The 288,358-nt window shown below is 35.5% G+C and overlaps 1 protein-coding gene across 18 annotated transcripts; it reads right to left on the bottom strand.

Annotated features, from left to right (window-relative positions):
- Window positions 1–81,596: 81,596 nt before the first annotated feature.
- KCNC2 (potassium voltage-gated channel subfamily C member 2) lies at window positions 81,597–270,465 on the bottom strand. Of its 18 annotated transcripts, none has more exons than XM_073900648.1 (6): window positions 269,111–269,249; window positions 267,238–267,943; window positions 92,196–93,123; window positions 91,693–91,796; window positions 89,971–90,135; window positions 81,598–84,106 (listed from the first exon to the last, which is right to left on the bottom strand). In XM_073900648.1, exons 2-5 carry the CDS (start codon window positions 267,922–267,924, stop codon window positions 90,016–90,018), a joined length of 1,839 nt encoding a protein of 612 aa, XP_073756749.1. In that variant the 5' UTR covers window positions 267,925–267,943; window positions 269,111–269,249; the 3' UTR covers window positions 81,598–84,106; window positions 89,971–90,015. The 18 variants fall into 18 exon arrangements, 17 of the variants coding, with proteins under 17 accessions (XP_073756744.1, XP_073756746.1, XP_073756749.1 ...); XM_073900649.1 differs by having other exon boundaries at window positions 81,600–83,118; XM_025883362.2 differs by lacking the exon at window positions 91,693–91,796 and having other exon boundaries at window positions 81,603–83,118; window positions 84,012–84,106.
- Between the last annotated feature and the right edge of the window lie 17,893 nt (window positions 270,466–288,358).

Raw genomic sequence — 288,358 nt, 5'->3', positions numbered from 1 at the left:
TTTGGAAAAGGGTACTTATCTTTCCTATATTAATTAATTAATTTATTTCTATGGTTCCTTATTATTTATTTTTTTTTTTAGTTTAGCAATAATACTTAGTTTTTAAAATGGAAACTTAGGTTAACAATTCATGTAGTTTTTAGCTGTTTTCCTAGAAAAAAAAACCACTGTTGTTTTAGGTGTACTTTTACTTTTCTTGTTTTTCTTTGATAGTTTCATTCATTTGATCAGTGAGCATATACTAGGTGCTGAACAAATATTTACTGAACAAACACTAGATATCAATTTTCCTACTTACTGATTATATCAGTTAACTGAGGTCACATTTTTGTTGACTTTAAATTTTTTCCTATTGTTTTGTGGAAATATTGGTCCACACAGCAAAAAGTGCTTTCAGTTATCTGTGGTAATCATAACTGATGAAATACAGTGAGGTATTGGTTTTCAGTACCTCATAAATTAGTCATTATTAAACAAAAATGGACTCTTTTCTGTAGAAAGAGAAGAAAGAAAATTAGACAATAGTTTGCACACATGATGTGGTGGTTTTCAAACATGTTTTTACATTCTTTGATTCATCCTTGGTTGCAAGATGGAATCAAATCTCCCTCTCTCTTTGAACAGACTGATCTTTGTGATTGTCTCAAGGAATAGCATATTGTGAGAGATGCTGTGTGGCTTCTAAAGATGGGTTGAAAAAGCCATACAGTTCCAACCAATTTCTCTTGGGACATTCACTCTGGGAGGCTTCAGCCTCCTCCTAAGAAGTATGGCTACAAAGAGAGAGAGAAAGTATGAGACTATGGCTTGAGGAGTCTTAGCTGTTTGTATCTTTCCAGTCTAGATATCAAACATGTGCATGAAGAAAACTTTGAAATGGCCCCAGCCCCGGCCACCCATTTGACTGAAATCACATGAGAAAGATTCTCCAGCCCCCAGAGAAGACCCCAAATGAGAAATGCCTATAGCCTAGTCATCCCACAGATTTGTGAGCAAAATAAATAATAAAGTTTTAAAATACTCCTATAAGGTGATTTGTTACTTAGCAATAATCAGATAATAATCATGAAATGAAACAATTCAAACTTTTCATTACATATTCTACTGAAATGTCTTGTATCTGAATCAAATACCACCTTATAACATGTCTTTTAACCTGTATCAGAGCTACCTCAAAATTAGACTTACATGATTCTGGAGAGAAAAAAACAAATTAGACCAGATGCACTTAAATTAAACTTTAAAATGTTTAAATTACTGAAAATAATAACTATCTGTATTTTTGTCACACTTTTAATACTTAGTCCCTTTCAAATGAGAATTTCATTTAAATTAAATATATAGAAATAGACATTATTTCAAGAAACAAATAAAAATTTCATGTTTTTGTCAGCTAAAACCACATTCATTACTAAAGAATGTTCTTTAAGTTGACATTTATGAAAGATAAATAAAAATAAAAATGGTAGATATATATTATTTAGTTATAAAAATATTATATAAATAAATATTATATTTTCCTTTTCCTTTAATATATACTCAAATGTAGCAATATAAAATAAACTCAGCAGAAAAATTCAAATATATTACTTACTCCAGGCTTGAGCATAACAATGTAAAAATATCAGTTATAAAAAAGGAGTTACTTTTACTCTTTCCCAGTTCCTCCATCATCCTGATTTGTGAAATTTATAATAGTTTAGGGTTCAGTTAATTTGTGGCTTTGCTCCTCAGATTGTACAGTCTTTGACCACACAGGTCAAAGAGTTTTATGAGTGTTTTGTTAATAAATGTCTTCCTGCTTTTTTACAGTTGCATTTAGTTTGGCATAAAACCATGACCTTACATGCAGCAGTATAAATGAAGAATGAATAGAAGTTACTCATAAATTAATGGTGTTGGCTTTGCTTGGTTAATCTTACAATGAATCCATTGCCAACTATAATTAATGAAGGACAAACTCATGAAATAAATGCAGTTAGGGAACTTGAAAATAGAGAAGAATAATAAACATTTATTTTTCTTTACTTTTTCCTCCTTATACATGTTTTTTTCACTAGCTTCTCTGCCAAGAAAATATTTAAAGATTTAATTGGGTTTTATGGACTTAAAGAAAGTGAAACTTGAAGGGGATAGTATTGACAATTAAAAATATTTTTGGTAGGAAAAATCAAATGATTCACTGATAAAACAGACAAATAAAAAATCCAGGGAAGAATTTTTTTAAATGATAAGAGCAAAATAGAATAAGAAGCATTGTAGTAATAAGTAAGAGGAGATGAATTTGGTGAGGAAACCAGTATTTTGTAGATTCCTTTCATCCTTCAATTTTTGTCTCTTCTATTAATTCAAAACTAAATGGACAAAATCAAAGTCTAGAGTTGCCATTCCAGGGACATTATTCTCTCATTTGACACAGATTCTTCCTTGTTCCCTAAATGATCTGCCCATTCTTGCTGCTGAAAAAAAAAATCACTGCTATGCTTTCTCTCTGGGCTAAACACCTCCTTATTTCTTTAAATCCTGTATTTCAAATTACAACTCATGCCCCAACTCCTCTAATACATTTTTAAATGTTTTAAGATTTTATTTATTTGAGAGAGAGAAAGAGAGAGAGCCTGTGGAGGGAGGAGCAGAGGGAGTGGAACAAGCAGACTCCACGCTGAGCGTGGAGCCTGACGCAGGGCTCCATCTCTCGGCCCTGAGATCATAACCTGAGCCGAAAACAAGAGTCAAATGCTTAACTGACTGAACCACAAGCTTTTTTTTAGACTATAGTCTAATAAATTTTTATTCATCACTCTAGCCCTAAAATCCTATACCCCTTTTAGCTATATTACTTAATTGGGTTTTGCATAGATAATTTTGTAATTTATGAGAACACTCTAAGCTTTAGTTTTCTCACCTGTAAAGTCGAAATAGCAAGACATTTCTTGTTATTTCTTGTAAAAATAAAAAAAGCTTGTATAGATGTATAAATATAGTAAGTTCTATCTCAACATAATTTTTTTGTTATAACATTAACCTTGTATCATTATTTATGTTTTGGATTATATGTCCTACTTCAACAAATGTAATGTAGACTATTGAATATTTTTGCTGTGTTTACAGTATGTTTTTTTTTAGGGTAGATTCAATGATTCATCACTATCACTTTCCATGTCCAATTTTGTGTTCTCTACCTTTAAGGGATCTATTTGGCTCTATCTGGAGCTTTGTTCCTCTTATCTCTCTGCAATGTCCCAAAGAATAATGATACAAAGGCCATCAAGCTGAAACTCAAAGTTGCTCTCCAGCTATATTATAACCAACAGGACAATTTCCTCTGCATGCAATTTTGTTTCTATCTCTACAATCAAGTCTTATTGTTCAGCCTTTTTCCTTGCTCAATTCTAGAACAAGTAGAAACTCAGATATTAATGTTAGTTCCACAGAATTCTGGTTGAATCATTTATAGATAAATTTAGGCTATACACATATTTTTCTTTCTTGGAGGACTGGTATTTAATGTATGGTTGGACAGCATAGTACGGTGGAAAGGATCTAAATTTGAGAATCATACAGAGGTATGTTATATTTCTTGATAAATAATTCTTTTGTCATATAATCTCAGAATTGCTTAGGCTTTCAGTCCCTCACTTAACACATAACTATAAAAAGATCCTAAATTTTGATCATATTTGGTAAGAAATTATTAATCTTTACTCTTGTGGCACATCCTCTCATCAATTCTCAAGAACTTAAAATGCAAATGCTAGGATACATAGACCTTCTTTTGCTATAGCTCACTATTGTATCTGGGTGCCTTTGAAGTGTCCTTTCTGCAAAGTTTCATTTTCCAGGTCTTGACATAACACATCAAGGTGATTTAGATACCCTGCTTAACCAAAGGAATAATTTGGGAGAGTCTATCTCAGGCTTTGGCTTAATAGTTATATAATTTAGCTTTTGCTATATAACAAATACTCCAGACTGTAGTGGCTTAAATCAACATTTATTATCTATAGATCTTCTGGCTATGTGTCTTTCACAAGACTGTAATCGGGTGTCCTCCTGTGCTACAGCCATCTTAAGGCCTGAGTGGGGTGGATACTCTTTCAAGATCATTTACAAGTTGTTGACAGCATTCATATTCTTATGGATCAGTAGACTGAGGATCTCAGTTCTGGAGAACACCCAATCCTTTCCATAGTGTAGATCTCAACATTTGAGCTTAGTTCATCAGAGCTTGCAAACAACAGGGCAAGAGAGAAATAATGAGCAATATAGAATTCAAGATTCTTTTAAAGCTAATATAAAAAGTGACATCCCATTTATTTTGCCATATTCTATTTTGCAAAGGCAAGTCACTTGGTCCAGCCCACACAAGGGTATGAATCTGAGAAGGTGGGAGTCACTGGGAACTATTTCAGAAGCTGCCCACAACACTGATATTCTCTTAACACAACTTTAGGAGGTTAGTTCAGTTAAGCAATAGTTACTAAGGTGCATAATAAGCCAGGCAGTAGACTAGGATAAAATGATGAATAATATACTATCTCTGCCTTAGAAGAGTTCATAATCTATTTTGGAAACCAATGGGTCTGGTTCTATCATGCACAAGCTACTGTATGGGAAAATAAAGAGATTCCTAATCTAGTCTGCAAGATCAGGAAAAACTTCCCCGTGGAGGAAATTGGGTTAATTTTTGACACATAAAAGGAGAAGAGGCCACATATCAAGAGGAGGAAAATAGCTATTCAAATGTACTAGGGCATGCCACAGGCCAGTACATTACAGTGTGTGTTCATAATAATGTCCATGCTGAGCCTTTTAGAAGATGTTGCGGCATAAGACATTTTTTCCAGTATATGCACAAAACACTCTACAATAAAAAGATATTACTAGGTATTATTAGTTCTCTTCTATTCACTAATCCCTGGTTCATGGTGAGCTCTCCTGCTCCTTAGGAGGTTTTCCTAGAGGGTAACTCTGTAGAACCCACTGCTCAAAATGGACACTATCCAAACTCAGGTTCTCAGGGAAATTGGCAATAATCACATATAACTCCCGATACAAATTCAAAGTGTTTATAGAGACTAAGTACCATCAGCAGTCCTAATACCCCTGCTTATTCTTATAAGCAAACATTCAAATTAAGGTATAATAATGTTAGACAATTTTCCTACAAATAGGAATTTTTACATTTGCACCAATTATAGAACCTGTTAATATTGCAAAAACAGTTTTTAATGAATAAAAAAAAATTAGAAAAAAAAGTCACAACAAATGTATAAAATTCAATGGACATTTTTTCCTCTTTCTCTGAGGAACATTTTATAATATAAACTAACCCTCCTTGAAACATTCTCTTCCCTTTGTTCCTCTGACACAATCCTTTTCTGATTTATGTTCATCTCTGGATGCTCATTTATGTATGTATTTCCAGGTCATTTATAAATAAGTAGATGCTAGTGTCTTGGAAGGAAGACAAATATCACACATTTATCTAATCTTAGAATTCAGGAATATATCTAGATTGTATTTCAATCATTCCAGTGGAGAGAAGTCTCCCCATTCCTCAGAGATTAGAGTTTTCCTCAAGAATATAACTATTTCCTTTCTGCAGATCTGCTTGCTCTGGAAAGTTTTGAGCTTTTATATCTGCTACCAACTTATACATGGCTCTAGAATTTCATGGTATCAATTATTTCCCCATCTCCAAAAACTTAATAGCTACAGGGCTGCTGGGGCTATTAACAAGAGCAGTAACTCAAAGACTTGGCAAAAAACAGTGATCTTTATCATCAAAATCCTGAGCTGTTAACCTGTGCTTATTTTAAGGGAATACAAATTTCCTATGAGCATACTCTAAGTTAATATATAGAATAAGAAGGTAAAACACTACAATGAGAAACACACTTCCTCATTAACCAGCTTGAAAATGGTTGCTGGTGATTTTATCTACCTTAACACTAAAGAAGACCAAATGCATGTCCCCTCCAATTATCAAAAATTATGTCATTAAAATGTCTGAAATTAATTTTTTTCTTAAAATATAACAACAACAAAAATACATACAAATAAATGGGCAAATAATGCTATTTAACTTGGATTTGGGGGTAGGGAGAATTTGGGAATACAGACTAAGGAGTCAGAATGCACTAGTGCATATCTGGATCTGCATCTTAGCCATATTATTTTGATTTCAATTTTTTTTTTAAAAATAATCTCTACACCCAATATGGGACTCAAACTCACAACCCTGAGATCAAGAGTCACATGCTCTACTGACTCAGGCATCCAGGAACTACATAGCTGCATTATTTTGAAAAAGTTAATTAACCACACTGGTTTCTCAGTATCGTCTTCTAAAAAGGGGGAAAATAGGTAGCACCCATCACAGGAAACTTTGTGTGAATTAAAGGAGCTAATATTTGAAAATGAACAAAAGAGCAGCTGGGACACACTGTTTCAGACCTAAAATATTAAAAATAAAATATCTCTTCAGTAGATCATGATCACTACTTTTCAAATTGTAAAGGTGGTTGTTAAAAATGACTTAACAAAAAGAATTTTGATTAAGACTTTAGAGGTCCCTGGGGCATGGTGATTATGCTCTTGACTGCAATCATTTCTTTACTAGGGATTTATCTGTCAGCAGTGGTAGCTCAAGTGGGCAATTAGTCACATTAATTCTTCTACCAATATTTATCATTATTATTTTGCTAAAACAGAACTGAGGAATCCATTAGACTAAATATAAATACATATGATTACCAATTCAATAACTTATATGCAGATATATGTAGACATAATGTTATACTTTATAGATTTTTCTAATATGCATTTCCATGGTGATCAGTGATATTAAGTATCTTTTCATATACCAGTTGGTAATTTGTATATATTCTTTGGAGAAATATCTATTCGAGTCCTTTACACATTTTTCATCCAATTATGTTATTTTTTAAAATATTGACTTGTGGGAATTTCTTATATATTTTGGATATTAAGCCCTTAATAAGATATAGGGTGTGCAAGTATTTTCTCCCATTTTGTAGGTTACCTTTTCATTCCATTCATTGTTTCCTTTGTTGTACAGAAGCTTTTTCTTCAAACTTGTCAGTTTTTGCTGGAGTGTTTGTGCTTTTGGTGTCATGTCCAAGAAATCATTGCCAAAACCAATGTGGTGAAGATTTTCTCCTGTGTTTTCTTTACAAATTTTACAGTTTCAGAACTTAATTTAATCAAATTTGAGTTGACTTTTGTGTATGGCATAAAGTAAGGATACAATTTCATCCTTTTGCATGTGGATATTCAGTTTTGCTAGCACCATCTGTTGAAGAGGATTATACACCAAGACCATGTAGGATTTATCCCTGGGATGCAAGAACAAAAATCAATTAATGTAATACACATATTAACAGAATGAAGGATAAAAATCCTATGACCATCTCACAGATACAAAAAAGAATTTAACAAAATATAACACCCTTTCATTAATAAAGACTTCACAAACTAGGAATGGAAAGAATTTACTTCAACGTGAAAAAGGCCATATATGAAAAGCCCCCAGCTAACATCTTAATCAATAGGAAAAGCTGAAAACTCCTCTAAGATAAGGGACAAGACAAGGATGCCCACTCTCACCACTTCTATTAAACATGGTACTAGAAGTACTAGCCAGAGCAATTAGACAAGAAAAAGAAATAATAAAAGGCATCCAAATTAGTAAGAAAGAAGTAAAATTATCTGTTTCCAGATGACAGGATCTTAGATATCGAAAACCATAAAGACGCCCCCCAAAAGCTTTTAGAATTAATAAAAAATTCAGTAAAGTAAAATCAACATGCAAAAATTAGTTGTATTTCTATACACCAACAATGAGCTGTCAAAAAGGGAACTAAGGAAAAAAAGATCCCATTTACAATGATATTAAAAAGATTCAAATACTGAGGAATAAACTTAACCAAGGAGGTGAAATAACTACCCACTAAAAAAAATACAAAACATCGATGGAAGAAATTAAAGAAGGCACAAGTAAATGGAAAGATACCTCATGTTCAGAGGTTTGAAGACTTTATATGGTTAAAATGTCCCTACTGCTTACACCTATCTATAATTCAATATAATCTCTATCAAAATATCAATGAATTTTTTTTTTTTTGCAAAAATAGGAAAAAAAATCCTAAAATTCATGTGGAACCACTAAAGACCCTGAATAGCCTAAGCAATCTGGAGAAAGAACAAAGCTGAGTCATCACATTTCCTGATTTTAAAATATGCCACAAAGTTATAGTAATTCTAGCAGCATGGTACTGGCATGAAAACAGACACCTAGACCAATGGAACAGAATAGAGAACTCAGAAATAAACCTATGGAGGGGCGCCTGGGTGGCTCAGTCAGTTAAGCATCTGCCTTCGGCTCAGGTCATGATCCCAGGGTCCTGAGATAGAGCCTCACATCGGGCTCCCTGCTCAGCAGGAAGCCTGCTTCTCCCTCTCCCACTGACCCGGCTTGTGTTCCCTTTCTCACTGTTTCTCTCTCTGTGTCAAATAAGTAAATAAAAATCTTTAAAAAGAAAGAAAGAAAGAAACCTATGGATATACTGTCAACTGATCTTTAACATGGGTACCAAGAATATACAATGGGGAAATGAGAGTCTCTTCAACAAAAGGTATTGAAAAACTGGATATTCAAAGTAAAGTTATTTAAATATGATCAGTTCCACATTGCACCACTGACTGTATAAAAAAGTAAAGTTTCTGGGGTGCCTCGTTGGCTCAGTCACTTAAGCTCCCACCTCTTGATTTCAGCTCAAGTCACAATCTCAGGGTCATGAAATTGAGTCCCGGGTCAGGTTCCATGCTCAGTGGGGAGTCTGCTTGAGATTCTTTCTCCTTCTGCTCATGCTCTCTCTCTCTCTCTCTCAAATAAATAAATGTCTTTTTAAAAAGGTAAAGTTACTTTAATTTGTATAGACATCAATGACATTTGCCTCTTAAATCATCTTTATATGTCTTAATTCACATCCCAGAAAGAGTGATAGGCCTATGTTTATTTTGCACATTTGTTTGGTAATTTTTTAACCTGAAAGTTTAATAATTTAGAGTATTAATCCATTGCCAAATATTCCAGCAAAATATAGATGTCAAAGAGACTATCTTAAAGAATCATGGCCTTTTGTGAGCTACTCTCATGAGGAAATGCACTAAAAAATGAGCTGTCTTCCAGTACATGCAATAGCAGCTCCCATTTTGATGCTTAGGACTATGATGTGTCATCTGCTCACAATTATTTCATCTTCCTGCATACTTCTCATTCACGACTGCTGATTCTTGCTTTTCTTCTAGGACCCACTTTGGCTCTTCTCTCTCCAATGACTCTGGCCACAAGTTGCATTCATATTTAAAAAACATTCACTTTATTTCAACAGTCTTCGAAAGTTCCCCCTGACAAACTAGACAATGAATTCCATAACAGCATCATCTTTTCTTTCATATCCTCCACAATACTCATTAATTCCTTTACTCTCAATTATGTTTAACCTAATGATAAATTTAATAACATGTAAGAATTATAATCTCGGGCGCCTGGGTGGCTCAGTTGGTTAAGCGACTGCCTTCAGCTCAGGTCATGATCCTGGAGTCCCGGGATCTAGTCCCGCATCGGGCTCCCTGCTCAGCAGGGAGTCTGCTTCTCCCTCTGACTCTCCCCCCCTCATGTGCTCTCTCTTTCTCTCTCATTCTCTCTCTCAAATAAATAAATAAAATCTTTAAAAAAAAAAAAAAGAATTATAATCTCCAAATTGAAACTATGCTCACTATCTACCACCAAGGGTATTCAAAGTTGCCGTATCTGGTTATAGAAATACATCTTAATTTGGAGAAATCAAGAAATCCTTGAAGGGCTGGCAGTGATGAAAGTAGAAATAGGTGTCTCTCAACCAGGGGCCAGTGAGAAAATGAAAGCACCATTAACAGATTAAAATAGAATCCAATATAAGCTTGAAATTCAAAGACAGGGCCAGGAAGGTGAAGGTTAATAATGTAACCAAGTTTTAAGGAGTCAGTGGATCATTAAAACTAAGGATGCAGACACAAAACAGTTTAGAATGAGTCTTGTAAGGAAGGACTAGTACAATGGTGGTAAGGTCCTAAAACTTGTAAGTTCAAGATAGTCCATATTGAGGACTGACATCTTCCTATATTCGAGCATTTCTCAGTGCAACTGAGTTCTTTATTTTCTAATGGGAAACTAAACAATTACAACTGGGAGACGGAACACGTGTAACTGAATGCCTCCTATGTTCCAAACACTTTCTACATGTCATTTCCATTAATTCTCTCATTAGTTTATAACATACATTTATTTCCATTAACAAAAGAAGAAACTGAGAGTCAGAGAGGTGGAGTGATTTTTCAACACTAATAAATAATGTATCTGCAATGGGAAATTTTGTCCAATTCCAAAGTACATTTTATTCCCTACTCTGTGTTGTCTATCTATGAAGAACATCATCTTAAGGGATAAGGCACATTTATCTTCTGTTTATGGTTATGAGTAAGGGACAGGTGGGGCTAGATAGGGATAGATAGATAGGGGGCTATGTGATCAGGTTCACAGAAATCCCCAAAATGCTGAAGTATAGGGAAACCAGAGATAAGGGAACAAACTGGACCACCCCGCCCTAGGCATGTGGGTGGGTGTCTTTTTTAATGCTAATCACCTGTGACCAACAAGGAATAACCAGACCCTAAAAATGAAGTCAGCCATTGAGGGTGTTATCACTAGTCCTTGATCAATGGTGATATAGAGAAGTTAAAAGGATTTAAGTTCCCTGGTTAGCTTTCTAAAAAAGACCAACCCTAAAGGCCCTCAGTGGCAACCCTGGGACCCCTCTCACTCTTGAGAGTTTTTCTTTTTTTTCTGTATCCTTGCTTATTAAACTTCTATTGCTTTACTCACTCTCCTTTGTCCGTAAGATTCATTCTTTGACTCTGTGAGACAAGAACCTAGCTGTCCAGCTTCAGTTAGGCAGACATACACTCACACAAAACGTGGTTGCTTCATGTCTCATGGGTGCATGTTTATGTGTTTGTTTGATGGTTTTAATTCGAGGCTAAAACTCCAACCTCTGAATCTTTGGTTTGGAATGCCTCTTCTCAAGACTGATTCTGCATGTTCTCCACATTGCATGATATTACAAGGTGTCTGATTCTACTTGACTCATCTTCTAAGGAAAGTCCTGACTTTTCTATTTAACATTTACAGGAATTAATTTCAATACAGATGAGACGAATGAGTGCATGTGTGAATGTGTATGTGTGTGTGAATGGAAATAATTAATATATTTTTTAAAGATTTTATTTATTTGAGAGAGAGAGAATGAGAGATAGATAGCACGAGAGGGAAGAGGGTCAGAGGGAGAAGCAGACTCCCTGCTGAGCAGGGAGCCCGATGTGGGACTCGATCCCAGGACTCCAGGATCATGACCTGAGCCGAAGGCAGTCGCCTCACCAACTGAGCCACCCAGGCGCCCCTGGAAATAATTAATATTAAAACAAAACAATGTGGGAATAAATATTACCTGAATATCCTGGGCATCAGTTGAGCTAAATAATTTTGCAAGAAGAGGGAGCAAGTTGAGCAGCCACCCTCTTCTTCCATCTCCTTCTGTTATGCCAGGGCGTTTTATTGTCTCCCAAGTGATTTTGTATGCAGCTATAAAGTTTCAGGCAATCAGCCATTATGTAGGTATTCCCTAGTCTCTGAATTGCCTTATAGATACATGACGGATCTGTCACAAAATGAACACAGATAGAATGAAAGTAATAAACAGAGACTGAAATTGGTTAAATATACTACTATAGTGCTGCAATAATGTCAACCCATTCCTTCTCTAGCAACCAAAGATTACAATTACTTGAAAAAACAATAAAAAAACAAATGTCATTCTTCAGAACCTTTGGGAAGTGGCTAAATCTTCACAAAGCAAATGTTTCTACAGAAATCCTTTGGGCACAATGAGCCTTTGGAAGAAAATAATTTGATCCAGTTTCTTTTTAGAGATTCTCACCAAAGGGACAGGAAACCTTCCACCAACATACTCACCTAGGTAAGAGAAGACTAGAGTTTGCTAACAAGCCCTGTTTCAACTGCATATATATCTTTCTTGCATTCTTATAATGAGACTGTTTTTTACAGGGTGAACATGTTTCAAATGTAAACAAAGAAAAAATAAGCTGAAAGCTGCTAATGTTAAGTTTAGAGCTTGCAGAAATATCAGCTAGTGAAGAACAGCTGCCAGAATAAGACTCTTGTATTCATAGAGATGATTTTTCTCACAGAATTTGAAAGAAATTGTAATGATGAATCATAAGCCTTGCTATAAATAAATTATGACTGCAAATTGCCAGATACAGAAATATTCTCATTAAAGTCCATTGTCTTTAAAGACAAAATTACCTCATTTATTATTTCAGTAGACTCAAACCAATTTAGAACAATTAAAGTCTGCATTATCAAGTACGGTTGATATGCACTGAAAATACATTAAAAGAGAAACAGGTGCTGTTCCAATTTAATAGGATCAATCTCTGACTATCTACTATATGAAGCATGTTACTTTGTTGTAGAAACAATTTAGAGTGTTCACTGAATGGATGCCAATTTCTAATCAGCCAAGGACAATGTGGCATCATCCTATGCCAACTGATTCATTCATTTATTTATTCATTTATTCAATCAATCCTTCCACATTTTACTGCACTTACTACGTGCAAGACAATTAACCAAGCATGATGGGAAATCCAAAGACGGCTCATGCATATTCTTTAGGAGAGTAAAAAATGACATGTACTCAAAGAAAGGTAATTTAAGATTGAAACTGAGTTACACATGTAGTGCCAAGAAGTTGAAAGGAATGAAAGCTGAGTTTTTGATTGGAGAAGCCAAGGAAGCCTATGAGAAATTGACATTATGTGAACTAGGGACTGAAGACTATAAGATCACTCCATCTTTTTGATATTCAAGAAGAATATTCCAGGAAGGATGAAGAGTAGGAAACAGGGCAAAGGGGGAGGAATAGTGAAGAGTTTAGTCTAGAATGAATGATGGAGTATTAAAGAAAGTTGCACTAGACTTGACTAGATTGAAAAAGTCAAAGCCAGAGCAGAAGCTTAAAATTGATGGTTCTAGATTTATTTGGTAAATATTAGGGCACAATTGAGAGCAGTTAGTGGATTAATGGTGCAATCAGAATGAACAGAAGTATACAGGAAGGGTTCTGCATGCTGTAATTGGGGTATGTTACTGGGGTAACATTTACAAGGATAAAAACACTATATGACTTCTAAATTAGTATGTGGAGAAGTGGGGTGTATACAATCAATCTGAAAGCAAAGAAAAAAGGATAAAACATTGAAAATTAAGTAATTTCAATGGAGTATTAATTAAAATAATATATAGTAAAATAATGGGATGAATTTAAAATAGGTAAATATGCATATGAGACAGAAAAAAAAAAGTTAAATTTAGAAAAATAACATTATAAACCTGGAGAATGTTGAGGGGAGACAATCATAGAGAAAACACTTATTAATAAAGTAGAAAATGAGCAATGGTAAGGATGAAAAAATTCATATTTTGAAATGTCTAATTAAAATGAGGTGAGTCTGTCATGAGTGAACAGTAAAAATGTGAGAGAACATTCAAATAACCAAAGTCAGAAGAGACAAAGGCAAATTGCTAGAGGTGTTGCAGGTATTCAACCAATGAACCAACCAAAGGGGGTTATGAACCAATTTATGCTCCAAACTAGAAAGTGGAAATTAAATGGGTGAACTAAAAATATAATCACCCAAACTGACACAGGTAGAAATTTAAACAAATGAATAATTCCAGAACTATTAAGTAAAGTTAGTGTGTGTGATCAAACAAATAAGCATAACTCTTCACAAACAACTAGCTGGTTTCATCAGTTACGTTTCACCAAATACTCAAGGCAAAAAGACTGCTCATCATATGTAAAAATCTATCAGAGAATAGAAAAAGTATGATCATTTTATAACTCAATATATGAACCTAGTCTAATCTTGAGTCAAAATCTGGTAAGAACAATATAAGAAAATTCCAAACCAGTATTGTCCCATGAAACCTAAAGAAAGTATAAGCAAAGGACATGTCGCAGCATCAGCAGATACTATTATGTTCTGTTTATCATAGGAATTCAAGGTTAGTTTTGCTTTAAATTCAATCAATGAAATTATTATATTATGTAGAAAAGGTATATGATGAAATTTATAATCCATTCATGATAAAATTTCTTGGTAAACCAGAAATGTCATGTAACTTCTTCAACCCGACAGAAGTTATGTACAAGAAACTTAGAGCAAAAATAGCAATTAAATGTTGAATTTTTTTTTTCTTAGAGATTAGGCATAAGTCATAGATTCCCATTTTCACCATTTCTATTTAATATGTTACTGGAGAGTCTAGGTAGTCTAATATGCCAAAAAAAGAAGTGCGTGTGTAGGTGTGTGTGCGCATGCTCATCCTTGTATGAACACACATTATCAAGTTTAGTAAGTATACAGGATTTAAAATCAATATCTAAAAATTAACTGTATTCTACACATAAGCTCAATGAGTGATAAAAAAATAAGGGTCATCATTTAAAATAGCATAAAAATGTCATGTACCTAGGAGTAAATCTATCAAAAGTTTATGAAATATTTACTTATTGACACTGAAGAAAACCTCAAAAAAGGGAGAGTTCTATTGTAACAATTAATTGAAATACTCAATATTTAGTGACATTGATTTTTCTCAAATTGCTTTATAATAACAGAATTTGTGATGAAACTTGACAAACTGTGTGTGAAGAAATTTATAAGTGTGTAGGAAATGCAAAAGGCAAAAATAGCTTACATGGTGGTCTTAGTCAAGTTTTCCTAGAAAGGAGCATGAAGAAAAAAACATAATAAATACTACTCCTTTATTGTGAGCTTGAGTATCAGAGAAGAAAATAAGGAAAAAACTATTTGAAGCAGGGAAAAATATGGGAAGCAAATATAATGAATTTTGAAACTGGCCATTGTTTCAAAAGGAAACACAGATACTCACTTGGACACACAGGCAATCCCTAAACAGTCTGTACGAAAACACCATGTCTCAGAAGTCCATGAAGGAGAGGAATAGAAAAGGAATTTATCAGCTCTCTCCCATTTTTTATCTCAAATTTGGCATCATACTGAGATAGTCTGGCACCTTTGGCAGTGGATGGAAAAGCTTTGTCCCATGTCCTGCCACATGTTATTTCCATCAGAAACTAGAAAAGTGGGAGAAGCCAGGGAATCCAGGTCTTGACGTCAGTGGTGATGATCACACACAGTCATTTGTGTTGGAGTCAGGTTGACGTGAGCATCTCAAGGGCCAGGAGACAGACAGGTGTGACTGATAGAATCCAAAGTAGCATATAAGAGAAATACAGTACAACGAAGTGGGAGAACTTTTACCAGTTATCAAGAGTTAATATTAAGTTCTACTGATTAGGATCTTTTGGTAATGGGACTGACAAATAATCTGAAGGATTGTAAAGAAGATCCTGAAATAAAACCAGGCACACACGGACAAGATTTATGACAAAGATAACTTTGGTGGTGCTTATAATGCTCAATTTATTAATCTGAGTATTAGTTATAATAGTATTGACTTTATTTGTTGAACTGTGTCATATTGACTAAATTGTGTGTTTGAAATACTACATCCAATGAAAAAAATGAAACAAATGCAAATGCTCTGTCAAGGGTATACATTGTCATTTACATCTGAACCACATTTAAATTTTAAAAATCAGTTTGTCAATATTTACAAAATATACTGCAGGGATTTTGATGAGGTTTGCATTGAATTTATAGATCAATCTGAGAAGAAGGGACATTTTAACAATACTAAGTCTCCCAATCTATGAACACAGTACATCTCTTTACTTATTTAGGTCATCTCTGATTTATTTAATCAGTGTTTTACATTTTCACTACACAGATTGTATTTTGTTAGATTTGTACCTAGATTTCTTAGTCCAGTCAGGCTGCTATTGAAAGAGGACTTTGCCTCCATTTTGACCTCAAACCTTCTAGTTGAGTTCTTTCTAGCTCATCTCTAGCTCAGAGCAAAGCATCCCTTGACCAGTACCTAAACTACATCCTCAAGCAAGAAGGACTGGGGAGCCAGCAAGATCCCGTCCATGATTGACTCCAAGACAATGATGGATTTGACCTTTACTGCATACCTTGCATGAACCTGCCCACCTTTGCTCCACATTTTCCTTACATAAACCTGTATTTTTGGCATTTTAGACAGTACTTGAGACACTAGTCTACCATCTTCCTAGTGTTGGCCTCACTGAAATAAATCCCTTTCTTGTTTCACCACCATTCATTTCTCTGCCTTTGGATTTTGTCAGTGGTGAGTGGCTGAACCTGGTCTGCTTGGAACCCCCAAAGCCAGGTGCTCTTGCACCCTAGTGCCCTGGCCATACTATAACAAAATGTTACAAACTGGGCAGCTTATAAACAACAAAAATTTATTTCTCATAGTTCTAGAGACTGGGAAGTCCAAGATCAAGTTGTCAGCTTGGTCATATTCTGGTGAGGGCTCTCTTCCTGGTTCTTAGCCAGTACCTTTTGGCCGTGTCCTCACATGGTAGAAGGGCGCAAACAAGCTCTCAGGGAAGAGGGAGGGCTTTTTTTTTTTTAATAAGAACATTGATGCCATTCATGAGGGCTCCACCTTCATGACCTCCTAAATGTCTTACCTCCTAATACCATCACTTGGGGCTTTGGATTTCAACATATGAAAGGGGTAGGATGGGAGAGGGGGATGTTACAAACATTCTCAGCATAGTAGTAGGTATTTCTTTTTTTTTGGTGTCATAAATGGCATTATTATTATTATTATTAAAATTTTGAATTCCAATTATTCATTGCTAATATATAGATAGACAATTGATTTTTGTGTATTGACCTTGTATCCTGTGACCTTGCTAAACAAACTCACTAATTCCAGGTGCTTTTCTTGTAGATTCTTTAGGCTTTTCTAAGTAGATAATCATGTCATCTATGAACAGAGACAGATTTATTTCTTATGTTATAATTCATTTCAATGAATCCCTGAAAAAAAAACAACATAATTTTTACTGAAGGTTTGAATGGGTTATTTTCAATATTAGATTAAAAGAAACTAAAAGTATCTTTTAGGGATTCCCTAAAGAGTATTTAATTTGCCACAAATATGAAATGCAAAGTGTAAAAGGCTGTGCCTTTATGACTCAATTAGAGGGTCATCCCTGATCAAGGGAAACTCTAGGTAACCAAACTCTCTCAGAAATTATTTTCTGACCAGCAGCCCACCTTTGCTACTGGACCTTCTTATCTTAACACTTTCCATCACTTTGATTTTTCAATTTGCCTACAGAACTTTATTCTAATACTTCCAACTGTATCCCAGTTATTTCTCTTTTGACTAGACTGTGAGACCAAAGCAGGTAAGAAGACCAGCCATCTGGTTTGTTCCAGACATTCCCTAATTTAGCCCTTGTAGTCCCACATCTTGAAAAATCCTCAGTCCCACATTAACTGGGACTCTGGTCATCGTTAAGTAGGATGATATGTATTTTAAGAAAATATGGTTCCTGCTACAAAAAATTACATTAAATATTTTTATAAATGTTAATGCTAGTATTTTAAGGTATAATGAATATGAAATAAAATTCATCAATCTTACCTGTTCTATCTCTTTTCAAATCAGGTTATTTACTTTTTAGAGATCTCCTTTTGTAATTTTTTATAGTGCAACATCTAATTATATAAATACTCGAATATTCAGTGAATCCTTTGCCTGGTAACCTAGGAAATTTAAATTTGTTTTCCCAAAATCTCTGTTCATGTACACTGCCCTAAAAATATCTACATAGATTATCAAAGGAATGGCTGGCATTGAGACAAATATATCTGCCATTTATCACATCTCATTGAGAAATGAGCATCATTAAACCCTATTGACTTTGCTTTCTGAAATTTTCCATCTTGTTCACCTCCTCCCACCTCCTGTGAGAAACAACTAAACAGTATGTTGATTCTTAAGGCTCCTGGAAAACTCAGCACGAAGTGGAAATCCATGTCTTCTGGAGCTTTAATTTTGATTTAGGCAATGGAGAGATTTTTTTCCTATAGATTACTTCTCACCACAGGATGTAGAAGGGCCCTTTGTTTACCTGACATTATGAAGCACAATGAGAAAAAAATAATAGGGAAAAGATTCTATAAAGGATTGTAGGATACGTGATAATGTGGAAAGGAGGTCATGACATTACCAAGTGGAAAAAATAAGCAGATGATTAAGCAGCATGTAAATTGTGATCGTGTTTTTAATACATATATAAGTTTGTTACTGAGTCTGTAAGAAAATTCACGTAGTGTTAGCATGTCATTGTTAGGTGGTGTGATATAACTGGAGAATTTTACTAAATTCATTTTGCTTCACTATTTTTAAATGTCTATAATTCATATATAGTTTTATATACAAATAATGAAAATTACTCAAATAATCAAATTATAAAAACTACTAGTTTCAGAATATTTGCATGGCTCATGTCACAGCCATATGGGGTCATCCAAGTGCACTGCACATTCAATCAGGTGACTTTGATTCAAATTCTCACTCTAGTTCTTACTGTGTAAAAAGGTTTTCAATCATCATGAACCTTAGATTTCTCATTTGCAGAATGGAAATAAAAATGTCTTATATGGTTTCTGGGAATTTGAAATGAGGTTATATATGCAAAGATACTTTGAAAGCTCAACTGCTATATAAATACCTAACATTGTTTTGAAATAAAAATTATTCTGTGATTTTTAAACTGAATTAAATTTTCTTATGTTAAGATTTTAAGCTTACTTCTGGAGGGTTTGTATATTAGAAAGAAAAAAGTTAAAGGCTATGTTAAAATACAAAATACTTTGTATAAAAAGTCTTTAGTTAGGGGCACCTGGGTAGCTCAGTCAGTTAAGCATCTGACTCTTGATCTCGGCTCAAGTTTTCATCTCAGGGTCGTGAGTTCAAGCCCCGTGAAGGAAGAAAAAAAATTTTCTTAGCTAAATCCTTAGTGGAACATAATATGTTTCCTATAAGGTACAAATGTATTCCTTTATTAAAAAAAAAAAATCTTAAGTATATTTCCAAAAAAGTATTTTCCTAATATTTCTATATTTTCCTGTATTTTAATATGTGAGTGAATAATGATCTCACAGAGCTATATGGTTTTAAAACAAAAATGAGTTAGATCAATTTAGGCATTTTTATACAATATCAGGTTAACAAGGGGAAAATGTGCAGAAATTTGAAGTATATTTCCAAGTTTCTTTGAAATTGTTGTCTTAACTGTTGAATCACAGATCTGTACTTCTGAAACAAATAACGCAACATATGTTAAGAAAAAAGAAAAAGAAGAAGATAGCAGGAGAGGAAGAATGAAGTGGAGTAAGTCGGAGGGGGAGACGAACCAGGAGAGATGATGGACTCTGAGAAATAAACTGAGGTTTCTAGAGGGGAGGGGGGTGGGGGGATGGGTTAGCCTGGTGATGGGTATTAAAGAGGGCACATTCTGCTTGGAGCACTGGGTGTTATGCAAACAATGAATCATGGAACACTACATCAAAAACTAATGATGTAATATATGGTGATTAACATAACAATAAAAAATTTTAAAAAAAGAAATTGTTGTCTTAAAAGATAGCTATCCCGTTCTTCCACAACCATGTTGTTTGGTGCTACTGACAGAGGCCAGGAGAGTTGTGCCATTTGTCTGATGTTTATGAGTTCAATTCCAAGTGAGCATGGATATATTATGGAACAAAGCTTTGGTTTTATAAACCAAACCTATAATACTTAGGAAAAATGTTTTCAGAATCTGGTCCTCAGAACATTGAAAGGCCAAAAATCTTAAATTCAGTTTGATTTTACTGTTTATACCCATAATGTCTTTCATAATCTTGTGTCTACTTCAGCTTTTAATATTCTAATCTATAGCAAAAAATGTCATGCTTTCTGATTGTATACTTTTTATTTCCCTAATTATTAATTGGTCAACAACATGTAGTTGCATCCACAAGAACTAGAGTACTAAGTGTGAGAATAAAGAAGAACAGAATATGAGGTTACTGCCATTTACAAATCACAGATCTATAAAACAGATTTCATCATCTAGTTAACAAGAAAACATCCTGAAGATTTCCTTTTTCCTGGTAGTCTATCGATACTGATTCAGTGCTTCATAAAATTTCAGAGCTTATTCTCTGTCCCATTATTCACCTTTCTAGAGAATATAAGTAGCCCTTGGTTGTGTTAGGTATTTAGATTCTACACTTACTGGTCTGGGACTCAATCTAAATCCCTTATGCAGAGGGGAGCTGTGCCCAATGGAGGCATTTGAGGGTGCTAAAACCCCTAAGATGCCTTTTAGATGGTCTGTAAGCCATGTTCCCTAGAGGCACTTTCCAGAAGTGCTTTATTAGATTCCTATCAGTTGACAAAGATTGAAAGCTGGGTTGTCATGTTTCTTGATGTCTATACAAACTTAAATCAACTCAATCACCTAACTAAATATTCCTTCCATCTTTTGAAGAGTTCTTTCTGAGTAGGATCACTTTCCTAACATGATATAAATGTGATAAATGTTAGATTTCTCTAGGGGAAAATGGTGGAGTGTTCCCCTCCCACCTCTATCTCTAAACATTTAGCAGAATCTTTTTTTTTTAAGATTTTATTTATTTATTTGAGAGAGAGAGAGAATGAATCTTAATGATGCAAAGTAGCTTTTTGCACTGCCCTGAAATCCTTTACCTGCACTAATTTTTACCCTTTGGTAATGTACCATTTGATTCTCTGTCATGTTTAAAATAGAAGTGCAACAAAAAGGAACAAACATAGGTACAGTTAATGATCTATTACTTGGGTATTTGAGCATAAAGAGGCTTCAAGTGACTTAAGGAAATAAAAGTGCAAATGAAAACTTTTAATTACAACCTAATTTTACTTGTCCAGAAACATTTTATTGTTTATAGAAAGTTTCTTGAACGCTATGTTATTGTTGGCTTGAAAAGTAAGGCCCTTTTTTAAATCCTTTTCAGATGTATCTAATTTCATTTTCTTACAGGGCTATGCATTTATCCTTCTTCATATTGGAATGCATGACTCCCAGTATCACTAACAGACACCATATGCAAGAATCATTAGAGGTCCACAAAACAAAAGAGATGAACGTTCACAACTATATTCCCCATGCCTAGAACAGGACCTGGCACTAGCTCAATAAATGAATTCATCACAGTGCATTCAAGCTGAAAAATCTAGTAGTGACTCTTGTACTCTCAGGGATACGACACACTATTCAAATTCAATATATGTATTTTCCGTATGGGTGAGCTCGTCTTAAAGATATCCTATATGCTTAGCTTTCCATCAACGGATGCTCACATTTTTTATTGTAATTTTTCACTCAAGTTTTCTCTTAGGTTGTAACAATAAAGCTCAGCTTTATTCACTAGCCATTCCACTGGTAATATTGGTTTTATGAATTAATCATATTATTCATAAATTTTTGCATGGTTTTAATAAATTCTTCTGAAGCAGTACAGTTCAACTCTCAGGACTGACCTATTTTAAAAATCCTCTTTGAATGCTTTATTCAAAATCTTTTTTCTAAGCAATTTTGGTAAAATTTTACCACTCAGTGGAATGCAAATAGGTGAGTTAGACATTTTCTCGTTGTTAAGTATTCAAATGAGGGCTTGTCCATAATATTAGTATTTCATTTGCAAAAGGCCTAGATATAAAATGAACATTTTTTAAAAATAGAAAATAAATTTATATATTAAAGTACAAACAGGTAAGATATGTATTCTCTTCCTTAGCCCTTAGAAATCTTTTCATTTATTCAATGATATCTTAAATGACAGAAGTTGTGTAAATTTGGCTGACACGATGTCTTACACACGCCGTGAAACAGGACACATGAACCTCTCAGAAGGAGCTGTTTGAAGCATGGCTAGCAAATGGAAGAGTCACTTTACAATTTTCAGAACCTCCCATCAGATGTGTGCCACATAAAGGCAGCCAGATTTCAAGCCCTAGTTTTAGGAAGGAATTGTCTTCACTAACTCTCTGACAACATCTTCAGATGCAGCCTTCAACATTTAGTCAACAGTTAATATGGTCTTCATCTTTTACTCCTGATATGGACAAGTTGTATCATTAAATAAAAACTGTTATGTATTACAAGGACTACAGAGATGGCATGGTATCTTCCCTTAGGTGATAGCCTGTAAGAGGGGCCATGAAAGAGAATATTTATGTACATAGAATATAAGAGAATGCCAGCAACGTTCCGTGGAGTCCAGAGGGCAGGACACAACTAGTGGTAAACATCTTGAACCTAGTGATGAAGAATGGCCTGGGACATGATTATCGGACATGGTGGTGAGCGTGTCAGAAGTGTATGTTTAGGAGAAGAACTGATGCAAATAAAATCAGAGGTGCAAAAGAATCACAAACCACATTCAGAAAAATAACAAGCCGCCCAACTTAAAGGAAAACATAGCACATAAGAAGTTGAAAAATGAAGCAACTAACAACATCCAAAAATATGTGCCATAAATCAGGAGGTAAAAATAACCATTTGGGCATAGCATACAAATATCTCTGTGTGAAAATATATCCGCCTGTTAGTGCAGAATGTTGTGGGGAGGGAAAAAAAAGGCTGCATCTGAAATAGGTCAGCTGATTACACAGTATTTGGAAAAACTGTGGTTCATAAGCCTATTTTGGAACGTTCTCATTCTGTCCAAAGCAAGGAAAAGATAAGATGCAACAGAGGAGACTGAAAGGTCTGAAGGTAGCCTGGTGCTTTGCTGGAGAGAGCAAAGCAATGTATGCAAATGTAGAAGAAAGAGAAGAAAAGGAAAAACTGGATATTCTCAAGCAATGCATCAATTCTGCACATATTCAACCATCTAGCACAATCAGATTATTTAAACGGACAAAAAAAAATCTAGTCAAAGAGACAAGGGAAAATTGTTTACCATCCAGAAAGAGGGTGTGATATTCTTGCTCTTTTTTTTTTTTTGGTGGTATATAATGTTGCTACTGAAAAATGCCAAGTGTAGCTCTCAACTGATTAAATGGAGGGAGGTACCACTTCCCTGAAGCTTCTATTGGTTAGAACAATAGGTACTGTGTAGATCAGGATGACGCTAAGTTAAAGCTGGGGCCCAAATTCACATAGCAGTACTGCATTCAAAATGATGATGCCTGGCTCAGCTCTCCAAACCAATTACTTTCTACAGTCAGTTAAGGGAGTGCTGCATGAATCAGAGAAGTCCAACCCTATCACCACTTAAATTAATGTAAAAGTATTCTCAATTAAAAGGAAGTGCCAAAAGAAAGAAAAAGTCTTAGAACCCCACAATTCAGAAGATATTCTGGGAGGACACATACTATCAAATGTTCAATCAAGAGAAAATGAAAATTAAGCATTACACATATGTAAATATGTGTTTGATTTTGTACAAATGTAAAGTTCCTGGTAAGGGCTTACCAAAAAAAGCACAATGAAAAGTAGAAAAGAAACAAACACCTAACTTGCATGAACTTGTTTAGCTGAAGCAGTACTTAATTTGCAAGTTATGCTAACAAGGAAACATATCTATAAACTACTAAAAATATTAATGTGGCAACTCTTCACTAATTAAAGAGAAGAAAATGAAACACTGCCATGAATAGAAATAACTCCAAATCGTATAATTTTAGAAGAAACAAATTTTGCAACTACTCTTCTTTTTAAAGATGATGCTGTAAATGGACACATCAATGTAAATTAATCATGTCATGTGATAGCCACATATTGCTAATATGTTTTTATCCAATATCTATTTTGTTTAGAAAGTTATTAAAATGAGCATCAACCTGTACATTTCATATATTACACAGAGGTGTGTTTCTTTGGGAAATTACTATAGGTACAGTAGTATGATTACTACATTATTTGAAGTTGAATATTATTGATTTCATGAGTTAAACATTAAAAAGTCCAGAGGATGGTCACACTTTTAATATTTAAAATTATTTTCTTTTCTTGAAACAATGTTTTAATTAATGAAATTGAATTTGGAGAGATATACCAGTCCCAGGAGAGATGGGAAACTACACAAGCTGCCACATTTCAATAAAGGATATCCAAGTCACAACTATCTGCAAAGAAGTTTGTGCATCAATTATCAACCAATTAATTGTTTTCTTAACTTGAAGATTAAAAGATATCGGAATAAAACCTTTGTTTTTATGCAAATTATTCACATTTCTTATCAACAAAGAGACTGTCCTTGGGTTGAAATGAATACTCTGATGCCTGACCACCTGGGTTTAAGTCCTGGCTCTGCCAATCACTGGCTGGGTAGATTAGGGTTAGTGCCCTGCCAAGCCATTTGGATTCTGAGTCAAAAGGAAAAATATGTGTTTCTATGTACACTTTTCTAAATATTCTCCTGTATTTTGAATCAAGGAGAGAAAGTTAATACAAACTTTTGTATATACATACTCACATATATGTGTTACACAAATACTTTATATATATGAGCTCTTGTGCATATGTATCGGTATGTGTGTATGTATAGATCGCAGATAGATGATGGCTAGATAGAGAGATACCCCTGAATTGCCAAATCTGCTTACACACCACTGTCAACCCTCACAAATGAACCAGCGAAGGGTCCTGATAACCATGCACACGAGGAACAGTGAAATGATTGAAAACAATTTCTCCATTTGAATAATAACACTGGATTATAAGACAAACAGTCATCTCTTTATTTAAAATTTTGTTATTTTGCTTATCATGGATTTATTTGATTTTGATTTTTAATTCATTTCATTCATTATTACTAACCTTGATTACTGAGTTTTTTGGCATCCTTAAATTTTGCACGAGAGTCAAGTGCTCACTTGACTCACTCTCTTCTTGCCCCTACTTGGCCAAGTTACTTACCCACTCTATGCCTCATCCTATCTAAAAATGAGTTATTCTTTATAAAGCACTTAAAATATTATCTGCTAGCACATAGTAAGTACATAAAATGTTATTATTATACTATTATTACCATTAACTTTTTTATTAATATATCTAATATCGTTTTTAGAAACCTTGATTTTTCCAAGTAATATCTTTCTGCAGTTCTGCAGCCACTGGAAATGACTCAAGGTAGAACTGCCCTGGGAGCAAAGATTAGGATTATACTAGTTGTAAAGCGAAAATATAACGATTCTTAGTATGTCCTTATTGTGCCTAAGAAACAGATTGTAAGATATTGGATTTTCATAAAAGTCTCTGGGCATAGATCCTGAGAATTTACTGGGAGAAGTACAACAAAGCTGAGAGGGAAGCAGGGGAATCAGTCTCTCCTTCTGAGAACATTCTTAAAAAAGTGTCTTTTTAAAAGAAGAAGATAACAGGAGAGGAAGAAAAGGGGAGTATGTCAGAGGGGGAGACGAACCATGAGAGATGATGGACTCTGAAAAACAAACTGAGGGTTCTGGGGGGGGTAGGGGGATGGGTTAGCCTGGTGATGGGTATTGAAGAGGGCACGTTCTGCATGGAGCACTGGGTGTTATGAACAAACAATGAATCATGGAACACTGCACCAAAAACTAATGATGTAATATGTGGTGATTAACATAACAATAAAAAAATTTTAAAAAAAAGAAAAAAGTGTCTTTTTAATATTTTTAAAGTATATGCTGCTGCAATAATTATTAATACTATGATGTAAAAATATTTGAGCCAGAAGTATGAAAGCAAGAAAATGAGGGGCACCTGGGTGGCTCAGTCGTTAAGCATCTGCCTTCAGCTCAGATCATGATCCTAGGGTTCTGGGATTGAGTCCCGCATCGGGCTCCCTGCTCCACAGGAAGCCTGCTTCTCCCTCTCCCACTCCCCCTGCTTGTGTTCCCTCTCTCGCTGTGTTTCTCTCTGTCAAATAAATAAATAAAATCTTAAAAAAAAAAAAGAAAAGAAAAGAAGACACTAGAAGAAGATAGTCAGCATCCGGGTCTTCTATGTACTAGCTAACCCTTCCTGCCCCCAAGCAATCCTGGCTCAGGGATGGCAGAGTCGGTCTGAGCCTCTGTGGAGGAATCAGAACTCAGGCCCTCCTCCCCTTTGGGGAAAACAAGCTCTCTGTATTTATGACATAATTATCAGCCTGACAAGAACACTTAGTGTAATGTCAAGAAGATATTATTTTCCCACAGCTCCAACAGGAAAATATATTATTCTTAAGAATTTAGACAGAAATGAAAGTGTTATTTATGTTTTCTGGCAGATCTTATTTCTTCATATTCTGCACTTTGAATAACTGAGTTTTCTTTCATCAATATTCTAATCAGGTCGACGATTTCAGCCATAGTGGAGAGTCCCCACAAATGGCAATACCCGAGTAGAGTAAAGCAACAAATATCTGGCGTTGGCAGCAGGAAAAACTACTCTTTTCACAAATAGTTCCAGTGCATCTTGGGTATTCATATCAAGAACCCCAGACAGTTTTAAAGAGGGAAGAACTGTCATGTTTTGCCTTCACGTTTGCTATTACATCAGGCTGAGTTTTATATTTTCTGGCTGTCCTCTCAGTAATTAGTTCATTTAAATATATGAAAAATGTAAATTAGGACTCTTGCTTCTAAAAGAATGAACTAACCTTATGAATGACTGAATAAATGAATGATCCATTGACAGAAAGAGTACAAAATGTCTGACATGTTTTCTTATTCTCGATATCCCCAGTTAATCTTCCATGGCAATAAAACTTGCTCAGTGAGAAGGACAATTTTTTGACTGGTAAAAATAAAATTAGCCCGAATGTCACTAGCACATTTTTGAACTGGGAAAAATATGCCAACCTGAGGAAATTTTTTTTTCTGTCAAATATTTGGTTAGGAGAAATGACAGAACCAGCCAATAATAAAAAGCTCCACATTTTTAAGTAATAGAGAAAATGTTCTGAAGATATACAAGTGTATGGGAGAAGGTTGCGTACCCAATTATCTTTAAATCATTTAAAAATTGGTCATTCATCTTAGAGTCACTCAGTACAGATCAAAAAGGGTATGTGCCTTAGTGATAATGGTTAATATTGGATCTTACCCTTTATGGTAGATAGTAAGTTGAGGTTTCAAAACATGAAATTACATAGGAAATTTATTGAATCTCTTAAATGGCTACTTCATGGACATGAACAAATCAAGTAAGTTTTATCCTCTATACTCATTCAAGGTTTATATATATATTTTCTACTGCCCACATGGCAGATTATAGTGGGGATTTAATAATAAATATAACATAATCTCTGTCCTCAATTAATATATAGTCTAAAGGAAGAGACACCCAGGCAATTATAAGGCCACTTGATTAAAAACTAATTCTTAGAATTAAGGAGTAAGGAAAGCTTTCTTGGTGTATGTGGTAACTAGAAGGATCACAGCAAGTAAGAAACTAATTATAATTCTGGTTAATAAATAGATAAGAATAGCACTAAAAATTTCAAAATGTGTTAAATATGCCACTTATGATGCCTGTAATAACTATAGCTTCTTTTAAGAAAAATTACCCCAATCCACCTAAAAGCAGCTCGCCCACTTCCTGCACGCTGCTGTGGCCTCCATCCTGGCCTTGCAGTGTGACCTCTGCAATAGCAGTAAGAGAAGTCAATCGCTGCATTGAAAGGCTGCCTAGAGCAAGACCATGAGATAGAATTGAAGATACAAGTAATGTGAGGTTATAAGGAAATCGACAGGAAAGGCTGTCAGTAGGATCTCTGCATGGAGACCAAGGGTGAGGCCGGCAATGGCTGGATCAGTGAAGCAGCACTGGAAAAAGTAATTCCTAAGCGGAAGGCACAACAAAAGAAAGAAGGTCCTGTTTCAGAGTTCTTATTCAGCTTTGGGTCTAGTTTCAGCCTATGACTCACTCACTAGGACTCTCCCTCGTGTTTCCTAAATTCCCTTCCTCCTTTACTGATCACTGAAATAATTTTCCTTTATCCAAGATACATGAGTTTCTGTCCTATGCAGCCAAATGGGCCTAACTGCAACAGAAGTTATCAGTCCCCATTGTAATCTATAGAAATATATTTTAAGATTCCAAAATCATTTAAAAATTACCTTAGTGAGAACTCTTTTTAAGGAAAGGAAAAAGAGAAAAAAAAGAGAGAAAGCTTAAAACAATAAAGATGTGGGGCAAGATTGCATAAGTAAGACCAAGTGATATTGTATACTATACAATTTTATTTATAAAAAGGAGAAAGAGAAAATGCATCTCTTGCTAATATCCTGCTGCACATACTGACGTTTAAATGCGTATGTAGGAGCCACGTGTCTACATTGTATTCTTGCTCACTAGTTGAAACCACTACACATCACTTTAGAAAATGACTGTGCAGTCTGTCTAGCCAATCTGCATGATAATATCAATTTTCATAGTCGACTGACCACGGAGTACATCTTTTTCCCAGACATTCCAAAGTTCTCATTGAGTTCCTCATGTAAGTACAGAGCCAGACCCACTCTAGATGCTTCGTCTTTTAGTCTGAAAGAATAAGAGAAGGGAAGCAGATTAACATTAAGCAACTACTGTATTATATGCTAGGCCCTTTCCACTGACCATTTTATTTAATCCTAACAGTATCTCCATGTCTTAGGCTACCTTTTCTCTACAGATAAAAAGAATGACATCAGAAATACTCACCAGTGGGATTTGAACTCAAATCTGTCAAGCTTCAATTTACCTGTGCCGCCATTCAAACCCATGGGCCAATTTTCCATTTTCATGCTTTGATTAGCCCCAAATTGACTCTTTTTACCTCGAAACACTAGCACAAAGGGCACCAGGAATAGCAACTGCAGTTGGGACAACCATGATACTGAAGAAGGAATTGTTTGAGAAGAGACCAGAGAATAGTTAGCTGTTCTAGATACACTCTTCTGGAGCAATTTATTAATTTATCTATAGAAATCCTCACCTAAGAGGATAAGACCAATAATTTTAAACAAGCCAAAATACATTTGGGTAGAGGTCAGTCACAAGTTACAAAAATTATCTTACTCCCTCAACATACAGCCCTTCCCGTCCTTCCCTGAAGAGAGGAAAAAGGAAATAAGATAGTTTTTCCTCTTCGATTTTTCCCATTTTACATTAACAGTGTCCCTGCGTTGGCATTGGAGGGGAGACGCTCAATCTTTCCTGTGCTGGTGGGAGAGGGAAGACACTAAGCCTATCCTATAAAGTTCTGTGTTCTGGCTCCCAATTCTGTGGGTCAAAAATTTGGGCAGGGTACAGTGAAGATGGTTTGTCTCTGTGCCTTAATGTCTGGGTTTCATCTGAGGTAGCTCAAATGTCAAGACATGGCTGAGACAGCCACATGTCTTAGACTTCAGTTTATTTCGGTGTGGCATCTCCTGGGCCTGGAATGCCCAGGATGACTTCTTCACACTCATAACTGGTATCTGGACTTGGACGGCAGAACAACTGGGTTAATTAGTATTGTATTGTGTGTGTGTGTGTGTGTGTGTGTGTGTGTCCTCTTCACATGACTATTTTGCAATTCTTCACCACAGTGGAGGCCTCAGGGTTGCCAGACTTCTGAAGTTGTCTCCAGTCTCCCTTAAAGAGAGCATTTTAAAGGACAAAGAGAAAAAGACAGCAGATTCTTAAGGCCTGAGTATAGAAACAGATAAGGCTTAACTTCTGCTGTATTCTGTTGGTCGAAAAAGTACAGAAGAAGGGATCCCTTTTTTTCCATATCCTTGCAAACACTTGTTATTTCTTGTCATTCTAATTGATGTGAGGTGATATCTCACTATGTCTTTTTTTTTAATTGAAATTTATTTGACACACAATGTTACATTAGTTTCAGGCGTACAACACACTGATTTGACATATATCATGCTATGGTCGCCAAACATGGAGCTGCCATTGTTACCACACAACGTTATTACATCATTGACTATGTTCTCTACTCTGTACCTTTTATCCCTGTACCTTATCCATTCCATAGCTAGAATCCTGTACCTCCCACTCCCCTTCACCCATTTTACCCATCCCTCTACCACTCTCCCCTCTGGCAACCAACCAGTTTGTTCTCTATAGTTATAGATTGGTTTCTACTTTGTTTTTTTGTTTGTTTTGCTTTTTAGATTCCCCTGTAAGTGAAATAATAAATAATATTTGTCTTTCTCTGACTTAAATAATTTAGCCTAATACCCTCTAGATCCCCCTGTGTTGTCACAAATGGCAAGATTTCACAAAATGTGTACCTATGTATGGTGATGATGTTAACTAGGCTTACTGTGGTGATCATTTCACAATATTTGCAAATATGAATCATTAACGTGTACACCTGAAACTAATATAATGTTATATGTTAATTATACCTCAATTTGAAAAAAGGAGTTATGTAATGTACCATGGCAATATATCTTCACAATTTTTCTGTAAATCTAAAATTCTTTCAAAATTAAAAGTTTATTTTTAAAAAATTGAAGAAAAAAGTCCTAGAACTCACTCAAATTCAAGGGGAGGTGACATAAGCTACACCTTTCAAAGGAAGAGTGTAAAAAAAGAGCATCCACCTTCAATCTGCCATATCTTATCTCCTACAACTTCCCCCTCGCTTCTGCCTATTTCACTATTAGTATGCTTTTCTGATTTAAAGAATATTTTCAAACTTCTTTTTAAAATTAAGACCCTTTTTGTACCACTGGCTGTGCTAATATGATAAGGAAGTAAAATACCATACACACTGATGGTTCTACCCATTACTAGCTTACTATCTGTGTAACAAACCTACTAATTAAGCAATTCACTTCTCTGATCCAATTTTGTCATCTGTAGTAAATTTCCCTCACTGAGATGTTTTGACAGTTAAGTAAGATAAAACAGGTGAATTGCCTAACACAGTATCTGGAACATACTAGACTGCAAATAGTCAACTTTCCCTTCCCTAAATTAGAGATAACTGTGGTTAATGTGTGTAGTTTGAGTATCTTATGTGTGATTTGGGGAAGGAGAAAAAGGGAAAGTAAAATTTTCTTTGTCAATGCCAGGATCATCAGAAATAGAATCCTTCACACTCATTTCTAGGGAATATGGAGGAGTAATGAATAGTTTTATTTGGGGACACTGAGAAGTCAGCAAGTCTACTATCATTTCATAGGGGCAAGTGACAAGGAACTTGTGAAAACACTCAAAATCTGATAATTATTCGGTCTGATACACTGTGTTGGCTTATGCACAGTTCTTTTCTCCTTTATTACAGTCTACTTATGCTAGAGTGATTCGGGGGTCTATAGGAGTACAAATGTTTTTTGCATGTTAGTACCTAGATTTAAAGACTAGAATTCCTATAAATTCAATTTATTTTATATTTACAGTATTTATGGTACTTTCTACATAGTAAGTACTCAGTAATTAATTGATCAAACTCCTAAATCTTTTTATTTTTTGGTAAATGGCAGTAAGACACGAATAACATTAAACACTGCAACACTTTGCAGAAACTAACACATTTCTTGATGACAAGGAACATAGTTTCATAGGTACAAGTTAAAACCCTACAATTTCCACTCGATTGATATAGAAAAATCGTAGTATTCTTCCACCAGCATGTATTCAGCTACAAACAGATAATTTGATCATACGTAAACAAGTCTGAACTGCTTCCTTGCTTTTTACTTTCAAATTCATAGGGAGATTCCTACTGGTTTGTATAATTTATAACTAAAGAGGAGTTGCCTAAAAGGAATGTAACTTTCCAATGAAATTCTTGTTATCTTATAAATGTAATATGTACATTTTGTATCATAATAGAACTCAGTTGACAATTTCTTATTTTTTATTGAAAATTTAATTATAAGATGTAGATTTTAGGAATAATATTTATCATTTATTTCCAAACCATGAAAGAGCCATTAAAATAACCTAATTTTTATATTTCAAGAATATATTTAGTGTGCGTCCGTAGCCCTCCATAACCAGAAAAAAACATCAGGATGCAGCAGAAAATAGAAAATTTTAGGTTAAGTATAAAGGACATGAAAATAAAATTTGTATCATCAAATATTCTTACACATGGTTAGGCTGTGACTCACTATCTTTCTATAAAACATTTTGGAAATTTTTGGTCCAGTTCTGTATGGGGTATATGGAAAACACAGCTGTCATCAGGGTATTGAAATAGAGGAATCTGCTATCTAACAAATGAAAGGCTAAACAATGAAAATAGACTAATAGTATAAAAGTTTCCCACTTGTAGTATCTGTCAGTTAGAATGCTTGTCCTATTGAAAATTAGTAATATCAATGCAGTCCTTTAAATTGACATTTTAAAAGCTTAACTTATGGAATAAAATTCTTAAATAGAAAAAATGAAATTGAACATGGGCATTGTCAGACAGATGTCAGATGATAACATGTCAATAACATCATGAGGAAGCCTCTTCCATTACTAGACACATGTTCCCTCTTATTCTATGAAACATCAATTGTTAGGCCCTCTATGGAATTTAAACAAACTTCCTGTCTAGTAAGTTTCTAAAATAATTTACATGAAAAGTCATCCTTTTAGGGACACCTGGGTGGCTCAGTCAGTTAGGCTCTGCCTTCAGCTCAGGTCATGATCCCAGGGTCCTGGGATCGAGTCCCACATCAGGCTCCTTGCTCAGTGGGGAGCCTGCTTCTCCCTCTGCCTGCCACTCCCCCTGCTTGTGCTCTCTCTTTCTCTCTCTCTCTGACAAATAAATAAATAAAATCTTTAAAAAAGAAAAAGAAAAAAAGAAAGTCACCCTTTTATTTAACTGAAACCTAGTCAGTATGCCAGAAACAAGATGGTGAACGTAGAAGAAATTGCTAAGAGTCTTCAAATGGCTGTGTTGCAATTACAAAAATATGGGTATGAGCCTGAAATACAAATAGAATTGCACATAATCAAAGTGTTTTTTATTTAAATCCAAATTTTTAGAAACCAGGTCACCTGTACCTAGTAGCTTTTCTGTTGAGTCCAAAAGGACTTATTTTAGCCAAGTCTGTCGCTGTTAGTTTCCATAAATGAAAACTGTGCCTGTAACGGTCCCCTCATTTCTGCTGCTCTCTCACCTTTAGATAAACGATTCAAATACTGCCAGAGCTATTAAGGTTGAGAGTTTAAAAACAGAAGGATCTGTAATCATAAACAATGAATTCATCCATACTTTCTTTTTTCAGCTTTCTTAAAGTATACCAAATATAAAAACATTGCATTAATGTATACATTCTGTAGACTTAATGTATACATTCTGATGAGTTTGGACATATGCATACCTTGTAATACCATGGCCAAAGTCAATGTAATAAATATATCCATTACCTCCAAAGGATTAAGAACAGTTAGCCTGAGATCTATCCTCTTAAGTTTTAGAGTGCACATCATATTGTTAAGCATAGGCACTATTCCATAGCAGATCCCTAGAACTTGTTCATCCTGTGTAACTGTAGCTTCATACCCATCGAACAACTCCCTACTTCCCCCTCCACCACTTCCTGTCAACCACTATTCTATTCTCTATTTCTATGACTTTATTTTATAGACCTCATATAAGTGAAATTATGCAGAATCATGCTTTTATGACTGGCATTTCACTTAGCGTAATGTCTTCCAAGTCCACCCATGTTCTCATAAATGGTAAGATTTCCTTCTTTTGTAAAGCTGAATAATAAATATCCCATTGTATGTGTATCCCATTCATCTGTCAACAGACATTTAGGTTGTTTCCATGCCTTAGCTATTGTGCATAATGCTGCAAAGAACAAGACAGTGAAGATTTCTTTCTGAGATTCTGATACCAATTCTTTTGGATAAATATCTGGGAGGGAGATTGCTGGATCCCATGAGTTCTATTTTTAATTTTTCTGAAGAAGCTCTGCACTGTATTCCATAGTGGCTGCATCATTTTACCTTCCCGCCAACAGTGCACAAGGGTCCCCATTTTTCTACATCCTCGCCAGGACTTGTTAGCTTTTGTTTTTTTCAATAATCGGTGTGACGTAGTATCTCATTGTCATTTTGATTTGCTTTCCTCTGAATGTTAGTGATGTTAAACTACACCCAATTATATCACAAGAAAAACATATGAAGTATCTTCTGTGACCATGAGATGTCACAAATATAATGCTATGATGGATTATTAAATGTCAGCTCGATCTACTAGTACAAAGAAAGTGTCTCTTTTTCACATCACACCAGTTTCTCTTGGCAAAATAAAGAAAAACTCAACCATGATACTCTCCGCCTGGCACCAGAACAAAAATGATGTGTTCCTGTAACTGATCCCTGAAAAGCAAGAGGAAGACCGATTATCTGATTAAAAAACAAAAATGAAAACCAGGGATGTATAAACGTAGGTATTGCAACATGATTAAACCATAGGGAGCTCTCCAATTGGTAGTAAAACCATTTGAAATAAACGTTCTTAAAATTCAGCCAAATGCTCTGTTAAGTTGCAAAAGGCTTTGAAAGCAATATTGGAATAAAGTAAGATATTAGTAAGTAAGAAGTTTGGAAAAATGACTAATATACATGAAGCAATTAGAAAATGTAGGACAGTTTGTGATTTGGTGCTGAATTGTTTAGTGCAAACTATAGGTCCCAAGGAGTTCAAAGAAAAGAAGGATTAATGTGCATAACATGATTTTTCAAGACTTCAGAGGCTTGAACTTTGAGCCTCAAAGGATGACTAGGATTTGAAAAAAAAGAGAGTTAAGAGATGTTTTTGTATATCTTCTGGGATAGAAAGAGTCTATGGCAGAAAAAAGAAAAAAGGCAATTAATTTCTACATATGTACAATGCCTTGGGTTTTCTTTTAAATCAGTAAAAAGGGAATAATAATTTTATAAAATTATAAAAATTTAAGGTGAAAATATGTGCAAAGGACTAATATTATGTCTGAGATACTTAATTCTAAGAACCTAAAACAACTGGCTTAAAAAGAGTTCTTCAGTTAAGAACCAGCTTTATATGAGCAAAAGGTGTGAAGTAGGTGCCACATAGAGTAACCAAGAAAATAAATGTTTTCTGGGAGGAAGCTGTGTTTTCTGTTACTAGAAGTAACAAAAGTCATTTGGTTCCTTATTAGATAGATGTATGAAGCAATTTCAGTATTGGTTGGAAGTTGGATTGATTGATTCTTACAGACTTTTTCTTTAATCTTGCATTCTTCAAGTTAATATAGTTCCATTACAGATCAGCTTGAGGTTTCTTAAGAATAAGAACCATTTTAAGCTGCTGCCTTTGGCTCAGGTCATGATCCCAGGATCCTGGGCTCCCTGCTCAGTGGAGAGCCTGCTTCTCTCTCTCTCTCCCTCTGCCTGCCACTCTGCCTGCTTGTGTTCTCTCTTATCTCTCTGTTAAATAAAATCTTTAAAAAAAAAAGAACCATTTTTAAACTCTGGTGTATAGTGAAAAAACAGTGTTTCTTATTATTACAAATTGCTTCAGGAAGTTATAGCATTTATTTTGCTGAATCTCTGTGTGTGTGTGTGTGTTTGGGGGGGTTACTAAGGCATATTATCTGAATGAGGTCAAACTTACATTTTTAGAGAAAAATGGTCCGATTCTGCATTAAGCACTAGCTGCATTTTTCCGTTTAGCTTTTATCCAGACTTATTTTCATAATGTTGAAAATGTTTTTCTGGGTTCCTTTCAGAGACAAAGTAGGGTAAGGGTAAGAATCATAATCAGATTTAAAAAGTCCAAATATGGGGCGCCTGGGTGGCTCAGTCGTTAAGTGTCTGCCTTCGGTTCAGGTCATGATCCCAGAGTCCTGGGACCGAGCCCCGCATTGGGCTCCCTGCTCGGCGGGAAGCCTGCTTCTCCCTCTCCCACTCCCCCTGCTTGTGTTCCCTCTCTCAGTGTCTCTCTCTGCCAAATAAATAAAACCTTTAAAAAAAAAGTCCAAATATGATGAAAACCTTTTCTCAACTAAATAAAATAATTAAATGACCTATTCACAAATTGAATTAATGAATATATTTCACATGTATCCTTATGGAAAAAACTAGGGCACTAAATATTTATATTTATTTTAATGCATGTAGCCTATAGAGTTTTAGTTTTATGACACCCATAAAAAATAGCTATAACCTGTTTCCAAACAGGACATGACTTTAGTTATGATTCCAGAATTCCATGTCAGTAGGGGATTCATTGATAATGTCTAATGGAGATGATCATATTCAATAGAGTATTAAAAAATTAATACAAATAGAAGAAACTGCAGTAGGGATATATGAAGACTTAATTCACTGCTTTCTACTTTATGAAAGAAAGTTTTACTAATAAAACCTTATGTTTTATTAGGATGTCAGTTGATTAATAACAATAATATACCATGGAAAATGTCTTAAGCAATACCTTTATTAAGTTAATTTGAAATATATATAAAAAGAATGCTCTAGCCCAGGGGTCTATGAACTTTTTTCTTTACAGGTCCAGATGGTAAATATTTTAGGCTCTGTGGGGCATATGGGCTCTGATGCAACTACTGAATTAAACCAGAGTTAACTGCAGAAAATCCCTAGATGAATAGGTGTAGCAATGTTACAATAAAACCTTATTTACAAAAGCAAGTGGTAAACCAGATGGATTTGGCCCACAGGCCTTCGTTCACCTTAGTTCACCTGTCCTAGTTAAACATATTTTAAACATATTTCTTTTACAAAGTAATGAATACTCAGATCCATAGTTTAACAAGTATCATCTGCAAAATCCTTTTCCTTGGGAAGAAAGGTGTTCCCTTCAGATACTTGTACACCAAGACCTCAAAGGGATCTCTGCCATAGTGGAGACTTCATTTTTAGAAGTAATGTTTGACTAAGTCTGCAGAAACCTCTTTAGAAACTTGACTTTCACAATTAGAAAACATGGAAGAAGAAAAGCACAGCTGCATAGGATACTGTGGACTAGTAATCAGTGGAATTGCTGATTATTTCCTGTGAGGACAATAGATCTTAATTTAGTTCTGCTTTCTTCTGTTTTCCCCCTACATACGCATCTTTATCCTTTAATGGTGTATATTGAGTATACCATTGCTGCTTTATCAAAATCCCATGATAGGTCTGCTATATTTTTAGAGGTTGATTTGGTTGTTATAATTTAAATGTTTCATGATGTCCAAAAATCTTTAAAGCTGTCTTATCCTAGATTCTTTGTTATGAGAATCTATAATATCTCTTTTGTGCCTTCTAACACAGAACCACGGGCTACCAGGAGCTTAGTAAAAGCTTTCTCAGTGTGAAGGGGTAGGATTTTTATTTGAACTAAAAATAAGATCTTGTTGAATAGAATATATTTAACAGGATAAATAAGAATCTTTCACTTCTAGACAAGAGGAAATATCTTGATGTATATATTTCGGTTACTTGAAATGACTCATCATTTTATCTAAGAAATGCATTAACGAATTTCCTGTTGTCGACTCAGAGGTTGTTTCCAATCACTATACCAAATAATGTTATAATGAATATTTAGATACAAATCTTTGAATGCTAAGGATAATTCCTAGAAGTAGAATACATAGGACTAATATTTTTAGGTTTTTCTACATAACTTTGAAACAGTATGGGATATTTTTGTTTTAATTTTGCCATTCCATCTTTTTAAGCTATATTTATTTAATTAAAAGTTTAAATTTTATGTGTTTATTTGCCATGTGCTTTCCTTCATTTGAAGATTTATTCTTCCAACCAATATTTGTCATTGTCCACCTATGCCAGAGACATCAGAGGGTCCTGAGTGATATAAGATTGCTATCTTTGAGGAGTTTAACTTGTGGTGTGTGTGTCTGTCAATTGTTTAACATATCTTTACTGAAAGTCTTCAAAGCACTGAGTATTTAACAATGAACAAGGCAGAAAAGTTCATTGTCCTGAGAAAGGAAGAGAAAGATATTGAACACAGAGAGTTAATATATTTTTTCAGATATTAATTATATGAAGAAACTAGAGTAATATGGTAGAGGATAATCAGGGACAGTGGGATTTGGAAGGGGAATTCTGCTTTTTTTAGAGGAGTATAATGAGAGAGTACTTAAGTTGAGATCTTAGTGATAAAAGGAAAATAATCATGTTAAAATCTAATTGGAAGGTCTTCTAGCTTGATGGAAAAACAATTACACAAGGGTCTGAGATAGTAGTGAATCTTCTGTCCTGGAGGGTTAGAAACACAACCAATGAGGCTAGAAGTATGAAAAACAAGGTGGGGAACACAGGGGAGTGAAATCAGAAAATTAGGAAGTGACCCGACCAAGCAGGTTCTTGTAGGCCAATGTAAGAAGTTGGATTTTTATTTCAAATATAGCAAGAAGCTATTGGGTAATTCTGAGTAGGGAAGTGCTAAGAAAGGAGCTGATAAATTGTTAGAAAAGGGAATAAAGTGATTAGAAGCCTTGATGAAGTAATAGATCTGGTGGACAAAATAAATACATAAACTTAAAAATACAAGATTATTCTAAGTGCTTTGACAGGTTTATAGGTGTCCATGGTGTGGTCACTTGAAGTAAAGTTGAGGTGGAATTCACTGTATTCGAGGGGGTTGAGGAAATTTGATGAGACATACAAAATGACATTGAAGTAAGAGATGATATCAGGTCTAGGAGAGAAGAAAGAATGAGAGGTATGTATGAGTGATGTGGTAACAACAGATGATAATCAAAGGGGGCAAGAGAGTAGTGCCAGAGATAATTAAAATAAGGGTTCACTACATGATGGTGAAAATGGCTGGGTGATCAATTGGAAATCTAAAATGTTAGCTGGAAAAATACCACCTTACTCACCATTTCTATATTAAGTGGATGTTAGTGAAGCAAGTAACCTCAATTTGATATGGTCATAGGGTGATGTAGTCTGAGAACCAGCACATTTTGTTTATAGGAAGAAGTACTGGAGTGCGATAATATTGAACATTGAAGGGAAACAGAGGTGCCTGAGGCACTTTAGGGACCCTTGGGAGGGATGAGAATACAGAAAGAGGTTCCAGAAGGGTAAAAGAACCTTATAAGAATGGGATATAATCATCTTTGATCAGAGTTCCAAACAGAAGTTATTATGGAAGCTTCAGATAAAACATAAAAACAGTAACCATCTCATAGTGATCCCAGGACTCTCATCTCATGGCGAAAACAGCCACAGCTCTTAGAACCAAAAGGATTCAGACTTTTCTTCATGTATTATTTATTTGTTTATTTAAAAAACTACTGAAGCATTTACCAGACATTACTGGGTGCTAGAATTCTAAAAAAACAAGAAATGATCATTTCCCTCAAGAGGCTGTCTAGGAGAAAGAGGCAGAATGTATTTTCTAAAGGTATATATAGAGTGACTATAATTATGTGTAAATTCATAAAACATTAATCACCTTTGTTTGCTCTAAGATCAAAGTGCTCATTTTGAAGAGAATGTTTTTTCAAGAACTCCATACTAAAATATTTTTGTTAAGTAGTGCAGAATTTTAGGCTGAATTCCACACTGGATATAACATACAGAGGCCAATGCCATATGTATTTATGAAAGGTCTTAAGCAATAGAGCTATTCATAATGGGAATTCTTCTAAGACAAATCTTAAATATATTTGGATCAGGGTCCAGGGCCTGCTACCCATTCCTGACTCTTAAAATGCAAATGTCCCATTATATTATTTAAGGATGGTTTGGTCTTTATTCAGAACAAACTGAGTAAGGTTGTTTGCTTAAAATGTATGCTGGACGTGTCAGAAGCAGTCAGATTTTTGTCATGCACTCATTTTATGACAGATCCAGGCCATAGACATGAAGCTTGGCAAGTACCTTATAAATTATAGCTGTTCCGAAGCTTACAGCAGTGGCTCTTAATTCAGGCCCACCTTCCAAAGATTCTTGCAAAAATAAAAATGATACAGTTACCTAATACAGGAATACAAAGAGCAATTCCCCCAAAAACTAAGTTCTAAGCATCAGTAATAGTCTTAGATTTTTTATGAATCGGTTTTATTTTCCAACAAACCTAAAACTGTCACTATTAATAGAAAATCATGTTATATTATGTAATGCTTTTCTTTAAAGTTTAACCAGCCCTAATTCTAAAGTACTGGCACAGTTTTTGTTTGACAAAATCTCATCCACAATAGATGTGACACTAATGTCACGTTTTGGTTTATACTTATTGATTTGGTAATCTTTAGATTCTCAATGGAAATGTTGCATAAAGGCTATCATTACTTGGAAGAACAATCTATATCTCTTCACTCATTAATTTAGAACAATTATTCTGTATTAAGTGTTGAGGTCAAATAAGAGACTCTTTTAGATATTTGATTACATCAACAATAAAGATCACAGTAGAAATCTAATATTCAAACTAGGAAAAAGAATCTAATAAATTAATGACGTTTAGGTTTTACCTAAGACAATCTAACACAAGAACCTGTGTGTTAAACCTGCGGATTAAATTTTCACTTTTACATAAAATTTTATGTAAACTTGTTATGGTCTAATTTGTTTGTGCAAAGTGTAAAAAAAAAAAAACCCAAAAATTTCCCAAAGATTTTTTATTAACTATTTTTGAAAATTGCCAAAATTTTTTCACCTTTGTGTAATTAATTACCATTGACTTATTAAACATTCTAATTGACTTTCACAATTTTTATATCCCCTCTAGGAAATATACGCCAGGACATGATTCCCCTCAGGCTACTGAGAAAGATGAATCTCTCTTTCCCTTGCCTAGTGTTACAGAATGGTTTCTGTGGGACAACTTGAAGATTTTTTAACCATCCAATTCCAAAACCCACTAGTAGAAAAGTGCATTTCAGTCAAAATAACCCAACTTTAAACTATGGTACTTGAAGTGTAGCTATTAGTGTGTAATTGTATGAACTAATATGAAATAACAGGAATAGTTCTCATTTTCCAGTCCTGCTAACCCAGCATTCTACATTCAACTCTTGGTTTCAAGATAATGACTTTGCCATTGGTGGTATCCTGAAGTTCATGGCATAAATACTACCCTCAGTCAGGGGAACAATTTCAGTGGGTACAACGGTTTTCTCATTAATAGCATTGAAGAGGTCAAATTATATCCTGACTCCAAAACATTTTATGCCAAAACAATAGTATAAATTTAGGTCTGATCTGTTTCAAAATAGAAAACCTTCCAAAGAGAATAAAGTTTCACTTTTTTCATCTAACTACATAGATAAAGACAATAATATGGAAAATTTTAAATAAAAAAATAAAGCAAGGAAGAATTTAAATTTCGTAATAAGAACTCCCAAGATGGCTATGCCATAAGTGAGAAGTCTCTTTCTTTGAACCTATAGTATGTCATAAGAAACTCTATACAAATGATCTGTGTTTATATTACTTATGTATTTAGTGCATCCTTGTTGGTTAGCTATAAGCAAAGACTGCACCTTGCTTACTATGGTATCATCTTTCTCCTGCAGTATAAAAAGAAGGGAATTAACACCTACTGAGTACCTACTATGTATCTTAATGGAACTCATCATTTGAAAAATACTACTGTTCACCGCAACACAAAGAAACATATATTATTATTCTCATTGTACACATGATGAAATAAAACCTGTGTAACTTGTTCAAGATCACAAAAATACAAAGGGAAAAGCCAGAAGAAAAACCCATGATTTTATGAAACCAAAGCATATATTTGATGCACTAAATATTGTCTGTAATTTATTGGCAAAAATAAACTGAACAACATGAATGGATAAGTTGTTAAAATATTAAATATTTCAAAGAATAAAGAAGGAAAGGAAAGAGGAAAGGAGGAAGGGAGGGAGGGAGAAAAATGGGAGGAAGACGCTAACAAGTATTTGAAGCAGAAATTTCAAGCATTTTGGTTTGGAACATTTCATATAGAACATCCATGGGAGTACAGAAGGATAAATCAAAGTAACTTTCAGCTTAGTACACGATGAATATCCTTTAGGGGAAAAAAAAAGCACAGCTACTATTAAAAATGATTATTTTTAAAGGGATAGAATTCCTATTGATTTGGATTTCTTAGAGTTAGAGGAAGTAACCCAAATAAAAGATGCATTGAATTGCTGTTGGCAACTACAAAAGGAGTTTTATGAATGCCTGAAAGAGGAAATATATTTCTTTCAAGTAGATCAAGTTTATTCAACGTATGTTGCATATGTATATAATTAAAGAGATCTATATTCTAGGAATTAAAATGATGATGAGACAGCTTTTATTTTGGATATCAAAGTCAAAAAGCATGTTAGTGAATGCCTCAGTTACTCCAAAAATGTCAGCTATGTGGTACACCTGAAATGAATATAACATTGCATGTCAACTATACATCAATAAAAAATAAATAAATAAAGGTGTTAACCTCTGAACTACAATAAAAAAAGTGTCAGGAACAAATTTGTGCTATGAAACCTCAAAGAACATTGCTCAATGACAGTGATTTTTGAGATAATAAGGCCATGGCCTCTACTTGATTCTTTAAGTATATGATTTGGAGTAAGTGTCACATAAGTCATTAAAATATTCACAAATACCATTTGTGTATATGTATGTCTTTATCTGTGTATGTGTATACACACACATATATATACATATACAAATACATACACATAAATGTAAATATAGGATACATCTAATTACAAATACTTCTGAGTCTTGTGACAGAACAATATAAAAATGTTGGGGGTCATACCTATATATGTTATTCTGATGGATATATATCATGGTCAGATAAAAATAGTTATATAATTTATTAGCATATTTCAAAAAGTAGAATAGACAGGTGTTACTTTCATTTTGGTCATCGTAAGACAAAGATATGCAGTGTGAACATGACATGATAACTGTTGAAGTATATGGAGTTAATATCTAAAAGATGTAGACATCTTATGAAAATACACAGTAAAATATAGTCCTGAAGGGCATTAACAGAGTTTTTCCAATGTGTGATTTTAGGATATTGAACCATTTTTTTAAAATGTATTTACTAAGGCTTTCTTTTCAACATACACTCCAAAGTGGTTCATAATAACAATAATTAAAATTTAAAATAATGATGATCTTTAATAATAGGAAGCAATTATTGTGGTAATAATCTGTAGAAGATAACTTCAAGCAGCTAATAGCAAACGCAAAATTATAGGGACTGAATAATAGTGGTAATCAAATGAACAATTTCCCTACTAAAAATGCTTATTTCATGGCAACCTGGTTAATTAATATTGTCAGTTGCAAATCAATTCAAAACAAACAAGTATATTAGCTAAGACAAATAAGTGGAACTCCTTTCAAAATAATTGGGAAATCTCTTAAGCATCACAAAAGACTCAATTGATAAATATTTCTGGAGACAGACTTCAATTAGGTAAACAGATAAGAAATATAGATGCAATGTTGAATTATGAATCATAATGTTAATTGACCCGCTTTGCATCATGACGCAAATATTAACTAATGTTTAAACTCCATGAGCTCAGTGACTTTGTTTACCACTACATCCACAGATCTGACTCTTGCACATTGTAGGTGTTAAATAATTATCTGTTGAATGAGTGCACTGCGAGACAAAAAATCTCTTCTGAGAATCACCTTTGCAATGGGAAGATCCATATTTACTCCTTTCTTATATATGGGATGCACTTTCAATCTTTTCTCTATGCTTTTCTGAGTCTATGTGTTACAACGACATTTTTCAAGGCAAAAAGAACAATAAATTGCTAATTATGTGGCTGGCAGATTATTTTTTTTTTTTTTACGTCATTTCACCAAACAACATGTGGCCCAGAGGGAACTAGAAAGCTTAACATATGGGTTAAAGTGTTCCTTTTGGTGTTTCACTGTGGCACTGCACAGTAAAGTTTTATGAGTTCCAGGAAAACAAATGAAAACAGTAATTCAGACTCCAGTTTAACTATCTCTGTAACCTTAATTTTTGTTCTCACTTATGGCATAGCCATCTTGGGAGTTCTTACTACAAAATTTAAATTCCTGAATCAACAGAGCAATTCAAACAGCAAAGCTGTCTAACCCATCAAAGAGGTTTGTGTTGTAGAGGGTGGCAGAAGGGCAGGAACATCTCCCGGTTCATTCTTACAGTCTTAGTGACTATCACGCTCTATCTGGTATTGTAAGAACCCTGACATTAAAGCCACAGATTTCTTATATTAAAACACTTCTTATCAGTGTCTCACCCCCAGCCCTCAGGTGCTTGCTCAAGATTTCATGGTAAATGACTTATCAATACTACCAGCTCAATGAATGTGATAAATAGGCAAGAGATGAATATTGTCAGTGATTATGGGATTAAATTTAGACTCTTGTCTAAAAAGAGTACGAAAAAGGTCTGAGAAAGGAAGATCTGGTCCTAAAAAAAGAAAAAGAAAGAACAGACCCAAAATAAGATAAGTGGGTAAAGACATTTTATTATTGAGAATGAGAAGTTAATGGGCAGGCCAAGAGCAGTGACTACTATAGATGTGGGAGGGGAGGCTGGGGTAAAATCAAAAAGGTGACTTAATTTGGTATCTTGTAGCTATCTAGCTCTGGCTCATATGTGTAAAATATGTGGAATTTAAGAAACAAAACAAATGAGCAAAGGGAAAAAAGAGAGAGAGAGACAAACCAAGAAACAGACTCTTAACTATAGAGAACAAACTGACAGTTACCAGAAGGGAGTCCGGGTGGTGGTGGGGAATGAGTTAAACAGGTGATGGGGATCAAGGAGGGCACTTGTTATGAACACTGGGTGTTGTATAGAAGTGCTGAATCACTATATTGTACACCTGAAATTAACATTACACTGTGTGTTAACTAACTGGAATTTAAATAAAAATGGAAAAAAAAACTAATATGGTAAAGTCCAGGATGAATGTGGTAAATTTTATGGAGCTTGGTTCCAGAACTTCAATATGCTTCAATATTTTTGAATAGTTCAATGACATGTGAAGGTCTACCTGTGGTATAGTAGGTGTCAAGATTGAATGAATAAATATTAAAAATATCTAAAATATATACAAAAATCCTTGATATTTCTTTCTTTTTAAATCGATATTCCAGGTCATGTGAAATAAAATTACTGGGATAGAATCCAGTTGGCGTTCCGGTTTTCTATTCCTGGATTGGAAATGTCAGGGCTGAGCTATGTGTTGAATCTTGTCTCCTTCTCCATGTGAATAAGGGAAGAGTATAAACAACACAGCTTTCTCAAAGTTGATGGAAAGGAAGGATGATTAAAGAGAGCACCCAGTAGGGAAGAGCCCAGGTTCCTCAGCTCTAGCCAGGGAACAGTAAACAATCAAGTGGAGTATCACCATCTCCACTTAAGGGAAACACAGCCTATTGACAAAGGTTCTGAGGATGATTCAGATCCTCTGGGTGACTTACGTCTTTGCATTAAGAAAATATAACCTTGCCATCAGAGAGTCAGTTTCCTTGCTCCATCCTTTGAGTTACTTGATACATACAATACCAGCCATGAAGACATGGTTAGAACAGCCACATAGTCCTGAATTTTCTGAGTCAGTACCACCTTAAAAATTTTGGTCGTATTGCTGAAATGTGTGTGCCCTAGATTTGGACTCAGGAAATAATGTCCCCCTACACCTGACATCACTGAGCATTAAAAAACCCCTATCTTAACTCAAATGGGACAGAGAAAGGAAGAGGGGGTTTTCTTAGAGTTTCTAAGTTCCTGCCAATTTTCAGCTTCTTAAAGAGAAAGGATTCAGGCTTTGAAGTATCAAAGAGATCAGGATAGAAAAGAGGTTAGCAAAAAATATGAATTATTTTTAGATAAAGGATATTTGAAGACGATGGATTTAGCTTAGACACATTGTGAAATTTCTGGAGTGAGTCTGGTGGAGCTACCCATTTAATGTACAAGACTGATCTTATTTCTCATCACTGGAGCAGTGAAAAAAGACCTTAGTCACCATAGGAATTGAATAAACATAATATAGATGCACCTGCGGTAATCTCCTCCATTCACTTGTTACACTTGTATGCATATAGGGGTGTGTGTGTGTGTGTGTGTGTGTGTGTGTGTGTGTGTGTGTGTTTTCTCAGTATCTCCCCCATTCTATTGTGAGATTCTTCAGAGTAAGGATATATTTTTTAACTATCTTTATGTTCTAGAGCCTGACATAGAATAGGCAATTAATAAATGTATGATTTTGTACAACCTGTGCATATTTGAATGAATGAACACTATTTCCAAGAGAGAAAAAGTAAAACAATAGTTACATTAGTTTTAGCTAACATTTAAATACCTCTATGAAGAAGATAAAATCTTGGCCTTTAGAATGGAATATAATTCATTTCACTGACTTGTATGTAGGAAGCAGAAGGGGCATAGACTTGGGACGGTTGCCTAGCAACTGCTTACCACTAACAGGAAAAGCTTTCGGAGACAGACCTGAAGAAAGGATCCTAAACCACTGCAGCACAAAATTTATTTTCTAGCTCAGGTAGAGCTAATTCTTGATTATTTAATTCAGTTTCGTCATATGGTTTATGACTAGTTATAGGCTATTTGGCTTTCCTCCTAGGAGCATTCTCATGGCAGTATTCTCCATTTGCCTTATTCAATCAAGTCTACCTTCCTCTCTACCACACTCAGTGTCGAAGAGATAAAGCTGAGTCAGCTTTCTAAAAAAGACTGATGAACAAAAGCATATGGAAAACATGGAACCAAAGAACCTGCCTGTCTGGAACCAGGTCAAACTATAAGGAAAAGCCACAGGGAGCAAAGATGGCAATCCTTGCGGATTCTGGTTGGTAATTGTACTCAATGTACATAATTGGGTCACTCCTCAGCTTAACATCTGGAGAAGCTTGCATTGCCTATACTGCCTCATGGACTTCAGACTGGATATATCTGATAGACATGTTTTGTCAGGTCTAGCCACTATTAGCCTCCAGAGTATTTTAAAAATTAATTGATCAACAATTACTATTTGAGACACTTCATAAACAAAATTGTGCCATTCTATACTTTTGAAAAATTGGAAGTTCGGGCAACACTGAGTGATTATGGTTAGGGCTTGGTAATAGCCACTTCCTTTAGACAAAGGAGATATTCTCCAATCTACCACAATTCAGGTCACTCCTGAATGATCAAACAACTGTCATGTCAGGATTCTTTTCTGGGATACAAATAATAGTGGTAAATTGAGGCAGTAATATGCTGGAGACTGCTGACCCTGGCCCGAGAGAAATCATTTGCACATCCCTTCCCATTTTCAAGTTCAGGTCATGATGCTGGCAGCTTGAAATTGGCCATGGTGGTAATATTTACACAACAGAAGCCTGCAAATGTTATCATTCAGGTTCACCATTCTGCCTCAGAGACCAGTTGTTAAAGCATTTACCAGTGCACCACCAGACTGAGATGGAATAAAGAGTAGCTGCAATTCACAAAGCTGCTTCGGTTATACTTGTTACCTGCCTTATAGCATAAAATCGTAATTCACAATAAAAATATACTGGAACTATCATAATTGATGTTTCTATTTATCTTTTAAATATCATCGCAAATAGTCCCTTCCAGCCATACTGAACTATTTGCTATTCCTAAGATGGGACATTTTTCTTTGTAAATATTATTCCCTTTTTATGGAATAATCTTTCCATCTTGTCCATCTGACCAAGACTGCCTGTCCTCTAAGTTCAATTCAGATAGCCATTTGTTTTTTAACTCCTCTCATCCTCTCCTGACTTACCTCTTTGACTGGCCTCAAGGCATATTTGTGCGTTCCACCTCTGTACTTCTGAACATGAAGCACGTTCCTCTAATAGTTGTTCAGTGTTTGGCAATGGCCTGTTTGATTGTCTCTTTCTCCTACTGGACTTTGTGTTACTTGAGAATATAGCTTTGTCTTTTTTAATACCCTTCTGGAACGATACATTACCTATCACCCAATAGGAATAGAGTAAAAGTTTCTTAATTTTAATAAATATTTAGCATCCAGGAACATGAAGTTCTTTTTATTTTTGTACATTTTTATACATGCTTGTTATAGTCATGAGTACTTTCTGTCTCTTGATCGAAACATACCTCCCAAGCCTGAAACATCAGAGATAAAGTGTAGTGAGGAATAAGAATAGTGGAAAAGAGAAACAGCATGGCCTACTAGGACCACCAGGCTCTCAGTAATGGACTGAATCAAAATGCGTTCAAGTCTACTAACAACAAATCCAACCATCTTTCCACTGGGTCCCAGCTGCTTCTCTTACTATTTAATCCTATTTCTCTAACTTTATCTCCCTACTGCTAAAAATTCCAGCACATGTATTATTTATCCTCTGACAGGCACAGAAATTCAGTAAATATCCTAGTTACCTAGTTTTATTATTTAACACCTTAAATCTCTACTTACAATGTGAGTCCATTTCTACCTTCCCTGGAGTTCCTCAGAGACATCCCCTATCATCACCTTATCATTGAGATTTATTGGTATCATTTCATTTACCAACTGCCCTCTTCCTTTTATATCAGAGGCAGATGTTCAACCTGACATCTTCCCCAGGTGCAATCAATGTACATAATACCACAGGCCCTTGGTTTCAAAACATTTTCTTGTCTACAAACAGGACAAGGGGGGAGGTTTCCGAAGGTGCATTTCAAGTGATGCTCCTTAATCTATCAGCAGTTCTCAATTTCTTGGTTCCTTCATATTGATCTTTAAAAATGGGCTCCCTGATACAGCAACCTGAAAAGTGGTCCTAAATAAAAGGAGATGAAATTCATGATGGTGCATTGTGAATACCATACATTCTTTGGCACTATGAGTATTAAATGAATATGTTGAGAAAACTTAGACAAAACTTATGTTGTCTAGGAGATGTTAGATAACCCCTGCTAGGTGACAAAGCTATTTACTGTGATTGTTGTTGCTTTTCTATTGTTTTTTTTTTAAATGGCTCTTAACTAGAAAAAAAAATTTCTTGGCAGTACTTGTTTATGATTTTCATGATCTGTAAGAAAAGTTATCACTTAAAAAGAATATTTGCTGAATAATTGTCATACGAATTTCTCTTATGCTACATTAATACAACTTGCTCCAAATAAATTTAGCGTAATAAATGTCTTCTATCCAAGGTCTTAATCTACGTCTCGAACAGTGTTTTTAAAGCTTTTACTTATAATAAAATACTCAAGCTGTCACATTAGAAATATTTTCCTTTATTTCATTTCTATGCGGTTGCTTTTATTGTTGTCATTTTTACCATTTATTTAGTACCCATTGAGCAAGTCCATACAACAAAGCAAAGGTTTTTGCCCTTCTCCTCTGAATTTGGCTCTACTCTGACCATTCATGACTCCCTAACTTCTGAGGCAATCAAACCAAGAAAAAACCTTAATTGTAGTTAATGAATTCTGAAAATGGCACCATTTTTAAAGGACCTCTCTCACAAAGTTCATAACAGAAAACATACAAATGATTTTTTAATCCCTCTATCTTTTAAGAGTTGTGCTCACTTTGTTCTCTTGTTATAAATTGTTATTTTTTAAGTAGATTAAAAGGTATTTGGAAAATCTGACAGACAGGACCTACATAGGTTTATACTATTCTATTTAAAGATATTTTAAAGAATTTTTGGCAGTATCTGTACCACAGGGTGTCCAGGCTATATCAGGAAAGTGGAATGAGGTAAGTGTTTCTCAAAGTGACAGTTTTAAGTGAGTAAGACATAGGGAGATAAATCACTTGGTCATCATATTGATCTGAATTCTTGGAGGACATAGATCATGAATTTGAAGGAGAAAGGCAATGTATTTCTGCAAATGGATAGTGCTTAAGTCCCTGAAATGCTCCTTGAAAAAAAAAATGAGACACAAAAGAGGTTGCTTTACCCTAAAACAATCTCAACTCCAATCTTGGCAAATTTCTGAATCCTTGAAACTTCTTGACGGTCCTCTTAGATTAGCATATCTTTAAGGGGAGAGGCAATAGGGGTATTCACTGATTTTGGCATCAGAGAATTCAGCCTAGAAAACAAGTCTGACCTCTTACCAATTTAAGCGATTACTTAACCTCTCTAAGTACTAATTGCCCTATCTGTAGAATAAAGTTTTTTGTAGAAAAATGTACACAGGTCTCAAAAATCACATGATGCACAAAATGCAACTCAGCCTCAAACCAGAAACCATTCCTTCATAGAACTCTGTTTTAAGAACTAATGAAAAATATGCCAGTAAAATATCTAGTAATTCCTGAAAATTCTAGTGCTATATATCATGTGGTTGTATGATAACACTATAGGTTAGGTTTCACTAAAATTCATAATTGGTTTATTGCCAGAAGAAATTGGCAAGCACACATATAAGTTCACAAATTTTGAATTTCATCTTCGCTACTTAAGATTTTTATCTTAGCAAAAATAACCTTGGCCATCTCACTGAACTCCTCTAAGCCTCATTTCTTTTTCTACTGTAAAGTGGAGAGAATAATCCCAACTCTGATTATATCACAAGCTTATGAAAAAGTAAATTAAACAATGTAAAAGTAGTTATTATTTTACCTAGGAATGGCCTGGGTATATGAGCAGAAGCCAGAGTTTCTTGTAAGCATGAGTTGCTTTATTATCAGGCTCAGAAGAATGACTTATTATTAGGTAAGATTCATTTAATCACTCATTCAAATCACACTGATATATTTTAAATATTATGCCAAGGTGGAGGATACTGAGATACGTAAAACACATCCCCTAATTTCAAGATATGCATAGTCCAGAAACAATTGTAGACTCAGCTCACTGTAGCCCAGGTATATTTCATTTGCAAGCCTAGTTAATTTAAATTTTGAATTGGAATGCTTTTTAATATACCCTTCAGTTATCTAAATGGTCAATCCCTCCCTTTCTTCTTACATGAACCCACTTTAGTCAAATATGATATGTGTACTTGTCTTCCAAAGGCCATGCAAGAGAGGTACTCCTTCCCTTAGCCAAATGGAAACCCCAGTATATATGGCTTATTAAAGTGGTTTGACTCCAGGATACCTTCAAGATGTGTGTTCCCAAGCAAGCTTTTGGACTTCAGATCATCCATTCTTATTTAAATATTTGTTTCAAAACTTTCTTCTTTTTTTTTCATTTTTCTTCTGGATCATGCATATCTCTAAATATTTCTTGGGTTTGCTCTATTTCATATAGTTTTGCCAAAATACAAACCTGCTACACAAGGTACACTTCTCTTACCTCCTTCTGGGGCCTATACTTCTCTCAAACTCAACAACAGAATAGAGATCTTTACTAATAGACTATTCCACTCTTTACTAATTTCTCCCTTTTCTGAATTCCTGTAGCATTTCTAAGGCCTGTATCACTCATTTGGGAGTATAACCACATGTGGAAACATTTCTTTATCTATTTCAAATTTTTCTAAAACTGCACTGGTTTTTGAGAGCAGGAATTGGGTCTTAAATTCTCTTGTACATTCCAGACCTTTCTCCCAGTGAAATCTTGGTGAAGTGATTTGGCAAATAAGCAGTGAAGGATGACACAGCTCAATATGTGACCTCCGATATGTGGGTCTAGTACATATATGGTATAGTTATGTAAAATATAAAATTATATATTTTATATGTAGTAAAAAGTACTCTTAATTCTCAGAATCAGCCTGAGAGTAACTTATCTGTCTACCGCCTTCAGTCTTAAACACAAACAACTGCAAAACAAACAAATGAAAATAAACAAGTCCCAAACTCTCATTCTGGAGCAATTAACCCAGTGACTTGTGATAGTAATTATATCATCTATGGTGCTATATTATCCATTAGTTTTCATAGAGGATATATGTTAGCAATTATCCTCCAAGCATATGACCCACTGATATACATCTGAAGGGTCTCATGACTGAGCTGTAATAAATGACCTTTTCCTAACAATAGCTAGCCCCCTCGAGGTCCTGAAAACCTTGTTCCCAAAATACCTGTCCCTAATCCCCTCCCAAATTGAAAGTATATAATCAGCCACTCTTCATGACCCCAGTGCAGTTCTTTCTGCCCACAGGTCCTGTCCCTATGCTTTAATAAAACCACCTTTTGTACTGAAGTCTTCTCAAGAATTCTTTCTTGGCCATCGGCTCTGAACCCCAACACTCCAAACCACAACAATAACCTCTTGATTTTATGATAAACTTATTTTCCTGAGACCAAGGGTCTCTACTTTATAGAATTATGCTTTAAATGCCTCTGGAAATAAAGCCTGCTGTGAGAAATTATATGGAAACCTACAGAGTATTATCTTATAGTTTCATCTAATATATAGCAATGAAGTCGTCTGATCCCTGAGTCTCCATCAAATTCCTAGGAGACTACAGTCCATTACTTTGATGCGCAAGATTTTAAGACTACATTTAACCATGCTCAGGCAGGTCAGTTCTCCCTTGTGGCTTTATACTGTGTAAGACTGATCTCTTTATGTGCACATTTATTTTCCTTTCATTTTCTTTAATGGCACACTGCATGTTGGTCATATATTCTCAAAATGGCTTCACCTAGAAAAATATAGTTGTTTTCTTTTTTTTAATAAATGCAATGGAATAATCTTTTCATGTGTAAATTGCAAAGAGTCAGCAGAAAGCCAAGATTATTATTGCAGGAGCATTTGACTGAGGTGAACCTCAGGAGATCTAAATTTGACTTCCAGTTGTGTCAGTTAATAATGATATGACTTTTGTTGAGTCTCGTAACTTTTTTGAGCTTAATATTCCTATACACATAGTATGGTAATAATAATGCCACCACCCTCTAAGAGTAATTGAGAGGATCAAATGAAATACTTTAATGAAGAGATTTGCAAGCTTTTAAACATTATACAAATGTTCCTAGTATAACTGCTAAACACGAATAATGATGACCAAAGCCTTATATTTGGCACTAGTCTTGAATATCCATAGGATAAGACACATAGAATAAAAGTCAAGTATACTGACTGACTTATGGGATTATGCAGAGCCAAAATACAGTTTTGAATACACAAGAAAGAGGCCAGAATTATATTTGGAATGGTGAATATGTAAAAACAAAATAAGTTTGAAAATAAGTTCAAAACCAGGAAATTCCATGTGGAGAAAGCAATAGGTGATACTTAAAATAAGAAATAATATGATAGTGATTGTTATGATTGTAACCTAAATATTCAATCGGTGTCCAAAATTCAGGAGGTCTGTCCAGGTAGAAATGGAGCAAATAATCAGGAAAGAGCAAAGAGCTTGCCAGGCAAGCCTATGGGCAGCCAACATCGGTGGAACCTCACAGTAAAATTTCAATCTGGTCATAATAACATTTGAAAAAGTTCCAATTAATAGTATAACTAGCTAATGAGAAAAAAATTAATTAGTTTTGTTTTGTTTTAAAGAAATATAGTGCAGTGGTTAAAGAATATAGTCAAAATCTCTGGTGGAGAAATCATAGAACAAATTTGATATTTGGTCTTCTTGCAATGTCGAAAAGAATCCTTCGACTCCTTATCAGCCACACTCTCAACCTGTAGTCTGGTACTTGCATACATTTCAGGATGAGACCAAAGATGGCATTAACAGGCTAATCTAGTGTTAGAAGAGCTTCATTCAACTGCATTGCATTTCTTGTCTTTAGTGAGCTTACTATGCATTGAGACATTAATCTAAGAAGCATACAAGGCTGTACAATTAAAATTGTGATAAGTGATACTCTTAACCTTCTAAATTGGGCATTTATTTATTTGCGTATGCCAGGGAAATTTCCCCAAGAAAGTAATAACTGAGTTGAAATAAGAGGAAGAAAGAAGTTTTGTGATGGGGAAGATGAAATAGGGAGGAAGCATTCAGTCAGAGGAAGAGTCTAGACCCATTGAAGGGTAAGTAAAGCTAGAGTACTAAGAGCAGGGGGGGAATGGAGAAAAATATAGCTGCAAAGTTCAGTCAGGTCAGGGGTTAAAGGCCTTGTTTGTGGGCCCTGCCAAGTAGTTTGGCCCCATAAGTAATGTAACCTTTGAGGGTTTTGAAGCACGAAGTCTAAATTTGCATTTCATAGAACACTGTGACTTCAGTACGAAGAAGGGATTTAATGGTGCCACATTGGCTATGGGGGGAATAGTTGGGGACTACTGCAGTAGGAAGAAGACAAAAGGGTGTAGACTGGTACATGATAGTGAGATGGGGAGATTAATCTGAGAAGTATTTAGGATGTAAAATCTATTCACAGTGCCGAGCACTATGATGGAGAGAAAAAGAGGGCAATGGATGTTGATTCAGGAAACACCGGAAGAGGCCCAATTTGGGGCGTACAATAATGAGTTCACACATGTTGACTTGTAGGTGCCTTTGAGATGTTGGCACCGGATATTGTAACTCTCGTTGGGAATATGTTTCTGGAGTCCAGAAATTTCAGGACTATGATTATAAATTTGTGAGTGATTTGCATATATTCCATAGTAGAATCATTGAACAGCATTCAGACCTATTTTAATTTGGCAATCACTGTGCTGTATTGTGAGAATTTTCTCAAGAGCATGTGATCAATCAAGTGCCTTCACTGAGAGAGCAAGTGGTTGGACTTATTCACAGTTGGGGCTTTGCTGGATGGATGTGATGAAATAGCAAAAAAGGCCAGAGAATTGAGAGTATTACTGAGAGTGTATTGAAATGTGGACAGTAGACTGTAATGAAATTAGAGATATTTGAGGCAGTGCAGAAGGAAAGGCGGTCAGTGGCTTGAGATACCAATGAAGTCATAGATAAAAGCAGCTGGAATGGGAGAAGTGTGAGAGTGGGATGTGCTTTAATTCTGATTGAAGGTAAAATAGTTATAGGTGGATGTAGGACATTCCAGGAATGAATGGGGTGGTGGATTAGAAAAGAAATTCATCCGCAGTGATGTCAAGTTGCTGAGGAGCTGCATGGTGAACACTGCATGCCCCCAAAGCAATAACAAAGAAGTAGGGTGAAGGATTATGTAATAAAATCACAAAGTCTCACATAATACTTCCTTGCTTAAGAATATCAAAGAATCAAGGGCGCCTGGGTGGCTCAGTTGTTGAGCGTCTGCCTTCGGCTCAGGTCATGATCCCAGGGTCCTGGGATCAAGCCCCGCATCAGGCTCCATGCTCAGTGGGAAGCCTGCTTCTCCCTCTCCCACTCCCCCTGCTTGTGTTCCCTCTCTCGCTGTGTCTCTCTCTGTCAAATAAATAAATAAAATCTTTTAAACAATAAATAAATAAATAAATAAATAAATAAATAAGAATATCAAAGAAATGAGAGCATATGCTATTCCAGGAGCTTTAAAACAATTATGACAATAAACACTTTGGGGTCTCTCAGTGCCAAATATTTGTACATCAGAACCTAGTGCCTTTGTATTTTTCACAGTCCAGCTATTATTACACCCATGCTTCCTGTTATCACACACACACACACAAAAACAGAAAATATAACACAGAAAAATATCTATTTTGACAGTTTTGATCATTAGGAAGCAGTGAAGATAGTCACAAGATATTTCCTAGTAGGCTCTTGGACAGAGAAAGGAAATGTAATTAAGATGTTGAATAATTTAATGACATACACTCTCTAGAGCATATCTACTTTCACTGCTGTTGCTATTTCCAGATTTTATTTTTCAGCCAGCGATTTTTTTATGAGTTGTGATATTCACTTGAAACCTTAATCATTCTCAGAGATCCAGCTCTACAATGGAAACGAGGGCTTTTCCCTCTACCTGAAATGTACTTGAAAGAACTACAGCTGCTATGTCAACTGCTTTCAAGAATTATGGAGGGCAAGCCAAGGGAAATCCTTAAGAACAATGTAATCAGATTTTTTAAAGACACTGGTTACCAAGACTTGGCCTGTGAAAACTCGAATGCTAAATTTTCAGGTCCCATATTAAAATGCTGGTTAGAAGCACAAAATGAGCTAGGTAAGAATCTCTAATAAAGACTATATCATCATAAAATGTGCTATTGGGAGCATCTGAAGTAATGTAACCATAAAATAAGTGGGAATTAAAATGTTTATACTCAAACCTCTAATTTGAAGAGTTCTTATAATTAACTTCCAATTTACATTTAATGTTATTTTAAAAAATTTACAAAATTCTTTTTACCTAATGCTATATACACACTTTTACCTTTGTCCCTGACTTTAACAATATAACCCACATTCAATCCCAGATTGTTTGTACCCTCAGCTTTGTCTCCATTTGTCTTCTGGCTATATCATCGTCCTTATGCAGACTTTACCTCTGATATTCTCCAAAATGCCTCCTCAATTTTCTGAATGCTTTCCTTCCCCAAAGTGAAGTAAAATGCAATGATTGAGCTCAGCACCCCACCATGGATTTCCAAGCTGTGGGAAGCAGAATAAGGTTCCCACAGATATCTATGTGATAATCCCAGGAACCTATAAATATGTTATGTTACATGATAAAGGGGAAACAAGGTTGCAAATGAAATTACTTTGCTAACTAGCTGATCTTAAAATAGATTATTCTGGATTGTCCCAATGTGATTGCAAGGGTTCCTAAAAATGAAAAGAAGCAGAAGAAAGATCAGAATCAGAGATATTTGATGATGCTACTTTACTTGCTTTGAGGATGATGGAAGGGGCTTTGAGCTGAGGAATGCAAATGGCTTCTAGAAGTTAAAAAAAAAAAAGGCAAGAAAAACAAATCAAACCAATATAAAAACAGATTCTCTCCTAAACACCCTAAAAGGAACACAGCCCTGCCAACACCTTGGTTTTAGCTCCATACAACCCACTTTGGACTTTTGACCTACAGAACTGTAACATAAATTTGCATTGGTTTAAGCCATTATGTTTGTGAAAACTTGTTACAGTAATTGAAAACTAAACACAAGCTTTTGCTTATGTGTCTATTAGCAACTTTCTGCTTCTGAATTCTCATTTTCATCAATAACTTGGACAGATTCTCTATCCACATCAGTGACTAGCATTGTTATCAAAGTTAGTTAGTTTGCTGCATGGTTGTTTGGGTTTCCCATCACTCAGAAGCAATATCATAATTTTGAAAAACTAAAAAGTGTTCCCATAAAGGAAACATTGGAAAGCCCAGCATTAGAAATGATGGAGACTTCCAGTAACACTGCAGAAAATTATCACTTTCTGGGCACCTGGGTGGTTCAATTGGTTAAGCGACTGCCTTCGGCTCGGGTCATGAGGCTGGAGTCCCAGGATCGAGTCCCACTTCGGGCTCCCTGCTCAGCAGAGAGTCTGCTTCTCCCTCTGACCCTCTTCCCTCTCGTGCTCTCTGTCTCTCATTCTCTCTCTCTCAAATAAATAAATAAAATCTTTTAAAAAAAAAAAAGAAAGAAAATTATCACTTTCCTCAATCTCTGCTCTTGCCATTCACCATACTATCTCATCTGTAGGGCTCTTTTTCCCTCATCCCCAGATTCTCTTCTCTTATTGCTTATGAGACCCAGAGTAAAGCCCATTTGAATGTACCTGCATTTGTACCCTAATTCTGTATCTAAGATACATCCCAGGACTGTAATACCCTTATTGTTGCTGCTTATTAAATCAGCTCATGAAAGATCTCTTCTCCCTGGATTTTACACAACGGATTGGAAAAGACATATTGATCATCTAATTTGTCTAAATAAATAACAATTTCCAAATGCGTAAGCTTTTAATAATTTCTAATAATGATAACTTCAATTGTTATAAAACCTTCCATATTAGTACTGAATGCTGAAAAGATGAAGACCCATCTGAAAAAAAGAAAATCTGAATTATCAGATGCATATGAAACATAAAGTCTTAAATACATATCATTCAACCTACTATAATGTGCGATTGTCAAATATTGAGCTGTTTGCCTTAAAATAACATCACAGTTATGACTATCTATGCTTAAAGATGCTTCCAGAGTGTGAGAAAATAGCTTGTTTTCCTAAAAAGAAAAATTATATATTCCTCTAGAAAGTCACTCAATTTTCTCGTCATTTTTTTTTTCTTTCTGAGCAAGTAGAAAATTAAGTTTGTGTGCCCAGAGATGGTAGTTTCTAAGTTAATGAGCAACCAGTTGATTGGGTTATTATTTATGAAACTAATGTACAGTGTGTCCATATATAAAGTATTTACGCTAGGTTGCAGCATCTACAGGCAGAAGCCCTGCATTATGAAACATGGATACGGGTTTGATAGAAGCACCCTATTCAAATTAGCAATGATGATCATCCTAGTTTTCAATTTTTTCATCTTTGAATTTACAAGCCCTAAGTTCTCAGGCAGAATGTCTTAATTAGAAAACAAGGATAAAATAAATAAAGGACTATCATAAAAACTATTACCCTAATTGTATAATTCAGAGAATAATTTCAATCTATTTAGAATAATTAATATAGAGAGAATCCAGTTCTTTTCCTGTGAAAAAAAAAAATGCCATGCTATAGTTTGTAAGAAATGTGAGGAATAGAGAAACCAACACCAAAATAATAATTAATTAATTCCTGCCACCAAGGATGGAATATATTCTGTAGACTGATGTTGACCCAAGAAAGGTTTTTTAAAAAGTAAAATGTCTTTCAGAGAATACAATATCACAATATTTTAAGGGATATTTTCTTCTGGGCTGGTAGCCTTTAAAGGAATCTAACATGTTGGCAAGCCAGGATGAAATAAACTCAGATCAAATAAAAAAACAACAGAGACTAGCAAAAATATTCTCAATCTCCTTTTCTTACTCTTTCTTCTGGAAAGTTGAAGCAAATCATCTTAGCTTTATTCTATTTGTGGAAAACAGCTGTTCATTTACAATAGTTAGACAATGAAATATATTGAAAAACCAAATAATTTGTTTTTAATTATTTTAAACATTGTACTATTTTGTTAAAAGCCTTAACCCTATGGCTAAACATGAGAGAGAGAGAGGAACACACAACACATATGAATGCTGTGACAGAATGGAAGTGGGTTTGATGATTTAAATAAATAAGTAAGTACCCCAAAGTTAGGCCTTTTTACCTATATACAGATATATCCCCATTGGTGCCTCATTACACTTTTCAACAGGAATATTTGGTGCCCAATTACCTCATCTGAACTGCCACATAAAACAATATCCTTTATGCTCCATTGGTAAAAATGGAGGTCATATGTAAGGTTCACAATTTGACACTGAGTCATTAAACAGTCTACATCACTTGAGATAAAGAGGTTTTAGAAAATAACGTATTACATTTTTATACCATATTATTTCAGTAGTCAAGATTCCTTAATTTTTTTATGAAGCTTCATGTAAGTCACACAACATAAGTCAAGTTTCATTACTATCCGAAGTTTGTTTTTTTTTTTGACAGTTTTATTTTTTTACTTATTTTTAGAGAGACAGAGAGCATGAGCAGTGGAGGGGGGCAGGGAAGGGGAAAGGGAGAGGGAGAATCTTAAGCAGGCTCAATCTCGTGACCCTGAGATCATGACCTGAGCTGAAATCACAAGTCGGACACAACCAATGGAGCCACCCAGGTGCCCCATCTGAAGTTTTTTACTGCAATTTGGATTGGTCATAGAAATAAAATTATTATTTACGTCCACCTTAAGGACAAATGCAACTTTTTACATTTTCATTTACAGGATTTAACAGCCCCCAAATCCTTCGAAGTTTACATAACTTCAAGAGCTAAAATACCAATTTTATTTTTGAGAACTCATGCGCTGGAGGAAAAAGACTGCTCATGTCAAATATGGTATATTGCCCACAAGATTATAAAATAAATTTGCTTCTGAGTTACATAATCAACTATAAATTTGGAGAAATTTCCTTTTTGACTACTACCATACATTTCCATAGTCTCCAATCCAGAGAAGAATTTAAGGAAAAAGAAGAAAAACAAGAGTAATTTGTACCTAAAAATCTCATCACTAAATCATGGAATAAAAAAGACCCAACTTTTTTTCAACGATGCTCCAACATTATAAATCTACATAAAGTGAAAAAAGGTCTAGAATATAATCATTAAGATTTCGTATTAGCTTTATGTTATATTCTTTGCCTAAACAGGTTAGATTATTTTGATTGTTTTGTCAATTAATTGTAATACAAAAATCAGTGTTTTGGGAGAAGATGAAGTAGTTGTCGATTTTTGTTGAGATTTTAATAGAGCCAATTTGAGATTTTTTCATTTATTTTTTAAACTACATTAAACTTTTACTTAAATTTTATTAAAGTTATTCAATTTTAAAAGACTTAAGTAATCTAGAACATCAGCTTCATGAAGGAAACAGTCTTTATCTGTCTTGAGTACTGATATAACCAAAGCAGTTTAAAGGGTGCCTGTGAAATAGTAAGCAAACCATAAATATTTTTTACCATGCTCTGAATTAAAGCCACCACATATTCGACAAAATTTTCAGACAAGTCATTCATCTCTCTGATCTTCCAACATCAATATACCAATGTTTATTCATTCTGCTCAAATTTATGTAAATAAAATTTATTTTATTTAATAAAAATATAATACACATTTTGGAATACTTATTTTTGAATTTTTCTCTTTTCTTATTGATGTGATTTATGAGATTCAAAATATAATATTACCGTATGCATTCAATATTACTTTCCAATTATTGCCTAACTATCTTTTAAGTTCAAGCGATGTATCTTAAAAAGCAATAGATTTGGGGTGCCTGGGTGGCTCAGTTGGATAAGCATCTGCCTTGGGCTCAGGTCATGATCCCAGGGTCCTGGAATCAAGTCTCCCATGGGGGCTCCCTGTTCAGCAGGGAGTCTGCTTCTCCCTCTCTCTTTGCCCCTCCCCCTGCTTGTGCTCTCTCTCTCTCTCTCTCTCTCAAATAAATAAATAAAATCCAAAAAAATAAAAAATAAAAAAGCAATAGATTTATAATTACCTAAGCAGTTCACATCAAGAGAAAGTTTTCTAAAGGTGAAATTTCAAAAGATAAGGACTTTTAGAGTTTACCTTTGAGGGCACTTCCATCTTTAACAGCAACATACCTGAACTTTTAATTTAGCACACTTTGGTTTTTTGTTTGCTTGTTTCGAATTTTTATTTAAATTCCATTTAGGGGGCGCCTGGGTGGTTCAGTCGGTTAAGCATCTGCCTTTGGATTTACACGATCTCAGGGTCCTGATCTCAGGGTCCTGAGATCGAGCCCTGCATTGGGCTCCCTGCTCAGCGGGGAGTCTGCTTCTCCCTCAGCCCCTCCCCCCTGCTCGTGCGCGCGCACTCGTTCTCTCACTCTTCTCTGTCTTCAAAAAATAAATAATAAATAAAAAATAAAAATTCCATTTAGTTAACATATAGTGTAATATACTACACTCTAGTAATTCATCACTTATATTAAACACCCAGTGAATATAGGGGAGATTATGCCCTTTGGCTTAGGTTTACACCTGTCACATTCCCTCTAATGTCAAGAGAATGAGAGCGAATATTGTTTTCCCAAAGAAAATGACACTTAAACTAAGACATCTGGTTCCTTCGTTTTGTTCTGTTTCAGAATAAAGATACTAGGACTTGAGAATAAAACTCAAATTGAAAGCTACAATAGTCCTTTGAAAAATATATGCCTAAAAAATTACACCTTTTTGTCATCGATATTTAATGCAGAAACTCTATACTTTACTGTTTAAATCCAAAGTTTATTCATATTAGTATTTATAACATAATCTCACTACCACAGGAGAGTTCTAGATAAAAGAGGGTGGGTGTATATTTTATTACTAATATGGAAAATCTGATTTGAGAAACAACATAATTAAATTCACAAAATATTTTATTCCTCCAGTACAACTAATTTTTTAATAGTGTCAAGTTGTTCTAATAGTTTATATGCGTGAACATGTTGGAAAAAATGCTAAAGAAATGTATTTCATGTAAGCTTATCTAGTCACAAATGTGAAAGTTCACTTATCTAGTATGTGGTTCCGTTGTAGGATATGATTATTATTCACATCGGCTGAACTGATATTGTTCAAAAATGAAACGTATATGCCTCAGACAGCCATATATTTTTAAAGCTATGTAATATTTTAAGCCAATCATTTTATGACATGGGCTATTTTTTCTTATTCTGCTCTCTTGACAAATTATTTCTTTTCTTAATGAAGTTATTTAATACTGAGACAGTTTCAAAGAAGCCTTTTAGATACCGGTTTTTTATGGCTATATTTTGAGACCATTGGAACAAAAAAATCTCTCTCTTCCTTAATTTTGCCCTCATCCCTAATTCTGACCCCATTCCTGCCACCAATCTCTGGGGCTACTTCAAATGGCTAAATCACTTGTAAACTTCCAAGTAATAGGTCCAGAAAAGAAGCTATCAGACAACATTCCAGGACAACTGCTACTGGTTTTAATTTGTGTACCAGCGGATCTTCAAACAAATAAATGTTGTCTTGCTAATTCCATCACCTCAAATTTTATCAGTTTATTGTTCCTGATAAAAAGCTGTTTTGGGCATTATTTTGCAAATAAGTATTATCTGAATTTATTTTTTTTCCTTTGGTTCTTGGACAAAAAGAACTGAGTCACTCTCAACAGTATGCGGCATTCTATTTTATTTCATTTTACTTTGTATATTTATTAGCATCTACACGTGGTCAGTGTCCCACATAGTCTTTGTCAAATATTTAATTTGTGACCTGAAAAATACTGCATACATGGAAAACACGACATTGTCGTGTGTGTGTGTGTGTGTGTGTGTGTGTGTAAGTGGTGGTATATATCTCATTTTATCTTACATTTTCCCCTGACATTATGTTTTTAATTTTTAAGATCTATTCATGTTGCTGCATGGTATCCTGTTTAATGCTCTAACTGCTTCATAATGATCCATATTTTGCTTTCCATTGCCCTAGAAATACAAGCCTAGGTTACTTTCAGTTGTCTGCCACCAGAATTAGTATTATAATGACAATCTTTATACTTGTCCTCTGACCTACTTTTGTGAGAATTTTGGGGGATCTATAACTGCGTGTGATTGCACAGTACATGCACACTTACTATCACTAAGTAAGGCAAGATTGTCCTATGAAACAGCTGTGTCCATTTGCCCTTCTACTAGAAATGCAGGTTTTCCATACTTCACCAATGCTTGGAAATAATCTGACTTGTTAAATTTACCAACTGATCAGAATGAAATAGCATTTCATTGTCATCTGATGAGGTTATGAGCATCTCTTCATATGCTTTTTAGACATTAGTGTTTTTCTTTCCATGAATTACCACTTTTGCCTATTTTTCAATAGAAGTCACTGGTGTGTGTGTGCACACATTTGCATACTTCCTTGAGAACTGTTTTAGAATTTAAAAGTGACATTTCAAAGTATAATCCATTTGTTGGACTTTGGGGAAAGTGTCATTTCTGGTACTGAAATTGTTTTATTTAAATGTAGCAAAATCCATCATATATTTGCATTGTGGTTGTCAGCTACTTTTTCTTTTATTAGTTCAGAATTATCCCTTTCAAACTGTTTTGAATCCAGTTGAAATTCAACAGTGGTCCAACCATTTTCTCCATGTAATGAATCGATTTTTTCAATACTGTTTCCTATTAAACAGTCTATCTTTTCAGTACATAGGGTCAATTTCTGTGTTCTGTATTCTATTCCCTTGGTCTTTATGTCTGCTTTTTCACAAATAGCACATTGTATCTTCAGACAATATTCTAATTTTTGTAGAGCGAGTCCCTGTCTTTGCTCTTCTTTTTCAAAATGGACAGTTATTCAAGTACATTTTGTGCTTTTGTATAAACTTTAGCATATGCTCTTGAAATTCTTTAAAAATTTTGTTGGGATCAGATTTAATTTAAATAGTAATTTGTTGAGAATTAACATGTTTACAGTAAATTAGTTCATCCATAGTGAAATTTTGTCTTTGGGCACAGAGAGATCTATATTTATACTGATATAAATTTATGTGTCGTTTATGTTTTGTAATAGAGTTTTAAAGGTTTCCATAAAGCTTTTCTACATCTACATCTTTCCTTGGGTTAATACCTAAATCATTTTTTTATTATTTATGAATGATACTTTTTCTACTATAATATCTAGCTGGTTATTTGTGGTATAAAAGGACATTATTGATTTTTATGGGTTAATTATGCCAAATTCATTCTTATCCAGAAGCTTTAAAAATTGTTTTATTAGTTCCATAGTGTTCCAAGTGATTCTGTATGGTTATCAAGTATTCTGCAAAAAGCGACAGTATTTTTCCTTCCTTCTAATCCTTATACATTTTATTGCCTTTTCATTTCTTACAAACTCGGCCAAGACATTTAGTAAAATGTTGTAACATAACAGTGCTAAGATATATCTGTGGTCATGCTGATCTTAAAAAAAAAGCAAATATTTTTCTCTAAATTTCCTGCGGGGGTTTGGTATATAGCTTTCTATAAGCTATGAAAGATTCTATCTCTGGCTTCCTGAGAGATTAAAAAAAAACAAAACACATAATTTTTAATATTATCAACTTCTTTTTCCGATTCTCTTGAGATAATTATTTTCCTTCAATTAATGTGATAAGATGATAAATTTCTGATGTGGAATAACATTTGTACTCTTGGACTAAACTCTAATTGATCATTATAAAATATTTTAAATACTTTTTTGACTTTTGCAAGTGTCATAACTTAAGTGAGTCTATCAGTCTTTTTTTTCTTGTTTTTTCATTTTCCAGTTTGGAATCAAGGTTATATTAACCTCATGAAACTAAGTGGAGAACTCTTAAATTTCCATCTTCTGCAATAATATATATAAAGGTAACCTGTTCTTTTGAATGTTTGAAGTCACAATAAGTCTGTGACTTACTGATGGCTATGGGATGGGCTCTAATCACTACCTGGATTTCTTTAGTAGATAATGATCTACTGAAGTTTTCTACCTTGTTTTGCACCAATTTTGGCATTTAATATATTATCCAAAATTTAAACATTCCTGTTTAATATTGAAAATTTGTAATCATATAATTGTTCATAATATTCCTTTGCTATATTGCAATCACTGTTGTGTCTATAGTTAGACATTTCTTTTTCATTCTGGATTTCGTCTATATTTAAATTGCTTCTGTTTTTCTTGACCAATTACCTGATGATTGTCTATTTATTAATCTTTTCAAAGAACCAGGTTTTGCTTGGTTAAACTTCTTTTATTTGATTGCTTTCAATTTCAGTGATCTCTTCCTTATCTCCTTACTTGCCTGGATGTCTTTATCATTCTGTCAGTGTTCTACAAACTTCTTGAAATGGATGTTTGTCTTGATTTTTTCTATTAACACTTTCTTGCTCTTTGGTAAATGTACTTAAAACTAGAAATCTGTTGCTAAGCAGAATTTTTCTATGTCACAGAAGTTTTGGGATGTTGTGTTCTCATTGTCATGCATTTTTAAGTATTTTCCTGATTTGTCTTATGAGATACTCCTTCATGTAAGATTTATGTTTTAGTTTCCAGATAGATTGAATTTCAAGGTATTCCCTTGCTATCAATTTCATTTTATTGTATTATGATCAAAGAAGATAGTTTTTGAGATGTTGATTCTTCAAATTTATGAAGTTTCCCTTGAGGTCTAAAACAATGTTGATTTCTGTGAGTGGGCTTGAAAAAAAGTAGGAAGTTATATGTTCATTCCAGCTCTTGTGTTCTAGATTCATTTTTTTAAATAAGAGCTAACATATCTATTTTTCTCTTATGGAGTTTTTAAAGTCATATTACATTTATTTATCTGTTATTAAAATTAAAATTTCTAAACCAGTTTCCTTTTGGCTAAGAATATCTTTTTTCTACATCATTATAGTCAAACTCCTGTTGTTTTGTTTCAAGTTAGTCTTGAACCTTTGATTGATGTATAAAGAATTTTCTTTTATGTTGATTATTGTTCTCTTGGGGCTTATTTTTGTCATCTTATTTTCTATTTCTATCTGTCACTCCTTTTAGGTTTTTTGTCTTCCTTTATGCCTATTATTACATAACTAATCTGATTGGAAAGTTAAATATACTAATTTTATTCATCTAGTGTCTACTCTTAACATTCTGCTACTACTCAGCACCTTTTTAATCTCCTTGCAGCCCCCAACACCCACCCCCTCATCACATTGTTAACATCTATAAATTGAGTCTTGGATTGTTTTATATAGAAAATTAGGTAGTAAGTAGGTAAGTATGAATGTAGGTAGATATGTAGATATATAGATAGACTATAAACAGATAGCTATAGATAGATGATATATCAACATACAGATTGGTAAGATGCATTTAATCCTTATATTTGTGGACAAAGATAATTTTCTTAGTCATTCACTCAATGTTACTTTCAATGTCATATTCGGTATCCCTGAATTCATTTTCTAGGCTTGTTTGTTTGAGTACTTCCTCTAAGAATGATATAAAAGTTCCTTTCCTTCAAATCCTTAAAAATATTACTGCATCAATTTCTTGCATTCAGACATTCTGGTGAAAAATCCAATGTCATTTTGATTATTGTTCATTAGTAGATCTTCTCTTTCTCTATGGAAGTTTTGAGTAGGTTTTTTCCTCTGTTTTTTTTGCTTTGGAATTCTCTAGGGCGTTTCAGTCTGAGGTATTTCATTTAAGTTTATTTCTGAGCATCCTAGTCATTACTTCTATAAATATTTCCAACTGTCAATATTTTTCTCCTAGAGAGATTCCCACAAATATTGGAAATTCTACTTTTATTTTTGAAATATATGTTTCATTTATATTTTCCATTTCCTCATTATTTTTGATACTGTCTAGGAAAATTACCACACTTCATCTTCCAGAGTATTACTTTTTTGGTGTGATTCATTCTGCTCTACAAAATGTTTTGAGCTCCCATCCCACGTTTTACACCTGCCCTATGCAGAGTCTTTCGTGGGACTGTGTGTCTATGAGACACAAAGGGAGAGACCTGAAAAGCAGTGCTGTGATAGTGGTTGGGCATCCCCTTGGATTCAGGCTTGACTGAGAATTGTTCTTCACTTACACTGCAGCTTTGCTCTTTTTTTCCAGCGGTCTTCCATGGTGATTATCATCTAGCCCTTGAGTGTCAATGGAGAAGAGTTGAGGAAGAAAACCATTCAGGGGCTGGTGGGTATGCTTATATTTCTTTTTATATTTTTACTACTCCAGCAAGGCTTGAACTCCACTCTGCAGTTGTCCCTTAGTCACAGGCCAATGCCAATGGGCACTGCTGGTTTCTGCCTCTCATTTGCAACGGGGCAGACAAGGATCTTCCCAAGGGGAGGAAAAAAAACATCCAGTAAGAGCTTCCTTCTCAGCAGACCTTTCATCCATGGCCTACTTGGTTGTCAATTTCTCCTCACACCATGACCCAAATAGCTTCTGTCTCCACAGGAGTTTCAGGAGTTTCAAATGGTCTGTATCAAACATGAGACCTAATAACTCTTCCCTTTGCTTCTGTGGCATCTCTGGAGGTGGGTTTGGGAAAGACTATGTTTTTCACTATTTCCTCAGAACCTGGAGCTGGACTTAATTTCTTTGAGTCTCTCTTTCTTTTAATTCACTTTTATCAGTTCTCCTTAGAAGTAAAAGGGGTTTACATACTTCCAATCCTATTTTTAAACGGTTGCTATTTCTTTAAAATTTTAAGAAAAATAGCAGATGGCATGGGTTGAGGCTCAGAAATATGATTAAGATCAGATGGATGTTATATATCACTTAATAATTATTTAGAATTTAAAAATGTCAATGAGTATCCTGAAGTGAGGATGGGAAAGGTCAGGGATAGGATGATGCTCAGAGATAGAATAATTTTCAAGGATAGTTTTTGTATATATAACATAAAAACTTTTAAAATATTTTGTCATTATGGCTTTCATGAGACTGAGTCAAAGTTGCATAAAAATGTCCTTATTCTAACTTATACGTTAATGTGTCTCTGTTTATTATCTGCTGTGAGCCAAACACTGAGACATACTTCTGCTTATCACTTAGGAAAGTGCTTTCATATACATTGTCTTGTATGATTCTTCACCCTCGCAAAAGGTGAAATAATCTAGCCTAGAACTCAGGTCTTCTGCTTCTACAGTCAACACTTTCCCCTAGACTATACAGAGTGAGCAGAGGTAATTCTGAGTAAAATTAATAATACAAGTTAACCAATTTTCTCTTTACTTCCAGTGTCCTTATTCAGATTCCAGGTGCCCAGGGATCCCTTTTTGGCACAACTTGCATGGAAATGACACGTTCACAAACTTTGACATCCACCGTCTTATAAAACCTCACATCCCACACTGTCCCTTTCCCATACTGTCTTACTAGATGATTACCCAGCTCATTGGATTTGAGGAGATTTTTAAGTAGATAGGGATTAATTTACCTCCCTCTCAAAGGGTGTTTAAATAATTATCAGCAGCCTCCAATGCCTTAACTCAAGGGAATGAATAATGTGGTAATTTCCAGCTCTCTGGCAGGGCTAGTGGGAGAAATGTTTTTGAAACTTGGGGTGTGGGAGTAGCAAGAATTGGGCTTGACATGAGCTGAATCACCCTGTGTAGGCAGCTCTGCTCACAATACCCACACAGCCCGTTAGCATAAACTTAACAGGAGTCAGCCTAAGCTTGTAGGTATGTAGAGGCTCAAGACTCAACTTCAAAAGATGAAAAATGTCAACACTTTTAGAGCCATTGAAAACCATGTACATTTGTACACATATCGTTTATGTTACATATGTTATTTATGTAACAGATTACTATGAAACTTAATTATATCCAAGATACATTATAAAAGCATGTTAACACATTTTACTCTGTACTATGTGCTCATGTCACATGAAAAGAGTTAGGCCAACTAATTATATCAAAGTCATAATCTTGAGTTTTTGTTTATTTTTCTACTAAGTTCTTACCATGGCCTAAAATGCCCCTGTGTGATCTATGCCCCAGCTCCTTCCCCACATTCTTTCTCTTGCACAGCTTCAGCCCCACTGGCTCCTTGCTACTCCTTGATCATACCAAGAACACTTTGGTGTTCTGTCCTCTCAGCCTGAACCACCCTTGTCCCAGATTTCTTCTGGTGCCAGGCGTTCCTTCACTACCCTATGCACATGGCACTTCACCATCCACTCCCTATCTCCACATCCCTACCAATTATCACCATCTGTTATATGATAGACAGTATTTATTTATGTATTTTTCTTTCTTTCTCTACTAGAATCTAAATTCCATGACAGCAACGACCGTGGTTTGTTGAACCACTGTGCCCAGGCAAAAGATTAGTAATTCAATAATTATTTGTTAATGAATAAACCAAAAGAGAATTTAATCATGTTTATCAAAGCATTATTCACAATAAGTAAGGTATGGAAACAGCGCAAATGGCCATCAACAGATGAATGGATAAAAGAGTTGTGGAAAAATACGTAATGGAATATTATTTAGCATGAGAAAGGAGGACATCCTGCCATTTGCAACAGCATGGATGGACCTTGAGCACATTATGCTAAGTGAGATAAATCAGAGAAAGACCAGTATGACATCACTTATTTGTGGAATCTAAAAAAAGTCAAACCTTAAAAAAAAGAAAGAAAAGACAAAGAGTAAAACAGTGCTTACCAGGGATGGGGAGAGATGGGATAAGATTGATGGTGTTTAAGGGTACAAACTTGTAGCAAGTACTAAATAAGCCATAGAGAGCTAATGTACAGGATATTGAATGTAAACAATAATACTGTACTATAAATATATAACTTGATAAATGTCATGACAACAGCCATATTACAATATATGAATGTATCTAAGTAACATGCTGTATATCTTAAATTTACACAATGTTACATGTCAAATTTATCCAGTTTAAAAAAAAAAAGAACTTCAGAGATCCTAGATACTGCAAAGGTTTGGGGGAGATCCTTATGAGATACAAAATAAAAATAAATTCCAATCTATGAAATAAAAAATTTTAAAAAGAGAATTTAAGTACCGTGCATGTTGCAATTTGAATCCTATAATTCTGAAGTAATGCCATATGAATGAAAATGGCATAATGTTTCTGTAAATGCCTGAAAAAGCATAATGTTTTCTATAAAATAAAAGATACTATTACATTTTTTTCTGGTTTTTAACACTTTAAATTATTCTTAATTACTGCCTTAAGAGCCAAATGAAGACTGAGTTTTTAATCATCTGATTCTTGTTTAATTTAAAATATTTGGAGCTAAAAACATGCCAATAAAATCAACACGCATTGAAGTACCTATGTGCAAGTTTTTTAGGTATTTATTTCTATACTATCAATTGAAAGACCAGTAATCGATTATACTTTGTGATTGAGATTCCTTTTTTTTTTTTTAAGATTTTATTTATTTATTTGCCAGAGAGAGAGCGTGAGAGAGCACAAGCAGGAGGAGCAGCAGAGGGAGAGGGAGAAGCAGACTCCCCGCTGAGCAGGGAGCCCGATGTGGGGATTTGATCCCAGGGTCCTGGTGTCATAACCTGAGCCAAAGGCAGATGCTTAACCGACTGAGCCACCCAGGCGCCCTGTGACTGAGATTTCAAGTTATCAGAGTCATTATTAGAACCACATCATAAAGCCAGATGGCATATGTAGTTTTCATTCTACCACATAAATCAGGCAGAAGAAACATCACATGACTGTATTTTGGCAATCAGGTTAACTCTCTCTCTATGCCTTTCTTTGCCATCGTGGCAAAAAATTCAGTTACAGTCGTTACTGAGGTTTCTTTTTTGTCTAAGTTTCTCTGAAGATCTGAAGGTTTTATGCCGTCTCCTAGTCTTTCATTCTCACTAAGGGCTGAAGGCATGCTTGTATTTCAAACTAGCACTTTCCCTGGGGAAAGGTAATCCGTCAAGGGCAACAGAAGCTATAGGCTCCCTGACTCATGCTCTACTTCCACCTGTTCTTTTTAGCCTTCCTTCAACAAAAGAAACTATAAACACTGAAGACTCAACTTACCAAGCTCTGTGGAACCTTGGAAGCCGTGGTATGGAGTCTGAGCGATGAGTTAAAAGCAGAAGCTCACTGGTATTGTTTTTTGCCATGGCTACTTCCCCATTCTGCTTCCTGAAACAGTGACATGAGGCTGCCGGACAGATGCCATAGGAAAAGCAAAAGGATAAAAGCCAACATGCTAAGGGTGGCAAAGTGGGGAGACAGCAAGATCCAAATGACATTGCTAAACAGCTGAGATAATGCTAAGAACCAATTACCTATGAATTAAATTTTACACCTAAAAAAATACACACCTATTTAAGATATTTAAAAATTCTCTTTCTTATAGCTGGAAACATCTCTAATTGAAATACCAACTTTGGTTAAAGGGATCTTTGTCTATCACATCAGCCATGCAGCCGAGGACCCCACATCTCTAGGTATATCGTTTTCCACAGTTGGTGCTGTCCGTCCAGACTTTGTGAGGAAGTGGGTACAGTTACCCTTTATTCCCGGTAACACTTCAAAAGCCTGCTTCCTTCTCAGTCGTGGGGAATTTTGCTTTTCCCCAGAGTGAGCAGTTCTAGCCTTTTCCCTATAAGCACTTTATTTTCTTCCTCTTTGGAAAGATCAAGCACATTCACTGAGAATGGGACTTTACACCCATGTATTAGCATCTCTTCTCAAGGATGAAATAGAGGAAGGAATGGAATAGGGAAAGAAGATGCTAATGTCAAGTACTTTTTTCCTATTCCTGTTAATTTTCTCAGTTACACTCTGATAACCTATCCTCTCTGGGGGTAAATATTTAATTTAGTCATCCAAAAGATCAGTTTTAAATTCCAGGGTTTGTCTCAGCTACCAATAATCAATCAGCTGAAAGATGGACATCCCCAATACGTTGTTGGTTAAGATACCAAAGGACAAACTTCCACATTTCAAACCCTCCTATGAAAAAAAAAACAGTTAAAAACACAACCAAAGTTTAATTTGAAAGCAGATTTTGTTACTAGGAATAAAAGAAAAGTCCCATTTCAGTTCTTTCTTGGCCACCTGAAATCACCTTCAATCCAGAGTCCACATATTACATTCATATCAAGTGTTATTTAAAAATATTTCTCTCTGTCTAGAAATAAGCAGAATTTGTTTGCAAAACAGTTAAAAACATTGCCTTATTTTTTTTCTGGTTATAGAGAAATAAGCTCTTATTTCTTCCATCTTAGAAAAGAAACATTCCACTTCATATTTTCCCTATTTGTTCCTTTTTGCAAAAAATCTCCTCAAAGGAGTTTCTACATTTGCTATGTCCGGTTCTTCTCTTCCATGCCCCTAAACCTATTCAAATCGGGTTTTTAGTTCCAAGAGCATCAACAAAACTGATCTTGTCAAGGTTGCCAATGGCTTTATTGCTAAATGCAACAGCCAGTTCTCACAATTGATTATCCCCTTCTCTATCATTCATTTTATTTCTAAGATTTCAGTTCCCTGCATTCTCTTAGTTTTGCTCCTAACTCAATGTTTTCTCATTCCCAATCTCATATGTTTGTCCTGACAATCTCTCCTTACCTATTAATGTGGAAGTGCCCTAAGGATCAGTCCTTAGGTCTCTTCTCTGTTCTGCCTACACACACCTGCTAACCTGTTATGATGGTTATAAATGCTGTCTTTATACCAACACCTGCCAAATAAAAATCTTCAGCCCAGACCACTTACCTAATCTCCAGGCTTATATACCCACCTGCCTACTTGAAATATCCACTTGGATATTCAATGGAAATCTCATATTTAACATACGTAGAACTAAAGGAATTAAAAATTGTTTTTGCCTAGGAATGAAAAATAAAGTTCATCAATTTATTTTCTAAGAAAGAAATCTACGAATACATAAATGTATTATCTACCTTTTGAGCCTAGCTAGTTTTTTCAATAACTGAATCTTTCACATATTAATATGCAGATTTTAGAAACAATGTTATAAATTTTCCAAATGTAACTTCTGAATTAGGAAATAATATGTTTCAATAGCATTAAATAAAGTTTTCTCTTTTCCCAACTCTATTCTCCTCAACTCAAAAAAAAAAAAATGTGCCAAGTTATTTCCTAAAGAGTTATCCTATCTTTATTCATTTTTATCTCAAAAAAGAGCAATCCCAAAGTCTTGTGTTACTCCTATTGTCAACAACATTGATTACTGCTTCCCCCCTTTCTCATGCTAAACGCAGACATGTTTTCCATTTTAATAGGATTGTGAGAAAAAGTTAAACAAATAATCACGTGATCACAGCCACTATCTTTTAGCAGTTTAGAGTAGAAGCTACGCCTAATGTGAAAGGACTAGATGAAGCACTTTCGTGGATTTGGTAATTTTCTGAAGAATCCTCAATAGGCACCACAAAGATTACAGTTAATTTTGGGTGACAGTGGTGTGACCCTGGGGTAACCTTGGAATCTCTTTAGCTTATTCTACAGGATAGAAGAGAAATTATATATATTTCGATATACTTCAGAAATTATGTTAAAAAATTTCCAATCATATTGAACCTTTAAATTACCAAAGATATTCTGCTAATTTCTCTTTATTGTTATAAAATGTAAATACCTTGATCTCTGGAGACAGTCTGTAAATAAGAAAATCCTTTGAAAGTCTGTTCATGTTGATGCTAGGATAAATACGAAAGGAATATTTCATTATCTTTAAAGGCAATTGGAAATGGGTTTAGAAACTGTTGCCAACATTTTGTTCACTAAGATCTACCACAAAGAAAATCAATACTAGAGAACAAAAATCACAAGTTGCTATACTCTTTGTAAAAAAAAAAAGTCAATGAAAATATAATAATAATAATCATAATAGCAGTTCACATTTACTGAGCAGAATCTTTGCGCACAATACTGTACTAAGCATATTACATGCATCTTCTCATTCAGAACTCTTGACAAAATTATGATGTAGGTAATATTATTCTTACCAGTTGACAACTTTCTATATAACTTAGTGTTTAAATTACTTGCTGGAACACACACAGCTAGTAAGGGATAAGAACAAGATTCCAACTCGAATTTACTTTGCCTCTAAACCCCATTTTCTTTACCATAGGCCAAGTAGATCTATCTTAACTGGGTTTATCACAGCACAATGGGACCTAATTCCTAGTGCTAATTATGGAGATGAGGCCCCAGAGGAGATCTGTAAAGTGAATTAACTGTGGCATTTGCTGTTGAAACGGTTTAAAGAATTATAGAAGAGGTTTAAAATACTGTAACCAAAGTCTGTGGCAAATTGAAGTTTAATCTAGACTGATAGCAGTGTCTGAGAAGGTCCAGTCCAATGGGTGGGGCAGGACAGCAAGGGCTTCGGGGACAGTGATAAACACAGCGTCTAGATATCCCAGATACCTGTGAGGCTCTGGAGATACTGAACAAAGAAACCAAGTGAAAAGAATAAATAGTTGACCCTAAGCAAGTAAAAGAAGCCAAATGATAAAATGGCAAGCTTGAAATTTTGTGTTTTATTCTGACTTTGATAGATGAATAACTAGGGGAGAACACAGTAAGAAATGAATTTCAGAAAAATCAGTCTAAGTAACAGTTCAATTAAAAAAAAAATGTGTTGGGGCACCTGGGTGGCTCAGTCTTTAAGCATCTGCCTTTGGCTCAGGTCATGATCCCAGGGTCCTGGGATCGAACTCCAAGCCCCACATCCCAAAATGGAGCTCCCTGCTCAGTGGTGAGTCTGCTTCTCTCTCCCCCACTCCCCCTGCTTGTGTTCCCTCTCTTGCTGTCTCTCTCTGCGTCAAATAAATAAACAAAATCTTTAAAAAAAAACGTGTTAAAATTCTTTTATGAGCCTAGTAATGTGCCAGGCAGTAGAAATGGGGTGATGAATGCCTGCTGGGAACCCTAAGGGTCAGTGTCCAGAAAAGGAACAAGCCCAACTAACTCATTTTATCATGTTCCTTGACAGTGAAATGAGAAGAGAGGAATGGCAGCAACTTATCAGTTGACTACAGGCCCCTGTCAATTTAACCATCTGAAAAAGAGGGCACTTAACTGTTTCCAAAAAGGAAAGCAAGCAATTGAGTTTTAATCATTTTTAAATAATATTTATAATATTATGAAAATCTTCTAAAGATCTGTTTCAGAATTAAAGTAAGTTGCAGAGTCGTTGGAATTCCTCCCCACCCCTACTCCTTTCCTGTAAGTCCTCAAAGTTGTTTTATTGTGATTCACAACATATAATATGTACCAAGGAACTGTCGAAAACAAATTATGTCATGCCAGTTAAACAGGCAAGGAAGATGAAGATTATTGAAATAAGACTCAGGACAATTGCAATAAGGAAGACAGATTGAATTCAACTCTGTTAAAACAAAAGCAGGAGAGTTTTAAGCACTGGGGTGAGTGAGAAGAAGAACACTGGAGGACATTTGGGGAGAGGTTGGTCAGTGGGGTTGGGCCATCTGTGCTCGCTAACTGGCATTTATGGAAGTTAAGCTCCTATCCTCCCACAGACACTGGTGGAAAGGGGCACTTTCATAATTATTATCTTTTAAAGGAATGGCTCCCAAGCACTTGAGACAAGACATACTTGGGTCGTAACTGGCAAGAGCTAGAAGAAAATTTATATTTCCAAGGAATAGAGAAAGAACTTAACAACATCAAGTTTTCTAAAGTAAATGCTTTAAGAAAAGGGAGGTCAGGGGCCTCAGTCAAGAAAAAATAAGTCTAAAGTTTAGTCAAGCTGAGGAGAATGTTAAGACATCTTGGTCATAACTACCAGTTGGTAATTCAATGCTTTTTAGGTAATATGTAACCTGATATTTAACATGAGAAACAATCTCATATTTAACGAGGCATGGTTAGGTAAAGGATTTTTTGATGGTGTGAGGCAACAGAAATTTCTGCCTCTGGTCCTCTAGTGGACCACATATGTCAGAGAATGGTTTTTAAGTATTAATTCTGGTGTCCTTTTTCTGTGTCCAATAAAGCACATATCAATACATGGACATTCGGGACCAAGAATAGCTGTTATTAAAAGGCAAACTGTCTTCGTCCACCTTAATATTTTGACACTTAATGTAATCGTTTTTCTGCATAGAATTATCCATTCCAAAAATATAAGTAGATCGATCTAAACCTTAACAACTTTAAGTTTGGAAAATAAACCTTTTAATGATATTTGCCTTAGGAATCTCATTTGTATCATTAAGAAGTTGCACACTAAAAAAGCAGTATGTCCTCAGTGGTATTCTGTCATTATATTTTGCCCCTGCAATGAATCAGACCAAAAGCCTGTACAAATATGTGTTATATACATAAAACAAAATAAAGCCAGTAATATTTTATATTTTTAAAGTCGTCAGTTGATTCTGAAAGGATTTAACCTTCATATTAATGTAAAGGAAGAATTTTTTTTTTTTGTCAAAACTAAAAGAAGAAAATAAAAACAGGGCATCTAAGAGAAAGTTGCTAACTTCATTCTTTGCTAGGGAATGTGAAAATAGGGTCTCTTCTAACTCCTTGATATGCAATGTAAACCTTTCAAGGTCTCCGTTGAAAAGAACATCTGGCTTTTTTGTGACGAACTTATTCCAACATGGTTTGTAAAGCAGAATTATAGAATTATTTCTTTATCTTTGACTTGTCTTTTTGTTTATTTCACACTAAATGACCTTGGCTTCAGGCCATATTCAGTATTTGCTACTTCATCTTATGCCTCTTCTTTCTCTTTGTATATCCAGATGTGTGTATGAGTGTGTTTTTTAATCGTTACTATCTTAGATTCTGGAAATTTCTACCAGCATCCTTCCAGAATTCCTATAATTTTTTTTTTAAGCTTCTTGCCAGCACCCAAAGCGAGAAGGAACAGTGACTGCAACAAGAAGGAAGATCATGTAGAGCATTTAAACTAGCGCCCTTGTTTCCAGAGAAACCGTTACTGACAAATGTGAGCTCTCGAGGAAAATACATATACAAACACAGTAATTCCTTAGCTACAGACTTCATGCTGAATCCTTTGCATTGAAGTTACAGGTTTGGTTTGGTTTGGTTTGGTTTTGATCAGCAAATTAAGCACATCTTAATATAGCTTCTTTGGGCCATTAAGAAAGAATTGGTTTTATGTAACCTCTTAGTTATGTAACCCTGAGACCATTGGTTAAAGAAAGGTTTCAGGAACTGCCACATTCAAATTAAATTAAGAATCTTTTTCATATGGTGGTATTTTTAGCCATTTCATGTCACTATTGACTCTTAATAAAAATGTGAAAATTTCACTTAATTCCCAAGTATTTAAATCATTTTGCTGTGACAACTCTTCCTGGCTTATAGGAAAATTCATTCCCCCTAAAAAAGTTACTCGACTTTGAATTTCATGGAATATCCGTATCTCATTTGTTTTACTATGAGAAATATATTGAAATATGAAGACGCAAGTTCTATGGGTTTACAATATATATGCATTATTTTACAAACAGTAATACATCAAATTTTATTCCAAATTTGAAATCTGGCTCCAAAATGAAAAAAAAAAAAAAAAAAGAATTTCCTAATAAAGATACTTGGCTGGCCTGCTAGTAAATGACTAGCTAAACTGGAAGGTAAGTAGAGACATGATATTTATAAAATCTGTAATGGTTCAACTCATGTTAATTTAATCATATACATAAAATTACTCTAAGCAAAAGAAAATTTTTCCAAATTGTAATGCAGCTAAGAAAATTGTCCTGATAATGTCAGTTTCATTTGTTGCTGATGAAATGTAACATTATATGACTATGGGAAAGTAGTTTTTTAAAGTATGGTCATGAAATTTTTCACACTCTTTAGGCCAATAATTCCATTTTGAGAATAATTTTTGAGAAAAGCCCTCCCTGTCAAAAAATAAAATAAAAATGCACATACACAAAATGGTCACTCCTTCTTGATTTATAATAGAAAATAGGAAAAAAATAGAAATCATGAATAGCTGAGGGGAATGAATATATATAGAACATTAACCTAAGGGGATATTATGCATCTTTTTCACATTTTAATTGCTAAAACAATATACCTATGTGCAAAATGTTTAGGAAAAATGCTATTCTATTATAGTAATTTCAAATATCTATCTTACTTTAGGCCATGTTAGAAGAAACATCTGTGGGGCGTTTGTTCTTTGTTTTGTTTTATTTGTTAATAATACATATGCATAACACTTTACTTTTTAAAAATAACATACATGTCCAGGCCTCATCCCCAGAAATAATTTCAAGCTGAGCACAGCCAGGTGTAGTTTTAAAGGGCACCAACAGGGGCGCCTGGGTGGCTCAGTCCTTAAGCGTCTGCCTTCAGCTCAGGTCAAGTTCTCAGGGTCCTCGATCGAGCCCCGCTCAGGCTCCTGGCTCAGCAGGGAGCCTGCTTCTCCCTCTCCCTCTGCCTCTTCCCCAACCCCATGCTCTCTCTCTTCTGTGTCTCAAATGAATAAGAAAATAATCTTAAAAAATTAAAAAAAATAAAGGGCTCCAACAGCTTTTCTGATGCAGAGCCAGAAAGGGACCAAAACACTAGATGGGAGTTCTTCAATGACAGAGGTGATGTTGTGTTCATCGTGGGGCCCTGGGGTGCTTCCCTGAGCATGCGCAGAGTTAGAACACCACCCATGAGGAAGAATGACCTGAGGCAAGAAAGCTGAAAGGCCAAACTGAAGCATGACTGAAATGACTGGTTAAATACACACATATATACACGCACTCCCACAGTACGCTAAAATTATAAAATGAGGATAAAAAAGGAAAAAAGGCAAATCGACAAAATGAAACTATTTAGTTTGTGGAGTAGGAAATTATGGAATTATAGTTAACTTTTTTTTATTTTATAGAAACTTTTCCTGTATTTTATTTAAAAGTTGTATTTTTAAAGATTTCATTTATTTATTGGAGAGAGAGTGAGATAGCAAAAGAGAGCATGAGCAGGGAGGGAGGGAGGGAGAGGGAGAATCAGGCTCTCAGCTAAGCAGGGAGCCCAAACCTGGGCTGGATTCCAGGACCCTGGGATCATGACCTGAGCTGAAGGCAGACGCTTAACCGATAAGCCAGCTGGGCACCCCCCTCTCCCCCCAAAATTGCATTTTTAAAGAGAAAGAATCTGCTGGTCAATAATCAACCAATATATTTACATCTGGAAATGAACAGCAAATTTATAAGTAATCCATGTGGTGCACATGATTGGCACTGAAAAGATGAATTAGAACTGTAGTTTTGCTGACGATGTAAGAGGTCCAAATGAAAAAATGAGTATAAGCTAACATACTCTTACCATATGATTCAGTAATCGTGCTCTTGGTATTTAGCCAATGAATCACAAACTTCTATCTACACAAAAACCTTACACAGATGTTTACAGCAGCTTTATTTATGATTGTCAACTTGTAAGCAACCAAGATGTCTTTCAGTAGGCGGCTGGATGAACTGGGATACATTAAAAAAAATGGAATATTCTTCAGCACTAAAAAGAAATGAGCTACCAGGCCATGAAAAGGCAAGGAGAAACATTAAATGCATATTACTAAGTGAAACAAGTCAATCTGAAAAGATTACATATAGTAGGATCCCAACTACACGACATTCTGGCAAAGCAAAACTATGGAGACAGTAAAAGATCAGTGACTGCCAAGGGTGAAGGGGAAAGATGGGATGGGCACAGAGGATTTTTAGGGCAGTGAAACTCCTCTTTATGGTACTACAGTTCTGGATACATGCCATTACACGTTTAACAAATCTATAGAACATATAACACCAAGAGTGAACCCTTATGTACACTAAGGACTTTGGGTGATAATTATATGTCTTCGTAGGGTCACAGATTGTAGCAAATATATGACTATGGTGTGGGACACAGACAATAAGGGGGGTTGTGCATGTGTGGGGTCAAGGGGAAAATGGGAACTCTCTCTGCTCTCTGCTCAATTTTGCTGTGAACCTAAAACTGCTCTAAAAAATAATCTATTTTTTTTATAAAATTAGTTTATGCGGGATTGTAGATGAGGTCGCCATAGTCTTTGAAGATCTTGCTGTTCAAAACACATATTCAGGGGCTCCTGGGTGGCCCAGTCAGTTAAGAGTCCGACTCTTGATTTCTTGGGTCATGGTCTGGCTGTTGTGGGATGGAACCCCACCAGGAGCCCCATATCGGGCTCTGTGCTCAACACGCAGTCTGCTAGAGGTTCTCTCTCTCCCTCTCCTGCCTCCCCTCCTCCCCTGCTCTCATTAATGCGTGCTTTCTTTCTCTTAAATAAATAAATCTTTTTAAAAATGCATATTCAGTGGTCCATCACTTTGAATGACAGTATAATTAAAGAAAAAAAATCAAGTAATACTTATTCAATACAATTATTTAATTTTTAGACAATAATGAAAAAATATTTTTGAAACAGTTTAGGGGAGAACAGGAAATTATTAAATTTAGGATCAATATTAATGATACTGAATCCATGTTAGAGAAAATTAATATATATCTATAGTTTAATAATCAAGAATTTAAACAATTAATTGAATTTTGTCAGGGGAAACTGGAAGGGAGACAATTTTTGTCAGTAAGGAAAAATTTTAAGCCGCATATTTTAATCATCATCATCATAAATGAATAGATTCACTTAGCTCTAAATGTCTTCAAGCACGCTATAAATCCTCCAGAGGCCCTGCTTTGTAATATAGCCTTTTAACATATTCATTGTCTCTTTCCAAGATAAGTTCACTATTGCTATTCCATTAGTCTGTTTTGTGATTTATTTGAAAGATGAAGTGAGTATTTTCACTTTTCATTCATGACTATTTAATCTTGATTCTTTTAGTCAAAATTTGATGGTAATTATCATCTATTAAAATGCATTCTTTCCCCCTTCTTGTGCATTTTTCCTCTTTACAGTAAATTTTGCATGCTGACACCATCATTAAAAACATTTTATCAGTAATTATATCTAGACGTATTCCCTTTTATGAACTCAGTTTCTTAATAGACTCTTAATAATCAACACTGAGCATTTTTAGATGTAGCAAAGATTCTATTGGTGCATAATAAGAAAGTGTTGGATTTGCCAACCTGATTTCTCTTTTTCATTTTACCCTTCCCTTAATCCTGATAGTTTCATAGATTTTACAGGGTAAATTTACACATAACCCCACAATATAATGGAATGTTAGCTATGTGTGGTGTGCTGCCAAAACAGAGGTCCATTACCCAATATTGAGACCGAAGCCATCTTTAGAAGATAAGGCATTTACAAGAGGCTCAGTAAATATTAAAACCATAAGAAATTATGGCAGAGAAGAGTATCTGTGGCAAAAATATAAGTAAACAGTTCTGCCTCTCTGATCCTTAGCTTCACCATCAATAAAATGAAAATAAAACACATTGACTTCCAGAAGTGCTGTGATGATTAAGTTGGAAAGTATGAGTGAAAATTCAGTATCAGTCATAAAGTACCATATAAATATTGGAGAGCAACATAATTAATAATTTTCCATCTCAGAATTATAAGAGAAATTTAGGCAGGCAAAGCACTTAGAAGAGGAAAACACTGGCTACATGCCCAAGACTTGAATGAAAGAGGGACTTCTGTATATGTATAAATCCTTTCATCCCAAATTCCTTGTATTATGTGTGACTAGCTGGTTTGGTACCATGAAACATAAAAATAGTACAGTCTGTTGAAAATTCCAAAACAAAGAGAAGAGCCAAGAAAAGAATATGAATAATTTAATCAGATAGGAGTCAAGATCATCCCCAGCTTATTTGCCTTTTATTCTTCATTTCAGTTAGTTACATATCCATCTGTTATCGCCAAGGTTGTGCATGCACCTTGAAATGTTCACAAAAGGTCCACGATACAGAGGTTCATAATTAGGTTATATGTTATATTCAGAATCCCAGGGGAACTAATCGATTCTGGAAATATTGATTAAGCAAGATGAAGAATTCTTACACAGTTTCGACTACAACAGTTTTAAAGACAAGTACAAGTTTCGTTTGCCACAAAACTCACAAAAAAGTAATTGATTGAAGAATATCTCTTTTATGCAAAATATACATTTTAGGATATAATTTGATTAATACTCTACTATATACTGACATTACTCCTTGATCATTTAATAAAAAAATACTCTCATCACCAGAATTTTATTTTCTGTAATATTTATAATTGAGGTAACGATGACAAAGGACTTAAACCATGAATAATGTTGGTGAGTTTTTTCTTAAAGTCATAATGATTTTCCAGAACTAAACATACATGTGACAAAAAACAGGTTAGTTTTGATAAATAGGCACTGAAAATTTCACAACAAAGACAAGCTGATAACATAAGTGGTTTATAAAAAAAAAAAAGATACCGTCAATGTTCATGGATTCAAACAACAAAGGAGAAAGAAGGGAAATTAGGACACGTCTGTACTACACCAATATCACTGCCTTGTATGATTCACAGCACGATCTACTGCAGGCCCAAGAGGGGCAATTCACAGAGGTACGGGCCTTACTCGAAGCTTCAGAGATGTTGGTCATGGACTTGGTGTCCTTGGATGTGAGATGGCTGACGCTATCGACCCATGCCCACGTGTTGGTGTTTACAATTGTTTCACAGCTACTGGCCAGTCCACAGCAGACCACTCATATGGGGAGCACCAAATGAGTTCCAGCCACAGTTCTTTTCTAGCTTTAAATGCCTTGCGAAGATGCAGGGACCTCTTCCAAGTGCTACCTGGTCGCATCAGGGCACATTCAGCAGCAGAAGTCTGTTTCCGGTACAGTCCTTGGTGTGGCTAAATCCCATTGTCCCTTTTTCAGCAGTCAGAAATCCATGACAGATTCTGTACAACACTGTAGTCAATAACAGCAGCACCAGACAGTATATTAATTCCTTTACCACAACGCCATATGTCATTATAACTTCCTAAGTGTGGTCTTATTAAAAGGATCACTGAATCTCTAAATATCAGATGTGTACGTCTGGGTAAATCCGTTGCTGTACAAGATCTCTGACATGCAGTTCATGCTTTAGGACTTAGGGATAGAGAGTAATAGGTGTTATGTGGCCAATAATAAAAATGACATTTGTCTTCCTAACAAAAAAAAATAAACATGAGAATTAAGAATTAATCAACAGTCTCAAGGATCCTGAATGCCTTAGAAATATTGTTTATCCCTCAATTTATATTATGGCATTTTTCTTCCCTCACGCACCCAATACACCAGACACACTATCCCAAGTGCATTCACAGGGATGTTGTAAACAGAATTTCTTCCACTTTGACTGAATAAAACTCCCTCGCGGTTTTGCTGGAGTGTAGTGATGAATGCTGGTTGCTAGATAGTAGAAACTGACAGTGCAGCAAGCAACCAATGTGATGGTGACACTGCTGCTTAAATCCTGCTTATCAAAAAAGGTTCACAGTACCGATTAACTTAGGTAGTCTACAGGGCGTCATTCATTTGTACACAAAGCAGAGAGGCTGTTCCAAAGAGCGGAGAAGGCAGGGGCAGGGGAGAGGACCCAGGACTAAAATCATGAACATCTTATCAAGGCATTTCTGTGCTACATGAAGACGGATGGCATATACATTTAAGACAGGGAACTAAGACAGACAGACAGAACAACATACAGGACAAAAGCACCTGGTTAAACACTGCCTGAAAATCCGATCAATCCTGTGAGTCAGAAATTTAAGGCTGGTCAAAAAAAGCCTCCTGTGAACCACGATAATCTTTGATGTTTGCACAAAAATCAATAAATAAGAATAAAGGAAGGGGTAAAAAAAAAAGGGGGGACACGAGAGCTTTAGGTGATATTTGGCACTTTGCCTCTGAAAATGATGACAAATCCTGGGATTAAAAAATATATATATACATATATATATGTATATATATATATGTATATATATACATATATATATGTATGACTCTAGTACCAAGCAGCAATTCGTGGCTAAACAATGCAAGCCTGGCCGGCAGTTACCTTTCTCTCATGTTTTGTGCCTTCCCCAAGCCATTAAGTAAGAGCTCTGGCCTCAGCTTGCGTGTAACCAGTAATGACAACCTCTTTGCAGTTATCTGTGTGCAAACAACCAGAGACATTCAGAACTCCAATACAGCATTTTTGAAGAAAAGCAAATCAATCAAGAAATTAAACTAGTTAAGACAAATATTTCTTTCAAAGAATAAGGGAAAAAAAAAATGCCAAGGAGACACTCGCCCTCCCTGCCCCACAATTCCACGTGCAGAACAGTTGACCAGGGCTTTCATATCAGCAGGATGGTTCGATGCAAGTACACATATCCTGAGCCATCCACGGTCCCCGGACTCTGTGACATTGCTTTCAGGTGATAGAGACAAGATGGTCCATGCAAATGAGCTGACCAGAGTCATGTCGTGTGCAATCAAGAGAGGATCCCAAACATCTTCAAAATGGTTAAGAGTCACAAGAAATGAAGGTCCAATGAAGTGATTGGCATTAGGAAGCACACTGTTCTAAATCTATCTCCCTGAAGATATGTTTATGTATTAGTGTACTGGCCAATAGCTGACACTATCTGTCATTTTATTGCGAAAGGAGACCAGAGCGATTAACATGGAGAAGTAGCACTACTTTAGGTAATCTTTAAAGCCAGGATAAGATTTGTTAGCTACCCAAGTGGCATTTCTGACTTCAAATAGTAGTATCATGCAGGATTTAAACTGTATTTAATGGAGCCTGGAGTAACTCTACATTTAATTATCTCCATTATGGGGTAGACAGTACTTGAATTCATACAATTTAGCCGACTGATGCAGTTTGGTTTACAAAATAGATGGGATGGGAGATCGAGAGCGCCTCAGAGGACAAGGAGAGTTGTAGGGTGATGTTACTGGAGAGAGCCTCAGAGCATTGCCTGCCAAGCCCGCTATGTTGTTTAAGCTTCGGGATTTTTCATATCCTTTTATGAAAAAATGCACAGACGTCAGTTGAATTCAACCAGAAAATAAACATAGACAAATAATACCATGCAGGATAATCAAAAGTGCTATTTTGAGTTCAAGGAAGAATCTTTTTTTTTTTTTTTACAAAGAATTCAATATTGAGACCATTTGTAACTTAAAAAAAACAATAAAGCTCACTAGCGCTGTCATTCCCAAAAGATTAAACCAGCTATCACAAATTATAGTTGTACTACTTCAAAATTTATTCTTTCCCAAATTATATTTTGCATTGATGTCATTTTGGCACATAAAATACTAGAAATCTTTTAAGAATTAGGCAAAGCAACTTAAGTAAGATATAAACTTGGCTAATATTTTTACATTTCAGAATATGCTTCTGAAAAAAACAAGTGGGCTATTTTTTCTTTTCTTTTTTTGTTATTTACTAAGCTAACAAGCAGGATTAACTTTAAGTGGATGGCTTTTTTTTCTCAAGCATATTTAATCTGCCAGCTTTATAGTGTTAAAAGGATGATTCTCAAATAATGGCATTGGTTGCCATTATCTAGGCAATGTGGAATGAATGCTCATTTCTAGTTCCTTGGATAAAAAAAAAAAAGGAAAGGAAAAAAAGAAATGAAATGAAATATAAGTTGAGTCATAATTCAGTGAATTAGAGTCTGAACTTAGTTATCTGATGTTTTCAGTTGGCTCTCCACTGCCAGGAATTGAGAACCATTTGATCTTGATTCACTTTTTCTTTCTATCATCTCGCATTCTAATCATTTGTGTGTGATAGTCATGGATTTACAGAATAAAAGATCCATCTCACAAGCTTTAACCCCCAGTGGTTTTCCTTAGCCACTCAAGCAACATCCTCATCAAGGTCACCTTTGGAAGGACTCATATATTGTAGTACTATTTATTAGAAAAGATTAGAGGTGGTTAAGTGGGGTGGATGGCACACTGCAAAGTTAGACGTGAATTGTCTTAAGAGCAGGACAACCACTGACTGAGAAAGTAGCCAGGAAATAAAGGCCCACTGAAAAAAAGTGTTGTAGAATGAGGAAATGAAATTCTCTGTTGGGCAGTTAAAGCTGAACAAGGACATCCAAGTTCAGCAAACTTTGTTATCCCTTAGACTTAGGGCACATTCCTTGGGCTCCGAGTGGTCCTCAGTGTGCATGATGACTATCTGAGAAAGAAAATGGGCCTTTCGTGCTTCCCCATGTTCCTCTCAACGACTTCTTTTTCTAATTCTATATTTTCATGGACTTCTGGGGAAGAAGCTAATACTATCTCTCCTCCTTTCACTAGAAAAGGAGAAATTAAGCAAATTAGTGATTATTTGATTTATCAGGGCCCAGGAACCAGGATGGACATGGGTTGCAGTAATTGCTCTACTGTGGGGTGAAGCTGCACTGAATAGGAACATCCCTCCCCATACACACACACAAACTGTCAGCATGCTTGATGTCCTCTCTGAGATTTTTGTTGATGGAAATTTGTGCCTTCCATTAACCATGGTAAGTTTCTCTAGGACATAATTTCTGCTAACAAGAGAATTATCTGCCAATATGTTTTGTTAGCATTCGGAGATATAAAACCCAGGAGGTGATGTATGTTTCATCCTATTCCAGTGGATGATGGAATACTTAATAAGAGGATGTCTTAAATAATTAAAAAAGAATTTCAGAAATTTATCTTTACATAGGGACCTCCGTATGCCTGGAGAGCTAGTTGTTACTGCTCTTCTCTAAAGTGATTGGAAATGTAACTTGGGGAATTATAGGAAGATTTATCCTAGTTGACCCTGTAATCTAAAAATGCAAACTACACTATAAACATTGATTTGGTTTGATTAAAAGCAAACTGGTGAATATGCATGAACCAGAGAGGTTGTTAACACCTATAAATCATTCATCCTTATAAAAATTTACATTTTGTCTCCCACAACCTCCAAGCTCCTGACAGGACCTCCAAAAGGTAAAAGTTTTCTTGACAGTTTTCTATTAATTACACTAGTTATATGTAAATCTTGGTTGCCATTCTAAATGTTCAATTATTTTTCTGAATTACAGTTTTCAACATAAATATTACCCATTCTGTTTATAAGTCCTTTTATTTTTAATAATTATAATTTCAGTGTTCATTTGAAAAGACTTCCCTTCTAATTTAACAAGCATTTAATTAGTAAAATTATAAGTTATTCTTTTAAGTATGTATTTTTTTATTCTGCAAGTTCATTGTGATAGAAAATTTGATAAGGTTTTTGCTTAAGCAAACTTTTATTGAGTGGAATGGTTAAAAATATAATTTATGAGAATAAACAATATTGAACCTAGTTGGAATTGACATCCAAATACATGGTGCAGAGAGCGTGTGCTTATTTGGGGCAATGCTGAAACTGCTTATCCATGCACTATCAGTGGGTATGTTTTTGTGTATGAAAGATGATTTCCTAAAAACTACTGCATAAATAAAAACACAGGTTCCAAGTATTGGGAGTTCACTCTCATGGGGAATCCATAAATTTTATTAATGTATGCCCAACTGTATTCATATTTGTTGATAGAAAAAGAATTCAGTGGGAATCTGGTAATTTCTTTTCATCTATATAGGGGAGAATTTTCAGAACTCTAAAAATCAAATCAGTAGAGAGACCAACTTGAAAGATAAAAAAGGTATCATATAGGAAATAAATGAATAAGAATAATAGGAGAAATCTATAATCTACATAAAAAGTAACAAGAGAAGAAATGAATGGGTTCCTGATAAACATAACAAGACAACACACTAAGAAAATTAAGTGAAATTAACCAAAAATGCTACAAGGCCTGGGAGAAAAAACACAAGGTGTAAAGAAATTAAGCAAGAATGAAAAAGAAATTTGATTATGGTGAGAAATGACAAAGATTAAAAGCCCATAGATGAATTTTCAAAGATGTGCTCATTAATAAAGAGAATTTTGCATTGTGAAATAAGATTTCATGTATAACTTTTCTATAGAAACTAAATATCTTATTAATTGCTTTGCTCATGAAACGTTGCCATTTTACAGAAAAATTCTATATGAACATAGTGTTTAATAATTTACAAAGTATTTTTTCTTATGTGATCACCTTTGACAGTTTAAAATCCAAAGTATTGTCTAAGAGTGGAAGGAAAAAATTTTAGCTAAGTTCTTAAACATGCAGCGTTAGTATAAATATTGCATGTGATAATTTATCAAGTGATGCTCAAAAATGTATGTGAATGTAACCACATATTACATATAAATACATATATACATATATACACATATATGTATATATACATATAGTGAGTAAAGATATGTAATGTACTTAAAATATAATATTCTATACAAGAAATTATTATTTCTTGTATCAATTACTTATCAAATATATGCATAGAATCAATTATTGAGTTTTATTACCTGTAGTTACATTATATTAAATTAAAAAATTACATATTATAATCATTATTTATGTATGTACATATATTTTGTTTAAGTACTATGATAGGACATTAACTATCTTCATAAAATATTTTAAAAATTGTTCTAGCACTTAATATTTAAATGTAAAATAGCAAAAAAACAAAACTATTCAGATCATTGAAATACATTTTGTGCAAATAATAGATGCTGAGGAACGGAAGTCATTGAAATGAAGAAGTATGTAAAATATTACATACAAAAGAAATAAGAGTCTGTCTTCTCTTTTGAGACTCAAAGGCATAGAGACAGAAAGGACAATACAAAGTGTTCAGAATCAATGAAAGAGAAGTACAATATGGGTAATGAGACATTTCAAAGAGAGAAGACATCACAAAATAAATATTTAAGGCTTAAAATGTTAAAGTATTCAATAGGGAGAAACTTCAATGAACAGCAAAAAAAGTGCAGTATTTTTAATGCAGTTGCACTAATATGAAAGTTTCGCAGGGGCTTTTCATTAAAATTCAGTCCATTGCATAAGAAATTATTATAGTTCTTTCTCTATTTGGTCAATAAGCAGAGAAAGAGAACCATGGCAATGAAGCAACTGGAATTATCAAAGTAGGAGGTAATCAAAGAGCATATCAGCCCTTGGACAAGGGTGGGTAATAGACGTCACAAAGTTTCTAAAAGAGGGAAAAAAGGGTCCAATTGTCCTGAGATCTGTCAAGTTTACATAAAACAAAAACAAAAAAATAGTACCTAGGGAATAGTCATAGATGGTGGCATCATCTAGAAAATTGGAAGGACATGATGGAGTGGAGATTCAATATTCCGTTATATTTCTTAATGAGGATGCCTACCCAACAAAATTTATGCATTCAACAAACATTTATTGTCTTCTGTGTGCCAGGCACAGTTTAGTGTGGGTTGAAAACAGTAATAAACTTAAAAGTATTATTATTGCCTCAAAAAGAAATTCTGTAGCACAATTTATAAGTACATAAGTAGCTTTTTGAGTTATGGGGTATACGATTCTATATGGCTGGGATGTTGGACCTTTTTTGGCCTTCTGACATTCGGATAATTCATGGCAAAAACTGTGCAAATACTGGATAAGAGACTTAATTACAGTGTGTTTAAAACTTTTCTTTGGGGGGAAAAAAAGCCTTATTTTTTATCAATTACTTATCAAATATATGCATAGAATCAATTAGTGAGTTTTATTACCTGTAGTTAAAAAGATAACTTTTAAGGACTGTTGAGTACATTATATTAAAGAAATTAGCTGAGTGACTTAATTTTTAAATACCCCATTACAATTCTTCCCATAGACTAGTGGAAACCAAAACTATAAAGAAAGAAAGAAGGGTGAAATGCCTTTCAGATAGGACAATCAAGTAGGCTGTTATGATACGCACTTTAATGTTACAATGAGAAAAGAGATGATGAGGAATGCAAGAGAACATTGCGTGCAGGCTTTCCTAGAAAATGACGAAAAAGCATTTATATCACTCCGTATATTTGTAGCACTTAATTTCTAAGTCATCTATTAGGATCTGATTAAATGCATGCCTACCTTTCCTGATCCCTCCATCAGAAGCACACGTGTAATCACCTGTCGTCAGTAGGAAACATGTTTCCCCTCTTCTGTTTTTGTCTCTGGTACTAGAGCGTCTGATGGGGAGCCTTTCTGGGGGTGATAATGGCGGCTCACTTCCTGTACTGTCGTCACCTGATAACACTGGTCACAGCACCATGCCCATTGACAGACAGTGATGGATGAGGAAATGAGACAGTACAAAGAGTTTACACGGAATGTCCATAGTACAGTCACTCGATATACAAAACAATAATCACATCATGATAAGAAAAAGGGTTTTCATCACTCATTACAAAAATTTACATGGAGCAAAATGGAAATGTGTTGAGAAGGAGAGAAGTGTTCTTTGGGAAGTTTTAATTCCATTTTGGATTCTACCTAATAGGAAATGGACTTTCACAGAACTAATATAAATTCAAAATAAGTGTGATAATGACGTAGCACACACATTAATATCTTACGATTTCTGACATGCTATCTAGTTATTGTGAATAAGAATCTTTAAAAATGGAGCCTATTTAAGGAAAAACTCCTGGGTACATATTTAGTTTTGGAGTTCTTTAAGACACATGCTTATAATATTTGCAGAAAACAACTTTCCAAAAAAATCTTAATAAAAATAATCCCAAAACTCACTTTGTGTCCAGGGTCTCCATTCTGAAGTGAAAAATGTTTTTGAGCATAACAGTGGAATAAGATTAACTTCTCCAAATGCTCTTGAAACAACTGTTTACTTCTATATGCTTGCCAAAGACGTCTACATCCTATTGGCCTAGATGCTAGCTTGTTATAACAATATTTATTTACCCAGGCTGAGAGTGTGTCCTGTTTCTCATGCCCTTCTTAAAAACTGGGCACAGGTACTCTGAGAACAGCGCCATGAGACTAGCAACACCAACTAAACTCCACCTTTCATAAAGACATTCTTTGCCTTATAGTTTTCAGATATAGTGACAGAATTTGCAGAACAATGTACTAAGTAAGCATAGGGATCTTTATGAATAAAATCTTTAAAAAGCAGTTTAGTTCCAGCCACATTTTTCCCCATTTACTTTGTATAAACTTCTGGAAGCTAATGAAGGAACTTATGAAAATGTTACCTGCCTTTTTTGTTTGTTTGTTTGCTTACTTTGTGTAATTGGTGTTATTTCAAAATCATGTGAAAGTATTCACATGGGATTATCATAAATCATTTTTCTACAAGAAAAAGATTAAATATATCTATGTTATAGGGAATGCACATATCTTAAATTTTCAGACTGGACTGAAAGGTAATTAAATTGTTCAATCTATAAAATATTTCATCTGTACCAGACACAATAGAGTAGAGAGCATATTACTCTCATTGTGGCAAAACAAACATTAATTTACAGTCAGTGTCCTCCAGATTAACTATGGCAATGGAGAGGGGTAGGGATTCAGCAGTACATCACCCAAAATTCAGTTTGGGAGGGGAACAGAGCCCAATGCATCGTGTGTAAAAGAGGAAATCCACTGGGAAGTTCAACTTTGCCATTGATAAGACAAAGCAGATCATCTACCTCCAGGATAATGGTGAATTTATTATATTACATAGCATCTTACCCAATCTAAATGTATTATACTGAATATCCTAAGTTAATAATGAAAATTTAATCAATCCTCTAGAAAATTGCTAGGGATGACTTTCATTATCAAAAAGGCTATCTTCCATATCACCTTTTTGGTGTTCAGGCTATTGAAATATAAGCATCCATTCTTTTTAAGTAACTGCTTCTTGTGAAATAGGTTGAGATGCGTGGCCCCATGTGGCAGAGATAAAACTGAGACAAACACACCAAGCCAAATGATAAGGAAATCAACATTTTGAGAATGAGAGATGGAAAATGGTCAGTATCATACCATCACATCGTGCAGGGAAACAAAGAAACATTGGCACAAAGCAACAAACAGGCAAAAGAAAATATTGGCACCATCAGCAAAGGGCATTCCCACTAAAGCAGGAAAACTCTATAGACCAGCTATGCAGGCTTCTACTTGGAATCTTACTGAGAAAAGCTACAGTCTAGCTGTCTACAAGCCTGACACAAACACATGTACTGTGAAGGGGTAGAACTGAAAACTCAGGAACATTTGCAGACAATGAAAATGGTTGCCTTCTACCTGAGGGACATACTGGTCTATAAAGTGTTTAGTGGCATGCGTTTGAAATTGTGCCTTACCTGATCTGTTATGTTCCAGAAGCCGATTGTCTTTGCCCAGACACGTGTCACCCTGTGTGCTGTTGCAGGCCATATTTAATTCTGTCTTGCAAAAAGTAGGTGAGCTTGCCTGAGGGGCAGGAGGGATGTGCTTCTTTCTTTTTCTTGGAAGTTTCTGCTTCGCCATTGCCAAGGAGTAGTACATTCCAAAGTTGTTGACAATGACAGGCACCGGCATGGCTATTGTGAGCACTCCAGCCAGAGCACACAGGGCTCCCACCAGCATCCCTGACCATGTTTGGGGGTACATATCCCCATAGCCCAAGGTAGTCATGGTCACTACAGCCCACCAGAAGCCAATTGGAATGTTTTTAAACTGCGTGTGTTCACTAGCTGAAGGGTCGTTAGGTTGAGCTCCTACTCTCTCAGCATAGTAGATCATGGTAGCAAATATCAAAACTCCTAGAGCCAGGAAGATTATCAGCAGCAAAAATTCATTAGTACTAGCTCGAAGAGTGTGTCCAAGCACCCTCAGACCTACAAAATGGCGGGTGAGCTTGAAGATTCTCAGGATCCTCACAAATCTTACCACCCTGAGGAAGCCAAGTACATCTTTAGCAGCTTTGGATGACAGTCCACTGAGTCCCACCTCTAAGTAGAAGGGTAGGATGGCCACAAAGTCAATGATATTCAAGAGATTTTTGATGAATTCAAGTTTATTAGGGGAAAAAACGATACGGACTAAAAATTCAAAAGTAAACCACACCACACACACTCCTTCTACATACGTCAAGGCAGGATCCGTTTCGATTTCATATTGCAGAACAACACTTGTGCCATTGATGACTGGTTCTGTCTTGTTTTTAACAATATTGAAAGCTTCATGTGTCTCCAGGCAAAAGGTTGTGATTGAAACCAGGATGAAGAATAAAGAAGCAAAAGCAATAAACTGTAGGGGAAAAGAAGAAATAGAAAAAGAAACAAAGAGAGAATGATCTGAACTATGGTATACTTTGATCCAAATCTAAGAGCATCGATCCCTGCAGATGAAAAAAAAAATAAAAGCACATTTGTAAATTTTGCTTGGGATGTCACTCAAGTGAAAGAAGAGATGCATAGGTATCATTAATTAGAGTTGCACACATAATGTGTTTCAAGTTCTGTTTTCTGCTTATATAGGTAAAACTTTTTGCTTTATGTTGGAAAATAATTTCTTGACTCTTTTGAATAAGAAAATATACCTGTTAAGAGAGCATAAAAATCAATCCAAAACAATGTTAAAGGGCAATAGACTGAAAAAAAAATAATATATGTACACAGTGGCTCCAGATACTGTTTCTGATCCTACATGTATTAGATCATGTTTTACATCTATAAATATAAGGTGCAGTCCACACTGATGAAAATTTGGAAGCCACATGCATTTAACTGTAGGTTTTTAACCATAAATAAAATGTTCAAGTTATGAGGTATGAACATGAAAAAAATTTTTTTTGAGTTATGTTACAGTTAAATTGTATCAACTTAAGGTGGAGACTTGTCCAAAAGAACAATCTAGAGATGAAGAGTAGGCAACAAGCCTGAAGACAGAGAAACAGAGTTAAGGAACAAATTAAAAGACAGTTTTCTTTCTCACCTGAAAAAGAACTCCAAGTGTTAGAGGAACATGCTATAAAACTGCAGGGTTTCTTTTTTATTCAAGTTTTTATTTCATTTCTTCAGTCAATAATATGTGAATACACACTTCTACTAATACAGAATAATAAAAGCTCTCGCTTACATAGTTCTTACTAGTGCCAGACACTCATAAAAGCAAATTACATAATTAACGCATATCAATACTCATAACAGCATTATGACTACCATATTTTACAGTTCTGCAATATTCACACAGAAATTAAGCTACTTTTCCAAGTCATAAGACACAAAGTGATAGAACTAAGACACTAACCTGACAAGTTTCGCCCCCAATTGTTTTGTCAACTACCAAACTCTCGTATGTTGAACACAAATATGTTGAAAAATTTATTTATCTTGGGGTCGCATACTTCTTAATATTCAAGATCTGAAAACTTAACACCCAGTTTGAGTGAATGGTACTGTTGCAGACAGTACCAGAGGCTTCCAAAGAAGCCAGCAGATTCCTAGTGCTCTCTGCTAATGCTCTCAGATTTAGCACGCATAATGAGCACCAAGAGATTGCCTCTTGAATATCCAAATTAAGTAATCATTTAGGAGAAAGAGGTCATCAGTCAAGTGCAGGATAGCCCTTTTTCCGAAATAATAGGGTGTATCCAAATCCCAAACCTGTCCCCTAATACCTATTCTTCACCATGCCATTGAAAAGATCTAGGTTTCAAGAAGAGATTGAAAACTACCTCATTTTTTCCTGGTAGAGTTTCAATGTAAGCAATATACAAAAGGATGAAAAAAATCTTAGGATGGTGATTATCTGCCTTAAAGAACCACCTCAAATTCTAAAGTTGTTTCTGTGCAGTGTAGCAGTGAGTACATTGTTCATATAGTATTATATAGCATGCCGTTTTTATGGCTATGACTTATTTCCCCATGCATATCTTCCCATTTCCTTTGGTTTTGACATTATGGTTTCACTAATATCTTTCCCAGACATAATGCAAGATGTTAACATGTTTTCACTCAGCTTTCTCTTTGTGCAAATAAATATACTATTCTGTTAAAATCAAATACTTGTCCTAACAAGATCAAAAGACCTTCTAGATACTTTAAAAGATGATATCTTTTGGAGGAAGAATCAATTATCTTTGATTCATGCATTACTTCTTAATCTGATCACAATTTTATCTATAGATTTGAGAGTCACCTTTGTTTCTGATTCCCCCTGAAATCGCTTTTTGTCATTAGAGCCCTGCTGGTGTATACACAGTGACTCCCCCACCAAGCGACTCCCCACACTCTAGTCTCCAGCATTTCAGACTAAGTGTCAAAAGTTCTAGTGCACACATTCTATCTATGAGGCAGGTACAGAAGAATACTAGGCAGTTAAAGTAAGCTGCAATTTTATTTTATGCTTCTAGTGTTCTTCAGTCAGCATTTTTTCAGCTAACTTTGCAGTCTCAAACTCTGTCCACCTACATTCATGTAGTGAATTGACTGGGACTTCCCAGCATTGCTCTTCCCAAATCTCTTCTAGCTTCCCAGCCTACCTCTCATACAACAAAGACAATTTTCTAGTGTATTTTGATGCTTGTCAACACACAACACTGGAATCTTTTCCGATAGGACATTTTCCTACTCTTCATTTATTCATTCAACAAGTATGAATCAGGTGCCTATCTATGCCAGGCCACAGGATGAGGGCTTTAATGTAGCCGTAGTTAACAAAACACAATGCCTGTGTTTGAATAACTCACAATCTATTAGGGACACAGGCACTAAATAATTAACCACACAAAAATTACATAATTACAATTGTGATAAATGCAATGAAGGATAGAAAGGATCAAAAAAGGGGGGCTTTATTTTAAGACTGAGGGGTCACAGAAACCTCTGACAAAATAACTACAGACTGAAATTTGAGGGATAAATGAAGGTTGACCCGATGGAAAGGGGAGACTGGTCTATAGCACAGTAGGAAGTTTTAACAAAAAGTCTGGACTTTTTCAATCTCACTTTCTCAAGTGATGCCTTTACTGAAACACCACAGGAGCAGCAGGTCTTCCAAATCTGCCTCTTTTGCACGAATTGTCATGATTAAAGCCCAACCTAGCACAGAGACCCTGACTTTTTCGAAGTTAACCTCTTTTTCTGAAGAGCTTTAAATAACCAGAAATATTACCTGGGTTTTAAAATGAGGTTGTAAGGTGACTTTAGAGCAGTTTGGTTGCTGGTGGTACTCCTTTAGACTTGTTGGCCTATTGGGGGAGCTATAGAATTCACTTATCTTAAATTATTGTATCAGCCCCATTGTTTGGAATGCAGCAAAAAAAAAAGATATATGTTAAAGTGGTTTTTAATTTAAAGCACTATGTAAACACTAGAAATGATTATTATATATATTTTAGTATACTTTAAAAATATATAATTAGTATCTCAATGAGAACTACTAGAACCTGATGTTTATGTTCATTAAATGAGTTATTATGTTGTCAGAGAAAGGTCAACAGAGTCAGAAGGTACCACCACACTTGGTGGTTGGAATTTAAGTAACATGAATCATCTTGTTAAATTGCCCATTTTGCCCACCCATATACCTAGGAAAAGAGTTTGGTCATATTTATTAGAACATACCTGGAGAGCTTACACAAATGTGAATTCCTCACTCTCCACACCAGCTATCAGACACAGATTCTTTTGTTTGGGGAGAAGGAATTTGCATTTAACAACATTCATGGTGATTGCTATACATACTAAAGTTTGAAAAACACTGTTTCACTGTGTTTTCAACTTGATAATACAAGGTTGATAGCTCATTATTAAATGAAGTGAAGTTTCTAAATTACAAGCATTTGTAGAATCTTCCTAAACCTTAATAAAAATAGTTCACTACCTCCTATATTATAGGACATTTGTGCCTGTGTGTGTGTGTGTGTGTGTGTTTGTGTGTCTGTGTGTGTGTTGTGACATAATTCTGGCTTCTACACAAGTATTGGTGAGTAAACAAAGCAACTCAGCCTCTAAATATACACGATTCTAAGACACAACACTTTGAAAATCAAAAGTTGTCTGTTTTTACAAGTCACTTGGAACTTGAATTTATCAATATTTTTATTAGCATTATTTAAAGAACCACATCATGGTTTTGTATTTGTATTATTCTTCATTGTAATTTTTATAGTTCTGTATATATTTAGCTTTTATGGACTTTGTAAATCTGCGATAGTGTGATAATAGTATAATAGGAAAATAAAAAGAGTGTAAAAAAAGAAACAAACTGACATTCAGGGAGAGAGATATTCATCTCAGAAGTACATGAGTGTTTTGCTTTAAAAAACAAGCTACATAGGCCATTTTTTTATTTATAAAGTCTAAAATCACTAGTAGGTATGGTTTAGAATGAGAGGGCTGTTAACAGAGAACCAAAATAGTCTGCATAATAACGTGGTAGGAAATTGGAAGTTGTCTTCTGTCAGCTTAAAAGTGGAGAAGTTGGAAGAAAGTTGAAATCTGGAGAGAAAGAAATGGGAAAGGTCTCTAAGGAGGAGGAAAGGCCCACAGTGGGAGGCGGCAAGCAAGTGAGAAATCCCTGTTCAGGTGCAGCAAAGGAACTTTGGGATATGGATGGAGTATATCAAATTTTAAGATGATGCTTTCTCTGTTATGCCTTCAGTAAAAGGTGGTTGTACAAGAGCCTGGCATTGATGGTGCTTTGAGTGATGAAGGTATTGGGCCATGGGAGGACAAAAAGAGGGAAGCAATCAACCATGGAGGCAAGATACACAGTGAGGCTCAAAAACATAGGAGAGTAAAAGGAAATCAGGAGAAATGTAGCCCTTGTGAAAATATTTGGAGACATCGGGAGAGATAGATTTCCCAATGGAATGAAGAATAGGAGCTCAGTTTATTAGGAACTTAGTTTGAGTATCAGATGAAAAAGTGACCCCAGAAGCCTTGAAGACCTAGAGTCATCCGGAGGCTACACTTGGACTCCATTATCAAGGAATTTGTACACTTCAGTTGAACTTAATTCTAAGAGACTTGAATATAGAAAATGTTTTCTTTTTTTCTGACTCAGTAAGTTAAGCTGAACTGGGTAAATAAGGTTAGACTGAATAATATTAAGGAAAAGAAATTAAAAAGGAAAGAAATGGGGGAAAAAAAGGTTTTATTTGTCTCCTTCATTGAGCTGGGAATTGTTTAAGGGCTGGAATGATGTCATATTCATTTTTGTACCTCCTGCTTTTGGCACAGTGGTTAGTATTTAGTATGGCTGACTGGAAGGATGGATAGAGGGATGAAAGAATTAATGAAAGAATAAATACATTAACAAAATAATAAGGTAGACCACATTCTAGTGGGAATCTAAATGATTTGAGGAAAAGGAAATGACAGAAATGAAACAATAAAATATGCATATTGAGGCAAAAAAGCTAAATTTACAGCAGAAGCAAATTGAACTGGTCTATAGGTACAAACGTTGTCATTAGTAGCTTCCATTAATTCTGTTAATGGAGTCTTATCAAGGAGTTGGGGAAGAAAAGCACACTGCCATCTCTCTCTTTCTCTTCCTCTGTGATAAGACCAGAAACTCTTACAGGCATTAAATAAAAATAAGATAAAGCATGTTAAATAATTAAAATATTAGAAAGCTTTCTAGAAGGTGTTATCCTGCTGACTTAATTCACAGAACTGATATATCATCTCAGGCAGTTTCAGAAGGGATATATATGTCCTGCTAAAATATTGGCTTGTGGATCCAACGAGTAGCCATTTTTTTCTCCATAAGTCCAGTGTCCATGATTGGCTAGAGTCCCCAATACTCTGTTTTAATCTAGTTTTGTTTTGTTTCTAATTAGCAACCATGGAAAGAAAGCCCTCAGAGTACAGTTCTACATAGAAGATATTATGTCAATCTACCTCAGTGCAAAGATTTAAGTAGATCTCCAAGTACATATAATAGTCTAAGAGAAAGAGGGGAAAAGCAGGCCATATTTTTGTTTCATCACTTTCTCTTTCCTCTTAGCATTAAAACTGATATAACTGAACTCTATCTATAACTAGCGCAAAAGTGTCGAACATAATGAGGACCAGACTGATTAAGTGGCCTTTCTCTGTGCTCCCATAGCCCAGGATCACTGATGTAGCAATTTTCACACACTTTTGTTACTGATTTCACACATCTACAAATTGGTCAAAGTGAAGAAGCTAGTACCTATCCCTAGAGCCAAAGATAGAGCTTCACTGATGGCAAGAAGTAGATGCTCAGTTCTTGTGAAATTAGTGAAAGAACACATTTTTGAAATATGTTTACTTGGTATGTAAAAATTCCACTGGCTCCAACATAGAATTTGTCCTTTAAAAGTCACCTCAAAAAAGAAAAAAAAAAGGGAGGGAGCCTGGGTAGCTCAGTTGGCTAAGCATCTGACTTTTGATTTTGGCTCAGGTCATGATCTGAGGGTCATGAGATCAGAAGGACTCCATGCTGAGTGTGGAAGATGTTTAAGATTTTCTCTCCCTCTCCCTCTGCACCTTGCCTCTCATACACATGAGTGCACTATCTCCCTCTCTAATAATTAATTAAAAATTAAAAATAATAAAAAATAAAAGTCATCCTATTATTTCACAAGTAAAAACCTCAACCTATATCTTAAAGGGGGAAAAAAACCTGAAGAAAAAATTAAACTTACCTCTATTTGAAAATAAGAGTCAATGAGATAATTTAATAGTTAGATATTAACATTTTTAAGACAAGTTACCTAAAACATAGATTTTGCCATGGCCCATGAATTCCAATCCTTCAAAGAGATTCCCATCGAAGGACTGGTATTCATAGGCCATGGCAAAGAAAAGCCTGAAATTTCTTCTTGACCTTGACAGTCACCTTGAAAATGGACTCCTCATCAGGAAATTGAGGACACTGAATTTCGTCAATTAAGACTGTGAAAGTAGCCATCGATTTAATAAGACATTTAGTAGGGAGGAGTTTTCTTTCCTACTTGATTTCCTCTCACTTATAAAAGATGATGAACCATCACTCTTTGCTTTGAGATGATTTCTCACTTGCTCTCGCATCTTACAGGAACTCCATGTGCTAAAACTAAATGAGTTCTTAGGATTATGGTTGCAATACTTGGTCTGAGATCAGCTTTAAATATTCTTTGTATGTAAATACTGATAAACTTGTCTGGATGATGATCAGGGTTGCCTATCCTCTTGAGTTTTCCTGTGAAGGGCATTAGGTACATTGTACTGGGGTTATGATTCATGGAAGCAATTGGTTAAGATCTCTCTTTTCTCTCAGGGAGCTAATGCTCTGAAAAGGGATCCCAGTACAATAGTTTTAATCAATGCTTGGGAGAACAGTTTTATTTTTATATACTACTATATTTATATAATATAATTTTTATATAATAAGTTTTATTTTTATATAATATTTTTATTTTTATATAATATGCTAGTGGACTAGATGAGCCAAGAGGAAGACAGCTTTAACAGACAGATGTCTGCCTTAAAAGAGGTGTCAGATTTCAGATTAAGATGTGAAAGCCTGAAGAATGTTTCAGTAAATACCATTTCAGAGTTCATAGTATAGTGCAGGAATAAAGATCCTTGAAGCAACTATGGAGGAAGATCCTAAATTGCAAAGGCTTGCTGTTACCAGCTTTCAACCCAAGTCAATTAATCCAACCTATATTATCATAAAACTGCTAAATGCTACATCTGGTTAAATGGGAGAAGAGTTTGCTTTTTTTGCCTTGTGTGCCCACCCTGCCCTGTAATCATAAAGATGGAATGGATTGTAACATTTAGTTTAATATATCTATGTATGTATGTATGTATGTATGTGTATATACACACAAAGGAATTTCAGCTCTTTCAATTCCATGTGAGGTATATCTACCTTTAGCTTGCATTTTAAGGACATTATGGATTTTCCAAATGCTTCACTCCTATTATGCCCATTCTGCTTTTCTCTCATAAATAATTAAATAAAGACATGAACAAGGACTTCCAATAATGAAGAATCAGAGCCTACAGTGCCTCCCAATCAAAAATTTCCACTTTTAGAAATTTACTCTGGTAAAATTTGTATAGAAAAGTACAAGGATATATGTAGAAAGACATTCACTTGGGTGCCTGGGTGGCTCAGTTGGTTGAGCGACTGCCTTCGGCTCAGGTCATGATCCTGGAGTCCCGGGATTGAGACCCGCATCGGGCTCCCCGCTCAGCGGGGAGTCTGCTTCTCCCTCTGACCTTCTTCCCTCTCGTGCTCTCTATCTCATTCTCTCTCTCAAATAAATAAATAAAATCTTTAAAAAAAAAAAAAGAAAGACATTCACTAAAGCATTATTTGTAAAAAGAAAAAAAAAGTAAATGTCCATGAGTCAATGTTATGTCCATAATATAGCATTACAAAGAATGAGGAAGATAAATATGTCCTGATATGAAATGATATCCAATGAAACATTAAACAAAAAGATGGCTGTGTCATAATATCCAGAGTCTAATACCATTTCTTTCTCTGTGTACAACTAATGCATGCATGCAAATGAATAGCAACACTACACTCTTAGCAGTGGTTATGTCCAAGTGTAAGCGTGGCATCGTGCAAATGTGTTGCTAATGGAGAATTATAACTGAGTCTATAAATATCTTTAAAGTTTAAAATTTTTACAAAATTTTTAATCATGTATTATGTTTTATTTTAAAACAAAATTCAAAGAAAATACTAACCAAGAGAGGATTAAACTTGGATCTTCATTCTCGATGACCGTTAAGCTGACTTTATTACTCCATAGAAATTATTCACTGGCAGATTGCCATTTTTCTTCTTTTCTACAGCACCTTCAATTTAGCAAATGCTCTTAATTATGTATGTATTCAAGTCCCATATACTAGCTTTGCTGTAATTAACAAGAATGTGGTGTTGTTCACAGAACTGTGGTCTCTAGAGAAAGAAAATACTCTCTTTCATTAGTAAGACTATCCTCAAGTGCCAACCAAGTAGGGACAACTAGAGCCCAGTGTCTGCGGGTTCCATGCAGAGTTGACAATTACTTCAGCCTCTTTTGAGGCTCCATTTCTCTTCATTCAAGTTTTACTGTTTAAAAGCAGTTTCACAAACTTTATTTTGTTTTTGATATTGAATTAGATTTTTCCTCAATGGGGATACCACACACATACATGATTACTAAATGCAGAAATCAGTGAAGAAGGTGAAGAAGATTAAGCTAGGGTAACTGTATATAATCATATGTGTGTTTATAACACATTTTATGCTTTATATCTATGTGTAAAATGTGTTTATATATATAGATAGACATGTATGATATACATAGGCATAGATTATATATAGATATGAATATATTATACAGATAGGTATAAAATAGAAATAAAACAATATAAGATTTAGATTTCTCAAATCAAGAAATGTACCCAAATATTATTTTTGGCCACTGAAACTTATATGATCCCTGATAAATATTTTCCACTGTGTTTTTTGATACCTTATCCAATATAAATGCACATAATTCTCTCTACATTTTTTTCTATGCCACAAGACTGATTTCCTGAAAATTTTATTTGGCCTATCCACTCACACCCAAGTGTAATTTTTCAGGATCCAGGCAAGCGAGGCCCTTACATAACGTTAGTATTATCACAACAAATTATTGGTGTTCAAAGTTAGGTAATTAAATTTAAAAGTCATCAAATATGGGGGCACTTGAGTTGCTCAGTCGGTTAAGCATTTAACTCTATTTCAGCTCTGGTCATGATCTCAGGGGTGTGAGATCAGGCTCCGCATTGGGCTCCCTGCTGGGCTCCGCACTGGGCATGGAGCCTATTTAAGATTTTCTCTCTCCCTCTTCCTAACCCTCTCCCCCTCAAGCTCTCATGCATGCTCTCTCTCTAAAAATAAAATAAAATAAATAAAATAAAATAAAATAAAATGAAAGTGTAATTAATTTTTTGTGCGAAAATAATTTTTACAATTGTTTATTAGGGTAAAGAAGAATTTTACACTTTTAGTCAGAAGAATAACAGATTATATATAGTCATTTCATAACATAAAAATGAATTGTAATTCCTAAATTCCAATTATTGAAAACTCCCTCCAAAATTTCCATATTTAACACATATTAATTTGTCTTAAATTTATTTTTAAATGATTCAATTTGTCTTGGAATAATATGACCTATATGACCATGATCTAGGAATACCTAGGAGGTCACATTTTTAAACCCTATCAAGTATAAGTCCTAGGCTAACAGTCATTTTCCAAATTAAATTATCCAAGAATCCTTGGTTTAACTTAGCTGCAAGTGAGGGAGGTAAAGAGAATGTTATTTGAAGGTGAGGGAGGTGACTAGTTTACAAACAGTTGCTAAAGATTTGTTGACTCTGATAAGTCTGTTTTTTCAACACACTGGCACTGTGGTTAAAACCTACTCTACAGAGTGCCATGTATTCCTGTCTAGCCTGCTGGGGCACCTGTGCTGGTCCAGATCCCTGTACGAGTTTTGGTCCCAAATGTTTATCATTCTCCTTTTCCATATCTGCTTGATAAGGAATCCTTTCTAAAACATAACCATATTCACAAATAGCCAAGTCCTGAGAGTCTTCCAAGACCATCCATATCTCCAGTGGAGTGGGCCTTTCCCCCTCCTTCCCCACATTTACATATTTAAATTAGGGCTTTAGTAAGCATTCCTTTTTCCTCAAGATCATTTTGTTTGATGGATATTTGTTCTTCCTTGCTACGAAGGCTGGGTCAGGACACCTCCAATCCACCCTAGTCTACTTTGGCAGGTATGCCTATGGAGAGAGGATACTGGAGTCTTATTCCTCTTCTGCCTGAAGATCTTGGGTGCTCTTACAAATAGTTGTAGATTCTTCCCAGAGTCAAATTTTCTATATTCCACAAACCAAAAGCCCCTGGGTAACTGGTACTTTCATTACAAGAAGCAAAAAAGTCATATTTAAAATAGGGAGGGACTGATTGGCTATGTAATTGGAAATCCAATAGGGTCAACCTTGATGTTGCTTGCTTAAGCAATTGAACTATATCAACAGCTATCAGAGTGTGGCCTGGAACTTCTAGTGGTCCAGAGACCCTTTTCTTAGGTCTATAGAATCAAAATTAGTTTGAAATAATATTAAAATATTTTTTCCTTTTTTCATTCTCATTGTCTTACTAGTTTACAGAAGAGTTTTCCAGAGGCTACATGATGTGGTATTACAACAGATTGAAAGCACCAAGAAGACATGAGAATCCAGTCCGCTTTCTATTACATCAGACATGAAAAAGATCGGCAAAAATGTAAAACAATGCCACTTTTCTCACTTTACTTTTCCTCTTCTAGAAATTTTATTCTTTTTAAAAATTTATTTTTCTAAGTCACGGAGATGTATGGCATAGGGAATATAGTCAATGATATTGTAATAACTATATGGTGACAGAAGGCAACCAGACTTATTGTGGAAATCATTTCATAATGTATATAAATATCAAACCACTATTATGTATACCTGAAACTAATAGGATATTGTATGCCAATTATACTTCAGTTAAAAATTATTTTCATTAGGGGTGCCTGGGTGGCTCAGTTGGTTAAGTGACTGCCTTCGGCTCAGGTCATGATCCTAGAGTCCTGGGATTGTGTCCCATGTCAGGTTCCCTGCTCAGCAGGGAGTCTGTTTCTCCCTCTGACCTTCCCCCATCTTGTGCTCTCTCTCACTCTCTCTCTCTCTCTCAAGTAAATAAAATAGAAAAAAAAATTTTAAAGTTATTTTCATTAAAAATGTTTGCTCACATTACTGTGTTATGTCCTAATCCAGGAAAATAAGTATTTCCTAGCCCCTCTATAAATATTAATAGGGCCCACCAGTAACTCTATGCAAAGATCACAAGATCTCCAAGGCAATCTTCAATACAATCACCTGCTTTATTAGATTATAAAGTAAATAAATAAAAACATGCATTTATTATGTTAATAATTTTAAAACTGCCATGAATGAAATGAACACTAACCTAAGGAATTCTCAGTAGTCACAGAAATCTGGAATAATCGGAAATATCTGCATCAACTGCTCAAATACTAGAATCTTGTGAAATTTAGTAATCTCATCTACTTCCATGATTCCAACTGTCATCAATGAAACAGTGATAGCTCAAATGTCAATCTCCAACTTACACCTTTTTTGTGTATGATTTATCGTAATTCCCCCAAGTCCGCAAAGTTCTTCAGTCTCAATTAAATAATAAATGATATAATGGCAATCAAAATAATAACTCTATTAGTCTGGGTTCTCCAGAGAAACAGAGCCAACAGGATATATATAAGTATACAAAAAGAGATTTATTATGAGGAATTAGCTCACATGATTATGGAAGTTGAGAAGTCTCACCATCTGCTGTCTGCCAGATGAAGGCTTAGGAAATCAGTGGGGTAGTACTGGTCCAAGTTTGAAGAACCTCAAAACCAGAGTAGTCAATAGTGTTAAGTCCCAGTCTGAGTCTGGTGACCCAAGAACCAGGAGCTCCAATGTTCAAAGTCAGGAGAAGATGGATATTCCCACTGAAGCAGAGAGAGTGAATTCACCCTCCCTCTACCTTTTTGTTCTGTTTGGGCCCTTGATGGATTGGATGATCCTCAATCACACCGGTGAGGAGATCTTCTTCACTCAGTCTACTGACTTAAATGCTAATCTCTTCCAGAAACACCCTCACAGACACAGCCAGAAATGTTTACCAGCTGTGTGGGCATCTGTTAGCCCAATCAATTGACACATAAAATTAACCATCACAGTGACTATTATACATTTTATTAGTGAAGGTTTAAAAGACACTTCAAAGTCTACTTGCCTAATATATCACTCAGATCTGATCTTGCTATTCTATTATATATTTTTTTATTCTGAACCATCATTTATCAGTTAACCAGCTTAGTACTTAGATCACTTTTCTTTCTTCCCCAATACCTTCATCTGTTGTATCACTGAATCCTATAGATTCTCTACATTCCCAGTGCCAATGGCCTAGCTTTTATTTTGTCTTTCATTACTTTTTCCTGGATTACTAAGAATAAGTACTCCTTCAAGGGAACAAATGTGATTATGTCACTCATCTGCTTAAAATAGTTTAATGGCTCCTATCACAGGATACACAATGTTCTTAATATGTCATTCAAGAAATTTCTTTATGTGGATCTTACATACCTTTCTATTGTGAATATCACCATCTTGCCTGATATACTAGAAGTTCTAATCCTCATGGAGTTCCTTTGCCAAATATACCTTTTTCCCTTGTATGGCTGGCAAAGAACTACTTAGTATTTAAGACTTGACTCAGAAATCAGTTGGTCTCTGAAATTCCTGAAATCTGAGGCAAAATTAAACACTTTCTTGTTAGTTTCCTGCTCATATCTCTACTATAGCAATTATCTAGTTTCTGTAATATTTTATTTTCTGCTTCTTTGGTAAAGCACAAGCTTGTGACACAAGCAGGAATTTTTGTTTGCATTTTATATCAATGACATTGTTAGTGCTTAATAATATTGACAAGAAGTAATAACAAAGACAATGGCTACACCAAAAGTAAGGTTTAACTCAATTTTGTTTCACTTACTTATACCCAATCACTTCCTCCAAATGGATTTTATAAAAACAACAAATAGAATAGGAAGAAAAGTATAAAGGAAGACTAATAAAGGAACAGACTGTCAGTTTGAGTGACAAGAGCAGGGCAGTGTGAGAGATAAAAAAGAAAGCAAAGCTTCACGCAAGAGGGATTAACAATGTCAATTTCTGCAGAGTTCAAAGATAAAAATGGAGAAAGGTCTGCTGGATGAGATAATTAGGCCAACATTAGTTTTCCTTGATGAAGCGATTTCAATAAAGAAATGGGAAAGAATCCAGATTTCAAGGGATTGACAAACTCGTGGGTGCTGAGAAGTGTGTGTGGCAAGTAAACATGCGTACATGCACATACAGACACACACACACACACACACACACACACACATTACTCCGTTCTCAAGGGCTTAAGTCAGTTTTGTTCACAAAGAGCATAACAAATTAAAAAAAAATCTGGCTCTGCTTTAAGAATAAGTGAAATGTGCTAATTCTAGAAAATATAAAAATCTATTCAGCTAATATAGCACCAAACATTTTCAAACCATAACGAATCAGCAATCTATGGTAACTATGATTGTTTTGTATTGTTTTTAACTAGTTCTACCCTCAAAATCTAAGTCTGTATCTGGTGTCCTAATAGGCATCAGGAAAGTAAGAAATTCATGTCCATGACGTTGTAACAGTTCTAAAGGATTAATAAGTGATAATAGGAAAATTAGTAATAGCTTTAATATGGCAGAAGCAATACTGCCTTTGCCATTTAAAAAGTAGCAACTAGGGAACCAAGGTGGCTCAGTCGTTAAGCATCTGCCTTGGGCTCAGGTCATGATCCCAGGGTTCTGGGATGGAGCCCCACATCAGGCTCCCTGCTCTGCGGGAAGCCTGCTTCTCCCTCTCCCACTACCCCTGCTCATGTTCCCTCTCTCTCTGTGTCTCTCTCTGTCAAAAAATAAATAATCTTTAAAAATAAATAAATAAAAATAAATAAATAAAAAGTAGCAACTAAAAATAAAAATCTAAAAATTAAAAAAAAAAATAATACTAAGAGGTAATATTCAGCAAACACATCTGTCCTAAAAAAATAATTTTCATCTCATTTAATGCCACATACTTTCTATTATTCCATTTTACAGAAAAGTAAACTGAGGCATAGAGATTAAGGTCAAAGCTCTCTGTTTTGTAGCAAAAATTGCATCTGAATTCATCTTTTTTTTAAAATAAGAATCTTCAACTCTTTTGAGCGCAAATATTAAAAAAGTATATTACAAAATTCCTAGAATGTTTTATACACACATATACATGGAAATAGACTTACATGAATGCTAAACTTTGGTCATCAATAGTACAAAAGCATAAAGCCAGGAAAATAAAATTTCTGAGCTTTATTCCTGATTTGTCTTGTGGATCTGTATATATAGTACTTTTTCAAGGTCCTTATAAAATAAATGGTATAATAACCAAAGTCTGATTCTACTACACAGGCAAAGATAACTAAACCAAAGGGTATCAGGCTAGAAAGCAGTTGTGTGTTCATTGTTTGGACAAAGTTAACAATACATTTTAAGCCTAAAGTATCTTTAAAAAATTCTGAAATTTGCATGAATGGACAAGTGTGAGCTGGCTTCTTTCTCCTCCTTGATATACTTTTTTTAATCTCTATTTTCTAGCTAAAGAAAGAAATGGTTGTTTTCATAGATTATTTAGCTCATTTCAGGGCTTTCAGAGCAAGGTTTACAGGACTTGTCCTTGATATAGAGACAACAGAAGGAAAGCTTCTGAATATTTAATAGAGCTAGAAAATACTACATTTAATATTCTCTTGAGCTTGCACAGTGCTGACTTAGAAGGAAACATAAAGTGTCTCTTTTCCACATGCAGAATCTTAAAAATGCAGTCAGTAAAGCATTCTCTAGAATGACACCCACAACTTGAATGGTTCTATTCTTAATGGTAAAACATGTCTTTTAAATTATGTGCTGAAAGCTCTTAGTTAACTGGGAAGAAATAACTGTGGACTGTACTTTATTTACTTTTTTCATCCATGCTCTATTTTTTATCACCTTATTTCTTCTTAAAACTTCAACAACTTGGCAACAGCCAAAATTTTGAACTTTGTTTTATCTTCTTCTGTTTTGTCATTTTGGGTTTTTGTTTGTTTGAATAAGGCACAAATTTTAGGAATACTAAGTAAATCAGACACCAACTACCATTGAACAGTTTTTGCACATTCAATACGCCTTGATTTTGATTTTACAAATGGGAAAATTCCTCTAGATAGGGTAAAATTTTAAAGAACCAGGACTGGAAAAGGAACCTCCATACCTCAAAGTCCTTTTCATATGGTAATAACCCTTCACAGGATTTTTGAAAAATGCCCTAGAGTTTGGCTTTTTCTGCTCTGCAGTTTCTTAATGGGCTGTTCAAGAGTCTGTAATTCAATTCAATAAATACTTCTTGTCCAACTATTAAGCTGCAGGCCCTCTGCTGTGAGATTCTAGAGAAACCAAAACAAGTTCTTGTGTAAAGGAACATGTACTCTATATTTTTGTAAGAAAATAAATGCCTCAGATAAAGGTAAAATATAGTCCATTCAATCAGAAAGAAACAAAATGTTTAAGAGTCAGCCATCAACCTACCTTGGTCTGCCTTCCATTCATATTTCTCCAAGGAGGGCAGCAAGCTCTTAGGGAGGTCATCATTTGCAAATCTGCTGCCAATTCCAGTGGATATTGGATGTTCTTGTTCTCAAAAAGCAGTAAGCCCTGAAGGTCACTAAAGGTTGTCTCCCTTTGAGACACTCTCACTAAACCACTTCCAGGATACCATGTTCTTACTTACTTCCCACTTCTGTGGATAATACGTTTCAGCTTTCTTTGCTAGGTCCTTTCCTCCATCTGAACTCCAAATGTTGGAGTGGAATAGAACTTGGCTCCAGACCCCTTTCTATTTCTAAGTGACCTGATATGGTCCAATTATTAAAACCTACATACATTAGGGCATCTAGGTGGCTCAGTGGGTTAAGCATCTGCCTTCAGCTTTGGTCATGATCCTGGGGTCCTGGGATCAAGTCCCACATCAGGCTCACTGCTTGGCAGAGAGTCTGCTTCTCCTCCCTCTGCCCCTCCACCTACACTCATGCACGCACACACTCTCCCTCTCTCTCTCAAATAAATAAATAAAATCTTAAAAAAAAAACCTACATACATTTGCTTATGATTCCAAATTTGTATCTGCAGCCTTAACCTCATTGAGCTCTAGACTGTTTTCTTGATCAATTGCTGTCTTATAATTGTCACAGGACATGATGTCAAATAAGTTTACCAATTGTTTTTTATTTCTCTCCTCTCAGATCTGTTCTTCCTCTCATCTTTTTTATCTCAGCAAATACAACACTGTTTTTCAAGTCGAAACTGAGAGGTCATCTTGGTGCTTCCATTTCCCTCCTCACTCCAGTGTCTAATTCACTAACTTACAAGAGGCCAAATAACAATCATCTTCTCGAGAAATTGCCATAGTATTCTAATTAATTCCCTTGTCCCCCATGCTTCTGGACATTGCTGTAGTTATCTATTGCTGTGTAAGTATCACCCCAAAACTTAGCAACTTAAAACAACAAATACTTATTATCCCAATTTCATACTGGTCAGGTCTGCCTCAGGGCCTCTAATGAGAACACAGTGAAGATTCTGGCCAGCAGCTGTGGTCATCTGAATGTTTAACTGGGGCTGGCAGATCTGCATTCAAGTTGGCTCCCTTACAGGCCATTGGTAGGAGACCTCAAGTCCTTAGTGTCTGTTGAGAGAAGGCCTGTTTCTTACCATGTGGGCCTCTCATAGGGCTCCAGGACTGTCTTTACAATGTCATACCATGTAAGCTGCCCTTCCCAGAGTGAGGGATTCAAGAGAGTGAGAGAAAACAAAAAAGAAAACGTCATGGCTTTTATGACTTAGTCTCAGAAGTTACTTTATGTACTATCATTTTCTTCATATTCTATTTGTTAGAAACAAATAACTAAAGCCAGCCCACATTCAAAAGCAGGAAATTAAACTCCACCTCTTGAAGGGGGGAATATCAAGAAACAGGGAAGTATTTTAAAACCACCACTGTCTTCCTTTGCCTAGAATGCAGGGCCTTTACCTAAAACAACTCCATGACCATTGTGACATGTGAGAAAATGGAATGAAAGGATTGAGCAAATGAGTAAATTCGAGAATTGTGAGTGTTGGATAGTGACAGAGAGAATAGCATCGAAAAAAAGTTTAAGTGAAAAAGTCTAATGCTAACATGAAAGATTGGAGGAGATTCAGAAATTCTGTGGGTATTTTCAATGTGAAGAAATTATCGAAAAGCATAGACTATAGAGACAAATTACTTCCAGTGAGGAAAGCTTCTGAACAGTGGTATGAACAAAGCAGCAGAGAGGAAAATGAAAAGTACTCCTTTTCAAGAAATGGCAAAAGGAAGCACTGTTAATTGAAAGCAATCTCAGGAAAAGTTAGGTTTCACTTAGGCAAGAAGGTGGAGAATTGACAGGAAAGTGAACCATAATCTGAATGTGTTGGTCGGCTCAAACTCCCTAACAGAGTATCACAGGCAAGGTGACTTAAACAAAACAACAGGCATTTATTTTCTCAGAGTCCTGTAAGCTGGAATTCCAAGAGCAAGGTGCAAGCAGGGTTGCTTTCATACAACCTGTCTTCCTGGCTTGCAAATGGCTTCCTTCTTTCTGTGTCCTCACATGGCCTTTCTTCTATGTGTGCTCATTCCTAGTATCTCTTCTTCTCATAAGGACACCAGTCCTATTGGAGTAGGGCCTCACCCTTATGGCCTCATTCAGCTTTAATGACCTCTGCAAAGGCCCTTTCTTCTAATGCAGTCACACTGGCAGTTAGGGACATCAATATATGAACTTGGGAGATGAAGGGGAGACATAATTCTGTCCATAACACTGAATTAGTTAATTCATAGTAAAAACGGATTGTGGGTTTCATGATACCAGGTGAAAGAAGAGAAGAGCATATCATGGTCCAGGCTGATGTAAGCAGAGGAAAGAGGTTAGGGTTAGTGTTAGGAGGGTGGGAACATAGAGTGCGGAAGGAGATCTGAAAGGAAGGACACAGTGTCAGATTCAGGATAGGGTAGCTGAGGAATACTGGGGTCTCGGTCTACAAGCAAGAAAAAATTGCAGGCTGTGCAATGAGATGGAGAAAACTGCATGTGGAGTGTTAGGAGAAGTTGGAAATTAGAAGTCATCAAATGTTCAAGTCATATATTAAGAAAGCTGGTTCAAATGGGTGCCAAATTATTATTAGCCTTCCCAGAGTATCCATCTGCCTGTCTGATCCCAGAAGGGCAATTTTCTGTGTACAACAGTGACCTTCAACAGCAAGAATGAGAAGAGGACTGTGATAGGTATTTGTTAGCAAGAGGCTGAGGGTAGGAGTGGAAGCAGAGCAAAATAGGCAGTGGGTTGTCATTTCATGTACTAAATCACCTGAAATACTTCATTCAATACACAATCATTGACAATACAGGTGGTAAATTCAATAAAATGGCTCCTTATTTATAATATTTATAAATATTTATAATATTTCTTATTATACATATTGGCAGCAGAACATGCATATGGACCAGAGATGGGACATATCCTCTCACAGTTTATGATGAACATGTCTAGGCAGGTGAGTGGCCAATGAGAAAAATAAAATGCAAAGGCAAGACCGGTCAAGTATGCCCGTACTTCCTTAGCTTGCCAATGTCAGTTACCACAATCAATTATGATTTTTTCCCAACAAATGATTCATGACAATTTGGTTGAATGTTGAAACTTTACAACAAGAGATTAGATAATTTTCACTTTCTTGGTGTTAAAAAAATAATTTCATAAACTATAAGTACCTAAAATGATTTCTTAAACTAAAAGTGGAATATAATAAAAAAACTTCCCATCCAGTTTGAAATTTTCATTGTTTCTAAAACTGATTTCCAGATAGATAAATACTCAGAAGCAAAATTGATACATATGTTGCTTAATCTCTATTAAATTCGATTTCAAAATACCTTTCATTAGCTCCTTTATTCCATTACTACACTACCCAAGATGCTATAAAAGGCAATCTCTTACTAGATTCTTAAAGATTCTAAAGCCAAAAAAAAAAAGCTAATTTGATGGACAATATCACTGCCCCATAATACCTTTTATCTTTCACGATGCAGCTTCATGTTATGGATACGGCTATTTTAATAAGATGTCCTAATTTTTCTTGAAATAATTATAACATTTCACTTCCAGGGGAAAAAAAGCTTTAGTACATTAAATTCTGCTGATCAAGAAGTATGTTAAGTATTCCATGTAATTGTAGTAGGAAGACCAAATTAATTTTTCTCTAAATCATAAGTGTTACAGAAATGACATAAAAATGACATTTAGATTTTTTTTTTTTACTATTGCTGTTATTAGGAGATACTTTAAAATTTCTTCCCATTGAATTTTTACTCTGCTATTGTCAACAATGTCAATTGTTTTCAATAGGATGGAGGATTTCAAAAGTGGAATTTGGAATGACAAAAGGAATTATACTCAAAAATGTCATTTCCAAGTTTATTTCTTGTGACAAGGTATATTGCCTTTTAACTTTGAACTTGACTAACCAGAAAATGTTCTCCTTTTTTTTTTTTTTTAATTTTGAAGTTTCATGCTTGAATGTTGTGGACTTAACTCTCCACTAAAATATGCCTTTTACAACTTTAGGTGAAAATATTTTGTGTATGTTATTTAGGTGGTGTATATACTCCAATGTATGTCCATGGTGTATGGCATAACACCAAAAAATATTATATAAAAATTATAGAAAATTGATTGAACTGTGAGTGTATTTGCCCCAATAACATAAACAACTAGGTAGGTGGAAAAGAGAAACCAATAGCAGTGAAGTGCTTTATTATTTGAATCTTTATTCATCAATTTGATTTTCTTATAAGCTAACATTTAGGTGACAAAAACCTAAATACAAAATTAAACACAAAATTAAATTAAAATTAAATGTAATTATTAGTCTTTGAAAAATAATTTTAATGGTAACAAATGGTCACAGGAATTCAGTGAATTCCTACTGGGAATTCAAACAGTTAACAGTCAACTATTGGTTCCATTTTTTAAAAGACCCCAAGAGCAGTGAGAATGTAGTAATTCAACATATTGGGGTGCCTCAGGTGAAGTCCTGTTTTGATTTAACTCTAACAACACTTTTGAAATTGATGAACATGTGATTTTTACCTAAAGTTAAATATTTATAGTTTTTATAAATATTATAATTATATTATAAATATTTAATTACCAATTATCAGTTTTCTGTAAAATTTTAATTTTGTAAATGTTCAAAAAGCATTTGATATGATCAGGCGTTCCCTTACTTTCTTAAGTAAAATTACATCCATATCTTCAATTTGCTACAATCCCATTTGCACCAACAAAGAAAAATGTGAAATATATCAAAACCTTATCTTGAAATACTTAATATCAAATATCTATTGAAAGTAAGGCCTTATTCTTCATTTTATAAATATAAGAATTCAAGAAGACCTAATTTTATGATAGTAATATTTTCATTTCAGCTTTCCTTATTATTTTTTGATTTCTTCAACATTTGTTTGGCACTATTTGTTATGGTTAGCCAATGTATAAAGTGTCACAATAAAATTTGTTCTCCACATCACTAAGTTCTGCTATAAATTTTGTTTTATATATTCTAATACAGTTAAGATTAGTATTTTCCTACAGAAACAAAGCTTAAACTACAATATGCTCCTCATACCATTGGAAGTAATAATAAGCTGTTTTTTTTCAAGGAGCAATACACTTATAAATTTGGATTATATGGCTGTCACAACCTATGAATGAATTAAAGTTTCTTAGATAATTTAAGCCTTTAGGCTATAATTGCTACTCAGCTGAAATAATTCATTTGCATATAAAAATGAAAGATTTGGATAATAACCAAATCAAATAACTCATTTCACTTCCATTAATTTTACTAAAATTGATAACACTTTATTACTATTAAAATGACATTGTTATGTTACATGGACCTGAATTTAAGCCATGTGTGCTTTCTCCTCTCACCATTTAATAAATGAAATTAAAATATTAATTTTAATAAATCCAGTATATTTGGAACCTGGAATTGATCTATGTATTCCTGTTTTTACTAGTTAATTGCAAATAGATAAAGATTTTTCAAATTTAACATGGTGTGATTTAAAAGTGATATCATTTCTAGGAAGAAGTTACTGTGGCTGAGGTTCAAGAGGTTGCTGCCTGCAACCTCAGGGGCAGCAACTTCTTCCTAGAAACATTGCCAAAGGCAAGGGAAGCAAGGGCAAAAATGAACTATTGGGACTTCATCAAGATAAAAAGCTTTTGCATAGCAAAAGAAACAGTCAACAAAACCAAAAGACAACTGACAGAATGGGAGAAGATATTTGCAAATGACATATCACATAAAGGGCTAGTATCCAAAATCTATAAGGAACTTATCAAACTCAACACCCAAAAAACAAATAATCCAATCAAGAAATGGGCAGAAGACATGAACAGACATTTTTCCAAAGAAGACATCCAAATGGCCAACAGACACATGAAAAAGTGCTCAACATCGCTCGGCATCAGGGAAATCCAAATCAAAACCTCAATGAGATACCACCTCACACCAGTCAGAATGGCTAATATTAACAAGTCAGGAAACGGCAGATGTTGTCAGGGATGCGGAGAAAGGGGAACCCTCCTACACTGTTGGTGGGAATGCGAGCTGGTGCAGCCACTCTGGAAAACAGTATGGAAGTTCCTCAAAAAGTTGAAAATAGAGCTACCCAGTAGCTGATGACCCAGTAATTGCACTACCAGGTATTTACCCCAAAGAACAAATGTAGTGATCTGAAGGGGTACGTGCACCCCAATGTTTATAGCAGCAATGTCCACAATAGCCAAACTATGGAAAGAGCCAAGATGTCCATCGAGAGATGAATGGATAAAGAAGATGTGGTGAGTGTATGTGTGTGTGTATGTATATATACACATATATATACATATATATATATATATATATACATACACACACACACAAACACACACACACACACACACTGGAATATTACACAGCCATCAAAAGGAATGAAATCGTCCCATTTGCAATGACATGGATGGAATTGGAGGGTATTATGCTGAGCGAAATAAGTCAATCAGAGAAAGACATGTATCACATGATCTCACTGATATGAGTAATTCTTAATCTCAGGAAACAAACTGAGGGTTGTGGAGTGGTGGGGGGTGGGAGGGATGGGGTGGCTGGGTGATGGATATTGGGGAAGGTATGTGCTATGGTGAGCACTGTGAATTGTGTAAGACTGTTGAATCACAGACCTGTACCTCTGAAACAAATAATACATTATATGTTTAAAAAAAAGAAAAGAAGATAGCAGGAAGGGAAAAATGAAGGGGGGAGAATTGGAGGGGGAGACGAACCATGAGAGACTACGGACTCTGAGAAATAAACTGAGGGTTCTAGAGGGGAGGGGGGTGGGAGGATGGGTTAGCCTGGTGATGGGTATTAAAGAGGGCACGTACTGCATGGAGCACTGAGTGTTACATGCAAACAATGAATCATGGAACACTACATCAAAAACTAATGATGTAATGTATGATGATTAATATGATGATTAATATAACATAATAAAATAAAATTTAAAAAAAATTTAAAAAGTGATATCATTATCTTAAATACACCAAATAAATGTATTCCAATTCTATCTATTACAAATTAATAGAAAAGGAAATTTTAGACTTGTAAAAAACTTGAACATCATTTTGTCTAATCTTTGCAATTTGTGGATGACAAAAAAGGTTAAGAAGTTGGGTCACATGTTTATAGTCACCTAGAGAGTTTGTGGCAGAGTCTCTAACCCACTGCGGTATTTATATGCAGTTCTATTTAAATTTTCACAACAAGTAAGCAGATAAATTACAAAACATTATAGTATATTAAATCCTATTCAAGAAATTCATTATACATGCATTGCACTAACACTTACTGAAAACCTACAATACGTAAGACCCATGATAGACCAGCAAACATGACAAATATAAACAGAATCCTATGGGAATGGAGACAGAAAAGGTGAATTCTTTCCAGAGGATATGAAAGTCCTCACTAAGAAGGAGATATTGAACTCAACTTATCCCTTTAGAAAGCCTTATATGACTCTTCTACGTGGCGAGTTGTGTTAGAACAATCGTATCCCACACCTACTAAGGCAGCACTGAAAATAGATTCCATCCTTTAACTTACCTGTTCTTAGAATAAAAAGATCTGAAAAATCATCAGTATAGAGAATGTGTTCAAGAGCAGTAGCTTCACCCTTCCTGGGTTCCCATACTATCTTACCTATTTGTTAGGTTCTCTCACATCCTCCCTGCCCCACTCCTGGCAGACTATAAACTCTTTTACAGCAGAGAAAATAATTTATTCTTTATGTCCTCAATCTTAGGCATACAGAGGGCCCCTGATAACACTTCTGTTGAACTAAATAAACTGGATCCAATGGAATGATCATGGATTTACCTCTTAAACAAAGGAGGTGGGAAAATGACTTTCCAGGAAAGGAAAAATAAATGTAAGCAGCACAGAGTTTTAAAAGACTCTAGTGAGTCTGGGGTGCCTGGGTGGCTCAGTTGGTTAAGACTCTAGTGAGTCTGGGGTAAAGTTTGGCAAAGTCTGCACACCTGGAGGGGTAGACCATGGTATGGAAAGCGAGGGCATGTTGCTTATAGAGTAAACGATGGATGATGAATTGGATTTAAATTGGGAGCGACTTTAGATGCCATAATTACCACTGTGTCATTCTCTGTTCACCTCAGGTATCCCAGGGATGTTTTAAGCATGGTAATGATATAATCAGTCTTTATTTTTTTAATTTTATGAAGCTTAATTATGAGAAAGAAGGACTTCTGGGAGAAATGATTAAATAGGGGTGTAATCCTATCAACTAAACAAGAGAAGATGAGGGCATAGGATGGAGAAGGAAAACAGGTTCCAGATATATTTCTGAGGTAAAACAGGTATTTTTGAATATATTTTGTTAAAGATTATTTAATGAGGGGGGTGCCTGGGTGGCGCAGTCCATTGACAATCCCCTCTTGGTTTCAGCTCAGGTCTGATCTCAGGGTCGCGAGATTGAGCCACGAGTCGGGCTGCACTCAGCATGGAGTCTGCTTGGGTTTTTCTCTCCCTCTGCCCCTCTCCCCACTCTCTCTCTAAAATAAATAAATAAAATATTTTTTCTTAGAAAGAGAATTATTTAATGAGATTAATAATTTATTAAAAAAAAGCAGAAGTTAGAAATGACAAGAGGGAAAGCCTTATAGACCAATTAAGTGTGTCTTATTCCTATGGGAATTAATTACTCACAAAAAAAGATTATATTTGTACTCACAAGTTTGATTTCCAACAGGCCAAAGAAGGAAAAAAAAAATTGAGAAGTAGAGTGTAACTGACAGTTATAAAGATCAGGGAGAAATCAAAAAGAACTTAAAATTGGTGTTTGGACTTGGATAATGGGAAGTAATCGAACACAGGAATGAGAATTCTTTTGTGGGAGGTTTGAGCCCAGAAGCAAATTGTAACAGGTTCAAGAATGATGGGTGGAGGAAAGAAGGGCTACCTGTTCTTCACGCAGCTCCGCATACCATAAAAGAGAAATTCAAAGCAAAGTCTTGAAGAAGAGGAACAGTTGAAACAAGGTCTATTGGTCTTTGCTTGGTTTTGCTCTTCTTTAGAAGATATTTGAAGTATATTCGTAAGCAAAAGGAAAGACATCAGTGGAAAGAGCTTGAATATACAGGAGGAAACATACTTACCTGGGAAACTTTCTTAACAGAGAATTAAAATTAAAGAGCCACTGAAACATGTCAAAAGAATTAAAACATAGCTTCAGTTGTATACAGTCTATAAATCAAAACAATTTTCATCTCACACTTAGTATATCATTTCCATTGAATGACTCCAGTGGCCTAAGATTTCATTACAGTATGGGTGTTGCACAATGACTACCATGAACAAGTTTCAGTGGTTTACAGAGGTCTTATTTCAGTTCTTCCCATCCAAGCATAACTGGGCTCAATTAATCATTCTTTATCACCAAACACTTAAAAGGAGGAAGAGAAGTCACTTTACTGGGTATATCAAGAAAAGGAAAGCATGCCCTCCCACACCACCAGCCTCTGGGTAGAAGCTTCTTGCAGATCTAAATGTACAAACTGTGGGGATAAATAGAGCTTAAAGCTGACAAGGAGTTAATATCTCCTCCATGCCTCATATATACTGTCTACATCTTTCCTAATCAGGGAGACCCAGGAGAGCAAGGCTGGATCTCAGGAGGTCGATTTCTGAGGCTGTGAAGTCAAGTTCAGTAGCCCTATTATTCATCAAGAAAACAGTAAGCGGGATCTAACTGACTTCCCTGCAACAAATTTCATGCCAAGCGAGGTGGGAGATTTCTCTCTCTGGCTCCTCCACTCATGCATAGAAATGTAGCTTTTAATAATCATTAGCTAAACTATATGAATTAACTTAAGGAAAGGTACTGAATCAATAAAATATTAATAAATATGAATATTCTGCTCAGTACAAAAATATTTTTATGATACATTTTTAAGCAAGAGATAGTCACTCTTTAACTTTATAATATTAAAAATTGCAAAGGCAAATTCTTTCAAGGAAAATTAAATATTTTCAGAGGAAAATTCCCACAGTCTAAAACCTACAATATCATTTCATCTCAGTCCTCAAGGTGAGATACTCACAAATAGACCTTTTAAAAAAATCTTTACATATTCTTAAATTCATTCTATAAAATGATAATATATAAATGTGTAAATGCACTTATAAGACATTTAATTTATATGCACCGTTTATCAGATATATAGTATTAATTTATTTTAAAGGAAAATAACTTTATAAATTGTAAATGTTGATTAAAACAGCATTTGTGGGAAATAAATGGAGAGTACAAATATCTTGAAAAATTAATTTTTTTCAGACTAAGGCACTAAATATACCCAGAGGACATATACATGCAGAGGCAGGAAATTACATATTAAAAATACATGCTTTAAAATTAATTATCCATTTTCTTAACAACAGACATATTTTTCATATTAATTCTTATATTTATTTTGCTAAGTTTTTTATTTTCATCTTTCTCATTGTTTTCCTGTGGTAATTTACATTATCATGGTATAGTACAAAGTAAATTTTACTGGACTAGAGTTGAATCATATCTTCACCATTTACTAACTGTGTTAACTCTTGGCGATTTACTCAGACTGTATTTGTGTCCCACCCTAATGAAAGAGATAATAAAACTCTTTTTATAGTTACTATTTGGTCCTCCAAATGATGTGATCTATGTAAAAGGCAGTGTATAATGCCAGGGTCTGCTCTAGTATAAGAGGCATCTTGGAAGCAATTTAAATAAACATTTGCTCCGGGTAAACTGATTTTAAAAATGCTTCCATGCCTCACCAGGTTTCGTGGTTTATGGAACTGAGAGAGGAGATTTAGATCCCCATCCACACTTGATGACAGGAGGCGCTATATAGGGCCAACCTGCAAAACCACATCACGCACGACCCTGCACACTTACTGACGAGGAACTCAATAAACAGTGTCATCTCCCCTTCTTAGACATACCAGGGTTAGAAATAGAGAAGTATCCTAAAAATATTGGTACACATTTTTTCATAAATTTATCTTTTTTTTTTCTGTATAAACAATTCAGAAGGAAACCCAACCCATTCTTTGCTATCTTCAATGGTTTGGTTCATCACTTATTCCTACTGAGAATTATCCCACATACCTTATGCATATTATTTAAGTTATCAAAGACGCAGAAAACAATGAACAATCCTTCTTACTAAAACTGTACCCTTCCCAATACAACTCTTTTGTGATTCAGCAGATACTTCAGAGTAATTCCTCGGGGCTATCATCATGAAGAACAATTAACTCTCCAAACAAATGTGAGTTAGTTACTAGGTGTTGGATAATAGAAGGCCAGACACAGAGATTCTGTTTATATAAATGTCTTGGTGTGAATGCTCAAATAGTTGTATTCTCTAATATAAGGTTAATTTGATACATCTAAATTTGATGACATAGAATTAATAGGTCATGCATCTAATTGTGAAGTTACACACTGCCCTCTTTGTCTTTCTGTTGATGCCTTTGTTGCCTTCCCTTCGCTCATAGCTGTTACTAAAGATCGTGTACTCAAAAGGGAGAATTAAGCAACTGAGCCACCCAGGCATCCCTTAAAAGGGAGAAGACTTAAAGTGACCTTGACATTTGTGAACACTGTTGGAAGACAAAAGTGATGTCTAATTTGATTCAATTTAAAAAGATTTTAAGTGATGTTAATCAGTGATAAGTAGATCCAACATAGGTAATTCAAACTGATCTTTAAGGAAATAAAAAAGATACGACGGTAAAAGGAAAGGAATTCATTCTTCTGTAATTACAAAAAAAAAAGATACTTCAAAAATGTATTTGAGATCCTTCAGGAAGTTCTTTTTTTTAAATATGTGCATTACAGATGCTTAAACTTTCTGTACAGCTGAAGTCTTGATAGGAGGTAACGTCTGGGAAACACAAAGATCAGAAATGTCAGGATATTTTGAAGGGAAACCAATAGAAAAATCAATTAATTCCTATATACAATAAGTCATTTTATGGTTAGATTTTCAGGAATTCTTCCATAGAACTCAAAAATTTCTCTGGAATTTTCCTGGGAGTGCCTGGGGATGACAACTTTAACTTGCAAACTGTCTTTCTCTTGTCAGTTTAAATCAGGCCTTTAATGCTACATCAAGTAAAGTTTTTGAACTAAAGATCTTGAAATGGCTTTGATCTGACATGATTTTTAAGACACAAATCTGTCAAAATTGCCAAATAAATATAACTTGCAGACTATTATGGGATTTAGGATCTCTCAATAAGACAGCTTCCAATGAAGTGGGCAGAATGGTGCCCATTCCAAGGCATAGAAATACACTCCTTGTTACAAAAATGTCTATTTATGTCATAGAAGAATGAGTATCATAGAAATCGCAGCAACTGAACCGAGAATTGTAAAGCTCATTCCCTAGCTTCATAATTCTGCACAGGTTGTTTATCTGTGCAGACCTGATATTCTATCATCAAGAAAAGAGTTACTGCCATTTCTTTGTCTATTCAGTCTAACCATGTAAGTCTGCCTGACTCTCTAAGCATCTCTGAAACAAATGTCACCACACAGCAATAACAACAATAATACTGTTATTTTAAAAATAAACATAATTCTAAAATAACTTCTTGATTGGCTAAATTTTGCTGACAAGAACTTTTGATTATAAGTAGGAAATACACTTAAAAGGCTGTCAAAACTTAAAGCAGTATCTCTGTGCCAACTTCTGGAACTCATTTTCTTTGTAATTTTGTGTGTCTTCTCACTTCTTTAGGTAGGTAAGGTTTTCAGAAAAGTAAACTTAGGAAAGAACAGAGGCGTGTCAACACATTTAATAAAGACTTTCTTTCTATAGTTGCAATATTACATTGTTTCCGATAGATACAGATGATCTTATTTTGGGCATTTTCTTTGTTTTCTTGCTTAAAATACTCTGCACAATTAGCAAGGTTGCACCTAAATTTGGAGAGTGTGAATTATTCATCTAAACTATGTGCAATTAAGATAATCAGTTTGGAGGAGAAAGAATATAAAATCCCCAAAGTACGGAGATAACTGATTTTCTAATGCCCTTATTGAATAAACTATAGAAATGATTTGAAATTCCAGAGAGCATATAAATTTATGGGCTACCTAGATCTAGGGAGTAATTATTCTTAAGATATTGCTATGTCGTTCAATTTATGATTTTTTTGACTCAATGAATCCAAATAAACTAGGTATACTTAATCTATGTAAAGCTGTTACTTTATACTGAAGTTCTTCCTAAATATTCTGGATAATTGATCTCTCCCTATGTCAGTTTCACATATAGTAGCAATGGATCATCCATTCTCTGCTATAACTCTTCAAGTTGTCTGCCTCTGAAATCGTAAGCATACTGAGAGGAAAGATGGTGTCAGAAAAAAAAAATCATCAACAAAAAATAGATTCAGAGTTTAAAATGGTGGTTTCATTTAGGATTGCTGTATCATCTATTGAAATAAGAAAGAAAAAATCCATTACAATATTAGCTATATGAGAAATGAGGTAGGAAATCCACAAACTGGGAAAGAGAATCTAACCAAGGCTGGCTCATGAATATTTTTTTGCTGTTTGGGTAAAGTTGATGTTGAAATTGTGCAAAACTCATCAGTGGCCTGTTCCCAGAGTTGAAAATGTAGAAGAATCCCATAAGCAGATTTGAGGCCAACACAGGGAGGAGGGAGGTGGGGAGGGTCTGATATCCAAATCTTTATGAAGCTTTTGCAATTTGATCAATTCTACTTTCTTTGCCCTTCTGAAAATTTAGCATCAAATTAAGTTGCCTCAAGGCAATAAGTGCATTAACCCTTATAGCTCAGCTTTATTTAAATTTTGGTCCTGGTCTGTCACTGAAGTTCTGGCCTCTTGGGTCCTATGTGTAATTCTGAATTTGGATATGATCTTGGAGACCACTTTTGCAAGTTTAAAATCATGAGCCTGGCCTAAGAACTGAGCTTTGCTCAATTTTTATTCATTTCATAAACGTTAATTATACACCTATCATGTTCCAAATATTAGGTGTGAGATATTAACACTACAAAGATGTATTTTTATATCCCCTACACTCAAAGAGATTGAAGTGCTAAACTAGTGCAAAACAAGAGAGACAGGTAAATTAATAGTATAATGATGTAATGAGTGTTGTGTTAGAGAAACAGTGTGCCTATGGAATCACAGAAAGAGGCATATCTAACTCAGGAGGACAGTGAAGGTCTCAGTTGAATCAAATTCCAGATTACTAAAGGAGGGAAGGGTGTTCTTGTATCAAGGACAAAAAGGAGGGATAGAAATGTTAAATAGCAAGATGTGTTCTATTGTTGGATCAAAGTTTCACATGGAAGAGTAGAAGAATGTGAGTCTAGAAAGATTAGACAAAAAGAAATCATTGAAGGAATCTGAATGTTAATCTATGAACGTTGAACTTTAATCTCAAAACAGCACTGAAGATCCATGCAAGGGAGTGACAGAATCAGATCTATACTTTAGAATTCTATTCAAACATGAAATAGCCATATGTCGTGATTTTTTATGTGTTTTTAGTCTTGTTTTACTCATTTATCCCAACTCCCACCACACTAACCCAATGTTGGTGGCTACACTTTGCTCCAGTCAAGAGATGTTATGATTCTTCATCCCATTATCCCTTCAAAAGAAAGCACCTGTTTGGGATCTGTATAATCTCTTTAATCTCTTTGGAGAAAAGTTGAATATCTTCAAACATTAAATCAACTTCTCAGGAGAGCAAAACACAAAAGTGCTACAGCATGCAAACCTTCTAATCTGAAGACTGAAAAGGAATTAAGGGGAAGCCTCTGTAAAAGAAAACCACATAACCAGTCTTAAGTCTTGAATCTGTTGGAGCTGCATGAAGGCAGATGACAGCTAAGATTGCACTGTTAATTTCTAAACTAAGTGTTGAAACTTCTGATGTTATAGTTTTAGAAAATAAATTATACTGGGCGCCTGGGTGGCTCAGTTGGTTAGGCGACTGCCTTCGGCTCAGGTCATGATCCTGGAGTCCCGGGATCGAGTCCCGCATCGGGCTCCCCACTCAGTGGGGAGTCTGCTTCTCCCTCTGACCCTCTTCCCTCTCGTGCTCTCTATCTCTCATTCTCTCTCTCTCTCTCAAATAAATAAATAAAATCTTTAAAAAAAAAAGAAAAGAAATTATACTTACATTCATTCTCCACATAAAAGAAACTGTATACCAATACTCATGTTAGCTCCTCAATAAGGCAAAGTACAGGATCTTTTTTCAATATCCTTCTACAAGCCTCCTTTAGAATGGACTTGAATAAATTAATTACTTCCTATTTAAATCTGTCTTAACAAAGATAGACTTTCTATTTAACATTTGCAAATGACCTACTCTAACTATAAAACAATGGCTATTTCCTAATGATCAAATTACTGGTTTAAAAAGCTTTTAGATGAACATGCTATACTAAGGCCTAATATACATTTAAACAATTTGGCTCCTGTCTACCTAGAAGACAAGAATGTCAAAACAGAGGGGCGCCTGGGTGGCTCAGTCGTTAAGCGTCTGCCTTCGGTGCAGGTCATGATCCCAGTGTCCTGGGATCGAGCCCTGCATCGGACTCCCCGCTCAGCGTGAAGCCTGCTTCTCCCTCTCCCACTCCCTCTGCTTGTGTTCCCCCTCTCACTGTGTCTCTCTCTGTCAAATAAATAAATAAAATCTTTCTTAAAAAAATAAGAATGTCAAAATGGATAACCGATGCCAGAATTTTTTCTTTTCTTTTCTTTTCTTTTGTAATATTTTATTTATATATTTGACAGAGAAAGACACAGCGAGAGAAGGAACACAAGCAGGGGGAGTGGGAGAGGGAGAGGCGGGCTTCCCACTGAGCAGGGAGCCTGATGCGGGGCTCGATCCCAGGACCTTGGGATCATGACCTGAGCCAAAGGCAGACACTTAACAACTGAGTCACCCAGGGCCCCCGAGAATTTTTTCTTGATACAGAGTTCTAGAATAGTGCCAAAGCCTCTTAAATATAGTCAGTGGGAAAAACATACATCAGTTTATAAAATTTTAGTTTCATCAACTTTTAATAATAGATTTACTATATCACTAATACAACCATGTTATTGCTAGAGCTAGTTTCATTATTATTTGCTGGGGGGGAAAATTACTTTTGGCATCATTATTTTAACAAGAATGCAACCATATACTTTCTATATGGTAAACACCATTAAAATCAGTAATTTTCTAAGACTTAATAAATGCTTGTTTTTATGGATCTGAATGACTCATACAATAATTACTTTCCACACATGGTTATTTTGGTAATATCTTATCACATGCTGTCTGAGCAAATTTAAGTTTGTTTCCTAATGGGATTTTCCAAGGCTCCTAGTAACTATAATTGAGAAAACAAGGTAAGGTTCCTGATGCAAACCAACTTCTTGGCATTACTCATTTTTTCTTTTTTTTGTTTAGTCCACAATAACTTTTTTCTTTCTTTTTTTTTATGTTATGTTAATCACCACACATTACATCATTAGTGTTTGATGTAGTGTTCCATGATTCATTGTTTGTGCATAACCCCCAGTGCTCTACGCAGAGGTGCCCTCCTTAATACCCATCACCGGGCTAACTCATCCCCCCACTCCCCTCCCCTCTAGAACCCTCAGTTTGTTTCTCAGAGTCCATAGTCTCTCATGGTTTGTCTCCCCCTCCAATTTCCCCCCTTCATTTCTCCCTTCCTACTATCTTCTTTTTTTGTTTGTTTGTTTAACATATAACGTATTATTTGTTTCAGAGGTACAGGTCTAGTCCATGATAACTTTAAAGGACAAAAATTTCCTCTCTTCTAAAGGATTCCAAGATATACCTTAATTTGTAACTATGCATCTGTCAACAATCTTAAAATAAACACAGTAACCATTAGAATCTTAGAAGGGAGCTTAGGTAATTTCAGACCCATTCAATGGGTAATGTCTTTGTTAGGGTATCTAAGTAATGACAGGATAAAACTGCCGAAGTTTATTATACAAAAATACAAATAAAGCAGCAAATAAGCTGAACCCCCATTTCCTTTGGTAATTCTGACAGGAAAGGAGGAGGGACAGTAGCACATTTAGAAGCAGAAGTACATAGCATATATGCATCCCAGTAGGAGCCTGGTGTTAGAAGACTATTTATTGCATATTCAGTTACTCTCTGAGTTGTAAGAGGAGATCCTTAATTATTATCATACCATAATAATTATTATTATTATGGCATGCCCCTTTCTACCTCAGGACTCAAGCTCTCTCTGTATTGTTTCTGTCACTTGTTTTCATGCTGTGTGGCTACTCTCACACTTCCATTCTTGTGTGAATAGCTTTAAAAAAAGATAACACATTCAGCCCATCTTAGGTGTCTTTTTTTTTTTATTATGTTCAGTTAGCCACTGTATAGTACATCATTAGTTTTGATGTAGTGTTCCATGATTCATTATTTATGTATAACACCCAGTGCTCATCACAACACAAGCCCTCCTTAATACCCATCTTAGGTGTTTTGTAGATAATATTCATTAAGGAGATTGGTCAAAAGTAAGAAACTATAAACTGTGAATAAGTGCCAGGAGAAAGTACTCTGAATGAAGACTGGAGAATGCTGGGTGTGTTCCATCAAGGGGACGGAAGGCCAGTGGCACTGGGAGAGCAAGCCTGGTAGGAGGACACTGCATTATAACTCAGGTTGTCGGGATACAACAGTATAAAGAAATTTAACTCCCCTCTTTGCTCAAACTCATGTATTTGAGCATTCAGTTCAATATTTTCACATAAACCTATCTTCTATAATTGTAAAGACTTTCAAGGCAATGTGATACCAGAGTAGAGAATACAGAAAGAGCTATCGAATAATAACAGCAATTTCCTTCAGGATACTTGGTCTTCACCATTATAAAAGTCAACACTTATTGAGAATGCTTACGATAAAACCTGCATTGTTCTAAATTCTGTACCTGTGTCAACTCCTGTAGTTTTCAGGGAAACCCTGCGGGGAATACAAAATATTAAATCAAAGGGATACATGCACCCCAATGTTTATAACAGCATCTTCTACAACAGCCAAATTATGGAAGGAGCCCAAGTGTCCATAGACTGAGGGATGGATAAAGAAGATGTGATATATATATATATACACCCACACAAAGGAATGGAACTGTGCTCTTTGCAATGACATGGATGGAGCTAGAAGAGTATTATGCTAAGTGAAATAAGTCAGAGAAAGACAAATACCATATGATCTCACTCATATGTGGAATTTAAGAAACAAAACAAATGAGCAAAGGGGGAAAAAGGAGAAAGAGAGGCAAACCAAGAAACAAGACTCTTAACTATCGAGAGCAGACTAATGGTTAACAGAGGGGAGGTGGGTGGGGGGGTAGGTGAAATAGCTGATGGGGATTAAGGAGGGCATTTGCTGTGATGAGCACCAGCCAATGTACGGAAGTGTCGAATCACTATATTGTACACCTGAAACTAATATTACACTGCATGTTAACTAACTGGAATTTAAATAAAAACTTTTTTAAGAAGACTTTTTTTTTTAGCATTTTAGAGATAGAGAAAAAATATATAACATCTGTCTGTGGTACACAGCATTTCCTTTATGGATTCAATTCGTTGGAAGTAGGGAGGCAGGCATAATGTGTTTTCCTGTTCTTGTCTCGGAGCCTTTCCACATTTCATCAGCAGTGAGAATAAGGAGGAATAAAAGAGATGCTAGATTTGGCAGTGACTGCAGGAGAAGGAGTCTGGATCTATGACTGCACAGCCCTTCAGTAAAGACTTTCTTCCACCCAATTTAATTTTACAGAAATTTTTTTTCTCTTTAACTTCAAAATATATTGTCTTTTGTTCTTCCTATTTCTTTGCTCAACCTCATAATCAGTTCTGTTGACAATGAATTGTTCTTCCAAAATAACAAGAATTTCATTGAAAATAATTTTTGAAATCACAAATGCATAAAAAATAATTAAATAACTAGCAAAGGCTGAAGCAGATGCACTGTGCAAATAACTCTTTCTCTGGCGCATTTTTATATCAAGAGTGAAGATCAGAAACCGCTTTGTTTTGAACATGTGAGAGAGTGAATGTGTGTATTCATGATCATACATGAGCCCCACTTGGAGTGGTAATACAGAAGAAAAGAAAAACCTAAGAAACTACTCAAGTTGTGTCTTGGTACAAACCAGCTAGCCATGCATAAAGAGATCACAGAGTTCAATCAAACACTAGCGATTTAGCTTTACAACAAAAATAAGGCCTTACTGAATATATGTAACATCTCTATAATGGAAATGTTATACCAGGCTAGAATTCTACCAAATGACACATAACAGATCCATTTTCAAGATCTGTTGATTCTTCAAAGACCAGTTCTGCACTCAAGCCTTCCTTCCTCTCATCCACATCTTTCTGTATCCTCAAGCAGTGTGCCAGTCATGGAGTGCTCTCTCCCACCCTGGTATGCACTGAAAGCACCGTGTCATGTCTACACCAGAATTTCTTTCTCACATAGTTGTTTGAGTTTGTATATGACCACCCCATGATGCCATAACTCAGCACAGAGCTCAGGGCTGAGCATGGATCAGAAATTACATATATTAATTGACAGAGATTGGTGGATCTAATTATGGTTTCCTAATCTTCTCACAGCAGATTCCTTCTGGAAACTGTGTATTAGCACAGTTACCCTAGCGCATAGGGTAAAAATGGTGACTTTCAGAATGTCTATTTTCTGTAATTATATTCTATAGCCTCCTTGTAACTCCACACACTAACTATATCCTCAATATCCATCCTATTAGAAGTGTATCTTTTTAACAAGTTCTTCTCAGCCATCATTAAACTTCTTGGAAAAACATTCAAACTGAATAAATTCCCATCCTAGAGAATTTTTTTTTATATCAGGGCTCTGGTATATCAACACATTTTAATTATCAATGTATTTTTTCACATTCAATTCCTGGGCAATTTATATTTTGTTTAATATCAATATGTTCCTATTGGAATAATGTAGAAGCATAATCTAACACTGCCTATTCTTTTTTCTTTTCCAAACCGCTACTTTTTAAACATTCATTTTGACCTTAGGAGCACCTTTGGCTGAAGACTAGCTTTATAGAGACAATAAAGTATAATAACAAGACCTAAGACTGATGTGACCAACCTCAAAATACCTTTATTCTACAGATTTACAGTTTTTTCTTAACATAATAATTTGGTTGCTGGGGATAGTTTGCTAAATATTTTATCCACCAACAGGCTGATTCACTTCTTATAATAAATTTTCTCAGCTACTCTGGAAAATGCTAGCAATAAAAATTTCCACTGCAGGTAATGGAGTCATGCCTATATAATAGTCTGAAAATATAAGAAGAATATAATAACTATTTATACCTCAGAAAAGAGAAGCAAAAATGTTTCAGTGAAAACACACAGAAGTTGAAAATCCTGATGCACATTTGCTATGTTTAGAAAACAAACATAACCATATTAATAAATATTCTCTCATACAACTGATTAGTACCTAGAAGTCTGTGCTGAACCCAAAACCAATCCCGTATGGACCTTTCTACTGGTTTCTACTCATACCAAACACCTTCAAAATGATTATGTTTATAAAACTAAATGATATTTCCTGTATCCTAGATGTATACATTTTCATTTAATCTCTTGAGAACCACTTAATTTCTGTTTAAGCTTGAACAAGTTGCCTTTCTGCTAAGTATTTTCAGAATGTGTAAAAGCAGCACAATGATATTATTTCTTACTATTACCTCATAGGAATGGTGTGAAGATCAATTACAGCACTGTTTGCTGACAACTTTGAAAAGGGCCATATAAACACAAGGTAATGTGATATTGAGGAATAAGAAGTTATCTCAAGAATTTTTAGATCCTGGATATTAAAGATGCATCAGTAGCTACTGGAATCATCTATAAAATCCATGAAGGAATAATAATAATAACATAATAATAAAATTATAGAATGACAATGGAAGTAAGATTTCTACACCTGATGCTGTTACCACCACCAACACCAACTTTTTGTAGTAAAAGGCAAATTTTTGATAGATAACAACCACTATAAAAATACACCACTTAATAGCACTCTTGATAGACATATGAAGGAAGGGCAGACAGCATTATTTATCAAGTACTATAATATATTCTAGATCCTTTGCCAGATGCTTTTACACACCGATCTCATTTAAATCTTACAACAGTCTTTTAAGGTATATGGGTATAATTTTAATTATTTTAGAAATTATGAAACAGTTTCACAAATATTTAATAATGTGCTTAAATCAAATAGCTTCTAACTACCAGAGCTAGGATTTTCATCCTGTCTTCTGCTCTTTGTGCTTCAAAATGCTGTGAATATTTATTTTAATGGTCATTGACCAAGATATGATTAATATTTCTCCTACTTATTGAGAATTGAAACTTCCTAAAATGAGAGAGATTGCTGTACTTCCCTGTGTGAAAGTGGATATTACCTTGTGTGCAGGTAGATACTACCCGATGTGTAGGTACACAGTTGCAATTTATTTGTAGATGCCCCTGTGAAGAAGGCCAATTCAGATTGTTAACACAAGTAAAATGAAAACAGTCTTGGAAGAAAATGACATTTGCAATATATGTGACCTGGATTAGCATCCTTAATATGTAAATAACTGTATTTAAAAAAAAAAACTATACAGTTTTTTAAAAGGTGAGATACAAGTCAAAGAACACAAGCAGTGAATTTACAGAAAAGAAATACAAATGTCCCTTATGTGTTTTTAATGTTTAGTTTCACTAGTAATAAAAAAATTCAATTCCAAACAATAAGGTACTTATTGTCAATCAAATGCATATTTGAATCAGTGTTAATAAAAATTAGGAATATTTATTTTTCTGGTTAAAGTATAAATTGGTACAATATTCCAAAGATTAATTTATAAATATGAGCCCCAAATCTTGAAAATTTAAATTCTATTTGATCCAGAAATTCTTTCAGAAAATCACCTAAGGGAATTAAGCATCAATGTGTTAAAAAAAATTAAGCTATGAGAATGAATGTTTATTGCAGTGCCGCTTTTCATGGTAAAAATATGAAAGTAACCTCAATACCTATGTAATAAAGGATAATTAAGATAAATTTTGGTGCATTCATATATTGAACTACTTTGTGACCAATTAAAATAATATTCCGGAAAAATAATGATATAGAAAGATATTCACAAGTTAACTGAAAAAAACAGGTTATAAAAGAATACTGAGGGTCATTCTACTTTTGTTTATATACAGGAAGCATTCATTTCATTTTTGATTCTAGAGTTAGAGATACTACATAGAGAGATAGAAACTGATCTGTCCAGATAGAGAACTAGAGATAGGTTGTGAGAGACACAGAGATATCCCACAGAGATAGACTTGGAGATAAAAATAGAAATAGAGATATCTCATAGAGCTATAGAAATATATCTATAAATATAGAATTACAGATTTAGATATATATAGATATAGATATGCATATATTCAGCCAAAGTTTAGAAGTGGTTATCTATACGTAGTGAAGACTGCAAGTTTTCTATTTTGTTTGTCTTATTTTATTTAGAAATTTAGAAAACTAAGACATTTTCTAATGTAAATATGTAATAATTTTTTAAAAATATAATTTGTAAAGACAAAAAAAGTCATAAACACGGGCTCCTGGGTGGCTCAGTCAATTAAGCATCCAACACTTGGTTTCAGCTCAGGTCTTGATCTCAGGGTTGTGAGTTCAAGCCCTGCATTGGGCCATGCTGGGCATGGAGCCTACTTAAAAAAAAAAAAAGTCATAAAGTCCATCATCTTACCAAGAACAGTGTCACTGCTGTTTTCTATTAGCTGTTTCAATCCCTAGCAAGAAGAATCAAGACCCTTTTAATCTTCTCCAATAACAATCTAATTTCTGTTTGTTAACTGTATTGGTAATTGTCATCATATTTGAAATTTTCCAGGTTCAAAGAAAAATCCTTAGAGACAACCACCTTAGGTGCATGTTTCTGGTTGGAGTATATATTGGTACAACATTTCAGAAGATTAATTTATAAACATGAATGTGCAGAGAAGGGAATTATTTAGTTAATTTGATAAAATCAATGAGGTTACATGTTAAAGCCAAAAGAGGACAATAAATTAGAAGTCATGAAAATAAGAGCTCCAATTCTAAATTCTGCTATTTACTAGGTATGAGACCTTGGAATGTTTCCAAAAACTTCTTCCATAACTCATTTTTTTCATTTATAAAATCAGACTAAAAATAAACCTTAACAGAGGTACGTGATTACTGACTTGGACACTATGCATAAAATCTATAAAGGTTTATATAAGCATTACAATCGGTGAGATTATTATTATTTAAAAATAAATCAGGAAATTAATGAGTTAATTATCATGTTTTTATATCAGTACAAGATATTTGAATCTAACATTTTTAAGCCTTTAGGAAAATATTTTACTATAATAAACATATGGTTTTCTAATGTTTTCTTACTCCTCTTTTTTTAATAGACTAGAAACACACTGTACTATAATTAGTAAAGATTCAGAAATATAAAATAAAATAAAAAATATATAAAATAAAATGACATTTAGTTAAACTCAAAGAATAAATATATTACTTCCATTCCCTCCATTCGATATTCTCGAACCTAGTAGAATATGTATAAGAAGTGAGGTTCCTAAATTGGTTGCATCTCTTTAATTAGAATCTTCTGTTTAATTTTTGACTTGAGAACCCCACACTTCTCTTGAAGTATCCAAGAATTAAACCACTTCAAGTGTATTCACAAAGAAAATTGGAAAATGTGGATGTCAAAGAAAGTAATTTACCCAAAAGTATCTAAGAAGCATCTCTTCTACCAAGTAGAGGATAATATAAAATGGAAACTTTACTCTCAAGGGGCTCACAGTCTAGTTGATTATATATCATATATATATATAATACATAATAAAATATGCACAGATTAACATATATAAACATATACTTAATGCAAAACAGAAAATTTAAAAAAAAATGCCATAGGAATTTATAAACATAGGACATCATCCCAGTCTTACTATTTTTAAATGATTAAGTACCAATCTTAGGCTCCTACAATTAGGAAGTGGCAGATTCAAATCTCTGTCATTTGATTTCAGAGCCTATGCTCTTAGCCACTACAGAGGGGCTAACATTGGAAAGCTCCATTAACCCTCTTAGGTCATATATATCTCAGTTTGCTTAAGAAGTCATTTCTCAAATGGCATATGAGTGTCCCAGGAGAGTTTATTGGTCTGATAAAGGGTCTTTATCATCAGTCTCTCACAGTAGTACTTCCAATGACAGATTCCACTTAACTGATTATGATCACTTATTTAGTAACTTTCCAAATAAAGATTCATGTCTCAAAATATAAAGAACAAGAAAATTAGAAAATTAAATATCATTTTAGAGCCGTGTCATTGTGGTGGAAAAACATTACATTAAGATTCAGAAGACCTGATTTCCCACCCTCTAAACCTTTCTTGGTGAAATTTCTTTTCTGCTGAAGGTAGGAGCCTGAGCCTGACCCATGCCCCCACCAGTTCTAAAAGTTACAATTTTAATATAATTTAGCTTTTATAGATAAATATATTTTCCCCTTTAGTATGTTCCATTCATATTCTAGGGAAGATTTAAGATGGAGGAAGTATCAAGAGTGACTTTAAAATTTCTCTAAGCCCTAATTTGAGAAGACACCATTTTGCTTTAAAACTGCCTGGAAAGGCTTTTTCTTGGTGTGTGTGTTGGGTGGAATGGAGGCAAGATTGGAAAGGTCAATGGATGAGAAATCTGGCCATTGGAAGGCAAGACTTTGTGCCAAATGTGTGGCTGTTGAGCCATATGCTGTCCCTATTACATGTCAGTTGTGCAGTTTAGGTAAATTGGAAGAACATGTGTAACAAAATAATAATTAAAATAATTTAGCTGAAATGAGAAAAAAGATGCATTTTTCTACTTTAATTTGCTTGGTATATTTTACCTCCTTGGTGATGTCTTAAAGTACTAAAATGCATATGAGTAAGTGAGATTTTTCCAATTCGTTTTCAACCTACATTTGCTCATATTGTAGACAAGCTCAGTGAGTCAGCACTAGTCTTCAGGGCTAAGAGGTATTTTTAGTTCACCTTCAAGCAAAGAATATAGTTCCTTAAAAAGCAGATTCATTTAGCAGTCCCTTAAAAAGCAGATTCATTTAGCATTCATTCAATGTGACTTAAGATAAATGATAAAGACATAGTTCAAGAACTGAAGGAAAAATGAACATTCCTCATATTAGCCATGAGGACATATGAGCGCTAGAAAGAGTATAGACACATTAGACATTACATTACATTCTAAGAGAAGTGGGCTTACTTTGTAATTGGCTCAACTAGTAAAATGGAATTGAATAATAATAATAATTGCATAGCTATAAAATATATTTTACAATTTTTTAATGTTCAAAAGCACTTTCAACTCATTTTATTTCATTCATATAGTCATTCAACAACAACAACAAAATGATCAAAATACTTTCTATGTACCAAGTACTTTGCTATGGACTGGAGATATGAACATGTGCTTATGGAACTTGGAGCTTCAGAAAGAAGACATATCACCCTATGAATACACTTACGGCTTCCATCCCTGCCAGAAGATCTGTATGCTTACCAAGCATCCCCTCTATTAGTTTCCAATGCTGTCTCTGCAAGTTTTATTATTACTATTTTTGCAAGTTTTATTATTGTAACTTAAGAATTCAGTTAAAATTTATATGAACTGATTTAAATCCTATGGAATTACATATAACAATTAAAAATCTATATAAACTAATGAAAAACTGTATAGTATTGTACATGTGAGAGAAAACTTTAAAAGATTAAGAGATGGGGTTAGAGAGATTTTGAAAATGTAAAAGTTTCTGTACACATTACTTCCCCAAATTTCTCTAAGTTCTTGCTTTAATTCAGAGAAACTCAGAGCAAAAATTATAGAGAATGCAAAAAAGAAAATGTGAAATTTTCAGTAGATGCATACTCACATACATATATTATAATGAAACCTCAAAGTAACCTTGCAAGGAAATAATTTGTCCAAGTTCACCCATCTGATAAACAACTGTACAGAATCACAAACCCAAACGTGTCTGAAACAGAAGTCCTTGCTTTCAGTTACTAGGTAACAGGTTCCTCATCCCCGTAATGAAAAAACAATATGTAAAGGACAGATTCAGCAAGAAAATATAATATCACCATTAAAATTTAAGCCCAAAAGTCTTAACTGATTAATTCTGGAAGACTGATTACAAATTTTTAGAAGAAAACAGTGTCATAAACCAAAGTTAAATCACTATGCTCTATGTCAGCATTCCATCGATATATAATATACATATATATGTGTACACGTACATATATATTTTTTAGTTACTAAAGAAAAAAGTGAACAGAGATTGGGTACATCTGGTGATTTATTTTCTCTGTTAATGTTCTACTGAAAATTAAGTGCTTATATAGTTCTGCTGTAACACAATAAAGAAATATAATCCTCAATCAATGCATAGGCTTTTATGTTAAGTAAGAAACTGTCATGCATTCTGAGCATTCACTCTGTAATACTTTTAAATTAATACCATCTATTAGAATGCTGTGTAAAATAACTATAAAATAGACTCCAGCTGGCTCCCTTGGCTCCGAGTGCTAGAAAGAGTATAGACTTTCAGGAATCAGGAAATCTCTAGGTTCAAATCCTTGTGTAACTTTGGGCAAGTTTCAGCTTCTGAGTCTGCAAAATAGGATTGATAAAACCTACCAGCAAAACTACTTTGAGGATAAAATGATATGATTAAAAATATATAGCACGTTCTCAATAAAATAGACTCCAATTCCAACAGTAATTGAGTTGGGCTATTTGGAAGAGTTTCTTATTATAGTGAAACCAGGAAAATAAAAATGCAACCTAATTAGATCTAAAGTATGATTTATGAATTTTTAAATATTGAACATGTTCTTGCCTATGTTTCATTAATGTCAATGGGAGATGTAAAGTTAAGAGGACATGCAACATTTAACAGTTTTACACTTAATTGGACACTTAGTTTCCAAATTCTTTATCAGTGATGAAGTTGGTAGGATTATTACAAATGGAGTTATCATCTCCAAATTGTTAATAATATGCTGTATTTCAGATTAAGATCATGCAGACCTGAGCTATCTATCTTGGTAGCTACTCACTATATTTGACTATTTAACTTTAAGGTAATCAAAATCAAATAAAATTTAAATTCAGTTCTTCAAACTAAATGTGAGACAGAAATCCATCAAAATCCTAAAGGAGAACACAGGCAGCAACTCTTCGACCTCAGCCACAGCAACTTCTTCCTAGAAACATCGCCAAAGGCAAGGGAAGCCAGGGCAAAAATGAACTATTGGGACTTCATCAAGATAAAAAGCTTTTGCACAGCAAAAGAAACAGTCAACAAAACCAAAAGACAACTGACAGAATGGGAGAAGATATTTGCAAATGACATATCACATAAAGGGCTAGTATCCAAAATCTATAAAGAACTTATCAAACTCAACACCCAAGAACAAATAATCCAATCAAGAAATGGGCAGAAGACATGAACAGACATTTTTCCAAAGAAGACATCCAAATGGCCAACAGACACATGAAAAAGTGCTCAACATCGCTCGGCATCAGGGAAATCCAAATCAAAACCTCAATGAGCTACCACCTCACACCAGTCAGAATGGCTAAAATTAACAAGTCAGGAAACGACAGATGTTGGCGGGGATGCGGAGAAAGGGGAATCCTCCTACACTTTTGGTGGGAATGCAAGGTGGTGCAGCCACTCTGGAAAACAGTATGGAGGTTCCTCAAAAAGTTGAAAATAGAGCTACCATATGATCCAATAATTGCTTTACTGGGTATTTACTCCAAAGATACAAATGTAGTGATCGAACTGGTACATGCACCCCAATGTTTATAGCAGCAATGTCTACAATAGCCAAACTATAGAAAGAGCCAAGATGTCCATCAACAGATGAATGGATAAAGAAGATGTGGTACACACACACACACACACACACACACACACAAACACACACACACAGGAATATTATGCAGCCATCAAAAAAACCAAAATCTTGCCATTTGCCATGATGTGGATGGAGCTAGAGGGTATTATGCTAAGCGAAATAAGTCAATCAGAGAAAGACATGTATCATATGATCTCACTGATATGAGGAATTCTTAATCTCAGGGAACAAACTGAGGGTTGCTGGAGTGGTCGGGGGTGGGAGGAATGGGGTGTTTGGGTGATAAGACATTGGGGAGGGTATGTGCTATGGTGAGTGCTGTGAATTGTGTAAGACTGTTGAATCACAGACCTGTACCTCTGAAACAAATAATATATTATATGTTAAAAAAAAAAAAGAAGAAGATAGTAGAAAGGAAAAATGAAGGGGGCGGAATTAGAGGGGGAGATGAACCATGAGAGATTATGGACTCTGAGAAACAAACTGGGGGTTTTAGAGGGGAGGGGATGGGGATATGGGTTAGCCTCGTGATGGGAAATAAGGAGGGCACGTATGCGCAAACAATGAATCATGGAACACTACATCAAAAACTAATTATGTAATATATGCTGACTAACATAATAAAATAAAATTAATAAAAATATTCAGTTCTTCAGCTTCACTAGCCACATTTCAAATGCTTAATAAACACATGTGGCTAATGGCTACCATACTGGGGAATGCAAATATGAACAGCTCCAACATCCCAGAAAGTTCTATTGGACAACTGTGAAACAGGCTTAGGTAGCAACTATTTTTATCTTTGATTTTTTTTCATACATAATGGTCCAGTTTAAGGCTTTCCAATAAGCTGAATTGGTATGTTTTTAAATAATATCTTATTATTATTAATAAACCAGTTGAGTTTTGGATGCTATCTTATAAGGAGCACCAATCACATTCCAATAGTCTAAGTCTTCTCTACCAGAAGTTTCTATATACTCTCAAACTCATTACCTTTGGAATTACTTCTAAATTGTCATCATACTGTTTCTTCTGCATAATTCTTTTTTTTTGTCTTGTTCCCATCACCACCCTCACTGCCACCCTTATCAATCCTTTTCGTACTTCAATCTGTCTTCCAAGGAAAAGCCATAGCAGCCTTCCTAAAGCACAGATAAGATGACACATCCAACTACAGAATAAAGTGCAAACTCCTTAGCAGAGCATCAAGGGACTTCATAAACCCTCACACATGCTACCACCCAAGCCTTCACAATGCCTTGGGAACTACTCCTGGGATTTTTTTGGAAGCCTATTCCAAATACCTAAAAAGTAATTTCGAAGTCTTCAATTTTTGTGACATTCAGTTCCTCCATCATAAATAGAAGAAAGAATATTTACTTTCAGAGAATCTTCAACATTATTATTAATTTGGCCCTCTGGCCTGAAAGTCTTAGTTACATTCTCAAAAAAGTCTGCACAGACAAATTGGTAAAGACCCCTAAGTTTCATTTCACTGGTTAAGGAAAAGGGGTCAGACAAGGAGGCACCATCTACTTGCCATGACCAATCATATCATTGAGGAGTAGCCTCAGGATACCAATGACTTTCTCATTACCATTAAAGGTTACTCAAAGGCTGTTGAAATCCATGCTATAAATGACCTTAAATTGTTTTTATAAGATTTCTGAATTTAGTGCAAAGATTTTCATTATACCTCTTCTATCTCCTGATGCAAAGCTCCCATCTGTAGTCTGCATGACTTATTGCCCAAAAGCATTACAATAACAAACCTATTCAGTGGGTAATATTATTCCATTACCAGTAAGTAAAAATTACTGGGGTATTATCACTATAAAGCTTACCTCAATTTTCATTCTCAACTTTCATTTGAGCCTTTTAATCCTTCGAGTTTATTTTTTTCAGCTCTTCATGCGGCAACAATTTAGGAACAGTCTTAAATGAAAATAGCTGCCTTTTGATGTAATAAATGCACTTGTTATTAGCAAAAGCAAAGCATTTGCTGAATGACCATAACATCTGTGTGAGTCCATCCTAGCAAGTTAATCTTCTGGAATCTCAGCTTTCCTCACACACAGTTCTCTTTTGGGAAGTAAAATAATGCTGGAAAAACAATTTATAAAATGAGAGGTCTTAAAAAATAGTACTTTTATCCTCATGAAAAATAGGTGGAAAGTCAGGTATTAAGTTGCTCTAATTAGAAAGTCTTCAGTTTCTATGACCCAAACTATGTTTTTGCTGTCTTTCGCTTTATTTTCTAAACATAGTTTAGAAGTTATTAGAATACATGGAGAATTCTCTCTCACTAGTGGTAAAAATATTTATGGTTCTTAAAAATAACCTACAAATGAGTGGGTCCCTATATAGTGCTCAAGTACAAAAAATATGTTGCATTCAGAAAACAGAATGCCATAAGGACTGTAAGCAAATATAAAATTATGTCCTTTAAGATATATGCAAACACTATCCATTTTGCTTGTAAGCCAAAACTTATAAGATCTCAGTTATTATCATTTATGGCAAATTCAACAACTCAATTGTGGTTATATACATGTTGCATTTCTATATGATTTCTCTCAAATACTAGCATTCATTCTGTTATAATCATGTATCTCAGAATGTACTCTCTGAATCAACAGTCTCAGATCCACCTAAAAAGTTTGTTTGCCTGGAAGAATCTGAATTTTGGAGGTGGGGTCTGATCTGCATTTTAACAATCTCCCTAGATAACTCAAAATTTTAAAACACTGTACTATATTATTTAGAATGAAAGCAATTGAATGATGAAGCCAAAGGCAGATGAATGGCAAATGAATGTGGAACTTCATCTCTCTTCCCAAAGCCATACTAAACAACTGAAGTCCTTACTTTAGATACAGGGTATAGTTAGTCTGTATAATTACTCTTTAGAGTAACAGATCTGGTTTTCAAATTTTCTTGACAAAGTTTCAGTAGTTTAAATAGTAAAATAAATTAATGCTTATACAGCCAACATAAACTTATTTGTAAAAATATCTTAATCAATGTAACATTTCTCTGGGGGAAAAAAGCTTATTTTTCATTGCCTTGCAAATATATTCAAATATATTTTACTCAAGTTTGCATTAAAATTCATTGATGACAACTTGTATAAATATCTTCAAGGCATATTAAATAAAGACATCTATTCCTAAAGAATGAGACTCTCCCTTGGGTAAGTGATGATTATGGTAATCAATTGTATAAAACTCTAAACAACAATGATAAAAAAATTAAAATGTTATAGTTAAGGAAATAAATGAATAATTGTCAGTCTTCCCTCCCCCACCTTTTCATATTTCTGTCACAATCTCTAAATGAAACACACATTAAGTATTACATTTTAGTCCTAAAAGCAACATTCTTTGAATAAGAGGCACAAGTTAATAGCTTTGTTTGAAATTAAATAGAATATGGGCCTAAGCTTATCATATTCTAGTAAAAGTGATTCTTGTCTGTATGGTTCAATCAGTTCATCACCAATTTTTATCACAATATATGCCTATGACTTTAAAAGGTCAGGAATCCAGTTTGTGATTGTAATTTGACCTTCAGATTTTTTTAATTGGTTGAATAGCTATGTGTTCCTTCCTCTTTTATTTAAAACCTCTCAAGGAAAGGAAGGTGGATGGTGGAAAGAAACCAGTGCAGCAACTGAAATGTACCTTTTTATCATTTTGTTAATTCATAGAACCAAAATACTGTCAACCATAAACATAAAAAGAAGTGTGCATATTCAGATGGAATGACAACAATTCATAAATTAAATGAAATTCAGGAAAGCCTTCTTTTAAAATCTGTTCTCTCCTCCTACACTGTTGGTGGGAAAGCAAGCTGGTGCAGCCACTCTGGAAAACAGTATGGAGGTTCCTCAAAAAGTTGAAAACAGAGCTACCATACGACCCAGCAATTGCACTACTGGGTATTTACTCCAAAGATACAAATGTAGTGATCTGAGGGGGCACCTGCACCCCAATGTTTATAGCAGCAATGTCTACAATAGCCAAACTATGGAAAGAGCCTAGATGTCCATCAACAGATGAATGGATAAAGAAGATGTGATACACACACACACACACACACACACACACACACACACACACACACAATGGAATATTATGCAGCCATCAAAAAATGAAATCTTGCCATTTGCCACGACATGGATGGAACTAGAGGGTATTATGCTAAGCGAAATAAGTCAATCAGAGAAAGATAAGTATCATATGATCTCACTGATATGAGGAATTTGAGAAATAAGACAGTATCATAGGGGAAGGGAGGGAAAAATGAAACAAGATAAAACCGGAGAGGGAGACAAACCATAAGAGACTCTTCATCTCAGGAAACAAACTGAGGGTTGCTGGAGTGGAGGGGGGTGGGAGGAATGGGGTGGCTGGGTGATGGACATTGGGGAAGGTAGGTACTATGGTGAGCGCTGTGAATTATGTAAAACTGATGAATCACAGACCTGTACTCCTGAAACAAATAATACATTATATGTTAATTAAAAAAATAAAAAAATAAAATCGGTTCTCTTTTTTCACAATGTCAATGGTCTCCACGGTGTCAACTCTGCGTATTTTACAAGATCAGTTTATGTCCATAAATGGAAAAAATTATGTTAAGACATGTTCCTTCCTTCATGTGATTGTGGAAAATCAATCTCTGAAAAGAAGCTAATGGCCCAGAAGGCTGATTTTTTTCAGATGCAACATCCATCCTTGTAGAAAATCAGACTGACTATTCACCATGGATTGATCACCTGTGCATCAGTGGGATATTAAAGGACCTGAAGCCTTTTTCCAGTTTATTCAGGGACGGAAGCACTAATTTCATCTAGAAGTATGGATAACAACACATGACAAACTAAGTTATTCTTCAACTGAAGAGTTAATGAAGCTGTCAAAGATGTTTATGCTACAGCTGGGGCTGTGTTTGGGTAGGGAGATATGAGCACACCCTGACACTGACTAGAGATTAGTGCACTAATTTTGCTTCAATTTAAATGGGCAATGGCAACTAAGACCCATGGTTTTCCACAAAATATTCAAGATTTTCAGAAAAATTAAGTTTAACATCCTTATTACCTCTAGTAATAAACATATATATACTGACCAGCAAGAAAACTGAAGTAACGTTGGGAAAAAAAAAAAAAGGTAAAACTGGGGCACCTGGATGGCTCAGTTGGTTAAGCATCTGACTCTTGATTTCAACTCAGGTCATGATCTGAGGGTGCTGAGATCAAGCCCCAGGGCGGGCTCTGTGCTCAGCAGGGAGTCTGCTTCTCTCCCCTTGCCTCTCTCCCCACTTGTGCTCTCTCTCTCTGGAATAAATAAATCTTTAAAAAAAGGTAAAATAAAAAGAAAGAAAGAAAAGAAAATGGAGGTAATGTGAGACTGCTTTACTAAAAAGTTCTACTTAAAGAGCTTAGTTTAATGTATTTGGAATTTATAACAATGCATAGGCTCATTGTAGTGCTTCACTAGGTCTTCCTTTTACAATTTTGCTTATTTTCCAGTTAACAAAAAATACTCTTGCCTCTCTTTTGGGATGAGATTCAGAATATCAGTGAGGCACAGTTAGTTACTGTTCACGGTTTGGGTGGGTACAACTTTCTCTTCGTTAAAAGTAACATTAAATATAGTTTATTTTTTAAAGTTGTCCTTCAAATTTTCAATTACATAAAATTTAAATGTACACAAAGTACATATTAAAAATAAAAAGTTATCTGTTCCTCCTACACTAACTTCAATAGTCCATCAACTAACATTTTATAAATGGACCACCATAAAATATTGCTCTACCAAGAAAATATATAGTTGAATGAATTGTTATTTTCAAGTTGAGCAAAGTAATAGCTTGATTTGTTAAAGGCGATATAACAATATAGCAAAAATTATTCTACTCTCGTATGCTTATAAATAAATAAATACACCAATTCTCATATTCTCCTAGCTTAAAAACTAAACCTGAATAGCAAAATTCTCCCCCAATCCCTCAAAATTATATGCAATAGTATTTTGTCTTCTCATTTAAATCAGTTGTAAACATAACCCCTTCCAAACGCAGGGAAATGTCTGGCTTAGAGTCCTTACATTTAACAAGAACTTTCCCCCCTCTAACAGCAAGGTCTTCATAAAGACAATTCAAGCAGACATTGAGAAGTTTCCAGGAATTTTTTAATTGAATCAGAACTGATGATTAATTAGCTACATCTGTCCTCATGACAGTCCTGATTTAGGAACAATAATCAAATGAAAGCTCTGTCAACAGAAATCGACAGTGATAAAGACTTCAGACTTACTGCATCTCTCTCTCAAATGCAAATCCCCACTGCAAAGACATTATAGAAAGTGCTGTTATGATGGAATAAAGAATACATGACTCACTGTGCTTGGAAACACATCAATGAAGTTTAGGAACACCTAGCTCTTTTTAAAGTCTAACAGTTGGTAAAACCAGAAATTAACAACACCTACTGTCCCACTGATTGAAAAACAGAGGCTTAAAGTTTTCATGCTTCACATAGAGTGGACTATACATCATCAGCACATTCAAGTATATTTTACAGATAACAGAAGTATAATGATAGAGAAGTGTAAGCATGGAGAATGGTTTATAGCTAATCATTAATCAAGAAAATGACACAGCCGGGGCGCCTGGATGGCTCAGTTGGTTAAGCAGCTGCCTTTGGCTCAGGTCACCATCCCAGGGTCCTGGGATCGAGCCCCGCGTCAGGCTCCCTGCTTGGCGGGAAGCCTGCTTTTCCCTCTCCCTCTGCCTGCCTCTCTGCCTACTTGTGCTCTCTCTCTATCTCTCTGTCAAATAAATAAATAAAATCTTTAAAAAAAATGACACAATTTATGATCTTAATCCTTAAGTGGCTCTTTAGTGCTGGCAAGCAATTCTATTATATGGCATTATAATATACATCATCGTCCTTAGGTGAGGTGTATGGGTGTAGCTGCACAGGGCCCATACTTAGAAGGGCCCATGCATGCTTGGCTTAATGCTCAGATGTCACTATCTTGAATTTTTAAATAGTTTGTTAACAAAACTCTCACATTTTGCATTTTTCTTCAGATCGTGCAATTAATGTTGCCAGTGCTATTCCTAGTCAAATCACCTTTATACTCTTCTACTCCTCCAAATGACTATTCCACACATTCTTTTCTTGTATTCCTCCAGTGTCCTCTCCCTCTTTCTTGCTCTCAGTTTGATGGTTTGGGTCCCATTTTACTATCAAGAAAACGAAAACAATGAAAAGACAATTTTTTACCTTTTCCTACAGCTATGTTCAACAACCTTCCTGTATCTATACACATATAAACGTGGGTCTCCTGTTAAATTGGGTGAATGTTTCTTCCTTTTATCTAAAGCTGCTCCTAACCCCCAGGGAACATGAGTTCTATCCAAAGCCTGGTCTATACCATCCAGTGGCAGGCCAATAAATCTGCCTAATTCTGGGATACAGTATTAGGAAACTCATTTTGCCCTTGTACCTGAGCCACATTCCCCATTTCCACCTTTATTAGTACTAGAGGTAATATTTTTGGATCTCCATATAGTCATTCTTTGTCTTATTTTTCAGAAAAAAAAAGTCTTATTTTTCGGAGTCTCAAACCTCAACAGCAATCAGTTAATAAATATTTGTTGAGAGAAAGAATGAATAAGGCTAAGCATTTTTAAAAAATATTTGATTATATAATCTACCAAGTAATCTTATATTAAAAAAATTTTTTTAATCTCGACTTCCCTACATAATTCTGATATTTATTCTATTCCATTAGAAAGGAATATGGATGTGTTCTTTATCCGTGATTTCACTAACTATAGGAAGTTATTTCAGGTAAGATGGTGATGGTCCATTTACTTGAGAAAGCAATTTAGAATGGCTTTTGGTAAAACAGTAAAGCCATGTATGACTGCATAGAATTCAGGTTTTACTCTCTCCATCCCACAGGACATTTACTGCTTGATTGAAGTCCCTAATTTTTTCCACATACCACAATGGATAAATCCCACAGTTTGTACTTCCATTACACCACTTCCAACGGAGTCATTTGCAAACAGCTCAGCTCAATCTTATTTCCCTTTAGAAATAAAGATACAGTTCAAGTTCCCCATGCTTGTGGGAGATTCAATTTACACATGAAAACTGAGAAGAATGAACTAGATGAATGCTTTCTAATAGTGTTGATTTCACAAAAATATTTTAGGAACAGTTTGGGGGAAGTGGGGAAAGTAGGAAGGAATCCCAGTGAATTCTCCACGTTCTACCAGAACAAATCTGCATTTACTTTCCTTATTCATTGAATTTTCTCATAACATTTGTTTAAGATATTCTTCTGCTAAAAATTGAATAAGCTCCCTTATAGTTCTAAATGCTTAAATAAAATATTTTTGTTGAGTATAGGAAAAATCATATGGTCAATTTGTTACTCAAAGGATCTATATCAAAGAAAGACATGGTATTGTTGTTCAGAAGAAGGACTGAATAACAGTAAAAAGCAAGTGATTATATAGAAGAACAGGAGCAAAGAGGTGAGTAATAAACAATGGAAGGAGGGAACGAGGGCATATACGGGAACTCTATACTTTTTGCTTAATTTTTCTGTAAACCAAAACTGCTCAAAAACAAACAGAAAAAACCTCAGTCTGTCCAGGGCTCGAGAAATGAGAATAGAAAACAGAAGTAATACTTAGTGAAGTAATTCTATCTTATAAAAAAGCATTAGAAGCCACATAACATGATTTTTAAACAAGGACTTTAAACCTTGCTCTTTAGCACCTGACCTTGAAAATAAAATTTTTTAACCTCTCAAAACCTAAGTTTCATTATTTAAAAATAGAGAAGGTACTTGTACCCATCTCCCTGTTTTTGTTTTTTTATGTGAAGTATTAAAAAATTAATGATGTCCTTTTATTTGTTCTTATAGAAATAAAAACAGTGTCAAGTTATGAGAGGGTTTAGTTTGAACCACTGGTATAAATTTACTACCTTCCACCTACTAGAGTTCTGAAATAATAAAGTTTATTATTTACTTTATTATAAATATGTATAATTAAGAAGTCTTACTCATTTTCAAACCTTAAAAAGGTGGTGAATTAAGAGCAATGAGACTCCAATCTGAACTTCACAAGGAGATGCTGTTCTTATCTAGATAAGAGCAATTTAAGAACACGATTAGCTTGCTGAATATTTTATGTTAAAACACATTACCAACATTTAATAGAAGAAAAGTTTGCTTCTATTCTTCCTAATAAGAAGCATGAGCAGCTCTTTAAGTACTTACAAGTTTTACCGGGCACTTATATTACTGTGCAATCTGTTGCTATTTGTGAAATATTTATTTCACATTACTCTGGTTGGTTGCTTCAGGTTTTATTTCCACTGAGAACTGCAGAGAAGCTTTTCAAACATTCTAAGCCTATCTTAAATCCCTTTTCTCCGTGGAATTCTTAAATTGTGTTGATCTGGTATGAAGAATTATTTCTCAGCAATCATAAATGAGGAATTCTGAAAATCATAAGCAAAGTGTGGTCTGAGAAAGGTTTGGGAGAGCTGCTGATACACAAAGTGGGGCTGAGCCTTCACAGAACTTGGAAAGGTTCTCTTCTCAGTGTCCTGCTGATTCACTGTTTGACCTTGCTCAAGGACTCTCTCTCATTGCATGTAGCAAACAAGCAAAAGGTGTCAATATCTTCTACCTTCTTCAATGACATCTTATGAATTAATAACCTTAAGATCAAAACTTAAAAAAAGAACTGCTAAGAAATGAAAAGCATCACTATTATTTGTGTAAAAGGTGATGGGAAAACTGGAATGTATTAATTTGAAAAAATTATGAGTAGTATCTAGAAGTCTGGCACAAATGCAAGGTGCCATTTGTTCTGAAATAAATTTACTTTCTATTTCTAAGACTCAAATGAGAGAAGGAAATTAAATATTGCACACACAAGCCCTACAACTGTACAAGGCATTCAGAGATTTGGGACTTTAATTTAGTTCACATTAAAAGAAAGTTCATTTTTTCAACACACTTTTGCTTTGTTTTGTCCCTGAAAGGCCCAGCTGCTTGCCCAGCTGTCTATCAGTCATTCTTGATCATAGCTTTATTAGTGGAATTCTGTACTCCTGATATTTCCTTTGGAACTAAAAATGGTTAGACATATATATTGCTTCTGACTCTATGAACATAAAGATTACAAAGGAGACATTACTTAGAGATTCTTATGCAAACATATGGCATTTATAAGAATTCAACCCTGAGTTATTATGACTTCATTAGATAGCTGTTGAATGATTAATCATTTCAAGAGAAAGAACTTAATTTTTGCTCAAGTACTAGATTACTATTATTCCCATTTCAATCTCAAGTCCCTATTGAATAACTTCAAATTAATAAACAAATAAAACATACACCACAGGAAAAAAAAATACCACATTTCTAGGACTTGTAACATTTTTCAGAATGAACAGAATAACTGCGAGCTGTGGACCAGAGCTGAAGACCACAGTCAGACGAGCTTTCTCTGACACCAAAGGATAGATTGACTTTGGGAAAATATCTGGGCTTCCATTTATACATAAAAATTGAAAGTGTTCACCCCCTTTCCTGTTAGAACCACTCTGCACACAACTTTCTTATTCTTGAGGTTCATCAAAAGATTTAGTTTAATAAAAGTATTTCTTTTCCTACACACATTCTAAATAACTGTGTGATTTCTATAGTCTTGCATATTGAAGAGATAAAATAGAAAAAAAAATTGATAAGTTGAAGATAAAACATGGTCAGTTTGTCCCTCAAGCAGTTACACATCAGAGTCTCACCTCCCCATGGGTTTATTTGTTGTTGTTATGTTATGATGGAGTTACTTTACAAATTGCAGTGTGTCTATATAGCAAAACACACTGACAGTCCAAACCAATTGACAAAGGCCATAAGAAAAAGTAAAAATATATAAGTAAATAAAGTTTCCTAAAGACATTACAAGTTGGGTATATAATTTTACAGGGTGAATATGAAATAGAATGCTATGTGGAAATAATATTTATGTAAAACAACACACACATTTTTAGATGTCATTAAGTACTCTTACTTTTTCTTCATGGATCATATTTCTACTACCATTTCACTGTTCTCCCTTCTTTACTGAATAGTGTTACCATACATTGAGAAAGTCTTAATGTAGTACACTGACAATGATTATAACAAGTCCAGAATTATAGCACAAAACCTTGACTGCACATTTTTAAACATTTTTGTCTTAGGAACAAACCTGATAAATTTCAATATAAAAACAATATTACTTAATCTTCTTAGATTATAAATTATAAGCTCTGTTAGTGATCAAGGTGAAATCAGAAGTTTAAGTAATCAGATATTAAAAGAAACATAGCAGAGAAAATAAGGGGAATTATGAAGCAGTAAAGGTGTTTAAATAAGGCAGATTCCAAACTTCATAGACAAATACCAACTCAATTTGGAATGATATACCTAAACGAAAGAGCAACGCTATACAACTTCTAGAAGAAAATATAGAAAAAAAATCCTTGGGAAGTTGGGTAGACACCTTTTCCTTAGATAGGACACAAAACTCAGGAGTCACAAAAGCGATATATATACATATATGATAATGGACTTGTATCCACAATATGTAAAGAACTCTTATAGCTTAATAGTATGAAAATCAATAACCCAATTTAAAAAAGGACAAAATATTTGAACAGATACTTCATCTAACAAGAGATGAAGACAATGAATATGCACAAGGAAAGATGTTCAATATCATTAGCCATTAGGAAAATGCAAATTAAACCACAATGAGATATTACTATAAAACTACCAGAATGGATAAAATTAAGGGGGCCGGGGGAAACACACAATACAGAGTATTGACAAAGATGCCGTGAAACTGGAACTCATACGTTTCCTAGTGACAGTGCAAAATGGTGCAACTACTTTGGAAATCAGTTTGACAGTTTCTTACAAAGTTATAAACATATCTACCATATGACCCAATAATTCCATCCACAGGGTAATCACCTAAGAGAATTGAAAACTTGTGTCAAAGTCCTATACACAAATTCTTCATTCACAATTTCCCAAAACTGGAAAGAACTCAAATTTCCATCAACAGATGGATGAATAAACAGATTGTGACAGAGCCATACAGTAGAAACCTATACAGCAATAAAAAGCAACAACATTGATGAATTTCAAAAACATCATGCTAATTGAAAGAAACCCGACACAAAAAGGTACACATTGTATAATGCCATTTATATGACCTCTAGAATAGATAGAACAGTGATTTCCAAGGGCTGAGATGGCCTGGTGGGGAGAAGGCTGAATATAAAGGGGCATCACGTTTGTAATGATAACATTCTTCCATATCTTGAATAAGGTGTTGCTTCCAACTGTATATATTCATCAGAACTCATTAAATTCTGACCTTAAAAGGATGCTTTTTTTAAAATGCAAATTGTACTTCAATAAACATATATTTTTAAAAAGTAGGTCTATGGTTCAATAATAGAGGGCTAGTTTTTTAAAAAGGCATTATAGAAAGATATATATATAGATAGATATAAGATTCATGGAATAATTCAGTTAATCAGAGCTTTTCAGTATTATTTTAAAGAACTATGTATGATTTGGACTTGGGAGAACCTATAGGGAACTAAAACATTAAAAAAGGAAAAGAATATTGCCAAACAAGAAAATCTGGTAAGAAAGACACTTAGAAACAATAAAACAATAAATGTTGGAACTATAATGCATATTAAAAGAGCAATATGGCTTTAGACAGCATTAATTTTCAGGACTCTTAACTTGATTAACTCTGGGGTGTCCCTTACACCACACTTCTCTTCCTGTGGCCTACCTGGCGGCTGAGAATAGAAGGTCATCTTCTCATGGGATTTACTAAACCCCTCATCCCATAGTTCTTAAGGAATAGCACAGTGGGCCTTCCAACTCAGACCAGAGTTCCAAGAGTAAGGAATCCAGATCGGTTGATTAGAAGATCACAGATTTGACGGACTCTTCTACTAATTTATTTGCTTATTTCTTTATTGATAAATTGGGTTGGGAAGCATAGTTCATACAGTTTGTTCCTTATAAAATTACTGCTGATATGGTGCTTTGAGAAGTCCTTAGAAAGACAGGATTGGGTGAAGCATAATGAAAATCTTATGAAGAAGCTTCTATTCTTGCCCTTCAGTATAAAGCCCAAAATGCCTGGAGTGGCTAAACAGATGTCTCCGACAAAAATACAAAAAAAAGGGGGGGGGCATACAGCTTCCCTTGGCATACACTCACATATAAACATGATACTATATTTTTTGGTTGGGATCATATGGACAATTTGGTATTGGTCATGAAAACACATTCTTTCCAAATGATTTGAACAAACAGGGAATGTTTGTTCTAGAAGGTATAAATCAAGATCACTCTGAAACTGCAAGATCATACCAGTGTGTAACCACAAAAAGATCAATGCTTAAGTGGTAATTGCTAAAGATTGGATTAATTAGTTTTAATCCACATAGTTCACCATCTGCATTAAGAATTTTTTCTGGAGCACCTAGGGGGCTCAGTCCCTTAAGCGTCTGCCTTTGGCTCAGGTCATGCATGATCTTATGGGTCCTGGAACTCATGGGTCCTGGGATAGAGTCCTGCCTAGGGCTCCCTGCTCATCAGGGAGTCTGCTTCTCTCTCTCCCTCTACCCCTCCCCTCAACCTCTACCCCTGCTCATGCTCTCTCTCTCTCAAGTAAAGTCTTAAAAAAAAAAAAAAAGATTTTTTTTTTTTCCTGAAGTTTTAGGTATTTAACACATTGCATCAAATTCCTATCCTCCTCCTATTTATGGAATTTCTAACCTTGGGTCTGGTCACAAGTGAAAATTATATGGAAATATTGCTAAATGGGGGTCAGGAGATTTAAGTCCTTATAACCTCTGCAAATCTGACCAAATCAATTAACCTCAATGGCACTCAATTTCTTTTTAAGGACTCTTTAAATGTTAAAATTCCTGATTCAACTGGATGACAAAAGAAAAGGAAGAAAATGCAGTTTTCTAAGCCACTATGTCATGACACTGAATTTAAATTATATTATTTATAAAATCTTAAAATCATAAAAATCTTTAACTTTTCAAAAGACCTTCATATACATCACTAAATTTTTAATCCACAAAGTTACTGTTTTATATTTTTTTGTAAAAACTGTTTTAGATTTCATATATTAAGCAATGTATTAGTGAGAACCAACAAATATTTTAAAAACTATATATATTTAGAACTACATATATAGAATATATATTTACCATACATTTATCAATGTAACTTATAGTGAGGACGCACTACCTGATAGCTTAAAGAATAAACATATCCTGTATGTTGTCAATATACTATGATTTATGATGATTCCTGATTTCTCTGGAAAACTGTAGTTTTATCTCTGCTTTGGAAGAATATTTAGCCAGTTTTGCCTACATATATCCTACACAATTTCCTATTGTATCGGCCAAGGAAGTCAGCCTTGTCCTCAGAGTGGAGCTGGTTGAAAGGCATCTTCAATCACATTCTGGCATGTTAGTAAATTATAACATTGAATTACGTATGATAATTTGCTTTAGGGAAAGAAACTACATTTAAAAGGAGAATGTTTCTTCTTCTCCATTACAAGAGTATTGATAATTTTAAATCAATGTTTCAACTCTGACTTGTTATTTTAGTGGCAGACTCATTTGGCATTTTGGACTTGAGACTTATCCACATACTTTTAGGCCCCTTTGTTGGGATTGCAAACCTTACACAATCTACAAAATTGGTAAGATAAGCTTCCTAATTAAGATTTATAACCCATGTGCCTAATACATACTCAAAAATTCATGCCAACACAGATAGGAGAGCAGTTTTATCATATTTTACTTGATAAAATATGGCTATCATAATCAGTTTTTTTTACCTTGATGAGAATGGTTAAACTCCAGGTCACACAGTGTTCAGAGACTTGCTATTTCCTTCTGGAGCAGTATCACAGGCTGGAATTATACTGTGAATACCTAAAGGAAGTTTTGATGTGATCTGCCAAGAAGCCACACCTTGGTTCAGTGTTGGCCATTTGGTTTGTTACAGCCTTAGAGGTGCAGCTCTGAATTTAACATGACAACAACAGTAAAAAAAAGAATTAGTTGATTCACTGTGTGAACATAATCTTGACTTCCACAAAAAGAACATCTCTAAAAAAAGAGAGAAAACTAGTCCCTAAGATCACCTTTTCTTCCTAAGAGCTAACTAATATAAATATACTTCTTCCTTAGGAAATCAAAAGGACCAAAAATAAAGGTTTTCCACGTTGTCCACTTTAATACAAATTTTTCAAAGTTTCAGGTGCAGTACTAGTAATTCTGTGGAGTTTTTCCTTATTTTCAGCACCAGGAGTAAAGGATGAGAGTATGAGCAGGAAAGGAAAATAAAAATTGCATATATTTTCCTCTGTGGCCAAATTTAACAAGGCTTGAAATTGCTAGAAAATGAGATTTCATTTAAAAGGGAGAGATGGCATTTAAAGCACCAAATCATCAAGTTCAAACTGCTTATCCTAGCAATGCAAACTGACAGCATATGCACACATATAATCAAATGGGAAATAATAATAGTACATCTCGATGGACTGCCCAGCACAAGAAAGTCAATGGCCCAAAAGATATGTCAAGAATAATTTCCTCACGTGCATTTCTCTCATGCTGTGCTTTCACAGAGTGATTTCATCAGTAGAGAATGTATGAAGCTCTTAGGCAATGAGACTGGATCTTTATTCTCACCCAGCCTCTTTATGTGGGAAGAAGAAATCAGGTTATTTTCCTAAAACAAGCAGCTCTTTTCTAAGAGGTAGTGGTAGCAGCTTTTTCCAAACAGCCATATTTCTGTGTATTCATAGGAATCAAGAGAGAAGGAAAATAAGCTATTTTCCAAAAGTGACTAGGGACAAAAGAGAGAATTATGCAGTGGGGCAGATTTGACTCTTTTTCTTTTCCAGAGGAAAATTCCATCACTTGGAATAGTTTTCAAATATAATCATTACATGCTAATTAGATGACTAAGGTGACATCTGCACTGGTTACATACCTCTAATTTTGGAGAGCCCCAGTTGCTAGCCCAGGAAGAAAACATGCCAGTGGCCAAAATGGCCCTCAGTAAAAACTGTATGTTGTCTGGATGTTTCCTCACTTTTTTTTTTTTTTTTAGAACTCCTTCCATAATATTTATTGCCACTGGCCAAAGAAAAGTAGAATTTCTAGTTATGTATGCTTATGTATATGTGCAAACACATTTCTAATTATATATATATGTGTGTGTGTGTTTTATTTTCAGGATCAAAGAGTTGTATCTTAATGGAGCTAATTAGGGGCAGTGAAGAAAAAATTAGGTTCTCACTAGCATGGTGAGTTTCAGAAGTTTTTAGAAAGTGCTCACTGCCTATGGAATACATCCTCTTCCTATACATGTTTACTAACAATGGATCTTTTAGCAGACAGCAATGCCTTCAATTTTACAAGATACTTTGTTTTGAACAGCACTATATGGAATGGAATGGAATGTTTTGATTTGAATCTCACATATAATATGAAAATGTGAGTAATACTTTTCTCAAAGCAGGGCTTTAGAGTTGGAAGAAGAGCCCTGGGACATGAGATGCATCGGTGAGTGCTAGAATGACAAACACAGCCAGGATGCCAGGACGGGAGATCGAGAATGGTGGAGACACGTTCCAGCTTTCCCTAAGAGAGTACTGAATTGCTTGAAAAGTAATCTCCAAGGACAAATCAGAAGCTCTCTAAATGAAGACAATTAAAAGAGTTAAATCTAACTCCATGGAAAACAAACAAGCCAATGAATGTTACTGGAAATTTCCAAATGTGAGTCAGACTAGATGTATGGGTTCTATATCAACCATTATGGTTCCCAAATCTGTGAGGTGTGTTTTTTTTTCTTTCCTTATTGTTGTTAAGTAGAATTATTAAGGAAAGGCTGTGATTTGTCCTTATCCATTGGCTTGAAAGCTGAAAACATAGCCATTCATAAAATTCCAACAGTAACTTTCTATAAGCTATTGAAGCAATAGTTGTATGACCTGGGGACTGATCCTTATTCTTCACTGCCAGGGTTATTGAGTTATTGATTTACTTAATATCAATAATTCTGCAGAACACTCTATATCTGTTATCTCATTTGCTTATTATGCCAGACCTTTACGATGCACAAATATCCCATTTCAGAATGAAGTGCATAAGTTTAACATTAGTAACCTAAAGCCACACAGCTAGTGGGAGAACTGGAACCAAAAATCTGATTCTAAAATCCCACGCTTATTGAACAATATAATACTTATATGTAGGGATTGGCACAGCATTTCCCTCCCAAACATGGCCTGAGAGAGTCACTATTAGTGATTGAGTATAATCAAACTATCAAAATATATATAATATAATCAAATATATCAATATATAAAATATAATCCAAATATAGTAATATATTTTATTTCTGAGGATAGTTTTGAAATGTGTCCAGTTTATATATGAATTTAATAATAAACTTTCATCTTGGATTTATATGTGTCACGTCCTGTTCTAAATGGTCTCCAAATATCTAAATGCTTTCCAAATATCAGCTATTTACCTTTATAACAAGGTACATATACCTTGGAGCTATCCTTATAGATAGTTAAATAACTTGACCAAGGCCAGACAAAGTAAATGATAGAGCCAGGATTCAAACCTAGAAGGTATGGCTCCAAACTCAAAAATCTTACCAGTAGGCTGTATTGCCCTTTAAGTAATAAAAGCATGTTCTCAATAATTAATGACAATTATTATAATCAATTTATTCAACAAATATTTTTTGAGAACCTACCTTATGTCAGGCCCTGATCTAAGTGCTTGAGATGAAGCTAGGATCAAAATATATCAAAGTCCCTGCCTAGGGAAGTTGTATTCTAGTGGGGAAGTCAGAAAACAGGTTTATCAACAAGTAAAATATATAGCATATCAGTCTTTTGGAGAAAAATGAGGTAAATCAGGGAAGTAAGAAAGTCTAGGTTTATAAGGAGTGAATATTTACTATTTTATATCTCCTTACTGCAGAGACGACATTTAATAAGAGAGGAATGAAGGAGATGAATACGTGAAACATGTTAATATCTGGGGGAAGAGCATTCTACCAAAGGAAACAGCAAGTGCAAGGGCCCTGAAGCTAAAGAATGCTTAACCTCTATGAGTGGCATCAAGGAGACCAGTGTTGAAGAAGCAGTATAAACAAAAGGATAGACAAACAGAAGTGAAATCAAAGCTAAATGGAAACCTAGGTCCATAGAGCCTTAGAAGGACTTGGCTTTTACTTTGAGAATACTGAGATGCCATTTTTGGATTTTGAGCTGACGGGTATTTTGGTTAAGAATGGACTAAGAGGAAAGATGTCAAGGCAGGGAGGCCTGGTAGAAGGCTATTATACAAATAAAAGTGAAATGATGTTGACTTGTACTTGGGTAGTAGTGGTAGAGACAGAGAAAAGTAAGTATCAAATTCTAGATAAATCTCGAAGTCACAGCAAATAGAATTTCCTAAGAAATAGGATATAGGGAGTAAAAAAGAGACAGAGGTTAAACTTGACTCCAGTATTTTCAGCCCATGCAAATCACAGAATAAAGTTGCCATATTTTGAGATGGGGAAGACTTTTAGAGAAGCAGGTTTAGAGGTCACCAATCTGGGAGCATGTTAAGTTTGCCATAAGGCAACCAGGAAGAGATGTCAATTAAAGCAATTAAATATAAGAATCTACAGTTTGGAGAAGGGGCCTATATGCATCAGCGTATAGATGGAATTCAAATTTCTTAGACTGGAAGAGATCACCCACAGAGGGAAATAGAGTGATATTTTAAGGACTGAGTTCCTAGAGAACTCAATCATTAGGACATTGGGTAGAGGAGAAAACAGCAAGAGAGAGTAGAAGGAGCAGGCAGAAGGTAGAAGGAAAACCAGATGATCTGTAGAACAATCGCTTCAAGCAGGATGGGATGATCAATTGTACCACATGCTGTTGACAAATGTTGACATTGTCAAGGACTGATGATGTCACCTTAGTTTTAGCAGCTAGAGGGCACTGAGCTTAAAAAGAGTAGTGTCTGTGAAATTGAGGGCTAAAAGCCTGAGAGTGGTAGGTACAAGCAAGACTGATAGGACAGGGAACGTGAGAGGAAATATGGACAATCTTTGAGAATTTTACTATAAAAGAGAGCAGAGAAATAAGGTGGTGGCTGAAACAAATTATAGCATGCTTCTATGCTGATGAGAATTATTCCAGAGGTAAGAGAGAAAGCAGTGAGAGAAGAGAGCAAGAGAGAAGGGAGAATTGCTAGAGAGGTGTCATTGGGGAGATGAGATAAATGTATGTACTGAACGGGAGGAGAAAATTGTTATCAGATCGGAGGAAAAGTTCATTCATAGGAACAGGAGGGAAAGCAAAGGATGAGGAGATGGGCAATCCATGCAGATAGGTGGGTAGAAGCCCATACTGGTTTCTTTCAGATTGCTCCTATTTTCACAATGAAACATGAAGTAATAAAAAAAATCACCATCACCACCACTGATACTGATTATCAGCTATATGTAGTAGGCACAGGGCTGAGTCCATTAATTATGTCCTTCAATACCTCATAATTTACATACTATCCCTGCATCATTATGGAGAAAGCTGATATCGGCAATAAAGCAATTCATATATTCAGTATGAAAGATATGTCACATGTTAATATTTAGGGGAAACCAATATTAAGCAAACACCAATATATACTAATGAATAATAGTTTTTAGAATCAAGTCCATTTTCTGTCAGCAAATTTAAAGTTAATTTTTTTCCTTTAGGTTAACAAGATAAAGCAAAAAATAATATAACATGAAGACATGATAAGAGTTGAAGAGTGGGGATAATCATTATAAAAAGCTTTTAACATGAAATTTATCATAAAATCAAATACACATAGAAGTAAAATAATGTTTTCCATCTTTTATGTATTATTCAAAGTGTTTAGTCTACTTTACTAACCTCTGTCAGAGAAAGAAAGATTTCTCTAAAACTAATCTCTTATTAATGGCATGGCCAGTCAATCTTCTCAAATCTCTTCTAGATTTATGGTTTCAGCTGAAGAGTGGAAGGAAAACAAAACACACCTGTTTATTTGAAAATGTTTCCTGCAAATACCTTATCATGTAACATAGCTATAATTTTTAAGTGCAAAAATCAGAAAAGTAAAAGGAATGTGATGATGGCAACCATAAAGAATATAAATTTTAAAGTAAGCTGAAGAGCAAACAGAGAAAAATAGGCCTAAGTCATTGATTTTTACCTTTTCTAAAATATTCAGGAAAAGCTACAAGAGAATTACGTTTACCTGATGCATATTAAAACACAGAGCTCTCCAGACACTCTTATTTTCTGACCGTAGCAAGCAGAATCCTGCATATAAACTTAATTTACTTTTAAATCCTGTATTCACATCACAAAAGATAAAAAAGTAAAAAAGGACAGGGATGAGAAAGAAAACAATTAAAGAGTTAGAAAAGAAATTCACTTGAACTGTCCTTAGGCCTGTGATCTCTGGGAGCTGGTGCATTATTTTAATCAATAGTAAGAGTGTTTGCTGAATAAATTAATAAATAAAAGTCAAGCAGATATTTGGTACCGTGTTTTGGGTTATTTTCCACCCACCTCTCTGGAAAATGACCTCTCCATAGCTAACTGGATATATACAAGAAAATTAATTAACAGTTTGGATTTTGACTCAGAATTTTTAAAAAACAGATCCTCGGGCAAGCTACTTAACTACTTTGATCTTTAGTTTCCACATCTACCAAATAGGAAAAATTTGTTTGAAATTTAATGAGTTATTAAGGATAACAAGATAATACAAATAAAGTGGAAAGGGGTCTGGAACAACACAAAAAGAGATACCTGCTGTCGTGACTATACCTGCCTTGCCTTTCCTAACCATCATGTCATGAAGCATTTCTCCCTCCTGCTGCCTAAGTTCTAATACGTTTGGAAACATCCATGTCCATTTCCACATCCCCAACTGCTTAGTTTCTTAATACTTTATCTTACAGCAGTGAGTTTGAGAGCAACTTTTTATTAAAAACCAGAGGAAGAGGGGTGCCTGGGTGGCTCAGTCGTTAAGCGTCTGCCTTCATCTCAGGTCATGATCCCAGGGTCCTGGGATCGAGCCCCGCATCGGGCTCCCTGCTCGGCGGGAAGCCTGCTTCTCCCTCTCCCACTTCCCCTGCTTGTGTTCCCTCTCGCTGTGTCTCTCTCTGTCAAATAAATAAATAAAATCTTTAAAAAAAATAAAAAGCTATCAGAGTGCTCCATTTGACAGTTTTCGTGTCTCTATCAAATAAATAAATAAAATATTAAAAAAATAAAAACCAGATAAAGAAAAAATAGATTATAGCTATGTAAAATAACTATGTATATTTGCATATTTGTGTTGATTCTGTCTTTTCTGTGTTCATTGGAGTGGAGACTGCTTAGGGGCAGGAAACCCTGCCATCTTATTATTTTAGCCCTCCAAAGCCTCTAGAACAGTTTCTCTAATATTGTTGTTTAACCATTCACCTTAGAAGCAATTATTTTGAAAATAAGCTCAGAACTGGGACTACTATTTGCCACGACTAAACCTTTAGCTCCCCTTATCCATTCCAAAACAGATGCTGAATTTCACAAACCCAGCAATTACAACTTGCCCCCACAAGCCCTCATAGCTTCTGGTAAATGGATTCTTGCCTTAAATCCATTCTAAACCAAATAGGAAGTGGTGTGTTCACGAATCCAATGTGGTAGTTTCAAGGCTGAGATAGTTTTGTTGGGCATGGAGATTCAAGCATTTTTTTCCTAAAGCAGTTCAGCTGAAATTCAAACTATTAGATACAGCCATTAAACTTCACAGTAAATATCACTCCAAAGTAATATTTTCATATACGTGCTAGAAAGAAAAGAGGGACTTTCACAATTTATCTGCAATCAAGTTTAAGGTAACTTGGAAAGAGTTAATCTGTTGGAAATAGTACAAAGTTTAGAGTCCAGACAAATTGGAGTTGAAATCTTAGGCACTTCCTAATGCAACTATGGGTAGGTTACTTATTTATCTAAACCTCAGTTTCTTTCGTTAAATGGGGCAATTATTATATATCTGGAGAGATTGATGTGATGATTTAAAAGTAGATACCACTTGACACATAGTAAACTTCATAAATGGTATTATCTTTTTTTTAAGATTTTATTATTTATTTGAGAGAGAGAGATAGCAAGAGAGAGCAGGAGTGGGGAGGAGAGGGAGTAGCAGGCTCCCTGTAAAGGAAGGAACCCAACATGGGGCTTGATCCCAGGACCCTGAGATCATGACCTGAGCCGAAGCCATTAAAGGCAGACGCTTAACCCACTGAGCCACCCAGGCGTCCCTATATGGTATTATCTTTTAAGCATAACTAATCAGTCTTATAGAAAGACCTGGGAGATTATGGAGAGACAGCATGTCCTGAACTTAAACCTTAATGTTCCCACCATCCTGCCTGTGTTCTATAGTTCAAGACAGCAGCCAGTGAAGACAAACTGCTCACTCTCCTATGTCTTACGGGAGTCCAGTAACCAATGGTCTGAGGTGTTTGTGTGGACCCTGGTGCACCCAGAGATAACTTCTGAGAAGATCTGAGTTGTTTTAGGGATGTCATGCTTCTGGGGTCTGAGAACCTATAGCGGAACCATAATTAAGGTCATGTTGCTAACCATCTTTGAAGTTGAGTATTAAGTCTTGCATTGCCCCCCAGCAGGTCTGGAAGCATCCGAGAAGCTCCTTAATGGTGCCTCATCAGATTTCCAGTCCGTGTCTGTCCATTGAAGACCCAAAAGAACAAAAATCTTTTGGGCTTCTATCCTTCCCTGGTTGGCCAGCACATGTTGGCCCTCAAAACCTGACCTGATGGCCACCAATAGGCAATGGAATCCAGACACCTATGGGAGGACATTCAAACAGAAGTTCCCAAACTGAAGACTTTTATTTTTAATAGTTCACTAAGAAGATTCTGATGATAACTTGAAGCTAATAAAAGGCAATAAGACCATATAAGGGAATCCCTTAGGTCTTAAAAAGTAATTTGGAATTGAAAAAAAAAAAAACAGTAGGAAATAAAAGAGAAGATGACAAAGTTTAAGAATTGGCAAAGATGAATGAACAGGAATATCTCAAAACAGAAAAAAATACAAGAATATAACAAATCATGGGAGAAAATTTAAGAGTTTGAAGGAAAAATACAGGAGATTTGATATGCAAATAATAAGAGTTTCAGATGAAGGAAAAGGAACAGATGGAGGACAGAGAATAATCAAGCCAACAATAGACAAAATGTTTTCTGAACTGAAGAAACATTTGAGCTGCAGATTGAAAAATTCACCACATCCCAGAAAGGACTAATGGAAAAAAAAAAAAAAACTTATTTTTATATGTATTCCTATAAATTGTTCTGATTTTCTAAAATGAGGTAAACTCTTTCAAGCTTCCATACAAAGTAATTACCTTTTGCAATAAAATGAATCAGACTAGCTTTCAAAATTACCTGACATCCCCAAAGGGAGAAGAAGCTAATATTCACAGATCACTGAGAAAAGGACTGTGATCAAGAACTCATACCCAGAAGTGACATCTATCACCTGGGAAAATAAAAGTGTATCCCTGGATGCGCAGAGATTCTGTGAATAGGTCACCTACGTATTCCCATCTGAGGGAAATATGTGAGAAGTTACCAAAAATCAATTAAGAAAGATGGGAGACTGGGGGATAGGGAAAGAAGAGTGGAAAGAATGGTGAACCACAAGCCTTGTAAAGCACATAGATAAATCCACATGAATGATCCCCATGAAGAGGCTGACAATTGATATGCTATGTTATAAATATACATTACTTTTCTGAAGTCTTTTAATGTAATGTTTTTACTTCTAAAGTATGTTACATATATAAAAGTTATAAAGTATAATACGAAAATAAATATTCACGAACAACCATCCAACCGTCCCCACCCACACCTTGACTCTAGGCTACAATACCTTTGCTTTACTTACCAGCAGTGACCACTATCATGTTCTTCATGCTTTTTCTGAAATAATGTTTTCTTAAAACATATAGATCTCTGTATGATATACTCTTTGCTTTTCTTATTTTTTTGAGAGTTATAAAAACTAGTATTAGATTATACGCAATTTTCTGGAACTTATTTTTTTACGCAACAAAATGCTCCTCAAATTCATGCAAGTTTTTCTATAGATGATCTCCTTTCACTGCAGGAAAACAACCATTGCATGAGTCCACTGCAAAGTTTGTCCATTTTCTTGTTGGAGAATCCTGGTGGTTAGCAGTTCCAAACAGTACTGCTATGAAAAATTTTATTCAAATTTCCTGGCGCAATAGTTTCTCTAGGGAATATACTCAGGTAAGCATATCAATTCTACAAGGTAATGCCAATTTTCGTTATCACCAGTACGATATGAGTTTTCTATGAAAGTTGCCGAAATTTGGTATTGTCACTAAGTAAGGAGGTTTTTTTTTTTTTAAGTTTTTACTTAAATCCCAGTTAGTTAACATAGAGTGTAATATTAGGCAGGTGTACAGTATAGTGACTCAACACTTTCACACAACACCCAGTGCCCATCACAGCAAGTGCACTCCTTAAGCCTCACCTCCTATTTTTAAAACCTAAAGCGATACATTAAAGGAGAACGTTTAATAAGTCTGGAATTAAGAATATTAAGCTATATCTCCTCAATCTCTAGAGACTAGAAGAGAGTTAGGGAAAGGTGAGAAATACATACACTCTAAGCATTTATCTTCTTTTGTGGACAGAGGAACATGACACTTGTTTCTTTTTTTTTTTTAACATCGTTCAGCATCAGGGAAATCCAAGACACTTGTTTCCTTTTTAAAATAATAATCACAAAATATGAATTTGAAAGCAATGCAAATAGGAAAGTAAGCTCCAGCAGAATAAAAAGATGAGCTAAAAGCTCTAAATTTATCAGTTTAAAGGGAAGAAATTTCTTATCAATTTATGAGAAGAAATAAGAATGAAAAGTAACTAGAAAAATCCAGAAAGTAGAAATAAAAGTCATGCAAGAAAGCTCTCATCAGTTACACTATGTGTACACCATGTGACTGTGACTGACTTGGCTAATTTCCCCTATTTACAGAAGAGAGACCACTAAAATAACAACAACGACAACAAAACAAAACAAAAAAACCCCCACCAAACCAAAACCCCGCTCTTTTTCTTTTCTTTAATATCATACATAAAGCAAAGAATTAAAAAGAGAATGATGGTCAGGGACTAGACAAACACAAACAGAAGCAAAATCTGTAGAGTAGAATTTAAAGTCCAAGCATTAAACAGGACAAGACGCACAATATGTAATCATAAAAGACATAATTTACAAAGATCTTCTATAAGCTTTGCAGTTCAATATAAAAAATTAAATTTAATAAAAATGCCAGGTAACCTTATTAAATATACAACTATAGTATGATATGCTAATTTACATCTTTCTGAATAGGACAGAATACAGAGCAAAAAGATTTTTTTAAGGAATGAGGGGTCTGAAAAATACAACTAAAGAGCTTAGCTATGTCAATTCCTATTTTCTAACCACCTTTGTATCTATCTAATAATGTTTTATACTATTAATACTGAATTTTTATTCATGTCTTGTGACCGAATAATATTTATAATAATGCACCATGTTCTTGGCAATAAAAACTTACAATATATTTTTTTAAATTTAAAATTAAAAAAATCTTACATGCTATCAATAAATACATTTGGAAATGATGAGAAGAAAAATGACAAGCTTACTACAATGGCATCTTCTAATTGTTTTTCTTAACCCTGGCCAAAAAAAAGTAATCAAAACAAAATTTACAAAATGTATTTTAAAAATAAAAAGATTTATTTTAGAAAGAGCTGAAGATCTACTCCAGAGGAAATCTTATAGATTGAGTATCATCATTATCAATAAATAAGAACTGAAAACAGTAACTTAAGTACTTATCTTAAGAAATAGGAAAACAAAAAACAAATAAATGAATAGTCTAGGAAAGATATAATAAAGATTAAATACTACAATAAAAGAAGTAGAAGATAAAAAAGGAACTTCTACTTTCCAAAATCTCTTTTGATCTTCTTTTCTAGCTGCCTTTATCATCAAAGTGTCCATCAATTATATTTTATAATTAACTATGATAACACATTCATAATAATAAGGGGCTTAGAGTTTTTAGAAAGAAAGATGGTCATAATTAATTCGTCATTGTTAATTTAGCTTATTCAAACAGGTCACAAACTCAAATGCCTGAAGAGATCAGGTAAGTGACATAATTAATTGCAGCGAGACAAGCAGGGATACAGTAGGGAAGGCTTGTGCACTCCTATGAACTGGAACACAAAGGCTGATCTTAAAGGGGCCACCACCAGCTTCAGGCAAACACTGCCACGTGGGAGTGCCAACCCAGCGCAGCCACAACTTCCAGCTTTTCAAAAGTTGCCGATTAAGTCACTTTGGTTTTATTTCATTTTGCTTTCGTGTGAAATTACTTGGCAACTAACTTAAAAATTTTAAAATATAGTGAGGAACTATAGTATATTAACCAAAGCTTATGGGCCAAATAAAGCAAATCTACAGCTAACCTCGGTCCATGAGCCACTTGTTTACACCCTCTGCCTTAAATCTAAAAATTATTGCTCCAAAGAGTATTATAACAACCACAAAGGGGCGCCTGGAGGGCTCAGTTGGTTAAGCATCTGCCTTTGGCTCGGGTCATGATCCCAGGGTCCTGGGATGGAGCCCCCTCATCGGGCTCCCTGCTCAGCGGGAGGCTGCTTGTCCCCCTCCAACCCCCTCATGCTCTCTCTCACTATCTCTGTCTCTCTCAAATAAATAAAGTATTTTAAAAAAACAACTATAAAGAGCAAACAGTGATTTCATTTTTAAAGCTTCCTCAATAAGCTATCCCATACGTATTGTGTGGAAAATTAGACAACTTTTAAATACTCTTTTGTTTAAAAAAAATAAGCTTTCTATAGATAAGATTGTACCTCTGAAACGAATAATACATTATACGTTTAAAAAAAAAAAAAAAGAAGATAGCAGGAGGGGAAGGATGAGGGGGGGAATCGGAGGGGGAGACGAACCATGAGAGACTATGGACTCTGAAAAACAAACTGAGGGTTCTAGAGGGGACGGGGGTGGGGGGATGGGTTAGCCTGGTGATGGGTATTAAGGAGGGCACGTTCTGCATGGAGCACTGGGTGTTATACGCAAACAATGAATCATGGAACACTACATCCAAAACTAATGATGTAATGTATGGTGATTAACATAACAATAAAAAATTTTAAAAAAGAAATAAAAAAATAAAGTAACAGTTTATTTTAAAAATAAATAAATAAATAAATAGGAAAAAATTATGAAAATATTGAATATATTCCATCCAATTCACACTAGATTTTGTTTAAGTAATTTTTAGAAAGATTTTTCTATTAAAATAGAAACTGTTTGTTATGATTTCTTTTTGGCTAAATTTAATGAATCACTTTATGTAATGTGAAAAAAAAAACTACCACAAAAGATTACAAATATCTTAAAGAAGAGTATCTAACTCTACTCATGCTTATAAAACACTTTTCATAATTCACAAATTATTCTCCAATGATCAAATATTAAGAAAGGAAAAATATTTCAATTGAAGAAAAGTTCTGAGTTAAGCATAAATATAATTCCTTCTTGATAGTGAAGACTCTTGAATATTAAATTTAGTTTAATAGGACTTCTAAGAAACAGATTTTTAAAATATTAAAAAAATTTTGTGCTTTTTTATTTTTGTCAATCTTTTCTACAACTGCCCTGCCCCTGTCCTCTATTACTATCTCAAGTATGGTCATCCCATGTTTATTCTATCTCATCTAAAAATTCTATGTTCCTCCTTTCCCCATTTTCTCCTTCTTGTTTATCTTTGATCCAGTTTTGAGCATAAAGTAACCACCAGTCTAATAGAAATCGTAAGTATATTACTTTTGATAAATTGTGACCATGAGAAGGACAAATACTGATAAAAAATCACCATGCCAAAACTAATAACTTGAAAATGTGGGAGATACAGCTAGCAAATGTGGCTTAGGGTGCACAGATATCAAGTCTTTCCTTGACAATCAGCATTGCCTCGCTGTCCTAATTGAAACTGAAATTCCATCAAAAAAATTCCCAAATCTAAACAAAGCAGAATCAATGTAGCTTAACTAGGAAACCTGAATTCAATTTACAATTTACTTTAAAGGATAAGCATACAGCAACCAAGTGTAGTTCAGAAGACACCGAAAGTGAGAAGCACTTTATATGATAGAAAATTACACTTACAATTACAGATCTCCTAACATTTGAACATCTGGGGTGTTCAAGGTGAATATAAACACATGATGGTGCACTATTTGACAAATTTAAATGCTTTAAAATTAATGTACTGACATTAATCACAATTTTCATATCAAGAGATTTGGACCAATAAGGTGAAAGTACTATGTCTCCATAGTAAAAGAGCATTATTTCTTGATTGTTGAATTTCCAACCTTGATCCAAATGTATTTGTCATTTGAATATGCCGCCTCTGACCATCCAAACATTGAAACCACTATTTCCCCTATAATTTTCCAAAGAAAAAAAAGATGGCAAATTTAGTTCAGTATAACCTCCCAAAATACTCTGGAATTTAGGGTTTGTATTTATAAAGGAATCACACCACCCTATGCCAGAAATCCTGGCCTATTAACTTCCCCACACTACCTGCCAAACTCTGTGCCTCCAGCTCCAAAGGTCATACCCACCTTCTTTTCCAATGGAGTTTAGAATAACTAAGAATACATGGGCTACTTCACTACTCATAAGAAACTGTCACCTAAATCTCAGACACCCATTTTTGTAAATTCACAATATATTTGTGTTTTGATCCTGAAGTTAGTCTTGTTCATGTCCAGCACATGGCATGTAGTCCTTTTTCTACCTTGGATCATAAGACATGGGGGCATCTGGGCACTCAACATCTCCTCTAGGAAAGAGAGCTTTTCTTTTTTTAATCGACAAAATTCAACTGAATTATGGCTTATTTATTTGGAAATCTATTTTTTCCTTACCCAAAGTAACCCCCACCACACACACACACACACACATTGTTTATGAAAGTTTAATTCCATAGACCATGGCTTATGATAAAAACAAAAGAGAAATCAGAAAATTTAATTAATCTAATTTACATTTGAACTCACTCAGCTAAGTATTTAATTTGAAGGAGAATGAAAGACTCAAAATCTAATGGAATAATATATAAAATACTCAACAAAATTGAGAGTTCTTTTGACATTTGGCTTAGAGACTCAAGACCAGTTATGAATAGATTTTTTTAATAAAAGATAGCACTAAACAAAAAAACTAAAAATCAAAAAACAGAATGTGGATGGTTGCCAAATTGGCCCCTTCCTTTTTTTGTCAGCAAATATAGATTTTTATTCCTAAATACTGTATCTTACAGGGATCACTCATTTATTCAATGAATAAATAGGGAATATTTAATAAATGCCAGGCACTGCTCTGGCAGCAGGAATATAGTATTGAGCAAAATAGACTAAAACTCGCCCTCTTGAGCCTGTGTTCTATAATGTACTGTGTTGCTATAAATGCTTGCAAGCAAAATCACGACAAGGAAATGTTAGAAGATGATATTTCAGGTAGGGGATTAAATCCCAAAGAGGTAACATTTGAACAAAGCCTAAGTGATGTGAGGAACTGAGCATTCTTCCCGTCTTGTGCAAAGGACCTGGAATCTTCCCTATTCCAAGAGTTACTTACATCATACTATATCTATACTTTAGATAAACTTTTACTTGTATTCATTCTCTCCCTAAAATGCTCTCCAATTTTATTGTCTTTTGGAATCCAATAAATTCATTGCATGCTTCCCTGACCCCTTCTCTAAAATCCCCAGTCAACACTTCACTGCTGCCTTTCATGACCACTTATTGTGATCTATGCCAAATATCATCACACTTACAATCTAAAAGAAAAGCGAACTGATACATATAGAATTTCTAATATGAACTGGGATCTCTGCCAGTTCCCTTTTATATATTATCTCATTTAATATTTGTGAGAGTTCTATGAGGTTAGGTATTGCTATTCAATTTCACAGGTGAGAGAACTGAGCTTCTGAGAGATTCTGACCACACAGCTAGTAAGTGGCAAAGCCAATTTTCATACACAGTTTCATATAACCTCATATAGTTCATTTTTTAATTAATTAATTCGTTAATTAATTAATTAATTTATGCTTCCATATCAAAAACACAATGTGTCTCATGTCTTGTTTCCAAGTTTAGGAGATAATTCCAGGCAAAAGCATTGAAAATCTTTTATCTCCTATGATTTTCAATGCTTTTGCCTGGAATTCTGTTCACCTTCTCCTCTGCATATCAGATTCTCCAGGGCCCAGCATGCTGTAATGCTTTTCTAAACTAGTTAAAGCCACATTGATGTCTCTTCTCTGAACTCCTGGTACACTTGGAATCAGAATTACAAAGATTGGCACCTACTGATTTCTCCATTTCTGTGACTCTATATTTTTCCTAAACATAATTATTTAAGTATCTACTGAGAGTTCCAGATACCCTCCCCAGAAAAATAATGAATATAATGACAATATTGTGCAGAACTGAAACTCTTCCCTGGACTCAATTCTTTGAATACATTTATTTAAACTCCCCAAGAAAATTACATGCTCCTTGAGAACAGCAATTATAATTTGTTTTCTCTTGAGCTCCCTGCTGTGCCTAGCACAGTGCTGAACAAATATTAAGGGACTAGCCTGTCAAAGAACATATGCTTTAGATTATGCAAAGTGATAGGCTTTTAGCATAAACCCATCTAATTCCATTTTGCAGAATAAAATATGTTGGATGCATTTTGCAGAACCCAAAGGTCAGGGATTATAACTTTAGAAAGGGAGCATATGTGGTTCAATCACACTGTTTTGGGGTTATTGAGCTGGCTGAAGAATCTGGATTTACATGTTTAAGAGTAGTGTCCGAAGGGTAGTGGAGGGACAGCCGGGCTCAACTAGGACTTCATGCTCCCAACCTCAAAGAGAACATCAAAAGAATATTTTCTCATAGTGATATTGTTGGGGAATTGCTCATTGTAAAATAATCATCATCATCATAATCATACAGTAAAAGTAAATATTATTAGATTTTTAAAGAGTATAAAAGCAGCTACTAAAAATCACTGTTATGAATTCTTCTAATTCACATAATATCGTTTTTTTATTCAGATTCAAATAAAATGAATATTCTAAAGGAACTGGCTGAAAATACACATTCCAATAGAGGAAAATGCTGCAAGAGCAAACCAACATTTTAAAGTAGCCAAATAGAAACAGTGGGAATGAAAGACAAAACACGATTTTATCCTGAAATTTAGATCCCTAGGTAACAAAAGGATACTTAGGAATGGAACAAAATAGTAATGGAGGAAAGGATGGGCTGCAAGATGCCCCATTCCTAACACTGTCTGTTCTGGCAATCTCAGCCCAGACCCTGGACCCTCTCTCAGTGGACCCGGCATGTTGAGTCCCCATACACACACCTGCAACTCACGGTTGATACAACTTACCCCTTGCAGCCCACCCACCTCCAAAGAAACAGCCTCGTCTGAATTTTCTAACTTTAAGGGATGGCATCTCATTTGTTCTAGCCATAATTTCCAGCCCAGCATAAGAAAGCTTTCCTCTACAATTGTCTCCCTAAGATTCCATTCACATAGCAACACAGTTTTTCTTCTGTTTTGGACACATTTACTCCCTGACTCTCATTATCACTGGTAATTGGGCTTTTTTTGCATTGCAGTTTAAAAGAAAGAAAGGAAAAGAAAAAAAGAAAGAAAGAGAAGACAAAAAGAAAAAAATAACTTCCAGATTTAATTACACATTTGTCATCATACTCTAAGAACTTTCTGGATTTAAAGGCTTAATGTTTTTTGTTCTTTCTGATGCACTGAGGTTTGTTTCCTGCTCCTTTCCAAATATACAAAGGAGAAAAAATGGGGAAGATACAAGCTGCACTGTCAACACAGGCTGGCCCTGCATTGCTTTTATTATCTTGACTACAGACACCAATAAGACAGCAGACAATTTACATAAATTACTTACAACAACTGTCCCAAAAAAGACTGTAATGCTGACTTTCTTTTGTGGGAATTGTTAGGACCATGAGTAGTCTTGGAAAGTCCAAATGACTTTTCCAGTCAAATGTTATTTTTCTACATCTCCAACCACTTCACTACAATTTTCATCATTGCTTCTTAACAATGCTAATGCTGAAGAATGTTCAGAGAATATAAAAAAGGAAAGGAAGAAATCAGCAATATTTGAGAATAAACTAAAAATGAGAACTCCTAGGCTTGGAAGGATAAAATAGAGCGGACAATGATTCAAGTTTAAATTCATAAAATGTATAAATAATAATAGCATATATAGTAAAATAGATATATTCTACATTATAATGAACTAAATATATGGAAATTATAGTACCTTTATCATCTTTTTATGAAGGTCATCTGAATGAACTTTAGAGCCATGAAGTTTAAGCAGTGCATACTACCAATCGAACGGCACCACGCATCGTAATCAACAGCAGCTGAAGTTATTTCTCAGTGTACTTGCCCACCTCACTACACTATATTCTTCTTAACACAGGACCTCTTGTTCATCTTTGTACCTCAGTCCTAACACAAGGCCTTAAAAGGTCAACGCGAATATTTGTAGAGAACTTCACCAAACCCCAGGAATTAGATACAGCAGATGTTATTATCCCTTTTAGACACATAAAACAAAACAAGACAAATCTCAGAAAGTGCAAATGACTAAACCAAGAACTCTCAGTTAAATGATCATTGGTCATTTACTGAGAACTGTTACTGAATAACCACTATGTACCAGGCCCTGAGGGTATAGCCGAGGATGATGCATAATCATTATTGTGGAGAGGCTAACAAACCAGAGAGGAGAAATAGATAATGAGCATGTAAGCAAATAAGTAAAATAACTTCAGATACTACTGATGAGCAAAAGGAAAGCAACAAGGTGGGGTGGTAGGGTCTAGAGTGTCTTGGGTGACAGGCTTATATAATATACTTGGGGAAGGCCTCTCTGAAGAGGTGACCTTTGAATTTCAACCTCAATGCTGAGAAAGCTGCCCTGTAAGAATCAGGAGAAGGAGCATCCCAAGCAGAAGAAAATCAAAGATCAAGTCTCAAAACAAGCTGGTAAAGAGCAGAAGGAAGCCCAGAGTAGCTAAAATGCTGTGAGTAAGCAGGAGATTTTAAGTCAGAAGGAAAGGCTGGGCATTGCAAGTGACAAGGATAGATTTTATTCCGGCTACACTGGAAACTAGCTTTAAGCAGGGAAGCAGTGGGATTTGGTTTAAGCTTCAGAAAACTTACTCCAGCCAATATGTAGAAAATAAGCTAAGAAAGGGGCAGAAGTTACATTCAGGGCCCAGTGCAATAACCCAGGAAAGAGACTGTATTATGCATTACATCCCTTTCAACCTCTGTCAGAGAGAAACTATCTAAGGAAGAAGTGAGTATGATCTCCCTGAATTTTATGCTTTCCTGATTTCCAAGCACAGCAAAGAGCACAGGAAAGGGGAATTTACTTATAAGCCAAATGTAGTAACTGTACCTTATTTTGATTCACTTTACTGTAAGTTATCAGGCCTGGTGAGAGTCCACCTAAATCACAGCGAGACACTGAAATTATGAAGAATAAAACAACATTCAAAGAGTTGTTCTCAGTGCAGAGTATGTCTGCTTGGCAACCCCTCCCACTGCATCCTTTTGGGCATTTCTTTCTCACCCAATGGCCCTGTTGAACAGATTAAGATTCAATGCACAACCTGATAACTGCAACTCTGGGATCTGAGGCTGCCCACAGGTGTTTGATGGGTGTTCAGAACAACTCACTTCCCATTAACGCCAAATACTTTATCTTTTCAATAGTTTCAGAGATTCCACAATATGGCAGCTGTGTCTCATCGATATTCGGAATTGATTTATATTGGAGTACAGACCACAGATTCCGGGCAACCTGGGCAAAGAAGCTTGTCATACTCAGCATCCTGCCCTGGCTTTCCACCAGGAGCTGTGGCCTCCCCCTGCTAGCCTCCTTCAACCCCATATTCTAAATCGAGCAGGACACACAGCTTGTGTGTCCAGGATTGCATGTGGCGTGCTTCTTTATGACGCCATTCCTCCAGCCCAGCCAGTTCTTTTCACAGCTGGAACAAATCGGTATGCTATGTCCTAAGTTCTAGGGAATGGCATCCTTTTGAGATTCTAAAGCTGCTTGGACTGAGGCCACAAATACACCCAAGGCCACAAAGGATTGTTCTTACCCTGACAGAAAAGTGCTAAATTTGACAAAAGATTCTGGCAACAAGGACAGTCTCTTACAAAACATTGCCTGGCACGTGGCTATTACTTATCCTGCCAGGAAAGGCAGTTGCTGGTCCTCAGAAAGTATGTCTTTGAAGGAAGATGTGGGAAAGACTTGAGAGGGGTTCCACTGTATGTTTTTCAGAGGCTTTGAGATTACACTCCCATTTCTTAGCAGCATACATTTTTCATTTCCTTTTAATCATTGCAACATTTTCTAAACCCTAATGAATCCAAAAAAAATTGTTAATTTTTTAACAGTAGGTGATGCTGGATTTTATCCCTTTCTACTCATCTCTGCAGCTAATATGAACAGAGTCTGTCTTCTATCTACTCTAGACCTCTGTGGACACTTCTTTCTGGGCCACATGATCTACCATGCCAAGAATGGCCTTGATACCTTCTAGTCTTCCATTCCTAGCCCTTATAATGTTTCCAGTTCTTAATTCATCTACCCCTAATTCCCAACTCTACAGACCTCTGTGACCAGTACTATTGACTTCCCCATTTGGCTCTTAAATGTATATCTGATTTCGATGGATTTCCTATACATTGCACTTGCTTTGTTTCCAAAATTCTCCCTTTTGGGAGTCTGAGAGAAGCCAAAAATTGTGTCTACCAAGTCAGATGCATTAGGACAATTAGGACAATTTGCTAACAAGTCTCCTTTTTCACGATGCAATTAGTTCCTGAGCACAGGGCCAGGCATAGGGAGAGATACTAAGGACATGGCAGTGAAAAGACAGACAGGATCCACACCCTCAGGAAGGAGCAGATGCGAAACAAGTAATCACACATATAACTAGAAAATGAAAGCTGTGATATGTGCTAGGAAAAAATATGGGGGTGGGAGGGTGTCAAGGAAGGCCCCCGAGGAAGTGATTGCCTTTGTCACAAGACCATAATCACTCTGTTTAACTGTGCTTTTTGATTAGTTATTGAAAGCAGAATGTTGTATTAGTTTGGTTAATATTCAGCGTGTGATTCAGATACTCTCTGCAGCTGTGACTAGAGAGCTTGGTCCTGTTTCTTTCAGAATTTCCTGTGGAGTAGAAGCATTCATTTCTCATGGCCATATTTCATGGATTAAAATAAGTGCTACTCATGTGTCAGCTCAGTTGTAATGTCAGAGCAAAATTCTCCATTCCACGTCTGGTATTCCCTGTGATCCTCGGTTACATCCACGTTATAGCAGAGAGAGGTGAAGTCTTTGTGTTTAAGTGGTCTCACCCAAGGCCTCTACATGTTCGTGATAGAGAAAAAGTCAGAACACAGAGCTCCAGGTTAGTAGCTCTTAAACACTGACTCTTGTCTCCGGTGAGTGACCTGAACTCTCACATGCAGGCTGCTACTGACACCACTCAAGCCTTACACCCTGCAGTGACCCATCCAAAGTACTTAAGAGGGTGATGCATGAAAGAGAAAGACCATTTGGGGAAATCAAAAGCCACATTCCACCATCACCAAGGCAAGAAGATTAGTCCTCTCATCAAAATTTCTGCTCTCCTAGACTCAGGGATAGAGTTCAATAAAGTTCATTTGTTAGTGTGAAAGAGAAGAGAAACAAGAGCTGTTTTATACAATCATGACCTGGGGCACCCTACAAAATTTGTCATCCAAATCTTACAACAATCCTATAGGGTGGGCACAGGATCTTGTCCTACAGAGGCAGAGACGGAGTCCCAGAATCATTTATAGGGTGGAAAGAGACAGAGCCCATTTTAGAATCCATAGAGGTGGGAATCCAAAACCCCTAAACTTCCCACTATACCTACCAATGTTGAAAAAAATAAAATATGAATTAAGAGTGAAGTTTGTTCTAACATATGTAACATTTTTCATTAAATTTCCTTGAGGAATGTCCTTTTTTGTATAATGATTTATCAACAGAAATTTTATTTTTAAAAAATCTGAAGAGCAGAGAATAATAGTTCAAAGCTGAGGGCTATGAAGTCCAACATCCTTGGGTTTTCATTATTATTTTTTTTTTTATTATTAGAGAGAGGGGAGGTGCAGAAGAAGTGGGAATCTTATGCAGGCTCTGTGTTGGGAAACAGGCTTCACGAAGTCCGACAGAGGGCTTTATCTCACAACCGTGAGGACTTGCATGACCTGAGCCTAAAGAAGAGTCAAACGCTTAAACGACATCCCCCCAGGCACCACTTGGGTTTTCATTCTGTTGCTGCTGTTCACTGGCTTTCCTACCTTGCTAACTTTTTCTCACCTGTAAAGTCTGGTTAATAACACTACCTCCCCCACTAGGAATTTTTCCAGCACTGTACTGACTAATGCAGGCTTATTGCTTAACTCAATGTCTGACACATATCCAGTAAATGGTAGCTATCTTTTCATAATCTATATTCATATGAATGGTATTGTTTCTCGAAGCTGTGTTAGGTGACTGAAAAAGCTAAGATGAACGAGTACATATGAGACACATTTTTAATCAATGCTCAGATCCATAGTACATATCCTAAGGGTCTTTAAACTTCATATTCCATTTCTTAAGTATCAACCTTCTAGAAAACCTAGCTCACAAGTCCTTAAAGCAAAACATAAGAATGACCATGTAATAAAAATACCATAGTTCAAGTCTTAACTCCCATCCATGGTTAGACATCCACCGAATTCTAATGAACTGATGAGTAATCCTATGTTTAACATAAAGAAAATAGGATTCACCTCCTCTATGTGGCTTCAATATCAAAGTAGATCATGTCAAAGCATATAAAAATCTAATAAGTATGTTTTCTTAGTAAATAAAACAGAAAAATTCAAGAACTGTCTTAGTTGATCTCTTAGGGCAAATAAGGACTAATACAATTAAAAGATACCAAGGCAAAGCAGCAAGTACAACATTTTTGTGTTCATCTGTAAGACTACTCATTATCATCTAACATTTGCTTAGATTATATAATGAAACATCAGATACTAGTTAAAACCAGAAAGCTGGGAAAATACCAGGTAGTATTGGAGGTCATGGTTTTGCTAAAAGAAATTTATTTTTTGGAACTCAAGATTTATTTTAATCAAAGGATATTTTAATTCAGGTCTTAGGCCAAGCCCACCTTGATAATTTATAAGGATATTTTACCAAATATTATATCTTAAAAAATTGAGTGTTTAGCAAATTTTAGATGAAACAAAATCCCTATCTAAAAGGATCAAATACTTATATTGAATTAAATATATTCCTTCAAAGAGTAATTACAAATTTTGTACAGAAATAATTGAAGATTGGCATATAGTCCTTGCTCATTTTTAAAGGATAAATGTTTCTCTAACATCATTATATGAATTTAAAGTGTCACTTCAGGACAAAAGAAGAAGCAGTTTCATAAGATTTCAGCTTCAAATGGGTATAGAAGAGACATGAATGACAAAACATTCAGTTTTTCAAGGCAATTTTTACTGCATAGATTAAGGCTAAACACTAAGATTATTTTAATTAACTTAGAATCAGTGATATGTAAATCTTAGTAGGCTATCACTTGAAACCAATTCTATTCATAATAGTACAAAAATAGATACAATGAAATACTTATCTTTTAATTAAATGTTTTAAAAATACACTTAAGGAGAAGAGCAAAACAAACAGCTTAGTATCTACCCACCATCTTAAGCAACTACCTTTCCCAAATGCCTCCTTTAGGGCTGAAGGGGCAGTGAGTTTGTAATCCTTAGTTCTGCCTGAGGTTCTCTTCCCAAATTCTTCATCCTGCATATCAGGATATAGCAGCATCCATCCTTCCTTTCATATGGGAAGATCCCAATTATATCTGAGGACAGCTTTAAGGTCTTGAGTCTAGACCGATAGAGTCCATGGATGAAAGGTACCAGGCTCCCTGACCTGCACATGTCAGCCCAACACAGTCTGACTATAGCTCTGCGTCCAGGGTGTGCACCACTCCAACTCTTTTCTCCCTTCAATTCTTTCCTACCATGGCAGAACCCTTAGGGGCTTGATTCTCTTAGGGATCCTGGCATCAGTGAACATCTCTCAGAATCACATAGAAATCAGGCGAAAGTTTCAAATCAGCCAGCATTAGATACATTGGTTATAAAGGAAACTGACCTGAGGAAATTCCAAAGGTTATTTGTCAAAAATCAAAATTAAATACCACTTTTGCAACACAATGGAGCCATTCTTCAATAAACACTACCTTTTCTAAATAAAGCCTCATATGTTCCCCCTTCATCTAGTCTAGAATATAAAATTTCACCTAAGATTGCTAAAGGAAGATAGTACAAAATTCTGTAGAAGAGCCCAACCTTTCTAATCTTGCTACATGAAATTTGCTTTCTGTCTACGGGGTTTAGTTCCATATGAACTTAAATAATGTTCATCCCAAATCAATTTTCACATTGTATATAAGACCAGAAGAACACACAATCTCTCCCTTACTATTCAATTTTTATACTTCAAAAAGAAAACAAAAAACCCACAGACATGATTATTCCTACTTCACAAAACTTATCAAGGGGATTTATACACCCCAAAAGGCCTTCACACCATATTTTTTTAAGTTAAAAAGCTATGGGTTTACTTGATCATAATCTTCAGCTTTATGAAGATTTATTATATAGAACAAAACCAGCTGTTTCATACCTTCACTGAAGCCTGAACAAGAATTTAGTTTGCAATGAGAGGGATTTTATGACATGTAAATATAAATTGTTGGTAGAGGGGGCTTTTAAGATGCTTTAACAAGTTACTAAAGATTAACTATCTGAGATGGTTTAAATATTTAATTATACACAGAGACAAAAAATGAGCTTTGGGGATCACTTGCAGACCTATGATTCTGTAGAAATAAGCCATGACACAGGTGTCTTTGAAGATAAAAATGTTTTCTATGTATTGAAGAAGGATTAAAAATGTTGAATTTGCATTATTGTGATTAAATCTCTACCTCCTAGCTCATAAAACTTTAAAAATATAAAATATTTTGCTTTTTCATTAGTGATTACAATCTTCTGCAAAAATGTTTATGATCTTCTCACTGAAATGTGCCAACCCTGATATCTTTATTACTATTCCTATTGAGTAGGCCTTAATCAAAATGCATCAAAGGATGTAGGCAAAAATAATGACCAAGCTGGCAAAGAACATCAAATAGGTTCATGTGATTGGTGCATATTCCCCCACAGTGGGGAATCATTATGCCAGTTGGCAGACTCATGAGGCTACATTCTCCTGCAGCACTTTGTACATAGTATGGGTGATAAACGGAATACATGGATTAACAAAGCATACAAAAGTACACATCTAAATTGAGTATTTTGGAAAATAATCTCTATGTGTTTGACTTGAGCCAAAATCAGACCAACCTATCTCAACCAAAGGACCAAGAATTCTGGGCCACATGATTATACTGTTATTCATCTTAATAGAAACTTTTCAATATACTTACAATAAAATGTAAACAACTGTGTTTCTCAACACAAAAGCCAAACCAAGTAAAGAAACAAAGGAACAGATGGGTTTCTTAACTGTACTATTTGCATATCCTTATGGAACAGTAGAATCTTCCATTTGCTTCTTTCTACTTCAGAAACTAATCATTCTGAACTTGAGTCATAGTTCTATGACTTCTATTTTAGTATCACCTTTTGTAAGGCATTTAGCCAAGACTATTAGAATGTTTAGGGTCAGTCATGGAAAGAACTGTGAAGGAGTTGTATGTCATTGCCATTTTATGTGTCAAACACTCTTTTCGTAGTCCTTTTACCCTTTTACAAAATGCACTTCTATCAAACTCACATATATTCATGCTAGTAGCCTGGACCTTTAAACTAAATTTGTGTCTTTTTCTCATTCCTTATCAGAATTCTGGGCACTCCCTTTCCTAGACGTATCCACTGGAAAATCAAGTTTTTAAAATACAAATTTCCTCTTGAATATGATTATTTAGTCATGTAAAGCAGATAGATATATACATGCATAGATAGACACATAGATAGATCTCATTTTGTTCCTTATAATAACCACATGGATATTATTTTCCAAGTGATAAGGGAACTAAAACCAAGATGGTTATCTTGTGGGTTGTGGAGCCAAGAATAAAAGCCAATTCCCTCTTGTCTCAATCTCTTGGCCTTACTACTTCACAACACAGCAAAGAAACGCATCTTTATAGACTAGCCCAGTGCTACATGAGCTAGTTTTAAGTGGAAATTTGCTGTACTGAAGGGGATAAAATTAATAGTGAGTTAATGTGTTATCTCACTTATAACATATGCATTTTAAAACAGAATAGCTTGGTAAGTTAGGTCTTTAAAACAAAAAAAAAAAGAATTTCCAGTTTTGAAATATCAAGCATTAATGTATGCATTCACACATTCACTCAACAAACCCTTACTGAACACCTATAATATGCCAGGCACTGTCTAAGGTGCTAAAACTGTAGCTTGTATAAAGCATTTATACACCTCTAAGAATTTTGGTCAGGGGAGGTAGGCAATTAAACACCATTGATTATAGTGAAATGATAAATAATAAAAGAAAGATTTACACAGGAGGCCAGGGACACAAAAAGAGTTTGGAAAAAGCACTCTGTAAAGGCTTCATGTGTAATGTGACAAGTGAGCTGAGTTTTGTAAAATGAGGAAGTTGGTGATAAGAAAGGAGGGATGTTGTTGACATCCAGGACTACATGAAGAAAGCCTAAACGCATGAAAGAGTGTGAAACAGCATGAGATAGGCAAGAACCCCAAGTCATTCAGAATGGCTCCGGACAATGTGCAAGGCACAAAGAGGAGGCTGAAAATGAAGGGTCATAGACTGAGCTTAAAATTCTGAACTTTATCTTGAATTCTAAGGGGAACCATCAAAGAATTATAAGCAAAGAAGTTCAGGATAAGATTTTTGTTACCAAAAGGTTATTGTAGCAGTAAGGAGAATTAAAAGCACACCTTTGGAGAAGCATTGGGGGCAGGAAGGACTTTCCAATGTTCTTAAATCACATGGCAGAGAACCAACTCTTCCAAATGACCCTGACATATTAAAAGAAAAACTCATGTATAATAACGAACCTTTTCAGAAAGTTTTCCATCATGCCAACTTAAACAGTGCTGTGTTAAATACTCCCTACTCTAGTTAATGCACCATATACTGTTAAATAATTCTGCTTTCCAGTCTGTCTCAGTTAATGTTTTGGGTTTGGCACTTGTCTCAAAGATTTTATGAATGAGAACTCACTGAGGAAATTACAGAAGACAGGTAGTAACAATCTCTGTGCTCTGGTGAAAGCCACATTTTAACAAAGGGAGAATTAGTAGCTACATGACAGCACTAGTTGAAAATGTAGCTCAAATTAAATTCAAGCAATATTGAAAATTATAGGATCCTTCACTTGCTTTCAGAGAAAAAGGTCAGTTCTCCAACTGTTGACAAGAAGAGAAAAAGGAGCTTGATATTTAAGGAAAATTGCCTATGGCTTTATGGAATTATAGAGAAAACTGGCAGTCTCAGTGGTCTGTTTTATTTAATTCTAGTGATGGTTTGGAAGTAATAATTAAATATGTCAATGGAAAATATAAAGAAAAAGGATGGGAAAGAAACTAATCCTTTACAAGGTAATCAAAACACATAAATTCTCATCCCCAAACTGGAAAAGCATCAAAAAGGATAATGAGGCAAATAACATGTTACCCTTAAAAATGAAAATAATAAAAACTAAAAATGATGAAAAAGTTAAAAAAAGGAAAAAAAAAGGTAGCAAACAGTATTTACCTAAAAAGAGGAGGTAAGTAAAAAAGACAGAATTTAACATTCAAAATAAAGATGTATATGTGAACATGTTTGAAAGACAAATGTAATCAGGATGCCTGGGTGGCCCAGCCGGTTAAGCATCTGCCTTCCGCTCAGGTCATGATCCCAGAGTCCCGGCATTGAGTCCCACATCGGGCTTGGGCTCTTTGCTCAGCTCAGAGCCTGCTTCTTCCTCTGCCCCTCCCCCTGCTTGTGCACACACACTCTCTCTCTCTGACAAATAAATAAAAGCTTAAAAAAAAAAAGACAAATGTAATGAGAGGATGTTTGAACCCATTAAAAAAATCACAGGGAAATATTTCTGTCTCACAATTCAGTGTAGCTTTTCAAATAAGTTATCAATTATGGAATTGCTAATGGAATTCCCCTCTCATCCTTAAGTAAAATATTAAAGATTTTTTCATGGTCTTTACCTATAGAGGAACACACTGTAATCATAAAAATATATGGATATGACTTTTCTCCAAACTAAGAAAGAAACATATCAAGCCAAGACCATTAATAAAGATCATAGTGATGAATATCCTTTTAATAGTAAAGTGGTTCAGCCAGGAAAATATCCTATCTAATAGGACGTGCCAACTTCAAATACATCGTGGAAAATTCTTATTGCAGAATACCTTTTGCAATCCATTTTCTATTACTTTTTCTCCTGATCAACCTACTTTTCTTATAATATCTTTAACCTGAAAATATTTACAACATAGATTTTTTTTTAATGAGCATTGGAATGCTAAAAGAAAATCTTTGGTACAATAATCACAAAATTAGCCAATGAAGAAAATATCTCAAAAATTATGTTTCATTCTTTGAGGCCAACATCGGAAATCTTTTCTCTTTATTATACTCATTCAAAAGTAGAAATAAATTTAACATAAAAAAGATACGCATATAAATATCTAATAGCTTTATTTCTGCAGAACACTGCCAATGACTGAAGCAATGTGAGGATTAAAAGGTGTAAAGAAATTCTTACAAGCCAGCTTCATACCCAGTGTGCTTTAAAACATGTCAGGGTAAAGCAAGATTAGATTGGAATATGGGGGGACCTCTTAAAGTTCCTCATAATTCCATGAATCCAACACTTAACTTACAAACTCAGTTAAAATAGCAAATCAACTAACTCCACTATTAAATAGGTGTTGTTTAAAACAACTGAATACCGGGGTACCTGAGTGGCTCAGTTGGTTAAGCTACTGCCTTCCACTTGGGTCATGATACTGGAGTCCCAGGATCGAGTCCTGCATCAGGTTCCCTGCTCGGCGGGGAGTCCGCTTCTCCCTCTGACCCTCCCCCCTCTCATGCTCTCTCTCTCTCATTCTCTCAATCAAATAAATAAATAAATAAATCTTAAAAAAAATAAAACAACTGAATACTTAAAGAATGAAAGTCGTTTGTAGTTTTAAGTGTAGGAACCTACTTTACCCATTTAGAGACTCACAGAACACATTCTTTGTTACCAAAAAGAGTAGCTCATATTTGCATGTCAGGAATTTTAGACGTTTACATTTATGCATACCCAATACCAATCTCCTTTGTTCATAGGAGGAAGAGAAAAACATATCTAGGATTTTGTCCTTCAAGTCCTACAAGAAGAAAAAAAAAAGATATTCAAGCCTCAAGAGGATTTTCAGAGCCTGGTTATATTATTCAAAAAGCAGATTAAGCTTTAAAATCATTAATTTCATATAGGGGGTATAGGGAATGCATACAATCAGATGGTCACCAGTGGTGAGTCCCATTAGCTATTGATTCATGCTTTATTTATTCCCATGTTTTCTCCAGAGAAGATGCAATTAGCCTCTCACCTGTTAATCACATGCATGGCTTCATGCCTTTTAGCATTTCAATTGATATTGATTTATGAAACTCAGGTCAAATGGTCACCAAATATGAAAATCTTCACTGACTTTTACAAGCCAAGTTATTTTCAGGTAAGAAAAGCAGGCTGAATAGCCTTAAAGCATGGGTCATACTAAGGTTGCCAAAGTGTCAACCTGAAATCTTCATAAGCTGTTTATGCTAGCTCTCTCCTGTGGTTACATGCTTCACCCCAAACTAATGTCTTCTAAAGGCAGGCCATGGGGCTCAAGGGGAAATAGACATGATGGCAGATCAGCACAAACCAGCACACTGACTCCACTAGATGAACAACTCCTCAAGAACAGGCCCCACCAGGCAGTCAGGACACTGACATTCTATGACAGAGCCCTACCCCATGGTTGCCCGTTAGCCTGATAGTAAGTCAGGACAAATATCCAGTGATATTTTTCATGGATAAAGTGGCTTATATTGAGCTTGGTTTTCCTTACAGCTCTGGTTAGCAAGTGTTAGGTATTAAATAGCAGAGATCATTATGCTTTCATCAGCGTTTATAATTGTTCTTTTACTTACATTCTAATTTCCTTAAGGGCAGGGCAAGACGGTGTGCCCTTACCCTTTTGGTTCCCTTTCCAGTGCATACCACAGTGCTTAATGCACAAGAAGTGTCCACATATATGATTGAAATAGAGGAAAGTCAGAAAAGAAAGCAGAAAACTGACCAGGAGAAGAAATAAAGTGATTTTCTTGAATCCGTACTATAACATGGAAATCATGCAGAAAAATGGAGATGGCAAGTATTTGCTAGAGGCAGTCTGAATGGTCATGATAACCAGTATGCTAACAAAATGTTTGTAGAATGGTATGGTGCCCAAGAGCTTCCTGTACATTAATACATTTTATAAAGCTGAAACATTTATGACAGAATGGTAATTTAATTATATATTTGCTTGACAGGGTAAACAACTAAAGACATATGCAGAAATAAATCTCATACATAGTGTCCTGAAATCATTAAGTCTATATAAAACTATCTAAATTCTGCATCATATCCATGATATGCCAGTAGCCTTAATTTTTAAAAGTGGAAACTCTCTTAATCAGTTCTGAGGTGCTAGAGTAGTTGCACACACCACTCTAAAATAAGCTATAATATATTTCCCAAGGCAGGTAGAAATCTAATCGCTTATAACACATTTTCAGTCTTAGTTAATATAATTGAATGAACAAATATTTATATCTTTCAAGATGTGATTCATCTTTATAGCCCCAACATTTCATAATAATGATTCTAGCACAAAACAAGAGCTCATGTTTTTGACTACTTCATTAGTACCATCATTTATTCATTCGTTTATTTTGCACGGGGCTATTATTTTGCCCAGGGTTATGTTATATTAGTTATGGTTACGTCCTGGGACGAGAGAGAAATAGGAAACAGATTCTCAAAACAATGAATCATGGAACACTACATCAAAAACTAATGATGCAGTGTATGGTGATTAAGACAACATAATAAAAATAAATAAATAAATAAATAAATAAATAGAAAAAAGTGTATGGAATATAGGAAAAGAACAACATGTAAAGAAATTATCATACAGTAATGAGTGCTATAATCAAGAGTATAAAAGGAATATAGAAGAGATGGACCTAATTGAAGCTAAGACTTGAAATCTCATACATAGTGTCCTAAAATCATTAAGTTTATATAAAACTATTTAAATTCTGTGTCATATCCATGATATGCCAGCAGCAGAGAGCTTTCTCTGGCTCAAAGTAGAGAGATGAAGCAGAAGGAAAAGTTAGATTCAAAGTGTGAGAGAAACTCACCTCATCATTGCTGGAGTGGGGGTACATGGCAAGGAGAGAAGGAAACCAGGCGGCCTCTCAAAGCAAAGATGGTCCCCTGACTGACAGCCAGTAAAGCCAAGGAGATTGTTCTACAACCACATGGAACTGAATTTAGCTAATACCTGAATGAAGCAGATTCTTCCACAGAGCCTCTAGAGAAATGCCCAGGCCAGATGACACTTTGATTTCAGTCTTGTGAGATCTTGAACAAAGGACCCCGCTGAACCATGCTCTGTATGGACTTCTGACCATGAAGTTGTGAGATAATAAATGGATGTTGTTTCAAGCTACCAAAATTGTGGTCATTTATTACAACAGCAATAGAAAACTAATACAGAAATCCTGGCTCGGGAATCAGACTTTCTAGGTTCAAATCCCAGCCCTACCATAAAGACATAATTTCAGAAAGTTTACTAATTGACCTGTACAAGTTTTCCAATCAGTTTTGCAAGTGACCAACTGCTACAGCTAAGCATAACCTTGGGAAAGTTATGCCTCCATTCCAAGGCTCTGTATTTTCACTTAGAAAGTAGATTTAATAAAAACAATATCTTCCTCATAGCTTTGTTGGGGGTATCATTAAAATACTGCAAGTAATACATTTAGGTTAGTTCTTGGTATGTAGTATGGGCTCAACAAATATTAGCTATTGCCATTTAAAAACAAATACATTTGTTGATATATTTAGTTAGATGTGTATTTGTCTGTAATTTACCTTGAAATATATCAAAACTAAGTGGATTGATGGATAGAGAAAGTGTGGGATAAATGGACAGATATATGACAGAGGAGGTACACGATAGTGTTAATGGTAGAATGAAAGTGGTGGATATATGGATGCTTGTAGTGAAATCCCTTCAACTTTTTGTCTGCTTGATAATTTTTATTATAAAAATATTGGAACAAAGCAAAATTCATGCCAGCATCTTTTCAGTAAGAAAACACCTTATGTTAAGATGAAACAGATAGTTATTATTAGCAAAATTACAAATTTTGAAAAGAAACCTTGCTTTTAGCCTTTGCTATTTCTCTCTGCCCTGTCGCTGAGGTGTTAAGGGAATCAAATATATAGGGAATGAAAATCCTCAACGCAAAATGAAACTGCTATATGGTATATTTTTATTATACAATTAATAATTCTTCACAAAGTAGTACATTGGTATGTTTTAAAATAGACTCATTAAATCAAATTATATGATTCCACAACACTGCTGAAGAAATGTAACATAAATTTAATGACAGCTCCCCTGCTAATCCATGCTCCCTGTCACCGCATTATCACCGCTGTTCACTATTGCTTTCATTAATTCCTCACTGACTCCCTCTTACATTGACATCCACATCCTCTAGTTGATTAAATAGCATATGAGGTTGCTTTGAATTTTGAATCACTGTAAATGTTGAATTATTAAAGAAAGATTAATAAAGTTACTACAAAGTTTGACTATAGACTTTACCAAATGTAGTATACACCATATAATTATCAATATCAAAAAGTTTAATAATCCTTCTTTTAGTAATTAGTTATTTATAGCCAAGAATTTTAATTTATGCTTATTATAGATGGTTAAGGATTGTGAAATTGTAAATATCTTATCAAGTCTAGAATATATATAAAATTTCTATGAATTAGCAGTTGCATTTGATATGAGTATTCTTACATAAAATGTCAAAATTTTACTTTCAGATTTTACTAAATCTGATGTAATTTTGAAATTTAGTACCTAAAAGTATAGAATTTGGGCCTTGTATGCAGGTGCAATATATTCTAAAAATGGAAGTTAGGAAAATGTTTATAGGCATTAATAATCAGATGATAATTATAAAATTCTATCTTTCTAATGTATGTTCTGGATGCTCTAAGAATTAATAAATAAATGAGTAAAACACCAAGACTGCACCAACAAGTCAAAATGAAAAAGTGTAAGCACTGGATTTGATGTGCACCTGGTTCCCATCAATAACCCTTAGAGTAATACTCAGTAGACCTATGACATTTTTTCTAACTCATTTATAATAAATTACTTGCTCTCCCATATGAGTGGGGAAAATGTTATTTCTAGTGTTTATATTACAGTGATTATGACTGATTATTCATCATATTTTCTTTAAAATATGCATCCCCATAATCAGCTAAAATGTAAAGAAAAATTTTAACCCCAAGAACAATGTACTTCATCAGAATTAAAGAAGTGCTGAGGAAACCCATTGATTCTACAAAGTTCAAGTTGATCAAAATGAGCAGAAATAGCCTAGCTACTAAAACTGAATGTAGATGCTCTAAAATGTTTCAAATTGTTTCCAGTATCAAATACATTTCACTGGCATAGGGATCATTAAGACCAAGTCAGTAATCATTCTGTATGTAGAAAGATGATGCATATAAGCCAAGCAAATCAGCTCTATTCCCTGGCTCAGCAGTACTAATTATGTGAGTAGGAAGTAAGTAAGGAGGGCAAGGGGAAAAATAAGTAGAGCGCCAAGAGGGTACTGACCCCAGAAACACCTTTAGAGAGTGAGTCAGGGAAGGGCTCATGGAATAAACTTACCCCTGATATCCTGGCCTCTTCAATCACATTTTCATATGAACAGTAGCAAAGTTAACATCAGAGCCAAATGTATTTGAATTTTAATTCATCCTTCTGCATTTGAACTAGATGATATCTTAATTTCTCTCTATATCAGTGAGATGGCCCAATCAAAAAGGATAATTGAGGATCATTTAATGAAGGAATGAGGATCTATTTATAAAGATGTGGAAAAAGTTAAGGAAATGCATGAGGGACGGTGAATCAACCCAGATTTGGCAATAGCAGAAAGTGATTGCCATCCCTAGTCATGAAGAGACAAAAGAAGGGACAGTATCAAAAAGAGCTGCCCCTTTAGGGGTGAAGGAACACAGTTGTTGCCAATTTAAGGTCCAGCAGGGAGGGCGATGGAGGAATAAATACAGAGATTTCTAGGTCTTCTCCTTCTGGTCTCTTGCCAGTTCCTCCGATTGACCGAACTCTAAAGGAATACAGAGAGCAATGAAAGTAGCCCATTGAACACACCTCTATAGCACAAAGAAGCTGGGGAGAGGATCTGGAGAGGCAAAGAATATCCTATACGTTTTATACCACCCAACACAATTCATTATTTTAAACAGTAGAAAAGAGAGGGATGAGCAAAAATATTGAGAAGAAATCAAAACATGCCAGAACTCCCTACAGCTTTCTACCAGTGGCTGAGTCAAGTGGCTCAATAATTCCATGAATGTGAACTGAGCCAAGTCAGCCCTCTCCCAAAGTGGTAAAAGAGTCAAGTGGTAAAAGGGAACTGTTCCCCATCTGAGTGAAGAGCACTCAGGTTTTTATCATTAAGTGTGACACTAGCTGTAAGATTTTCTTATATTCACCTTAACTGATTGAGGATATTCCTTTCGTTCCTAACTTGTAAAAACTTTTTATCATGAATACTCATTGCTTTTTTTTTGCATCTATTGAGAAAACTATTATCATTTTCCTCTGTTAATCTGTTGATATGGTGAATTACATTGTTTTGTTTTCAAATCATAAACCTACCTTGCATTCCAGGGGAAAACCCCAATTGGTCAAGATATATTATAATTTCTTATATATTGTTAAATTCAATTTGCCAATATGTGATGATGATTTTTTAGTCTATACTCATGAGAGATATTGATCTATAGTTTTCTTATCTTATAATGTATTTTGTTTTGAATCTGGATAAAACTGGTCTCAAAAAATGAGTTGGGAAACATTCCCTCTTCCTCTATTTTTCAGAAAAGTTTTTTGCAGAATTGATATTATTTCTTCCTAAAATGTTTTATAGAATCTACCAGTGAAGGTATTTGGGTCTGCAATTCTTTTTGATAGGAAGACTATTTTAGACATAAATTCAATTTCTTTAATAAATTTCAGACTATTAATATTATCATTTATTTTGTTTAATTCACAATACATACAATTCACCATTTTGAAGTATATAATTCAATAGTTTTTAGTATACTACAGAATGTAAAACTGTAACTACTATCTAATTTTAGGATGTTTTATCACACCAAAATTACCCATTATCATACCCATTATCTGTCACTTACTATTTTTCCCTCCCCTCAGTCCATGGCAACTACTAATCTGCTTTTTGTCTCTATGGGTTTACATATTCTGGACCTTTTTAATAAATAAAATCATCTAATATATGGTCTTTTGTGTTTGGCTTCTTTCACTTAGCATAATGTGTTCATGGCTCATCCATGTTGCAGCATGTGCCTATCAATTCTTCATTTTTGTGAACAAATCATATATTATTATATGGATATACCACATTTTATTTATCCGTTAATCAGTTGATGGCCATTTGGGTTGTTTCCACTTTGGGCTTATTATGAATAATGCTACTATGAACATTCATGTACAAGTTTTTGTATGGACATATGTTTTCAAATTTTCTTGGGTATATAGCTAGGAGTAGAATTGCTAGGTTATATAGGTAACTCTGCGTTTAATCAGTTGAGGAAGTACCGAGCTCTTTTCCAAAGTGGCAACATATTTTATTTTCACCAGCAGTGAATGAGCATTCTGATTTCTCCACATTCTTATCAATACATTCTACTGTCCGTCTTCTTTATTATAGCCATCCTCCTAGATGTTCAGTGGTTATCTCACTGTGGTTTTAATTTGCATTTCCCTAAGATTAACAACGTTGAGAATCTTTTGATGTGTTTATTGGCCATTTGTATATCTTCTTTGGAGAAATGTCTACTCAGATGCTTTGCCCATTTTTAAATTGAGCTCTTTTTTATTACTGAGTTGTAAGAGTTCTTTATGTATCATGGATACGAGTCCATTATAAGACATATGATTTACAAATATGTATTTAATATGTGGGTTATCCTTTCATCTTTCTTATCAGTGTTATGTTAGTTTTCACTATATTTATTTCGCTTGTGTCATTGATTTTTTTTCTCCTGATAATTGCACTGTATTTTTCTGCTTCTTTGCATGACTTTTGATGATTTCACTGAATTCCCTGAGTCTTAGGTATTTCTACAGTTCCCTGTTGGACCATGAGCTATCCCCAGTTCTATGTGACCTCTGGGATTGTTTCACATTCCACTTTCCATAGTTCTTTCCCTGAATATGCACGTGAGTACTCAACCAAAAACTGAAAGAAACTCATTTGCATATATCTATAACAATATAGACAGTTCCATCCTCTTTCATATTTTACTCTGCATATTACAGCAGCTCTGACCTCCCCACACACTAGACTCTTGTCTCCTCTACTGAAAGAGATTATTGGGTTCTTTAAGATTCTCTCTCCCTGCCCAGTAGCCTGGAAGTTATCTTCAGGGAGTCATCTGGGACACTGGCAGAATTCACCTTTCTTGTTTTCCTTCTCTCAGGAACCATTACCCTGTGGCCTGGATATAGTTAAAATAAAAGAAAATCAAGAGTTTGGAAAATAAGTAGAAAGTCAGAAACCATAAATTCCATTCTAAGAAATTTATCCTTGTTATTTTTAAATTGTTTTTGTGCTGTTTTTTCCAAAAAAGTATACAATTAGGTAATTAGAAAAATCACCAAATAACTGTGAAAGAAGGATTACAGGACAAAAATTATGATGGGGGCCTAAAATGGGTGGAAATTTTTGACAGGGTGAAAGATTGCATTTAAAAATCACTCTAGAAATGAATTGCTCTAATGGGTATACCATTAAATCTAGAGAATGACACAAAGAAAAGAGTCCCTGATGACGTTAGGTTTTATAGCTTAAGAAAGTCCGTGATAATGATTCTAGGGAAAAGATTAAAAAATACAAAAGGAGGAGGAGTTTTGTTTTGTTTTGTTTTGTTTTGTTTTGTTTTGTTTTGTTTTGTTTTTAAATGGGGGAAGAAGCTAAGTGGTTAAAATTTAGAATATACACTGTTAGGCATTCCATGTGATATACAGCTAAATGCATTAAGACCTCAAAATATTCCTTGTTTATATTTGTAGACATTATATTTTATTCCGTAATCCTATATTAATATAGTGGAAAGAAGTTGGAATTTGCTAAGCCAATGATTTTTTTCATCCCTTACAAACTTTATCTAAATCCTCATTCATTAGTAATTCCCTTGTCATAATAATTATCCAATTTTTGATCATCCTATTTAAATTATAGCATGATTCAAATTTGGATACACCAAATGTCTGCTTTGAAACCAGTGCAGATCAACTTTCCTCTACCTTGAGTTCATCCGTGAGGTTTTGGCAGAAGAGTCAAGATGCCTAAAGAGAATTGAAATCTTTGAACAAACTAAATTAAAAGATGACTCTCACTTAAGCATTATATTTAGAGCAAAGTTGAGACAAAATTGTAAAATAAGATATTCTTTTCCATACTGCCAATAGGAAAAGAATTTTCAAAGATGTTTTGGACAAAAAAAAAAAAATAAGGAAAGAAAGAGTATGTGACAGGGGTGGATAATTCCCCATACTGCAATATTTTCTTCTCCAAATGCATCAAGCACCATAAGTTAGTTCATGTTTCAGAGGAAGACTGTAATTCATCAAACTCGCTCCAGTCTAAATTTTTATCCCTTATCAAAGGAAAATGAGTTCAACTTACATTTAGACTAGAGTGCCAAAGCTTTTTCCTGACTAATCAACTTCTCATTTCTCGCTGCAAGACTCCTTTAGAGATTTTCAACACGTCTAAGGCCCATGGAGGCCTCATCTACAAATCATGATCTTTTAACCAAGTGATGACAATTTTAGCAACACTGCATAACAGACTTCCAACAGTGAATTTTTCTATTTGACTGGATTTTATTCTCCCAAGAACTCCTACTAGCTGGAGAAATATGAACATTTGTTCAAAGTTATAAATGACTTCCTGACTTCATCCATTCCCACAGAAATATCTATTCAGATATGGCTTCAGTAATAAAAATTAGTAAATTAGTATTTTCAGTTTTAAAAGATATATAAGACTCAATAACTTAAAATCAAATAACCTATGCAAATTTAGAGGAAGAAAGATTTTTGTCTAGTAATTATCTTTCATGTTAAAAAAAAATACTTCATGGGGCACCTGCATGGCACAGTTTGTTAAGTGTCCTACTCTTGGTTTCAGCTCAGGTCATGACTCAGGATCAGAGCCCTGTACTGGGCTCCGTGCTCAGTGCAGAGTCTGCTTGAGATTCTCCCTCCCTCTCCCTCTGTCCCTCACACTTGTGCTCTCTCTCTAAAATAAATAAATAAATCTTAAAAAAAAAAACCCACAAAACTTCAAGATCTGGCTATTAGGTATCATAGAAATTAAGAAATGTATAACAGGATGATTTGTAAACCAGTATTTGATATTGATTGATCATTATTTGTTAAGAAAGATTTGTAGCTAAATTCAGAGGCTCAATGGCATTACTTACCCATCATTTAGGACAGATAAACATCTACTGCGTTTGTAATGATTTTCATAAAATGGAAGTTTACAAGAAGCTACTCAAACCAATTCTAAAGTTTATGATAAGACACTTCCAGGAAAATCTTATATATTCCCTCATATTTCTAATGCTAGAATGGAAACATTTCCCTTAATTTTCACTCAGTTGAGATGACTAATAAGATTATTTTCTCTGTGAGAGTCTTCAACAATTGAGTGTCAGTCACTAAGTGCTGCATGTAAATTTGGTTACCATTTTGGGCACTCTGATAGAAGGCTAAACAGTATGGAAATGGTCCAATGGGGGAAGGGAGAAATGAGACCCACAAATAAAGATACAGATTTTGGTTCTGTTTCTAGACAGACATAAGCAAACATTTTAATGTCTTTGTGATTCATTCTTTGATAAAATGGGAATTCATTCATCCAACAATGTTTCCTATGCAAGAAATTGGGCTAGAGAGCAGTGCCAGAGTAATGAACCAATCAGCCATAGTTCTTGCCTTAAACAGAATATTTTCCTATTTGCAATCTCAAATGTTATATAACCCAAGATTTTACTGATTCTTATGACCTAGGGTTACAAATACCTGTTCTCCTTAGATTCCCTGTCCACAGTTACAAAGCAAATGGGAATAAATCCAGGACCAAACAGATGGAGAATAGCTAGGCTCATTAGGCAACATTCCAAGTGTTTGTTTCTGGCAAAAATGTAAGATAAAAAAAATATGCCACTGAATTCCTAACCGTTATGCACTCACAGCTCTGTGTGAATGTGATAATGATGGTGGTTAAATTAATGTTTCCCTCTTTGCTATAGGGCAGACCTGTGTTATTTCAATCATGCATTCAAACATTTGCTGTGTGTAGATTCAATGTATAACTTTCCTAATATTAATGTCCTTGAGTTCTTTCTAGAGAAAAGAAGAGATTTTAAAAATAACTAGATAAAAAAAATAATACATACATATGCACAAGCTTCAGACACTGCTTTGAAAATAAATATTTTTAGTTTAAGAGAGAATTGACAAGCTAGGATGTAATATTAATGTTACAGAACAGTCTTGTAATTGTAGCACTCACCATTGGTTTTGTGACAAATGACTTCCCCTCCCCACACCTCATAGAATTATGGCTATCACAGTGGACATTATCTCTTCCCGCTCATTTCCTCATGCCAATGACCTATCTGCTCTTTGGAATAATGCAGGTTCCTTACAAGTCCACATTTTCTATTATTAATTATGTGCTATGGATAATAGCACCCTACATGCACCTGGAGCATGATAATATACTAATTTAATATGGTTTCTTCCTATGACAAATTTGTAATCATTTGAGAAAGAACTAAGAATTTTTCATTATATACATTAAATTTACCTTCATCTCCTTTTCTCTATTGTCAGAGGAAAGATGCCCTTCCAGGTAAGACAATTCTGTCAATTTAAACACTCAGGTGTCTCCATAACAACTGGGTCTCAGTTCCATCTATTATCCTTTGTCTCTTTTGTATTTGTGACTTTTCTCTTCACTGTGACCTTCAGTGAAATTACTACAATGAACCCAAGTCCATCTCATTCTTTAAAACAACTTTTGCTTTACTTGGCATGTTCCCACTACAACCCTCCCAATGCACTGCAATTTTCTCTCCTCTTCCCCTCTCAATCAAATTTATAGTAATAGCCAACTCTGGCTGTCTTCCTTTTTTTTTTTTTTTTAATTCAACGCATTGCAATCAGTTTTTCCTGAAAAATGCCTTTGCCAAGACCACCAGTGACCACCTAATTGCTAAATCTAATGGATACTTTTAGGGCTTTTCTTTTCTCTTCTCTTTTCTTTGATCATCAAGATACTGTCTCACTTAGCTCTGTCCTACTCCACAGAACATTCCTTTTACGTTTCCAGCAGTAGATGTTTTCCTTTTTTATCTTATAAATACTAATTCCTCAAGGATCTTGTCCTTGACATTTTTTACATTTTGTGCATACCTCCTGGAAGGTCTCATATAATCTTCTAGTTTTATCTACCACCTAAATAATAAATACTTTTTACAACTGCATCTGTGTTCCTGGCTTCCTCGCAAAGTCCCAGGATCCTATGTACAGCTGCACATGATCTATACAATATATTTTATTTATTTGTCATAATCAAATTCTTCATCAGAAAAAAAAATGGACTAATCAGGTTTCTCAAAAAATAAGATGGCTAAAAGAAATGATGTCACAATCACATCCATTAAGAATAGCAGGATTATAATTAACATTTTGTCCCAAAGTACTGTTTACACAAGCATCTTTATGCTAAAACATCTCTGTATAGATCATGTCCATTCTGAATGAAGAAATCTTTAAAGTCATTATGATTTGGGGGAGGGGGAAATGAAGATATAAAGAAGACATAAAGCCAACTTAAATTCTCTTGCTCAGTTCACATTCGCATTAACAAATATTCATCACCACCGAATATTCTCAACTCTTCAGCCTGGGAAGGAACAGAACACCAATACCTCTGATTTAACCTTGATACACAAAAGTGTGCCTATTAGCAGTTCACATTTATTTTATTAACCACCAAAATGAAAATACAGTGTTAAGTTCATTTCTTGAAGAGAAAAATCTAATTCATCAAGACTGTGAGCATCGGGCGCCTGGGTGGCTCAGTTGGTTGAGCGACTGCCTTCGGCTCAGGTCATGATCCTGGAGTCCCGGGATCGAGTCCCGCATCGGGCTCCCTGCTCAGCGGGAAGTCTGCTTCTCCCTCTGACCCTCTTCCCTCTCGTGCTTTCTATCTGTCATTCTCTCTCTCTCAAATAAATAAAATCTTTAAAAAAAAAAAAAAAAAGACTGTGAGCATCACTGGAAGCCCACTATGGAAATGTAGTGGCTGCTTAGAATGGGTTGTCATTAATCAACAATCACCCATGCTGTGACTTCCACATGGACAGACTCACTGATGGACATAAACAGAATTCTGCTAATTCCATTTTAAAAAGCAATGTGTATTTTAGGAGGATTGCATATCTGGAATATTTCCTGACCTGAGTGCACAGCAACCATCTAAATTCTTTGCTGTTGCATTTTGGTTTTGCCAAGGGAAATAATCCACTATTTAGTCATTTACTTGTCTTGTACCCACTGCAAAAACTCTGCCACTCATTATTCTCACTCTCATTATCACAGATCTTAAAATATCTTTTTTTAAAAGACTTTATTTATTTATTTCCATAGAGATAGTGAGAGAGAGAGTGAGAGTACAAGCAGGGGGGGAGTGGCAGGCAGAGAGAGAAGCAGGCTCCCCGCTGAGCAGGGAGTCCAATGTGGGGCTTGATCCCAGGACCCTGGGATCATAACCTGAGCCAAAGGCAGACGCTTAACCGACTGAGCCACCCAGGCGCCCCTTAAAATATCTTTTTATACAGATGTGTGAATTACCAATCTCAACTGGAAGAAGAGAATAATATCAGTATACCTGAAGTTAGGAAAGTATGTTGTTTGGCCACTAGTTTCAGAATTACTTGGATGCCTGCTTAAAACCAAAACAAAACAAAATAAAAAAACAGATTCCTGGACCCCCCCCAAAAAAACCACTGAATCAGAACATTTTCAGTAGAGCAAGTCTATGTTTTAATAGACTTTCAAAGTGATCCTTATAGACATTAATTTGACAACAAGACATATTTTTATTGCTTTTACCAAGTTCACCAAGACTTTGAACTTTGAACAAGAAGTCAGAGAGAGGGATTGAAAGCAGAGGAGGTTGTCAAAGATATTTTACTAAAAAAAAAAAAAAGGATCTTATTTAGAAAAGGTTCAAGGAGATGCAAGCCAGTGCTACTACTCACCTGTGAAAATGCCAAAGCAAGGAAGGCATTCTAGCAGGATGGTTCAGAGACCTCGGGGACCTAATAAATCACATTATTCACTGTCTACATCTTTAAGATCAGCTTGAATGCCTTTGCTCTCTTTAGAGTTAAAATAACCAACTCACTTCACTTCATTCTGCCGTACAAAAAGCGGTCGCTTCAAGCATCCAAGTTGGCCCAGATATAACAATAAGGCCAAGTCTTGGAAAGGAAATGAAAAAGAATAAAACATGAACCAAAATTTTACCTCTTTCTCAAAGGAAGCTGTGAATTATGGTTAGAAATAAGTTGATAAAACTGTAAGCGATGCTCTGCTTTAAAAACAGCAGCAAGCGAAATACAATTTGGCAACCAGGAGGAAGAACACAAAATTCTCTTAAAAAAGAGATCACGATTGAGGGTGAAACTGTCATATGTGGACAAAAATTTTTTTGTGAATTTAGTTCAGCTCTAACTGCTATTCCACATCCATAAATACTACCCTTATTCAGGCTTTTCATCTTTTTCTCTAAATGCATTTTCTGGTAGTGACTAATATAACTCTTCTTCAGCACCAAGGAGGAGATGTGTAAGCAGAGATATGGTAATGTTATCTTTTAAACTATAAAATAAAATAATTTTGACTTTGGAAATATGACTATTTTGTCTTAGAATCTTTTTAATTTCTAAAGATCCCATGACAACACAGCTATTAGACTTTATTTTTCTTTTAAATCTGCTGAAGGAATTCATAAAGTATCACAGAAGAAAAACTAACAGCAATCCATATTTGAGCCATAGATTCCTTATATGCAACACAAGACAATATCTTCCCTAACTGCTTCACAGGGTTGATGTGTCCATATGTTCCAAATGGCAAAATGTGTATCAGCTACCTACTGTTGTTTAACAAGTCACCCTACAATTTGGGAATCTAAGCAAAAACCATATCCTAGCTTAGTATTCTGCCTGGACTGGGTTTAGTTGAGGAGCGTACTAATGGTGTCCTCCATAGTCATTCAGGAGAGGGATATTTTGGGCTTGGATTGTTTATAATGGTCTCACTCACGGGTCTGGTGTTTTGCTAAGACTTCTGGGCATTTCTGTTCTTCTCCACATGATTTCTCCAGCACGTTCCAAGAGAGTTAAGTCACAATATGCAAGCATCTATCAAGCCTCTGCTTGCATCACATTTATTAATGCCCAGTTGGCCCCAGCAAGTCATATGGTTAAGCCTAAAGTCACTGTGGGAGGAGACTGTACAAAGACATAGATGCCAGAGACATGATTCATCAGAGACCATTATTATCACAATCTACCAAAAGTGTATTATAATTATTTTATAAACTATAAAGAATCATACAAATATAAGAACTGTAATATTAACACAGACCTGTACCTCTGAAAGAAATAATACATTGTATGTTAAAAAAAAAAAAAAAGGAAGATAGTAGGAAGGGAAAAATGAAGGGGGGGAACTTGGAGGGGGAGGCAAACGAGGACTATGGACTCAGAAACAAACTGAGGGTTCTAGAGGGGAAGGGGGTGGGGGGATGGGTTAGCCTGGTGATGGGTATTAAAGAGGGCATGTTCTGCATGGAGCACTGGGTGTTATACACAAACAATGAATCATGGAACACTACATCAAAAACTAATGATATAATGTATTGTGGTTAACATAACATAAAAAAAAAGAATGGGGAAAAAAGTAGTGAAATAGTAAAAGTAATAATAAAAATAGTAAAATTTATAAAAGTAAATTTAAAATAAGCCTATCAATGCCTCCCCCCCCGACCATTGACCTTATTTGCTACCATGTAGAAAATTTGACTGATTTCAATTTCATCATTTTTTAAAAATGTCCTTTCAAGTACATATCAATGGAGACACTTTTGGGATACACGTCTGCTCAAGAGTAAATGGAAGGACCAAGAGGCAGGAAGACAGAAAAGAATATCTGATGCTTAGTGGGCAAAAGTAGAAAAAAACAGTTAGGCAAATGAATAATCACAGCCTCAGTGAAATAAAAGTTGGAAGTAGAGATATATAATTTATCATTTTTTAAATGGAATGAGGGTCATGGACTCAAAAAGATGGGGAAAAAATGAGATTGTCTATATATCTTTCAGAACACTAATGTCATTCCAAAAAATAAAAAAATACACCTATGCTTTAAAAAGAAGTGAAGAGAAAAAAATCCTTCATTTCTTCCATTAGCTCCACTCAGTAGTTACTAACTGTTGCTGAGGGAAAGATCCTTGTGTCTAATTTATGCTCTTCATGGTCAGACTTAAGCTTATTGTCTTTGTTCCTGTCCTTGGGCAACCTGCATGAAAACCAGTTACCTCCTTTACACAATCATGTAACCCTCCCTACACTTGAGGGTTGTTCTTATGACATCTCTTACTTTTCTCTTCTTGGGTTAAATTTCAGTTTTCTAAACTGCTTCTCAAAATGTTTTATTTTCAAACCCTGAACCACTTTGACTACACTCCTAAATCCTCTCAAAAATGTCAACACTCATCTCCAGGGAATAAGGCTCCTTCATCCTAGGTTTTCATTAACCAGAGACAACTATAATGCAGTTAATCTCTCCAACATTAGATTGTCTTGAAGATTTAAAAAATTGATAAATTTTCCTAGAGTAAGCTTAAAATAATTAGTACAAAATATGGTTAGCAAGTAGTAGTTATAGTAGCAGTAACAGTAGTAGTTTGACACTTAAGTTTTAAACATCTCATGTACTGCCACTTTACTAACTGTACTATATTCTTGACCAATGTGTAGCTTCTCAGCCACTATGACTACTAGATCTTCTTCACCTTCATTCAAGCAGAGTCAATGATTTCCATTTGAGCATTCCATTTCTTAAAATTTATTCAACTTTCAAAGTTATTCAGAATTTGAATCTATCTTCTCACTTTCAAAGCAACGTTTCCATGTTTGGGTAAAGTTGTAACTAATATATGTTTATTATAGTGGATTGAGTGAGCCATGAAGTCAAGAAGGAGTTGGGAAAAGGGCAGTACCCCTTAGTGAGTATTACTATGTAGTACCAGACTAGGAAATAGCTTTGTGCTTTGACGGATTATCTGATTTAATTCCGATAATAATAATAAATAATACTAACACATATTGAGCATTTACTATGCATCATACTGTACAGTGTAATTTACATGAATTATTTCTTTTATCCTCACAAAAATGTAATGCTGTAGTAGGTACTCATAACTGTTAATGATTTTACAAATGAGGAAATTCAGTCCTAGAGAGGTTGAGTGACTTGCTTTAGGCTACACATCTTATAATTGTCAATGTTTGAATTCAAATCCAGCTCAGAATCTAGAACTTGAATACCTAATCCTTAGATAAACTTCCTGTACAACTGCCACAAAGTAATCCTGTGAGAGTTACTGGCTGTATTTTATAGGTAAAGAAATTGAGGTAGGGAAGTTTAAATAACTCGTCCAAGACTCCACCATAATTGGCATATCTGAGATTTGAACCCAAGACAGTCTGACTTCAGGATTAAAAAAAAAAAAAAATCATAAGACAACTGTGGTCCTGGAAAGTACAAATCTGCAAATGTGAATTTCTTGTTAAGCTATTTAGACAGACTTGTCATTCACAAACCTAAAATTAAGTTTTTGAAAAGAAAAATAATAGAAGTAGAAAATCTGTATAATAAACAGTAAAGCTCTTTTTAATACATGATTTCAACTGATCACTACTACTCAAATAAGCAAGCACACTTCACTTTCCAAAACTTAGTGTCTTAAAACAAATCATTTATTTTGCTCATGGATCTGCAGTTTTGAGATGAACAGGCTACTCCTACTCCACATGACATCACCTTTTGGAGGTTTGAATAAAGAGGGAGACAGTGCATTTTCAAGATGGTCATATAAATTGAAGATAAGTGCAGACTGTCAGCTGAGCAGTCATGGTTATCAAGCCCCTCCATGGACTGCTTGGGCCTTTTCATGGCATGGTAGCTGGATTCCAAAAGTCAGAATCCCAAGACAACTACATAGAAACTGCATTATCTTTTATGTCTAGTTTGGGAAGTCACGGAGTGATGCTTTGTTGTAGGCATAAGTCAGTCTGCCCATATTCAAAGGAAGGGAACACAGACACCTATCTCTTAATGGGAGAAATGGCAAAGCAATGAAGTAATTATACCCTTGCACTTCTTTTACTTTACTTTAAATGCTACAGTCCTTTAGCCCTCATTCATAACCTTAGTCCCATTCCCAATTCTGAAACCAACTCTAACAGAGAGGATGTACAAGTCCCTATTCAAGCAGGTCAGCAGCTTTATGATGAGTCAGTCTTGCAGGCCTATAGAAATAATGATGTTCAAAGAACACCCCTTCTGGAAGTTAGGAGCTCTAAGATCTAATTCCAGGAGGTTCTACCAACTAAGATATGTGTTTAAAGCCCAAATAGGCCTCCATTCTGTTACCTGTAAAATGAGGGGGTTGGTCTAGATGATCTCCAAGGCCTCTGAAATTTATGATCAAAGTAACCCTCTGTCCACCTATTCCCCCATAATTACATCTCATAACTCATGCCCTAGTGCCCATCCAGATGCACCATTTTTCTGTCTCTAAAAATCTACTTCTGTGACAAAGCTCCTAGTACCTGCTCCTACAACCTTCTCAGAGGACATCCTGCCTTCCAGGATTTCTGTTACAAGTAACTCTGTCTCTCAGCCACCCCACTGGACTGGGAAGATAGATGTGTTTGGTAATGAATCCGGATGAAGTTCTAGCTACTTGTCTCTCCTGGAGACTGACTTGTTAGAGATTTATCTTTAGACTCAGGCCCTGCATAACTTTTCCTAGAATAACAGACCCTGTCCTTGATCACCCACTCTCCTTGACCTTCACCTGATCAAAAAAGTTCTAGTAGAATCTCTGATTTTCTGGCTTAGAATCCCCACTGCCCTCTGATCTTGGGTTCTTGTGTTTATTCTGCATGCCTTTCTCTTTTTATAACTGCCTCTAACAAAAGTACCCAGTGAGCTCTCATATTTTTCACCTTGATTTTTGCTTCTTTCTGCAAAATAGTAGCAAAACCTTTCTACAAAATCTTCTGTATGTCAACTTGAAAACTCCTATTAAGTATGATATGTTTTGATGGGAGTGTTAATTAGACATATAAAACTAAGTGTCAGCAGTATTTTTTCGAATATGCATGTAGACATACTCTTCATCTGATAATAAAAATGACATACAGAAGGTAAAGAATTATTGTGTAGGACTAAAGATTGCCTAAGAAATCACTGCAATTCATGGTGAATGCCCATTTTTATATGACTGACATTGGGTTAATAATTATAATAGTTTTACTTGTCACCAAAAGGGGAAAAAAGCAGAATACTAACTTTAGTGTAAAAAGATAGATACATCAAATGTACTGCCTGATGAGTATAACCATTACTTGTTTTTTTAATTATCATCTGTTCTTTAAATTAGCATGTAACAATATCCACAGGGCACCAAATATTTTGAAATACAAGTTGCTGAAACACATGGGTATTATCCCCAAATATCCTTAAAATGCAACATGGTAGGCTCATCATGAATTCATATGTGATAGAGCAGATATAATCAGTGAATTGGTAGAGTATCTACTAAAATCTTAATGTTTTGTTAGAACTTCCCTATATTCTCTTTAAGATATGAACAATTCCCAGTTTAAAAGGTCTGGGTAATGATTTATAACACACTATACACAGATTCTATGAGTTTTATGTTGGCTACTGCTTATTTACATAGTGGGTCTAAACCAGTTTTACTAAGTACCTAACCTATTTTCCTTTCTCTTGTAGAAAAACAAAATGACAAGTATCATCCTTTTAAGAATTGTATAAGATATTGATCACATCCTAAGTCTTCACTAAATCATTAATCTTACTTCATATGACTAAATTAATATACAGTTTTGATACTTCCTTGATGATCTTATTTTTTATTTGTGAAATCTGAGACCAAAACTGAATATAATGATTTAAAGGATTTCATCAGTGTCAAAGATAGTAGAAAGATAATTTCCAGAGTTCTGCTTGCCGTATATTTTGGCAAACAGTGTTATATATACGTTCTAAGTTTTTTTGTAACTGTAAAATCAGAGAATCCTGCAATGGCTTTTTTCATGGGAAAGAAGACAATCTTTAATGTATCATTTAATTCTTAATCTATCATTAATCCATTAATATATCATTTCAATGCTGCTCAGATGCCTATCTAAATGGGGTATTCATAAAATTTTACTGTCTTATCATCATATTCATATGGAAGATTAAGGCGTTACACTAAATCAACCCATGATTCTAATTTATTTAAAGTCATTTGCACATGAAAATAAAATGATAAAAAAAGTGGACAGTTTTAAAAGAATAGTACCAAAAATGAATATAATAGTTATTCTAGGAAAGAACTTGCATCTAAAGTGGTCAGAAAAGATGTTTACATAGATTAAGCTTGGGCCTAGAATTTGGATAAAATTTGAAGAGATAACAAAAGGGTAAACAGTCCTTCCTGAAAGGTGAAGTGACCTGAACACAGCACAGACATGATATTTGTCTTGGCCAAGACCACAAACCTGAGACTTTAAGAAAAAGGCAGGGATAGGAGCCCTGGGCTTATTTTAGCACTTTACATACTCCAGTTTCCAAGCTCCACCCTTGACAAGAACAAAGTATCCTAGTTTTCAGATAACCAAGGTACACAACAATTTGTGGAATGGAATGTATTTCTGGGACAAACAGCCAAGATTTACAGTTTGAAAGAGAGAAATGAAATATGAAAAATATTTCACCGAAGGGACACCTGGGTGACTCAGTTAAGTATCATGATCCCAGGGTCCTGGGATCGAGCCCCGCATCAGGCTCCTTGCTCAGCGGGGAGCCTGCTTCTCCCTCTGCCTGCAGCTCTCCTTACTGGTGCTCTCTCTCTGACAAATAAAGTCTTTAAGAAAAATATTTCACCCAAACTATAAGAGCTCTTAAATACCATGCTCAGGAATTTAGACTTCCAGCAAAACTTAGTGAAACTCTATCTCTTGCATAAAAATTTAGTAAAGACCATAGCATCCTAATTGTAAATGAAAGTGCAAAATCCTCCAGAAGATAAAATCTATGATTCATTGTCACATGCACTTTTAATAAAATCCCAATTTTATCCTTTACTTGGCTATAAAATAGTAAATGAGATAATCTCCATCCAAACTGACAAACTTTTATAGGTCTTCCATGGCCGGCATCCAAACTATAAAAACTATTCATTTAAAATGAGCTTTTAGGGAAAAAAAAGACAGTCTCTTCAACAAATGGTGTTGGGAAAATTGGACAGCCACATGTAGAAGAATGAAACTGGACCATTTCCTTACACCACCACAAAAAGAGACTCAAAATGGTTGAAAGATCTAAATGTGAGACAGGAGTCCATCAGAATCCTAAAGGAGAACCGTGGCAGCAACGTCTTCGACCTCAGCAACAGCAACTTCTTCCTAGAAACATCGCCAAAGGCAAGGGAAGCAAGGGCAAAAATGAACTATTAGGATTTCGTCAAGATAAAAAGCTTTTGCACAGCAAAAGAAACAGTCAACAAAGCCAAAAGACAACCGACAGAATGGGAGGAGATATTTGCAAATGAAATATCAGATAAAGGGCTGGTATCCAAAAATCTATAAAGAACTTATCAAACTCAACACCCAAAGAACAAATAATCCAATCAAGAAATGGGCAGAAGACATGAACAGACATTTTTCCAAAGAAGACATCCAAATGGCCAACAGACACATGAAAAAGTGCTCAACATCGCTCGGCATCAGGGAAATCCAAATCAAAACCTCAGTGAGATACCACCTCACACCAGTCAGAATGGCTAAAATTAACAAGTCAGGAAATGACAGATGTTGGCAGGGATGTGGAGAAAGGGGAAACCTCCTACACTGTTGGTGGGAATGCAAGCCGGTGCAGCCACTCTGGAAAACAGTATGGAAGTTCCTCAAAAGTTGAAAATAGAGCTACCCTACGACCCAGCAATTGCACTACTGGGTATTTACCACAAAGATACAAATGTAGAGATCCGAAGGGGTATGTGCACCCCAATGTTTATAGCAGCAATGTCCACAATAGTCAAACTGTGGAAAGAGCCAAGATGTCCATCAACATCATCTGATGAATGGATAAAGAAGATGTGGTATATATATACAATGGAATATTATACAGCCATCAAAAGGAATGAGATCTTGCCATTTGCAACGACGTGGATGGAACTGGAGGGTGTTATGCTGAGTGAAATAAGTCAATCAGAGAAAGACGTGTATCACATGACCTCACTGATATGAGGAATTCTTAATCTCAGGAAACAAACTGAGGGTTGCTGGAGTGGGGGTGGGGTGGGAGGGATGGGGTGGCTGGGTGATAGTCATTAGGGAGGGTATGTGCTATGGTGAGTGCTGTGAATTGTGCAAGACTGTTGAATCACAGATCTGTACCTCTGAGACAAATAATGCAATATATGTTAAGAAAAAAAAAAAAGAAGATAGCAAGAGGGGAAGAATGAAGGGGGGGGACGGGAGGGGGAGACGAACCATGAGAGATGATGGACTCTGAGAAACAAACTGAGGGTTCTAGAGGGGAGGGGGTGGGGGGATGGGTTAGCCTGGTGATGGGTATTAAAGAGGGCACGTTCTGCATGGAGCACTGGGTGTTATGCACAAACAATGAATCATGGAACACTACATCAAAAGCTAATGATGTAATGTATGGTGATTAACATAACAATAAAACATTTAAAGAAAAAAATAATAAAATGAGCTTTTAGGAGACATTCCCCCCTTGACTATCTTTTAAACTATGCATGTATAGCTCAGAAGGTCTACCTGGTCCTAATTATATAGGTAGTATAGAGAAAGTGGGGTTTTTATCTGTTTTTCTTCTTCTATATGTCTTCTTATTGTGAAAAACAATTAGTCATTTGAATTTAAAAAAACTAACTTGGTGACTATAACTGCAATATTTGACAGATTAAAAGAAAAAGACTTCTTGTATCTTATATTTTATTTATATAATAAATTCGCATTATTTAATTGTTTTTACCAAAAGGATAATTCAAGGTCATTGACAAGGGTTACTGTGGATTTATAGTTTCTCATCAAACTTGGGACCAAATTCTCCAAAGAATAGCAAACATTTTTGCACTCAATTCTCCCTTAATATCTATCTAGGGAAGAAAGAATGATTCAGCATTCCCAATTCAGTTTTTTTTGCCTCAATTCCAACTCAACAGTTTAAGGATTTCTCTTGTCTGCCAACACAAACATTTTTAAAGATGGTTTTATTTCTTATAACACTTTCTACATCATATTGCATTTCATAATGTAAATGAATGTGAAAATCTTTTGATGACCCATGAACTAAAAAAAAACTTGGTGGAAATTGAAAATTGATATCATCTTAATCACTGTCTACCAAAATATTAGAATGTGAGATACAAGAGATGAATGGCCAATTCCCAGTAACTTAACAAACCAAGGATGCAAAATTTAAAGAAACCTTTACAGTCATTTAAAAATGAAATGGTGTGGAAAAGTTGGAGAAACTGTGTGTGTGTGTGTGTGTGTGTGTGTGTGTGTGTGTGTGTGTAGTATGCATTTTATTTTATGATTTTCCTTGTATTAGTAATACTAATGTGAAAAAAATGAATTCTGGGTCTGCAAACTTCCATTCACAAATCAAGACTATATATTATATATTATATATTTCTCATTATCTTTTAGTCTTCTGAAGACCATATATTTGCCTCTCCCTGAAAAAAATGTTCAGGAACATGGAGAAAGCCAAGAAAATGCATATCATTGTAAATGAGAATAAAGTTCCCAGTTAGCTGGAGCCTTCATTTGTGGAAGACAGTTTTTTCTTTGCCAGGCTTCTAAGAAGCTATACTAATGAAAAAAGCAATCACTAGGGGCGCCTGGGTGGTTCAGTCGGTTAAGCCTCTGCCTTCAGCTCAGGTCATGATCTCAGGGTTCTGGGATCGAGTCCCACATTGGACTCCCTGCTCAGCAGAGTGCCTGCTTCTTCCCTCTTCCTCTGCTGTTCCCCCTACTTGTGCTTTCTCTCGCTGTCAAATAAATAAATAAACCTTAAAAAAAATCACTAGATGCGACATGTATTTCTACACACATTCTAGCTCAAATCTCATATTAGGCATCTTTAATCTTCATTAGTGCTTCATATTTATACATTAAATAGCCAATGTTTGTTTTCAAGTTGTTTTTGTTTTAAGTTTTTTTTTAAGTTTTTTTAAGTTTCAATTTTGTTTTAAGTTTTTACCCGTGTCCCAGAATTTAAATTATTCATTGTAAGGCATTTTAATTATCTGCCTAGAAACAAGAAGTCTAGTATACTTATCTAATAATATAAAAAGGAGAATAATACATCAAGATACATATATATGGTTTTTAAATTTGGACAGAAAAAACTCAACACCTTCTTATTCAAATTTTGGACATCTTAATTAAGAGCTGCTACCAAGGATTACTGCAACAAATTCAATAAGAATTCCTGTTTTACTATAGAATACTCATGAAAGAAATTGAGGAAGACACAAAGAAATGGAAAAATGTTCCATGCTCATGGATTGGAAGACAAATATTGTGAAAATGTCAATGTTACCTAGAGCAATCTACACATTTAATGCAATCCCTACCAAAATACCATCAACTTTTTTCAAAGAAATGGAACAAATAATCCTAAAATTTGTATGGAACCAGAAAAGACCCCAAATAGCCAGAGGAATGTTGAAAAAGAAAAGCAAAACTGGTGGCTTCACAATTCCGGACTTCAAGCTTTATTACAAAGCTGTAATCATCAAGACAGTATGGTACTGGCACAAACACAGACACACAGATCAGTGGAACAGAATAGAGAGCCCAGAGCCCTCAACTCTATGGCCAACTAATCTTTGACAAAGCAGGAAAGAAGGTCCAATGGAAAAGACAGTCTCTTCAACAAATGGTGTTGGGAAAATTGGACAGCCACATGTAGAAGAATGAAACTGGACCATTTCCTTATACCACACACAAAAGTAAGACTCAAAATGGATGGAAGACCTAAATGTGAGACAGGAGTCCATCAAAATCCTAGAGGAGAACACAGGCAGCAACCTCTTCGACCTCAGCCACAGCAACTTCTTCCTAGAAACATCGCCAAAGGCAAGGGAAGCAAGAGCAAAAATGAACTATTGGGACTTCATCAAGATAAAAAACTTTTGCACAGCAAAGGAAAGAGTCAACAAAACCAAAAGACAACTGACAGAATGGGAGAAGATATTTACAAATGACATATTGGATAAAGGACTAGTATCCAAAATCTATAAAGAACTTATCAAACTCAACACCCAAAGAACAAATAATCCAATCAAGAAATGGGCAAAAGACATGAACAGACATTTTTCCAAAGAAGATATCCAGATGGCCAACAGACACATGAAAAAGTGCTCAACATCACTCGGCATCAGGGAAATCCAAATCAAAACCTCAATGAGATACCACCTCACACCAGTCAGAATGGCTAAAATTAGTAAGTCAGGAAATGACAGATGTTGGTGGGGATGTGGAGAAAGGGGAAACCTCCTACACTGTTGGTGGGAATGCAAGCCGGTGCAGCCACTCTGGAAAACAGTATGGAGGTTCCTCAAAAGTTGAAAATAGAGCTACCCTACGACCCAGCAATTGCACTACTGGGTATTTATCCCAAAGATACAAATGTAGTGATCCAAAGGGGCACCTGCACCCCAATGTTTATAGCAGCAATGTCCACAATAGCCAAGCTATGGAAAGAGCCTAGATGTCCATCAACAGATGAATGGATAAAGAAGATGTGGTATATATATATATATATGCAATGGAATATTATTCAGCCATCAAAAGACCAAAAACGAAATCTTGCCATTTGCTACGATGTGGATGGAACTAGAGGGTATTAAGCTAAGTGAAATAAGTCAATCAGAGAAAAACAAATATCATATGATCTCACTCATAGAAGGAATTCTTAATCTCAGGAAACAAACAGGGTTGCTGGAGTGGTGGGGGTGGAAGGGATGGGGAGGCTGGGTGATAGACATTGGGGAGGGTATGTGCTATGGTGAGTGTTGTGAATTGTGTAAGACTGATGAATCACAGACCTGTACCTTTGAAACAAATAATACATTATATGTTAAAAAAAATAAAAAGATAATAGGAAAGGAAAAATAAAGGGGGGCAAATCAGAGGGGGAGATGAACCATGAGAGACTATGGACTCTGAGGGTTTTGGGGGGGTGGGGGATGGGTTAGCCCGGTGATGGGTATTAAAGAGGGCATGTATTGAATGGAGCACTGGGTGTTATATGCAAACAATGAATCATGGAACACTACATCAAAAACTAATGATGTAATGAATGGTGACTAACATAACATAATAAAATTAAATTAAAAAAAAAAAAGAATTCCTGTTTTATTCAACCGGCAGTCTCAGTGCTTTTAAAACACTAACTTTAGACATCTTCAGGTTGAGCATAAACATTAGAATTTGCCACAGTGCCCAACACTCCTTGGTATCTTACTCTAAACCACTTTTACCTTCCCAACCCCTGAAGGCATTTGATTGCACAACCTCAAATCTAAAGCAATATTCTGCACCTCTATCCACAGTCTACTAGAGATAGCTTCTGCTAAATATATATTGTTATATTTAGGCTTTATGTTATTATCTATATTACTTTTAAAATTTCAGAAAACCACTCAACCTCATTCATTTGGATGATTCAGAAAAACAAAAACTTCAATTTCCTCTGCTTAACAGTTTACTTCATTGTTACTACACACTCATCATCCACACCAATACAGGTTATACTCTCTAGTAATAGTGAGCTTATAGTTCCATGAAATATATCATATTGTCATGCCTTTACCATGTCTAGTCTCTAGGCTAAACCATCACCACCACCATCTCCAATTTATTCATTTGGTAGATGCCTATTAATACATAAATGTCAAGGCCACTTTTAGGAATGTTTTAACTCTCACAGGAAGACTGAGTTGATCCTTCCTCTAAACACCATTAATATATGCATACCTTTTCGTATTTATATTGTAGCTATTTGATTGCATGGCCATCCATTTATTAAACTGTGAGCTCCATCAAAGCAGGAACACCCCCAAGTGTCTTGGGAAACACTTGAGACATAGAAAGTATTCAATAAATATTTTTCAAAGGAAAAAAAATGTTTTTTTTCCAAGTCACTTAGAGAATCAGTGTAATAACACATTTAAGAATATTGGATTCTGAAACTAAACTGCCTGTGTGCTAATTCGGACTTAGCTACAACTAGCTGTGTAAACATGGGTGAATTACTTAGACTCTCTGACTTCAGTTCTCTTATCTGTAAAACAGGTATAAGAAAATAACTTCTTTAAAGGATCATGATGAGAACTAACTTAGTAAATACATTTTAAAAACTTAGAATAACCCTAGCACATAGAAGTGCTAACAAATGTTAGCTATTTTTATTACTGAATCTAACCATAGGAATAACGTCTTTTTATGGGCACCATAAACATATGTTCGTAAAGGAAAACAAAAGAAACTGTGTAATCGTCACAACCCTTTGAATTTTAAGATTTATTTTAAATTTTGGAAAAGCTTACTGGCCATGTGTATCTTTGCATATACATATGAAATACAGTTTTCAGGAAGAAAATACTGTATCAGCATATTATGTTAATCAAGATTTTATGGTTATGTCTAATATAAATAATACATCAACATTTAATACATTCACTTTTAATAAATAATGCCCTCCTGAATATCAACAATGCTTCATTCACTAAATTTGTCTTTGTACGGCTAAAGGAATAAAATATATGTTATAATGAAAATTGAACTATGTAAAGCATAACCTTCAAACCCCTACAGTAAAATGTAGAGGTAGATTCAATCTTCTATGCACTTGCAATTCTCAAATTAACACTCAGGATATCTATTTCCTTCAGTACAGTGGATTATATACCCTGCATGTGCCTTTTTCCTGAAGAATTAAAATTGTAACATTCATATACATATTATTTTGAACACATCACCAAGCTCATATGAAAAAGGAAGCAAGAACTTGGAGAGGTGAGTAAATACCAAAGGTAATTTTACCTTGACAGTGTTCTCTAAAGTCAAAAGACTTTCAGTGCCCATTTTAATGACCGGATAGAAAGACAAGACAAACCCAAGGTCCTCACAATGCAGGGACCTTGTATAGAAAACTAAATACAGAGGAATAAACCCTTCTATTTGAAAACATCAAACATGACTGTCTAAACCCCGAATGTGGGTGAAGAGAAAATACAATTTCCCTTGAGAATCTGTAAGCACAGACTCGCTTTCACCAGGTTTGCAGTTAGAATTCATACCACCTGTTCATCCCCCAAGGTCCTCAGGTGGAGAATTTAAAGGTGTTCGGGGTTGGTGAAATGCCAGACAACTGGCAGAAACAAATGTAAACCCTCTCTGGAAGAGCTCAACTCCAAACCAAACCTCAAAGAATTCCCACAGATAAAATTCCAAGAGAAATGCATAGCTCACAATCAAAATTCACAACCTGCACAAAAACTGAACCCAATCAGCAAGAACCATTAGAATGTAATACATATAGGTAAACAAATAAGGGAGGGAAGAAGGGAGAGAGGGAGAAGTAAAGGCAGTGACAGAGATAAATAGATGACGATAGACAGATGATAGATGATAGACAGGTAGATAGATAATAGAACAAAACTTAAAACAGACAACTGATTCTGGAATTACTGTGTACTTATATAACAGATTTAAAGCAATTCAATCTCTAAGAAAGCAAGGTTTGATACTATGATGAAAAATCAAGCAGATTTGGAAAAAAAGAACAAACAGGACACACAGAAAGGGAAAATATAATAATGAAATAAAACTTATTTGACAGATTAACTAAAAGCATTAGTTTAAGAGAAAATTAGTGAGTTAGAATAAATGTCTGAAATATTATTCAAAACATGGTGCAAATGGTCAAAGAGAAGGAAATGAAAAAGAGGATATGAGACATGGAGGTAGTGGAAGAAAGTCAAACCATGTACAATGTAGGTCAAAAAAAAACAGCCAATAAAGAGAAAATGGAGCAAGTGTTCATTGGAGACATAATGCTGAAAATAATTTTAAGACAATGACTGGAAGACTCAATCCTCAGATCCAGGAAGCTATATGAATCCTAAGCACAAAAACAAAAACAAATATACTCTTGAACACATCAGAGTAAAATAAAAATTACCAAAATTAATGGGAAGATCTTAATATCTGCCAGGGAGAAAAACACAGATAATCTTCAAAAGAATGGTTATTAAAATAATTGCTGGTTTCTGGACAACAATAGAAACCAGAAAAGAATGGTTCCCCCGCGTTACTGAGAGCAAATAGTTGTCAACACAATTCTATTTCCGGTATTGTAGATTCCAAGTCATTTTCAAACAAGCAATAATTGAGAAAGCATATTGCCAAAAGATGCTCACTAAAGCAAAATTTTATTTATATACTTCAGGCCAAAGGAAAATTATTCCAGATGTAAGATTTGAGATGTAAAAAAGAAGGGCAAGATAACATACTGGTATGTGAGCAAATCTAAACAAATATTGATTGTATAAATTAGCAACAAAATCCTTGATTGTGTATTTGTGTGGGATGAGGGAGTGAATAAGCTAGAGTTAAAATACTGCATAATAATACAATAATATATAAATATTATTACATAATACATAATAATAATACATAAGTTGATGTAAGAGTGATCAAGTTAAGGAATTCTCAGGTATTTGATTTGTTGCAGAGCAGAGTAAAGACATGGACTAATAACAGAGGCCTCAAGTAAAGTATGCATGTTTTCTGTGCTGAGGGAACCACTAGGAAACTGGCCATAAGGCACATAACTTCCAAAAATTATAGAAGAAAGATATCACAAGAAAGAAACATGTGAAACCTCAATTTATCCCAAAAGACTGAGGAGAGAGAGAAGTGGGGAAAATAGCAACAACAAACACGAATGAGAGGTGCCTGGGTAGCTCAGTCAGTTAAATGTTCGACTCTTGATTTCCACTCAAGTCATGATCTCAGGGTTGTGGGATCGCGCACACGTGGGGGCGCTGCGCTCAGCAGGGAGTCAGCTTGAGATTTCCTCTCCCCTTCTCCCTCTACTTCTCCCACCATGCACTCTCTCTCTTAAATAAATAAATCTTTTTTAAAAAAATGAGTGAATTTCAAAATACTCTGTTGAAGTAAAGTAAAAAAATATTGTATGATTTCATATGTTTAAAGTTCACAGAAGGTCAACACGCAACCATAGGGATGCATATAAAAGAACAATTATTTGGAATAATAGCTATCGGGAGGGAGAGACGGAGACATGTGATCAAAGAGGGGGACATGGAGGGTTCCCACAGTCAAGTAATGACAATTTCTTAGTCTCAGTGATGTAGCAATGATGTTTATTTTATCATCTTTCTTTTTTTTTCTAAAGATTTTATTTATTTATTTGACAGAGAGAGACACAGTGAGAGAGGGAACACAAGCAGGGGGAGTGGGAGAGGGAGAAGCAGACTTTCCGACGAGCAGGGAGCCCGATTACTTTATTATCTTTCTTAAAGTATGCATGCAATATTATATACTCTTATACATATACTAGGTATATCTCACAACAAAATTTTACTTTTACTATCAGGACTCTTTATAAAGGAAACTTACTTTAATTCCATTGAGCAGTTTTCATGAAAGAACTGGCTGGAGCATGTTGAAGTAGATGAGTCCCTCATCTAGAGGGGTCCCTCCTCTCCTCGATACTTATTATTTAGCAAACATACTACTATATTTGTTGTATCAGGAGAAATACTTGTGGAAGATTTAGATGGGAGCATCTGAAAGACTGGCGTCTCAAACAAGCCATATTCTTTAGACAAAACCGACTGTTCCAGCAGGAGCAGCTGAGATTTGGAAGCCTTAGTCAGAATCTCCCTTCCAGGGATTATCACACCTGTCCTTGCCATTGTCTATTTCCAGACTCCCAGCCATGCTTTCATGGAAGGTCAGTGGCTCTCATTTTATTCAGCCTTTACACCTTGGCAAATGTGAGGCATATAGGACTCTTCATCTCTGGCATTTATGGTGTGTGGAAGATAAGCTACAATAAATCAGACTGACTAAATTTCCCAAGCCCATATGGTGCCACTGCTACATAGATAGATGCCATCATGTTTTTAAAAAGAAATCTGACTGGCAATGGTGTGTCTTGAGTCATGGAATGTGTGAGCTGGTCACCCAAATAAGCTGGAGAGGAAAAAATCACTTAAAGCTTCTGTAATGCTGAGCTATTTTCATTTGATGTCATTTCATAAATCATATGGTACTGGTGCTGTAAAACTAAATACACAGTATATAAATAGATAATAGAAAAGCTCGCGGCTTTCTACAATAGTTACAACATGGCAACTGTTCTGTGAGATTTCTTTCACATTTTAAGCATTTGGAAAACTAAAATTTGTTTCTGTCAGTTTTCCTGTCTTTATTGACTCTATCAAGAAGTACCTTTCAAGTTTCAACACACTTTTTTACTGATACACTGTGCAGTGTGCTAAGTATAAAGAGAATTCCATAACCACCATTAAACAGTTTGAGGCCCACACAAATTCAGGAAAATTGAAAGATGCTAGATTCAATCCTGTCTTCTAAACCTCTGTCCCAAGAAAACTGCCCCTCTTCATCATGTCTGCAGAAGTCTCTGGCTCAAATACTGCAGTAACAACTCTCAATACACAAACTGAATTAGAGCCTAATTATATAAACTGAGGAAATTATGTTCTACGGTGCCTATAATGAAGTCAGGTTCTCTCATGTATTCTACTTAATTTAACAGCTGATTTGGAGGCAATAGAAGAAAGTAGAAACAGAAAACTAAGAATAGCAATATTTTTCCCCCAAAAGCTAGACTCAAATCCAGCTTTAATCACATGTCAGGGAAAAGTAAGACAAAGAAGAGTAAACTCACAATCATTCAAGAGAATGAAGGCAGTACCATCATGATGGCACGAAGTTGCAGTACAATCAGTTAATGCAGATTTCCTTCAAAGTCAGAGTTTGTGGCTGGGATAGGGAAAAATGAAGATAAATTGTCTTTATGTTGGCAAGGCTTTATATAGCCCTGATGTATGAGTTCATGTGCTGTATTTAGCCAAGGATAGGAGAAAATGAGAAGACTTGTTAAGTCTTCCAGGGACCTAACTTGAGAGGGTGCTTGGCTAAGGAGAGGACAAGAACTGATGTTAGACATTGCCTGAGCAGTTGAAGAGAAGTGGAGCATGGTTCCATAATGATGGGCTTAGGGAGGCTCAGGTCACTGGGCCAAATGCTTTTGATACAGCTTATCATTTTCTCTCACAATAAAGCTTTGAGGCCGGTATCATTTACAGATGAGGACAATGGGAATTCCCAAAGAAATAAGACCACTTACATCTAAAAGAGGAGATGTTGTCAGTAGAGAACATAAACAAGTACCTACGATGCAGCACTATTTATTTAAAGCAGATGGGGTTGGGCTTCAGTGTAGAAAGCATGTTCTAATAGTCTGATCTCAAGTTACCAAAGGAGATGGTTGTGTATCTCTTCCTTAGAGTTTGTGAGGATAAAGTCACAGAGAGTACAGACATGTAGGAAATGCCAGTTGGATATATCCATAGCAGTTAGATAATGCACCGAAGTCAAATGCACAAGATTTAGATGATATTCAGATCCATGGGCCAAATCTGACTCCATGCCCATTTTTTGTACAATCCGCAACCTAAGAATGATTTATACATTTTTAAATGGTTGAAAAATATAAAAAGAAAGTTAATATTTCATATACACAAAAATTATAGGAAGTTCAAGTTTCAATGCCCATAAATAAAGTTTTATTAGAACACAGCCACACTTATTCTTTTACATAATGTCCCTGGCTGCTAACATGCTAAATGAGCTGAGTATGGGCGCCACGAACTGAAATATTATCTGGCCCTTTACAAAAATTTTTGCGAATCCTGCTCTAAAATCAGTGGGTCTTGATTCAAACCCTGATTTTTGTCTAGCTACGTGATGTTAAGAAAGTCATTTGGGGCACCTGGGTGGCTCAGTCATCAAGCGTCTGCCTTCGGCTCTGGTCATGGTCCCAGGGTCCTGGGATTGAGCCCCACATCACGCTCCCAGCTCAGCAGGAAGCCCGCTTCTCCCTCTCCCATTCCCCCTGCTTGTGTTCCCTCTCTCACTGTGTCTCTATCTGTCAGATAAATAAATAAAATCTTAAAAAAAAAGTCATTTAATTTCTTTAAACCTCAGCATCGTCTTTAAATGATACCTACCTCGAAAGTTTATTGTAAAACAAAGTGATAAACTATCTAAAGCACTTAACCTAGTGTCTTGCACATAATAAAAACTTTAAGAGAAATTATAGCTACACTCTGCCCAGATAACTCTTACTCCCTGTTGAACTTTACAGCTTATGATTTTACATATCATGTGTTCCATAAGCCCATTTAGAATTTTTCAGTATCATTATCATACCCAAATAAGTTTACCATTATCTTTTCATAAAGTGGTTAATGTGTTTATGAGCCAATGGGTGGCTTAGCCAAAACTAAAGCTCTGCAAGGTATCAACTATGCCATATAAATCAACTTTGTTCAAGAAATATTTATTGAGAGTCCACCATGGTCTAAGGACAATGGTAGGTGCTGCCCTGGCTCCTCCCTGTGCAGAACCTGATGGTTGTATCCTCCCTCTTCCTCACTGACAGAAGTTCAGTTTTGTGAGGAGTAGCAATGTGCCCAGCTAAAACAAAACCCTACATTTTCTTACTTACCTTAAAGGTAGGGAAGAGAGTGGTAATGAAAAGTAAGTGGGAGTCACTGGGTAAGAGTCTTCCCTTTTGGCTGGATTGCCCCTTCTACTTTTTGTCCTTAGTCCATGCCCTTCCTTCTACATAATGGCTAGAGCTCTAGCCATCATTTTGTGGTTATGAGGGAAAAGCTTAAAAAATTGCAGAAACCAGGGCGCCTGGGTGGCTCAATCAGTTAAGCATTTGCCTGCAGCTCAGGTCATGATCCCAGGGTCCTGGGATTGAGTCCTACGTTGGGCTCCCTGCTCAGCGGGGAGCCTGCTTCTCCCTCTCCCTCTGCCTGCCACCCCCCCTGCTTGTGCTCTTTATCAAATAAATAAATAAAATATTTTTTTAAAAAGATTGCAGAAACCTCCGCTTTGACATCCATGAACAGCTAAACCGGCAGCTACCTATTTCAAGACTTCTTGATAAATCAAAAATTGTCTTTAATTTGTCTTTTGTTTTCTCTGTTTCTTATAGCCAAATCCAATCTTAGCTAATATATCCACCCTCAAGGAGTTCTTTGATCCATATAGAATACTTCTTTGGGCTCAGGCACCCAAACATCAAGACTACAGTTTAGCAATCTTATTCAGTTTCTTATCATTTGTGCCTGAGTAACATTATGTAATCAGCTAGCACCAATCATCAAAAATGATAGAAAAAGATTAAGAAATAAGGTGTGTCATTCCTTGGAGAAAAGGAATTTGAGCCGCTGAGCTTTGAATGAGACATCCTGCCAGCGGACTACTGACAGTGGCGATCTTAATTGACAGCATCTCTGATTTCAGAGCTTGAACTCTGTGCTGCAAATCAGCAACGCAATTACATGATCACTTAAAGGCATTAAATAGAAACTTCAAACTTCATAAACCTGTGGTTCACCCACTCCCTCTGGAAACTTTTTCTCTTACGAAGATTAGATTAAATGGCAGGTAGGCTTTATTAATGTCAAGACCATTTAAGTCAGAACTTGCTCAGACAGGTCACTTATTTAAGTTGCATTTGTATTTGGTCAATCTCTGTCATTAATTGAATCCTATGGACCTTATTTACACAATTTACATTTGAAATCAATAGAAGTCAGTAGGAGACTTATTTACATTTTCTCAGTGTTCAGTAATGGATACATAAATTTTAGCAATCTTGTAGTTTATTAATTTGTTCTCTGAATAAGTCTGTCATCCACCAAAACTCAAGCTGTGAAATAAAACGGTAATAAAAATCAATAATGTTGCTTTGTAAACCAAAAAAATCTCATTCTAATTTTCTGAATTAATGGAATCTAACTTCATCTTAATTGAAAGTGGGAAGAAGTTATCTGCACAATTTTACTGACCACCTTTAAAAAGAATGAAACCATACATATGTTTGGAAATCATTCGTTAAATCACTGAAGATGATATTTTTAGATATGCCTCAAAGGAAGGAAAAAGGGGCCACACATTCTTAATTAATAGCAAAAACAAAGTAACAATCTATGTCCCTTAACTTTAGACTGGGTAACCTGGTTTTTCCCTACCAAGAGGGCCTGGTGCTTTGAAATCTAAAACAGGGTTTCTTCATGGTTATGACATTTCCCATGGCATTTACTCAAAAAATCAGTCTGGCTTTTCAAGCACTGGAAACAGAGTCTTGTGAAACAAGGAAACCATAACAAGGCATCAGCCAAAAAAAGTTACTTTGATTTTTTTTTTTTTTTTTGCCCAAAAATCTTCTGAGAAGCTTTATCTGAAAATGGATCTAGTAACACTTCAAAGGCAAAGGCCATCTAAGGGGGGTTTTATTAACAGCAGGGTTATCTTCTTCTACAGATTTAATTTTAGTCCCCTGAGACCTTGTATATAATCAAGGTATAGAGTCAATACTGAGCAAAATTTAATTTGGTCTTGTCCTCATCAGACCCAAGAGATGCAACACGAATGACAAAACTTACCTTTTGAAAGGCTTGGCAGTATGGGGTGGAAATGTCATTTGTATAACTGAACTCTTAAGTTGCAAAACAGTGTGGGTCTTGCTTTTGTTTTTGTTTTTCTCCCAATAAAAAATTCCTTAAATTCCAGTAAAGCTTAAGAAATATTCCACTGGTGGCTTTGGGAATACTAGCATGACTGGCAGTTGTATACAGAACCCTAGTGGACTTAAGTCAAGAGGTTTAAGATTATCTCATGAAATAGTTAAAGACTCATTTGTGTTGGGAAAATGCAGTGAGAAGGACCAGTCCAATCCCCTACTCAAACCAGATGTGTAATCTTAGGCAAAGCACTTAAGACTCTTTTAAGCTCAATTTCTAACCTCACTAGACTATTATTAGAACTAGAAGGCATAATGATCACAAAAGGGCTCAATCAACTACAAAGCAACATATATATAGTTACCATTTTCCATTTTATCCGAGGTAACCAAACCCCTATATCTCCCAGAGAGCTTTTTAGAACTACATATTCAAAGCCCACTTCTAGAGATGCCCACATACTCAGGAACCTATACATTTAAAGTCCTTTGGGTTATTCTGTCATGCAGTCAAGTTTGCAACTCACTGTTAACTATACTATGAGTTAACTGAGGGCAGGGAAAGTGTTTGACCACCTTTAATCCCCTGCACCTACCACAGGTATCTGCCCCAGATAAGTTCTTTATAAGTGATGGCTAAATGAAAAATATATACATGAATGAAGGGATGATAAAAACATTCTTAAGTTACTGTTATGGGATGAATTGTTTCCCCCCATACACATAAATTCATATGTTGAGGTCCTAACCCCCCAGTTCTTCAGAAAGTGACTATATTTGGAGATAGAGCCCTTTTAAAAGGTAATATACCATTTAAATTTAAATGGAATTGTAAGAGTGGGCTCTAGTCCAATATTACAGATGTCCTTATAAGAAGTAAAAATTTGGAAATACAGAGAGATACTGGGGGATGTATCTGCACACAAGAAAGATGTGTGAGGACTCAACAAGAAAGTGGTTCTCTGTAAGGCAAGGAGAGAGGCCTCAGAAGAAACCAGAACTATTGATACTTTGAGTATAGATTTCTAGCTTCCGGAACTGTAAAAAAATAAATTTCTGTTGTTTAAGCCACCCAGTCTGTGGTATTCTGTTATGGAAACCCTAGAAAACTAATACATTTATTACACGCACACAAAATTAAAGCTATAAGTATTAGAATTTGCTATAAACTGACAAAGGATTATTTTACATTTATTAATTACATTAATCATTTATACATAAGCTGAAGAATTTAATACTTTGCTCAAGCTCACATGACTGGGGATCCAAATAAGTTGCAAGGCCGGGGTTTAAATACAAGTATAGCAGGTTATGTAATTATATCAAACGATTTACCCACCATACCACATTATTGGACAGTGCTCATTCTAGTAATGAATCTAGAATTATAACTTCTAAAACAGGATCCAATTTGTAAAAAATGAGGTTTATTTCTTTAGAAACAGCATGCTTTTCTGATAAGTCAAATACACATTGATATCATCTGTAGTCAGAATCTTATTTGCCAATCATAAATATACTAAAGGCTTCTTTAAGATCTTAAATACATGCATTTAATGTCTTGTTAAAATGCACTATCATAGTTTCATAAGTGAAATGTACGGTGATCCATAATAACCACAAGAAATAAGGGTTTTTTTTAAGATTTTATTCATTTATTTGAGAGAGACAGAGATAGCAAGAGAGAGCACGAGGCAGGGAGGAGAGGGAGAAGCAGGCTCGCTGCTGAACAGGGAGCCCGATGTGGGGCTCCATCCCAGGACCTCAGGATCATGACCTGAGCTGAAGGCAGATGCTTAACCCATGCGCCCCAAGATATAGTTTTAAAACATGTAACATAATTTTCAAGTGTAGTATTGATTTGGAAATTTTGCAACTCCCATGGAAAACAAATTAAAAAAAAAAAAGAAATTTACCAGAATATGTGTTTTGTGTCTATTCTTAAACAGGAACTACAATTTAAAAAGTACACTAAAGCAGATTAAGTTTCATTCCCATTTATTATTCGGTTATGTAAAATGGGAACACAACATATTTGGGTACTAATGAGCCCATATCATTCAAGGTTGTAGGCGTGTCCATAAATTAGGACGTATGTTGCATAGGTTAATGGACACTTAGATATCCTAAAGTATAAATTCAGGTTTGCTTTTGCTTTCAAAAAGAGCCATGATGGCAAAAATAAAAACCTAAAAAAAAAAAAAAAAAAGAGCCATGATGGCAACAATAATAAATATTATGTAAAACTATATTTTCCGAATTAAACCAGAGTATTAAATCTAAAATATTTTTGTAAACACCTATGGATTTATACCTACAAACACTTTCAAAACACAAATGACATCTACAAACTAATTTTACCCAAAACCACATGGGAAACTACTTTCAAGTAGGAGTACAGAAATGAAGAGTTCAAAGACACGAAAACAGTCTGTCAAATGGAGCACTCTGATGGCTTTTTATTTTTTTTAAAGATTTTATTTATTTATTTGACAGAGAGAGACACAGCGAGAGAGGGAACACAAGCAGGGGGAGTGGGAGAGGGAGAAGCAGGCTTCCCGCCAAGCAGGGAGCTCAATGCGGGGCTCGATTCCAGGACCCTGGAATCATGACCTGAGTCGAAGACAGATACTTAACGACTGAGCCACCCAGGCGCCCCTCTGATAGCTTTTAAATGAAAAATTCACTTTATCCAGAATCAGGGTCTTTTAAAGAATAAAGTTCTGCAAAGTTTAACAGCGTGAAGTTGAGGCGTCTCAATTTCTGCTTAGTAGAGACCTTTATTGCCATCTTCTCCTCCAGCATTATAAAGAAAGAAAAATTACTCTGATCACCTTGGTAAAATTTATGGCCTGGCAAGTTCTACAATCTAGAGCTGCCATGTACAGTCACACAGATTGGCCACTGACCAATTGTACAGTGTCATCCACAGGGACTTGAATGTGAATTTAACCTCCGTGGAGTCATGCAATACTGTTTCTGACTAGGGAATACATTTTTAGTCTAAAGTTTCTTACTAGGAAAAAACAGCCTTATACCCCTCTCCATGAGGGTCTTTCCATTGGGGGGCGGGGTGAGGAAGTGGCAATTAAGAAGCAATATGCAGGAAGAAGTATGAAAACATGCTAAAGAGGGAGATGATAACATCATTAGCACTGAAATCTTATAGTAACTTAAATTCCTTCGAAGTTATGAATTCTGTGCTTATAGTATTCCCAACATGTACACCATTCATTCAATCAACCAACAGTGATTGGACCCACCATGGACAGAATGCTATGTGAGGTACTATTTGGTATTATAGAAAAACACATGAAGACATTCAAGTCATGTTCTCATTCTCTACTGCAGACTGAATGTCTGTGTTCCCGCAAAATTCATACAGTGAAACCTAATCCTCAACGTTAGGATATCTAGAGGTAAGGACCTTGGGAAATACTTAGGTGATGAAGGTGGAGCCCTCCTGACTGGGATTAGTGCCCTTACAAAAGAAACCCCAGAGAGCTCTCTCACTCCTTCTGCCATGTGAGGACCTGGTGAGAAGCTGGCCGGCTATGAGCTGGCAACCAGGCTCTCACCAGACACCTCTATCTGCCGACACATCAGTCTTGGACTCCCCAGCCTCCAGAGCTGTGAGAAATAAATTGGTGTCATCTGTGAGCCACCAAGTGTATATTTTTGTTACAGCAGCCTGAACAGACTAAAACATTCTCTCTCTCTCAGTCCATCGATCTCTTTCATTTTCTTCCTCTCCATGCTGGTGAGTCTTTCTGTATGGTTAAGTTTTCCATTTAGTCAGTTTACCTTGTCTCAGAAATAAGCTTTTTGTTAAAAAAAAAATCATGTCATATAAACACCTTTCTAAAATATATTAGGGTGCCTGGGTGGCTCAGTTGGTTAAGCAACTGCCTTCAGCTCAGGTCATGATCCTGGAGTCCCAGGATCGAGTCCTGCCTTGGGCTCCCTGCTCGGCAGGGAGTCTGCTTCTCCCTCTGACCCTGCCCCCTCTCATGCTCTTTCTCTCTCTCTCTATCTCATTCTCTCTCTCAAAGAAATAAATAAAATCTTTAAAAAAATAAAATAAAATATATTAAATGCCCTTCTCATCTTCTTTGACAGAATACTTGATATCAGTTTCATCATTTATAAAGGATTTGACTATATGGACTCCAAGATTGGTTCAACGAGTTTTGCCAAATAATGAAAGTTGTTGCTTTTAACCTAAATGATGACTTTTTTTCACGACATACTTAGACCATCAGCAAAGGGTCTGCTCAGGTTTATGGAACTCCTTTAAGCACACAAAATGGCACCTAACGGCTACTATGCCTTTGGAATTACTGATTACTTATATACTTTCCTTCTCTCTTCTCTTGCTCTCACACTGTCAGAGGCTATGTCTTGCTATGCTGAACATCATTACATCCCTTTGTTCTGACTGATTTCCCACCTTAGGTTACATGCAGCCTTAAAATCAGACAACCAAGCTGGCTAAAAACCCTATAAAAAGGCTTCCCCGTGCAATGTTAGATTTTGAGTAGAGAGAACAGACTTAATGGCATCTGTGTTGCCTACTCATCATCAGAAAAACCTCTCTTTCTCCTTTTGTTTTGGCTTCATTTTTTGGAAGAGGTAACTTCACCCCCTCTCCCTATTTGCAGATTAGTGGAAGGGAATATTTTCAGCTCCTTTGAGCAGTCCCCATCTGCGACATTCCCATGGGAGACATATTTTACTAGAGATTGAAAAGGCTAAGGGCATGACTTACTTCCTCTTTTTTTCCTGTCCTGAAGAGTAGGAGGATCTTTTCTCCTTCAATTTGTCCTCACAAAGCAGACTTACTTGACTGGTTGTAAAAGTGGATCTACAGACCCAGATTTGTCTTTCTTTTTTCATGCAGGCAAGCCTGAGCATGTGAGTTAATGTTCAGTTAGAGGAGGATGGCATGCTCCATTTGCCCCAAAGCCTAAAGTAGGTACTACAGCTTCCTGGAGAAGCCTATCAAGGGGAGAGAGGATGTTAAGGAGGGGAAGAGATGAAAGAAGAAAAGTAGGTATTGCTGTTTTCATGTGCTTTCCCATTAATTAATAAAGCTGATGTCTTATTTCCTTTTTGTCTGCTGTTCTTTATTTCCTTTTTGTCTGTCTTATTTCCTTTTTGTCTGTTGTTCCAGTTCCCTTGAAAAAAAAACCCCCAAAGGGAAAAGGATTGATGGGTTTCCAGGTAAGAGAGATATTATTTTAAAATTATTATGGGGAATAAACAAAGAGTTCTTGGGAGAAACCTATTTTTTAAATGGGATTCCTAAGCTTAAAGTCAGCCAGATGGTGAAAAAGAACACTTCTCATTTGGAACAAATGCATTTAAGTTCCTGCAAATTAATAATTTGTTTTAATACCAGCCACTTACAGTTGGAGAATAATGAGCTGTAAATATAGCATCAGGCAGACACAAATTTCTATGGATTGTTAAACTTCAAAAATATGAGATACATAACCCATGTAAAAAATATCTATTGCTACTTACTCATTCCAACCATTTTTGTTCCGTTTGTTTTTAAGGAAGCTGGTGACACAATCTTGAGTGCAATTTAGAAAGTCTCACCACCATACTTGGAGACTCTAACTTCAATGACTTAAAGAATATAGATTAACTTATATAAAGCAAAAGATGAGTTCGTTTGCTGAAGCCTAAAAATTTGAAATGCTAAGTGTTTATGTTAAAAACACTTACAGTTTTGCTAGACCTTCTGTTAGGTAAGCTTTTCCTATGACCCCATTTCAAAACTGCCATGAGACTTGCTTCAAAGATTGGGGGTTTTCTCTTTTTTGTTTTTTAAGATTTTATTTATTTGAGAGATAGAGAGCACAAGCAGGGGGAGGGGCAGAGGAAGAAGCAGGTTCCCTGCTGAGCAGGGAGCCCAACTTGGGGCTTGATCCCAGAACCCTGAGAACATGACCTGAGCAGAAGGCAGGAGCTTAACCAACCGAGCCACCAGACACCTCTCCTGAAAAGTTTGTTGCTGCTACTGTGAGACAGACCCCAGGTGTTGCTCCCAAACTACCCTGGGAAAAAGATACTTCCTCTTTATTGGAATGTTAAAGAACAGTATGAAACAAGAACAACAGAATGGTACCTGGGTTCGAGAATTCTCAAAACTGTCTCTTTAAAGAGTTACCTTTAAGACATGACTTAAGCTCCCTGTTATATGACTAGCTTCTCTTTGATCACTTGAGGAGAATATAGACCCAGCATCTGCTCATTATTAACCTGGTATTTTGTTGTTGTTGTTGTATTTTTTCCTATATATTTTCAGTGGGGAAATTGATCTGGACTTTATGTGATTCTCAACACATGTATGTGTTGGTCCTGCCTATGTGCATTCAGCCCAGTCCAACACACCACCATCTAAAACTGAATTTGACTCATTTCATTTTGTTCACAATAAATCAGCATCCATTTTGAGGATGATATTTAGAGGTTATATTATCATATAAATATCTGAGGTATCACAGGTCAGATTTTACCCCCAGCCCCACATATTTGAATACATTTCATGGTGTGCACTAACTAGAAAATACCAGTTCCTAGAGACCATTCAGATTTCTGATCCTTTGCCAGTAGCCACTGTCCCTGCAGGCTCTCACTAAACGCATTTGGGCATAACTATTGATCCTTAACTGGAATGCATTCCTCTGGGTTAAACTGCCGCCAGGTAGGATTTTGGTAACAGGCTCACTAGGTATCTGCAAGAAAGACATGAATGTTCTCTGTGTAAGTAGATTACAGTCTTTTAAACACTAACCTATAACAATGGCAGTTTTATTTCCCCTCCAAAATCTATCCTTGATCTATGAAAATTGCTAATAGAAAAGTGCCTGGAGTTTTCTATGTATTATTCATAGGTCAAAAATGGTTGGAATAAAAGTTTCTTCATTTGCATGAACTATTCAAAATAGAATTAATATTTGTTGGATATTTATTAATACCTCAAAAGCTCACTTAACAAAATCTGTCAGTTTTTCAAGTTTGTCCCTCCCTAAATTTACCACCAAAGGATCTACCAACCTACTGCAGTTACAACCATTGAGCTTAGGCCAAGTCATTACTGCTACACGTTTCAGTTTCTATTTCATTTCTCAGTGATTCCAACTTGTTGAGATCAAGATAGTGACCTTAGACAGTTCCCTAGTGACATTTCACAAAACCATGGATCTCATTCATGAAAAATTCTAAGGAAAACTGATAGGTCTGTATTAACTCTAAGTCTGACTATTAAGTATTTAGAATATCTACCCTTTAATGATTCTGTTCCTGTATGTTATCAATGGCTTAAATAGAAAATTTCAATAGACCTATAACAAGTGAAGAGATTGAACCAGTAATTTTTAAAACTATCCCCCCGCCAACAAAACCCAATCTACATATTTCACCAAACATTTAAAGAATACCAATTATTCACAAACTATTTCAAAAAACAGAAGAGGAGGGCGCATGGGTGGCTCAGTTGGTTAAGCGACTGCCTTCAGCTCAGGTTATGATCCTGGAGCCCCGGGATCGAGTCCCACATCGGGCTCCCTGCTCAGCAGGGAGTCTGCTTCTCCCTCTGACCCTCTTCCCTCTCGTGCTCTCTATCTCTCATTCTCTCTCTCTCTCTCTCTCTCAAATAAATAAATAAAATCTTAAAAAAAAAAACAGAAGAGGAGGCAACACTTTCCAATTCATTCTGTGAGACCATTATTATACTGATAGCAAAACAGAAAAAGCATTAAAAAGGTCTACAAAATATTCCTTATGAATACAGAAAAAAATCATCAACAAAATACTAGTAAACTAAATTGAACAAAATATAAAAAGGATTCTATATTATAACCAACTGGATTTAGCTCAGCAACAGAAGGCTAAATTAAATCTGAAAATTAATCATTGTAATATATTCTACTAATAGAATATAGGACAAAAACCACATTATCATTTTAACTAATGCAGAAAAGCCGTTTGACAAAACTGTACACTCCTTCATAATAAAAACACTGAAATAATCTAAGAATAGAAGGAAACTTCCTCATTTTGTTAAAGGGAAATGTATAAAAAACTCACAGCCAATCATACTTAATGGCAGAAGCCCAAGATCAGTAACAAAATCTAATACCAAGAACAAGATAAGGATGTCCACTCTTGTCACTTTCATTCAACATTGCACTGGAAGTTCTAACTAGGAAAATTATGCAAGAAAAAGAAATTAAAAAATCATCCAAACTAGAAAGGAAGACGTATCTCTATTTGCAGATGATATGATCATGATGATAAAGAATCCACTTCAAAAAGTTATAACTCATAAACATGTTTAACAAGTTTGCAGGATACGAGATAAATATGCAACAACCAACTGTATTTCTATACACTAGCAATGCACAATTCAAAAAATGAAATAAAGAAACAATTCCATTTAAAATGGCATCTAAAATGTTTAAGAATAAATTTAATAAAAGAAGTGCAAGATTTGTACATTAATAATTACAAATATTTTTAAGCTAAAAGATCTCTAACTAAATGTAATAAATAAATCCATATTCATGAATTAGAAAACTTAATACTGTTAAGATAACAAAACTTCCCAGTCAATTTACAGACTCAACAAAATTGCTATCAAAATGTCAGCTGCCTTTTTTGCAGACATTGACAAGCTGATACTCAAATTCATTTGGAAATTCAAGGAACCGAGGATAGCCAAAATTTGAGAAAAAACAAAGTTGGAGGATTCACACTTCTCAATGACAAAACTGTAGTAATCAAGACACTGTAGCAGTAGCATAAGAATAGATAAATAGATCAATGGAATAGGATTGTAATTCCAGAAACAAACCCTTAAATTTATGGTCAGTTGATTCTAACAAGGGTGCTAAGACAATGCAATTGGGGAGAAATAATTGTCTTTTCAACATGTGGTGCTGGGATATCCACATTTGAAAGAAGGAAGTTGGTCCTTTAACTTGGACTATATATCAAAATTAACTCCAAATGGATAGTAGTTCTAAGTGGACGAGTTAAACTACAAAATTCTTAAAAGAAAACAGGAGTAAATCTCTGTGATTTTGGGTTAAGTAATGGCTTCTTAGATGCTACACAAGTACACAGAACAGTGTCTGGCATATAGTTAGGTCTTGTTTCTTTATTTTTCAAATCTAATTAAATAATATGTTAATTGCTGTATATTACATGAATAATGTGTCTACTGATATATTTTCTTTTAGGTCTACCATCTCGCTATTTTCTTTCTCTTTTTCTTATTCCCTCTTTGTCCCTTTAGTTCTTCTTCCCTGCCCACTTTTTGTATTAATCAAGTATTTTTTAAAATTGTTCTGTATGTAGTTATTAATGTTTTAGTTAGGCATTTTTGTCTGTATTAACTGTAACCTTTGGAATTGCAATATGCCTCATTTATTTTTTGAAGTTCTCTTAAATTTATTAATTTTCCCTCTTTCCAAATAATTCAAGAGTCTTAAATTGAATAGTGCCATTTCCCTCCTCCTGCCCTTTGTGTTATTATTGTCCTATATTTTACTTTTACATAGGTTAGAGGCCTATAATACATACTTATCATTGTGGCTCCAGTCAATATTCTTTTATATTTACCCACTTCCTGTTCTCATTCCTTCTTGCAGTTCAATGCTTACTTTCTGGAATATCTTCCTTCAGCATAAAGAACTTCCTTTAGTATGCTAATAGTGAATATGTTCAGCTTTTATCTGAAATGTATTTATTTCCTTGAATTTTTTGAAGAATAATTTCACTGAAAATAGAATTCTAAGTCAGTGGGGTTTTGTCTTCCATCAATCTCTGAAGATGTCATTTTATTGTCTTCTATCTTCCATAATCTCTTAAAATGTGAGCAATTCCTGTTACTCCATCAAGGCAATGTCTCTTTTCTCTGGATGCTTTTAAGAGTTTCTCTGTATCTATAATTTTCCATAATTTGAATTTATGTGCCTACATGGGTTTCATTTTCCCATCTAAGTCTCTCTAAACTTTTTGAACCTGAATTTTATCAGCTTTAGAAAATCCTCAGCCACTATCACTTTACTCTATCACTATACACCATTATCACTATATTTTTCCTTCATTCATTGTCCTCTTTCTAGTACCATAGTTTCCCAGTGATTACACCATTTGATTATGCCCTAAATATCTCAAGTTTTTTCCTGTTCTTCTTATTCTTTTTTTCCCCATGTGTTTTAGTTGGTGTTTTCTATTCATCTCTCATTTGGTTTCATTAAACCTGTGTTCTGATGCCTCTAGTCTATTGTCAATCCAACCTAACAAGTGAGCTCTTAACTTTAGTATTATTAGAGTACCCATTTAAATCTTATACTTTGAAAGTCTATAAGAAATTCTCCATGTTTTTTATTTATTGAATTCATCTTTTCTTTATTATCTTTAATATATCCAGTTGTAGTTAAAGTTCTTGTCTGCTCAGACTACCATCTGGATTATCTGAGTGCCTGCTTCCACTGTCTATTTTCCCTTGATTTTCTTATCTCTTCCCTTGCATTTTAAGTTTTCATTTATATATCAAACATTGTGTATTTAAAAAAAACAACAACAACATAATAGCTGAAGTTGAAAATCTTTTCCCCAGAACACATTCATCCTTTCTACTGTTAGGTAGATAGTTTGAGGGGCTAAATACTTAATCCAATAAGGACATGAGATAGATCCGGGATACTTTGCATTTTCTGTACGATTCAATGCATCTCTAGTTTTCAGTGTCTAAGGGTAAGACCTGCAGAATGTTTGTTTTGGGCTTCTCCCACCAGCAGGATTTTGCAACATCAGCAATGAGACAGCATATGAGATTTCATTCTGCTTTTACAGCCCAAGATTAATCTTAACTTCACAAATGTTACAATTTTCATCATTAATTCATTAATTCTCACAACAACCCTGAGATCACTACTATTATAATTTCTGTTTTATCTGTGAGGACAGTGAGCAATAGAGTGATTAAGAAACTTTCCCAAGATCATTTATTAATTAGTCACAGAGCTGATATTTGAACCAAAGAAGTCTAGAGCTAGGAGCCATGCTCTTAACCTTTACACATTCATTACTGCTTTGCATACATATTCTAAATGTTCAAAATGGGAATTGGTTGATGCAGCTTTCTATGGAATATTATGTAACCATTAAAATTACTACATAGATCTACATATATCCAGGCATATGAAATGACAGCATATGTATACTGTTAAGAAAAAAAAGAGAACAAAGCTATATTATGATTTAATTTTTGTAAAATATAACATGCAGTAGGTATTTCTGTACACATATGGTAAGGATGTGTGAACGTGTGAAAAAATACAGAATATACATCCGTACAGTAATGGTGGCTATCAGTAGGCATAGGGGTTCTGAATAAATTTTTACTCTACTGTCTGTATTTTTATTTTCTCCTTTTGTTTCCATTTAACAAGCATGGAATACTTATTTAATGTTTTCATTTGTAAGATAAAATTCATTGAATAAATCTAACAAAGAGTAACTTGAAGGATTAAAAATAATCTAGAGGCACCTGGCTTGCTCAGTCGGTAGAGCATGTGACTCTTGATCTCAGGGTTATAAATTCAAGCCCCCACGTTGGGTGTAGAGATTACTTAAAAATAAAACCTTTAAAAAAATTGAGAATTTTTCCCAAAAATATAAAGTAAAAGTTCTTTATGAGTCGCATTTTTCTCTTTAGAAGTAGTGATAATTACAAGCTAAAAAATCATTCACAAATATAATGCATGAGAAGTAAATCATAGATTAAAAAAAAGGGAAAATCATAGGTCAATAGTGGAATGACATAATGAGGAAAATGCACAAAGAAAATAACCTTGAGGTTAACATATGTAAAGATGCATGAAATTAAAAATAAATAAATAAAGGTTGATAACTAGAGTTATCTTAGCAGAGAGCTCCTTCACCAATCTGAGTTGTAATTGATGAATTGTGTTTATAGCTCTATGCTTTTGGCTCTTCTGTTTTCTCAAAATTACCACTGAGAAAGATTGAGTTATTAAATCATACATTCTATTGGATAAATTGTTTTATTATTTTCGTTTTTAAAATCCTCTCTTTTCACATAAGTCCTATTTTATAATAGAAGTTAATCATAGTTGTATATGGACAGTATCTTAAGATTTTCTGACACCCTGATGGCCTTAAATCTATAATGCATAAAAAAATTATCTTAAATCCTCAATCATCATTTCCAATTTTGCTTTAATCTCTGCATTTTATCTTCCATATCTGAATGACAACTCTTTGTTAAAAATGTATAATATGAGATTGCCAAAGACCAAAATGAGCTCCATAGCCAAGTAATTTGGGATTCCTCTCTCCAAAAATCTAATCTCTTCTTGCTATTCATCATTCACCCTCCCATAACTGCCGAAATGAATGCTGCTTTTTTTTTTAATGCGTGATTTAAGAAAAAATGAAAAGCATGGCTGTGTTGGGAAAATCAGTCAAGCACTGAAAACAAAATTTTATAATGACTTTTAAATCTCTTTTCTAAGTATTTAATGTGTCAGACTAGTAGGTGTACATAGTAAATATATACTATAGATTATTGCCAGGTACTGTGTTTAGTCCTTCACTAAAGCAAACTACGAGCAAACATGTATCATCAACCCTGTTTTGCAAAATAGAGAACTGAGTCAGAAAAGCTGATTGCCCAATGTCATATAGGACCTGTAAAGGGTGGGTGCCAAGCTGCAGATCCAGAGAGTTGATCTAATTACTGTGCTACAATAATTATCAATTGCATGGTTTCCATTAACCATTTAAGTTTCACATAAATTTACTAGGAAAATTATAATTAACTAAAAATCAAACAAAACACAATTGTTTTGAGACTCACAAATGAAAAACATAATCTTTTGATTTTCTTTTATTTTGACAACTGCATTTTCTGTTTCTGACTAAAACCATATTGGCAGAAGAAGGGGAATTGCTCAAATATATATATTTACACATAAATATATATATTTACACACACACTCCCTTATCCAACTAATCCCTAAATAATTTGTAATCAGTAGGAGTTGTAAATAACGCATCAGTCTATGACTGGCTAAAATCTGTTCAAAGGTATTTTATCAGCCAAAATAAATATTAAAAATGTTTCAGTATTTTTGTTGTTTTGTTTGCTTGTTTGTTTGTTTCTAAAGATTGTATTTATTTATTTGACAGAGAGAGACACAGCGAGAGAGGGAACACAAGCAGGGGGAGTGGGAGAGGGAGAAGCAAGCTTCCCGCTGAGCAGGGATCCCGATGCAGGGCTCGATCCCGATGCAGGGCTCGATCCCAGGACCTTGGGATCATGGCCTGAGCCGAAGGCAGACGCTTAACAACTGAGCCACCCAGGCGCCCTCAGTATTTTTGGAAGCAAAGTTTATATAATCTTTATTTAAAGGTCCTTTTACTTGATTTAGGCCATAGCTATAGTGATAACTATTTGTAAAGATTTGCTTCCAAATATAATCTAAATAATGACTAACAGAAAGATCTCCCTTTGCAGAAGTCAGGTTGATGTTCTTTTTAATCATCAATATTCCATTGAGAAAGACGCCCAAAAAAAGAGAAACATTTTTTTTTCAAAGTCATCTCTCTACCAGGCAATTAATTTAACATGTAGCCTCCCTTTCTGAAACCCAGAATGCAATGCAATCATAAATAAATCATAGTAATTAATTTCTTTCAAGCATAAAGTTAGTTGGGATTGCCTTGTCTGAAGCCCTGAGTGTTTATCAGGTAAATTTCTATTCCAGCACCCAGCACAGTGCCTGGCACATATGAGCACTGATCAAAAATATTATTGAATAAACAGATGAATCACTGACTAGCATAAAATAGATATAAAACTTAACAGCTCTGAAAAATTACTTGAATTAATAATAATTAATGAACTGGCACAATTTATTCAAGATTTATAACAAGATCTTCAATGATGTTCCATTTCTAGTGATAAATATAATGTCTTTTAGAGTGCAAAATAAAAATACTCTTTTGAAATTTATAAAATCAAAAGATATAGAAATAGATATATAATTTTCTTAACCAACCAAACTTCATTTGTACTTTCTCTTCACTGAGCCTCAAGGTAAAAAAAAAACAGTTGGGAATATAATGCATTTCATTTCTTTTCTGAATTCCATTTCTTTAATCTTTAGTATATACTTAATCCTTCCCAACAACAACAACAAAGTCATTTTAAAGGTAGTAATTTCTTTAATACAGATTTTGATTGAGTTTGGGTTAAATACTCTTCTTCCTCATAGTTCTAAAATTTTTCCAACCTGGTTCTTTAATTTAATCAAGTTACTGAAACAATAGCAAACTTGAATATTCTAGATCATTAAATAAACTTGATCAGAATTCTTAAATATTATTAAATGCATAGCTAAAGTGTCATAAAATGGGTGCTGATATAAAAACTAATTTTTCAAATGTTACAGAATATAATAATTGGATGACCATCTTAATCACTCTTGATGCTCTCAATAACGCATGAATTCCCCCTAAGTGAATATAAAATAGGAGCAAAAGTCTATCTGATCTTGCCTCATTCTCACCACAAGAGAGATGGAAACATTGCAGCACTGTTGTATAGTCTGAAAGTGACACAAATAGATTTTCCTTGACATAGTACAAATCAGTGGCTCTAATCCATTTCTTTTCAGATATTAATGTGGTCATTTAAATTCAGCCCTCACTTGGAGTTTGAATCCCTCAAATTCCTTCCATTTCCCACTTCTTGGCAGTTATTGGAATGTGTCTTCTTGGTTGTGAGATAATGAAGTCTATTCCTGGCAGAAACCTACCAAAATTTGGTTATTTTTCCAAACAGATTCGAAAAGAAGTCTCTCATTTGAGTAGTTAATATATTTCCCTATGTATTAGTTACCTGTGGTTTTGCACATTTATCCGTATGAACATTTATTTATCTGGTCTGGTTGAAAGGATAGCAGAGAACAAAAAGGTTAAGAAAAAGAAATTAATACCATATTAATTCTTCCCAGCTAGCAGTAATAATAAGAGGTACAAAGAGCAGAGAAGTTATAGTGTCCAGGGGCAAAGGAATCTGCTTTCTGCCCGCCATATAGAACCTCAAGGAAGAAACAGCAAGAGGAGACAGGCAAATAAGAAGAGAAGAGCCTGTGTACCTGAAGGACCAATAACAGATACAAGAATGGACATCTCAGCTTAAGATGAAATCATACCTTCATAGAGGGTTGGGACAAGAGTAAAGTGAGTGAGGTACTGACCTTGAACACAAAATGTCACATCAACTTAACATACATGTATTGAAGTTCTACTCTCTGTCAATATAATTCTGGGATCTACCTTTCAAACACTTTCTTAGCCCAAAAGAATTAAATAAGTAAAAGATGGTTAAGCTGTAAGTTAAAATAAGATAAATATCATTAGAGAATTACAAATAAATTCCCATTGGGCTCAAGAAAAGGGAGATTGCACCTATGATGATTTGTATCTAGGAATTACATCATGGTTGCTATTCTCTACATAGCTCCATTCCCACCCCCCCCCCCTTCCCAGGACACGGTACGACTGAACATCTGGTTCCTGTTTGGTTGATAGTCCTAAGGGACTATTTCTGGCCAATGAGTTGCAAGTGGCAGTGGTATTTGTTACTTCCAGCCCAGAGCATTTAATTGCTAATGTGAGACTCAGCAGAACTCTCTTTTTCTCCCCTCTGGCATAGTACCATTTTGAAATGGTAGTCTCTGAAGAGCTACAATTAATAGGACTTCTCTGCTGCCCCATAAAGTACATGTAGTATGAGCAGGATATAAAACTTTGTTGTCTAAAGCCTCTAAGACTTTGGGGTTCTGTTTTACTGTGGAATAACATAACCTTATCCTCACTGAAATGACATCTAGTTTCAGTGTTTGAGAACATTTTATGAGTAGGTTTGCCAGATAAAATTCAGGATGCCCAGTTGAATTTGAATTTCAATAAGCAACAAGAAAAATTAGTATAACTATGTTCCATGCAGTATTTGGGACCTACTTATACTAAAAAATTATTCATTGTTTATTTGAAATTGAAATTTGATTGGGCCTTCTATATTTTTACTTGCTCAATCTGGTGACCTTATTTATGAAGGCAGTAGTATCTGAGACGGATTCTAAATAATTAATAGACTTGTGACATGTATAAAAAGATAAGCAAATGCTCGGGCGAAGGGCCAAAGGCCAAAAAATACGGAATGTTCAAAGATCAGGAAGTCTAACTTAGCTGAAACACCATGTACTTGGAATGGCAGGCACCCTTACATGTTGTTACTTCCTAGGGTTTCATCTGTGATCCTGCTCTCATTTTTCTGTTTGCCCTAAGCACTATCATCCACTCCAGCCCTTCCTCTCATCTGAGCTGGAATGGGACTAGAAAGGTAGACTGGTGATAACTCACTTCTGTAACCTCCTCCCTGGTGAAAGCCACCATCTCTTGCCAGTGTTCTTACAATAGCCACCTAACCCTGAGGCAGCCCTTGCTCCTACCCGTAGGATGTGTTTCAACATAGTGACCACAGTAATCATTTTAAAACAGAAGCCAGGTCATGTCACTCTTATGCTCAAAATGTTTCAATGGCTTCTATTTGACTCAGAGTAAAAGTTGAAGTCCTTACAATTGGCCTCCAGGCCCTAGAAGATCTTGTGCTCTGTAAACTCTCTGACTTCAATTACTACTGCTTTCTTCTCACCCTGCACCAGCCAAATGGCCTCCCTGATGTTCCTCAAAAGCACCAGGCACACTCCCAGCATGGAACCTTTGTACTTGCTCTTGACTCTCCCTGAAAACACTCTTCCCTATTCTTTGGCATAGTTTGCTGCCTTACTTCCTTCAGGCTTCTGCTCGAATATTACCTCTCCAATGAAGCCTTGCCTGGAGGCTATGACATGGCAACCCTCATCTCTAATCAAATATTTTCTTCATTCTTATATCACCACATAATATACAATATATTTAACTATTTACTGTCTACTCCTCCAAAAAAATGTAAACTCCACAAGGTTAAACGCTTTTGTTTTGTTCATTGTTGCATCGCTACTGCCTAAAACAGCTGCCTGCACACAGAAGGGGCTCAATGAATATTTTTAAATGAATAAATGCATAAATATTGTAGAAGACAAGAACAGCCTTTGATGGTTTGAAGTCAGTAACCATTTCATCTGAGTTCTGCTTTAGCAAGATTAACAACAGTGTAAGAGGAATCGTGATACCCCTAATTAAAAAAACAAAACAAACAAACAAACAAAACTAAACCATAATGTAAGGCTGGTAAGTCCAATAAAGTTATGATTTTTTTTCTAAAATGTCTCTTTCAATGCATTTTTAAACATTTAATACCAAACTTTATAAGAAAAATATGTGCTCCTACTTTCCCGTTGCCATATTCTTCCCATGAGTAATCCCATAAATAATGTGGGGAGATAAGTTCATTGTGGAAGTCATTTCTATAACAATAAAAGGGCAGCAGTTGTGAGAATGGGAAGAATATGTATGCGAGAAGGCGCCCTGGTGGTTCAGTGGGTTAAGTGGCAGATTTCAGCTCAGGTCATGATCTCGGGGTCATGAGAAGGATCCCCGAGTTGGGCTCCATGCTGAGGGTGGAACCTGCTTAAGATTCTCTCTCTCCCTCTCTCTCTGTCTTTCCCCTGTTCATGCTCTCTCTCTCTCTCAAAAAAAAAAACCCACAAAACACACACACACACAGAATATATATGTAAGAGATAATAAGACAAAAATTTTAGAATTAAGCAACCGATTTGATAAGTAGAAAAATGTAGAAGATTTTTCAAGATAACTAGGGCTTGAGGCCCATGTGATTGTGATGTAAAATCAACAAAACATTTTATGGAGTTGGAATTTTTAATCCTGATGGGTTATTCCTACATTATTTTAATCACCCTGTAAACTCCTTTGTCTACTTTATCTCCTTTAGCAGACCATGTTTCCATCAGTTTTGTTCATCCCTATCACATATCAATGTTTAGCAAACTCTGAATTATCTCAAGAACATAAGAGCAGTTTTACTCTATCTTAATTTTTTTTTAAAGATTTCATTTATTTATTCATGAGAGACAGAGGGAGAGAGAGAGAGAGAGAAGCAGAGGGAGAAGCAGGCTCCCAAGGAGCAGGGAGCCCGATGCGGGACTCGATCCCAGGACCCTGGGATCATGACCTGAGCCGAAGGCAGACGCTTAACCATCTGAGCCACCCAGCCGCCCCACTCTATCTTAATTTTTAATAACTAGGAGAGTTCTTTCACAAAATATGCTACTTTCATTTTTTATAGTTTAATTTTTCACCAGCTAGTTATTATAGATTCATTTTAAGCACTACATTTTCTTATTCATACTATTAAAAAGTAATCCATGTGATGATTTACACTAAAAGAGATAAAAACACTATAAAAAGTCTGAGAAGAAAATATAAGAGAAAGGTTCCATGATGTTGGATATGGCAATCATTTCTTAGATATGACATTAAAAGTACAGGAAACAAAAGAAAAAATATGTTGGACTTCATCAAAATTGAAAACTTCTGTGTGTCAAAGTATATCATCTACAGAATAAAAAAGGTAACATACAGAATGAAAGAAAATATTTTCAAATCTTATATCTGATATGAACATGAGACCCAGACTATATAAAAAAACTTCTACAGGTCAACAACAAAAAACACAAATAACCTGATCAAAAAATTAGCAAAGGACTTGAACAGACATTTCTCCACAGAAGATACACAATGGCCAAGAAGCACATAAAAAGATGTTCAACATCACTAGTCATTAAAATGTGCAAATCAGAACCACAATGAGGTGCCATTTCATACTCATTTTAAATGGCTATTATTAAAAAAAAAAATTTACAAGTTTTGGCAAGAATGTGGAGAAACTGGAAACCTTGTGCATTGTTGGTGGGAAGGTAAAATGATGCAGCCACTGCAGAAAATGGTAAGGTGATTCCTCAAAAAATTAAACACAGAATTATTATATGATACAGAAATTCTGCTTCCAGGTATAGATCCAAAAAAACAGAAAGCAAGGACTTGAACAGATATTTGTATAGCCGTGTTCACAGCAGCATTAATCACAATAGCCAAATACGGAAACAATCCAAGTGCCCATCAACAGATGAATGAAAAAACAAAATGCGCTGCATATAAGCAATGGAATATTATTCTGCCTTTTTTAAAAAGGAAAGAAAACTTTGACATATGCTATAACATGAATGAGATTTCAGAGTATTACGCTAAATGAAATAAGCCAGTCATAAAAGGACACATATTGAGATTTCCAGAGTAGCCAAATTCAGAGACAGAAAGTAGAATGGTGGTTTCTGGGAACTGGAGGGGAATGGGGGTTAGTGTTTAATGGGTACAAACTTCCAATTGTTCTGGAGATGAATAGTGGTGATGGTTGCACAACAATATGAATGTATTTAATGTCATAAACTGTACACTTAAAAATTACTAAAATGGTTAATTTTTATAGTATTTACATCTTACCACAATAAAAAAAAGATAAACTGATTCACATTCTTTGCAGATTCCAATTAAAATCCCCCCATAAAAAAAAAAATTGGTAACAACTCTATACACTGAAGAAAAAAAATAAACATATCATAGTCCATGGTAGTACCCATTAGTTCTCATCCTGCTGAGAAAGAGGAGAAACAAGAGATCTGCCCCATTCTCCCTCCCCACCCCTGTCCACACACATCCGTTCATTGAGAAAACTCACCAAGCCCAGACAATATTATAATAATTGTGTAGCCATCTTTCTTTCTGATAAGTTCTTTTTCTCAAGTTCTTTAATATATATATGTTATATATGTGTGTGTGTGTGTGTGTGTGTGTGTGTGTATTACAAGCTTTTAATATCCTCTCAAATGTCCTATGCAACTTCCCACCTCCTATTTTTCGTTGTAAAAATCGAGGCCTCAGACATGAACCAGCTCATCTCCTGACCCATTCAGAATTTTATCTACATTTAAACTTAATACTATCTAATTATTTTTATTCTCAGAGGATATGTGATTCTTATGTCATTCATTAATCCTTTCACGTATATCCATTCATACATTCATTTAGGAAATATTAAATGAGTGTCTACTATGAATCATTTCATTTTCTGCCTTTTCTACGACTCATTTCAAAAACTATTTATTTTCCTTTTTTTCAATGTCTTGCTTTCTCCTGGCTGAGTACATTCAAATCATATCCAAACTCAAACAATATCCTCCCTTGAATCCAAATGCACAATTATTTGACTCTGCAATTATTTATTAAACACTAACTCTCACTTTCCCTTCTTAGTCAATTTTCTCGAAAGAGTATTTTACACTATACTTTTCTATTTTTCTCTCATCCTACTGACACTTCAGCTCACTGAAATATGGAATCTTCCCATATGGAAACTGCTCATCCCAAAAGTTATTGTTCACCATGTTGATAAATTGGATAGGCACTTTTCAGGCCTTATATTATTAGACTTCCAGACTATACATGGCATGTTGGCCTTTGTTTGGATACTTTATAAATATTTTATACTCCTAGTTTGATGGTTGGGCATATCTTGTATGACCATATCTTACCTCCATTGCCATTATTTCTCAAGCCATTTTGTGCCTCCTATTCTGCCCACTCTTTACATTTTGCTATGTCAGAGACTTCTATACCTGGGTACTAGTCTCATTACTCTACATGTTTGTGTTAGGTCCTCTAATCCACTCTAGCCCTTCCTCTCTTCTGAGCTTCAGGCATATCGTCATATTCCTGATAAATGCATGCATCTGCATGTCCCACAAACACCCCAAATTCAACATGCCTAAATTGCATTTATCATCTTTCTCTTACAACCCTAATCTCAGTTAATGACAATCTTCACTCAGACCAAAACCTAGGAGTCATTTGACTCCCTCATTTTCTACATATAATCACTTCAACATTGTGTTTACATCCCAAACACATTTCAAATACAAGTCCCTTAGCGTTGCCTTAATTGAAATCATCATAGCTCTGTAAATCACTGGGGGAGCTTCCTAACTCCCTACCGCCATTCTTGCCTTAATTTGTATAAACCCATCTTCCTTATTAGAGTAAGAGTGATCTATTGATCCAATTGACCTGTGTCTTTCTCCTGCTTTAGTTAACAATGAATACTACCACCTCAACTTTGGAACAGAATGATTCATTTCAAATGATATTGTAGATTTATATAATTTCTTTGAAGATAAATTTAGCAATTCTTATTAAAAGCCATTGTAATATTTGTGACCTCTGAAACAGCAATCCAAGTCCTGAGAATGTGTCCAATAATAATTTATAATTGTGAAAAAAGAAATATATTCATTGAATACTGTGTCTTGTTAAAAAGTGTGAAGAAGACTGTAGCAACATGAATGTGTTAAGAAAGCTAAGACAATGCAACAAATTATTATGTACCATGCTTCAACTTTGTACTTTGGAAAACAGGAAGAAATGAAAGCAATTGTTTTAGAGTGCATTAGTTTGCTAGGGTTGCCGTAACAAAATGCCGAAGACTGGGTGATTTAAACAGAAATTTATTGTCTCACAGTTCTGAAGGATAAAACCCCAAGATCAAGTTGTCAGCAGATGTAGTTTCTCCCAAAGTCTATCACCTTGGTTTGTAGATGGCTATCTTCTCCTTGTCTTCACACGGTCGGTCATCCCTTACTCTGTGTTGTCTGTGTCCTAATCTCTTCTCTTATAAGGACACCAGTCCTATTGGGGGTGAAGACCCACCCTAAAGACCCCATTTTAACTTAATTAACTCTTTATTGGTCCTATCTCCAATACAGTCAGTCATTCTGAGGTACTGGGCTTAGGGCTTCAATATATTAATTTGGGGATAACACAATTCAGCCTATAATATAGGGTAATAGAATTATAAGTGAAATTTTTTTTATCATTTTATCATCAAGGCCTTTTAAAATTATAATCAAGTTTTAACTTGAAGACGTAAAAAATAAGAGCTAATTTCCAAGAAAAGTGGCTGTGAAATGAAGTAAGAATTAAAGGGAAGATTTAATGAACTTACACTAGGAAATTGAATAAAATCTGATCTATTCCCCCACTTCCTGGCAAAAATAACAGTGAAGAAATATCAGGAAGAGGTAAGGTTATTCCACTAATAGACAAAGGGTTCAGGAAATGTGCCTACAGCCTTATAAACTTACTGTGGAATCTCAATGATTATTTTGTATGTTTATATATTGTATATTTATGTATTATATTTATATATAATTATTACATATAACATACTTTTAAAGAATTGTTGAGGTGAAAGGAAATATGGGAATTGTGTAAACTAAGATGCTTTCAGCAGCAGTCAACAAGGAATCAAACTAGCTTAAAATATAGAGAACTTTGATCTTAAATTTTATGAAAACCAGAGAAAGGAGAGGCTTCAAGGTTGGTTGTATCATCACCTCAGCTAGGTCATCAAGTGGTCAGGTTCATTCAAATGGTCTGCTCTAACATCCTTTGTGTTCATTTCATCCTTCATCAAACAAAAGTTTTAGTCATAACATCCAGATATAATGTCATACAAAAAAGGAAACTAAGTTCTCAACTTGAAATGTATTGTTTGGAAAGAGGATGTTCTCTCCACAACTTTTCTTGGGGATGTGACCTAAAATCTCATTGTTTTATTGAATGATTTAATGATAATTGAGTAGGATTGTTCTTGGACCAGTCAGTCCCACCACTGTATCTGGGTTGGGGTCAATGTCATCTGAGACATATAGCTATCTACAGAGAATGATGGTTAGCCCAACAACATTGGGATTCTCTGGTGAAGAAGGGAAGTGGGAAACAGAGGTAAACAATAATGTCTTCGTCTTATATATTAACACACTAAAGGTAAAATCCAGACAGATTAAATACCTTGTCCAAGAATTGGGGCACCTGGGTGGCTCAGTCAGTTAAGTGTCCAACTCCTGATTTCGGCTCAAGTCATGATCTCACGGGTCATGAGATTGAGCCCCGAGTCAGGCTCCATGCTCAGTGGGGAGTCTGCTTGAAGACTGTCTCCCTCTGCTCCTCCCTCCATGCACTTGCTCTCTCTCTCTCTCTCTCTCCCTCTCTCTCTCTCTCTCTCTCAAATATAAATAAATAAATTTTTAAAAGAATAAAAAAATATAAAAATAAATAAATAAATACCTTGTCCAAGAATTGAGTGATGAGGCCTACCATTGATGCTCATGTCTTTTTGAATGTGGAGTACTCAGTGAGAACACTGGTAATCCTCTCAGTTTTGTAATATAATTTAACTGCAAAAACACACTGAAGGCATGGCTCAAACATGAAATACTAAGTGGACTCTTCTGCTTTCATCACTATCTATATCTATGCCTAATGATGCAGTTCTATGAACCACACAGATTAGCATAGATGCATAGTCAGTAGAAACCAGGTCTTTTCAAAAGGAAATCAGATGGTAAGTAAAAATTAAACTGGAATATATATCTACAGAGATGGCAAAATGATTCTTGAAGCTCTTAAAGGAATGCCCATCACGTTTTTCAGCAGAGTCACTGTTGGTGAAGGCAGTGTGAAAAGTTTCTTTCTTGAAAGTATGTTCTGTTGACTGTTAAAAATCTTTTCAAAGACCTCGTTGCAGAGTGAAAAGTATCCTAGATTTGGACTAAAAAAAATCCCAAGTTCAGACGTTAGCTTTGCAGCTTACCAACTTTGCAAACATGGAACTATTCAGAGTCCAGTAACCCTCAAATGGGAATTTAATCAAACAAAACAATAGCAATAACAAAAATACATCACCCTCAAAAATAGTCACAGAACTGCAGTGAAGTGAGAAAATGTATATGAAAGCATTTAGATTACAGCTTTGCACAAAGGAGACACTTCTGCCTTTGATACAGAAGGATCCAAACTGCCCACGTGAAGCAAGTAACACAAATTAAGACTGCCATTTCATAACGGTGCAAGCATTTCAGCCCTCCTTCTTCAGATAAGAGTAAAAACAAATCATGCATAGAAAATTTCTATGACCAATGAGCTAGTAGATCAGGCAATGGCTACCAGTGCATTGCTATTCTATCTCTGGGCGTGAATGTTTCATCCCTATAGAAATCAAACAAATAAGAAGGAGATCTCACTTCAAGATTAAGTATGAGCGGCACCTGGGTGGCACAGTCAATTGGGCGGCCAACTCTTGGTTTAGGCTCAGGTCCTGATCTCAGAGTTGTCAGGCTCCACATTCAGCATGCAGTCTGCTTGGCATTCTCTCTCCCTCTCCTTCTCCCTCTGTCCCTCCCACTAGTGCTCTCGCTCTCTTTCTAAAATGGGTAAATAAATCTTTAAAAAAAAAAGATTAAGTACAAAAAACTGAAATACACAAAAGAAAAGAAGACAGTGAAGGAATAAGAACTAAATCTCATCAGTCTAAAAAGTTTCATCCACATGTTCCAACGATATTCGACATACATACTACTATATAATTAAACAGTTTGATTCTGAGGCTGAATCAGAGTACAGTTGAAACTTAGGACTTTTGTTGGAAATGATACAGTATTTTACTTATCTATAAACATTCAGAGGACAAATAATTTTTTTTAATTTTTTTATTGTTATGTTAATCACCATATATTACATCATTAGTTTTTGATGCAGTGTTCCATGATTCATTGTTTGTTCATAACACCCAGTGCTCCATGCAGAACGTGCCCTCCTCGATACCCATCACCAGGCTAACCCATCCCCCCACCCCCCTACCCTCTAGAACCCTCAGTTTGTTTTTCAGAGTCCATCATCTCTCATGGTTCGTCTCCCCCTCTGACATACTCCCCTTTTCTTCAGAGGACAAATAATTTTTAAAAAGTGCAAATCACTTGCACTTTGAAAAAGACTGTTTATTTCTTTCAGTCTTTTTTTTTTCACTTTGGTTAAAATATATAAGGAGTGAATCTGACAGACAAAGAAATGTTCCTAAATCAAATAAGAAAAAGTTTCCAAAACGTTTAAAAAAATCCCACAAGACTGGATATCAATTCCAACTATATAAGAAAAAAGTTTTAAAGTAAGCATGTTTTTTTCCTCTAGACCTACTGATATATTTTGGCTTATTTATGAATGTGTAAGTCTCCATGTTTTCATAAAAACAAATGTATAGAATAAATATGTCTATATGTATTTTATAAATGATAGTTTTTATTACTACTGTCATTGAAAAATATGTGAACTTGATTTTGCAAAGGATATTTCTGCTACTATTTCACTAATACACAGTCTCTTTAATTTAGCATTCCACACAAACTCTAAATTGCATTGTATCTTAATCTTCATCAACAAAAAGTGTTTATTTAATATTATCTATTTCTAGACTTTGTGCTAACCACCAAGAATAGAAAATCGTATTAAGGCATTAAAATAAAAACTCCAAAATTTTACTGTTTTTCTTTCTTAATTTTTTCTTTCTTATCAAAGGAATACATGCTCAATATAGTAAGTTTAAAATATAGAGATATAAAATGTTAAATACTCGAAGTTTTCCATGTTAATATTTTGGGCACATATCTGTACTATTTTTTTAATTTTATTTTATTATGTTATGTTAATCACCATACATTACATCATTAGTTTTTGATGTAGTGTTCCATGATTCATTGTTTGCGGGTAACACCCAGTGTTCCATGCAGTACGTGCCCTCTTTAATACCCATCACCAGGCTAACCCATCCCCCGACCCCCCTCCCCTCTAGAACCCTCAGTTTGTTTCTCAGAGTCCATAGTCTCTCATGGCTCATCTCCCTTAGATTTTGATGTAGCGTTCCATGATTCATTGTTTGCGTATAACACCCAGGGCTCCATTCAACATGTGCCCTCCTTAATACCCATCACCAGGCTAACCTATCCCCCCTTCTGTACTATTTTTAACAGTAATTATATGATATAGTTAGTATCACACTCCTTTTCTGCTTCTAACATTACAAGTTCCATGAGAAGACCACATCTCTTCTGTTAACTACTGTATAAATAAAATCCTTATCACATACTGGGACCTCAAAATGTTTGTTGAATGGTTGCTGTTAATTTCTAACCATGTGAAGCCTCTTTTATTATATGTTGGGCTTCTGTATAAACTAGTTCTGTTTCATCACAAATTATTCCTGGTACAAGGAAAACTAATGAATTCAGTACGTGCAATTTACTCGCCATGAAACTAGACAGGTTCAAAGTCTTCTTGGTATAATTTTGGTAATTTTTAATGTCTTCCATAGTTAACGGTTTTTGATAATTCATGCCTTTCCAAAAACATCAATTTCTTCACAATTTACTCACACAAATTTGTACGTAGAATTGTTCTCATACCTTTTTTCTTCTAACATGTTGAGTACGATACTTCAAAATATAATTTAAAAGACAGTCTTAGTGGACAATCGTCAAACTAAAGATAATGACGCCCAGGTAAAGTGAGGAACTTGACCATTTAGTTTCTAGGATCCCCATGGAAATGGAAAGCAAAACTCAAAGGTCAATGCAATTAAAAAACAGATGAGTTATTTTCTTTTAAAGCAACTGAGTTACCATATCAGGTATAAAAATTGAGAACTTCATTGAAATTTTAAAAAATAATAAGAAGAAAATACCAATAATTCCTCATCCTTATTTTAAGAATAGTTAACACTGATCACAAAGTAAACTGCTTCCTGACTCCTAACAAAATTATTTTTTCACTTTTTTCAATGTTTAAATTATCTTTTTTAGGTCACTTTTCTGATTATACAGGACATATCTGCATATCTATAGCAATGAAGATATCACCAATCCCAAACAGCATTGTAGCGTAGAAAAATTATACTTAATACTTTCATCTGAGCCTTTGATTTCTCCTTCCTCCCACTAAGCCTATGTGATCCCTTTTGTAGCTGCTGAGAGCATCCCACCAGAGTGTCACCTGAACTTCCCCAAGCAGCCTCTCATTCTCTCAACCTTTACATTCCAACCCGTTCACTAAAACTCCTTTTACAGAGAAGCAGTGGAATGGCAACAAGTGCAGATTTGGTAACCTCATAGATATGGATTCAAACCCTCCTCAATGATTTTCCCTCTATGTGAACACTAACAAGTTATTTAACCTCCTTGGATCTCAGTTTCTTCATTTATAAAATGCGTATCATTGTGCCAATATCACAGTTTTATCAAAATGATTAACAATAATAATTCTGTGAAAGCATAGTTCTAAATCTCTTAAATCATTTAATCCCCATAACAAGTCTGTGAAAGAAATGTTATTGTATCAATTTCAGAAAATGGAGGTAAAAGGAGGAAAAGGACCATACCCCAAGGCATACAGGTAGTTTTAGCTGAGAGAGTTGGAATTCCAACCCAGGCAGTCTGACTTTCAAATTCCTGCTCTCTCCGCTATGCAACAGCCGCTTCGCATGCATGCTTTAACAAGGTGATGTGTGTAAATGCACAATGCCTGCCTGACTCGTGGGAAGTACTGAATATGTAGTATTTTCTAAGATCTTCAGTCTCTTACTCAAAATCCTGAGGGCTAGATGTATTTCAGAATTCCAAATTTTTCAGATTTTAGAAAGGCAATATGGTACCTTGAACACATGTTATGTGAAACCTCCAGCAGGGTCTGGGGCAGCACCCCATAATCAAGCACATTAATATTTCTACAGCAATCAGAACATTCACACCAAGTGGGATAAATAAAGAAGACTATAAATAGCCTCACCTCACTTCAGGACAAGCTTTACTGCAAATCAGTTACTAAAAAATGTTCTGTTTCCAGAGATTTGGGGATTTGAGAATTGAAGACCAGAGATTGTCAGCTATTTTATGCTAGGCACTCTCCTGGGTGCTAGGGACTCAAGATATCTAATAGCAGAGCAGTAGAGACAGAATAAATATATTACCATCCTAACCTTCTATCCCAAAACAGATTGTTCTCTGCTCCTTACTTCTCCCAGGCCCTCAATAATGGCACAGTTAGCAATCTGATTGTTAATTCACGGCAGTGTTTGTGGCTGAGACGAGCCCAATGGGTTACCCCTCTCAGAAAACATATTTCCATGTTAACAGAGTCACTGAAAAAAATCACACTGCATTCATTGAAAGGAGTAACCCTACCACTGGAAGTTGTTTTTTGTTTTTTTTTTTTTAAACACTGTAGCAAAGTAACAAGGTACAGAGGATTTGGTGTCCCTCAACCCAAATATTCTCCACTAATGGACTATCTACACAGGGACCTCAAGCCTCAATGTGATAAATCCTTTATGCTAAACAAGTAGGAGCTTCCATAAAGATGATCATTTCTAAAACAAATTCTAGTCTGTTATAGGAGATACTCAGCATAATAAAAATATTAAGCTTTCTTTTCAGTGTCAAATCCAAAAAATTAAAAATATAAAAACCACTGTGCTTAATGCATCAAAATTATCAGTCATATTCAGGAATGAAATAATCAGTTACTGGAAAGACCTGAAAATGACTAGACCCCAGAGATAAAAGCAAGCTACATTTGAAAATTCTGTAAGGCTTTGTCTTTGAAATATTATCTACATATGTTAGGAATTTTAACATTAATCACCATATTACTTTTCAAGTCCAACTGAATATCTCTGTCTTTTCACCACAATGGGGGTGTAAGAAAATGGAATGTCAGTTCCGCTTGGGATGGCCTCACAACTTTAATAACAGAAATTTGTTTTACCCTGGAATTATAAAGTAAATTGAACAACATTTTTGTCTTTAAATATTTTATTGATCAAAGAAAAGTGAAGCTGCTATTTTTCCCAGTTTAAAAAAAAGGCTAGAATGTCCAGTAAAAACGTAAATAGTTGTTTTGTTTTCAAGGAACCTATAATTGTTCAAGTTTGTGTACACTTCTATACAGGCGAAAACTGTCTTAACAATCAGGTGTATGACAATAAGATACTCAAATAGAAAAATCTTGCCTACATTAGTGTAATGCCTCTTTGGTTGCTCTCCTTCCATTCTTCCTCTTCTTCTATCCATCAATTCTCCAAATGGTAGCAATGATATTTCTAATATTTAAGATTGATTTTGTCACTCAACTTCCTGCAAATCCTTCACTAAATTCTCACTCTTAGAATAAAGTCCAAATTCCTTGAGGTGGCTTACCAGGCTCTCCACAATCCCCATCTGCCTTTGCAAACTCACCACCCTCTCTGCCCATCTTCCTCTCAGATGCTCAGAGTTCCAGCCTTACTCAATTTCATTCTCTTCCTCATCACTGGTGCACCTGACACCCTTCATATCATAGCTCAGACACATCCTTCATACCCACTTCTAACCCACACTTTCCTTCGAGATTCTATATAAACTGCCATTCCTGTAGGTTTTCTCTGATCACCTTGTCTTGGTTAGATCCACTTTCTATATGTTCCCTGTATATCCCCTATTAAAACACTTATATTTGATCCTAATGACTGGTTCAGGTTTTCTAGATGTAAATTCTGTAAAGATTTCTGTACTATCTTGCATAGTTTCATTAACTAACAAAGAGTATGCCATTTTTGTAGAAACACAAAGAATGAATAATTCGAAAAATTATATATGACTTGTATGATCTGGACATTTTTGTACTATGCAAGAACGGATACCTATTATACTAACTTAATCATCTAGTTGAGAGCCTCCATATAGATGCTGATTGGCTAAGCTAAGGAAACCTGGATTAACAGCACTGGATTTAATCATTAATAGTAATATCAACCATTGGTTAAGTACCTTCTACGTGAAGGCAATTTACATATTTTTCTCACTTAACACTTACTACAGCTCCATATTCAGCAAAGAAGGGGAGGTAATTTCCTGGAAGTCAATAACTTAACTGGCAGAGCTGGTATGTGAACCCCAGTCGAATTCCATCAGGCACTCTTTTCACCAGCTTACATTGCCTGATAGTATGCGCTGCCACACAGTATTTCTTTCTTGAATTAAGGAAAAGTAAGAGTCACCAGGCACAGTGATCTCTTTTAATTATCTCATAGCACCTGGGAAAAATTGTATTCAAAATATTCATCCAGTGCTGTATGATGCATTGATTAAAGAGCCATTCATGTACCTAAGTGCCTGCTTGTGAAATGATCTGTGAATCCACAGAGATAGAACAGATTTTAAATGTTTGTGGTGGTTATATGCCCAGTTCTCCCTATTCAGGACCAGGGCTGAGCAATGGCTGAGACAGGTGATATTCTCATGGGAAATGTTTACTATGTAGGTATACATTAATGGACACGTGAATGCAGGCTCTATCTGAAGGGAACAGCGGTGTAAAGCTGGAAAGATACAGAGAACAAATATGGAAAGGGAAGAGTAGATTCTACATCTGAAATGATTTAAGATCTATTGAATTTTCTCATAGAAGAAATAGAATCAAGAGTTACATGAAGGACTTAAAATGTAACTCTTTATAGGCATGGTAATAGATACCATACTTAATCAGATACTAAGGGATAGAATTATGAAAAACATCTTTGGACCAGCACAATGGTAACACATGCAACTACATTTATGTGATTTGTTCACACACGTATTCAATTTTATGTATTTCTGAAAACAGAATATTGTAAAATGTGCAGTTTACTAAATACATAGTGTCCTATAAAAGTTACTTCAGTTGTTGATTCCAATTTCATTGTAATGCCAGTAAAGAAAACAGAGGTATACCTTCAGTGGAATCTCACAGTACAAAAGGGTCTACAAATCCTTCATTTTCAGAAATTTTCTTTAGGGTTCTTGGAGTTCTAGAACAATCTGGTGCATTTTGAAGAAAAACACTGCATTCTCCCTCACCACTCCTTCTGTGCCTCTGCACACTATTCAAGCCAAAATGATTAACTTGTGGGGTTCCCTCAAACTTCAAACATTCCCAGTGTTGCTCCCCTTACCAGGAACATCTTCCTTCTTACATTTCTGCCTATATTGACCCTGTCATTTAAGACTCAGTTCAGGTGTTGCCTCCTCAAGGAAATCTATCCTGATTCCTAGGTCTGGATTAGATGCTCATCCCAAGGGTTCTTAAGGCATTCTGTATATCCCTCTCATGACTTTATCAAACTGCATAACTGTCTGTTTACCTCTCTGCTGCACCCCTAGGCCCCAGTTACACTTTATGATTCTTCAGGCTAGAGATAGTTTCCAGCACCAATAGCACCTAGGAAGCACAAAGCTCAATAAACATCTAATAAATGAATAATGAAAATTGGTTAGGGTACTTAATCGGTCTCATTGATAATTTCTCTCTGTGGTGTGCATTAGAGTTGATAGTAAAGGTGATATTTTTTGTAATTTCACAAATCCTTTAAAACGGAAAACTATGGAATTCCCAACCTGTTACATTTTCAGTGCTAGGAGCTTCATTTGCACACCTTGCTGTGCCTTAGAAAGAGGCTTTTTAAAGCTGTTACATTCATATTTTTTACAAAATTAATAAACGAACCCTGGATAAAATTTAGAAACATAAAATATTTTAGGATGAAAATATATATGATTTTAAGTCTATATAATTCAGCTACATAAGTTATAACATTTTACTAGTTCTCAGAATATTTATTCACTACATACTCATTTAAATTATTAATAACATATCAAATAAGTAAAATTTAAACCTGCAATGATAATATTTTAAGATACATATTTTCCCATATACTAAGATTTTTATAAATATTATTTTTCACAGTAGAATAATATTCCATCATATGGATTGTCACAATTTACATATATCTCTTATCTCCCTTTGTTGGAAATTAAAGTTATTTAAAAGTTTTTATTACTATAAAATATTGCTCATGAAATACTTTCATGGAAAAATTAGTTTTCTCATATCTAATACACTTTTTTATAATTAATTCCTAAAAGTAAGAGCATCAGATTGAGAAAAAATTTTGCCTATTTTTTTTTTAGTTATTGATTCCTTCCACTATTATGGAATCACGTGATCAAAACCCTCAAATGTTTTGAATGGCGGTCAAATTCAAAGGCACACAGATTAGAGCTAAATCCTCATTTCACAAAATTGGTGTTTTCCTTTCCCAGGCCTACAGTTTTACTTAAAACCATAAGTCACAGGTGTCATCAACTTTTCATTTGCCATCTTAACACCTTTACTCCAATATTTGACTCTATAGCAATGGCTTTAAAAACACAAATCAAAACTCAGATAAAATAATGATATAATCACCTCCTTTTAAAAAGTACCTGAAGGACACACAGTATTTTACAAAACGTATTTCATAAAGCTAGATATTTCTGGGGGGAGAAATTTGAAAATAAGCCATTTCCCTTTTTATTTTAAATGGGATTTCTCAGACGTTTAATACACAATGTGTATGTTGAATCAACAAGTGAAGGTAGAGTGTAACTCATTTCTCAAACAGAATTTGTTTTTTATGATGCAGCATCTCAAAGGACTTGTGTACTGAAGAACACACTTCTGTTTGGAAAGATTATGCCCTTAGTATGACATTGACATTGTTTAAAACATTTTTAGAAGTCCTCTGTTGGAAGGAACTCAAGAGACAATTTACCAAACACTAGAAAATCAGTCTTACTGAATAATAGTGATAGGATATGCTTTTTTCTTTCAACCTCCTTCTTTGTCCTTATTTTCTCAGCTGCTTTCTTTCACCTGCTTGTTCCTCAGCTACTGAATCATGGGGAGCTCACAGTGGGGCATGCTGGCACTGCTTATGAAGACAGCTATTTGCAGAAGAGACACAGTGAAGGCCAAAGAGAATGACTGTGGAACCAAATTGAAGGCAGAAGCAAGGGGCAGTCTTGCTCAGATAGTATCACGGAGCAGACTGCTTAATTTAATTGCCCGCTGTCTGAAATACCACAAACAATAACATAAATATAAAAGCCTAAGGAATATAAATGAAAATTATGAGAAATCAAATTGTCACAAGTTGAGAATTCATATACCCATATATTTAAAAACACACTTGTAATAACAAGATGGATCTCTATATAGCACATTAAGAGTTCCTGAATTTTCCTCCAAGAACATAGCCTTTGTGTGCAATTATTTAATAATAATAAAAGCCCTCTCTTTTGCAATAGTCATACCTCTTTTGAGTAAAATGTACTAGGAAGAGGCCACGAACAGGCAAATATAAGTCATATAAATCCAACAAGAAGAGGGAAAAAAAAAAGTACAGAGTCATTTAAAGTATTTTGGTTCAATAACATCTGAATGAAAATGGTATTAAATTTTACCCTTCCTCCAGGTCTGGGACCACAGAAATCACCTCTGTCAAGCACTCAACTATCTTTGCTATTGTTCTGGTAGTGGTATCACTGGATGGCTTGAGAAGTTATTCATCTCTATTTGAGCACTAATTGCTTCAAAAATTAGAATGAGAGCTACAGTAGACACTGTACAGCACCATGAATATGTTGAGTCCGAAAATGTGGGTAGAGACTAGGCTAAAACAGTAAGAAAGCCTACAAAATGAGAAAACCAAAGATTTCTTTCTGAATTCTCCTTAAAATACAATGTAGGGTTGCTAAATTTAGCAAATCAAAACAGGATACCCACCTAACTTTAACTGTCAGGTAAGAAACACATTTCTTAGTATGAGAATGACCCATATTTTGGTACACATATTTATACTAAAAACACTTATTTGTTGTTTATCTGTAATTCAAAGTGGGCTAGGTGTCATATTTTATCTGGCAACACTATAGCCATAAAAATATGTAATAACGATACCACATCACCACAGCCCAGAAGATTGAGGACAAAAAAGAACATGCCAGAAGCCAGGAAGAGTTTACACGAACTAAAATACCTATTGATGAGAATAGTGAAGAACTGCTGTCCATAGCAACATGTGGTCAAACTTTTGAAACGGTTGTTGAGAGGGGGTGAACGTTGACCAGGATTAGGGAAATCTGAAAACTCTCTTGAGCTTAAAAGTTATCATTGGCACAGTTCTTACCTCTGACTCGGAAAGCCACATTATACAGCAATCATCCCACCAATAACCTTTTGAAGAATGGGAACTACTTAATAAGAGGGGAGAACTCTACTTCTGCAACAATATTTTTCCGTAGTTGTTACTCTTCTGACAGCTCAGGAAGTGGACAGAATAGCCAGTGTGGTCATGTTCTCCAGTACCAGCAGTGCAACAACGGACCAGGGGTACTCCTGCTCCTTGCTCCTTATCGTCTAACAACCACTCCAGGGAGCAACAGAGCTGAAGGAAGAAAGAGGCTTACAGTTGTTTCCTTCAGAGATGCACGCATGCTTCCTCTGGAGTCCTGCATTCTGGGATGTATATCTCTCCACTTAGGAAATCATCAGTCAGCCAGTCTGTCAGGAAACACTTCTTTGAGTACCTACCAGGTGCCAGTCTGTCCTGGGCATTGGTAATTCATTAAACAAAAGTGGGCTCAATCTCCCCTGTGCCTCTTGACCATTCATTCCCTTCACCTCATTCAGAGAAGCAGGCAATGGTATTAGGAATGCTATCTCATTTCATATGGAACACAGTCCAGACCTAGTACAATTATGGTCAAGGCAATGATAGAAAGTTGTCAGCTGCGCTCTCCACAATCTATTGACAAAAATGCAAACAATCTTCAAAACTCTCTATCACAGCCTCCTGGATTTTCTACCTGTGATCCAATGGAAAGAGATTCTCCTGTCCCCTGACCTAGACATACAACAAGCATTTGATAGATGCCACCAGTCATTAAACTAAAGATTTTGCACATCAGCCTGCCCTTAAGCTGAAGCTTCATATAATAGTAATTACCATTTATAGAGGGCTTACTTTATGTTACACATTTGGCTACTCAGATTAAATGCATTATTTTATTTAGTTCTCATATCATTTAATCCTCATATACCCATTTTATGAATAGGAATATTACTCAGCCATAAAAAGACTGAAATCTTGCCATTGGCAATGACATGGATAGAACTAGAGGGTCTTATAAGCAAAATAAGTCAGTCAGAGAAAGACAAATACCATATGATCTCACTCATACATGGAATTTAAGAAACAAAACAAATGAATATGGGGGGAGGTGGAGACAGGTTTTCTTACCTATAGAGAACAAACTGATGGTTACCAGAGGGGAGGTGTGCGTGGGGATGGGTGAAATAGGTGGTGGGGATTAAGGAGGGCACTTGTTGTGATGAGCACGGGGTGTTGTATGGAAGTGATGAATCGCTAAATTCTACACCTGAAACCATATTACATTGTATGTTAACTAACTGGAATTTAAATAAACCTGAAAGAAAGAAAGGGAAAAATAATAAATAAACTACAACGATCCCTTATCTTAAAAACGTAAACTTGTTTTAATATTGCTGTTTTGAATATTATTAACGTATTTTATAATTTTTACTTTATTATTTTACAACGGTTTTTTCCTAAAAACAATAGTTTTACCTGATCTCTGTAATATATAGACTGTATTTGTATAAATAAAGTCTTTTCTGTTCCTTCTATTTCCATGATCATTAGAGCATATATATGTTTCTTTAAATGTCCTTTTCAGTCCTTCTATTTGCCACAGCTCAGAGGAAATATCTGGACAAAATTAGGTTTTTTTTTTTATTTAATTTATTTATTCATGAGAGACAGAGGGAGAGAGAGAGAGAAGCAGGCTCCCAAGGAGCAGGGAGCCCGATGCGGGACTCGATCCCAGGACCCTGGGATCATGACCTGAGCCGAAGGCAGACGCTTAACCATCTGAGCCACCCAGGCACCCTGGACAAAATTAGGTTTAAATATAATGGTCTTCATTACTGTATTAGTTTGATAAAGTGTATTCTAGATACAATAGGGGAAATTTCACCTTTGGATATTTCTATTTTATTAAATGAGATAACATTAATTGTGATGAATAGGAATCTTTTTTTTTTTTTCCTCCTCTCCTTGGCTAATTTCCTTGCTGCCACAACATCCATTCTTCAGTATCTTTTCTTAGGACACAGCAGCCTTCACTGAAGGCCACATTTCCATGTAATTAGTGGGACAATCAGTGCCATCTATTATCATCCATCAGATGCTTCTCTACATAATAGGGACCAAGCATTTGGTCCCACTGGCAAAAGCTCTGTATAAAAAATTAAAGCACCCTAATATGTAAATATTATTTCAGCTAAATGCTGTTACTTTATTTGGGGACTTTAAGTACCACAAACATCTGTTAAACCATCAAAGTTCACGTTCTTACAAATGTATTCTCAGTGGGCAGATAACAAATTAAAGTGTCACTGTTCTCCAAGGGATGATAATTTTCTAGGATTTTCTATTAATGTTAGTCTAATAAGCTTCTTAGAGCAATGGTAAAAATCATATCCTACATTTAGGCTTTGAATTTCTTTACTAAGTTAAATATTCAGGCACCATAATAGATAAAAAGTAGATAAAGAAGGTGGGCTCGAGGAGGATAAGAAGAAACTTTGACTTTGTAGGGAAGAATCATACAGAAATGCATCCTTGTAGACAAGGAAACTTGTGAATTATTTAGATAGTGATAAAAACTCACTGAGAAAACTCCCAGATGCTGTTCATAACTCTGGACAAAAGCAAGAAGAAATGGCACGTGTTCACAACTAGTATGGACAAGAAGCCTATATACATATAATTAAATTCTAGTAGAAGACAGTACACCTCATCTCCTTAGCCAAGTCCCATTAAAAATGATGAAAAAAATCACAGGGATGGAAAACAGGAAACCTTGCTATTTTTGAACCAGAAATACTAAAATAAAGCAAACAGCATTGGAATAGTGGAAATGCAGGTTGAGGAGAGGAGGAGAATGGAATTCAATATAAATGTAAGAGAGAGCATTTCTTGGGGTTGGTCCAATTCTTCACAAGGAAATCCAGAATTCAGAAGAACTTCAAAGTCAGAGGCAACAGGCACTAAGACAAGGAGCTGGCTGTGGAGCAACCTGGAGGTCCCCCATGTCCTTTAGTTGGCCGGCTACAGAATTTGCCCACAGGATATAGCAAGCAAGAGCAGCTCTCTAAGTAGAGAATCAACAAAGAAGACGTTCCTAATTCGGTGTGTTGATGTGTTGATGTGATAGAGAAAAGTGAAGCAAACTTCTAAGTACCTCGGATTTCCTCAAATTGCATGGAGAAAAAGAGAGGGAAAGATCACTCCGCATTAACTGAAATACAGTAAAGTCCTATCTCCAAATAGAGCTTCTTTTCTCAGACCTTGAGAGGGTTCCTAGTTTGCCCACCTGCTCCTACCCACCCAGATTTCTGAAAGGAATCTTATGTTTCTACATGATCCTGCCTATATACCCACATAACACTACAGTACCCGCACCCTCTTTCAAAGAAAAATATATGTGAAGAAAATCAATAGTATAAAAAAGAACAAAGGTGAAAGAATAGGAAAAAAAATCCATCGAGGGACCAGAGTTAACACCAGAAATGTAACAGAACTTTAAAAAATTGTCTAACTAGTATCTTCAGAAAGATTCATAAAGACATTGTTATATTATGCCCATGAAATGAGAGCACACTGATATGGAAAAGGAGAAACCAGAAAATAAAAGATTTATTGGACATTACAAATGTGTTGCCAAAATGGCAAGGGCCCCGTACCAGTTTGAATAGTATCTCCCCAAAATTCATGTCCACTCCAAACCTCAAAACATGACTTTATTTTGAAAAATTATCTTTGCAGAGTTAATTAGCTAAGTTAAGATGTGGTCATGTTGGAAATATTATGGGCTATAATCCAATGATTGGTGTCTCTATAAGAAGAGAAAAATGAGGCACAGCAACACAAAGGAAGATGGGCACGTGAAAAAACAGATTGGAGTGATGTGTCTACAAGCCACAGGACCCTGAAAATTGCCAGCAACCACCAGAAGCTAGGAGACAGCCAAGGAACAAAACTTCCCTCAGAAACTCCAAAAGAAACGAATCCTGCTGACACCTGAATTTCACATTTCTAGCCTCCAGAAATGTAAGAGAATAAATTTCTGTTGTTTCAAAACATCAGGCTTGTGGTAATTTGCTAGAGTAACTCTGGGAAACTAATCCGGTCAGTTAAGTGCTATAATACTGTGTCTGCAAAATGATATGGAAACTTGGACGAAGAAACTAACTGCTTTTGAGAGAGTTTAGAAGGTGCCAAGTAAGACTTGATAATCATACAGGATATTGAAAGATGATTGAATCAACCTATTAAAGCCAGGAGGAGAAACTATTCCAGGCCATGAAAATAGTGTATGCAAATACACAACAATGTGAACACATCTTTTATATTCAGGAATGACAAAATATGTGCTATGACTTCAGTGGTATTTTAGTGGTGATTATAAGAGGTATTATTAGAAGCATAGGTGGTGGACAGATTCTGAAGAGCCAGGTAAAACAAAGAATATCATCATATGGTAGCCAAAGAAATAAAGGAATTTTAAGCAAGAAAGTGGCATGGCATATTATGCTTTAGAAGGAATTATTCTGCCTTGGATCTGAAGTCACCATCTTCTTCCCTGCTTTCATTTTTGTTTTGCTTCCTCACTGTATTTGCTCCTTCCTAGACTTTTTTCTAAAGGAAATAGTTATCTGAAGCAATTTTCCAAGGAGTATTTAGAGCCACAGAATCTCATTAGTACTTTTTTAATCCCCAGTTCAATTTGAGCTTCTAGCTGTGGAGTCTACATTGGATAGTCAGTTTCATTTCATACAAATTATGCAAAAATTAGTATTTTCTTGGGCTTCAAACAAAATAATAACATGAAAAGCTAACATTTCTTGCGGAGGACTTTTTATTCCTCACCACCTTTTTATGGTGATGAATTACTGTTACCAAAAATTTTAAGGGACATACTGGCATCTAATTTCACAACCATAAAATCTATGAAATGGCTGTCTGTAATTGGGTAATTGGTACTGAAATGTAAAAGAGAACTCACAAAACATAATACAAAATATTATAGTGTTAAATCTCATGAAACAACAACTACTGATAAACCAGATTCTGAAATCATATACCCACAGAAGCTTGATTTAGAAAAGAGTCATAAAGTTTTTCTTGTCTCATTGTGCAAACAGAAACTAGGAAGACATTCTTGATTTCTCTCTCTGCCTCATACACTGCACCTAATGAATCAACAATTCTACTTTAACTATGTTGCTTTTCGTTCATCCGCCTGGCCACTGCCTTAAACTCAGGTCACCACTATTTCTTACCTGGATTATTACAATAACATGCTAAACTATAGCCCTCCTAACAAACTTGCACTCATCTTTGCCAGCCCAATCCCCTTTTCAGATACAAAAGCTTCAGAATGATACTCCCAGTTACAAATCTGCATGCCATTGCTTTGCTAAAATTCCTTCAAAGTTCCCCCATTACCACCAGAGGAAGGCCAGACCTTTTCAACAGGGCTTACCAAACCTTTCATCCAATCTCAGCTTCTGTCTCCTGCCACATCTCCCCATCCCTTACAAAGTGCTGCAGGTGTCCTGAGTTACTCATAGTATCTTGCACCATGCCTTCTTTCCCTTTTAGAACTTCACGAAGGCTTTCTCTCCATCTGAAAAGTCTGGCTATCTCCTCTTCATCCTCTGGTACCAAGAGAGACATATTTCCCCCAGGAAGTTTTTTCCAACCTTAGCAAGACTATGTTAACCTCCAAAGTACCCCATGCATGCTTCTCCTAGAGATCTCATGACTTGCACTGTCCCTTCCCTTTTGCTGTTCTCTTCCAGGAGACCACAAACTTCTTTAAAGGCAGGAAATATACTTTCACCTTGCCAGTCGCAAAATGTGCCTAGTATATAATAAATATGTGTTAGGTATTGTTCTAATTAATCACTACTTACTCATGAGGGATAAAACTAAGTACCTACAATTTCCCAATTATCCAGTATCCACATGAAAAATCTCAGGAACTGGGCGCCTGGGTGGCTCGATCGGTTAAGCCTCTCTGCCTTCGGCTCAGGTCACGACCCCAGGGTCCTAGGATCGAGTCCTGTGTCGAGCTCCTTGCTCAGCGGGGAGTCTGCTTCTCCCTCCCCCCTCCCCCCACTCACTTTCTCAATCTTGCTCTCTCTCTCCCGAATAAATAAATAAAATCTTTAAAAAAAAAAAAAGAAAAGCCTCAGGAACAGATAACTTATATTTTCATGGACTTTCTAAATGCCAGAAAGCTTCCTTAAATTGTGATATTGCAACCACACTATACCCCCCCACAAAAAAAACTAATGCTTGCCCTAAGGAATGATAATAGATGATGATGATGATGATGATGATAGGACTGACATTTATAGAACCAGGTACTATGCTGGATTCTTAACATGAATATACTCAGTTCACTCTCATAACAATCCTTTGAGTCAGATACTATTACTACCCAGTCCAAATGAAAAGAAGAAGGCTTAGAGAAGCAACTTGGTGAAAGTTATACAGCAGGCAAGTGATGGAGTCAGGATTCAAACTCAGCCAACTGAGTCTAGCCCTTAGCATTCATTCCCATTTCTTTTTTTTTAAAGATTTTATTTATTTGACAGAGAGAGAGACGGCAAGAGAGGGAACACAAGCAGGGGGAGTGGGAGAGGGAGAAGCAGGCTTCCCTCCGAGCAGGGAGCCCGATGCGGGGCTCGATCCCAGGACCCTGAGATCATGACCTGAGCCGAAGACAGTCACTTAACCAACTGAGCCACCCAGGCGCCCCCATTCCCATTTCAAAACCAAAGGTCAGGCACTCAGCCAGTCTCTCAACTCTTTGAGCCTAAAAATATCTGTAGTAAAATAATAATAATAATAATAAATTAAATTCAAAAATAAAAACCTAGTTAACTTTGCTTTAAACTGGTTTCCAGGGGCACCTGGCTGGCTCAGTCAGTAGAGCATGAGACTCTTGATCTCAGGGTTGTGATTCAAAAGCATTTTAAAGCTTTCGTCTTTGGTTCTTGGTTCTCTTCCAGTTTGTTTAGCTAAAAGAGAAATGTAATAATGCCTGGTGACAACATGCTCTTTCATCCACCAATCAATATAAGCCAAGGTAGAGGAAACACAAAAGGTTGTTGATAAAAAAAAAAACCCAGCACGGAAGCCCAAAGTCAATTACTCAAAACTGAGGAACTGAGACTAGGCACATTACAAATAAAAATTGAACAGCACACTCACAGAAGAAATTGAGGCACTCAGTTAAAGAACCCTGTTTTTGCAGAGACTAATCAATTTTGAATGTCACTGAAGCTCATTAGTGCATTAAAATATGTTTGATTTCATTAATTTTCTGGAACTTTATACCTCTAACATTGTACTCTAAGTATCAAAGCACAGTCAACACCATTACAAACCTGGAAATGAAGCATAAGCTCACAAATGTTTACCAATCATGATACAAATGTAATAGTTCTTCAACTTTCATACACCCACTAATCATTTTATATGACTGTGATAAGTTCACTAGGGTCTGATAATAAAGTTCCAATAGCTTAAGAAAGAAAAAAAAAGGATACTTGCTACTTTACATTCTGTTTGCACAAAAAAGGGGCCAGCTAAGGCTCTATTCTGTCCACTTGCTAGTCAATTTATATGAAACACAGGTTTATTAAAGATATTTTAATAACTTTCATAATGGCCCTCTCACTGCTTATATCAAGAGAGAAGCATAATAATTTAAATGATAAATCAAACTATAATGACTGTATTGTTCTGTTTTCCTAAATATAAATTTTATTAATTTTATCCACATTACTCTTGCTATGATCACTCTGCTATTGTTTCCAATACAATTATTCCACAATATTCAGTTTTAGCAAACAGCTTTTTATCAATAAACATAAAAATACCAAATTAAGCAACCCTATGTCTGATTTTCTATTGTATAATTTGCAAACACAGACACAAATTTTACATAAATTCTGAATAGTTTCTGTGTTTTCATTGAACTCAATCTGACAAACTACTCAAAAAAAATTTTATATTGGTCCAAATAGTTTTTGCTTAAACAGGTTGTCTTAAATTTAGAGTTAATAATATTATTTGGATACACTGACAAAATTACTTAGAATCACTTTATTTTATTTTAAAATGTGTTTGTATTTTATCATTTAGTAAACAACTTAAAAATTCTGGACAAAGTATTGGTGTAAAGTAAAAGAATGTCTTGGCCAAAAGGTGTCATATTTTCATCTCTGGTACTCTCTCCATAGAGACATCTAAAAGGAGAGAACACCTTCCATTGCTGAGACGAAATCACAGAACACCAGCCAAGAAAGTCTTATATTGACCTTTGCTTCAATTTTCAAAGATGTCAGCAATGTTGTATGATACATAAAGAATGGCAAAGCTCTAAGATCTGATAGCAAATCACCAGGGTCTTCAAACAAGCAACAAAGAAGACATGACTGAGGTGTCTGCATAGAATTTTCTTAATACATGGAATACTAAGGAAATGTCAGATTACAAAGATGTCCTTTTATTGTGACCTTTCAAAAGAAAATGTCAATCAAGTGTTTAAGAAATTATGGAGTGTCTTTTTCCCAATACTACCAGTGACATTTTGGCCCAAGTCTTTCATTTTTATTCCTGTAAAATGCATTCTCCCAAACACTCCCCCAAATTTTAATGTTGTTTACATTTCATCACAGTCCAGTAAGTACCACCAATGACTAAGTATCCATTGAAGAAAGGCTACAGGAAAAGTTCTTCTGTTCTGTATTTACTGACCTCACAACAACATCCATCTCATTTGCAGATCTTAACCACAGCTCCAGATATCTTTCACTCCACTGATTCACCAGTTACCCCCTGTGAAATCACCATAATCTGGTTAATTACATGTGAGAAGACAACGCTTTATAAAATACATTAACCACTACCAACAGACTGAACTAGGTTTGCACTGACAAATTCCAAAGACGATAAATCAAATAAGAGTAGAAAATATATTATAAAAGACACACACACACACAGACACACAAAGGGATAAAGGGAAATAATAAGAGGTAAACGCATAAGCAGGTTAGTTATGAGGCTTTAAAGGTATTAGAACAGTGAGATCTAGAACTGGTAGAGAAGGCAGCAATGGAAGGCTGCATCTGACTTGGGATCTGGAAATAAAGTGAATACATAAAACAGTAACAATTTCCCTGCTATTACTGAACAATAGGACATAGAAGAGGGCAGACCCTCCCCATACTATTCCTAACATGCTTGCTGCTTACTAAGAACTAAAATTTGTGCATCTGATGTTAAACACAGTCCAGACTAAGCAACTGAGATTGAATGGGAAGAATAGCATAAGTCAGAAGATCTAAATTCTAGCCCTGCTACCATCACTGCCAGCCGTAGCTACGAACAAGTAAGCTGTCTCATCAGTGAATTAAGGCAGTTGTGCCAGGTTGTCACCAGTTTCCTCCCAGTTCTATGCTTCATGAATACCAGAAGTCTGTCATATATGCCAGTAATCAATCTCATTCAAAGAGCATATATTTTGGATGGATATGCATAATACACACACACATGCACGCACACACTAATATTCTCAAATCAAAACTTTAAGCCATATTCCTACAAATCTCTTCCATTGTTTAACCCTATAAAAATTTTACAAACATATTCCCTGAGTATGTATCTATGTTAATGACAGTGAATGTAAATATGCATATCTTTTTATGTAAATATGTATGTCTTGAAATAGAAAAACTACCTTCCCAAAAGAGAAATATGGAATACTATAATACATATATACATTTACCTTGAAATATTCATTAATGAGCACATTAAAATATAAATTTATTTGAAGTGTGCTAGACAGCATACAATTCTCTATGCTCATTCTGATAGAATGAGTTATGAAAGAGATTAGAACGAAATAATTTGACATTATTTTGTAAACACTTAGATGAGTTAAGCATATCCGTAAATCCTCAAGCGAGTAAGACTTTCCCTTCTGTAGAAGATACAGGAAAGGGAAAAGGGTGGTGTCTTTGACAAGGCACTTTTCAAATGGAAATAAAACTGAGATTATCTAATCAGTTATCCTTGTGGTGGATGGATATACACCTGCACTGAAACTTAGATTTAGGAAATGACAGAGCCAATCATCTTTATGGGTTTCATGACAGAGCCACAGCAAAATGATTTCCTGAGATCAATATGTGGTTGAGGGAAAGCTGTTTTCAATGGAAACAGGAAGCCAGGCGCTAACCTGTTTCTATGGTAACCAGAGCAGCAGCTACCCAACAGCTGTAGGAAAAAAAGGGCAGAAAGTTATAAGTGTAAAAAAAACAAACACAAAAAAATCAATACTGGTTTACCTCATTAGTGTAATGGTCCTTAGAGTACAATCACAAGGAGGGCAGACATTTTGTTCCTCAACCGCCCCACTCCCAGGGGTTTTTAGCAATTAGTATCATTATTTTTCCTCCAAACCTCAAAATCTAAGAGCTAGAAAGAAGTTTAGATACTAGCTAGTCAATGTGTCATTCCCATTTTCTTTTTTTCAGAATAAATCAAAGGAAATCAAGACTCAAGGAAACGAAGTAAATTCTCCAAGGTCACACAGCTGGTTTGTAAAATCTAGGTTAGTGCATACGTCTCATATATCCCACTCCAGACAGTTTTCCAATGCTACTTCCATATATTCTCAACTCGCTCTCTCGTCCTCCCAAACACCCACATTTTAGTCACTTTCTGTGAAACTATTAACGACATAATATTAAAATTAATCACCACCGTTCAACCTATAAGATATATATATATATACACACAACAGAAAAGAGAGCACTGTTTTTATACATATGGGGGAGGAGAGACTGCTCTTCTAAAAAAAAAACCTTTTGTATTTCGAAAAGAATTGAATTAAGTTTGTATAATATATTTATGGTTATTGTTTAGACTATGTTGCTACTATGTATTTCCTTCTGGAGATCCGTGTTGCTTTAATTAGTCCTTTAGTGCCCTTACCATTTCATTTGGACATATTTCTAAAGGTTGCCATAATAAAAGTATATGACTCAGAAGTTCAAAAAATATGAGACTTTACTGCATTTACTTTTTTTTGTAGTAGTAGTAAAAATAAATGATAATGATATACATTTTCAAATAGGAAAGGTTGACCTGTATTTCTATATAAGCCTACACATTCCTTATTTTCAGTTGCTTTGAAAATAAGCTTCTTGACAGAGAATTTCCTCGATTCTGATTAATTTTGTCAACTCAAGTCTACAAATGAGCACTTAACAAAATATCACAGAAAAAAAGTCATACCTGATCTGTCCAACTACATTCACTTTTGGCATACCTAATGCCCAGCAATGGATCAAATCACCTAGTTTGCAATCAAATACACAACTCAAAATACAATTTTCTAATGAACTTCCTTGATTCTTTTAATGATGTATTTAATTAGGTACTCTCTGAACCTATCCAATACTCAGAATATAAGCAAAAATTAAATTAATCTGTGATCTGTACAATTAGTGGCCTGAAAAGGGTCAAAAGTTACTTAGATATTTATATGCGCAAATGCAAAAACACCATACTATTTATAGCAGACTTTTTTCAGAGATTCAAAGTTTGGATTTGCACTGCCATATAACTGGCCATGACTTTTAATTAAAATGTAAGGTATGAAGACACTTGACCACACCCTAAATAGTTTGGTTGTTTTATATAAGTACAGCCTTCATCACATTCTCCAATAATATTGCAAAGACAGAGCCTATAAATCACCTTACAAACAGAAAAATCAAGATTAAAACAGCCTAACACTTTCATAATAAGATAAAGACTAACAATACCTTATCATCATTTCTAAATAGAATGTTTTCCTGAATGTGTCAGGCAATATTCCCATTTGAGCTGTTTTTTTCATTGTTTGTTTTTTGAGGAAAATTTATCTTTAACATCTCTCGAATTTTTTGCATTTCTTAATTTAATAGATAATGTTTTTAAGAAATGTTTTATTATAAATAGGGTAGTGAGCTTATTGAGGGCAGAGGACTATATCTTCTCCATTCATTCCCAGTAACTTCCATAGTTGAGGGACTGCATAACCAATATTTGTTGACTAAATAAATATTCTAAAATTCCTAACAACTGACAACAATATTATATGAACAAGCTGTATTTGGCCGATAATTCTTTGAATTGGAGCAATATTTACCAAAGAAAAATTAATACTTTTTTCTTTAATCTTAAAATATGCCTCAATTATCCTTTCTTTAATTTTTTTAAATTAAATGTTACACTTTAAGCTAGCAAATGGTTATTTAGATCACTTCTTTACTATTTTGTTTTGTGGTTTGAGGAAGAGGAGAAAATGATCCGTAAAAAGTAAATAAAGTATGTGCAATTCTGAATCCAATTCTATATGTTGAAATTTGAATTTTAATAGTTTTGAGGAGTATATTTTAATAATGCTGTGGAAATAAACCAATTTAAAATGTTAATGAAGTGAAGATTTTCAAGATTAAAAAAAAATGATGGATTCACTATCACAACCCATGTATGATTCAGGATGATTTGCACATAATGATATATTAGATAAAGATCCAGAGATTGTATATAAAATGATCTAGACCCAAAGACCAAAAAGCCAACATCTTAAATGTGGTTTCATAGCAGTTATTCTTTTTACTGTTGGGGGCACCTGAGTGGCTCAGTCGGTTGAGGATCTGACTTTTGGTTTCAGCTCAGGTCATGATCTTATGGTCGTGGGATCGAACCCCAGCATAGGGCTCTGTGCTCATCAGGGAGTCTACCTCAGATTCTCTCTCTCTCCCTCCGACTCACTCTCTCCCTCTCTCTTAAATAAATAAATAAAATTCTAAAGAAATAATAAAATAAAATGCTCTTTTAAATTAAAAAAAAAGTCCTATCAGCTAACCAACTATATACAAGTCACCAAGGAAGAGCCACCCTGTAAAGTAGAACCTAATTCAATCACCTTCACTCCTCCCAAAAAATAAGTAAAAAGAAAGGAGATAAGGAGAACTTATAACAGCTCTCAGCTCTTTAATATAGGGAAGAAATTATTTAAAATATTTTGATTCTAGTATTTTGCCTTTATCTTATTTTTTTTAACTTCTAAATAATCTAGAAGTTCTATCAAAGAATTTCTGCTTGGCACCCGTCTACTTACCTATGATCTAATGTTTTCAAAGGAAAGCACATACAAGCCTTATTTCCCTCTTAAACTTAGATATTAAATTGGAAAGATACAATGCACAACATTTTCACAAATACATCTATGCATCCTTGATTTTTGCTATTTGTAAATATCACTCAATGGCTCAACAGCATAATCTCTCCTTTTCTTTCCTGATCTCATTTTCTCCAGAACAGGTTTCCATGACAACTTATATGTGATTTTTTTTTATAAATTTCTATTTTGGAATACTATTCTTAAGGGTAAGAATTCATTTAAGTACAAATATAAACTTACCAAGTTAACCTAAACAATTTTGACCTTTCAAATATGTATTTACATCATAAATTTAAAGCAATAGAAGAGGGAAATGCCAACTAAAACAGAAAGCAAAAATACAATGTTATAAAATTAAATTAATTATCCAGTTCCTATCACTGTTGTTTCAGTGTGGCACTTAAGATCATAAAAGTTAGAAATAAAACACTTCTATTATATAATTGAGTCAATCTCCTCAATATTGGGAAAAGATAAAGATGACGATGACAGGTATAACAAACTGAAAAAGGAATTCAGACAGTTAAAAATGTTCAAGTATATCAATAAAAGATGAACTAATGTAAAAAAAGTAAAGAGGGTTTATAAAAGTTAAATACTTAACTTCTATTAAGAATGAGACTTGTGGCAGTAAGACCACAGCTGAAGCAAACCACTTGATAATTGATTTATGTCTTCTAGAATCATGTCCGTGCAAAATATAATTTCATCCTGTGACCGACCTCCCAATGTAATTCTATTTATCAAACTAGTCAGATAACATTAAGTCAGGCCATCATCTGAACTAAGAGTTCATATAAAAATATTAAATCACATTTAAGTAGAATGGCAACTTCTGGTTACTCTTTTTTAGGCAACCCCTAATAATTTGAAAAAGGATTTCCCTGAAGACAAGTCCCACAAATGTTAGCCAGTCTGAAAGAAAGAAAAACACTACGTATTGACTGGTCAATAAAAATGCAAAGTTCAAACAGGGTTCAAGAAGTCAATTTGAATTCCATATTTTCACTCTAATGTTGGGCAGTGAAGGGTAAAAATTCTACCAAAGTCCTGGAATACATATATTGTTTAAAAAGTCATAGAGGACCTTTCAAAGTTCGAATTCTAGAAAGTGCCTTATGCTGCATTAAATCTCAAGAGCAACATGATCCGTGGAGATTTCATAAGCCAGTCAGTTATAATCAGTGGTTGTGGTAAAGAAGGACCTGGGGAGGATGTCATGAGACCTCCAGCATAATTTTGGATCTGCTATTAACTTGCTGTATGACCTTGGCCATCACTTAGCATCTGCAGTCCTCATTTTCCTCATCTATAAAATAAAGGGTCTTCATGAAGTGACCTCAAGGAAATTTTCCAGGTCTGTGATTCTCAGCTGATTCTGCTTCTAATGGCTGTTTGACCTTGTGTTAATCTCTAATATATCTGTGTTCTTTCCTCACCTGATATACCCTTAATATTGTTACAATGAAATCTTAGTAGGATTTTTTTTAAAACTATTTTCAAGTTAATAATCTACCCTTTGACCAATAATCAATAAAATCAATTTCCATAGCAATAATAAAAATTGAATACCATCATAAAGTTTTTGCTATGCAATCTAGCCTATAATAAAAGACATTATATTATCATGAGGAAAGATAATAAAACATTCTGTCTCTTTTATAGCACGCTATCTGGAAAAAAAAAAAATCACATGATGAGCCTGAAAACAAATTCACATTATCTTTTTAGCCACCAAGTGGAAAGAGCACTGTGGCACTCAGCTGGAATTGAAAAAAACACAGATGTAATTGTCATGAGTCTGTGATTTAACTTAAGTAAATACGCACGTGTTTTTGTTTTTGCTTTAAATCCAACTGTTGCTGAATTTATAGAATGGTCTTAAAAGGAAGCTATCAGAGTTGAAGTTATTGATTCTATATTCAAATATAATAATGTGGACATAGTAAAATTTATGTATGCATTTAAATGCCAGATCCAACAGAGGAGCAATGCTTGAAATTGTCTCTTTCATATTCTATTTCAAACTGAAAACAAAACATATCCTCAGACTTCTAAAGTGGTATCAAAAACACATCTTCTGACAAGTTATTAGATTGACAGCTGCACAATATCTCAGATGCAGAGACTTCTGACATACAGAAGAAGACAATAATGAGGATGGAGCCAAAGTGAGGCTGCCTAGGGGGTATTTTTTCTGGGTGTCAGAAGCAAACCAGAAACATGCAGTCGCAAAGATCTAACTAAATACACTACTCCATTCTCGTGTATAATTAAAAACCGTGCACATACTGTATAATTTTTGGTTATTTATATTTCTTTTATTTCCTTTAAACTGGAGAAACTATTATTGGTAACTTTTACAGTCCCTTCATGGGATTCTGAAGAATTAATTGGGAGCGTCAAGGACTAAATTTAAACTGTCATTCAAGCTAGAAAGTGCAAAGAAAAATTGAGGACAGAGTCACAATCTAAAGAAGTAAAATAAAGTTTGCAACAATCTAAATTACCCAGATTTAGACAACTGGACTGAACTAGCATCACCAAAGTGACTGATTCACATTCAACCTGTAAGAAACACAGATACAGCCCAAGGCGGAAAGGACCAGACTCCACTCCACAATTCAGTGTGCAGGTGGGCTCTCTGGTCAACTCACTGGGACAAACAATTCAGCAGTCTTCTCCTTTGGAAGGAGACAGGCCCAAAGGAGATTCTCTTCACAAAATGACGCCCCCCCCTCCGGGCACAGCCTCTCCCCACCCAGCCACCTACTAGATTCCATTTCCCCACCTCTGTCTTCAGCTTAGATCCCTAATTGGAGCCACTGCTTTGAGTCAGATGTGAAGGAGTGTCAGGCCTCAACTGAAAATGTCAGATCGTGATGACCTGAAGAAACATCCAAAGTAAAGGAAAAGTTGGAACAAAAGAGTCAGGAAAAAAATAATCAGGACGAAGCACGATACCAGTTTCGGGACAAGGCTCCAGACAGACTTGCTCCCCGAGAGGTGGACATTTGCCCTTTAGCTCCCATCTGCTAAAGGCAATCTCAGTTCGAGTGGAGGAGGAGGAGAGGAAGATGAAGGGGACGGACCGGGGGCACGGCGGCCAGGGTCCCTGAGTTTACCTGACACCAGATGGGCTTCTAATCTCCTCCTTAGGGAGCCCTGATCTCTTCTCCCGCCCACCCCCTCCCGCGTCCCAGAGGCCTTTGGTGGAAAAGAACAGAAAATTGGGGAAGGAGTTGGAGGGGCTGGAGCAGCAGGGAAGGGGGCGGTTCTGGCCTTACCCTGGCGGCTCTGGACGAGTAGGGGTCCTCGAAGAGGGCCCACATGCGGGGCTGCAGCCTCTTCCAGCGGCCAGACTTGCCGTCGGGGCCCCCCAGGCCCGCGGCATCCTCGATGCCCAACCTCTTGGCCGCCAGGTCCTCGTCGTCGCCGGGGTCGCCGCCGATGAGGTCGGGGGTCTCGAAGATGTCGAGCGCCTCCTCGGCGTCGCGGTGCTGCCGGTAGGTCATCCAGCAGCAGGGCTCCACGTCCGTCTCGTCGATGCCCCAGAAGGCCAGCTCCTCCTCGAAGAGCGGCCCGCACACGTCGGCGGGGCAGTGCAGCTTGCCGGTGCGGTAGTAGTTGAGCACATAAGCGAAGACGCCCGGGTGCCGGTCGAAGAAGAACTCGCGGCCGCCCCCGGGGTGGTCGCCGCCGCCGCCGCCTCGGGGACTGCAGTTGCCCGCGCCGCCCTCAAAGCAGCCGCCCGGCCCGGGGGACAGTGGGGGCGGTCGCGGCGGCGGCGAGAGCGAAGGCGGCGACGGCTGCAGCTTGTCGCCCGCCGCCGTCAGGCAGTCGCCCTGGGGCTCCGAGGCGGCGAGAAGGGCCAGGCGCGTCCCAGGCAGGGTCTTGAGGGTGCTGCGGTAGGTTTCGTGCCGGGTGCCCCCGACATTGAGGATCACCCTCTCGTTGTTCTCGATCTTGCCCATCTCTGTGGCTCAGACATGACTGGGGGGAGGCGAACACAGCGCCAAGTTAAAGATCTCGGCCGTCAGAGCCGCACCATGACCCCCACCCCCACGCCGAGCCCGAGTCCCAGGATGCAGGCTTGGAGACAGGCGAGGGGCAAGTGACCCTCCCAGAAGGAGATGCGCGCCCAGCCCTGTCCCCGCCTCAAGCAGCACACCTTCCCCAGGCTTCCAGAACACCAAGGAAAGTGGTCCCTGCCTCCCTGACCTTCCAGGGCACTTTCTTTCCTCCCTCACACCTTTCTCCCCTTCCTCTGATCTCTCCTACTTCATCTTTTCACCCTTCACCCTCCCTCCCCTCTGTCCCCTCTCACAGAAAACCTGCTTCTAGGCCCGAAGCCCCATTCCTCTCCTCTCCTGCCCCCAAACCCCTTATCTCTACTTCCTAGACCCTTTCTCCCCCTCTCTTGCTCCTTACTCTCCCCCTGCATTGGCCCCTCTCCTCCCCTCCCCTAAACCCTCCTTCCTCCTTCCTTGACCTGGAGGCAGTTCCCTTAGGCAAGGAGTTTCTCCGCTGAGGGAACTTGGCAGTGTTGGGTGAGAGCCCCCAGACGGGCCGGAGAGCCCCCATTCCACGCGTACCCTCGGTACTCTGGACGGCTCGCAGCGCCCTGGCACTCGGGGAGTGCCCTTTGCGTGCCCTGTTCTCGGTTCACTCCCACTCTCCCTCACGGACCAGGCAAAAAGACTGAACGCTCCCTGCTGTTGCCTTTCACCAAGGAGACCTGTGACTAATTTCCTGATCCAATTTCCTTTTCACATTATTACCGTTGTTGTTGTTGTTGTTGTTGTTGTTGTTAATATTGTTATTACTTGGGAAAGGAAACCACTAACTAGGTTTCATTTTTTAGAATACGAATGATCAGTGCATCCCACCCCATCCCCCTTCCCAAGGAAAACAAACGTCTGGGGGATGGAGAGTGGGGGGGTTGCTTTCTAGGAGGGGCGAGACCCTGGGAAAAGCCACTGGAGGCACACCCCCCGGATCCCTGAGCTGACAGTGTCCCCGTTTCCAGTCTCCCAGCCACCTCTCCCCAGGGCTTCACCTCCACATTCCCATTGCGGAAGGGGGCGGGGGCATGCCTGTCTGCAGGGTCGACATGCCCTTCCCGGCAAATCACCCCCTTTCCCTCCCGCCCCCAGATACCTTAACGAGACCGACAGAAAAGTGGTTCTGCTTTGGTTTCCGAGTGGACGAGGTTCTCCGGGCAGCCGGACTGAGTCCTGACACCCAGCCGAGCCGCCCTTCTCCAACGAGAAACTACTTGTTGGCGTTTTCCGGGTTCAGGTGGTTGGGCCGCTTCTCGGGGCGCTGGGGTCGCGGAGCCAGCCCCCGCCGGCCGCCGGCCGCGCTCCCCGCCTTCATTCTGCGAGCTGCCGGCTCGCCCCGCGCCAACCTCCGCGCCCAGAGTCACCATCGCGCAGGGCTGGGCAAACCATGGAGCTCGGGGCGGGTCCAGCCGGCGCTCCGCGACCTCGCCGGGAGCCGGCACAGCGGCTGGCCGCGGCCACGGCGGAGCTGACCGGAGGTCAGGACGGCTCACCCACTCGAAGGGGAAGTCACCCGGCTCCGACCCGGACCTGCAGGTTTTGTTTCTCCCCCGAAAGCAGCCGCTGCTAGTGCTGTCCCTTCCGCACCACTCGCCGTCAACCACCCGCGCCAGAGCACAGAGCTCAGGAAAGGGTGGGTGGGTGGGTGGGTCTGGGGAAGCTCTCTTGTACCAACCAGGTTCATATATTTTTCTTCCGTGAAGCTCTATCCCCACCCTCTCTGGAGCTTCTGCCTGCCTTGTTTACACCCCACTCTCCACACCCTTTCTCTTCCCACTGCCCCACCCCTCCCAACAAGTGAGAGAGCATCTCTAAGACCAATTCCTTTTTTTTTTCCCCCTTAATGACAGCTGATGGGAGAGAGAGGTCTACTTACAGGTGACAAGTGAGTCTTGTTTCTCGCGTCTTACACATGGCTCTGGCTTGCTCTTTCCAGTCAAATGTAGGTCTCCAGTCACCACATCATGGTTATATAAAACAAAACAAGTTTAAAAAGTTTATTCCAGGAACATAATCCTCTAGCAAGTGAAAATTCAGGTTTCTTTATCAGAAGCAACAGAGGCGAGCTACAGATATCCAAGTACAAAAGCAATTATCTAATTAGCCAATTTCTTCCTCTCAAATTTTTATTGGGCCTTGTATTAGTTTGTTAGGGCTGCCATAACAAAGTACCACAAACTGGACTGTTTAAATAGCAGAAATTTATGATCTCACAGTTCTGGAGGCAAAAGGTAGAAATTCAGGTGTGGTCAGGGTTGGTTCCTTCTGAGGGCTGTGAGAATTGGACCTATTCAGGGCCTCTCTCCTTGGCTTGCTGATGGCTCTCTTATCCCTGGGGTCTCTTCACATCATTTTCCCTTTATGCATGTCTGTGTATCCCTTTTTATATAAGAACACTTGTCATAACAAATTAAGGCCCACCTTAATGACTTCATTTTGACTTGATCACCTCTGTAAAGACCCTATCTCCAAAATAAGGTCACACCCTGAGGCACTGGAAGCTAGGACTCCAACATCTTTCTGTTTGGGTGGGGGGGAAGGGGGGTGGCGCTGGGACACAGTTCAACCCAGACCATTTCACACCACCAAACAGAGCATGTGTTTCTGTGTCTGTGTGTACGTTGAGAGAGAGAAATAGAGAGAGAGAGAGAGAGAGAGAGTGAGAGACTCTATTCCACAGGTATAGCTTGAAAGGATTGAAATCCGTGGAGTAGGTAAAACACCAGGTTGTTCGTGCGAAGAAGTCTCTTTGGAAAACATATCAATATTGACACCGCGATTGAGAAAGTGCAAGAGTTATGAATTACTATATAAGAAAGTTTTCACAATATATAGGACTGTAAGGTGGGCAGTTAAATATAAACAGTACCTTAAGAGATCATCTCTCTGTTATGACAGTAGATCATTAAACAAAGTAAAGAACTAAAAAGTGTCTGGAAAGTTATTGATGTCTGGGAAACCAATGTAAGAAAATATGATATGTATCCATTCATAAGAAATTTACTAACAGTATGTCAGTCCATGTGTAGTAATAACCTCAGGAACAGCTATATGGACGCAACCTTGTGACAACAAAAATTTGCCTTTACTAACATACACAGACACGCACACACACAAAAGTGTAAAGCTTAACTGCTGAGGGAGTGATTCTAGTTTAGTACTATTATCAATCTCCGAGGCATTTCTTAAAATAAGTGATAGTAAATTTCAACTGCCAGAAAATTTCCAAAGAAAAATTATATTCAAATTATAACATACATTCTCATATTATCTAGATGGTTCCTTATATAGCTTAATGTAAATTCAATAAGAAGAAAAAGGCATATGGTTTGCTTTAAAATAAATTAGCAATAGTAAGTGTAGTAACAGAAGCATTTATAATAATAGATAACATTTACTGAGATCTTACTATGTGCAAAACGTTTTCCATGAATTACCCCCTTTTAATTTAAATGGAGGAAATATTCACATTAAATTATAAGACTTCCAGAAAGATAACTCATACAGATGGCAAAAATCAATAAGGGAAGCCTTTAGCTCGATAAAATTAAATTTGTATTATGAGGGATCTACAGAGAAACCAAAGGCGGGGGCGGGGCGGGGCGGACCGGGAATGCTGCAAAGGACTCATGGAAGGGAAATGAGAAAGCAAAGGTCTAATGAATCAATTTGAGCCTAAGGTTATATAAGCTATCTAGAAATAATCACATCGACAAGAGGATCATCTTTGAGAAGAATCAGACTTCTCTTGTGATTCACAAAGCATTAGATGTGAAACTAGAGAACATTTCAGATAAGTTTGAAAATAAGAACGTGGAAAGATAAAAGGAAGAGATGTGCATACCAATGGAGAATTGATAAAGCAGTGAATGAAATACAGTCTCTCTCTCTCTCTCTCTCTCTCTTTTTTCTGGTCAATATAAGAGGGGAAGATCTTAAGACAAATATCCAGGCTTCATTATATAAGACAGGAGAGAACAGAAAACCCCTCCAGCTAACTAACTCCCTGATCCTTCTGTAAAAGACAGATAAAAGTGAAAAGAAAGCAAATTTTTTAAAGATGGCAATGGAAAACTGGGGTGGAAAAAACAGTTGTGGTCTCCTTTGTTGGCCTGTGTGGAGCAAGGATTTAAAAGACCCTATGGACATTACCCCTGGCTGAGAAGTAATTGAAATGCTGATTTCTTTATGTCCTCCAGTCAGCATCACAGAAGGACTACAGACAGGGAGCCCTACATCACATCACCATCAGAAAGGTGGATTGATCTCATTAAGCCACATTGTGACAGTCAGAAAGACATACTTGTGAAAGTTTAACAGTTGAACAAATCAACTCTTTTAAAGTTCAGTATAAGGATTTTTAAAATATTCTTCACCTTCAAAGAGCCATATATTCATGGACACAATTCCTCTGCCGATTAAAAAATGGCCACAATTGCTCATCCCACGTTATAGATATGCTCCCTTTATAATGTGAACTCGCATCTTCTCCCATCAAATCTCTTTCTCCAACCTCTGAATCTGCACTGGCTTTGTAACTTGCCTTAGCCAACAGAATGAGGTGGAAGTGATGTTGTACCAGTTTAAAGCCTTGGCTTCAAAAGGTCTTGCATACTTCTGCCCTCTCTCTTTTTTGGAAACTTACCCTGGTGCTATGAGAATTAGTCTTAACTGGCCTGCTTGATGATGAGAGACATATATGCCAGTATCTCTCAATCTCTGTCTCTCTCTCTCTCTGTGTGTGTCTCTCTCTCTCTCTCACACACACAAACACACAGAGATTTGCTACATAGAGAACCAGTATTAGGAAACAAGTCAGAGGACATAATAGAGCAAGGATTTAAAAGAAATAAATACCTAAAAGAAATGGAGTGCCCCTGACAGCTAAAACTTCTTATCTCTGCCCCAGATGAATCACGGCTAATTCCCAGAAGCAGGACTGCTTTGCTCTTATGTATGTGTCCAGAAGAACTGTCCAGCTGAACCTAGCCCAGAGGCACTGACCCACAAAATTATGAGCTAAAAAAAGACTATATCTAGGCTAGTAAGTTTTGGAGTTGTCTGCTACCAAGCTGATTCATCCTCTAAGTTCCCTTTATCTGAAAAGTATAAAAAAAAAAAAATTGAGCTTACTTACCTACCCTCTTAACAATAACATTTATATCAGGTATTGCAAATTCTAAAAGAAAGTATATGATATATATTTTCCTTATTCCATACATTTTGAGAGGCAGTATTTCACAGTGGTTAAGTCCACGGGCCATGGAGACAGGTAAACTGGAGTTCATCTTCTGAGTGTTACTCACCAGAGGTCTGACCTTGAGAAAATTGCACAACTCCTTGAACCTCAATTTGTTCTTCTATAGAATGGGGAGAATGACACTATACTTAATATGAGGATTAAATGACATAAGGCCAATAAACACTTAAGAAAGTTTCTGGAACATTTTAGGCATCTACTAATAGTAACTTTTATTGCCAAATGATGAAGTCTCACACCAAAATAACATGATTAATAATTGACAGAAGCAGGGCCATAACCATATCCTCTGATGACAGTCCTAAGCCCTATCTATTCTACCATCCTGCTTTGTACAGAGGTCAAAAGTAGGTCAAATACTGGATAGTCCCTAGAGATGTAATGAAGCCAAAACCCTAGAATCCTTGCAGTAAGTCTGCATCCTTCTCAAATTATTTTAACTTGAAAATGTATGTATTAACCATTTTTAATGACCTAATTTAGGCAATACACTTTTTTTAACTACCCAGCATAATTACTTATGACAATTATGATAAGATAGATGTACACATGAAGAATTCATAGATTACAAATTTTACAACTTGGTCATTTGATTTGCCAGAAATATATATTTGCATTGCTTGTCAAGAGCAAGAGTCTCTGCATAAATACCCAGCATAACAACATAGACAGCCAATTTGAGCTTACTGTATACTTAGAAAATTAATGTGCAAGAGTGCTGAGAAAGGCATTTTAGATTGAAGGAAGAGAAAAATTTTCTACGAATATAGGATGATGTTGACTGATGAGCATTAAAAGCAAGAGTTGAAAATAGCCTTCTTGTTATGAAAAATTATGGGTCATAGTCCTCTGCACCAGCCATTCATTTTAATAGATGATGATGATAGATGGATGATAATGATAGATTAGATAGATAGATAGATAACCTTAGTAAATGGAGCAACGCATTATCCACCATACTACTTGAAGTCATTGTAACTTACATAAGGGGCAATAAGCAGTAGTTTTTTTTCTAGAATGACTGCTTTACCACTCAGGGTTAAACTATTGGCAGATATCAATAAAGTGCACTTTACTTTCTAATGTTCTTGTTCCACAACAGGTCATGGATGCTAGATAAGACATTTCATGAAAATTTTATAATCTGTATTTTTAGTACTTTCCTGCCTTCTATTGATAATTATTTCATACTTGTATGACTTACTCTATCACATTATATACATTTACAGATTTCCTGTCTTTACATTTTCTTTATAACTTCCCAGCCTTGGGAGAGTACTATGCTTTGAAGTACATCAGACTCCCTTGAGAAGATTTTTAAAATGCAAGTCTCCACCCTGAGATTCTGATTCAGTTGGTTTGTTTTGCACCAATTTCTGCAATTGGAAATCTGTGTTTTTAAGAAACATCTTTCACTTTATGAAATGTCCATGGGAAGCTATATTAAAGTGAATTTTTATAAAAATATGACAAGAAACTAGCTGAACATTGCATCTGCAGACTATTTCAAGGAGGGATGGGACAAGAAGAGAACTAACATTTATTAAAGATAAACTATAGGTATACTTATATATAATTTTATTATTCATTACAATAAATCTAACAAGCAAGTGTTGAAATACTTATTTTCTTCATATTAGGCAAGGAATTGTTAGAGTGATTATGGAAAAAGAATTATTAGTAATTGCAGTAGTCAAAACTTTCTTAAGTACTTAGGCACAAAATAAAATGCCAAGAGCTTTAGATATAACTCATTTGATCCTCAGCCTGTGATTTTACCAGCATTATACTAATGAGGAGACTGAGACTCTGAAATGTTATAATAACTTGCCCAATATCACACAGCTAATAAGAGACAGCTGGTAACATTCAAACCCACAGGTGTTTAATTCCAATGCCTGTGTCCCAGAGAGTAAATGGTAGAGCCATGATTTGAATATATGTAGGACCATGATGTGAATAGGAAATAGAAGACTGCAGACATGACAAAAAAATAAACAAACTTGAAAGATACCAATTGTTTAGTGAATTGAAAACCCATTATCAAAATATCTCAAGGCTATATCTCTTCCTTCTGTTAAATAAACAGCATATGATAAAAGCATAATCAAAATAGGTAAGTAAGGCAGCTATTTTAAAATGACTCTGTGTTTGTTTGATACAAAAGGAGAAGAATGGAAACCATGAGTCACAAATATTGTTCTGTAAAAGGCTGGAAATAATCAGGTTGGTTTCCCCAAGAAATACAAGTAAGAGCTCAAGAAATAAGGAAGCTGAAAGAGACTTGCAATAAAACTAAAGCAGATAAAGGCACACCAGTTTAGCTTCATTATTAGAAAAACATCCAGACAGGTGGAAAAAGCAGGCTTTGAAAAGCTACTGTATGCAGGTTTCAAACGGAACTGAGGCAAGTAAAAATAACAGTCAGGGCAAAGGAGCAGTCCTAAAGAGGATACAGACAGAGGAAAACATTAAAATTCTTCTCCTTTAACCAGACCATGGAAACCTGCTTTTTCAATTTTATTTTTATTTTTTTTTAAGAAATAGAACTATAGGATAGCAGAGAATATCATGTAATTTGTGAGACAGAAGTGAAAAACAATATAAAACTAGAGTACGGATTACCATGACAAAATCAACCTCTCAAAGAAAATATTATACCTCACACCAAAACACACAGTTAATTGTTTTCAAGAGATATAAAACATTATTTGAATTTTTGTTAGGGGAAAAACATCAGTTTCAATGCCGTCTTTAGATACATAATCTTAAAAAGAATCCAGTGTTCTCTGAATGTCTTGAATCTTTTTATTGCCATAATTAAATTTGAACATTTAGTTAAATTGATTTAAGAGCAGCATTGGTTGATTTCATTTCATTACCGTGATGGGTGATGCAATTTATTAATGAAATATAAGCCAAAAGAATACTCACAATACACATTCCTCCCTAATCCTAAACATAATACTTCCTTCTTTTACTAGTAATCATTTCAACAGATAGTTTTGTCCCCTTTTAGGCAATGACCAAACATATGTATTAGGTAATAGAGGCAAGCTAAAAAGCATAATTGAGCACTGTAACTAAATTGTTCCAAAGCCGAGTGAACAGAATGCCTAGAACTAAGCTCATCATCCATCACTTCAATCTCCAGTTCAGCCTTAACCAACTCTTCCTGAAATCTATTGAGTTGCAGGAAAATGCTCAAGCTAAAAATTTGGAAGACTTTTATGACTCAGACTTTTCTCTGCTTCCTATCCAAAGTCAACTCTGTTACCAAGCTCAGAAATTTCTTTCTCTTAAGCATCTTTCAAGTCTTTTCACTTTTTTTTTTCCATTCTTAATTGTCCAGGCAGTCAACATCTCTCACCTGCAAGATATCTATCCACAGCTCCGTAACAGCTCTCTGCCTTCAGTATGATGCCACAAAATCTATTCTGCAAGCTACAGTCAAAATGGTCTTTCAGAGAATAGAGATATTTAAGGTGTCCTTGCCGTTTTGATTGATTACCTATCAATGGCTATCTCTTGCACTCACAGTAAATGCAAATTCCTTAAAATGTTCCTGTCCATCTCACCTGGGTCATGTCTTCCTGATGCTTTCTTCTTCCTTAAACCACCTGGGGACATTCCCACATGCTGTTCTCTTTTCTGGAGCCCTCTGCCTCCTCCTCATATGTAAACTGCTAGTCAACCTTCAAATCTCAATTTAAACATGATTACCTCCTCAAAAGCTTCCTTCATGCACTAAAATCTATTGTACTCCGTGTACTCAGTACTGTGTGCATGCACATAGCGTCCTTTATTTCCACCATCAGGACACTGAGAACCCAATTCCTTGTTTAATTGTTTGTCTCCCATCTAGACTATAAGAACTAGAATCAAGTTTATTTTGGCCACAATTATATCCCTCAATGTCCAGTTTAGTGTCCAGTTTCCAATGATCTGTGATGATAATAATAAAGTGATGACGATGATAAAATAATTGCAGTGGTGATTATATTGCAAATGGTGACCCTAGTTATCATTATTTGTACCTACCATCTTCTAGGTTCTGTGCTAAATGATTCCCATGTATTCTTCCATTTGATTCTCACAACTATGCTTTAGTATATGTACTATGATCATTTGCATTTTACAGATAAGGGCATGTACATATAGAGAAGTTACTTAAATTGCCTGAAATCAAGACCCTTGTAATTGGAGTAAATAAGACTTGAATCCAGGTGTTTTGCCTGCAAAGGTTGTCTTTTTCAATAATATTTGTACTGAATTTTGTTGAATATTGTAGGCAATGTGGAAATTGTTCTTTATGAGTCTGAGTTTCTATAACTAGAATTTTAGGTATTGGATTCTTATTTTATTGGATTTCTGAGGTTTCAACCTTATTCACAATGTAATTCTAATGCTTTCATCTCTGCTTCCTTTTCTTAAGAATTCTAAATGTGGTATTTCCTTGGATAATTACAAAACCCATAATATACAATAAGTTTGAAAAGCTAAAAGGTTTTTAAAGAGTATTTGGAGGGTTAGATCAATGTCCTCCTAATTTTTAAATTAATTTAGTGACACTATTTTTTAGTTAATACCCTGTTCTAATATTAGTCATCTATATTTAAAAAATAAGAAGAAAACGTCTTCCTAAAAATAAGGAAGTCTTCTTAGTCTGCTTCTTATCTGAAGTAGGTAGAGTCCAAAAGCCTCGCTTCATTTTGTACGTTCTCTGCCCCTTTCAGTCCAAGCTAATATAATTCCTCTAATATCTTTGTGTATCAAATAATATATTCCATTAAACAAGAGATACATTCCCAAATCTTTTCTCAAAGTCCATCTAAACCTTGGGTCCTCTGTGAGGCTGTTGTGATACAAAATCTTTAGTGGACTGAGGAGTTCCATTGCTTTAACAGGGAAAGTCTAGGAGGCATTCCTTTACATGTTTTAGGTGTCTTTTGTCTAACTGAAAATGTCTGTGAAACACACAAACTATACATTTTTGGGGATTTTAACAAAGAATTTTATAGCCCCATCTGAATTTGATTTCTTCATACTTTGATTCTTTTACTAGGAGAGATTGAGAAAAGAGAGTTTTATTTTCAAATCCAGCAAATTCTGGCTTATAAAATTTCTCTAAACTCTGCTCAAAAACTTAAGAGATTTCTTCTTTGATGTATCTCTTCTCAAATTTTATTACAGGCAGCAAAAAGAAGCTAGTTGTTCTTTGTACATTCTGCCTGAAAAGCTCCTCTGCCAGATTCATGAGTTTACTGGGTTCCTTTTGTATTTTTCACAAGACTATAGACAACAGTATTATCAAACTTTCTGCCACTACATAACAAGATGTTCTTTTTATCCTCCAGTAATAGTTTTCTCACTTTCCTCCAAGCACTTGCAAACAGTTTCCCCAAGGTATTTCCAGCTTCTTACTAAGAGTCTACTTGAGATTCTTTCAGCTCTGATCTACCACCAGGTTCCAAAGCCAATGGCAAATGTTTGGGGTTTTTATTATAGCGGCACTCTACTCCTAGAACAAAATTCTGTTCTGAGTATAGCTATCTCACAAACTACTCCAAAACTTTTTGGCTTAAAACCACAACATATTATGATTATCTCTAACAAATCTGTCATTCAGGTACTTAGGCAGAACATGACAAAGAAGGCTCATCCTCAACTCCATGATATCTGTGGCCTTAGATGGAAAGACTGAAACGGCTGTGGGCTCGATCAGCTGAGGCTGACTGATAATTTGCCATTTCCATAGTTTCAGGATCTTTCTATGGGATGTTTCTACATAGTTTCTCCAGAAGGGTGGGCCAGGGAAAGCACTCTCCACTGAAGCTCAGGGCTTCGAAGGCAATAGATCCTCTAGATCATGGTAGAAACTACAAGGATTCCTATGATGTTGCAAATATAACCTTAAGCTCCAACCAGTGGTTTTATTTCTAGTCCCTAATGTATTAAACTAACTCCTGCCTTGGGACCATTTCATTTACTCTTTCCTTTGTCTAAATTGCTATTCTTATGGATCTTTTCCTGGATGGCTCTTCACGTCATTCAAGTCTCTGTTCGGACTCATCATTGCATGGTGACTGTCCTGACATAGTTATCTCCTGCGTCAGTCACCCAGAATCCAGGGAGGCATACCACTTTCTTTAATGAAATGCAGGGTGTGCAGTGGAGAGATCAAGAGGAAACAGAACCCTCTTTGGCATATGCTGAGATACTGCAACTACTTATGGCTCAATTTTTTTTTTCCTGATGTTTTTTTCTCTCTTGAATCTTTGTGATTTTATGAAAAGCAAAGTTATTCACAGTCTAATTCATATCTATCTTCTTTCTTGTTTTTCACCTATAGGTCTGGAGAATGTATAATTTTAAACCGAAGAAATAAGTTAGGGTCCAGGCTTTAAAATGTTAAGACCAGAGAGGAGAATCATCAGCCTTAGAATCCTTCAACACTTCTCCCATCAACTGTGTCAATCATCCCTACCTACCTAATCCATCTTCCCGTTATGTTTTACTTCCATGCTCTGAGTAAAAGTAGCAATAAATGGAGGACAGAGAAAATGTCCAGTATAAAACAAATGCTTCTTCATTTTTTATTCATTCAAAATGTGTCTCAAACTCTCACTTCTCATCTGAACAACAGAATACCAAATGAAATTGTAAGCTTAGGAATTTTTGTTAGACATAGGGAGAAAGTTCTGACTTCAATGGTTATGACAGCAAAATGTGTTGTGTTGTCATAGCAGATGCAAAAGAAATTATTAGAAAGCAATGCCTGGATTGGCTTGGATGAACTCTCCCTCTAGGCAATAAGGGAAACTAGAAATTTAATTGTAGTCTTGTCCCAGTCTTAGAAATGTGCAGTCCAAATTGCAAGGGAACATCAAGTTTCATCACTTCCAGTAGGATTTAGAAACAAATTAATTTCACATGCATTTTTTCTTAGTAAGGAAAATGTTTCCACAGACTCTAACTCATGGGAATCTTACTAGAGTCCATTATGCAGTGAAAAAAAGCAATACAGAAATATCTTTGTACCATTGCTGGCCTAAAAAAGCATGGGCAAGGTTGGTAACTTGCACAACTCATTAAGAAAGAGTACCCAGAAGCCCCATTCTCAGGCTAACAAAATAAAAGTCTTGAATCTCTTCCTGTGAAGATAAAATTACTATACTGGAACAAAAATACTTGCAATGAAAACGAAATGAAGAAACTCTGGCCATAAAGGACAGCTGGAAATAAAATTTGCTGAATGATACCATAACATGTCCGCTACACATATGCTACCCTGGAAGAGATAAGAGGACCCTACAGGGCTGGACATTTTACTTCCAAAAAAGTGTAGCACCTCTTATTTAGCATATAAGTACATTAAGATTTTTTTCTAATATCTAGGCTAGCTGGTATATGTTCTGGTTATTCACATTTTCAATACATGTACCAGTCATTCCTTTAGATTTCAAATATTTACTTTTCAATATTTTATGAAAAGCTGTCTAGAATGTATTTCACATTTTCTGCCTTAGAATGTAGTAAGAAGCATAATTTATGTTGTCTATTAAAATAGAAGGAAAATACTTTATTATTGCTGTATTACTTTTTATTCATTTGATTATTGGTGAATTTAACTCACTAATTAAATACATGTTTAATTTCATTTATACATCTACACATTCACTATACACACAGATTCATACACACACCTCTGCACATCAAAGTAAAACTGCTAAAGAATAGAGACAAAGAAAATATTTAAATATAGCCAAAAAGAGGCACAATCTCTTCAAATGAGTCATTATAAGAACCAAAATCTGAGTTATAAATAGAAACAATGAATGTTATAAAAATAAAATATAGCAACTCTAAGTATTAAAAGAAAATAACTGCCAACCTAGAATTCTATATACAGCAAAAATACTCTCCAAAAATGAAGATGAAACAAATACGTTTTCACACATAGGTATATACACACCTGAAAGTATTTGTCACTAGCAGATCTGCCTAAAAGAGATAATAAAGGAAGTTATTTGGGCATAAGTAAATGTATTCCAGATGGAAAATGGGAAAAAAGAAGTAAATCTAGAGCAATGAGAAAGATAAATATGTAACTAAATCCAAATGAATGTTGACTTTATAAACTAATAATATCATATTCTGTCTAAAATGTATATAAAATTAAAAACAAAATAAAAATACTATAAAACAGAAATATAGAGAATTTACATGTTCTAATGTCTCCCGGTTGTTTGGTATATGGTTAAAAAGTTACTAATTTGTGAGGTGCCTTGGTGGCTCAGTTGATTAAGTGGCTGTCTCTGGCTCAGGTCATGATCTCAGGGTCCTGGGATGGAGCCCCTTGGTGGCATCAGCTCCTCGCTCAGTGGGGAATCTGCTCTCCCTCCGCCCCTCCCACTGTTTGTGCTCTCTCTCTCTCTCTCCCAAATAGATAAAATCTTTAAAAAAGTTACTAATTTATTTTCTTAACATATATTGCATTATTTGTCAGAGGGGGAGATGAACCGTGAGAGACGATGGACTCTGAAAAACAAACTGAGGGTTCTAGAGGGGCGGGGGGTGGGGGGATGGGTTAGCCCGGTGATGGGTATTAAAGAGGGCACGTTCTGCGTGGAGCCCTGGGTGTTATACACAAATAATGAATCATGGAACACTACATCAAAAACTAATGATGTAATGTATGGTGTTTAACATAACAATAAAAAAATTGAAAGAAAGAAAAAATTAAAAAGTTACTAATTTATACTAAAATACATCAAAGATGTATACTGTAATCTCCTAGGTAACCACTAAATTTAACAGTGAAGTGATTTTTAACTAAAAGTTAATAGAAGGAAAAATGGGAAAAAATTTTAAATACTTGATTAATGAAGCCAGGGATAAAAAGAAAGAAACAACAGGTGGAAAAATAAAAGCAATTTTTAGAATATTAAAGAAAATGTAGCCTAGTGATTAAAACATATTCTCCATTCATATATACTTGTTTCAATCTCATCTCTTTCATTATTTGTATAGCCTTGGGAAAGTCAACTGACCACTCTATTAATCTCTCCATCTGTTGAGTTAAATATTAGCACTGGCTTGTGGTATTTTTGTGAGCAACAAATGAAATAACTGACATAAAATGTGGATATAGAGATTGTTACCATGTCAGAGGAGGTCGTGGATAGGACTAGCTGGATCCAGGCAGTCTGATGCCCCTCACTTCCTCCCATCTTTGGAACATGCTTCTGCCCATCATTCCGACAGTGGGAGGCATTTTCAAGGACACAGCCTTGAATAAGCAATGTGTTGTTGAGGCCATCTAACCCTATACCTGACAGAACCCACTTAAGGCCTCTATATAAACTTTCATGATTCTCTGAGGTACCTGGACAGCTCAGTCAGTTAAGCATCTGCCTCTGGCTCAGGTCTGCTTTTCCCTCTCCCTCTGCCCCTCCCCCCCCACCTAGTGCTAGCGCGCGATCTCTCTCAAATAAATAAATAAGTAAAATCTTAAAAAAAAAAATAAAACTTTCAAGATTCTGGCAGGTGTGTGCAGAGATCTACTCATCTTGCACCACCCAAGACAAGCCTCCTCCTAAGTTTCCTTGCTTGTTAATACTGCCACCTACCAGTATGGCGCGGTCTACCTCTTTCCATGTATGGGGCCAGTTTAGATTTCACTTCGGAAATTCCCAAGGTTGCAAACCAACAACATACCAGTAAATGTTCATTACTAATATATAATAAAACCAATGTCTTATATTTTTAAATGCTTGTCTTTTACCTGAATTTCTATGATCCAGGAATTATGAAAATTATAAAATTATGAGATCAAAAAGCCTGTGGAACATTCACATATCAGGTTGGTTTGGTATTTATTTATTTATTTATTTATTTATTTATTTATATTTATAATAATATGTACTGTTCTGGATAACATAATTATGTATAAGTTTAAGTGTTGATACCGGTGAGTAGCAAGATGATATGACATCCTAACAAATAAGCATGCTTTTTCAAGCTGTACACAAAATAGTTGCCCAAAAAATGACTTTATTGCCTTGAAAGAATATCATTAAACACCCAAAGACCATACTTTACCTTTGTGTTCACTCTTGGTGTTGTCCATTCTATGGGTTTGGACAAAAGTATAATGGCATATGTCCACCATTATAATATCATACAGAGTATTTTATTGCCCTAAACATTCTCTGTGCTCTAACTATTCATCTCCCCTCTACCCCACATGACAACCACTGATTTTTTTATTGTCTCCATAGTTTTGTCTTTTCCAAAACATGGTATAGTATATAGATGTCATTTATTAATTTCACTTATATGTAAGCATACATAAATTTATGTATAATTTAAATTACATATTGAACAATATATAGTGAGTTTTTCCTACACCCAGACTGGATCCTGTGGTGGTTTTTGACTTTGAGTCTCTGCCCCACCAAGCCACTACTCCCTGTATTCACCTGTCTCTCTCTCCAGTCTTGAGGGCAACAGTCTGCCCTGTGTCCTCCCCTCTCTTATGGACTCAAGAAGAGTGGATTTTTCAGTCTGTGTTCAGCTTTTTACTTGTTGTTAAGATGGGATTGGTGACTCATTCATTGCTTTTTAGTAATTATTACATGGAATGACTACAATTTAGGTATTAATTTGTGAATACTGGTAGTTTTATTACTTTCCCCAAATTTTTATACATTTTGTTTACCATTTTATTTATTGCAATTTCACAAATGCTCTATACAATGTCCAAGGGAAGTTGAGATAGGAACCCTCCTTATCTTGTTCTGCTCTGAGGGGTTAAAGTTTCAACATTTAGCCAGTGAGTATGATATTTTTTGTAGGTGTCTCAAAACACCCTTTAGCACATTAAAAAAGACTTTGTCTATACCTAGTTACCTAAGAGGGTTTTTAAATCATAAATTGATACTAAGTATTACAAATGCTTTCTTTACATCTACTGAGATGATCAGATGATTTTGACAGTAATCCCGTAAACTGGTGCTGTGATCTTCCCATTGCACCATGTAGAAAGTGCAAGAAGTCAATTCTTCTTATTACCTGTGATATGAACTCTGATCACTTGGGTTTTTTTAAAAATATTTTATTTATTTATTTGGAAAAGAGACAGAGTATGAGTAGGGGGAGGGGCAGAGGGAGAAGGAGAGGGACAAGTAGACTCTCCACTGAGGAGGGAGCCTAAATCCAGGCTCGAGCCCCAGACCCTGAGATCATGACCTAAGCCGAAGGCTGATGCTTAACCAGCTGAGCCACCCAAGCACCACAGACTGATCACTTGTTAAGTGGTGTTTGCCATTGGTTATTTTCTACTTTTTTTCTTTGTTATTAATAGATACCTTGCAGGGAGATATCTTGAAACAAGGTAATTAACCTGTTTCTCTTGATACTTTCATTCATAATTTCTAATAATCTTTTGATTGAAACATTTGTTCTTTTTACTTTTAATGTCTTTACTACATATTTTTATTTTATTTATTTTCTATTGGTCAAACTTATTCTATGTTCATTTTCTCCTTTTTATTGTTATTTTATGAATTAACATATCTTAATATTTCATATTTTTCTTCTGTCAGTTGAGAAGGTGCTTACCATAGAAATCACAACAGGTATTCTTGACTTATGAATATCTAAGATAATATTTTTAGCCTCTTCTTGAAAATGCAAGGATTTTAGAATATTTTAAATCTATTTCTCTAGATTTAAATGGTATTGTTGTCATGCATTACACGTACAGAGATACATAACATTTTGTCCACTTTTCTAGATGATCTAGATGGTCTTTATTTCTTCACCTCTCATTACCAGAATCACTTCTCTATGACCTTTTACTAGTGGTTACTCAAAAGAAGTATGAATTGCTTTTTTTGTTAAGGTTTTATTTATTTATTTGACAGAGAGAGAGAGAGAGAGAGAGTGAGAGAGGAAACACAAGCAGGGGGAGTGGGAGAGGGAGAAGCAGGCTTCCCGCCGAGCAGGGAGCCCGACGCGGGCTCCATCCCAGGCCCAGCAGGGAGCCCGATGGGGGAGGGGCTCAATCCCAGGACCCTGAGATCATGACCCTAGCCGAAGGCAGTCGCTTAACCAGCTGACCCACCCAGGCACCCCAGAAGTATGTATTCCTTATTCTGATTTAGTAATTATATATGGCAAAGAACTGCTCAACAATTTTATTTAATTCATTTTTGCAAAGAACTTCACATTTCAGGATACCTTTTATTCACCTATTCAACGATTATTTGTTGAGGATTTACTATGCATGAGCACATGTATACATGAGTATATCATAATGAGAAGATACAAAAGTTTCTTACCTCTTAGCATTTATTTTCTCATTGGTATAATATAATAAGCAAACATAAATATTATAATTTCAGGTTATAATAAGTGGTATGAAGGGAAATAGGTTGTTATAGAAATAGAAATGGTAGGCTGAAACTTAAAGATTCAGAAGGAAATCCCTGTACAGAGTGTGAGCTGGGTATTATTAGTATGAGTTGAAATTTGAGAGGAACACAATATCAGAATCATGTAGAACCTAGTGGGCTGTAGTAACAATAACTCATTTTTGTTCTGTAACTTTTTAAAATAAAATACAATATTGATTATGGTGCTAAACTATAGCTAAGTTAACTGCCATAGTACTTCTACCCAAGTGGCTACCAAAAGATGCTCTCAGGGGCTCCTGGGTGACTCAGTCAGTTAGGCGTCTGCCTTTTCCTCAGGTCATGATCCCAGGGTCTGGGATGGAGGCCCATGTTGGACTCCCTGCTCAGCGGAGAGCCCGCTTCTCCCTCTTCCTCTGCCTGCCACTCTGCCTACTTGAGCTCTCTCTCTATATATATCAAATAAATAAATAAAAATCTTTAAATTTCTCTCAGGCTACTAAGCTGGTAAGAGTGCCTGGACTATCAAAACAGTTAGTGACTAGATTGTTTCTACTGACAATTTTACTTCTTAAAAGGTTGTGGTAGCATTGTGGGAAATTGCTACTCTGAACTTAATGATGACCAAGAAGGAAAAATTGGTTAGTAAAGTGGAAGTGACAAGAACCTTGGAGACAGGAAACAATGTTAACTTACGGCCTTAAAATAACAGCAAAAGAAAATTCTGGGCACATTCAACCAACATTCTTTATGTTTTAGAAGGAAGTATTTTTTATTATTTTAAGAACAAAGTGAAAATGGATTCAGGCAGTCAGAACCTAAGAGGGAAGACCTTAGGAGTTTTCAAAATGCTCCCAAAAATGTAATTCTGCTTACATCATTATGGAAGAGATTCTGATGAGGAAGAATATGGGGGCAGAAAATAATAAAGCTGATATTTCCACAAAGGAAGCTTTCTGATACACTTGATTTAAAAAGACAAACTCAGGACAATGACAAAATAGTAGCACTTAAGAATGTTTTCAGGAAGTCTTGTTCACAATGCATTTAAAGTTATAAAAATATTTTTAAAAACTACTTAAAAACTTTTTGTGCACTTTTGGAGCAAAAAGACAACCAAGGATGGGGCAGCTTGCCAATATGTTTATGTATTATGAGAATAAAATGAAACTTAACTCTTTTGCATTTGTATTCTCCTGCAAGGTGAATTACTATAGAATAAACACACCAAAAAGAGGGAGTGGAAAGCCAGAGCAGAAGATATTTAAAGAGACACAGTAACATCTCAAAACGAGGCCAGTTCTGAGACCAGGTGAATCATCCCAAGAATGGTAAAATAACTTGCCAATGAGTTTGCTAAAGATATATGATGGACATTACTCTTTGAGAAATTTTAGTGAATACATGAGCTACTACAAGCCTGTAGAGGATCTAAGATCTCTAATATTCAAAAAGGCAGAAAACAAATTTGGTCTCATCTGAAGAACACTTCCACAGAAGATTATAATGGTATAATTTTTGAACTTTATGAAAGGACTTTTTAAGAGACTTAATCCTAGTATATTTTTCCTTCTCTCCTCGCTGTCTGTGCTCCAGCCACAGAGGGCTCCCTTTCATCCAAAAACCTGGCGCATAATAGAAATCCCATAAGCTTTTGTTGAATGGATAATCCAGTTCTCATTTATTGATGTCTCTAACACGGTATCATCCGATGGATTTTCCCACACAGGGCTATTGTGCATGCTCTACCCTCTGCCCGTAAACCTCTCCTTCTCTTGACTGACACTTACTTAAACTCCACACTCCACAGCTTTAATCCAGATGACTCAGTTCATCCTTCATGTCTCAGATTCAACCCCATTTCATTATGGAATCCTTTCCTGACACCCCTCCACCCAGAAACACAAACACTGGACAGATTGTCCCGTTATATCCTTAGTCTTTCATAGCACTTGCCACACTTACAATCGATTAGTTGTCTATATAATCATTGAATTAATATTTCTCTTTCTCACCAGACTGTAACTTCTATCAGGATGAAGAACATGTCTGTTTTGTTTATCTCTATACTCTAAGCATTCAGGTCAGGGAAATTTACTGGTCATAAGTTCTTTGTAAGACGGTTTGTGGTTATAAGCAAGTTCTTTTATAGAAATCTCTAAGAAAAGATGGAGAAATATGAGCTGGTCATGGTTCAGTTAGATTGAACAGCAACCTTGGATTAAATGACTATTTCCCAGGGATAGAGATTAAAGAGAATCTAGAGAGACAGTATATATTATGTGCCCAGTAGTACATCACATGATAAAACAGTGATTCATTATCTTTAGTGTGAATAAGAATTACCCTTGTACTTGCCAAAAAGGATAAACTCAGGGCCCCATTCCCAGCTGTTTGGGTTCATGAGGTTCTCTGTGCTCTCCCTATAGGAGATTTTTCCAAGAATTTTGTGATTTTCTGCAGGGTCTCTGACTATAATATCACAAGGACATTCTTTCTCCCATTGATCTTCTTCTCGGGCATATTCAGTTACAAACTACATTAGCAAGAGTCTATCTTGGTGGCTTTTCTATTTTAGGCTACTATATAAATGACATGCAGGAGAGAATTTCACATCAAAGAAAACATTTTACTTTGGGGGAAGAAAAGAAAAAAATTTACTCCT

This window comes from Callorhinus ursinus, unplaced genomic scaffold (assembly GCF_003265705.2).
Source record: "Callorhinus ursinus isolate GAN/ISIS: 27379988/994484 unplaced genomic scaffold, GSC_fseal_2.0 scaffold14, whole genome shotgun sequence".
In the NCBI taxonomy this organism is placed as follows: domain Eukaryota; kingdom Metazoa; phylum Chordata; class Mammalia; order Carnivora; family Otariidae; genus Callorhinus; species Callorhinus ursinus.
This window is presented reverse-complemented; position numbering and strand designations above follow the sequence as displayed.

Bases quoted from the DNA above. Each gene is read 5' to 3' on its own strand.
- KCNC2 (XM_073900643.1), bottom strand. From the start codon at position 267,924: ATGGGCAAGATCGAGAACAACGAGAGGGTGATCCTCAATGTCGGGGGC. The intron at 90,136-92,195 runs GTAAGGCACAAT...TGCTGTGACCAG, and splicing joins TCTGGAACATAACAGATCAG to TGTTATCAGGTGACGACAGT. The intron at 84,970-89,970 runs GTAGGCATGCAT...TTTTCATAAAAG, and splicing joins TGATGGAGGGATCAGGAAAG to GATATGAAAAATCCCGAAGC.